The following is a 288,358-nucleotide window of genomic DNA, read 5'->3' on the forward strand; positions in this document are numbered from 1 at the left end:
CTTTTTATTCATATGATGGATATTTAGATGTTGAGACAACATCTGGTGTCTGCTCCTTTATAAGTCATCATCACTCCTGGCCTAAATGTTCATCCTATGATCAGGGATCAAAACATTAAGGAAGGGGAATCAACATAAATGAAAGTGTCAGAGCAATAATGTAAAAAAAGAAACCCCGGCTGGTGATCTCTTTGAATTCTTGAACTATGTCTGAATCACCTTTCTCAGGACTTTTAATGAGTAAAATTAAAAGTACTTTTTTTCACTGTTAATTAGGTTTTTTCCTACTGATCTTTGTATTTTAACTAATGGATATAGTATACAAAAAAAAAAAAAAAAAGTACTTCAATATTAGGATCTCCAAATCAGAAACAGCAATAAAATAGCTCTGGAAAGAGACAGCTCTCTGTTTTAAATGAACCAAATAGTAGAGAGAATGTCACGTCAAGATTGCTACTCCATTTCCTATCTTCTTCCTCACTTAATGTTGTTTCTGACATACGGCATTCAGGAAATGTTATTTTAGTTAAGAAAGTTAGAATTTAATGGGGCAGTGATGAAATTAGGAGACCTAAAAACTGGCAGACATTCATCCTGGAGCAGTTCTCTCCCAGGGCTCAGGATTCCCCGTTGTTATGGTGGCACATGCCTGCAGCACGTGTCTTCTCTTTACTGACTAAATTATAGATCTTGGCACCAGCCATAGGAATTGGAACCATTCCTGGCTTTGCAAATAATGTACCAACTGGAGCATAATGCATACCTTCATTAACAAAATTGGGGCATGGTATTCAATAAACACTCCCAACTACTGCTTCATTGTCTGTCAATTTAAATTTAACCAGAGCTATTTTTAGCTATGGAGTAAATTGTTTAATATTGGCAGGAAGCTTGGTGTGGTGGTCATGCCAAAAGTCTTAATTAAGCATCAAAGAACTCTGTTACTTATAAAAACTTTAAAGAATATAGTTTGGGCTTCAAGCAAGTAACACTATGAATTTCCTGGAGATAGTATAGTTTATGTCAAAATTAAAATCATCTCCTGAGTTAGAAAATAAATTTCTCTGTTTTCTCTTTAAAATTATCTTTGCTAAATTTCAAGATCATGATATATGAACAAATTCATTAATCCATAGAGTCAAGGGCTAATTTATTCTTTAAGGGAAATGTCCAATGGAGATGATCTCACCACAGAAAATATTTTCAGTCAATACTAAAGTTAAGTTTTTAATGGTTTACTGAGTAGCTTCCCTACAAGTTTTATTACTATTCCTCCTCCTATACTTTGTGTAACTCAAGAGGTTCTTTTTTTTTTTTTAAGATTTTTATTTATTTGACAGAGAGAGACACAGTGAGAGAGGACACACAAGAGTGGGAGAGGGAGAAGCAGGCTTCCTGCTGAGCAGGGAGCCTGATATAGGGCTCCATCCCAGGGTCCTGGGATCATGACCTGAGCTGAAGGCAGTCGCTTAATGACTGAGGCACCCCACTCAAGAGGTTCTTAACCTGGGGCTAATGGATATGTTTACAGGAACACAAATTCTCTGGTACTGAATACAAAATTTTGAATTAGGAGTCATTCATTTGCTCTAATCCTCAAAGTTATTATCTGTAACAATCAAAAATTAATAAACAGTGCTCTAAACCCTCATCTGGGATGTTTTAAGCATCCCTGTAGTTTTAATGAATCTAAACATGTACCAAATACAGAACCCTAACTGAATACCCATTCTATAGACCTTTACATGAAAATACTGAAATAATTCTCTTAAACTCACTAGAATTACCCCATCTTTAACCAAGTCACTAAGCCACATACCAAGAAAACCAGATCTGCAATCTTTTTCTCTTCACTCACATCGTGTGTATACACACCAAGTTCTGTATACAATAGTGCCTACACATGGGACAAATCTCCCCATTTTTCTTCATCGTCACCTTCACTTTTTTATTCCAGGTTCCCATAGTCTCCTGTCAAGGCCAGTGCAACAGCTTCTAAATCAGTTTTCCTAACTCTGGTGTTCTCTGCTACATTTAGTCTCCATACAGCTATCCGAATGATATTACCAACACATAAACCTGACTGACCATGTCATTCCTTGCTAATTATGCTTTCATGGATGTCTCATTTATAGGATAGGATCTCTTCGACAAACATATTGGATTCCTTCCCAGATAAGTCACTTCGAAATAGGAAAAGACATGAGTTACCAAACCTCAAAACCGTAAGCATGTAACCAAACTGAAGCAAAGACAAAACTATAATAACCTGCATTTTGCAACCTGCCTTCCATTCCAGTCCATTTTCTTTTTAAAGATATGGGTAGACACAGACACAGACATGCACGCCACTGCGCGTGCACACGTACACACATGGAGAGAATAAAGTTGGAGGAAAGATCATTATTTTTATTTCTTTTTGCTTTCTCATTTTAGGGATTTGCTAATTTTATTCAGGAATAGGGATGTCCATCAGTTACATTTTGCAAAGCCATCAATTATGGGAAACAAATTTTGAGTAATGCATTTTGGTTATTTTTTTTAATATATCCAGGCAATTTACTGCCCTATGAAATACATTTAAAATGTAGGCTTATCAGGAGAAACTATTTTTCTGACCTCTTTATTTCTTATCAGACACTTCCTGAACTTTTAAACAGGCTTTTCATTTTCTATGTACTCAGCAGTAATTCAAGAGTAAAGCACTCTACATTTAAAGCTTGCCTTTCACTCTCAGTTCTCATTTTTGGAGGGAACACGTGGTTTTAAATTAGAACGTGTGACAGCAGTTAGAAAACCTATTGATACTGACAAAAATAGTAATAAGAGAAAGTTGGTTTTTCCACCTATCATGTTTGAATACAATCCAGTTGGAAAGATTTTCTTTTCCTGAGGGCAACTAACCAGCAGGTTTTACACTGTTACATTTTGGAAACATAATTTGAAGTTAGACATTTACAGCATACTGTACAAAGTATCTAATTCCTCTAGGACCCAGGGAAAAGCCTCATTTGAAATTTGCATAAGCCATCAGTGGTAAAGGATCTCAGAGGCAGAAGCAATAGGAACAGGAGGTGAAGGCATTTTTTCATGCACTGTGAATTATGAACTTTGCATTTGTTTAGATATAATAATAAAATGGAATTAAGTTTGTATTACCATGTCTAGAAATGTCTTGAAATTACCATTTCCAAGAAATTCCTGTCACATACATACTGATTTGGTCTAGCTAATAATAATTTGGTTTATTTAGTAACCATCTCCGGTGCTCCAGCCAGCTGCCAAGTATAGAGTTATGCCCTAGTATTTCAGAGGCTAATAAGAAGATGTTCCAGAATCTCGAATAAGGGAGAATGGTATATATATTACTACAACAAAGTGTCTAGTATAGCAATTAATGTACATAATGTAATGTACATTTCATAAGAATTAATATGCATTAATTCTTATGAAGTAAACAGGGACAAATTTTAATATATGTTCATCATTTTGAGGAAAGTATTGAGGTCTCAGAGGTAGATAAGAGTTCACTGTGTTCCAGTATTTGAAAGGATGTTAGAAGGTGGAAAGGAAACTGTAAAGTATCCCCTGAACTGAGAAGTCATTTGGGACTGAAAAATGAAGCAGGCTACTCCATATGGTTCACCCAGAGTTTCATCCTCCCTGACAAGGAGGATGGGGAGGATGGGAGTCTGTAGCTGTGCAGCTATCCTTTGTAATGCCTAAACCAGAGTCTACAGATTTTACAGGGCAAAAGGATGCAGAGGAGGGCACCTTAGTGAGATCAGAGGGTCTGCATGCACTTCAAAGGGTTTGCACGCACCTAACTGACAGCTAACATTTAATAGAACTCTCCTGGCACAATCTGTGCATCAGAAAGAGGAAAAGACAGTGTTATTCCTAACAGGTCCATGGGAGGCCAAAGCAAGCCTCCCAGCATCCCAGCATACCAGCCTCAATGGTCATTTCTAAGGTGTGTATGTTAATCTCCAGGGGTACCAGAACAAGTAGCTCCCAGTGAGGTCCTTGAATAGACATAAACAAGAGGGAGGGCCAAAGATGGAGTTAGGACTGAAAGCACTCCCATCGGGAAATTGGGTAACAATGTATCCACCAGACACTACTGGAAAGAACATTCTAAGTAGAGAGAAGATTCTGTGAATAGATGGGGTTATGGACAATGTGATTTTTTAAAGAGAACTGTAAAGATGCTCTTATTTCTGGAAAAAATAATATGTAAAGCAGAGTGGTAGAAAGTGAAGCCCAATGTGAAGCTGTGGACAGATGAGGATGCAATTTCATGTTACAAAAATATACTTAGGGTTAATTCTGATTGTATGTGATGGGAGGAGTAATTTTATTCTATATGGATGTTAAAAAGGAACTATTTAACAAAAAGAAATCTACTAATATTTTAAACATGGAAATGACATGCTTATACTTGCATTTGAGAGAAATTATTTCATTACTGTATAGAGAATTGTCTCAAGAAAGGAGGAAACATAAGTAGGAAAAAAAAATACTAGAAGCCTATTCCAAAAGTTGAACAGAGGTAGTAGGATTAAGTAACAGGATAGAAGGAGGTAGAGTAGGATAGAAGGAAGTAGAGTAGTAGGATAGAAAGGAGGTAGAGATGAAATCTATTAGATCTGATAACTATTTCGCTATAGCACCACAAATACATTTGTTACCTCATTGGATTTATTACCATGAATTTTTGTGCTTCTTTTATTATTTTCTGTAATGTTAAGCTCAAATGTTTTGTGATATTTTTAAAGATTTATTTATTTATCTTAGCATGCACATGTCCGTGCACAAATAGGGGGAGAAGTGAAGAGAGAGGAAGCAAGAGAATCTCAAGCAGACCCCACGCTCAGTGTGAAGCCCAACATGGCACTCAATCTCATGACCCAGAGATCGTGACCTGTGTCAAAATCAAGAATTGGCTGCTTCACCGACTGAGCCACTCAGGTGTCCCAGGTTTTGTGATTTTTAGAACAGACCCTCTCTCATCCCATAAGTAAATAAAGGAACATACAAAGAGAAAAGGTATCAGGAAGCTGTGTTTCTAGGAGAATGGTTGAAATAGTGGAGCATGGTGTCCAGGCTGCACAATGAAAGGCAAACATAGAGAGAGGTCCAAAAGTTTAAGATAAACTAGAGGGGAAAGGACTAGAAGCTCCAGTGAAGTAAAAGAAATAATGAAAGAAAAATGTAAAGAAATGAGGAACTGGCAGGATGGTGGTCTATGGTCATATATTTTCATTGAGATTTTCAGCAGTGGAGAAATTCCAAGTGATGGCAAAACACAGAGTGATACCTGAAAACAAAAATCTCAGGATTAGAAAATCGATAACATGTAATATTACATTGATGGATGTATTATAGATCTTGAAAATTGAGAAAAATTACCAGAGTTGCATGGGGAAGAACATTTTGAGTCTGATGTCAAAATATATATTTTAAATTAAAGCAGATAAGAGAAAAAGAACTGTTTCTTTAAGAATTTGAGTTAAAGAATAATACAGCTGAGAGAAAAGATACATTTTGGAGACTCAGGAGGGCTTTTGCTTGAGCTTTGTGACCAAGATACTTTTTGTCCCTCTTACTGGTCTTTTGAATCATTTTGCATTTTAGTTTCCAGAGTTCTCTCACTGCTAAATGGTAATACCAATTCTTGCCATTTACTGTTCAGAAAAGTGGATAGGATCAATGAGATGATATTTTTCAAGTGCTTTGGGCTCTTTGGAAGGTAGGACTATATAAATATCATATACTGCACTCAAGTATATAGAAGAGAATTGCTCTAGACTTCAAACTCTTCAGGGAGTTGCCCATATAATGGAATCTGTCTCAGTGAAATGGAGATTAATGAAAAACAGTGTTATTGGAAAGTTTGTAGTGTGTCATGCCAAGGTTCTATCTGTACTGATGAAACATGGCTTTCATAGCCACACTCTTTTTTACAGGTAGAAGTGAATAGAAGTGCCTGCGGTAAGTTTGTCTTAAGGCATTAGGCAGCTAGGCTATCTATTTTTAATAGTACAAGCAAAACCACAATTTTATATATAGTTTAGAGCAAAATATGTGATTGGTAATCCATTTGAAGGGTTTACTTTCTTTTAAAATAAAAAATAATCATTGCTATCTATTCTGAATTCTCACAGGATGCTGAGTATTAAAGACATCAATGAACTAATTAAGCTAATATCAATTAAGCACAAATACCTGCTATTTACTAAGTCTACACTGCTAAGCAAGAAATAGATGATCTCTGCCACCTTTGAATTCTTCAACTACATAATACAAGTAGTCAAAGGAGAAGTGGTACATTTCCTTTTTTCTTTTCTTATACTCAGAGCACCTTAAAGGGTATGCAAATGTTGGAATGAGTACACCAAAATCTTAGAAGGAATGAGCCAGTTCCCTTAACCTTGAAGGCTCAAGGAACAACAGAGATGCAAGACTAGATACATAAAAAGATTTAAAATGTAATCGGAACAGATCCTAAAAGGGTTTAAGTCAAGCTTGCAGAAGTTCTCTATTAGAGCTAATGCAATAGCTTTTGCCTCAGATTTATCTGGAGCAAATTCTGATTGGCTACATTTCCAAATTTGTAGCTAACTGACACAAGTGAGAATTTGCATGAAATGCAAGAAAGTATCAAGGAAAGCACATTATGTAATTTACAAAGAGGCACAGAGTGACCTTCACATCCCATTCAGATCACAGAACCTCTTGGTAAATTCTCTTGTTTTCTAAATTAATGTAATTCTCTAGTACATCCCTCAGAGAGCAGCTACTTTTTTGTTTCCCAGAGCATCAGATGAAAAAGGGATTAGGAACTGCAGAATAAAGACAACTTTGTTGTGAGCTAAAAATGCCCTCAGAGGAACGTGCACAGTACCCCAGAGAGAGCAAGGAATAGAAGGTTTCTTCCTTTTGAAATAATGGCTAGCTCCATGGAGATGGAAAATAGACTGACAGATCCTTTTTCCTGCTGGGAGAAAAGAAATGTAAGTGTGTGATTGGTTCGGTGACATTCATTTAAAATTTATTCATAAAACTATTCAATCATTTATTCAACAAATATATGCTGAGAACTTACAAGCAAGGTGCTATTGTAAACTCTGAAGGTAAAGTTGTTAAAACAACAAAAAAGAGCCTATTCACTTGCGACTATCTGTCTAGAGGGTAAAAAAAAGACATGAAACAAGGAAACAAATGAATAAGGCAATATCAGCTGATAGTAAGTTCTATGAAAGGAATAAATTAAAATAGTGTACCATTTGGGACTATTTTATATGGAATGGTCAGGAAAGCCTCTCTAAGGAAATAGACTCAAAGACAAGAATGAGCCAAGGGCAATGTGGGGCAGAGCCTTCCACACAAAGGGACAGCAAGCTCAAAAATCCTGAAGCTGGTGATATCTGGTTAGATCCATTAAAAGCCAGTGAGCAAAGGAAAGTGCTGTCTGAAATGGATATGGGGAGTTGGGGTGGTGGGGAGGTAGGAAGGGGTCAAAGAGTGGGGAGATTTAGGATTTGAAAAGTTTACATCTTTTTAAAACATATTTCATAAGCTTATGGCAGACAATATAATGGCTCCACAAAGTCTATCTTAAGCCCCTGCATTGTGAATATGTAACCTTATGTGGCAACAGAGAATTAATATTGCTAACCAGCTGACCTTAAAATAGGGAGTTTATTCTGCATTACTCAGGTGGGTCCAATGTAATTACAAAGGTCCTTAAATGTTGAAGCCAAAGGTACAGGAGGAGTCAATGTCAGAATGATGGTGTTTGGCCAAGACCTGATATTCCATTGCTGAGGTGGGAGATGGGAAGGGAAGAAGGAAAGCCTAGGAATGCAGACAGTCTCTAGAAGAGAAGCCTCTAGAACCCTCTAGAAGCTGGGGGAAAAAAAAAATCAAGGGAAGAGATTCTCCCTTGGAGTTTCCAGAAAAAAAAAAAAGAGCAGTTTGGGTGGCAGCCCAATGAGATTCATGTGGACTTTGAGATCCAGAACTGGGAGAAAATACATTTGTGTTGCCCTAAGTCACTGCATGTGTGATATTTTGTTATGGAAGCAATAGGAAGCTAATATAAAGCCAACGCAAGATTCTGAATTGAATACTAGGTCAGTTTTATTTAAATGTTACCATATCACCCTGACTGCTCTTTGAAGAATTGTAAAGATGCAAACCTAGAAAGAATAATTAAGAGACTACTGCAGTAGACCAGATGAAGATACAATGTAGGTATAATGGAGTAGAGTCACTGGAGAAAACAAGAAGACATTTCAGACAGGTTTTTGAAATAAAGCTAACTTTTTGAGGAATAGGAGTTTGCAGAAGAAAAATAGAGAAGTCTATCCTCGCCTTTTGAAGGAAACATTTGAGGGAATGAGGGAACTATTTGCTGAGTCTAAAGCAGAGGGGAGGATTTAGGTGAAAAGAGTGTGCTCTTTTAACTGTACTAACTTTGAGATATGTATTGCAGATATACACATTTGGAATTGAAGGGAGAGATTAGATCAATAAAAATAAGTGTGCTAGTAATCTGTATAAAGATACCTTTGTGCATGATACTGGATTAATCATTCATGGGAGAGAATATTGGGACTCTCTGTTGGATTTCTGAGTAATAACGTATCTTCAGTTGAACCACAAGATGGGACTGGTCTAGAATTCTAAAGTCTGGGAAGCCTGGGTGACTCAGTTGGTTAAGCATCTGCCTTTGGCTCAGGTCATGATCCTTGGGCCCTAGGATTAGTTCCACATTGGGTTCCTTGCTCAGCAGGAATCCTGCTTCTCCCTCTGCCTGCTGTTCCCCCTACTTGTGCTCACTTTCTCTCTCTGTCAAATAAATGAAATCTTAAGAAAAACAAAATTGCAAAGCCTGTGAATATGATGGCTTTTTTACAACATCTTTTGAGTTCAGAGCTTCTAAATACTCACCAATGATCTCTATATCTTCTACTTGTATACACAAAGATAAACTGGGGGGTTGATTAGGTGTGCACCTAAGCCTCTGCTTTTCTTTCTTGATTGTAGTTCAGCAACTTTAAAGGTAGAATCATGATGGCAGTGTTGAAGAATGCATGGTCTAAGCCCTTGTTCTAGACAAGTGGACTTGATACTCAAGCTATAGGTCTGGGTGTCTAAATCAAATACAAATATAGAAAAAATTGGAAACGATGAATTCTATATAATAAGAGAGAGACTTAAGTGAAAGATTGAGAAATGTAAAAAAATGCATCAATTCAAAGAAGCTAAGCAAATTGAAACATGGGAATTTGGTAATAAAAAAGAAAGTTGAGAATAAAAATCTGATGTAAATATAATCAATAGGTCATGAAGTTATTCCCTGAAACATTGGAAATTCCCAGCTCTTTGGAATTAAGACTATCTTTGTGCATTGTCATATAGAATGGACTAAGAAATAAAATGGTAAGACAACGAAGAGAAGATGACTGAACTTAATGTTTTGCCATGGATTAATAACCTAGCCTGTAGTCTTATGGTGCTTTATTCTGTTATTGTCGTCTTGGGTTCTGTAACTGCCTCTGAGATTCTGAACATAGCTGTGTATGTGTGCATGAGAAAGAGATTAAGATTTAGTAAAAAGAATCGGCTAACACAATTATGGAACTTTGCAACTCTCAAGATCTACAAGATGAGTCAACAAGCTGGGACCCAGGATAGCTGTTGATTTAGTTCTAGGCTGAATCTGAAGACCTGAGCAACACGAGAGCTGATGGTATAGTTTTAGCCCAAAAGCCAGCAGTCTTGAGACTCGGGAAGAACAAATGCTTGAATTGGAACCCAGTGGCAAAAAAAAAAAAAAAAAAAAAAAAAAAAAAAAACAAAAAAAAAACCATGGTCCCATTTCAAAGGCAGCCAGGCAAGAAGTCTCTTACTCAGGGGAGGGTCACCCTTTCTGTTTTATTCAGGCTTTTTATTGATTGGATGAGGTGCAGGTGCACCCATTTTAGAGAGGACAATCTGCTTTACTCAGTCTACTGATGTAAACGTTAATCTTACCCAAAACACCCTCACAGATACACTCAGAAGGATGTTTGATCAGATATCTAGGTACCCTGTAGCTCTGTTACATTGACAAATAAAATTAACCATCATCCATGGGGAGGATGGAAAGCCAACAGAGACAATAGAAAATAAGGAATGGAAAAAAGTAGGGTAGGCGGGCTCCAAATAAATTCAGAGTCAGTGAGAGCCATTACCCAGAGTGCAACTTTTGCCTGTTTGCCATTTGTAGTGCAGGAACACTGTTTAAGAGGTAATCTGTGGGATCAAGAATTAATTCTAAATGTTGACAGATGTACTAAATAGTATTGTGACATTGGACACTTAGTGAACCACTCTGAACCATGTGTTCTTTATGTGCAAATGAAAAATATAATGGGAACACCTGGGTGGCTCAGTTGGTTAAGCAACTGCCTTTGGATCCTAGGGTCCTGGAATCAAGCCCTGCATTTGGCTATTGCTCAGCAGGGAGTCTGATTCTCCCTTTCCCCTTCTCCTGCCCCCTCATGGGTGCTCTCTCTCTCTCTGAAATAAATAAATACAATATTTAAAAATAAATAAAGAGAAATATAATGATATCTGCCTCTTAAAATTGTTAGAATAAATATGACTATTTATAATTAATAAATATATGTAAAACAGCACATTGTTATATAAGTCTGAAAGAAGGATTTTTTTCAGAAGTTAACATTTGTATCAACACCATTATTTGTATTAGCAGGTTGGATCTCTTAGAAAAGCCCAGGATGAAGGCAAAATTCACTTCATCAAATGCCTTCTCATCACTGGACTTATTTTCATTTTAAAGGATTTGTTCACACATTTCTTCTCTTTTTAGAAATCATACCTTTTTGTAGAAATCAATAGTCTACAACAAGCAGATATCACCAAAACACTACAGCTCACATATTCCCGCAAAGCTTTGCTGATCCCCCAGCATTTATTATGTATCTGATTGTGTGGGGTAAGTAATCCTCCTATTACATTTAAAATTAAAGTAACCACTTTGGTCCCATAATGTCACAGAAGGTTTTACAGCACAGGAAGGACATGAGCTGCTTTTGATGGAGACTGATATCACAGGATGGGAGAGAATTAGAAGTGATATTTTTCATGTCTTTTCTCATGGCCTACCAAGTAGCGATTTTCTCACATCATACAGTATCCATTTCCCTTTATCCTAAAACAAAATTTAGTAGAAATAGAAGATGAAGTTTAAAGAAAAAAATCAATTGCGAACAATATTATACATGTTCAATGATCTTATGCTTCTTGATCTTCAAAAAGTGTCATTTGCTACATTGTTACCTTGGTAGAGGCCATGAAGTAGCCTGTAGGCTGCTCCCCCAACCCCTCCCTACCTAGAGTCAGCATGGAAAAGATCTGTTAGTAGGAGAGGTCTAGGAAGCACTATGACTCAGTATTCAGTGGCTTCTGAAGAGACTTACTTTGACAAATTAATAATGAATTATCTAAGCGGGAGTAGAAAAAATGCAAAAGAATGCTCTGAGAAATGTAGTACAATGTTAGGGTTTAGGAGGTAGGCTCTGGAGCTGTATACAGCTTGGAGTTTTAATACTGGATACAGCATGCAACAGTTATGTAACAATTGACTTATTAATTTTATAAGCAGCAAATTTCCTCCTAGATGTATTTCACATATCCAACATTGCTTAAGACAATGAGACAATATATGTAAAGGGACTGACAATTATTGTTAATAATTTTATTATTTAGAACATCCTTACACATGCATTTTTACTACCTCAGGGTTTATTTGAAGACTCAGATAGAGGTGGAATAACACAGATATATATCTATAGAACTATTATAGATACAGATATATCTATAGAACTATTTTGGAGCATAGTAAAAAGAATTTGGATGATCAATGTATCAAAATGTGAGCAATAATGAAAAAAAATAAAAGTATGAATAGATTTAAATGTAAAAAGTTAAAAGGTGAAATTCAATACCTATGTAGTTGCAAAAGATTAGGTGAATAAAATACAAATAGTAATTTTAGCAGGATTCAAACTAAAGAACAAAAAGCAATACTTTCCAGCATTCTGTATTCATTATTGTGGATAGATAAATTTATATATTTATAAACAAATTTATAAACAAATTACCACATCCAGATAGCAAAACCATAGTCAACAGAAATCTCTGGAAATCCAAGTTCTTTGCTTCCAAGGCCTGTTTTCTGCAAATAGCACCATTTTCTCACTAGCCAAAGCAAAAACAGCCTAGTAGGAAGAAACCAGTCTTCACCCATTTCTCAGCATCTTGGCTTCCTACCTGTTGGAAACAGCCCTCCAGCCTGAGCTTTCTTCATGTCCTGAGTTAGCCTCCTCTGTAGCGGTAGAATATCAGGAGCTACAACTTCATCAGCATGGTGCCTTAAAGTTAAGCAATACTTCCCATTTGACTTAGAGGAAGCAAAGGGCTAACTGTGACAAAGTAAACATTAAATTCATGAAGATCAGAGGGTTAATTTTAATTGATTTTCCAAATGACCACCCTCAAAAGGAAAACCAGGAAAAAGATGCTCAATCTTGTCTTGCAATTCAAATATGCCATAACAGATATAATACAAAAGGAATGGGAATATGAAATAGAGAATAGCACAGATATTATGAATATCTATAGAGAAGATATGAAATGCAGAGTATGGAACTGAAATGCTTCTGTTTCTGGCATCCCCATGCCAAATAACCGTGAGAATCATAGGGTAATCAAGGAATTCCCCTGGTTGTTTAAAATGGTCTGGGAAGGAAAAAGGTGTGAACTATGACCTGTGTCTGACCCAGCCAGAAATCTAGGAGTTGGCAATCTTGGGACGACTTCTGCTTACAAATGTAGAGGTGAGGAAGCAAAGAAGAATGTAGGAATCCACATTTCTTTTGAGGTCAGGTGAAGTCAACAACACTTAGCAAAGAGAGTAGACAAACGTTTCCACCTATCCCAAGCAAGGTTGGGTTAAGGGAGTCATTATCAATCCTGTAGAATATAGATTTATAATAGGAATTAGACCAACTTGGGGAAGATGAAATTAAGGTCTAAAATTATGGCGGAGGAGTTGGGGTTGTAGGATGAAAGAAAGAGTAGTTAATTAATTTGTCAGTGTGAGAAGTCAAGTTCTTTCAGAGCCATAAGTGGGACCACAATGGAGCAGCTTCCGGGAGGTCTACTAAACCCCATTCTTTCAGTGCAGCACTAGCCTCTGTGGGTCCACAGTTAAGGGTGCTGTGATTGGGCTGACAGCAGAACCAGTAGCTGGGAAGAAAAACTGCATATAGACAAGAGGAGAATGAGAACACTTGGAAACCCACCTATTACTGTACAATCCCCCCCACCTCAGACCCCTGCATCTGGCAGCAGAAACACCTTCAGAAGAATAGTCACAGATTTACTTCTGTCTTCCAAACTTTGTATACCCGCCTCCTTTAGCCAACTCTAATTTGGTACCATAGATAGAAAGAGATTCCAACTGATGTATTGTCCACCATTCCACACTAGGCCTGACTGGTAGAGTGTGAATTTAGCAGTAGAGGTATGTGGGTAGCATTACTTTTTGAGGGAAGGACTGATAGCTACAATTCTGTGGGGTCCCTGAGACCATGGATATAGAAGGGAGGTAAATTCCTGGGAACCACCAAGAACTGCCAAGGCTGATAAGAGTCAATTATTTGGAAGTCAACTGCTTTCTAGCATTACTACATGATTGATAATCAGAAGAGATCAAGGTCAAGAACACCCTCAACACACACACACACACAGTACCCTGCTGGCTTGCCAATCCCTGGGGAAGCTTTGACTGTACAATAGAGTGGCCAAAGGAACGTCTCCGAGGCTGTGCCATAAATGCTAAATGGACATGACCTCTTTCCTCTGAGTACACTGTTAAGCATGAGCTTGTCAAGCTTCTTTTTCATTGTTGCAATAGAGTCCAGCCAAGGTTGGAGGAGGCTTAATGATGAAAAAGGAAATTGTACTAGGACTAAATTTGAAGGGAAAGAAATTGCTGGATTGAACTAGACTACCTTGAATTTGTAAGATCCATTTTTTTTTTTTCAACACAAAGCAGAAACAAGACATTCGGAAATAATGTTAGCTCTAAAGAAAGTGATTATTTTCAACAAATAACTCTATGACTTTAGACTGTTTAAATCACCATAGGAACTTCCTTCAGGCTCTGTTTTCAGTGCTGAATGGTCATGACCTCTTTCTCTTGAGTACACTGCTGAGTGTGAGCATCCCGACTCATCAACCCCCTGCTATAGGCTTCTAAACTACTCTCACAAGGACCAGTCTCTGAAACTAAGTCCAGCCCCAATTTTGTGCATTCCTGGTCCTTTTTAATCCTCAAAGACTGACATGAAGTCCCTTTAAATATCTGCTGAGTTTGGAGCCTTTCCATTGGCTTAAACTTCTTTCATACAAAATAGAAAGTGATTCATCTTAAATATGGATAAAATGCTATGCCATATTCAGAGAGATTAAGAAGCTTAGAAACAATTTTGTCACAAGAATTCTGCAAAGAAAATCATTGAATTGTGCAATTCTAATAACTTACGGAGAGACTCAAAAATTTCTACAAATGTTTAGGTCAAGGGTTATTCGATGAAGCATAATTTGAGTTCATATAAGAAGTGGACACCTAACATGCAAGAATAAAAACATTATAATACACAAGCCTGCTGCTTGCTTTTGTGGGTCCTAAAAAGACACTTGTGTAAGCTTTCAGGAGATTATTTAAGAGACCCAAATAGACTCAGTCACTGTATTTAACTTGGCATATCATAGTCCTCAACATTATAGTAATCTAAACACTGAAAGTATGCCAGATCTATAATGTCTTTTTATAAAAGTGTAAATGGGAAAAATACGAAAAATGTTTTAAGTCAACAGTGTACCAAATCACACCACATATTGTTTTTTTTCTGGATCTACTTGAAGATCAATAAATGTTGCCCTGTTGTTTTTTGTTTTTTTTTTCTAAACAACCAATTCTGTATGATTTTGCTAAGGCTTTTTCTTCAAAATAAAAACCAAACAAAATCAAAGGATACATAAGTTGTAGTAACATTTGGGGAAAATATATTGATATATTTCCTTCAAGTGATGCTACCCAACTTGCTGGATAAGATCTGCCCAGGAGAAATAGATATAAATTGTAAGTAGCTGGATTATTGATTTTAAAGAAAAGTTGTGGAAATGATTTAGATAAACATGAATTCAGTCGATCCTCATTCTAACCCTGAGATGTCTGATTGTGAATCATTCCTTAACAGACTCATTCATAGCTGTTGAGAAAAAAATAATTCGCTGTTTATATTCTCTAAATTAAAGGATGATTACAAAATTACTCCTTTCCAAGATTCCTCCAATTGAAAACTACCACTATGTTTGAAATCTTTTCATAGACTTATTTGGCTAAAATTCTACCCCCTCTTTCCAAAGAAAATGAATATAATAACACAGGCAATTACCCTTTGCTGAGCATTTATTATGTGCCAGAAATTCTTTTACATCCATCAAGAGCAATGCTTCATATAATCCTTGAAGAAAACTTTGAGGAAAGTATTAATATTACCTTCATCTTACAGATGAGAAAACTAAAATTTAAAGAAGTTAAGTAACTTACCAGAAGTGGCACAGCTGAATAATGGTAGAATTTTGTGCTCTAAATATTTAAGAATATTTATATGTATACATATATATATACATATATATATATTTAAGAAATATGCATACATATACATATGTATGTATACAAATATTTAATAAATATGCATACATATACATACATATGTATACATATACATACATGATTGTCTTTGGCAGGAGTACCCTTCCTGCTCTGATTGTCAACATTCTATTTAGTCCTGAATATGAAGCTTGGTATGATTGTCAGAGGTAAATCTGATTTCTATGTCAGCTGTTCTTACTCTATAATAGCTCATATTATATTAATTTGAAACATTCTTTTTTATTTCCATATCCTCAATTTGGCTACATTTTCTAAGTATAATGAATATGTCTTTTTTATATTTATTATTATTGTTGTTATTGCTATTCTTAGTGTGCTAAGCATCATATGTGATGCCACCTGCGTAATTAATGCTCTACTACACATGTTTTCTGGATGAAATTATATAAAATTAAATTAACATCAGCATCTTGTAAGCTTGTTTCTTTTTTTTTGTAACTGACAAAATGTAGGGGAGCATGAAAAACTTAAATGCCAAAGAGATTAATAAATATTTACTATTCAGTTACAGGAACAAAAAATTAAAGAGTGATGGAAATTCTTTTTTTTATTTTAAGATTTTATTTATTTATTTGACAGAGATCACAAGTGGGCAGAGAGGCAGGCAGAGAAAGATAGGAGGAAGCAGGCTCCCTGCTGAGCAGAGAGACCCATGCGGGGCTTGAGCCCACAACCCTGGGATCATGACCTGAGCTGAAGGTGGAGGCTTTAACCCACTGAGCCAGCCAGTTGCTCCAAGAATGAGGGAAATTCTGCTGGATAGATCAAAATGTCCTAATCAATCAGGTTAGGTGGTGATGACAAAGAGGACTGGTCAAAGCCCTCACTTTTAGTGGGTAGACTGCAGCCTCATTTTTAACTCTAGTTCAAGGTGAAATCTGAACAAGTTACATTAAAGGACCAACTATAATATATCCATAAGGATGAAAAGAACAGGGAAGAGGAAATAATAGAAGCAAAATTTTACAAGCTGTGAGATAGATCGAAAAAAAAAAAAACCCAAATAACACTCTAGAGCAGGGTTTGGTGAATATTTTCTACAGCACCATAGTAAATACATTTGGTTTCTGCACCACACAGCCTCCATAATGATTACTCAACAGTGCCATTGTTTTGTGAAAGCAGCCACTGAAAATACCAAAATGAATGGGTGCAGATCTGTTCTAATAAAACTTTGTCAAAAGAGGTGGTAGCAAGCAAGCTGTAGTCTGCAGTCTCTGAAAATCCACAGACTTAATGAAAATGCACCCAAGCTCATAGTGGAAGAAGTTTGGAAAAGTCTAATTTACACCTGAGAGGGGCAGGAGGGTTCAGAAATTGGCAATGACAGGCAATTCTAAATTTGGTATGCACCCCAGGGTGTACTCTACCATCCCATACAACCTCGCCACTGTCTTCTACCACCCTCAAAAAACCCCTGGAGAATACAACCCTGAGAGGATAGATCAGCAGGTACCTGGACTGGAGAATACCAGGATTAAGAGAAAGCAGTGGTGATTTTCTGAAAGAAGAACATGGTGAGAGCTATTCCCCCCTCCATTTCCACTATGAGGATTCAGCAGGCTTGCAGCCTAGTTTACCCTCCAGGAAATACATTGAAAGAACGTTATCTGATCAATAAAAACTAGCTCCAAAGAATATTGTGGATCCCGTAATGTATGATATAGTGATTTTAACTCACAGTCAAGCCCATCAATAAGTGGAAAACATAAAACAAAAAGTGATATCTAAAAAGAAACATTCAGAGAAGGAAAAAATAAGTCCTTTGAAATTTACATATGTTACCATAAATTCAAAATCAGTAAAGTGGTGTATGGATGGCTCAGTCAGATAAGCATCTGACTCCTGATTTTGACTCAGGTCATGGGATCTCAGGGTCATGAGATTGAGCCTTGCGTCATGCTCTGTGCTGAGCATGGAGCCTGCTTGATTCTCCCTCTCCCTTGGGGGTGCCTGTGTGGCTCAGTGGGTTAAAGCCACTGCCTTCGGCTCAGGTCATAATCCCAGGGTCCTGGGATCAAGCCCCATGTTATGCTCTCTGCTCAGTAGGGAGCCTGCTTCTCTTTCTCTCTCTCTCTCTCCCTGCCTCTCTGCCTACTTGTGATCTCTGTCAAATAAATTAAAAAAAAAAAAAAAAATTCTCTCTCTCCCTGCCCTTCCCCAATCCCACTTACACATTTTCTTTCTCTCTCTTTCCAAAAAATAAATAAATAATTAAAAATAAAATCAGTAAAATATTGGGAATGTAAGATGTAGAGTTCTCTCAGAAAGTAGATCAAAAACATTAAAAAGTATGTACAAAAATGATTTGAAAAAACTATTTGAAAGAATGGAATCTGCTCAGATGTTACAGAATCTGAATATAATAGGGAATTAAAGAATGAGAAAAGAAAAAAATGAAAGAGGACTAAATAATTCGATATATATTTTCATAATTCAAACTCATGCATTCATAGATTAAAATGGTCCAAAAAGTGCCAGGACTACAGCTATAAAAGATCCCTGCCAAGACATATTATCATGAAATTTTAGCATAGTGGGGGGAAAAAGAATATCCTGAGAGTGTTCAGAGACCAAGAAAAAGAAATAATAAAGAGGGGAAAAACAAGTCAAAATCAGATTACAAGTACAGGGTTAAGAACTAATAAGGCAAGATAAATACAAAGAAAACTACAACTGGCATATCATTGTAAAACTATTGGAAATCAAAATTAAGGAAAAGATAATGAAAAGAGACAGAAATAAAAATGTCCTACTACATATAGTCATGTTGGATTAAAGTACTGGCAATAAATTCCCATTTCCCCCTCAAGAGGAACATTCTGATCTACCCATGAGAAAACAGGTCTGTTCCAAGGTCAAGTTCCTTCATATAAATTTCAAATTTACATGAGGTTATTTACTTGAAGTCCTCATGCTTTCATCCATTTTTGTCATATTTTCCACTAAGTCCTTGAATATATATTTATAATATCTTGCTTTAAATTTTTTCAACTAATTATAAAGTATTGGGCATCATAATAGCAGGATTTATTAAGTTCTCTTCATTTTAAATGTAGGTAATATTTTAAGCATGTCTAGGAATTGCATATTGCACAACAGAGATGAATTATATCATCTTCCTTAAGGGGTTGAGTTTTTTTCTGTCAGACAGTCAAATTAGAGGTGATATCTGTTGGTGTGGCTAGGCTTACTTTTATTATCTGTTAGTTCAGGTCTGCTTTGGGTTCAAACTCAGTACTGGGATGTGCCCTTACTCTATCTCTAAGGCAAGGCTCCTCCAAGGTCTCAGCTAAGTACCTAACTAAAGTGTTCAGTTCAATCTTCCATTCTGTTACCACTTCAATGTCCCTGAATTTCACATTTCTGCAACAACAGGTGATCCCTGAGAGACCCTCAACATCTCTTGTCCAATAGTAAGGAACCCATGATGAATGTCTGTAGTCTTCTCTCTGTTATGCCCTGCTGTAAATTCTGGCTACGTCAGCAGCTCAGAATTCTTAGTTATGCTCTTGCAGTTTACTGAGACTAAAGCTGTGCTTGGGATCCACTTGCATGTTCCTTGTTGGAAAAGTGTTCCAAAGCAGAAATCTGTGCGTATGTTGGGGGTGATCATGGAGCTCACTCTTCGTGGTTCCCATTTGCCAAGGATCACAGTCTGCACTGCCTATCATTCAATCCCTCAACATTATTACCTAACATAGGTTTTCTCAAATTTAAGGAATTTATGACTGGGAGGGCAAGTCTGTTAACCAGTTACACCTCTATGGCTGGAAGGAGAAGATTCAGTTTTTAACTTGAAAGGTAAAGTCCTTTTTTTTTTACTTTTAATAATTACAATATAGAATAGTATTAGAAGATTGGTTCTGTGTATCCAGTGTAATTTCTTTCTTTCCAGACTCTACTTTTTTCCTCCACATACCTTTCAAAGGGAATATTTGTATGAGCCCTAGAAATCTGACCCAGGACAAACGGGCTTCTGGCACAATCTTAAGGAAATAAGATGTGTAGGCCTTAGCTTATCAGCTACCTGGTGACATTTGAAGTTCTTTGCTCTTTTTTTCTGTAAATCTGACCAATAACAATTCCTCGGCAGTACATGATGTAAGTGAATTCCTTTGTTTCCAACCTATGGAGTACTTCTTCAGTTTCTGTAATTCTGCACCTGTAAGACTTCCAAGTCATCTTATGAACTGCTTTCATGAAAGTTATTCAACTAATAATCATACTAATAATGGCAGTATCCATAAGCTGTTACCTCAAGCCACTTTTTGTCTTCTTAAAATTCTCGTGTCTTATCATTATCTTCCTTACTGCTATCAGCAAGCGTTCTTGCTCTTTCCTAATTATTTGATTTTCTGTGACAGGAAGGTGTCCAGGGCAGATGCTCCAGGGGCCCAGAGATCCGTCAACTGCAGAGCTTCATAAAATGGCGCCTGGCGATTTGCCAGAAGGTGTGTCTAGAGTGACTGATCGTAAACAGGAAGTACTACCTATTGGCTGTTGAACTATTGCTATGCTGTGGGTACTTGGTCACAAGCTTAAGATTGGTGGATGCATATCGCTGTCTATGCTGATTGGCTTAGCTCCCCTATATAAGCGATGACCATAGGAAATAAAGCGCTTTTTTTGAAACCCAACCGGAGGGGGGGTCGTTATTATCGCTGCTGGACGGCGATAAATGGTGGCCCCTACAGGGAACTGGAAGCTCAAGGTGGGCTTCGTGGGCTTGGACCCTGGCGCGCCCGACTCCACCTGGTACGGCGCGCTGCTCATTGACGGCTCCGAGGCTCCCAAGCGTGGCAGCATCCTGAGCAAGCCGCTGCGCGGGAGGCAGACATAGGGAAGCCCCTGAAGCGCAACGCCTTCTACCGCAAGCTGCAGAATTTCCTGTACAACGTGCTGGAGCAGCCGCGCGGCTGGGCGTTCATCTACCACGCCTACGTGTTCCTGCTGGTCTTCTCCTGCCTTGTGCTGTCGGTCTTCTCCACCATCAAGGAGTACGGGAAGAGCTCGGAGGGAGCACTCTACATCTTGGAAATCGTGACCATTGTGGTGTTCAGTGTGGAGTACTTTGTGCGGATCTGGGCGGCGGGCTGCTGCTGCCAGTACCGCGGGCTGGAGGGGGTGGCTCAAGTTCTCCAGGGAGCCCGCTTTCTCCGTTTCTAACAGTGCACTGAGGTAAGGGACGAATTTATTTAGAAGAAAATTCTGGCCAGAGAAGTTTTAGGAAAGTTCACTGATTATAGTGACAGTTGCAACGTAAGCTCACTGGTGTTAGTGACGATCTTGAGAAAGTTCACTGTTTTAGTGACGATAGCAGACTAGTCTTTTCTTTGCTTCTTGGCTATTTATTTCTGATATACTATGGGTTCAGAGGTCTCAAGAATACGTATGGAAGGGCCTCTGCGGGAGTTGCTAAAAGCAAATGGAACTCCTTTGAAAATGATATCCAAGGGAATCCCCTGCCAAAAAATGGAAAACAGGGCCCACAGTCCTGGGGCCCACAAATATATGGGGCCATACAGACAATCCCTCAGAGCTACTATCCCCTTTCCAGCTCCATAGAGCAACAAAAGGAAGCACAGGACTGGATCTCTGTGCCTCCACCAGAGCAATATTAACTCCCGATATGGGAGTTCAGCCAATCCCTACTACTGTCTGTGGACCACTACTGAGGGAACTGTAGGATTACTACTGGGTAGAAGTTCTAGCACACTGAAAGGATTACAAATTACACCCGGAGTCATTGATCCTGACTTTACAGGTGAGATTAAAATTCTTGCCTCATCCCCACGGGGTATTGTCTCTATTTCCCCTGGAGACCGCATAGCGCAATTGCTAATTCTGCCCAACTTCAATTCTTGAGTAACTCCTCCTCTAATTGGGCCATTATAATGACTAGTACTACTGCTAAATTTGACAATCATTATCCCTCCCACCCTTTATTACAATTCTGGAAACAACATTCCATAATTTTCCCAAGGATAACCAGCCAAAAACCTATTGATAACGCCCCTGTGGTGTTTTCTGATGGTTCCAATAATGGAACTGGCGCCTTGATGGCAAATGGGAAAATTAATACATTTTTGTTTCCCACTACCTCTGCTCAACATGTGAAATTATTAGCAGTCACTGAGGTCTTCAAGGCATTCTACTTTTGCCCCTTCAATTTATTTTCTGATAGTAAATATGTAGTATATGCACTATCTCTGTTAGAAACAGCAGGAACTATATCTACTAGCTCTTCTGTACATACCTACTTAAGAGCATTACAAGTTCTTATTTGGAACAGGAAGCATCCTTTTTTTATAGGGCATTTAAGAGCACATTCTAACTTACCTGGGCCCCTCTCGTTGGGAAATGCCCTGGTCGATTCTGCTACTAAAGATCCACATATATTTAACTCTATAGAAGCAGCAAAAACCTTTCATGAGAAATTCCATGTGAACGCTTCTACCTTAAAATTAAAATTCACACTTACTAAAGCTGTAGCTCGTGATATAGTTAAATCCTGTGAACGCTGTGTCTCCTTACTCCCTTAACCTTCTTTGGGAGTCAATCCAAAGGGGTTACTCCCTAATCACATATGGCAAATGGACGTAACACATATGCCCGAATTTGGACTCTTAAAATATGTTCATGTTTCCATTGACACTTTCTCTGGATTTATGATGGCCTCCTTGCATTCTGGAGAAAAACTAAAGATGTTATCGCACATTGTTTGCATTCGTTCTCTGTTCTAGGGATACCAAAACAATTAAAAACAGACAATGGCCCTGGTATACCTCTACTACATTTAAACAATTTTGTGCTACATTTGGAATCACTCATGTCACTGGTATCCCCTACAATCCCCAGGGTCAAAGCATAGTGGAACGTGCCCATCTAACTATTAAAAATACCTTATTTAAACAAAAAGGGGGAATAGGAGATACATTCCGATCCCCAAGAGACAAACTATCCACTATCCTCTACATTTTAAATTTCTTTCTTTTTTTTTTTTTTTAAAGATTTTATTCATTTATTTGACAGAGAGAGATTACAAGTAGGCAGAGAGGCAGGCAGAGAGAGAGAGGAGGAAGCAGGCTCCCTGCTGAGCAGAGAGCCTGATGTGGGACTCGATCCCAGGACCCTGAGATCATGACCTGAGCCGAAGGCAGCGGCTTAACCCACTGAGCCACCCAGGCGCCCCCGTTTTAAATTTCTTGAATGTGGATAAAAACCAGCGTACTGCCGCCGAAAGACATTGGTGCACACTAGGCAATTCTCAACCTAAGGTTCTTTGGAGGGACCTTCTGTCGAGTCAATGGAAAGGCCCAGACAAGTGTTAATCTGGAGCTGAGGCTCTGTTTGTGTCTTTCCAGAGAACGCTCCATCCCCTATTTGGGTCCCTGAATGGCTGGTCAAGCCAGTCTTACACTCGGTACCAAAAGAGGCAGAAGCCCAAAAGGACGACAGCCATGGTGACGATAATTCGGATGATGATGATCCATGCACTCCTGACCATGACATCGGGACAGACCCTTTGGGCCACTGTTAAAGCCTGGCCCTATCCACTCCCTTTAACGTCTTCCTTTGCTATTTACCCCACACTCTTAACTACTAATTTATTATGTAACTCCTCTTAAAAGCACAACTTTTCCCAAATGTTTGAAACGAGTGTTGAAGTGCAAACTTGTTTGCCTACTCCTGTTTGTATCCGCCCCCCCTTTATGTTTCTTGTCAGTAACAGTACAACCTGAACTGTACGTTGAACACTTGCTTCCTTACACAATGTTGGAATGCTACAGGCTTTTCATTTACTATGATAATGCGTATTCCAGTGTTTTTGCCTATTCCTGTCTCTGTCCCAGAGGGAGACCTTCCAGTTTTGCTGAGACATAAAAGAGACTTTGGTATCACCGCTGCCGTGGTGACAGCTGTTGCCGCCTCCGCTGCTGCCGCCGCTGCCGCTGCTACTGCACTTGCCATTGCTATTCCTACAGCCAAGGAGATTAATCAACTGTCTACGAATACTGCAGAAGCTCTACAAACCCAGAGTGAAATTAATGATCATCTTGCTGCGGGTATTCTTTTTGCTAATCAGTGGATTGACTTGCTACAAGAACAAATGGACATTGTAGTACAACTACTGACTGTAGGATGCCTTCGCTCAGATGCTGGACTCTGCATTACTCCAGTTGCATATGATAACCTCACTCGAGCAGCTAATTATTCCAGGGAACTATCCAAGATGCTTACAGGCAACTAGAGGGCCAGATTCGAGAATCTGACAATACAGCTTCATGCTAATATTGTTAACATTAATGCCAGTAAGGTAGAAGTAGCTTCAGTATCTCAATTTGTTGCCTTTATGAAAAAATGTTGTAGGATGGGGGAAGCAATGGTTTGGGTTCATATCCATGGGTGGATTGCTGATATTCGCTGTGGTGTGTTGCTTATGGTGCATTTGCCCCATGATGAGGATTCGTAAAAGAGACACCATTGCCATCAAACAAGCTCTGTTATCCATTGAGTCCGGACAGTTGCCCCAGGTATGGCTCAGTATGTTGGATCGGTAGTCAAAGACGGGTAAGATCGTAGGCGGAATATACCAACCTAAGACAGGACATGATCCTATAAGCATCATGATCCAATGACGGGTAAGGATATTCTTGGCCTTGCGACAACCTAAGACAGGCACGACCCCTGCTGAGTCTTTCCTTCTACCATAAAACAAAAAGGGGGAACTGTCGAGGGCGGATGCTCCAGGGGCCCGGAGATCCGTCAACCGCAGAGCTTTGTAAAATGGCGCCTGGTGATTTGCCAGAAGGTGTGTCTAGAGTGACTGATCGTAAACAGGAAGTACTACCTATTGGCTGTTGAACTATTGCTATGCTGTGGGTACTTGGTCACAAGCTTAAGATTGGTGGATGCATATTGCTGTCTATGCTAATTGGCTTAGCTCCCCTATATAAGCGATGACCATGGGAAATAAAGAGCTTTTTTTGAAACCCAACCAGATGGAGGGTCGTTATTATCACTGCTGGACGGCGATAGGAAGGATGGGTTGTTATTTGTTAGATTTGCCCAGTACATTCTGTAGTTGCTAGGTGATACCAGCCAGCACCAGCCTAAAATACTTAATAATCTTCAGATTAACTTTTCTTGTTACTTTCCCTTTAAGCAGCCCAAGGCACCTGGACCACAGTGATTTAGGCTGCATTATAAAACTCCTGGGATTAAAGAAATTTTCTGATTGGTTCACAGATTAATGTAAAGGATAGATTAATTTTTGTGGACTACTGGTTCAGCTGAAGCAGCTGCTCGTATTTTAAACCACTAACGTCATCATATTCTAGCATACAGAAGTATGGTTTTCCTAAGAATGAAGATATCCGAAAGAGGAACTAATAAGGCATATCTAAGCAGGGTGTTTGGTAATCATGAGATAAGACTCTAGAGGGATTAGAAGCATGAGGATGCATTTCTGTCAAATTATTAGTTCATGATAACCCGTTCCTCCTTGTCACACCTGGCTGCATAATTCCTATCCAATTAAAAGTGACATTTTCTGGTGATGTTAGCAATTTAGTTGCACACTTTCTTTTTTATTTGAGAACCTTCTTGGAAGACTGATCACTGAAGACTGGAGATGTCTTTGTTCCTCAGATGCTGTTATACATACTTAGTGAGGAAAAATTGTCAAAAATATGTTGCATTGGGCCTGGCTATTGAACGGTGAAAGTTATTCCCCTGTTGTTTGGTTCAAGGCCACGATGCAGTCTGCTTCATTTGTTCCGTTTCACCAATCACTGCTGACAACTATTCGTCTATTTTTAAGAAGTCCCTTTTCATTTAAATTAATTGAATTGCATGTTTCTTATAAATAAGGAATTGGTTAAAATGAGGGACCCTAATTCTAAATCATATTTTAAAAAATTATCCATTGTACTTGTGTGAGCTTTGATGAGGAACAGTTTCCAAAATCACCAACACCCCCTTCCTCAACTGGAAAAAATCATCTTCCTATATGGTCTCTCCACTTCTTCCAGAATAAAGATCTATCTCCTTGACAAGCACACAAGGTCATTCATGATGTGTCTCGAACCTTCCTATATTTGCTTAACTACCCTATACTTTATCATACTAAAATTGTACTTTTTTCCAAAAATGCTCAGTCCTGTCACTTATATATGTGTCCACATTTACTATTTCCCTAGCTGCAAATGACCAATGAAATCTTACTTACTCTTTAAGAATCAGTTCAAATATCTACTACTTTTAACCCTTTGACTGCTCTAAAGGAATAATTTTGCTTCTCTGTCATATGTTTACCAGGTTGACTTACCATTTATATTTTAGTTCATCATATTTTGATTCCTTGATTATCCATATCCAACTAGGTAAATTATGTGAAGGAAGGTATTAGATCTTCTACAATTCAGTAGGCCAGATATCTAGGATAATAAGTACCTGGTTCTCTGCAGGGGTTTTTATTGCTTGAATTTACAAATAAAAATGCAGGCACCTAGGAGCCTACCCAGAGGCACACACAAAGTTAATAGGAAGCCTGTGATTAAGATTCAAATAAATCAGGCTAATAGGTTGTCAACCACACCAATTAAAAGAGGTACAATATTTTAAAAAAATATTTAGAAGAGGATTAACTAGGACTCAAAGCACAGGCTTCTTGAATTAATCATTATAAATAAGGGGATAATTAAAAATAAAAATTGGAACCAGAACTCTATGTGTTTCATCCCCTAAGAACAAGAATCATTTCCATCTAATACAATAAATAAAATAGCATTCATTGCAATATTCAATGAGCTATAGAATCTAAAGTGAAATCAGGAACTTAATTCTGTGTTTTATCTACTCCAGGCCTATTAATGAAAATTAAATTTCAAGTTAATAGCAATAAGATGAAAGCACATGAGTTCCACAGAGTATTGTAAAAGGGTAATTTAGTATGTAAAAAGAACAGAAGCATTTTTAATGTATAATATTTTTAAATTATTGTATTACAGATAAATTCACAATTCCCACTATCATTTATATCTTAGATTCCTTTTATAAACAATTAAATTTTAAGACAAAACATCATTGACAGTAATTTTCCATGAAGAAATGGAAAATGCAGCAGTTTAGATGTTTTTGGCTATAACAATCAAATAATTAGCTAAAACAGACATGAGAATGGCTAAAATGCATTTTTGCAGGTGGTGATAACTCTGGGACAAATGTACCTGGATTGGTTCAGATATTCTTAGATATTTTCCACCAGGACATATGAGGGCTGTTCCAACTCCTGCTGTCTTATATAGATTCTACAATATCCAGGTAAAAACAAGGAGCATTTACTACTAGTTTTGTTTTTAGTTAGAGAGAAACATTATTTCCAGTAGTCTCCCAGTAGTCATTTCCTCCATTGTCATTGACCTGGGGTGGTTAATAAGCTATGCCATAAAATCACAGAAGGCTGAGAAAGTAGTTGGTATTTTCAGCTCTTCTATGAGGCAGCAAGCTTCATCACATCCTGTGTATATTCCTACAACTACACTTATTCTATCACGCATGTATCTTCCCCTAGACTGTAGGCTTATTGACGAAAATAATTTTAATTCATATCCTTAATGGTTTAATAAATTTATTTTTCAATAAGTGAAAGAGAGAAAGAAAAAGAAGGGAGAAAGGAAATGAGTAAATTTTAAATGTGGCAGAACTCCTCCCTTGGCTAGAGAAAAATACCAAGCTAACTGAGCAACACCAGAATGGTATATCAATCTTCTTTATTTATTGAAGCTCTTTTGGAATATTATTATGTATATATACACTCAGGCTTCTCTCCAAAAGCCAAGCTACAATTCCTTTCCCCTTGGCTCAATATACTTGCCCGGGATGCTACTTAGTTTTTTAGAGGTTGCATTAAAAGATCCAAAATCAGATAAATAATTTAGCCATTGCTACTTTTGATTGCAAGAAATTCTTGTTTCCTTCAAATCATGTCATCATTCTGAGGCTGTTTAATTTTTAACCACAATGAAGTTGAAAATATCACCTGACTGGGTGGGTAATTAGGTAAAAATAGCAGAAGTATGAATTGAATACAATTCTGCTGCTTTGATGTATAGCTTTGGAATCAAATGTGCACTACTTAGAGCACAGACTTTAAGTTCCTGTGGTCAGCTCCTTGGTTCATTCATTTTCAAATGCCAGCCTATGCTATATGCTAACAAAGGTCAAGACTTAACTGTAATATAATGCCCTTCACAGTGAATATTGCAAAATAATGGGCTTAGTCTCACTGAGGTCCAAGGCAGAGGGCTTTCTACAGCTCTACAAGGAACAGTAATAAAGCAGAAAACATAGCCTGGAGTAGCTTAGTGCTTTTCAAATGACCAGCACTGCTGAAATCTGTCTCTTAATAATAGAATGAACATTTCTGACAAAATTCATGGCTTAATAGGAACAGTAGCATAAATACTTTTAAAAAGGAAAACTCGCAAAAAAAAAAAGTACTGAAGGAAACAAAATTGTTTATCTTTCTTGTTGATAAGCATGAGTTGTATTTAGACATGCTTTATATATGCCACCCTGATCATAATTTAAACATAGTTTGTTCTTAGAGCATAGCAATTTTTAAGGGTCATTCTTAATTTACATTTCATTCACTTCTTACTTTATTATTGCAATAATTGCCTTATATATACTTGACCTCAATGGGTTCTTAGTGTTGCTAAATGAGGAAATACGTGAGTAAATTATTGAAAAACTCCTTTCCTTCTTTCTCCTACCTTGAGGTTGTCTTCACCAACATCAGTGCTGCACATGACTCTTTCATATGGGAAGGCCATCCACTGTGCTTTCAGATATAAATTCCTTGTTTTAAATTGTCAGTTACATTTGCAGAACACATCCCTTTTATAAGAATGTGCCATTATGATATTATAAAATATTACCTTGCCAGATATATGATCAGGCTCTTGAAAATATAACTCATTTACCACTTAACATTATGACCTCTATTTAGCCCAGTGCAGTCAACCAAAAGGTGGTAAAATATTTCAATAAATATTTATTAAACAAATAAAAAATATAACAAGTACTACTAGCACTATAGAGGAATTTAAGACAATCAGTAATCCTAGCTTTTAAGAGAATTAAAATCCAGTGATAGAACATGAAATAACAAAGCTAACTCACATTTATAATTTTGAAAATTACTTGTTGATGAGAGTTCAGAGAGAAGTGTTCTCTCTGATGTTGTTTAGTGATTTAGTGATTTAGACACATGACAAATCATCAAATATTTTAACTGGTATTACAACTGTAAAATGATACCTCAACATAGAAGATGAAATAAACTTTTTTTTTGTTTTTTCTGGGATGCTTTAAAGAAAATGTGACATATGATCTGGGTAAATGGAGGAAAACTTCATCAGCACACAAAGGAAGAGAAAAAGTCCAGAAGTTAGTATCAAGAACAAAAGTTCTGAGATATTGAAAGGGTGAATTAGAATAACAGAGAAGAGTGTGTCATGACTTAGCCATAAACTTTTATGAGAAGTTAGGATCGGGGAGTGGTGGAAAGACAAGGAATAGAGCTTACAAAGTTGATTGGTGCTATATTTTGAAGAAAATAATTAAAGAATTTAAATGTTGTCCATGAATAAAACATTATACAATACCTATACAATTTTTAAATACAATTTTTTCTAGGTATAGTGGATAAAACATAAACAATATTTGTGACAGAAATGATTAAGATGCAGTATTTTCTATCAAGGAGCTGATGGCTTAGAGAGGAAGACAAACTAGTGATGAGCTACTATAGCATGGAACATGAGAGATATGTCTAACGGAATATGAAGGTAATCAGAAAAACAGAAAATACTGTAGGTCTTTCAAATAAAGTAAGTATAATATCAGTTAATTGGTTATACCAGTGATTAAAGAGCTAAGAAGCTAAATGAATATTAAAAGCAGCAGAAAACCACAACCAAAATAGGTCTAAAGGCACAAAGGGGAAACCATGGTGGTTCCAGAGTCCAGAATTCAGGACCATCTGGTGAGGGTCACTACCACGATGGGAGGTGTTATTACAGGGTTTGAAACCACTACAGGTAGAATTATCCAGCTAGAACTAGGACTACAAAAGAAATCAATGCCAGAGATATCTCTTGATGATGAATGAGAAAGAGAGAAAGAGAGAGAGAGAGATGGATGTGGTTTTCTGGTATATCAATCAGAGCCAGGGAAAAATAGGGAACATGTGTGAAAATTTACATAAAAATTATCATTAAACATGTGAAATAGAGGATATGTAAATAATAACAGAGATTTAAAAACCTCCTGCAAAGATGTGTTTAAAATGCATTTTTCTGGACAAGTTGAAATTAAATAGATGAACAAGGGAAAATATTTTTAATAGGAGGGAACATGTATAAAACTATAGAACTTATAAAAACAATTGCTTTCAGAGAAATTTAAATATTTCAGTATGGTTGGTGATAAGAGCATTTATGAAAATCTAACTAAGGACAAGTCACTGGGGTAAGGCTCTAGCCATATTGGATCAATGGAGACTCATAAAAACATTTTATCTAAGAGAGTTGCCTAACCAGAATTAGGATTTAGAAAGATTAATCAAACATAATGGAGGATATATTTCAAGGTCAAGAGAATGAAGGTTAAGAGACTGGAAGATTTACCCAAAGGGAAAATTGTGTGTCTTGAAATTGAGCAAAGGCCATGAGAAAAGAGAATGGACATATGGAACATATATTTAATTGACTTTGGGGAAAATATCAGGTTGAAGGTGAAAAGCATAAGAAACTTAGTTTAATTTTTTTAATTTTGAGGTCCATGAAGGATGTCCAGGATTTGACAATGAGGTATTCAGTCAAGGAACAATTTGGGGAATTCTTAGCATTTGGAAGTAGTTAAACTAATGGAAGCAGGTGAGATGTCAATATAATCAATACAGTATATGGAGGAAAACAAAAAGATGACTGAGACTAAAAGTCATTGAATTATTAAGGTTAAAAGGAATGGTAAGTTAAAGAAGAACCATCCGAAGACAGAAAAGTCAGAGCTGAAATTGTGCTCTTCTGGGGCACTTTTGGCTTCAAATCAAGTACTTATATTCTCCAGTTTGGTGTTAATCCCACAGGTAGTCTGATCTTTTCCAAGATGATGTTCCAGACTCCCATGCCGCAGGGAGGATATCCACTTTGAGTACATTCAATCCCATCTTCCTGTTGGGATCCAGTTGCCTCCACTAGCTGCTGTATTTCAAGCTTTCAAACTACCACAAAATCCTTTGTTTCTTTATCATGGTAGTGGTGGTTGCTTTGGCCTTTGTTAATCTCTGGGTGTCACTTTATCTCCTGTTGGCTTTTGACTTTTCTTTAAACATTTTAATCCATTTTTAAAACCCTTCTTTTCCAAATACTAAGAGTAATTTCTGTTTTTCTGTTTTTATCATTAGACTGTGACTGATACAAAAGTGTATTGGGGTCATGCAAAACTAAGAAGGGGGTCTTTAAAAGAAGGATGTAGGGACACCCAGGTAGCTCAGCGAGTTAAGCTGCTGCCTTTGGCTCAGGTCATGATCCCATGACAAATCCCATTGACAAATATCAAGCACTTATTACACTACTAGATGCTAAAAGTAATTGAAACAGTGCCAGTATCTTCACATTCAATGTAATTCCAATCAAAATGACAATAGAATTTTTTGAGGAATTTAATAAACTAATTCTATATTTTATGTATGACTTAAAGTGTCTCAAAGTAGATAATATATTCATGAAGAAGAATGATGATGTGTTGGTAGATGACATTATTAGCATAGGGACAGGCAGATAAAGAATGTATAGAAAATAATGGAAAGGCCAAAGAGGCCAAATCTTATATAGGAATTTAATATATATAAAAGAGATAGCATTATACATAAGTGAAGAAAATATCAATAAATTTTGCTGAGACAATTACCCTCCATATTAGAAACAAATTAAATTGGTTCCCACCTCATTCTTACACTCCAAAAAAATAAATTCCAATTTATTTACACTTTAAATGTGAACTGCATGGGCCAACACTTTTAGAAACCATGAAAGAATATTTTTATGACATTTTATGTAGGCAGTACTTTCTAAAAGTAAACAAATTGTGCAAAGCACAAACCTCACATACCTATAAATACTACCATATCAAATTTTAGAACTTTATGTCAGTAATCTTTTGCTAAATTAAACCTACCCCAATACTTAGTGGCTTGAAAAAACAAACATGTATAATTAATCATGAGAATATGAGTCAACTAATAAGTTTAGCTGATTGGCTATGCTCAGTTGATCCAGGTTCAGTTTTTATGTATATTGGGGTCAACTGATAGATCAGTGGGTAGTCGACTGGCTGTTGTTGGGGCAATGGTACTGACAGAGCCTTATATCTCTCATTCAGCACATGAGCATGGGTGTGCCCACATGTTAGTAGCAGTGTTCTGAGAGAGAGAAAAGATAAGCCCTCTTGAGGCACGGACTCAGAACTAGCACAATGTTGCTTCCTCCAGATTATTTTGGCCAGAAAAAGCTAAATAAAGCCTATCCAGATTTAAGAGGTGGGAAAATAGGTTCTATCTGCTGGAAGTTCATAAAATGTTACTATAAAAAAAGTAAAAATATAAGCCAGGGAATATATTTATAATAAATTGGTAAATAATTTGTTCAAAAAGCAATGAGATGTATTACTGTGGATTTGGGCAGAAGAACAAATAAATTGAACAGTTAACTAGAAAAGAGAACCTAAATCTTAGCCTTATATACATGAACTTATAACGTATGAGGGAAGGTATTTCAGATCACTGTAGAAAGCGAAGAAATTTTCAGTAAAATGGAGCTGAAAATGCATGGTCATAAATCTGGAAAAAATTTAAAATGTGCACTACTTCCTATGAAACACAAAATCAATATAGAAGTATCTCCAGCCAGGATCACAGTGGTGGAATAGATTTTTTAAAATTGCCCAGCTGCAAATTTCATGCAGCAGGAACTATAGGCAGTAAAAGAAAAACAGACAAAAAGACACAAACCAGTAATAGTTATCAGTCTTAGATAATTCAAGTAGATGAAGGAGCATGAAATAATAGAAAACCTAAATAATATCACTAATAAGGTATATGTGATAAATGCATATATACATCCACATTCCCAGACAACCTCAAGCCCTGATATATTTATTATGTACTTTATACTGACAATGCGGAAAGCAGCTTCTTTTCAAAAGCCCTTGTTATGTTTACCAAAATTGATCAAACAGATATATTGGGTCAGAAGACAATTAATTTTTGAAAATAGAAATAATAACATTCTATATTCTCTAAACAAAATGCAATAAATTATTAAACAAGGACTTTCTAGTTGGAAGGTTAGATAGATCTCATTAAACAACTTTTGAATCTCAAGAAAAATATAAAAAACAACTGTGGATGTCCTAGATAAGGAAACTGTGACCAAACATAACTCTGGCTAGAGGAAAATTTCTGAGAAAGAACTCAGAAAAATATTCATGGAATTAAATGTTTAAATCAGTAAAAGAAAAAATAAATCAAAAACTAAAACAAACAGGGCACCTGGGTGGCTCAGTGGGTTAAGCCTCTGCCTTCGGCTCAGGTCATGATCTCAGGGTCCTGGGATTGAGTCCTGCATCGGGCTCTCTGTTCGGCAGGGAGCCTGCTTCCTCCTCTCTCTCTCTCTCTGCCTGCCTCTGCCTAGTTGTGATCTCTGTCTGTCAAATAAATGAATAAAATCTTTAAAAATAATAATAATTTTTTAAAAATAAATTAAAACAGGTACCTTGAGAATCATAAAGGATGAAAAAAACAAAGAAAATATTTAAAGAAAATGAAAGAATTGGGTAATAAGTTAGAAAAAGAAAATAAATTTATCAAAAAGATGATTCTTTGGAAAAAAAATGAATATAAGTTGACACATTATTAGGCAGTCTAATTTTTTTATTATGTTCAATTAGCCAACATATAGTACACCATTAGTTTTTGATATAGGGTTCAATGATTCATTATTTGCATAAAACCCCCAGTGCTCATCACAACATGTGCCTTCCTTAATACCCATCACCTAGTTACCCCATCCACCCCCACTTCTGTAACCCTCAGTTTGTTTCCTAGAGTCCAGAGTTTCTCATGGTTTGTCTCCCTCTCTGATTTTTTCCCATTCAATTTTCCCTCCCTTCCCCTGAGATCTTCTGCTTGTTCTTTATGTTCCACATATGAGTGAAACCATATGATAATTGTCTTTCTCTGTCTGACATATTTCACTCGGCATAATCCCTCCAGTTCAACCTATGTGGATGCAAATGATGGGTGTTCATTCTTTCTGATAGCTGAATAATATTCCACACACAGAAGTCCAGAAATGGGTTCTTGCATGAGTACGAATATAAGAAATGGGTGTAGGGAACTAAAGAGCAGAAGTTAGGATAGTTAAGAGAGAAATAAATACATTGACTTATTAATTCTGTGAATTTTTAAAAAATATGTTTTAGTGAACCTAGCCTTGTGGTTATGAACTGGATGGGTAGATTAAATTCTAAAGTGTACACACACAATTATTCTCTTTTAGAAGATAATATATAGAATTCTTAAAAGCCTGTGTGAGAAAACATTTATTTAAACAGATACAAGAGTGTAATCCATAAAGAAAAAGTTCAAGTACATTGAGATTAAGAACTATCAAAAGGTTTATCAAAAGGCATAAAAACAAAAGCTGGAAGATACTCCCAATAGTACTACATGTGACATAGAGCCAACAAGAAATAAACTGTGAAATTCTATAAAGAATTTCTATAAAACAATAAGGAAACAATTTTATTTATTTTATTATATTTTATTATTTATTTATTTATTTGAGAGAGAGAATAAGCACAAGCCAGGGGAGAGGCAGAGGGAGAAACAGACTTCCTGCTGAGCAGGGAGCCTGATGTCCAGGACCCTGGGATCGTGACCTGAGCCGAAGGCAAACACTTAACAGACTGAGACACCTAGGTACCCCAAGAAAACCATTTTTTAGAGGTCAAAGGACTTGAGTAGTCATTTCAAACAATAGAACACAATGCACCACAAAGACATGAAACAATGTGCAACCTCCCTAATAGCTGTGGACATGCTAAGTGAAAACCCATTATACAAATTATTGTTTATGTCACCATAAATTTATATTATACAAATATAACAGATTTATCATAATTAATGTGTGTGTATACAAAGATAAGTGATGATATTGCTAAGAGTAAACATTGATTAAATTGCTTTCTATAACACCTTCACATGACCCAGTGAAGCAGTAACAAGTTACAAATCAGCAATGTCTTTTTTGGCTCCAATGCCATAGGTGATGTGTGCAAAAACATTCGATGTTAAGTTTATAATTTAATCTTTAAATATTCAGTGAGAAGGTGAATGAATTTCACTAGCAGTAGGTACAGATGATACTGAAACACGTGTATATCTTATCTGGGGGAGAGGGAGAGTACTTGACAAATATGGAAAACATTATCCTTTTTTAGGAGGATACACACAGGTTTAATCTTGTTTGACAGCTAACGTGTTCATAGAGTGCAAGTATGTGCGGATGAGTGCCCAGGCCTGAGTAGGGGCAAGACTTTTCCTTCCTTCTCCCAGGGTGTGTTTTGGTGCAGCATCTAGAGGGCCTGTGTGTATGTGCATGGCCTTAGTTCATCCCAGCTTCAAGTTTCTCAAGACCATAGTGGCGATGCTTGGCATCCAACACCAGCCCTTCCATTCCACACCTAAACAACCAGCTGCTCCTGTATTCCAGCTGCAGTCACACCCTGACACTTAATCCAATTCTGAGTTCTCAGCAACCAGAAGGAACCAGAAGGTTCCGTTTCTGGGGCAGCCACTCATCTTCTCGAAAGTCTGAGTATCAGTTTTCAGGCCTGGTGCTCTTCTAATTTAAGTTCCTTCCGTGTTCACTCTCCCTCAGTGTAGAAATAGTATCTGCTTCTTCAGTCACTAGTTTGTTCCCCACAGAATCCTCCTTTACCCTTGTTGAACATTATTCATCTTCTACTACACTTTCTGGTTCAAATTACTGGTGTGATTTTTATCACCTGACTTTCTGTTATATTAAGTCCTTAATAATATAATGAGTAGTTTCAATGGAATAATATGTTACATACAGGAATTTTCTCGTCCTTCACCTGGGCCTATTATAGACCTTCAGTATGGGCAGTCATTCCCCTGGGTTTTAATGAATTGAAAACACGTGAACTTCTACCAGAAACTCATGGATAAATCAGTCCCAAACATAATGTCTTAAGTGTATAGATTTCTAGGTTGCAGAAGGGTAGACCCCTGGAAGTGGAGACTGGTGAAAATAAGTTATCTTGCTTTGTTTTTAATGTGTGAATGTCATACTGCTTCATAAATCATTATAATACTTTGAATGCTTTTCTTTGCTTAAAATTTTATCTTGGGGCACCTGGGTGGTCTATAGGTTAAAGCCTCTGCCTTCGGCTCAGGTCATGATCCCAGGGTCCTGGGATTGAGTCCCCGCATCGGGCTCTCTGCTTGGCAGGGAGCCTGCTTCCCTCTCTCTCTCTCTGCCTGCCTCTCTGCCTACTTGTGATCTCTGTCTGTCAAATAAAATTAAAAAAAAAAATTGTTTTAAAATTTTATCTTAAAATATCTATAAAAACTTGAGTAGAAAAGTACAAAAAGGAAAGAAGACAAAAGAAAAAGAAAGAAGACAAAGAATAAAAAATAAATTTAAAATTGTGTGGGTGTGGGTGTGTGGCAGAGAGAATTAGAAAGACCAGGTAATAATGAAAAAAAGGTCACAGAGGGAGTTTCACATCCTGGCTAATCTTCTCAGTGTGAAAAACACTTAAGTATAACTAGTTGCAAAGGATTTACAAGGATGCTTGATAAAAGTATCTTTAAGTACTTAGTTTCCATTTACAAATGGATGCTAATTGCAAGCACTCAATTGTGTTTTACAACCAAACTACCTTCCTTTGAATTACCATTGTCCCTAAATAGTTGAGAAAAGGAAGTTGAAATGTTATGGGTACTTCAATTCTCCCTGAAAGCTTTTACAAACAATTACATTAAAAGTTAAATAGGTTAACATTTTATAACACACATAAAATACTCCCAAAAAGGGAAAAAGGGGGGGGGGATTTTCTGATCTCTGCTGAACTATAAGCAGTTAAACTCTCAAAAATTAGAAAAAAACAAACAAGCAAACAAACAAAAAATAACCAGATCCAGTATGACCAGTTGTGACTAAAGTCCTCAAAATAAATGCTGATTCTCAAGTAGGTTTTATTATTTGTTGAAGATCTCTCTGTTGTCATATTTACAAACATAAATTTAATACACAGTTGTCATACAAGAACAAAAATAAATACTTTTTATCCTTAATAAAATGGATATTTGCTTAAAAAATTTTAAGGAAAGTTTTCATTAATAGATTTCACCATAGACCAGCAAGGTTTTGGTGGCATCCTAATTTCATTTCTGAAAAAGCAGTGTAAGGGCCTATTTAGCCAGAGCGATTCCATCTGGTTAAACAGTGATTTTGTTGTTTATGCAGTAAAACTTAAACTGACCTTGCCCCCCACCCACTTAAAAGCAAGTCCAGGAAACCAGTCCCAGGTAATGAAGCCCAAATACAAGGGTGGATCAGGCCAGGTGGAGACATCCAAAGAGTTGGGCCTGCATACTGTCTCCCCAGCTACCAAGGAGTGTGGGCCCCACCTTTTGGGCGCCTTTTGGGCACCAATTCTGACCAAGGTGATAGGCTAGTTCAAATATCTACTATAAGGTAAATTGTGATTCAATTGGCCACTTGTGTGTGACTTAGCATGACTGGGCAGCTTTCTCGGTGTGTTGCAATCTCATTGGCCACCTGTGTGTGGCCAGGCTCAACCACATGGCCTTTGCCCTTTAAAAGTTAGTCGGTAAGGCAGGGAGGGGTCGCCCTCTCTGTAAGAGGCGGCCCCCACCGGTCCGTTTGATTCTCGATTGTTGGTGCAAAATAAAGCTTTGCTTGACCTTCACTTTTTATCAGTCTCGCTCCTTTGATTACGGACCCATCAGCAGTACCCAATTACAAATAATAAAGCTTTAGAAATAAGCTTTACCTTCAAACTGTTCTAAGTTAGAACAACTGAATTTTAATAATAAAATCCATCCTAAGTAGCATGAAAACTGCTAGAAGTTCATACTCTTTTGAGATCCTCTTCTCTGTCCAAAAATTTTTTGAAAAATACATCTTCTGTCTTCTGTCAATAAATATTGCCCTAAAGTACCTTGTTCCAGAGTACCATACTGAGTAATATGATTAGTCTGAGTGAGGTGTTAGCTCCTCTTAGTTTACTAACAAAGTATTAATATAGGCCTTCATTCCTGATCAGGTTCAAATCATTAACAGAAAGATAAGTATCACTATTTCAGATATGGTCAAAGACAAGCTGAACAGAAAGAAAGTTTTGAAGACATTTTCTAATTGTATGATATCCTTTATGTGCATAATGATGCTTAAAATGCACAGAGTCAGTGATTCTCCCCAGGGATTTCTCCCAATTACCTTACTACTGTTTCTTTTTGTGATCATCTCAGTATACAAAGGGGCACATGGTCAATAGGAAAGTGGTTGAATATTTAGAAATACTGGGCAAGGATTCCAAAGACATAGGAAAGAATTATCTGGAAAAGGCAGATATAAGATTGTTGACCCCATAAGTAGTATCCTCAATGAGGAAACAGGCAATGATTAGTATGTATGTATTATTTACAGTGTTTAGAGTTAACCTCAGGTAGCCAGAATCTGCATAGAACTGAACAAAGGCTGTAAGATTGAAAAGTGGTGAAGAAAAAATAAATAAATAAATGCTGGTTATTAGGAATAAAAGGACCTCTATTCCCCCCCCACCCACCCACCCAGTAACTGATTCTAGGAAGAGGAGTTGCTGGGTGTGACAATTTGGAGAGAAGAATTAATTATGTCAAAAGTGAAAATCTAGTTATCACCTGGCAAGAGGTTGGGGTTGAAGATGTGGGGATAGTGTACTAATAGGTCCACTAATATGGACCACCAAGAGGAAAATCTCTCTGGTATATTTGAGAAAGAGGGCTACATGCTGTTTCTAAGGGTCAGATGGGGGCAACAGTTTGACAAAATTGGTTGAAGGAGTTTCTTCCCCATTGGCTGGGGAAGTAAAGGAAGGAGAGGATTGAGGAGAGTGAGGGGAAAAGTCATCTTGGGATGTTGGGTATTGAAGGGAAGATGGATGAGAGGGTAAGGAGGAAGAAGGGAGAAGACAAAGAGTAGGTAAGGAAGGAAGATGGCAGTGATTCAGGTAGGGGAATCTTGGAGGAGCTTGTTCTAGCTTCTTGGGGGGAAGCTGGTTACTTCAGGTTGTCAGACACTTATAAGTTTAGGAAAAGCAGTCAACTTCATGCTGTTGTTTGCTTCTGAAGACTCTCAAAAGAAACTTAAGGTTTCCTATTGTGGTAGATTTTCATTTGTTGCTAAATCTATACTTTTTGGGTGTGAGACACAGACCCAAAGTTACAATCTTGTAGCTGTGCAGAGGTATTGGTGGTTAGGGGGCAGAAAGATTCAGGACTAGTCTTTTTGTGATGTCTCTTCCAGAAGACCTAGGTCTCTAGTCAAGATGATGTAGGACTATGATGGAATGTATAAAGGAAATGCATAATTAACATGTTTGTGTTAAGTCTCAGTACATTTAATAAAATCTTGCAGTACTTAAAGATATCCAATTAGGTTTAATAATTAGAATCTCCTCAGGTTTAGGAGGGTAATATTTTACAAGGGATAGTCTATATAGATCAGAGGGCAGAGTCAAAAGATAATCAGAGCTAGAGTCAAGACTTCAGGTCAACACAGGTTATTTTCCTCAAAGCCTTTGGATAGTTTGACTTTAAGAGTGCTATTGGCCCAATCTGTTTTTCTACAGATTTGATTGTGATAAAGACACTTTTAAATCTATTCATGTGATAAAGAACTTTTTTGAGTATGAAAATACTTTTTTTTTTTTTTTTTAGAAATACTTTTTGAATAACCTGAATAACCTTACCAGGAAAATGAATGCCTCTATTATGAAAGAAAGATAAAAAGGATTCCTCAAGTGGTAAATTTTAGATGTAGTAGTGTCAATGGCCTATTTTCAAGGAAAAGTGTCAGCCATCCTGAAAATATGCACACTATGGTTCAGACCAATGAGATTTGGAGAGCTGAATGAAATTATTAACTCATGGAGAAAGGGATCTGATTATAGTCCTTGTCTGACTTGGGAGGTAATGTGCTATGAACATACAGCATACAGTTAAGATATTTCAAGAATATATCAAGATAACCAAGTAAAAATAATAGGAATAGGTCCTAAACATCAGTATATTAATGCAACTCTGTAGGCAAGTGATATGAATCTTCATTCAAAAATCACTGGCCTACACATACCAGATTCAAATTAAAGAAGCAAAGTTGAAGTCAAGTTAACATTTCAAAAAAAACATAGTAACAGAAGTTAGGATAATGCTATCCTGTTGTCCACTCTCACACAAAGCATCATTAGGACTCTGATAAACAGAAAGACATTATTGACAAGAGCAATGACAGTTCCCTAAAAACTTCATACCATTTCTGAAATATTTATATAAGCAGCATTTACCCACATGAATTCAACCTAGGGAAATCAAACCATTTTTTTTTCTGGTTGACAGTGCTTCCAATTCACTCACATCATTAACAATACAGATAAATTTAATTTTAGCATGTCTCATTTTATAAGTGAAATCATTTGTGATTTTCCAGGAGTCTTCTCCTTATTTAGGATTTGATTTTGGGATGCCAAAATAAGAAAAGTTTTCAGGAGGTTTGAATACTTGATTTAGAGACTCATGGATTGGGTGCCTGGGTGGTTCAGTTGGTTAAGTGTTTGCCTTTGGCTCAGGTCATGATCTCAGGGTCCTGGGATGGAGCCCCATGTCAAGTAAAATAAAAAATAAATCTTAAAAACAAAACAAAAAAAAACAAACACCAACAAAAAAACTAATGGGTTACCCAAAACACACACACAAACACACAATACTTATTTACTTATTTATCAAAGTGGCAGTCAAATATTTTAAAAACAAACCATGCTGTACCATGTTTGTAGACTTTTAACTCTTTCAGAAGTGAGAAAACATTTTCTCTTATCTGAAATTGTTTTGATAAAACAGAATCTTTGTCTTGTAGGCAGATAACTCAAAAGCAAAGAAGAATCTTTTACTACCTTTCATTAAAAGCAGGTCAAAAATATCCAAGACAATTTTGACATTTTAACAGAGAAATCTGAATTTAGTTTTGTATCAGTATAATGTTTGATACTAAAGCTAAACTCATCAAACCATAGCCAGCGTTGACAAGGACAAATAAAATTCCTTTCCCTCAAACTTCTTACAGCTTTATGTAAGCATTCAGGTTTTATCTTACACTTCTTTTCATTCTAGAATCACTAACTTCACTTTAGAACAATACTACTCTTTTTCCTTAATGCTTCTGATATACTTTGTATATGAAGTTGTTCCACTCTGTATTATTTCTACTTTACTGCCATTAACATATATTAATCACAACTTTTACCGCAGTAACTTTGATTTCACAGAGAAAATTATGAGGTGGAGGATGGGGAGCTGCCATACAGCAGCATTTTGTGACAGATTAGCATAATTTATGAATATGCATCTCAGAATATTTTATATCCATATACTCCCTTATCGTGCAACTTCTCAAGGTGGCAAAATGAGCACATTTACCAGTAGATTCAGATATAAAGAAAGACTTTCTCTGTAAAATATACAAATAAGAGGCAAAAAGTATATAAACTTAAAATTATGCTTACTCTTTAATATTTCAGTGTTCTCTCTTACAAATCTAATGAATATCCATTAATTTACTTTATTTAGCTTAAGTTTGAGATTTAAGTTACCTAAAGATCTTAGAAACAATCATGTTGACATGCTAAAAAATATAATTGCTGAAATAAAATTGTCAGAATAATGCTTTAATTTGGTTAAGCATAAATTTACATTTTTCAAATCTTAAACATCTAGTAGATGTAATGCTAGCTTGCTCAAAGAGTAAGGCTGCATACGTTTAGGAAGAGCATAGTCAAGCAGAATAAAACATATGATTATTTTTACTTGACATTGGTAAGTCAGAAGACAGCTGTTTTTATAAACTAATAATATTTTTAAATCCCTTCTTTTCCAAAGATTTCCTTGAATTATGTAAAAGTAAATTTTTAAAACATTTGAAATAGTTTCTGAGAGAATTTTTTTATATATATATAGAAAGTATTGGAAGCTGAATTGTCTCATCTTGAGGAATTTTAGTAGTATTCAACTTATAAAGCATTTATTTATCTCTAAACCAGTCAGAATACCACTTGTTTTTTAAAGAGATTGTATTATTATATAATCGAATTTGGTAACACTAAACAGAAGTAGGAAAATACTATACAACTTACATATACATAAATACACATGCGGACTCAGAGACACAGACACACATTGACTTAAAGTGTTGGCCATTTTCATGGTGGAAATACTCCTGCTAAGGCCAATTTCAAGCTACTCATGTGATGTTGCTAGTTGCAGGGTGAGGAAGAGATGTAGGAAGAGTCTCTCATGAGCTACTATAACCCAGCTCCAGAACTCCAATTCTGCCTTTATTAAAAAACTAAAAATAATTAGGGTGAATTTGGTAATTTTTCCTTTAATGTCTTTTTTTCCAGACTCGCGAGGAAAATATCCTAGCCTTGACTAATTACAGGTATGTATTAATATTTGGAAAGACTGGGCATAAGACAAAATACTGAACTTAAAAACAAGTTCAGTATGGCTTTAATGATGCACCATTCCTAATCATTCAAATTTCCAATTTTATAGACACAGAAAAGGAAGACAAATAAAAAATAATTATAGACATGTTAAGAGAACAGATCAGGGATTAGCACATGCAAGTAATTTATCAGAATAAGTTCATAAATTAATTGAACAAGAAAGATAATTAAGAGAGAAGGATTATTTAAATTGGAAAGAAGAAAACAATGAATATATATTTCATATATGACACAATCTTAGACTCCTTACACATTAGATGCTATTTTTAATCATGTTACTTATATTTGTATAACTATCTACAATTTACATAGCACTTCCACATATATTTTCTCTCTTAAGCAATCGTATCATTTTGTTTTTCTAGAATGGTATAAAAATATGTGGAGCTATCAAATTCATTTTACAGAGCAAACATGACCCTGATGATACTAAAATCAAATTTGAAAAACAGAAAACAAAACCATGGGCCATTCTCACTTCTGAATATAGATATGGAAGTATGAAAGAATTAGCATAGAATTCAGCATGTAAAGTGCAATATAAAATACTATTTAGTGTTTAACTCAGATATACAAGGATAGTTCAATATAAATAAATCTATTATTAATGTAATTCAGTAAAGAAATAGCAGAGTGCAGGGAAGTATATTGGCCTTGACATCAGATTACCTGGATTTGTATCCTTGCTCTGCCATGTTGTTAAAAATTCACTTTTCCTTCTTGAAGTTTTTCATCTTCTTTAGGAATGTGTACAGAGTTGCCCATCTGACATTGAGCTTGGTCATGCAGCTTATTTTGTTTATGGAATGTAGGTGCCGTGTCAGCTTTTTGAGACATGACAGGTTGGCACCATCACTCCTGAGGGGACCAGTCCTGTACCATGAGGACAGTGTGCATAAGCCAGTGTCTCTTTTGCCTGGGTCCTAAAATGAGAAACATGTGAAGTAGATCTGAACCAATTCTTAAACTTAGTGTCCAGCTGATTCAATATATCCCAGTGTAAATCCAGTGAATAGCAGCCGATCCACAAACTCCTGAGCATGAAGTCTATGTTGTTGTAAACCTCAGATACATCTATGTTGTTTGTTATACTGTATTGTACACAACTAACTAATACACTAGCTCTGTGACCTTGGGAAAACTATTTAACATTTATGCTTTAGTTTCCTCTTCTCTAAAAGGTGAAACATAGTATCTATATCACAGATTATAGTGAGGATTAAATGAGGTAGTACATGCATAGTACTTAGAACATCATAGTAGATAGCAAATATTTAATAAATGTCAACATTATTATTAGAAACTTAGGTATAATTTGACACTTAAAATTCACATTTCTCAAAGATTTTATTTATTTATTTGAGAAAAAGCTAGTGCACAGAAGGAGAGGAAGAAGCAGATACCCCACTGAGCCAGAAGCCCCATGCAGGGTTCCATCCTAGGACCCTGAGATCGAGACCTGAGCCAAAGGCAGACATTTAGTGAACTGAACCACCCAAGTTTCCAAAAATAAGATAACATTTGAAATTGCATTTAGAAAGACAACTTCAACATGTTGAAGAATACCCTTTTAAAGAAAATAGTCAGCTACATGTTTGTGAAATTATGCCTTATAGAAAATATAGTGTACATAGACCATTCAAGCATTACTTCCGTTACTTCCATTTAGTGTTTAATTCCCAGAAAAATTATTGTCTTTCTGAGTAATTTTATCCTTTAAAAGAAAATAAGAACCAAGATGCCCTTCAACGGATGAATGGATAAGGAAGATGTGGTCCATATACACTATGGAGTATTATGACTCCCTCAGAACGGATGAATACCCAACTTTTGTAGCAACATGGACAGGACTGGAAGAGATTATGCTGAGTGAAATAAGTCAAGCAGAGAGAGTCAATTATCATATGGTTTCACTTATTTGTGGAGCATAACAAATAGCATGGAGGACAAGGGGCGTTAGAGAGGAGTAGGGAATTTGGGTAAATTGGAAGGGGAGGTGAACCATGTGAGACTATGGACTCTGAAAAACAATCTGAGGGGTTTGAAGTGGTGGGGGGGTGGGAGGTTGGGGTACCAGGTGGTGGGTATTATAGAGGGCACGGCTTGCATGGAGCACTGGGTGTGGTGAAAAAATAATGAATAATGTTTTTCTGAAAATAAATAAATTGGGAAAAAAAAAGAAAATAAGAAATATATAACCTATATTTTTCTTCTTTTTTTTTCCCTCTTTGTTGGTAGGAATCTCAAAACCAAATATACTATTCACTTATAATCATCAAAAAATTCCAATGTATATTACATTTATTTTTCTCTTGCTAGTATTTTTTTAATTTTTAAGTGCCTTGTTTTATTAAATTTATAATATTTTTATTTGTGGCATATATGTAATTCTTAGGGGATATTTTAAACCTTGATTCTTTAAAAATAGCAAGCCATCCACTGTAGTTGAAAAAGGTATTACACGTAACTGGATTCTGGTCTTGGCTCCATAAATATATTAACATGCATTCTGGGACATATTGTTTAATTTTTCAGGGCTTCTTTCTCTACTTTTAAATGGTAATATATTTTTTTCTAAAACACACAAATTGTTGAAGGTATCAAATGTTACCATAAGCCTGGAAACACTTTGAAAAATATGAACTTTGATCAAAATGTACAGGATTATTAATTAACATAAATTGAGACCAAAGATCACGTTATTTAAATGTTGAGATTTCTATTTCCCCGCAGATATCTCTTTCTGATATAGTTCCAGAATTCTGCTTCCCAAAGAGACAGTGGTTTGTTTAATAATATAGTCAGCAACTAAACTTTAATTACATCTTAGCTTAAGGTGATATAAAATTTCCCTAGGTCTCCAAATAACTCAGAGTGAACTTTAGTAATACTCTATAATCAATAGTTCAGTTTTAGCAGAGTGAATAAATGTGAACCATTATAAGTCTTCAAATACCATTTCAGGGTTAAATGTATGCATTTATGTAGGTTTCAAGTCGAAGACAGATGTAAAGACAGATGTAAAGTTAAAAAAAATGATAATAATGGAGATGTTTCTAATTACATGTATAATTGATCAGTAAATATAGATTGATGCTTAAAAATGTAGAGTATATGTTGGGGTGCCTGGGTAGCTCAGTGGGTAAAGCCTCTGCCTTCAGCTCGGGTCATGGTCTCAGAATCCTGGGATAGAGGATCCTGGGATCAGGCTCTCAGCTCAGTGGGGAGCCTGTTCCCCCCCACCCCTCTGCCTACCTCTCTGCCTACGTGTGATCTCTTTCTGTGTCAAATAAATAAATAAAATATTTTTTAAAAATGTAGATTATATGTAGAATAAAAATGTACAATTCCAGAACTTATCACAGTGAAATGCTAAGTTGATCAACTAAGTTTAACTTCATAACATATCCCTATTTTATTCCTATAGAATAGGATTTACAAACTGAAATGTCCACAGGAGTCAGAGAAGTAAAATAAGTAAGTAAAATCAGCAGGGTGGAGAACATGGCAAACTGGAGATTATATGGCTTAAAAAAGTGAGTGGCAGGCCTCTCTAATTGTTGCTGAGAACAGGCATAAATAAAATATTTTAGATTAACTTTTCAAGAAAAAGAAAGATTGGGATTTTTACCTAAACCCTCTTGACTATGAAATGTAGACAGAAAATCTAAGTATTTTTAAATCATTAATCAACTCAAATCAGCTATACAGTCTAACAGTTTTCAACTTCTGTCCGATATCATAGCAGGATATTAGGTATTGCCTTCTGTTTTTTTCTTCTTCTCAATCTCTCCATTCTTTTATCAACATGACCTGGCTCTGTGTCATCCATCTCTACTAACAAAAGCCTCAAATATAACTATGTCATCCAAGAAACTAGCCCCATTAGAGGGTTTGCTCATTCTTGGTCATGTACCCTTGCTCATGATGTACACAAGAAAAATGGATGAGCCATCAGTTTTGCCTTGTGTTAGCAATACTTTTTGAATGGTTAGTGGAAAAAGTAGGACTACATGTATTTTTTTTTTAAATGGAAGCAATCAGAGATGTGAGGAAGGGATTTCATCCTCTACCCTATCAAATTCTTCAGCCTGAACATATTACCAAGAATAAGAAAGAGCTTTGGGTCATCTTCATTCATTTATTTAATCCAATTTGTTAAGAACTTACCACTAATAGCAATGTGTTAAGTATTGGGGTTAGAGAAATTATTAAAAGGCATGGACTTTACTATCTAGCAGAGGGAAAGATAATAGATCAATAGTTGTACAAATAGTCAATTTTCTGAGACACCTGGGTGGTTTCTCCCATTCAGCATCTGCCTTTGGCTCAGGTCATGATCTCAGGGTCCTGGGGTAGAGCTCCTCATCAGGCCACTTGCTCAGCAAAGAGCTTGCTTCTCCCTCTGCTTGCTGCTCCCCCTGCTTGTTCTTCTCCATCTCTGGCAAATAAATAAATAAAATCATTTAAAAATATATCAATTTACTTACAATTCCAAACGCCACACAGGTGAAATATAGTGTGTCATGAGAATATATAAGATATTCAGCTAGATCAGGGGACCATGAAAGCTAACCTTTAATCTTCAATCTGCAGAATACAATCTGCAGAATACAATCTGCAGAATAGTAAGGCAAAGAGAATAAATGTCAAGGTAGAGCTCATAACATGAATACATTTTTACATTTTGTCCCAATTGCTTCATCATATCCACCAACACACACACACACACACACACACACACACTCACACATTTTTTTGAAACTTTTGAGCATCTGTTGAATAAATCGTGCCTCTTTACCTACAGAGTAAGTGTACTTGAAGAGATAGTAGAAATGTATTTCACATTATCAGTTGGGAGTTAATTCTATTGGAAAATTCTCATTCAAAATGGACTAGAATTTTAGCTTCTTTCAGGTGGAAAGAGAAAACTACCTTCCAAATAGTTTCTGAACTCTTATAATTTTTTCACCTATTTTATCTTGGCAATATTTCTTAAGGAACCTGACTTGATCAGGTGTTTTCAAAGTATATTATTTCTGCTTCTCTCATATTTTATCACTATTCAGGATGTCATTACAGTGTGAACATCTGCCTGGAATCTTGCAACATGGTGTTGCTGAGTGAATTTTATTACCCAATCATAATATGAAGTTCAAGTGTTCAAAAACAGATAAAAAACAAACACGAATCACTCTTGTTAAGTACTCCATTTCCCTCATGGGAATACTTTAAAAATCATATATATTTTCACACGAACATATACAATACAAGAGTATCTTACTTAGCCAAGAGGATTCATCATTCTGAGTGCATCCTCATATTTTAGAAGAAGGTCTTAGAACATTAGCATATAAATTATGAGATCAGTTAAGATAGATTCTGCTCATAATGATGCTTTCAGTTAAATGTTAAGTCATAATGCTTTAAGTTAAAATATTGAGTATATTAATCTCTATGTTTTTCATTTAAGTCAAGTTTCATTCTAGTTCAATATGTTTCAAGTAAAAAATATTTAAGGTGCATATTAATTTTTTTCTGATTGATTTCTTTAGTGAGTATTTTCTGTTCGACTAGTCCAGATGGGGTAGAATAGGAGGGCTTCTACTCTATGGCACTAGGGAAAATTTTATTTTTATTATTGTTGACTAAAATTAAGACGGAATGGGTTGCCTGGGTGGTTCAGTCAGTTAAGCATCTGTCTTTGACTCAGGTCTTGGTCCCAGGGTCCTGGATCAAGGCCCACATTGGTAAGAATGTTGCTTGGTAAGAAGCCTGCTTGGTAAGAAGCCTGCTTCTCTCCCTCCCACTTCCTTGCTTGTGCTCCCTCTCTTGCTGTGTCTCTCTCGGTCAAATACATAAAATATTTTTTAAAAATTTAAAAATAAGAAAAATAAAATGAAGATGGAAGAAATGTTTTTGCATATCAGCTAATCTTGGTATCTACTTCCCAATGCTATGGTTAATCTAAAATAAGTTACAACATGTAATTCAACACTCTAGCATTATATTTCAATCCACAGCTTGTTTTTAGTTAAAAATCTCTGTCTGCTTTGAGTTGTAACTATTTGTAAAGTACCTCAACATATCTCTCAAATTTATAGTAGAAGTAGATGAGATATAGGATAAACACTTCTTATGGGGAATGTGCTGCTAGGGCCTGAATTTGAGCTGGCCATATAGAATTTCTCTGAGCTCTCTAACACAGTGATAAACTGATGGAAAACTTATGTAAGAGCAATGTTCTGGAAGAGCAGAAAGCAGAAATGTTGAATATATCCTTTGTGCCTGTATTAGAATACCAATATATTTAGTTTTTTCAAAATTAAATTTACTCAAAATTAAAGTAACATATTAATTATGATAATAAATCATGGATTTGAGTCACTCTAAAATGTGAAAGACAATTTTAAAATGTATTGTGATTTGGGGAAGAAAAATAAAAGGCTTAGAGGAAATGTCATATTAAGCACAGGTACATTTAAAAGCAAAAGTAATGAGTTTCTGTTATATAATTTTAATGATATTTGTATTACTCAATAATGGATTTAGCCTTTATAATTAAAAATAAAAAATAAAGTTCAGTGGGATTTAGTTCTGTTTTAGAACTAGTATAGCTTAATTTCTTCCTATGATATTATTTTTGTTTTCATAAAGCTAATATTTGATGTTCCCTAGGTTTGATTCTATTTTCTTGTCTGTTGACCTCTTTCTAATGTGAAAAAACTTTTTCAGAGTTATGACACATGTTGTAAGTAAAAAGTTCTTCACCAAAGAAAGTATAATGTTCATAAAAATTCCTCATTTTTTTTCTTTTGCCAAGATATGATTACCTAAAACATGTACTTGAAAATGATCTTTTCTGTCAGGCTTAAGACAGAGAGAATGTATCATAAAATAGCCTACAACAGAATTCTGTCCCTAAGAAGTATCCAGTTAGAGTTAGTTTAGCTGTTATTTTAAAAGTGTTATAAAATGTGTTTGAGGCATCTTTATATATTAGTTCCCTGCTCAGCATGACCAAGTGTTCTGTTATACAAAACATTATCCTTTCCTTCAATATGATTATACACACACACATATATATATATATGATTATATATGTATTTTCTTACGTTATTCTACCAGTGGTATCATGATGCCAGAAGAGTACATATCATTTCACAAATGGACACAATAAATACTGTCCTTTATACTTAGCCATATTGCAGGCAATGAATGAACAGTATTAGTTCAATCATACTATCATTCAATTACACCTACCTAAATACTCATTTCCAGGTTCAAAGATTCAAATAACAATACACTGCAATAAAGTCTGAGAGATTAAGAAAACCAAAGTCTGTTATAATATCTGGGTGTAATTCCCTTAGGGTATTTGATTTGGACAAGTTAGAGAAAAGAAATTTCAGAGGAAACAATAGATGCAAAAACTGAGAGCTAATTAACAATAGCAGACATTGATTCATGACAAGTACTATACAAGCCATACCTAAACATATTATGTTCCTTTCTTTTATATTTTGCTTAATGCATATAGGTTGATTTTACCAACGTTTCCTTAGGCTTGAACACATTTGCTTTAATGTTCATTTGTAGGAATAAGTACATTTTAGCAATATTAAAATTGTACTATTTATGTTCCCAATCTAGTTCTTTCAGTAAGTCACAGTTTATTTAAGTTTATTTTCCTTCAAATAACAAACTATTTTTTATTGGAAAATGTCCTAGTCCACTGTTAGAACTTTGAAAGTAATGAGTTACTTAAGTGAAAAAAACTTGACAGATTTTATTAACTCACTTTCAAAAGACTTGGAATAGATCAAATTAAAAGACCATCTTACATCAGGTAAATTTCAAACAGTTCAAATGACCTAAATAATATAGTTGACCCTTAAATAATGCAGGGGTTAAGAGAGCCAACCTCCACGTAGTCCAAAATCTGCATATAATTTTGATCTCCCCCAAACTCAACTACTGCTAGTACTGTTGACCATAAGCTTTACATAATAATACAAACAGTTGATTAATACATATTTTGTATGTTATATGTATTACATACTGTATTATTACAATAATATAAGCTGAAGAACAGAAAATGTTATTAAGAAAATCACATGGAAGAGAAAATACATTCATAGTACTGGACTGTATTTATCAAAAATAAATCCATATATAAGAGGACTTACACTATTCCAACCCATGTTATTCAAGGGTCAATTGTATTAAGCAATCTAATTACACAAAGTAAGTGGTGACACGCAATACCCACACACCTGGGTTTTATAATATAAAGTACCTTTTAAAAATAAAACATTTATGAAACTACATAAGTCATTTAATTTCTTGCTATTGGGAAGAGTTTTGTAATAAAAATTATTTCAAGCCATTTACACTAATCATTGGCATAGCATCATAAATATATTTACTAGAAATATGATATCTGATTTCCATATCAAAAAGTGTATACCAATGATTTTCATACCTGTATTAAAGTTAGAATCACCCATAGTTTCTGAAGACCCACCCAAGTTCTGTTCAGAGAATATCTTTGGGGATAGTACTCAACAAAGATATTTGTTAAATCTCCCCAGGTGATTCTAAAGTTTAAGAACCACTGGTCTACCAAAACAAACTACCATCAGGGAAAGAAATAAACTACTAAGATACAACAATGCTTGGTCTACTTTATAAAGTGATTCCTCCACATAAAAATTAGAGCATTTCCCTCAAAAGAGCCTGATAATTACCCTCTAAAGTACAATATGGAATCAAGTATTTTCCTAATCTTTGCCTTAATACCCCATTCTACAAGCACTCTTCATGATAAGAGTTGTTAGTTAAAAAGAGAGAAGGGGGGAAATAAATTGTCCAAATAGGTATTTCATTGATACATTATTTAGATGAGATTATAAATAAAATTGCCATTAGATTAGCACAATGAAGATAACCTTTCATTGAGTTGCATATAAGAGAGCCCAGTTAATATACTTTGAGAGGTGAACAAATCTTCCCTGTGCCTACTTATGTCACCTGTTGTCCTAAAATAATTGCCTTCAGAGTCAGTGGTAAATAGATAACAAAAGTTGAAATATTCAAATCTAAAATATTAAAGTATAAGAATAAAATAACAAATATAAAAGAAGAAAAGCCATAGGCAAACTCTGCATATCATAAAGTAAATAAAAGAGTGCTAAGTTAATAGTCAGAAAACATGAGCCCTACCTACCTTCTCTTTGCTTTGGAAAATTACAAATTACTTGAACTTACTTCATTGTTTGTTTTTGTTTTTCAATAGTGGTTTATTAAAACTAAAGAATCTTGAAGATTCTAAGGCACCACAGAAGATGAGTGGTAATTCTGATGAATGTTAGTGTTATTCACTGCTAGATCCTTACATCACAGAACCAAATATGTAAGAGCTTTATATGCATGAAGTTGTGGAGAAACTGGTACCCTCACACATTGTTGCTAAGATTATAAAATGATGTGTGTATCCACTTTGGAAGAAAATTGGCAGTTCCTCAAAATGTTAAATATTTAATTACCATATAATTTAAAAATTTCATTCCTAGGAATCTAGCCAAAATAAATGAAAACATAGGTCTACATATATACTTGTGTATCAAAGTTCACACAATATTATACATGAGGGCCAAAAAAATGGAACAATTCAAATGTCTATCAAGTGATGATGAGGTAAACAAAATGCCCATAAGTGGAGTCCATGCAATGGAAATTTGTTTGACAGTCAAAAGGAATGAACTACCTACTGTGACATGGGTGAACCTTAAAATACTATGCTAAGTGAAAGAAATCAGTCATAAATGTCCAGATTAGGCAAATCTATGGAGATAGAAAATATTGACTATCTAGGGCAGGTCACAGGGTAGGAAGGAATGAGATTACTTAGGGGGTCCTTATATCACTCTTTTGTGGGTGATGTAAATGTTCCAAAATTAGATGATGGTGATGATTGTAAAACTATGGATATATACTGAAAGCCACTGAATTGTATACTTTAGGTGGATAAATTGAATGCATGGTATAAGCTGTATACTTCAATAAGTCTGTTTTTTAAAAAGCTTAATATGTGTTATTAGACTGACTGACAGACTTGGTTTCCAAAAAAGGACATGATGGGCACCTGGGTGGTTCAGTCCATTAAGCATGAGACTCTTGATTTCTACTCAGGTTGTGATCTCAGGATCATGTGATCAAGGCCTGCATGGGCTCCTTACTCAATTTGGAGTCTGCAAAATAACAAATACAGTCTTTCTTAAATACAAAAATAAATCTTTAAAGAAAAAAAAAGGCACATGAAAACAAGAATGCCCCATTGGGAATAAAGCCAAAGAATCGAGGATCTGGGAATGGATTAAGGGTGATTTACTCTTGAAAATGCCTCCAAAAGTAATGTCTCCCAAAACCATCAAGAGAATGGTTATTGCAAAACTAATGGAGATAATCTTATATTATCTGCTTCTCAAGGCTTTAAAATATATCCCTATCAATAAAAATTAAAAGTCTGTGTCTATTATTTGGCCATATGCTTTAAATACAAGTCTTTCTCCCAGAATAAATATGTTGGAAGATAACTGCTTCTATCTACTTCCGAATTCTGTTCTAGTTCCATCTTTCACACCCATTACCACGGAGGTAAATGGGTTAAAATTTTAGGAAGTGTTTTATTCTAAAGAAAACAAGGCACCTACCAAGGCTTTTACATTTATATACATAGTTACAAAAGCCAGAACAATGGACTTTGGTTTGATTGAAAACCCCAGAGAAGTACCCATATTTCCTTTATGAATTAAATTCCTGAATCAAATGATCTTTTCCCCTGATGTTCACATTCCCTCATCTGCAAAATGTCCATCTTATAAGTAGGATTGTGATACGAAAAAAAAAATGACTTAATATAATTTGTATTTCAGAAAAAAAAAGGAGAAATATTTCACTTTGCCACAAGCATGTCAAGTACATTCTCAAAATACTTATATTAAATATGACAAACTATGCTAAGGAGATTTTTCTCTTTAGTTTAAGTTTTAAGAAGAAAATCAGTGTCATATGTAACAAAGGTCATGATGCTAGTTTCTTTTTGGAAGTTATCTTAGACTGTCTCACACTCTTTTTTCTAAACATATCTAGTCAATAAGTCCTACAGCTTTTACATTGACTTCTTCAATCTCTTCTATCCCCACTGCTGCTTTCTCACCAAATCTAGTTTTATCTCAGACATTCCCTTGGTTTTGTTTTCTTTTGTTGTGTTTTCCTCCTTATAACTTAGAATAAAATCTATAAAATGAAATATCTCACATATGAAAGTAAGCCCATAGCTATAATTAGTAAACTCCTCACTATAACTAGTAGGCACCCCACCCCTCTTTCCAATATCACAATTACAACAAAAGTTAGTTTCTCGATCACAACAGCCATGAGGCCTGCTCATGGTAGCTCTCTTCAGTGTATTCATTCAAAACCAGCTGGCTAGGTCTCTGTCATCTTCTATAGGTGGTTCTAAGAGAGGCCTCACATCAACACTGGATCCAGCTGGTGGAGGGAAGGGTATAAAAAGAATGGTTTGCAATGTCTTTGTGTTAAGCCTGGGAAATGGTCTATCACTTCCATTCACATTCCTCTGGCTAAAATTAAGTCATTTGAGTACATACAAATGGAAAGGAACATGGAGAATTAGTATTGCCTGGTACTCAGGAAGAAGAGGAAAATATAGATTTTGGTTACTGGGTAGAACTTTCTGTCATTTTCCAAATATCATTGCTCTAAGTGGAAGCTATTATAAACAGGGCTGAGATAAAATAGATGTAAGCAGTTAGAGATGGGTAAAGCCGGGGTGAGAGAGCTCAGATACAGGGTTTTTTTTGTAAAGTGACAGTCATCCATGATGGAAGAGGCTGAGCCCATTGGTAGGATTAGTACTCATAGAAATCAAGGAATATCTTAAAAAACAAAACAAAACAAAACAAAAACAGGGAATATCTATGTTGGTGGGAAAAGCACTTTTACACCAAATTCCAAGAAGCAAAAGAAGCATAGCTACTAAGACATGTTTTGTGGTTTTTCCTTTGTAGAAAGTCTTTCATGGTATTAATAGAAGTTGAATAAAAATTGTAAAGAAACTTGTAGAGCTATCCTAGCCTCTCCCCCTTTTCCCAAGATCCCACTTGCTAGTAGTCTATTAAAGAAAATTCAACAAAATACAGTATAAGTTATCTTTTTTAAGAATAAACACATCTACACAAATATCCTATGAGAAAAATAGCAGTGAAACTTTACTGAAAAGTAAAAATGCAAAGAAAATCCCTCACACTCAATGTGAAAAACGTCACAATCAATGTGACAAAAATTGTTAACACAACATTAGAAATTAGATAAAAGCATTAAGAAAAATACAGAGAAGCTGTTTAATCACATGTAAAAATAACAGTAAAATTTAAGAAAGTTAAACCTATTGACAAAATTTAGGTGAAAAAGACACAAGGTAATTTGTTGGTTTGCTTCTTGCTCATATCAGTAAGCTATTAGAATTTGTCTGAAAATGAAGGTTGAATGTATTATACAGAAGTATATGTATAAAGGTAATTGCTATATTAAAAATACAGACATTCCTCCATATATAAAAGAAGATGTAGAACAGAAATTTACAGAGACAATCTATAGAAACAAGGCCTTCACAGACAACATGATGTCAATAAAAACATATCTTTCAATAATCACTGTCAACATGAATAGCTTAAATACTCCCATAAAATGGCAGAGTGTTGCAGACTAGATAAAACGACTAGACCCATCCATATGCTGTCTACCAGAGACATATTTGGAACCTAGATACATCCAGACTGAAAGTGAAGGAAGGGATGGAGAAGCATATTTCATGCCAATGGGCTTCAAAAGAAAACTGGGTAGAGATTCTCATATCAGATGAATTAAATTTTAAGCTAAAGACTGTAATCAGTAAAGGGTCTATCCAACAAGAAGATCTAACAATTGTAAATATTTATGCCCCCAATATGGGTGCAGCCAATTACATAAGCCTATTGTTAACCAAAATAAAGATAAATATTGATATGAATACATTAATTGTAGGGGATCTTAACACGTCACTCTCAGTAATGACAGATCATCCAAGCAGAGAATTAATAAATAAATAAAGAAGAGCTTTCAATGACACATTGGACCAGATAGACCTCATAGATATATACAGAATATTCCACCATAAAACAACAGTATATTCATTCTCCTTGAGCGCACATTGCACTTTCTCCAGAATAGACCATATACTGGGTCACAAATCTGGCCTCGATTGATACCAAAAGATTGAGATCATTCTCTGTATATTCTCTGACTACAATGCTTTGAAACTGAAACTCAACCACAAGAAAAAGTTTGGAAGGAATTCAAACACTTGGAAGCTAAAGACCATCCTGCTCAAGAATGTTTGGATCAACCAAGAAATCAAAGAAGAACTTGAACAATTCATGGAAACCAGTGAAAATAAAGATACATCAGTCCAAAACCTATGGGATACAGTAGAAGCAGTCCTAAAGAGGAGATACATAGCCATCCAAGCCTCACTCAAAAAAACCTGAAAATTCCAGAATACACCAGCTCTCTTTATACCTTAAAGAACTGGAAACTCAGCAACAAGTTAAACCAACCCCACACACAAGAAGGGAAATAATCAAGATTAGAGCAGAGATCAATGAGTTAGAAACTAGAGATACAGTAGAACACATCAATGAAACTAGAAGCTCTTTTTTGGAAAGAATTAATAAGATCAATAAACCACTGGCCAAACTAATCCAAAAGAAGAGAGGACTCAAATTAATAAAATTATGAATGAAAGGGAAGATATCATGATTAACACCAAGGAAACAGGAAAAATCATCAGAAATTATTATCAACAGCTATATGCCAAAAAGTTAAGCAACCTAGGAAAAAAATGGATCTATTCCTGGAAACCTATAAAATTCTAAGGCAAAAACAGGAAGAAATTGATAACCTGAATACACCAATGTCTAGTAACAAGATTGACGTGATGATCAAAAACCTCACAAAAAACAAGGGCCCAGGACCTGACAGATTCCCTGGGGAATTCTATCAAACATTCAAAGAAGAAATAATATTTATTCTTCTGAAACTGTTTCAAAAAATAGAAACAGAAGGAAAACTTCCAGACTCTTATCATGAAGCCAGCATTGCCCTGAATCCTAAGCCAGGCAAAGACCCCATAGAAAGGAGAATTTCAGACCAATATCTTAGATGAATATGGATGCCAAGATTCTCAACAAGATCTTAACTAATGGGATCCAACAGTACATTAAAAAGATTATCCACCATAACAGGTGGGATTTATCCCTGGGATGTAAGGGTGGGTTCAACATTCACAAATCAACCAATGTGATAGAAGAAATCAATAAGAGAAGAGAGAAGAACCACGTGGTTCTCTCAATTGATGCAGAAAAAGCATTTGACAAAATACAGCACCCATTCCTGATTAAAACTCTTCAAAGTATTAGGATAGAGGGAACATTCCTCAACTTCATAAAATTTATCTATGAAAAACCCATAGCAAATATCATTCTCAATGGGAAAAAGCTGACAGCCTTCCCTTTGAGATCAGGAACATGACAATGCCCACTCTCACCACTGTTTTTCAACATAGTACTAGAAGTCCCAGTGACAGCAATCAGACAACAAAAAGAAATAAAAAGTATTCAAATTGGCAAAGAAGAAGTCAAACTCTCTCTCTTCACATATACATCACACTTTATATGGAAAACCCAAAATACTCCACCCCCACACTACTAAAACTCATACAACAATTCAGTAATGTGGCAGGATACAAGATCAATGCACAGAAATCAGTTGCTTCTTATACACTAAAAATGAAAATACAGAAAGGGAAATTGGAGAATTAGTTCCACTTTTATAGCACCATAGATACCTTGGAACCACTCAAGAACCATAAGATACCTTGGAATAAACTTAACCAAAGAGGTAAAGGATCTGTACTCGAGGAACTACAGAACACTCATGAAAGAAATTGAAAAAGACACAAAAAGATGGAAGACCATTCCATGCTCATGGATTGGAAGAATAAACATTGTTAAAATGTCTATACTGCCCAGAGAAATCTATACTTTTAATGCCATCCCAATCAAAATTCCACAGGCATATTTCAAAGAGCTGGAACAAACAATCCTAAAATTTGTATGGAACTAGAAGAGACCCCAAATTTCTAAGGAAATGTTGAAAAAGAAAAACAAAACTGGGGGCATCATGTTGCCTGATTTCAAGCTTTACTACAAATCTGTGATCATCAAGACAGCATGGTTCGGCACAAAAACAGACACATAGACCAGTGGAACAGAGATATGGACTGGCAACTCTATGGCCAAATAATCTTCAATAAAGCAGGAAAAAAATCTAGTGGAAAAAAACAAAGTCTCTTCAATAAATAGTGCTGGGAAAATTGAACAGCTGTGTATAGAAGAATGAAACTTGACCATTCTCTTACACCATTCACAAAGATAAACTCTAAATGGTTAAAAGACCTCAAAGTGAGGCAGGAATCTATCAAAATCCTAGAGGAGAACATAGGCTATAACCTCTGACATTGGCCACAGCAACTTCTTTCAAGACATGTCTCCAAAGGCAAAGGAAACAAAAGCGAAAATGAACTTTTGGGACTCCATCAAGATCAAAATCTTCTGCAAAGCAAAGGAAATAGTCAACAAAATAAAGAGGCAACCCACGGAATGGGAGAAGAGATTTGCAAATGACACTACAGACAAAAGGCTGATATCCAAGATCTATAAAAAAACTCCTCAAATACAACACTCAAAAGAACAGATAATCACATCAAAAAATGGGCAGAAAACATGAACAGACACTTCTCCAAAGAAGACATACAAAGGGCTAACAGACACATAAAAAAATGTCCATCCTTATCCATCAGGGAGATTCAAATCAAAACCACATTGAGATACTACTTTACACCAGTTAGAATGGCCAAAAGCAAGAAGACAGTAAAAAACATGTGTTGGAGAGGATGTGGAGAAAAGGGAACCTTCTTACACTATTGGTGGGAATGCAAGTTGATGTAGCCACTTTGGAAAACAATGTGGAGATTACTCAAGAAATTAAAAATAGAACTACTCTGTGACCCTGCAATTGCACTCCTGGGTATTTACCCCACAGATACAGATGTAGTGAAAAGAAGGGCCATGTGTACCCCAATGTTCATAGCAGCCATGACCACAATCTCCAAACTGTGGAAAGAGCCAAGATGCCCTTAACAGATGAACGGATAAAGAAGATATGGTCCATATATACAATGGAATATTATGCCTCCATCAGAAAGGAAGAATACCCAACTTTTGTATCAACATGGATGAGACTGGAAGAGATTATACTGAGTGAAATAAGTCAAGTAGAGAGAGTCAGTTGTCATATGGTTTCATTTACTTGTGGAGTATAAGGGATAACATGGAGGACATTAGGAGAAGGGAAGGAAAAGTAAATTGGGGGAAATCAGAAGGGGAGTTGAAGCATGAGAGACTGTGGACTCTGAGAAACAAACTGAGAGTTTTGGAGGGGAGGGGGTGAGGGTTTAGATGAGCCTGGTGGTGGGTATTATGGAGGACACGTATTGCATGAAGCACTGTGTGTGGTGCATAAACAATGAATCTTGGAACACTGGAAAAATAAAATTAAATAAAAAAAGATTCCTAAATAGAAGAGTTACAATAATTAAACATATGAAAGTATTTAGAATCATTTATAAGAGGCACATAAATTCCTAGTGCTTTCAAATTTTTTTTATGAACTCAGATGAGCCAAAATTTAAAATTAACCTCATGTTCAATGACTAAGGCTATTAGAAAATAGGTTCTCTTCTACATTGCTTCAGAGAGTGCAAAAATGGTATAAATGCTAGGAATGTAATTTATTTAATATCTATCAAGATTACAAAAAAATTCATTTTGGTCCAACAATTCCATTTCTTGGATCCTATTTTATTGGTCTTCTTGCATTCATACAAAATGTTATGTGCACAGTCCTCCTCACTGAAGTAGTGATTATAATAAAAAAAGTTAGAATCAGCCCAAATGCCCATCTGTAAGGGACTAATTAAATAAAGTGTTATCCACACAGTGAAATACAATACAGATGTGAAAAAAAATGGGAGAGATCTATTCCATAAATATGGAAATATTGTCAATTTAAGAAAAAGAAGAAAAGAAAAAAGTCCATTGGGCATGGATAAAAATTGGGCATATGCAGATGGAGAATAATAAGACTTATCTATGTGGGTTTTTTTTTCTAATGTTTAAATTTTAAGTTGTTGAATGTATTATCCATTCAGTTAATGACATTTTACACACATACACACACACACACACACATATAGCACCTACAAATGGTTAGTATATGGCATAAATACAAAAATGAATCAGAGACAGGTACAGGGCTGCTCTGGATTTCAGGATGCTTAAATTTTAGTCAGAAAATCTGGCATATAAAACTTGTCTTTTAAATCTTAATTTTTTTCCTACTGCTAATTAAAATAATTTTAAGGTCATATAATACATATGTCCCATAGTTCTCCTATTGGGCTATTAGTCTAATTTTTAAATAAACCATACATAATCGTACATGACAACATAAGATTAAATCATACTGCATAGACTGGAGACTTCAAAGCAGTATTTTGAGAGCTTGTTCCCAAAATAAAACTATAAATTATCCAAAGTATGCTTTATGAGGTTAAATAAAATTCTGTAGAAACTTGAAAAGGAGATGATTTCTAGTTATCAATTAGGAAATAAAATCTGTATAAGAAAAACACACTTGAGTACTTATTGAAGCCTCAATTCCTAGAGACAATTTCATCCACTGATTTGATTTTACTGAAGTCAGAACTATCACCGTGATTTCTAATGCATCATTACAGGACACAATTTTGCACAGAACTCCACCCTCAGTTTCTATTGAGCAGAAAATGCTATATGGGGGAGTAATCCATACTGGAAAATATTACACTGATATATTGTTCAGGGAAACTCTCATATCATTTGATTAGATGAAAAGATAATATTCATGATTTCCTTTACAAGGAAAAAGCAGAAGATGTTTGATGTTTTATATTTTAACTAGGAATAGATCTTTAAATGAATATAGAAAGAAACCTCTCATGTATGCAGAAAATCAGATTTGTCATAAAATGAATAACTCAATAGGAATGCCACTCAAGAAAATAGAAATTTTCCAGCACCTTGAATGGTTCCTGTGAAACAACTTACTCTCATGATCTACATCACTTTCTTCTATTATATATAACCACTTTTGCCTGCTAAAACATTATATTTGTTAATTCTCACTGTGTGTGCTTTCCTGCATTTTTATTATTTTCCTAATAATTACAAATATGCTTTAATCCACAAAATTTGGTTATTAGCTATAGCTAACTCATTTTCAATATTGTATAGTATTCCACTATAATAAATATCTCAAAGTTTTTACCACATTATATATAGTATATTTAAAAAGTAAATAAACATTAGTATTTTTACATATTTGTACTGTTATGAATAATGCTTAAAGGAAATGTTTAATATACTTAAGAATAGAAAGGTGAGTGCTAGGTTATATTTTATATTTATAATAATTGTTTTAATATTTATTTTTTCTTATATTAATGCAGCCTCTCCAGTTTTCTTTGTTTAATGTTTTCCTTGTAAAGTCTTTTTTTTTTTTAATTTTTATCACACTCGGTCATTCAATAATGATGGCAAATCAAAACAGATTATTCATCACCAAAACACCTACCCTTAAAGAAAACCAAAAGCAGAAGGAAAATGATCCTAGATATAACCAAAGAAATAGAGGAAGGAAAGAGGAGTAGAGAGAGAATAAATAGAAATTATTATCTGGTATAAAAAATAGTACTACTATTATTTACTAGGTTAAAGTGTATATAGAACTTAAAAATTTTTTATTATGAAAACAATCATGAAAGTTATAGAAAACATGAATGGGATTAAATATATCTAATTTTCTGTCATTATTGGAGGACAACAAAGAGAAATAACTTGCCTTAGACCTGAATATGATAATGACACCAAATCTCTGCTGTGGTTCTCCACAATATAACATTTTCTATGGCACCTGGGTGGATCAGATGGTGAAGTGTCTTCCTTCAGCTCAAGTCATGATCTCCAGTCCTGGGATTGAGCTCCATGTCCCGTTCCTGGCTTAGTAGAGAGTCTGCTTCTCTCTCTGTCTCTCTCCCTGCTTGTGCTCTCTCTCTCTCTCAAATGAATAAAATCTTTCTAAAAATTTAAATAAAATTTATGATGACATAAATGTTATATATTTGCACTGTTCAGTACTATTGCCTGGCCACAAAGAGTACTTGAAATGTGGCTTGTGTGCTAATTTTAAATTTTATTCTATTTTTAAAATTTAACTGTAACCAGACCTATGTAGCTAGTGGCTATCATAGTACATAACAAAGCTCTAGGGTAGTAATTTAAATAAGAGAAAAATTAATAACTAATTAGTTAATATAGAAAAAGTAGTCAAAAGTTAATATTTAATTAAATAGGAAACATAAGAAAGTAGCAAAATATTATTAGAAATGAATTTTTTGAGAGAAATTTTAGTTTCTGTCAGTTACCTTGGTATTGTTTTTAAATTAAAACACTGTTTTAAAGTTTTTGTGAAAATAGAAGAAGTTTGAATTTCATCGTAAAGTCATGGGACATCCATGGTTATGAATTCTCAGTGGAAATATATAACATTTTCTCCTTCTCGAATGCAACTTTGAGATAGGAAAGTCTCTTAATGTTGCATTTTTCTCAGCAGGATTCTACATCACCCCTTACATTGCAGCTGGAGCTTCTGAATTTTCTATGAAAAGTTCCACTTTGGTTATATCTAAGACATCGTCTCTTACCTACAATCCTTAATTCAGTGCATGCATTCTCTGACCTGAGATTTGGTAGACACCTGCAGTGGTAAAGTCATCTTTGGCACCAGCTAGCTCATAAAATGTCTAGTTTCACCTTTTCTTTGATTCTGAATTTCATGCCAGTTCAGGGATGCATTTTTATTACTTTCCTAATTACTCAGAATATTAGCTATTTTGGTTTGGATGGACTTTTAATTTCCTACCACCTCATGCTGTCTCAAAATACAGGATGATATGCGCTCTGTGACATTTTAACCAAAGTGACAACAGTTTATTCTTGGCTTTATCATTTATCACTAATTGTGCTATTTTGAAATTGTAAAATTCTACATTATTACTACTGAAAGAAAAAAATATTTATTCTGGAAATAATATAAAATTTAAGTCTTATATTTCCCATTTTCTATTAAGCATATTGTGAGAACAAGAGGGTAAGTCTAAAATGACAATCAAGTAACCTAGTTCTGAAGATTTATAAAATGTATAATGACTCCAGTATATGTTTCTCCCCCCCAAAAGGAAGACAGAAATAGAAGGTAAATTAAGAAAAACTTATGAATTACCAATTTCAGTGGACAAAGGACCAGGTTACTTGGTAGGAATACTGAGGGGTTTTGGTTGGTTTGGTTGTTTTGTTTTCCATTGTTTTGGCCTTCCCATGGATCTTTTGCTATGTGAGCTATTTCCTCAGTGACTCCATTTTTTCATGATAGAAATAAGATGTGTATACTAAGATAGTCTATCAATCATAAAAATCAATCAGTCAATCTATCAATCAGAAGCCAAGCTAATCTTTTACTCACTGTACCTAATCTCTCTTTCCCAATAGAGAAACAATATTTGTAACCTTTTTCTGTTTTCTTCTGGTAGGATGGGTAGGTTATTTTTAACCTGTTGCATTGAAGAATTTAAATCTTGTGTCTTGAAGCTGCCTTTTGTATGCTGCCTAACCACTTTTGCTAGGAGTAAGACATATTAAACAGATTAACCTCATGATATTTGAAAAATAGAAATAAAATTAATAAAAGATTCTTAAAAAAATGTACAATGCTTTTTGAAAGAGCAATTTACAACCAAAAGCAACAAGTTGTTAAGAACGTAAAATCAGTTATCATTTCCCATGAACCAAATTCATAATAGCAGTATATGTTTGATAGTATAAATCTTAATACTTAGACATTCAGATTTACAGAATATTCTAGTAAATTCATTATCAAGCATCTACAAGAATCTACTATTTTGTCTTTTTTCCTATGAATTTTATTAAATGTTAACCCTACACTTAATTTTAATCACAGAATCAATGAGTTTTGCAACGTAAAATAGTTGAAGGAAAATCCTGTGCATACACAGGATAGTGCATTAGAGAGATATTTTCTAACTACCAAGCTCTGTGGCATAGACATGTTTAGTTACCTTCCCAGGTCTCCATTTTCTTATGATGTAAAGACATAGAACCAATGACTGTTAATGCTGAGAATGCACCTTATACATAAGAAGTATTGGATCAAAGTCTCTATTATGGAAAGAATATAGAATATGCTGTCTAAAAGCACTGAATTTATATCCTGGCTCTTTGGTCTTGTCTAGATAGCTGTGGTTTTCTTAACAATAAATGGGAAGCTTGTACTTCCCTAACAGGTCTGTAGTGAGTAAGAAGCAGTATATGTAAGTTTCTAGCACTGCTCTTCACATAGATTATCAATAAATATTACCTCTTCTTCTTCCTCTACCCTTTTGCCATCCCATACCCCAAAACTCTGTCTTCGTTGACAAAGTAACTGAGACCCAGTGAAGCCCTTTGATTTCCCCAGATTTAGGAACTACTTGCAAGTGACTGGCTCTTAGCATTGTATGTTCTTCACTGTTGCCAAGACACAAGGTGTTATATACACCATATACTAATCATACATTACCCCGAATGTGCTGCTATTTTCCACTCATCTCCGCATTTTGAATGAACTTTTTCCGAATCTTCACTAGTTTGTATGGAGTCTTTGGAACCAAATCAGTTCCACTTTCTTTTTTGATTATAGAACAAAAAAGAGAAGGCTGACAAAAGATGGAAGGAATTTTTTCTTCCACATTTTTTCAAGGCAGCTTATCTCATTTTTATCTTACAACTTTAAAGATATCAAATACCACAAATCATGCTCTAAGTTAAAGTCATATTTAGCTTACTGTTTTAAATAATATTAAAATTAAAAAGTAATACTGTTTCTTTAAATGTCTGAGTCTTAACACTTTTGCAGAAGTTCTAAATGTCATTCTATTCCATGTTAGAGCCAGTTTATTTTTAATTCCCTTGAAGAGTATATCTTTGGGTATATCTAAGTCTATAATAAAAGCCAATAAGGAAATCAATATTAATACATAGGAATTTGATTTATAGACAACTGTTCAGAAACATATCTATTCAGCAAAATGAGATATGCCTCTCTGTTTGGATATGTAAGAACTTATCCAAATAGAAAAAAAGGAATATATATTTTTATATCTGGACATCTAATTATTTTTTGAAATATTCTGAGAGAGAGTGAATTCAGTTCTTAGTCAAAGTTTAGAGATAAGGGTTTGGATTAGTGCTTATATATGCTAGACAAAGTAAAGAACTGAGTTAGTTCATTAGAGACTCCAAATTGGAAACTATTTAGTAGAAGTTATATGATTAATAAAAATTATTTTTGGTTTTTACTATCTGGATATACATTACATTCCCCAACTCTAACACAGAGGTGTGCAATAATGATGTGTCCATGATATGAAGGGCCTATCAAACTTCACATTCTTTTCGGGAAAGGAAGTCTCAAGCCCCTTCCTAAAATTCTTTGCCTTCTTCCATGTGACCTTGACAGGCTAACAAAAGTCTTGCCACAGGAAGGGTTGCATGAGCCAGAGGCAAATAAGGATAAGATAGTAGTAAGAGAAGTCTTCTCTGTCTAGTTTGGCTTCAGTATCACCCAAAAGCTACCTTTTGTAATGGAGTATAAAATTCATGTGCAAGCACCATTTCACTATTTGATTCTATGAATTTGACTCACAGAATAGAATGGTGGTTGAAACAATTGCCAATGGTAATATATCATACACTTAAAAATGTGTTGAGAGGTAGATTTCATGTTAAGTATTATTTTTTTTCTACAATTTTTTTAAAATCATGTGAATAAAGAGATATGGAAAAGATCAGCTGGGAATAACAGATCCTTCGTTCTAAGTGTTGGGAGATTTGATCAAGATCACCAGAACAATACATGTCTCCTACAAAACATCAGATTGTCAGAAAAAAAAAAAAATCTGTGTAGATTTGTGAAAAACTGAGACACCATTTGTTGTTGATTTTCTGTTTTTCACTGCAGTTGAAATTCAGGTTTTAGTTTTCTATGTCTCCATCAACCCTTATTATGTATGCATTTTAAGATCCTTTTACTTAAAATAGTTTCAATTAGTTATTACAATTAAAAAGTTTTAAATACTTATTTAAGAGTATCACCACTTCAGGACTTAAGTATTCAGTAAGCATCATAAAAAATTGGACAAAGTGCAGATTACCATCTGGAATGCAGATGGTATTGTGTGTGTCTACACAGAGCCTTTGAATTCACAGGCCTACCAACATCTACATAAAATTTCTGGGTCTCCCAACTGAAATAAAATGTATATTCCACACTTCCAAAGTCCATTTTGGGCAGGTGTTCATTACATGTACAGGCAACTAAGACCAAAGAGTATAAAAATTGCTCTCAAGATGTATAATTTTATCGGGGCTATCAGTGAAGAACAGGTTTCAAAGATAAATATTTTTACTAAAGTCTCAGAGTGGCTATATTTTTGGCAAGAAAAATCCCCATGCTCTCTAGATGTTGTGTGTAATCTTATAATAAATTTCTAGAACATAAGACCCTTGAATTTGTTGTATTTTCCTGCCTAGAATACTTTGCAAATAGACCATAACATTATGATAGACTTATTTTCCTCACTTAGGTTCAGCCCCGAATATCATATTCTCTAATCAATCAAAGCAAATCTGCCTGACTCCCTTCATGTTCACTCACTTTACATTCCATATTACCATTGAATATACTTCCCAGCATTCAGCACTATTCAATGATTTGTTCGTGTGCTGTAATACGTGTTAATTGCCTTGATTCCTCACTAGTTCATAGTTTTGTTAGCAGAACTCTCCTTTCTTGCTCATTACCAAAATCACAGCACTGCAAACAGCCTTTTCCATGTAGAAAGACTTCAATACACATTTCAAGGATTGAATAGACCCAGATATTACTAAGTGCTTCCCACAGACACTATTACTAGAAGATACAAAGTAGAAATTTGCAAAAGGGAATAATAAACTCAATTAACAATTCAGCTTAATAAATTAAAGATGTTGAATAATCCTAGAGTTTAAACAAACTATGTTCTACTTTTTTTTTTTTTAAACCAGAAATCCCATCCTTACTTTTTAACAGGACTCTATTTGGGGAAGTACTTATCCCTAAGAATTAGTGATCATTGGGACATATTTTGTTCATTGTTAATGCAAGGTAACCTTGGTATGCCGATTTCTTGAAACCTAGAAGAGATTAATTAATACAGAGGGAAAACTGGTGAGCTCTTTCATTCTTCTAACATGTCATGTTGTAAAGTTTTTAATGGAATTTAATCCTCCTCCTGCTTTGTCTGAAACAATATATTCTGGGCTGCATATTAGGTTTCAAGCATGGAATTTAGTAAGATTATGGGTCCAGCAGAATTCAGTTAATGTGAAATACATCAACCCCAAATATCTATTAATTGTCATGTCACCAAATTCACTGAGCGCATTTAAGATAGCTCTATAAGATCTCAGTTCTCAGAACTGTATGTTAAGAACTATTCATTTATTTTTAATATATTTAAAAGGACAAAAGAAATGTATGAATAGTCTATCCATTTTGTAACAGTTTTACTGTTCTAGTCAAAAGAATGCAGTTTTCAGAGGAAAAACAAGCAAAGGCATTTTTGTCATAGTGTATAGAGTCACATGCTCAGAAGAAAACACTGAAAAATCAGCTTATGTGTACTGTAATAGCTATGTGTGGCAAAGAACTTTATATGCATCATTTTATTTATCTTAATAAGAAATAAAACATTTCTGTGTCATGGGCATTTATTATTCCCAGTTTATAAATTAAAAAAAAAAAACTGTGGATCAAAGAAGTTAAAAAAGCTCTAGATCTCACTTTGCTATATACCTTGCTGTGGTCAACTTATGAGCATTTTTTTTAAAAATATTCTAAAGCCTATAACCCCTAGACATCTGTGTTCCATGGCTAATCATCATTTTAAGGATAGTTTTCCACCAGTCAAAACAAGTCTGGCTTCTCATTATAGGAGCCAAAATCTATCTTCATCCACATGAATATAGTGTATGGACAGAAAAGAAATCTGCCTGTGAAAAGTCAAGAAGGAATTGACTGAAGGCACCAAAGTTTATGAATAAAGGCAAACCTTGAAAAGATATGAAGGAAGAAAAATAGAAAAAAAAAAAAAGAACCTCAAAGAATCAAAGCAATAGGGTCACTACTGAAGGATAGCAGAACATGGCACCCCAAAATATCCCATGTTGGTATATGGATTATTTTGAGCTTGTGACACTTAAAAACAGCAGGTGCAAGAAGGACATTCTGACCTCCCCTTTACTTCCTGAAAGCAGAAGGTAAAACTCCCATGTGAAAGATGTCCTCCCTATACCAGGAGGAAAGACACATCTCTAATACCAGAGATAGAGTTAAGGCCAAAAGAGTTCTATACAAACAGACTTAGTTAAAAATAACTCTTGTCTTTTAGCCTCTTAATATACTTTACTTTTCCATAATTGTCTCTCTTTTTCAAAATTATACAAAAGCATTTAAGTGTTGCTACTTTTCTGATCATTATTTCTTCATGAAGGCCACATGTCATGTAAAGCATGTATTAAATTTGTATGCTTTTCTCTGGTTAATATGTCATATGTCTGCTTATCTATTTATCTATTTATTTGAGAGGTGGAGAGAGAGAGAAAGAAATAGTGGGAAGAGGGTCAGAGGAAGAGGGAGAGAGAGAAACATAAGAAGACTCCACGCCGAGAACAAAGCCCAATGTGGGGCTCAATTTCACAACCCTCATGACCCTGAGGTCATGAGCCTAGCTGAAACCAAGAGTCAGATGCTTAACTGACTGAGCCAGAAGGCACCCCATGTCATGTGTCAATTTAACCCACAATCCCAGCCTAAAACTCTGAGAGGATAGAGAAAAAGTTTTGTCTTCCCTATATTACCTATTTCTGATTCAATCACTAAAGTCAAAACTTGATATTTCCCAAAACTCTCATTGAGATGACCATAATATGTTTGAATAGTAACCTCAAAAATTTTTGACATTAATACGACAACAAATGTATCACTTAAAGAAATGATTTCTGCTTAAGGCACCAAATGCTGGACCCAAGGACTGAATAAATTAACAGGGAGAGTACACTAACAGGAATAGAAGAAGGGTGGTCCTGTGCTTTCCATTCAGACCTCTAATTTTTCAACTACATATTCTGCATTTCACTCAGTTGATTAAGGAGTGGTCTTTAAAATCTCTCGGCATTGCTATTGGTTGAAATAAGTTCATAACCCACCCCCCTACCTCCAAAGAGGACTTTTGAGGTTAAACTTAAATGTTTGACATTTACTGCTGACTCTGTTTTTAAAAGCAAAACTTTGGGGCCACCAGATGACACAGTCAGTTAAGCATCTGACTCCTGGTTTTGGCTCAGGTCATGATCTCAAGGTCCTTCTCAGTACAGAGCCTGCTTGGCCACTCTCTCTTCCTCTCCCTTAGCCCCTCCTCCATCTTGCACACACTTTATTTAAATAAATAAACAAATAAATAAATAAAAACAAAGTTTTATGTTATTCAGAGAAACTTCTTTGTAGCATTAAAATACTAACATGAGTAAAATAAAATAGAAAAATTCTTCCTAAATATCATTCCTATTATTTCATCTTTTGCCTGCAAACTGTAGAAATGCAGTATTCTTCCTTAGTCTCAAGGATCAGGCACTGAGAAAAGCAGAAATGTTGTTTTAACCATCTTCTGTAGAATGCAGGAATGGGAATGATTGTTTTGCATATTAAGTGATTAATGAACCCTGGATTAGTTTTGACTGATTTACTATTGAGCTTTTGGCTGGGATAGTTTGTCAGCACTAAAGTTGCCTACAATGTTTTACATAGGAATTAAATCATCCCAGCAGTTTGCAGAAGGCTTGTATAACATTTTAGACACCATTGAAAATTAAGAATATCCAAATAATATATATGCTGATAGAGTCACAATCATTTGGCAAAAAATTGCAAATAGGGACTACATTAAACTAATAGGAATCCATTGGTTTAATGAAGAGACAACAATAAAAGATATTCATGACACACATCATGAACTATTTAGAAACGTGTCTCTGTACTGAAGAAAAGTTATGAATTCTTTATAGAAAAACATCACCAGCTGCAAATATGGCTGCTGTAGACAGCCAAAGGGTCTGCCATTCTCACACTCGGGTGCTTAACATGCAAGGTTATGTATGTAACCACAGTTCAGGTGTAGCCTTGAAGTCAAAGAGGGTATAAATTGTTGATGTCCTCCATCTAATACATATTTTTAACTGTTATTATATAATTATTTAGGCAGATTTTAAAATACACAATAAAGAAAAAAATTAAAGAAAAAAAAAATAAAAGTATCCCTTACTATTACTTTAGGAAGAAAATCTGTAAATGCTTTAATAGATTTGATTTTAAACTATTTTCTATGTCATATATATTCAGATGTGAACTCAGAACACACATACATATAAATATATACATAATTTTGCTTTCCATTTCTATAAACATTATTTCATAAGATATTCTTTTTTTTCTTCCAATTTATTTATTTTCAGAAAAACAGTATTCATTATTTTTTCACCACACCCAGTGCTCCATGCAAGCCGTGTCATAAGATATTCTTTAAAACCTGATTTTCATGGTTTCCCACAATTATCAATTTTAGTTACAACAAAATTCCACTATTGAGATTTTTAATTTTTATTATATATATAATATAAATTATATATATTATTTTAATATAATTGAAGTTTTAATTAAACTTAAAATTTAATTTAATTAATTTAAGATAATTGAATTACATTAAAAATAATTAAAATAAGGTTTAATTAAATATAAATATAAGTTTTAATATAAATAATAACATGTACATATTTGTATTTAAATTGAAAGTACTGATTTTTCTAATGGAATAGATACAAGTTCTAAATTAAATTGATTTTGTTCTTATTCTAGCTTTTCCATTTCTATGTTCACTTGCACAAGTTCTTATTTCTACATCTTAGTGCCCTTGAATGAAGCACATAGATAATGATAATGCATTAGATATGGAAGGATAAACTTTAATATGGTAGAAGTAAGCCTGGAAATTTCAGTACTTTATTTTATTTCATATAAAATCTGTTCGGTTCTTTGTTGGACAGCTCTCCTAGATGGTTCTCCTTTTAGTGATGCATTCAGGGATCCTTTCTCCTCCCTTCTTGTGAGTCTGTTCTCTTGGGGTCCTTTGCTTTTAGCTTCCAGGATGTAGGTGAGAGAGCACAAAAGATCCAATGTGTTACAGCCAGGTCAAAAAGTAACATACATCATGTTCTTGTTACTTTCCCTTGGCCAAAACTCAGCCACATTGTTTCCACCTAGCTGCATAGGAAGCTTAGAAAATGTAGATTTCCTGTATGCTCAGAAGGATATTGGAAGATACCTTACAGGGTCACTGGGAGACACCCATGAGATAATATATGGCATGCTGCCAAATAGGTGACATTTCCAAAATGAGAAGCACAGCTTAGCTTTTAGTGTCTAAAGCAGAGAATTGATTGTTAATGTGCATAATCTAAAGAAAGGAAGACTTAGAGTTGGGTCTGTGGTGATTAGTGAACCTAAGAGTTGGTACATAAAATGGCACTGCAGCATATGACAAAACTATTCTGTGGACTTTTTAAAAATTATTATTATTAACATATAATGTATTATTTGTTTCAGGGGTACAGGTCTGTGAATTGTCAGTTTTACACAATTCACAGCACTCACCATAGTACATGCCCTCCCCAGTGTCCATCCCCCAGATACCCCATCCTTCCTCCCCTCCTCCCCTCCAGCAACCCTCAGTTTGTGTCCTGAAATGACAAATCATTTCTATTGGAAGCCGGTGGCAGACTTGGAAGGCCTTAGATTTTAACTCATTACCGAATCTTTAAAAATATGTTTTCATGGTGGTAACGGTATCCACATTCTCCCATTTTTCATGTTATTTCCTCCATTTTTCTAAGGGAATTTTAATACCTAGAAACTATTTTATTATAGAGGATATTTCCAAATTTTAAAATTAAATATTGCTAGGATGAACCTTTTTTATTTCCAGGATACTCTTTTTTAATTAGGAAAAATTTCTTGGAACAAATTACCAAAGGAGACATTCCTGGGTTTGCATAGATAACTATTCATTCATTCATTTTTTTCTTTCTTAAATATTAAGGAATGCTGCTTTCTTAAATATTAAGGAATTGAGAAAATTAAATATTAAGCATAATAAAACTTTTTTGTCAGCAGAATAAAAAATACTTACTTAAATTTTTTTTTCATTAATTTTTGATATTGACTAAATGGGAATTGCTATGCCGGCCAGAGAGAATAGATAGATAGATAGATAGATAGATCACTCTTCCTGCATTTGAGGGAGCACAATGAGATAGCCAGAAAGAGAGTTTTAAAATTAATAAATGTGATTTTTTAAAAGATTTTATTTATTTATTTGACAGAGATCACAAGTAGTCAGAGAAACAGGCAGAGAGAGGGGAAGGATCAGGCTCCCTGCTGAGCAGAGAGCCCGATGTGGGGCTTGATTCCAGAAACCTGAGATAATGACCTGAGCCAAAGGCAGAGGCCCAACCCACTGAGCCACCCAGGGACCCCTAAATTTGATTTTTAATATTAACTCTCTTGCCCATCAGCTCTGTGATCTTGAATAACTCATTATTTCTGATATTGTGTTTCCTTATTTGTAATTTAGAAATAATTTCATTCTTCTGGAACAAAATTAATTAATGTACATAATGTGTTTAGCAGTAGTAAAATACTATTTGTAGAGTTTTCATTATATGTGTTATATGCCAAAAACTCACTGAATAGGAATTCAATCATAACTGAATTGAATAAAAATATGGATCCAGATGCAACACAAAAAGTTACACTAGGTAGTATATGGCCAGGTAGCATGAAAGTAAGAGAAAGTATTAGCAGAATGTGGAGAGCAGGCTGCTGACAAGAAGTATGTTGAGACAGCAATATATGGAAAATTTAGAAAAACAACCCTATATACATGAATTCAGGTAGGGAAATAAGGATAAAGTGGAGGATGTTGATTGTCAGATATATCAGAACAAGGAGGGGTGGCAATTAGGTATGTCTGATGGCATTCAGTGTCCTCTAATGGATATTTTCAGTCATAGAGCTACAGTCAATGAGCTTACTTCCTCCAAGGGTAAAACTTTTGAAACAAGGGAAAACTGATTTAACTCTGGTCAAATTACTTAATATTTTGTGTTCTCAACATCTTAGTGAGTTAAATAGGCAAGGTAAATTTGTTAAACTGTTTATCAATTACTTGATATTTGTTTTTAAAAGGTTTACTTTCCATCTGTTTACTCATCTCATTGGCTGATTATGACACTAAATTCACAGAGTCATTGTTAAGATAGGCTATAAAAGTACCCAATATATTATCTGGTGCAGACTAGACTCTTACTAAAACTTAAGTGCCTAGAAAATGGATCAGGTTTTGATGGACTAGTTCTATTTTACCCCTGTCTCTAGGTGAGTCAAGCAGTTCATACTGACCAGATCCTAATGCTCAGGGAACTCAGGAATGCCAAGTGAAGCCATTCAAACACCAATTTATTTATTTATTTATTAAAGAAAACACACACACACACACACACAAATTTAATCACATCTCCTATGTCCCTCACATATCTCTCTGACCATTTATCTCATCGGATTTTTCTGTGAACCAGAGAATAGCACTGGGAAAAAAGAAACAAAAAACTGAGGATTGTAAAATATTAGTCCAATTCCAGCTATTTTAAAAATTATATCAAAGGCTAGGTCTTCCTAACCTCTGATATTCTGGACTGTTCATATATTTTATACACATAACAGTTCTGTACTGATGGAAAAGTGAGTAATATTCTTTCATTATTCTAGGGCTGGGGTCATTAATGACCTAATCTCACTAAATCATCTGGGTACTTGACAAAACAAGGTGAGATAGCACTATCTGAATCTTGACAGTCACACAGAGAAAGGACAGAAGGCAAGCTGTCATTTACCTTATTAAGTCACTTTCAATATTGTACATCTACACCTAATAGCTTTGCTCTCCAACTGAATGTAGTTTCTTCTAAGTGGCACAAATGAGCAATACTTTCTGAATGTTTCTTCGGAACTATTTCCCTGTGTCCTCATCTTTGTCAGATTTTTTTTTTTTTCTGTTTAAAAACTAGGTTAGGGTTATCAGACTGCATTTGACAGTCTGTAGTCAGGTGAAGAATTCCAAATGAATTTTCAGACAGGAGGTCAGCCCATGAAGTGCCTTGCTGGGAAAGCTGGTGACATAAACCTGCAGGGTATGAATGAAAGCAATCTTGTACCACTGAGCCAGCAGATGCCACCTAATCAATTATGATGACTTTTGGTATGACCTTTGTGTAAAAAAGTTTAAATTGTGTCATCATCATCTTTTAGTCCATGGCATGCTAGAAGCACATGGGATATACAATTGAACTAAAGACCCTGGAGAAAATAGAGTCAAACAGAGTGTGGGTGGAGTGGGCAAGGGTATTCTGAGAATTGAATGTAATGTATGCAAACTTTGGTGCCAAAACTTTTTTTTTTAATATTTCCTTTATGTTTTCACTAAGACATAATTATAGTTCTAGTGTATCAGTAGTGACTCATGAGTGGAAAATTACAAGAAGAGAACTTGGGAAGGAAGTCAGCTGTTAATTAAAGCCACTAATTAGTGTGCATAATATGAAATATAGATTTAATTTAAAATTAGTAACAGTTTCTGCATCTGCATTTATTATCTGCTGCCAAAATAATGCTACGTAACAACCAACCACCACAAAACCTCAGTGGTGTACCTTCCATGTCAACTAGCCAGTTGGGAAGACCTGGTTATTTAAAAAGGGCTTCGCTGATGTTGGCTGGCTCCTTCATGCAACTATAGCCAGCCAGGGAGTTGGTGAAGGTGGACTAGTCTAGGATTCTCAGAGGGTTTGGCTTTTCTCTGATGTATGTGGTGTCTTTTCCTCTATCAGGCTACCTAGGGTTTATTCACAAGACCACAGAAGCGTTTTGAGAGAAGGACAATGAGAATGACAAGTCCACTTATGGCCTAGACACTGAAACATTGTCATTTCCACTGCATTTTGTTTTTTAAAGCAAACCACAAGATCAGTTGAAGGAGTATGAAAATATAGTTAAAGCTTCCAAATGGGAAGAGCTGCAAGGTTACACAGCAAAGGGTATGAATAGGGAATGGAAGATTCTAGCAATTATTATCAGAATTAAAAAATGACACCTCTTTATTGAAGAATATGTATTAAGAAAAACATACATCTAGTACATCTCATTATTTTCAAAAAGAATCTTCTGAACTATTCCAATATTCAAATCATCACATATGGTGCTATGTGAGGAATAACATGGACAGTTATGATGAAGAGATTCATAATTCAAGAGGGAATCATGATTTGTACATAAATATAACATAAAGAAGAAAAGAATGCATGCCATTTAAAGATAGAATTGCCCATTGAGGAAGTCAAAATGTTTTAGCGAAGGAAGTTATATTTGTGTAGAATGTTGGCTTATATTGAAAATAGAGGGAAAATATTCCAGATACTGCAAGATAAAATATGATTTATCATGGTGGGGAGAAAAAAAAAAAAGAAGAAGAAGGAAGGAAGGAAGGAAGGAAGGAAGGAAGGAAGGGGACTATCAAGCTTCTTTATAGCAAAGGAAACTAAAATACCCTCCTCCTCTCACCTTCCACTTTCAGAAAATAACCTTGGATAAGTAAAACTTATAAAGAAAAACAACAACAACAAAAAAAGCCCTACAGTTATAAATATTGCTAAGGGTATTAGCTGAAACCCCAAGATAGCTTTTTTTCCTATTAAATAGGGTCTTATAAAGCTAGACAGAAGTCTAGGATGGAAGAATTATGTTGGCATGACTTGAAAGCCTGCAGAAAATATCCCATGCTTCCTCTCAAATATCTGTGGTGATCAAATATATCAGTCATTTTACAGAATTTCCAATGGCATACAGGTGATTTAGGAAATCTCAGGACTCCTGTTCAGGTAGTAATGTTTTAAATTGTTTAAAGGAAGTATTTCCATTCACAGAGTACAGAGTTGCTCTGTAGTTAGACTGATTCTTACATACAAAGCCTTTGGTATGGACAGACATTATTCACGGGTGTTAGGTAGGTTCTATGTTACTCCCAAATAACTATTCAATTGCCCTCTTCAAATTCTGGATATATTTGAAATTGCCTGTTTATAAGTAGTCCTTATATGAATGGGTACTATCAAAAATACTAAATCATCTTAGTTACTGTCTAGTAAATCTTGATAATTGGATAATGCTAATCTTTCAGCTTTATTTTTCCAATTTATTTGTTTGTTTGTTTGTTTGTTTGTTTTGGTCTATTCTAGTTCTGATGCCTTTTCATGCAATTTTTAGAATCATCTTATCAGGAACACCTAGGTGACTCAGTCGGTTAAACAGCCTTTGGCTCAGGTCATGATCCCAGGATGCTGAGATGGAGCGCCAAGTCCTGCTCTCTGCTCAGCTTCTCCCTCTGCCGCCACTCTCTTTGCTTGTGTTCTTTCCCTTTCTTTGTCTGTCAAATGAATAAATAAAATCTTTAAAAAAAAAAAAAGGATAATCTTATCAATACCTACAAAAATATTTCTGGGATTTTTACTGGACTCACATTGAACTTATAACTCAAATAGGGGAGACTGACTCCTTAATTATGGTGTCTTTTAATCCAAGGACATGGTCTATTGTTCCATTTATTTAGGTCTTCATTGACTTAGCAGTGTTTTGTAATTTTCAATGTACAGATGAAAATCCTGAAAATAGTTCAGTGGACTTATAAATAAATATTTTCTTTTTTTTTTGTTTTATTTAAAATATATTTTTATTTCCATTTTTCATTATTATTATATAGAAATAAGATTTTTTAATTTTTTCTAGATTTATTAAAATACAGTTTACAAATAGAAATCATATATATTTGAGGTATGCAACATTTTGATATATGTATACATTGTGAAACTGTTACAATTAAGCTAATGAGCAGGCCCATCACTTCATCTACTTACCTCTGTGTATGTATGTGTGTGGTGAGAACACTTGAGACCTACTTTCTTAGCAAATTTCAAGTATACGTTATTAATTATAGTCACCATGCTGTACATTATTCATTTTATAACTATAAGCTTGTACCTTTTCACTAATATTTCATTTCCTCCACCTCCATGTCCCTAGCAACCACTGCTCTCTCATTAGGAGTTTGACTTTTTTAGATTTCACATCAAAATGACATCATGAAATATTTGTCTCCTTGGTTCTGGCTTATTTCACTTAGCTTATACCTTCCAGGTTCATCCATGTTGTCACAAATGGCAGAATTTCCTTTTATAAAGGCTAAATAACATTCCATTGTGCATGTATACTACATTTTCTTTAGCCATTCATCTATGGATGGACAGTCTTATTTCCATATCTTGACTATTATGAACAAGGCAGTGAACATTGAAGTACAGATATCTCTTCAAGATAGTGATTTCATGGGGCACCTGGGTGACTCAGGGGGTTAAAACCTCTGCCTTCAGCTCAGGTCATGATCCCAGGGTCCTGGGATTGAGCCCCACATCCGGCTCTCTGCTCTACAGGGAGCCTGCTTCCTCCTCTCTCTCTCTTTGCCTGCCTCTCTGCCTACTTGTGATCTCTGTCTGTCAAATAAATAAATGAAATCTTAAAAAAAAAAAAAAAAAAGATAGTGATTTCATTTCCTTTGAAAATGTACCCAGAACTTAGGAGTGCTATATCATGTGGTAGTTCTATTTATGATATTTGAAGAACCTCAGTAATGGTCTCTACATCCTGTATAATTTATACTCCTATCAATAGTATATAAGGATTCCCTTTCCTACACATCCTTGTCAATACTTATGGTCTTTTGATTTTTTATAATAGCCAACCCAAAAGGTATGTAGTAAAATTTTATTGTGCTTTGTAGTTTCCTATGATTACAGATGTTGAGCATCTTTTTATATACTTTTTTTTTAAAGATTTTATTCATTTATTTTACAGAGAGAGATTACAAGTAGGCAGAGAGGCAGGCAGAGAGAGAGAGGAGGAAGCAGGCTCCCTGCTGAGCAGAGAGCCTGATGCGGGCCCCGATCCCAGGACCCTGAGATCATGACCTGAGCCGAACGCAGTGGCCCAACCCACTGAGCCACCCAGGCGCCCTATATACTTTTTTATTTGTATGTCTTCTTTGGAAAAATGTCTATTAAGATTCTTTGCCCATTTTTAAAATTAGGTTATTTGACTTTTTTTTTTTGCTTTTAAATTGTAGGAGTTATATATTTAAAAATTAATCCCATATGACATATATGGTTTGAAAATATTTTCTTGTTTCTGTAGTTTGGCTTTTCATTTAGTTGTTTACTGTGAAGAAACATTTTAGTTTGATGCTTGTTTATTTTTGCTTTTGGTGTAAAATCCAAAAATTCACTGCCAACACCAGTGCCAAGAAGCTTTTCCCTTATGTTTTCTTCTAGGATTTTTAGGGTTTCAGGTCTTACATTTAAGCCTTTCACACATTCTGAGTTGATTTTGGGGTGTCCAGGTTCATTCCTTTGCATGTGGATATCCAGTTTTCTCAACACCATTTATTGAAGAGATAATCATTTTCCTATGTATATTCTAATTTTCTTTGTTGAAAATAGTTGACTGTAAATGTCTATGTGGTTTATTTCTGGGCTCTATATTCTGTTCTACTAGTCTGTGTGTCTGTGTTTTTTTTTTTTTCCCAGTACCATACTGTTTTGATTACTATAGCTTTGTAATATAGTTTGAAATCAAGAAGTATGATGCCTGCATCCTTGCTCTTCCTGCTTCACATTGTTTTAGCTATTCACGGTTTTTTGTTGTTGTTGTTTTTTCATATGAATTTTAGAACTTTTCTCTATTTCTGTGAAAAACGACAATGGAATTTTAGTAGGGATTTTTGTTGTTTTTAATCCTCTAAACTTGCTAAACTCACTTACTAGTTCCAAGGAACATTTTGATATTTCCAAATAGAAAATATATCATCTGTAAATACAGACAAATTTATGGCTTTTTTCAATATTTATTCCATTTACTTGTGTTTCCTGTTATATTACACTTATTGTGTTAGGCCTGAAATTAAAATCCAGTATAAGTACTGCTTTGATAAATTATCTATTAGTTCAAAGAGTTGCCATTTAAAAAAAGAAAAGTATTTACCAAAAGAATGGCTTAAAACAATAGAAATTGTCTTATAGTTCTAGAGGTTGGAAATCTAAAACCAATGTTTTGGCATGGTCATCCTCCAACTGTAATTTAAAAGGATGCAGTTTTCCTTTCCTCTTCTAGTTTCCGGTATTTGTTGGCAATCCTTGACACCCATTGGTTTACAAATGAATCACTCCAATATCTGTCTCTATTATCCTATATTTTAAAGGAATATTTTTAGAAGAATTAAAGAAGAAGAAAATCCTTTGTTTGTTGTGTAATGTCTCTTTTTAATCCCTGGTGGTAATTCTCATAATGAAATCTATGCTGCCTTACATTTTTAATCCAGGTTTACTTTGGTTCGATTTTCAGTGTATGTCAGCTACCTTTCTTCAACTATTCATTTATCTCCCAATGTAAAGCAGGTTTCTTATAGACAGCACATGATCATGTCTTGCAATTTAATCCAGCTTTACAATTTCAGTATTTTAACTGGTGTTTAAAATTTATTTACATAGTTATTAATATTGTTGGATGAAAGTCTAACAACTTCCTATATGTTTTCTATTTTTTGATATGTTTTGGTTACCTTTTTCTGCTTCCTCTTTGTCTAGTTGAGTATTTTTTAATGCTTCTATATCTTGTTTCTTCTATTGTTTTATTTATGGTTTTGTTTGTTTTTGCTTTCATAATTATACCCTAGCATTTGCAAAGTTTATATTTACATTCAGATAATACTATGGTATTCCATGCATAATATAAGAAACATAAATTACCCAGTTCCTCTGTTCTATCCATTGAGCTACTATTGTCATTCATTTTATTTTCTATATGCTATCAACACACAATACACCATTACTATTTTTGCTTTAGAAATCAGTTACCTTGGGGTGCCTGGGTGGCTCAGTGGGTTAAAGCCTCTGCCTTCAGCTCAGGTCATGATCCCAGTGTCCTGGGATTAAGCCCCAAATCGGGCTTTCTGCTCAGTGGGGAGCCTGCTTCCCCCTCTCTGCCTACCTCTCTGCCTACTTGTGATCTCTGTCTGTCAAATAAATAAAAAAAATCTTTTAAAAAAAAGAAATCAGTTACCTTTTAGAGCAATTAAATATAGAATAAAAAATATGGTAGGTATGATTCTAAAATGACCCCAATAATCCAGTCCCCTGGTGTATACACAGAAAAGATTTTGAAGTTGTAATTAGGTTCCCTAATTATTTGATTGTGAGTTAATCAAAAGGGAGATCATCTTAGGTGTACCTAATATAATCTGGCTAGAGCATTAAAAGCAAGTAAAGTTTCGGAAAAAGCTTCCTACCAACCTGGAAGAAGCAACAAGGTATGTCATGAAGTACCTAGGGGAAGAATTCACAATGAGGATCTGAGATTAGCCTCTAATAGCTGAGAGCAGAGGCCTCCTGACAACCAACAAGAGAACAGAGAATTAAGGGCCTTGTCTTCAGGGAACTGAATTGTGGCAATAACTGGAGGGTCAGGAGGAAGATTCCAAGACTCCAATGAGATCTCAGTCCTTGTAAGATCCTAAACAAAAAACTTAGTCATGCTACACTCAGTCTTCTGACCTGAGATAATAAATGGGCAACATCTGACACCAGTAAATCTGTGTTAATCTGTCACACCTCAGTAGAATACTCAGATAAAAACAATTTTACCTAGTTTCATTACCCTTTCTCTTCATTTCTTTCTATAGATTCAAGTTTCTGGATGGCATTATATTCCTTTTGCCAGAAGACTTTTCTTTAGTATTTAACATTTTTCCTTTTTTTTGAAGAGACTGGTATGTTGAAGTTTTGTTTGTTTGTGTTCTTGAGTTTTAATTTTGTGTGAGTGAGTCTATGTTCTATTTCTGATCCATCCTCAACTTCAGATTTTCCCTTTGAGCTAAATTTCATAGATTATCTTTCTAGTTATCTTACTAGTTCCTATGAATGGCTACTACGAATGGCTCTGTGCTTTACAGCCTGGCAAGGGATTAGATGTGAGGTATATGTGTTGGGAACAGGAAGATAGGGTTATGCTGATTCATCAAATCTGAGGTCAGTTCTAAGAGACAGGGTTTCAGAGGTGTGGTCTTGGTGCTTTCAACCCTCCCCACCTCATTTAGGTCTGAGCCCAGCATGTATTCATGACTCTGCCCCAGGAGTAGGGAATTGATGTTCTTTATTAATTTTTGCTGTTCCCTTTTCCTAGTACCTTGGGGGAGACGGTGATTATGGCCCTCCTCCCACAGATTGAGGGAATAGGGTCCTAGTGAAGTTTTAAATCCTTCCTGCAATGGCAAAAGAGAGAGACCTTTACCAAGGTCGGAGATGGGATCAGGGAGCTTTTCTCATGACCCTCTCTCAACTGGTCATGCTTGGCCAACCACCCCACACTTTTTAGGGTCCTCACAGTCCTTAGATTTAGGGCCAGTTGGTTACCCTGCAACTTCAGCACTTTGAGAGGTCAAGAAAAATTGGATACTTGTTTTTTGTTCAACTATTTTATTGTAAGTTTGTTAAGTAACCCTCTTCACAATCCATCCATCCCTTCCTTCCATTCTTCCTTCCTTCTTCCTTTCTGTAATTAAAATGGCCCATGGTATCAGAATATAAGAATCAGTTTAAAGAGAAATGTAAAGAGTTAAAGAGTAAGGTAGCAAATATTCTCAGTCTTACCCTAAATGAAATTATTCATATTTTATTCTATCAGGAGACTCTGATATGAGAAAATATTTAGTCATACTTTGATACCTTGACCATTTGGGGATATTGCTCAAAGTACTATCTGGTCATATAATCAGTAAGTTCACATTCAATGCCATTGTGAACAATGAGGTTTACCCAACTTTACAGAATGGAACTTATATTGGTCACGTTTTATCTTGATGACCATGGAGCTGTTGGGGGTGGGGGGAATTTCCTCAACCTGCATATTTCTTAATAGAGGTTTTGTGTGATCCAGTTGCTTCTGACATCAGATCCTTTATCTTCCATTCAATATTCACCTCATGTAGCATCTCTTCACAAAACACAGTCAAACCACACAGCTGGAGTTAATAAACTGAAGGAGGATGCCCATTACCAGTTACAGACATTTCTGTTGTTTGGGGCTTTCAGTATTTCATTATCTCTGCATCAGCACCAGTAGTCTTGCAGCTGAAAAGCCATTGAAATAACACAGCTTGAAATGATAAATGAAAGGAACATAACAACTGCAGCACAGAGCATTTGAGTCTCTGGATTTTTTTTTTTTTGCAAGGACATATTTGTTTATTTATTCACTTTCTTTGTTGGAAGTCATATTCCACATTTCAAACAGTCCATCTACATGTGACGGTGAAAATATACATCACCATTCTTTCTCATCAAAAAAGATGTGCGATATTCTCAGTGAATACCACTATCCCACAATTTCAATTTTCCAAACAAATATTTTAAGACAGAGTAAAAAAGAAAAAAAAAAGTGCTATAATAATATCAAGAGAGAGGAGGGAGAGAGCGTGAGCACAAGCATGTCTGTGTTTTGCTTGTTTTTGGACCAGCTTAGTATTTAAACATTGTACGAAGTTTGTCTTGTTCTATATTCCTTTGAGTTCACACTGAAATTCCTAAGCATTCCATCACACCAAATTCTATACCTAAATGAATACCTCTCATAAGTAATTGTGTATATGACATTCATTAATGCCCTCATTCCCCACCTTAATTAATACAATTCCAAGTCTATTATTATAATTACTCATCTGCCAAAACTTCCAAACCCATGCCTCTCTTTGACTTTATTGTAGTCACCTGATAAAAATTATATTGCCATGAAATCCACATATCTACCTCCAAGGTGACTGTTCCTGTGCAGCTAAATATAGCTGTATAATCCTCATGACTAGTTTCACTAAATTCACAAACATAAATTCAAGTGGACCTTCCATACTAGCTCATAATCTGATAGTGTTTTCCTGACCCACACCCTCTCCTCTCCTAGGTGACTGAGTCTTATCTTTTACTCTCCTCAAAATTCAAAATCTTTTCTCCCATCATCTTTCTTAATTCGCTTCCTACTTCTCTGCAAACATTAGCACAACTTCCAAAGTTAACTTCTGGATCTTCTCTCTACCTGTGTCTACATGAGTGAACAGCATTGTAGGGGAGGAAAAAGTTTCCCTCCACGTTCTTATGGTCCCTGGTTGTGTCTAAAACTTAAGCTGACAAAGACAGATTAATAGAGAAAAGCAAACACATTATTTAACATATGTTTCAAGTACATGTAAGTTTCCATGAGGAAATGAAGACTCAAAGAAATAGCTAAACGCATGTACTTTTTTGCTAGGTTTGATGAAGAGTGAACAGTTGTGGAGGAATATGATAAGTTAAGGAGTATGAAAGAATTATAATGTGGGGAAACTTAGCAAGTCCTATTGGTTAGGATTCTTCTTGGTCCCTTTGTCTTCAGAGTTAAATATGCCTCTTTCCTCTGGATATAAAGAGAGCATTAGTCACATGAGGGTTTTATGGTCTGTTACAGGGAGGAGGGTAGGGGGAGGTCAGAGTGACCTTCCTGCTTCTGCTTTTAAATTTTCAATATGTCAAGATGCTATATTTTGGGATAGCATGTCCTGAATCCTATCATTGTCTTCCCTCCTAACATAGATGAAGAATTTCTGAATTTATGCAAAGCTAGTCTCTCCTGTTATACACTATGTGCCACCCTTACTGTCAGAATGCTCTCTGTTTTTTTTTTTTAAATAATCAATGATTCCCTTTCTTCTGGGTCATTTCATTAATATACAAACATTAATACACAAAATTATTTTGGACCAATATACTTCCACTTCCAGTGAAAGCTTTTCAAAAAGAATGACCAATTCTTATTGATTCTATTTCCTTTCTTACCATTTTTGTAAATTTATTTCAGAAGGTATTTTGACCTATCATTGTACTGAAACTACTCTTATGGAGGACATTAAAGACCTCTCCATTGTAAAAGCAAATGATCAATATACTACCCTCATATTATCTGACCTATATGCAACATTTCACACAACTGACCACTTCTGCTCCTAGAAGGTCTTTCTTTGCTTCTATTCTTTGATAACATACTCAGTTTTCTCCTAAGTGGCACATACTCCCTTGCCTGTTTCTCCTCTTTTCTACAACCTCATAATGTAAGAGTACTCTGGGAATCTTTCCATTATCCTCCCTTGGTCTCCATCTCTACTCCATCCCCTTAAATATAATATCCATTTTCATAGTGATAAATATGTGCTATGGGCTCTGTAATTCATATTCCAGCCTATATTTGTCTTCTTAACCCTCAATTCATTATGAAACAGCTTCCTAGACATCTCTACTTAATATAATATCCTAAAAGACATTGGAAACTTAGCATGTTTGAGGCTGAACTTCTCATCTTCTCCCCAAACCTTATTCCTTCCACAGTTTTCCCCAGTTCAATGAAGAGTGCCTTTATGTTTCTAGTTACTCAGACCAAAAACCTTGAAGCTATCCTTGGCTCCTCTCTTTTTATATAATCGTCAACAATTCACCAGGAAATGCAGTTAGCCTTAGCCACAAAATATATTCAAAGTCCAAACTTCCCACCACTGCCACTCTAATTAACCTGGTTTAAATCATCTTTTTATTTATTCCTTTGACCAAAATGGTCTTCCTGCTTCTACCTTATAAGATTTGGTGGAGATCTTTTACCTTGAGTAATTTCATTTCAGAGTAAGAATGTCTCTGAATATACTGTTCTCTTTAAGATCAAATCTATATTTTGGTGCCCTGTGAGATTTGAATTAGTTATACATACATACATATTATACAATATCATAATCAAAGAGTTTTGCTTTCATCCAAAATTAGCACTAATTTATTAAATGCCCACTGTGAGTCAAGAATGATCCTACATAATGGAACACCAGTCACAAATACTACACAGTTTTTGATCTCAGGAAGTTCTAAGTCTAGTGTGTGTTACAAACTACTAACCAGGAAAATGCAATGGGCAGTAGAAAGCACTTTTATGCTCTAAGTAGAAAGTGCAGTAGAAACCCACGGCATCCCTGCTTAATTCAGTATTGGAGGCACGGGACATCTCATAATCTCTTTGATTCAGCCATTCTTTCTTTTCTTCAGTTTTCTAAATGAGAAACAATATGATAAATGATTTTTAGCCTTTAGCCTGAAAAGTCCATAATTTTACTTCTTTTCTAAAAAAGTGTATCAAACGAGATTCTACTATCCCTGTATTCAATGGCCATAAATAAAGACAATGTGCCCATTTCTCTAACCATGTAAGTGGAAACACTCTACTAAAAACTTAAAGAAGGAAGTTCTACCTATAAATAGGAAAGAAGGTAAGACAAACTGTCTTTATTCAAGTGGAATAATTTAGTAGTGCATGATTAAGGAGTTCTGGAATAGGATTCAAGAGTTGTCATTCACTCTTTCCCTTGGCAAGAATGATTTCTGTAACTCTGTCTCTGTTTCGCCCTCCTTCCAAAAGAGATGTCAGTTCAATTCACTAAAAGAAATGATGAGAAATAAGCAATGTGTCAAGTACTATGCTAGGACCCTGGGAAAGGCAAAGATGGTTACATGTAATCCCAGACTAAAGATTTTGTTTTACACAGGGAAATAGGAATACACACAAAGTCGGGTATAATAAAAAGTAGCATTCTGAGCACAAAGTACAAAGAACCTCAGGGACCTGAGAAAGAAATATTCCTAAGGAAGTCTAGAAAGGCTATTCCCTAACTATCGAAGTGTCCTTTGCAGCTAGACTCCCTCAGATATCCGAGTGGGAATTTAATCAGAACAGAACAACATGAAGGAATAACACATCAAGAATGCACCGGCCTTCCAATGACAGCACAGTAAAGAAGTGAAGGGTGTGCTCCTCAGCCTCCATACCCCAAAGGATGCTATGGTGAATCCTCACTTAACTCCCACCATGTGATTAGTATTTTCTTGATGATTAGCCTCCAAGCCCAACTCTGCCCCTCTCAGAGATTATATGAGCTTCCTGATACAGTTGATTTCATTGTTCTCTTATTTAAATGACCTAGAGTGTATTCTGTGTCCTATAGCTAATCTGTAAGTCACCAGAATAAAGTGATGGTATAGTCTGGTAATTAAGTGCATGGGCTTTGGAATGATAATTTGTGTTTGAACCATTTCTTTTCCATTCACTTGTTACATATATTTGGGTAACTTATCATTACCTCTCTAAGACTCAGTCCCAAATTTTACATATGGAATAATAGCAAATTCATAAGGTTGATACATGTAATAAACAAGTAAATGTACATGAAGGACTTAGTACCATGTGTATCACGGTAACTGCTCAATAAAAACAAAATAGTTCTTATTACAAGAGTTGTAATTCCAACTAAGTTAATTTGTTCTTGCCTCCAAAACACAAACTCTTTACCTGATATTCTTAATCTGCCTTTTGGAATTTGGAACATGTTTTCAAGAAGTTCTACTTACTGAGAATAGATCATTTATTTTATACTCCTGCAGTTAGGGATCATTGCCTTCAGAAATAAAAGCATGTAATAAATATTGTCATGTTTTATATTTTATTTTCCCTTCAATGCTAGGATTATCATCATTACAAAGTTCCTTACTAGTGAAAAGAATGTACTAATTTCACATAAACTCAAATTGACAAAAAAAAAGGAAGGAAAAAACACATAACCACTATGTCTATGTCCTTTCACCAATTGAGTATAACAGTACATGCAGAGAAGGTGAGATATATGTGATCCAGGCTGAGGCATTGAGATATGTTTCTTGTTATAGATAGTGATTATCACTGAAAATAGTGTAACAGAGACATTAAAAGATTCATGGTGCTTCAAAGCGATGCTTCTCAATCTGACATTCATTAAGGTTTGATTTATGAACTTTCAAAGCAAAACTACAGTAAACACTTCACCATCATTTAAAACAAAGCAAAACAACCACCAAGACTATCTCCATTTTGAATTCAGTGAATTTTATATTGATGGTGTACAACATGTTCTCAAAAGTAAAAATATACCAAGTATATTGGGATATTATTTAACTTCCTTTACATTTTTCCATTCATTTTTAACTTTTTTCTTTAAAGATTTTATTTACTTGAGAGAGAGAGAGAGAGAGAGGAGGAGGAGAGGTAGAGGGATAAGCACACTCTGTGCTGAGTACAGAGCCTGATATGGGGCCTGATCTCAGGATCCTGTAATCATGATCTGAGCTAAAGTCAAATCAGCATTGATCGTCAAATCAGCATTGTCAAATCGACTGATCTCCCAGGTGCCCTAAACTTTTTTTTAAAACTATTTAAAATACATCTGATCAGGACATAATTTGTTAATGTCTGGGAACTTCTCTCCATTGCCTTTTGTCTTTCCCTGCTCTGATCCCTTTCCCACATGCCTGTCGAATTAGAACTTTATTTACCCAGACAGAGTCAGGTCATAAAAGATAAAGGAAGGGAGAACATATTTAGCTGGAGAAAATAGATTTATTTATATAGTAAGGAGCTTGGGGTAAAGGAGATGGGAAATCCAAATAGAGGAAGAGATGTTGAAATGTTTCATGGATTAGTTATTGAGAGAATTTAGAACACCTGATAAAGAAAATACCCTGGAAAAATTTTATGCCCTGAGAGAATTAAGGAGGAAAGGAAAGGGGACTTGAAGAGTGTTACTATGTATCATTGATTAGAATTTTTAAAATTCTTCAAGCAACATATAGACATGGGTATTCTTTTTTTTTTCTTTCTTTCTTTATTTATTTTCAGAAAAACAGTATTCATTATTTTTTCACCACACCCAGTGCTCCATGCAAGCCGTGCCCTCTATAATACCCACCACCTGGTACCCCAACCTCCCACCCCCCTGCCACTTCAAACCCCTCAGACTGTTTTTCAGAGTCCATAGTCTCTCATGGTTCACCTCCCCTTTGGACATGGTTATTCTTTTATAAAAGATTTGGCTATAGAACTATGTTATTAATTCTTGGGACTCTCCTTACAAATTATTCCTATTCACACTGGGAGAACATTTTTTTAGAGTTTGACCTTTTTTTTTTTTTTTTTAAGTTTTGTTTTATTTATTTATTTATTTTACTTAAGTATATGAGTTAAGAAATAGTTAGCTAAGAGTGATAGCTTTTATACTGCTTTTGGAACCTATTTGAGCAAACTCATACCTCTAATTCTAAGCATACCTTAAAAACCCTGATAAAGCAATCCCAAAGGATTCCATGGAATGAATGTATTTATTAACATATTAATATAAATATAATTATATAAGTAAATGTTGTCTTAGTTATAAAACTTTAGGACTTTGGGCAAGATTCTCCCACTTCCTTGAAGAGTTATTCAATGCAAAATTGTCCCCATAACTCTCGAGTTAAAGATGAGGAGGAGGAGGTCAATGAGAGGACATGGCTTCTGGCTAACACATGAGGTGTGTCCAGGCAATTAAAGGCTCCTTGCCCTCTCTCTTGCCCTTGGAAAATACATTCTGTCCCCTGTTCCCACAGTCAGAGCCATTTGAAGAATACTGCTTTGGGGAAGCACTGCATTATTGAGACCATCTAGATGGTAATATGAGACAACCCCCTTAACACCTCTATATAGATTTTTAAGATTCTATCTGGAGGGGGCACCTGGGTGGCTCAGTGGGTTAAGCCTCTGCCTTCAGCTCAGGTCATGGTCTCAGGGTCCTGGGATCGAGCCCTGCATCGGGCTCTCCGCTCAGCGGGGAGCCTGCTTTCCCCTCTCTCTCTCTGCCTGTCTCTCTGCCTACTTGTAATCTCTGTCTATCAAATAAATAAATAAAATCTTTAAAAAAAAAAAAAAGATTCTATCTGGAGAATGCAGAGATCTACTTGTCCTGTGGCAAGTAGCCTCATCCCAGATGAGGCTTATATGTAAGTTCCCTTGCTTATTAAATCTGTCACCAGGCAATTTGGTGTAGTCTGCCTTTTTCTTTTCTCTCTCTCTTTGCCCTCCGTAGGGCAACTCTGAAGGTTGCAAACCAACACTTGGCTAAGCTGTGACACTATCACTTTTTTTTTTTAATTTAACTTTATTTTTTCAGTGTTCCAAGATTGACACTATCATTTTAAGAGACTAAAGGGAAAGCACTCAAGAATTCTCTCTATTGAACCCAAAAGCTATAGGATGAAAGACCAGAGAGACCAGAAATGTGAATGGATAAGGTTTGCCTTATCTTAGCAAACCTTATAAAATGATCTGCTTTTTCTAGATAATATTTATTAGGATATATGATGATTACCCTCTCCCTACTCCAGGGAGAGAAAGGTGACTTTAGAGAAAAAATTACCTTTTCTTGACCTATGTTTATACGGAAAGAAGGATCACTGACACAGAATCCTCAGATAGTCTGTAACTGAGAGATCTGATTGAGACCCAGGTCCTCAAATACAAAAATGAACAACCCACCAAAGAAGAATGTTCAAATTACAATATATTTTGCATATGTCTAACTTATTATCTGAATTTATCATTATGTAAAGAATATATATGTTCATATGCACATATATACATAAATTATATCATTAATTTGAATTAATTTCATTAAATTGCAGTTTATATACTTTATGTACTCCATTGATATTCATATTATTCATATTTATATCATTAGGGTTACTTAATTTCTCAAATATTATTCCATAGGTACACTAAGTTTATTTGCCTTGGCTAAAACTCTCATCTGACTATCATTCTTTTTTTTTTTTTAAGATTTTATTTATTTATTTGACAGAGAGAGATCACAAGTAGGCAGAGAAGCAGGCAGAGAGAGGAAGCAAACAGGCTCCCTGCTGAGCAGAGAGCCTGATGCAGGGCTCGATCCCAAGACCCTGAGATGAACTGAGCTGAAGGCAGAGGCTTTAACCCACTGTACCACCCAGGTGCCCCTGATTATCATTCTTAAAGATCTCTACTGTCGGGCACCTGGGTGGCTCAATTGGTTAAACAGCTGCCTTCGGCTCTGGTCATGATTCCAGAGTCCTGGAATCGAGCCCTGCATCGGGCTTCCTGCTCAGCAGAGAGCCCGCTTCTCTCTCTTCCTCTGCCTGCCGTTCTGCTTACTTGTGCTCTCTCTCTATCTCTGTGTCAAATAAATAAATAAAATCTTAAAAAAAAAAAGATCTCTACTGTCTTGCATCATATGTAGAAATGTTTCATCATTAAATCTAGACAAAACTCCAAGATAGAAAGCATAGCAGCCTAAGTGCTAATATCTAAAGGAAAGCAGTATTTTACATATGTTATTTTATTTTTACAACAATACTTTGATGAAGAAAAAATATTATTTGTTTTACAAATATAAGAACAAGATTAGGAGGGCTTGGTAATTGGTATGATGACACATACTCACTTAATGGACAAACCAAGATTAAATGGCAAATAAACTTGAGTCAAAGCCATGTAATACAAATGTGTGTAGGAAAACCTATTAAGCCATATTACTTACAGGTTCCTAGGTCTTATTTTCCCCTTCAGACTCCAAGTAGCTCAAGTGCACAAAACATTTATTTACATATTTCCTTTCCATAGAAATGAATTATTTTTAAAACACTTTACAGAGCCCAGTAACTACCTACGCTTACACAATTGTATTTCTCAAATGCTAGCTGCAAATAACTTGTTAATTAAAATGTGTGTGCATGTGTGTGTGTTTAGTTTAGTTATCCTGTAATCTATTTGCCTTATTTAATATCCATATTGTCTATTCATTTCGTATGTCTGTTTATATGGTCCCATGTAATTTTTCTTTCAAATTGTTTCATGTTGTGTGATTTGTTTTCTCACTTCAAGTTTAAGGTTCTTGAGAAATACAAGCTTGATCATAGAAATGAGCTTAGGACACAAACCACTTTAGTAACTTCCCACTTACTTTACCTACTATATGCAACCATGCAAAAGAAAAGCATATACCTTAAGAGTAAGAAGGAAACTTAATAATGAAGGAGACAAATCATATTGTTTTTACACATGCAAATGGTTAGAAATTTGACTGAAAATCACAGAGAAGACCACTTTGAGTGAATTTTTTGACCCATGTTACTAGAATGTTTCCATGCAGTGCATACTGCTAAATGTTAGAATAAGAAATAATCTGACCTATGTTCCTTTTTATTGAATCTCATTCCCACCCTTAAAACCACATATTGCAAAGAGTATCATTCTAGCATTCACTAAAATCAAATATCGATTTGTTGAAGGAAAAAAAAAAAATGAACTGCAATTCATTCTCAGACCGAACTGCAAGTGAGCCATTCACAATCAGGAAACCCTGGTGAAAGCTCAAGAAATCTGGAGAATATCTTCAAAGTTCTGATTAGGAAATGATGCTTAGAAACTTACAAGAGAGAAACCTATCACAACAGAAATATGCTCATAAGCAAAGCCACGGTCACCAGTTTTTTCCAAAAGAAGGTCATTTTTCCCATTTCCCCTCTTTCCTGGTGGGAGAGGGAGTCTTTATGTTTAAATGATGTGAACATTATATTGAACTTTACTTTGGTCACCTAAAGCAATGCTGCCATAACAGACTTATGTGACTAATTGCCTAGATGGTAAATGCTTTGAAAGATGGGCTCATGGCCTGGACATCTTTACAATCTCATGTAACAGTTTTCAGTGTTTTGTACTTAGAGTCATCTAATAAATTTATTATTTACTAAATTGAAAAGAAAGGGGGAAATCAAGGAAATGAAGATAGGCCAAAGGAAACACATTATTGAAGGAAATGGGATAAAACCTGATGCTGACCATAACTACTGTGTCCAGGAGAAGAAGAAATGATTGTTTAAGTTCACAGAAATTTAATAGTAATAAATACTAAATATATAAATAATAAATATATTAATATGATTAATTATTAATTATTATTAATTATATAAATAATAGTGCTAAATATCCCCTTTTACCTTACCTTATATTTCTTTAATTTGTCTTGTTTTCAAGATTTTTTCCCAAATTAGGGGGGAAAATGTTTTTGCTGCCTTTTTAAAAAGATTTATTTATTTATTTGAGAGATATATAGATAGGGAGAGAGAAGCAGAAAGAGAGAATGTCAAGCAGACTTCCTACTGAGAGCTGAGACTTCCTACTACAGAGCTTGATGCAGGGCTCAATCTCATGACTCTGAGATCATGTTCTGAACCAAAATCAAGAGTAGAACGCTTAAACAACTGACCCACCCAGGCACTCTGTTGCAGTTATTTTAATAATTATAATCAAGGACAGTATAAAATAAAATAGCAAAATTAAGTTTCTTATCAATCCCATATCCATTCAACTTTTCTAAACTGAACCAGAGCCCAATACATACATAATATCTCAGTAGTATTTTTCAGTCAAGTACAAATGTTAAAATTTCTTATGGAAGATATAGATTATTTATGGTCTTCAATAAGTTGAAGAGAATCAACTTTATAAAATAGCCATTTTTTTAACAACAGAGCTAGAAAAATCAATTCTGAATTCCCAAATTTTATACTTTACTCAAGAGTCATTGTAAAATGTAAACTATGACAAAAGAGTGAGTTCAAGTTTTTTTCTTCTAAACCTTTCTTAGTTACAAACCAATAATGGATTTTTAGTAGAATAAAGTCAAAACGTCTTGGTAGTATATTCCTAAAATGTTTATTAAATATAATTTCATTAACATATAATGTATTGTTTGTTTCAGGGGTCCAGGTCTGTTATTCATCAGTCTTACACAATTCACAGTGCTCACCATAGCACATACCCCTGCAAAGTCCATCACCCAGCCATTGATAATAAATAAATAAATGTCCAAAGGTTCCACATGAAAAAAATGTAATTTCAAATGAACCGTGAAGATGAATATTTATTGAGCAATCTCCTATAGCCTGTATCATTTACACACCTGATCTATTTTAATCCTTACAACAAAGTCAGGTAGAAAAAATTATTTTCCTGTTTACTGAGAATCAAAGAGAGTAAGTGGTTCATAGCACAATGGGATCCTTATGTACCAACAAGAGTGCCCCCCCCCCACAGAGCCCAGACTGGGGACAGGAAGCACAAAGACCACCAACATGCAATTGGAGTAATAATAAGGGAAGCTATTCCTAGATCTAGCCCTTGGGTCTTCGTCTAGTCCTGACGTCTTCTGCTTGAGAACCTAAACAGTCTAGAGGTCTCTATTCAGTGTGCATACTACAATCTGGAGGATGACACTTCCTATTCACAAAATACTGCCTCTGATTTGATGCTTCAATCAAAAAGCTTGTTGCTTTAGCAGGTCATCCTAATATTTATCAGACTGGCATTGTCAAGACGGTGCATTGTGCAATACAATCTGCAGATCCTAACAGACAGACCCACTTTCATACCTCCTTCACACGTGGCAAGCTATCCCATCAGTACCGGTGACCTGCAACATACATTTTCTCCAGTCCTCCAAGAGGAAAATCATATAGTACTGGGATGGCTAAGCCTCTGAATATCAACCAGAGAACCTTTCCAAGCCAGATATACTATAGCTAGTGGACTCCTGGGAAAAGGGCAGAGAATCTTTCTGTGGAGTGAAATGATATTAGACACCATTCTACTGGAAGATGATTGCTTTGATGAAACCATTTGACAAAAAATGCAAATAAAAACCCACAATAGCTTGGGTTCACAATGTACCAAATATCAGTTGCTGACATCTTAAAAAGGGCTGGACACTTTAAAATAATAAAGGAACTCCCAGTTTTTAAAGGAAAACCTATCCATACTCATGAATGAGATGATGTCTTGAGTTTCTTTCCAGCTCTTCTCATGGAGCTGCTTCATTTTTGCCTGGAAGAGTGTGATTCTTTTGTTCCTCTTGGTACAACACACTCTCATATTGCTCACAATTTTTTGCAATTTCAGGTATTAAAGCAAATTGATCAACTTGCTTAAAGCTCAGTTGATGACTTCAGTACCTTAAGAGAAAAAAAAAAATCAGAGTATGACTTCTTTTAATCTAAGGATATAGACCCCCCAAAAATTACACAAAGAATAAAAATTACAAAATAAATCCCACCTAGGATTCTACAGTCAAATTTGAATTCTCAGTAAATGCTATTACTATGCATATCACAGTATTCTTAATATTATGCTATTTTCTATGCTGATTTTGATGTTCAAAGGACTGAATTTCTTCTGTTAGAAAGTATACAAGTTGTTTTATTAGAAAAACTAGGGATGACTTAGGAATAGAATTTTTTTGTTATTCCCGCACTGAGTTATGAGCTGCCATGTCATATAAATAACAGACAGATGTTAACTAAACTTGAGACGAGTGGTAGAGTAAATCCTCTTAATGGTGCTTATGCACAGAACATAGCCTATATTCTAGAAATTCCACAATTCACCCTTATAAGATTTGTTAATGTTTTTATGAGTATTTAAAATACTATCTGCATATCTTTTCTGAATTTTCTAAATTTGCAACTAAAAAAAAAATCTCTTATTGTATATTCCAGTTCATTTTAAAGGCTTCAAGGTAGTTATCATTATAATTTTCAAAACTAAATATAACATTGCCATTTGTATGACCATTGGTAATTTCAGTGTTTGTAGTTTCATTTGAAACTATCATTTATATAAACTATCATTTCATACAAACTATCATTTATATAAACTATTTATATAAACTATTATACATTGAAACTATCATTTATATAAGCTATCATTTATATCTAAACAAAATGATTATGAATATATTTATTAAAACTTTAAAGTACATGAGTGTCACTGTGTGTACACATACAGTTGAAATACTCTCTCTCCCTTCTTAGGAATTATCAGGTCAAGGAAAATTCCTATTTGTTATTTTTATATATGTTTTTAAAAGAAAATTATGTGACAATGGTATTATGCACAAATATGAAAATTATTAAAGTTATATAGTTATAGATGTATAAAATTTTAAAATTTCAAAGCATTTTAGAGTATATGAGGAAAAACAGATATCATCCACATCATGATCTTACACTTGGCAAATTATCCTGAGGGTAAATGACTTGGAAAAGTTCACAACTAATGTTTTATGAAGTGAATTGTAGAGCTAGTTTTCTAACTTTAAAGTCATAACATATTCTTTGGCAAAATAAAGACTAAATATATGAATAATCCATCCTTGTTGTCCATGCCAGTAAGCCACGTTTTTAGTGTTCTCTTGTCTCTTTTTTTGGGCACCAGATTTATGGAAAATTTGTTGAAACTCATTAATTTTGGATTTAGAAGAGGCTTAAATCTTAGAGGAGTGGGAATCTTTTCACCCAAGTTTATGACTAGAGGAATTGAATGAGCTTGGCTGACAGCTGTGGATATTTGATAGACTGTATAAGAGGTATTAAGTTTTCCCTCAAGGAAGCAAAACTTAACAAATGACTAGAAATTACCAAGAAGGAAGCTGTGTCTCAGAATGAGGAGTTGTCTCATAATTAGAAAAATCTGACAGTAGCATGGTCTTATCCAAAAGGTATTCTATAATAAGAGATTTTCTAAGCTAAAGCTACATGGCCCTCCAGCAAAGGCCTTTTAAAAAGGGGGTGATGTGGCACCGGGTGGCTCAGTGAGTTAAGCCTCTGCCTTCAGCTCAGGTCATGATCTCAGTATCATGGGATCGAGTCCCACATCGGGCTTTCTGCTCAGCTGGAAGCCTGCTTCCTTCTCTCTTTTTCTGGTGCCTCTCTGCCTACTTGTAATCTCTCTGTCAAATGAATAAATAAAATCTTAAAAAAAAATAAAAAGGGGATGAGAGGGTTGCAGTAAGTGCAAAGTTGGATTTGGAGGCTACTATTGAGGTTCCCCAAGCAAACTGTTAGAATCACCGAGTGTTAGTTATGGAAGAAACCTTGGATAATACATTTGTGTCCCTCTTATTTAAAGATGAGAAACTAGAACCACAGAAGTTAATATATCTGCTTAATATTATGAAGCAGAATTAATTAGGAAAATAATTAGTAAATCATTGAATTGAAAGAAAAAATGCAGATTTCTCAAATTGGTTTAACCAGTAATTCAATATTTGTCAAGTTACTTTGATAGTCTTCAGGAAAACAAGCCTTTTTACCACAGTGCTGTTCACCAGTACTATGTGGTTTTTACTGCAAAACTGATGTGCCTAAGAAGTAATTGTCTTAATTTATATCATCCCCTTGGCAAAGATTTATTTTATATTTGCTATGGTTCATTTAGTTGGATCTGTAACATTCACCAAACCTAACAGTAAAGAGGAGAACTGCCAGTATGACTTAGAATCTAATAAACACAAGAAACATAACTGCAATCATGCAGAGGTCAACTCATCAATTCTTGAAGATTCCTTGGTAGAAAAGACTCATGGGATGAAGCTATGAAAAGGACATAAATATATGAATTCATCCATCCTATCATTAATTAATTAATTTATCAAATATTTATTGAACCCCTACTATGTGCTACAGCAGGCCTTTTTCTCTTCATATGTTTTTGCATTTATATTTATTTTAGCACAGTGAAGTTCATTTCTTGATTTTTAATAAGCATTTATTTTAAAGGCAAGATAAGAAACTCAAATACTGCATTCTAAAACTCATGCTATTGAATTTCAGAAGAAAACCTCAATAGAACAGTAAATTTTTGATAGACCTAATCCACACTCTAAATATTTGCACACCAGTCAGGTCAGCATTCACCACCAATATCTCAACATATTCTGGGCTTAGAGAATGTAGTAGAACTACTTCTTAGTTTTGAGGATTCAATAAATATATTTAAATCTATTTACTTGAAAGAGTAACGTGTATGATTTCAAATGAGGGCAAAATAATAAAACAATATTCACTAAGCCTGTGTTTGGATCATAGGAAAACATCAAATACAATATTTTATTCTATTTAATTCTTAACACAATAATAAGAAAGAGTATTGGTAGACCCATTCTACACGTAGAATCACTGATCCTCAGGAAGATTACATAATTAGTGTATCATGGAATCTCACCATGTCTTCTAAGTGCGAGTCCATTTTTTTTTCCTACTCAATAAAGCAATTCTTGGGAAAAAAAAAAAAACTAAACTATAATGCTGAGAAGGAAATCTATCAGAATGACTAAAACTTAACTTGGATAATCTCATTAAAAACTCACACACAAAAAATACTCAAAGTGTATTTTATGCCTAATATACATAAATGAAAACTGAAGGTTAAGGAAGAGCTAATCATTCAAATCCATATAGCTAAAATACAGACAATCCTAACTTCAAACCTCGGTCATCCTGACTTCTAAGCCAATGATCATAATGGTTATTGTGAACATCATGCTTTTCTGTTTTTGTTTTGGGCAAATATTGAATCTGACCTGTATTTGTTCAAAACCTTCTTCTGTAGCTACAAGACTCCACATTTCTATCCAGCATAGACCTTCTGGAATAATATTACATATTCCAAACTCCTTTGGAACTAGGTGTTATCTTGTAAATATGTTCTAAGATTGATTGATTGATTGATTGATTGATTTGAGAGAGAGCAAGCGCAAACACAAGGGGCAGCACAGAGGAGAGAATCCCAAGCAGACCATGCATTGAGCATGGAGCCTGACATGGGGCTTGATCTCACCATCTAGAGATCAAAACCTGAGCTGAAACTGAGAGCCAGATGCTTAACTGACTCTGCAACCCAGGAGCTCCTGTAAATAAACTTTTTATAGATAGATGTGAGTAGAATGTATGTGACCTTTTCTGGACAACCTTGAAAAAGAGTTTGTTTTAATCCTTTGTCTATTTCTCCTTTGTATCTTCCTCTATGTTAGTATCTAGAATATAGATGTGATAGTTACCAACCATCTTAATCCACACTAGTGAGAGCCACATCTTAGGGACAGTGAAGTAGACATAAGAAAATGGCCTGAATCCTGAAAAACTATATGGTACTGTCAAAGCAATGCTGGACTGCATACCCTTGGCATCTTTTAGACAAGAGTACAAAAATGTGTTTACTTTTTTTTTCTTTTGGCTATATGCAACTGAACTTAATTTAAATCATGCAATACTGTTACAAACTGATAAATACATAAATAATCCTGAGTTTGCCTTCATTTCAATTCAACAAATACTTGTGAGAGAACCACTGGATAAGCAGTGCTATAGTTAATACTATAGGAAATAAAGGAAAGCATTAATTCATTATAAAAAGGAATACTTCTTAGAATATGAAACTAAGTTAATTAAAAACTAATTAAATATAGAAGTAATAAAAAAATGACAATGATAATGAAGACCTCACCAGTGAAATGAATGGAAATCATAGAGAGCAGTTATTTTAAAAGTCTATATTTAAATAAAGTTGTAAGCATTGAAAAATAGTACTTAAAACATGATTAATAAATTATAACGTTGCTCTCAGGAAGGCCATCAACTTTGGCTAGGTCAGGAGATAGAGAACAGGCATTAACTCTTAGAGGTAGCACATGATTCAAAATATCAGAAGAATCTGTTTTATTTGTCTGGAATCAGTTGTTCACATCAGTTCTCCTCTTAGTGAGATGTAGGAGCAATACATGGCCAGAACTCTTTAGAATTTCATTTATCTACCTCTGGGAACTGTGAACATTAATGGGTGCTTCCATGGAAAAACAATAAAGTCAAAATCATTTAAAGTTTAGATGCTTCCACTGCGTTGTTGATTACTTGATATTGACATATATATGCTCTATGAGTTATACTTAAATAATTTATATGATACATATGTATACACAGATATGCAGCAAATATGTAGATACAGATTGAAATTTCTGTCAAATACATATAAATATGTATAAATAAAATATAATGTAAAAATATGTATAATGTGTACTAGAAGTGGAAAATAATGAATGATAAGTTTGGGAAATTTCTTATTTTTAATTTCTCAAAATTGTGTTGAGATAAAGCACTGAGGATATATTTCTACTTTCATGCCAATTTATTCAACTTATGCTTATGAAGTTTTGACAAGTTGCCTTGTGCAGAAATTGTTATATTCATGTGTTCCTTAACTTTTCAGCACGCACTTAGGTTGAATTTGGTGGGACTGGGTACTTACAAATACCATTTAGATGAAAGTGATGAAATCCAGTTTTATAAGTATCCAAAAATATCTCACAAGCCCTTGAATTCACTCTTCCATTGATGTGGCGACCATTGAGGCTGCATGGATCTGAGATAAAGAGCCAAAAATTTTACAACAGACTATGATATGAGCAAGAAATAAATCTTTGATATTTTAATCCATGAAGAGTTCAGGTTTCCTTTTTTTTTTTCCCTAAGACTTTGTTTGTTTATTTATTTAGAGAGCATATGTGGGCAGGGGGAGGGGCAGGGAGGGAGGGAGAGAGAGAATCTTAAGCAGATTCCATACTGAACAGACAGCCTGACTCAGGACTCAATCTCATGACCCTGAAGTTAACACCTGAGCTGAAATCAAGAATCGAGTTTGCTTAATCAACTGAGCCACTCAGGCATCCCAATGTTTCCTTTACTCTAGTCTCAGATGATAGTTTGCTGTTGAGTACTGGAATCAGTCCTTGAAGAAGTTGGGCTCTGCTTTAAAAAATAAAAAATGTGGGGTTCCTGACTGGCTCAGGGCATGGAGCATATGACTCCACCTACGGATTGTGAGTTCAAACCTCACATTGGATATAGAGCCTACTAAAGGAAAAAAAAAAAAAAGAAAAGAAAAGAAAAGAAAAAGAAAAAAGAAAGAAAAAGAAAAAGGAAAATTAAAACAGGTAACACTGACTTAGTGGTCAGGCACTGTAGTGAGGCAACTGACACAGGGATCTAGAAAATGGTTGTCTATGATAAGCTGTTAACAAATACTGAGAAAACCCATTACCTATTTTAAATGAAAAGACAGGCCATGCACTTTCTGATAGTAGATCTAGGGGATGGGCCCAAAATAACAAGATATCTTAATGTTTTGTTTGCATATGATAAGGTATTGACAAAAACACGTAAAATTAAGAAATATGTCTTGAGTGCAAGCAGAAATAGAAGAAAATAAAGAGATTATTACAGAAAATAGGGATTCAGGGCCTCCAAGGAAAAAGAACTCCCACATATCATTAGCATGGGTATAATTTAGGACAGCCACCTTAAGAACTGGTAATATTTTATAAAACTGAATATATGCATACTTATGAATCAGTGTGTGTACTGCTAAGTATATAAAAATAGATGTACATATATATATATATATATATATATATATAATTATATATACATTCACCAAAATACATGTACATAAATGTCCATAATAGCCTTCTTCATAATAGCCAAAAGCTAGAAACTAACCAAATGCCCAGCAGCAACAGAATGGATCAATACATTATTCAATATTCACAAAATGGAACATTACACAGGATAATATGTAATACATAACTACCATTTGGAAAAAAAAATATATATATAGCTGAATTTCACAAATATAATGTTAAACCGAAGAAGTCAGACACAAAAGCACATATACAGTTGGGTTCCATTTGAATAAAGTTCAAAATTCAGCCATACTAATCTATAGTATTATGTGCTAGCAAAATTATTATCCTTGGGGTGGGAGTGGAATAATGCCCAGTTAAGGGCATGAAGAGGGCTTTTGGGGAAACCAATAATATGTCATTGCTTGACATGAGTATCAGTTACACAGACATGGTCAAGTTGTGAAAATATACCATGTTATACATTTGTGTTCTATGTAGTTTTCTCCATGTTTATTATAATTCAATTAAAATTTTTAAAAAATAGAAAGCTAATTCAGAAGCGTTTAGATTTAGAAAATCTCATTTCTTCCAGAAATGATATTAAATCACATTTGAATAAAAAGTATCAATAAAATTTTTCATTTGGATAATGTCATCATTATGCAAATGAAAGACAAGTTTACAGACATGACCTTCATATTTAAGCTAGGTAGTGTTCTAAGGAAGCCACTGTTAAGTTCACAGAGAGATTGGTATCCATAAAGCAAAAAGAGGGAGAAGACCTAAGAGGTATGTCTCAAAAAAAATTGGTTATACTTACTGACACATTGAACTCAATGAAGACAAGTAGATCAGAAGCCTCTTAAGTTACCAAGCTTAATATATTACAAAAAGAAACCATTAACCTCATAAGAATGAGCACATCTAGAACCCAAGTCTTGGTTTCTAAATACCACTCTCCACAGAAAAGAAACAGACTTCTTTGGAAAAAATAATTCATTCCAAAGCTGGGGCAGGAAAAGGACTGTATTAGTATGAAATACTGTATACCATGAATTCTCCCACTCCTACTCCAGATTTGGCCAAAATGGGTAGTATTAAAGGAAGAACTCAGAGATGTCAGAGCCAGGCACTACTAAGATAAAAGGAAACAAAAGTGCCTCCCAGGAAATAGGAATAGGTCTGAATTTTGTGTGTTTCCCATACTTCCTTATCCCAAATGGAAGGGCTTATTATCCTTCTCCTACAGTATTAAGAGTGGGAAGAGAAATATATCATGTTCCTCTTTTAAATCACAAATTACTGGACAAAAGAAGAAATGCTCATAGGTTGATTATATTGATAGAAAGAACTATAAATCCCATAGAGTCATGAAATTGGATTTGACACAGTGACTTACATTAAAGGAGAAAACAAATGGTACATATAGGCCAAAAGAAAGGTCTTTAATAGAAACCACTAATTCAAATATTTGAGTGTTCCTTCATATTTTTCAGTATCCTATTGACTTTGAAACCATGAGAATTTATTTTGACCAATGCAAGCTGTGTTTAGATATGCCCCATAAAACACCATACAGTGCTCTAGCTCTTTCCTTCCCTGTTGTGGTTACACAGAAGGCACATGCTCCGGCTGCCCTAACTACAAGATTGAAGCAGCCAATGTATTTGAGTCATTGCTTGGAGGACAGCAGTAGAGAAGCTGTAACCAAATTACAATTTAATTTAAATGAAAAATTAACTTTGCAATGTTAAGCCACTAAGACTGAACTTTATTGAGTGAGCTAATGTTAATTATTGTACTAATATCCACCTTGAGGTAGAACCAAGATGAATCAGACAGATTCTGCACTCAAAGGTATTTTGTTGGGGACGCCTGGGTGGCTCAGTTGGTTAAGCAGCTGCCTTCTGCTCAGGTCATGATCCCAGCGTCCTGGGATCGAGTCCCGCATCGGGCTCCTTGCTCAGCAGGGAGCCTGCTTCTCCCTCTGTCTCTGCCTGCCATTCTGTCTGCCTGTGCTTGCTCTCTCTCCCTCTGTCTCTGACAAATAAATAAAATCTTTAAAAAAAAAAAAAAGGTATTTTGTCTACCAAAAAACACAAAAATGGATATTATGGTACTTTAAGGATAGCTAACAGTTTTTGTTTTAATACTATTATTATTAAGAGATAGGTCATCATTTCTATGCCCTTACAAAATTCCTGTTTCACAAAATCATAAGATATAAAACAGTTGACTTTTTAAAGACTTTTCTTAGTTATTTATTATTATTACTATTTTTTAGAGCAAGTAAAGTTCACAGCATAATTGAAGGGTAGGTACAGAGTTTACCCAAGTATCCCTGCCCTAATCCCTAGTATCAACATCTCCCACTACAGTGGTGCACTTATTAGAATTGATAAACCTAGACTGGCACATCATAATTAGTCAAGTCTATAATTCACTTCGGGGTTCATTCTTGGTGAAGTCATTTTTTAGGTTTGAAAAAATGTAAAATGAAATGTATCCATCATTTTGGTATCTTGCAGAGAATTTTTATTGCTTAAAAATTCTCTGCACTGGGTACAGAAAACTACCCTATCAACATTAGAATGGATAAATGCATTATGCAATATCCACACAATGGAATGTTATACAGGATAATACATAACACATAACTACCATTTGAAAAAAAAAATACATAACTGAATTTCACAAGCATAATGTTAAACCAAAGAAGTCAGGCACAAAACAATATATACAGTTGGGTTCCATTTGAATAAAGTTCAAAATTCAGCAATACTAATCTATAATATTATATTTTAGTAAAATTATTGCCCTTGGCGTTGGAGTAGGATAATGCCTAGAAGAGGCAGTGAGGAGGACATTAAGACGGCTTTGGGGGGAACTAATAATATGCTATATTTTAACATGAGTACCAGTTATGCAGGCATGGTTAATTTGTGAAAATATACCATTTTTTTTCCTCTATCAGGAAGGTGTTTTTTGTTATTATTGTTGATTTTTGTTTTTTGTTATTGTTGTTTGTTTGTTTGTTTGTTTTGCTTCTTAGCTTGAAAATGTGCCTTCTTTATATAGCTTTTTACATGTTAGGACAGAATGGTAACTTCCAAACTTCCATGGGAAACCAGCATCCTTGATTAATGTTTTGAAACATTAAACTCACCCCAAATGTGGCTTGGCCTTTTTGACTTGCTTCAATAATAGAATGTGGAATAAGCAACTTATAAGATCAGATTTTAAAAAGCTTCTATTTCTGCTTGAGTCCTTTGGAAGCTTCATCCTTGGAGTCCTGATCAGTTATGTAAGAACTCTAACTCTCCTGAGACCATCATGTTCTGAGGGATCGCAAGCAAGTTTTCTCATAGAAACACTATGTGGAGAAAGAAAAAGACATTAGTCCCCAGATTTTCCAGCCACTTTAGCTGAATCATCAGACATCATACACTATGCCCTGAACAAATTCCTGTTTCATGAAATCATGTGACAGAAAAGGTTGAAGTTTAAAGATACTTAGGTTTGGGGTAGTCTTTTAGATAGCAATATATAAGTGAAAAAGGTGTATTAAGATATAAATATAAATTCAGTTTAAATATGTGCATATGTGTGTTACGTATGTTTAGATAAGGTAGAAAGCAAAATAAACTATAGACAGAAAGTAAGAAAGGGCCACAGAAGTATAAATATAGTGCTAGAAGTATGCAAAGAAAGAAGAAATTGCTGTTAGGTGAGGAAATATTCCCAGATTAAGTACCATGGGAACAAGGTCTGACTCCATCTGATTCATTACTGTACCCATTGTGTCTGCTACATAATAGATGCCTATGAGTGTGGCTTAAATGAACAGGTAGAATAAATAAACTAATATTGTTGCATTTTGGAGGACTCTTGAAGGGAAGGGTGGTCATATGCAGGTCAATGAAGCAGAAAACAGTTGAAAATTCTTGGCTGATGAAATAGCATGATAATCATAAAACAAGGGGAAGAGGGCACCTGGGTGGCTCAGTGGGTTAAGCTGCTGCCTTCGGCTCAGGTCATGATCTCAGGGTCCTGAGATCGAGCTCCGCATCGGGCTCTCTTCTCAACAGGGAGCCTGCTTCCTCCTCTCTCTCTGCCTGCTTCTCTGCCTGCTTGTGATCTCTTTCTGTCAAATAAATAAATAAAATCTTTAAAAAAATAATAAAAAAAATAAAACAAGGGGAAGACTATATGGAGATGACAATGAAGAATAAAAGGTAATTTAATACATTTCAGTGCACAAGAATAGGAAGAGAAGACAGAGTCGACTGTTATTTGAAAGCAGACCCCAAAGAGTTTATATTTCATGTGGTAGGCATTGAAAACATATAGTTTCTTTCTATCTTTCTTTCTTTCTTTCTTCCTTTCCTCTTGCTTCCTTTCCTTTTTTAAAATAAAATATAGTATTATAAGAACTGCTTGTTAGGAAGATGAATATAGCAGAGGAATCTGGGACAGACTGGCAAGTCATTTGCAAACATCAGAAGTCAAGAACTAAGTTTCAAGCAGCACCATAAGAAAGTTTACTTATAAACAAGAATTCTTAGCAACTGGTATCAATTACTGAGGTTATACTCACAATCCTCTTCCTTTAATTAATGCAAAAATAGAAGAGATTTGATGACATCCTCATGCCCTTGCAAATATGTAATTCTAGAGTACTTTGATATCCTAGAACATACTTAACATGGCTACATTTTGACTCATGCAAATACTTAAAATGTAACTGAAGTGTGTGGGCATTCCCTCAGTATACCACATGTTAGTAAAACTGGCAAGATAGTATCTAAGTATCACTTTCTTCTTTCAGGGAAATGTGGGCCTTTCTGTAGCAGCAACAATAACTTGAGAGCTTTATTTATGAGTGTAAGTATGCTGTAGATTTCAGCAGGAGGAAGATGACTATCTCTACTGCCATCTCTGCTGTTCCCTATGCTATATTAAGCCACATGTGTAATGAGGAGTGGAACAATAATTATATCACTGGAGTGTCACTTTTCTCTCTCTGCAGCACTGTTTCTGTGGGCAGACTAGCAAGAAAAGTCTGTTCTGAGGCTTCAGGCAGCTTAATTTTTTTTTTCCATTCCAAGATCATTATTCACAACATCTAGGACTAGCAGTTAAAGCACTTCCCATTTTCCTATTTTTCTTAATAAATGAAATGTATTATCACATAATCGTGTGTAAAATTAGAGGGTATACAACTTAAACCAGCTTAATTCCCTAAGTTTTAGAGTGGCATAAGAGACAGGTAGCCTACTTTTCATTAACAAAGATACTCTCACAGCTGGTTTGATGACAGAAAAAGAGGTTGGCAATATTAAAGACGGAAATCTGATTTCATTTCAAGTATATCCATATGAGTGTGTATTTCTAAAAAGCTAGATTCTGAGAGGTATACACAAAATCTTTAATGACAGTTTCAGGATACCATTTTAAAATGAAAAAAGAATACGTAGAAAGGAAACACATTCCAGTAATTGTTTATCTTGAAATAAATATTACAAATATTGGACTGTTATTTCCACATAGTAGAATCCTTCAGAAAAATATGTAGAATTAATCACCTTCAATTTTAAATCTGTCACATACATGAACACACAGTAACAGAAAGAATGAAAGAGAGAAAGGGAACCATATTTCCATATTTTGAGGGAAAAAACAAAAACTGCCATGAAAGAACATATAAATGATGGATTATTAGAAGAAAGTAGTTAGATAGGGCCACAGTTTGTTTCTTTTTTTCTGAATCAATTACTTGGTTACTGTTTTCTTTGTAGTGCTGCTTTGGAAACTCTAAAGAGCCTGTACTTGACAGTCTGTAGCACACAAATGACTTGGAGTGCATAAACTCCTATGTGCATAGTCTATTTTTAAACCAGAGCTGTTTTCTATACAGATACATGACATCCATATGACCACAGTCACAAAAACCTGCACATATCTAATACATGAATGAATAAAAATAATAAACTGAATTCTTCTCCTTTTAATTTTTTTTAAAAATATAATTCCAGGAGCTTGACCTCTTATTTCACTTATCTCCTTTCCCAGTCCTATTCTGCCTTCTGCTTGTCATATTTGTCCATTTTAGTAGAAGAAAAGAATATTGCACAGTTGTCCTAGAGGCACTTTTTATTATTGTTGTTTTGAAAAATCCTTTTTCCTGCAATAACTGCAGTGCTTATTAATCTTTTCCTCCTCTGGGTCTCAATGGTTCTCTTTCTTTTCCCCTGCTTCCCAAAGGAAACTTCTAGGTGGTAAAAATTATTTCTTTTCTTCCAGGTGTCTGCGATCCATTGGGAATTAGCAAAAGTGCTGGGTTTTATGCTGATCTCCCTTGTGCAAATGGGGAAAATACATCAGTAGTACTGAGTTGGCTCTGAAGAGCCAATATATGTTGAAGCATCTTTCAAATTCTAGGTCAGTGGTGAACAGCAGAAAAAGTCTTCTTTATAAAGAAGTCTCATGTTCTGCCTAATTATTCTGAGTTTCAAGAAGGAGCTGCTGTCAAACCACTTGGTTGAAGTAGTTAAGTTTAATGAGTTTTATTCCTGTAGTTGTGTCTGGGTTTCTAAAGTTTTTCTAAGCCTGTACCAATTGTATAGGATTTTGTATTTTTGAATAATGTCCAATTAGTAAAAGCTGGGCACAGAGGCACTTGTGTGTTTCTCTACTCTGATTCAAAAGTCACCATTCCCATGGTCAGGTAAATGGAGTCACAGTGGACTTATTTTTTCTTGCTAAGTTTTGAGACAGTGACTTATGTTTTATTGATGCCTGTGACAACAGAAAATGTAGTGGGTAGTATGTGTGATGAGTGACTGCAGAATAGAGGGAAAAGAACACAGAATACATGGGAACAGAAATTGGTTTCAGCCCTTTTTTGGCACTTGCTACCCATGAATACCTGTTAAATTATTAATGGTTTTTCAAATTTAGTTTCCTTATCTATACAATGAGAAAACTAACAATATTTACATCCCTAGATTCTTGTGCAGAAGGATATTAACATGATACAAGACTCATTATAATACTGGCACATGGTAAACATTACATATCATTAGTTGTTGTTATTATCATTCTCATAATCATAATTATATGGCTAGGATTCCTGAGGACATTAGAACACTTAAAACAGCCATGATGGTCTTCTCACAGGTTGGCATTTACCAATAAAACTGAGACCATGCAAAGATAAATGACTAGAACAAGATCACACAGTTGTTGAAAAAGTTAGACCAAAATCAGGCTCCTGTGTTCTTCTCTGGTGATCTGTGTGGAGAATTTAAATAAAACAGTGATATCTCCTTCAGTGTAAATTTTAAGCCAATTGATCAAAAGTACTCATTATTAGTTTGATTTGTTGATCCATTTACCCTGACAAATGACTCTGTTACTAATCACTTTGTTATAGTTATTAATTACATCAATTATTAGAAATGTTAAAGATGGCCCAAAGTCACAGAGCAAAGTACTCAAGTGGCCAGTTTCGTCATGTTTGATTATGAATTTTGCATTCTAATTTTGCCTTGACACACACAAGTCAGCATAAAAAAAAATGGGGACTGACTTTTAAGTGTATACTTGGAAGATAACTAATTAAACTCAATAATTCACTGATTTTTAAATCCATTGGTTAAACAATCTCAGTACTGGTCTTCTCTTAATTCGTTGTGTGTGTATGCACATGGTCGCATGTAAAGTAATCTTACCTTCTATCTGCTTGACAAAGTTGCACCTAAATGCAATATTTATAATGTCTTCTAAGAATAACAGAAATAACTTCACCTGACATATCTAGGGAATACCATTGCTGGTAGATGACCAATTGCATGTAAACAGTATATTTTCTCTGTGACTTGGGCCTTGTAATTTCTCTTAAATACCTGTGAAACAAATATTTAGGAATGCTTGATTCTATTGTTCTTTAAATTTCTCTTTCCTATTAGCCAAATAGATGGAACAATAGATAGTCAAAAGACGATTTCAGGTTTTCTTTTTTGTGGTTGAATGTGTATTGAAAATAAGAAAATTTCTCATGTACTTTAAAATTTGCTTCCCATTGTGAATGTAAAAATCATAAATGTGGCATCTCCAGCTGTGTAACTTCACAGATTATATGCTTTTTGCTAGATCACACTGCCTCTCGCCTTCTTGCAGAGATTTGGGACAAAAATTAGACTCTGGGGGCATTGGGCAAGTGGAATATGGTTCTGAGACCTCAAGTTCCTAACTGTATGTAATTTACAAACAGTATGGTAATCAGGAAATGGAAATAAAGACAAAGTTCCCAGAAAAAGCCACTTTCATTCCTCCATTAATCAAAACTAAACTAACCGAACATCCTTTTTTTTACCTCTAAACATATTTTCTGACTATCCCCAGACAGGATACAATTTGTGGTATAATTCAAAATGTCACAGGAAAAAAAAATACTCTTAAGTGTCCAAACTGGACACAGAAAATATTTCAGCCATTCAACGTCATCACATCAATCTCATCCTTCTTTTGCAGCCTTCCACCTCCCACCCACACCAGCCCCCTGCAAAAAAAAAGGCGGGTTGGGGGGGCGCTGGTAATCACAATCTGGAAATGTGTTAGGGATTACTAATGATTTAAATACAGGCATTAGACATTCATGGAAGCTTCCATTTCCATACTGTGCTTGGCTTTTTCATTGTTAGAAGAGAGTTTATTCAAATACTTTCAAATAATTTCTTTTTAAATATACCCATAATTCCCAGGATGACTGGGTAGCTCAGTCGGTTGAGTATCCAACTCTCGGTTTTTGACTTAGGACATGATCTCAGGGTTGTGAGATGGAGCCCCTCATTTGTCTCAGGGCTCAGTTTAGAGTCAGCTTGAGATTTTCTCCTTCTGCCCCTCCCCCACTCATGTTCTCTCTCAAATAAATAATAAATCTTTAAAAAAATAAAAAATAAATAAAAATAACCATAGCTCTTATTAATCTATTAATTGTAGAGTTTTTGGCATGCTGGAGAGTACAATAAACTCTGGAGTTCGCTAATCCTATTTTGATTCTTGTCCCATCACTCTGTGGCTGAATGAACGTACTCACCCTCCCTGTGCTTGGTTTCCTCATCTGTACAGTAGTGAATAATGTCTCCTTCATGGACTTGTCCATTTCAAACACATAGTCAAATTATTTTTTTATTGTGTGTCAGGAAAACAATGGACAAAATGGTCCATCTTTGCCCATACAAAACTAGTCTAATAATTTGGCACAAGAATTAAATTAATGTATATCCAGTTGTCCCTGAGTAGGCTCTCATTTGTACTTAGTAATTTATTATAGTAAGTATCAATTTAAGTAGGAGACATTCTGCTAGGCTTCTCATTTGTTACCTTTGTAATCTTAAAATTGAACCTATAAGAGTTTTTAATGCCTGTTTTATAGATTGAAAAACTGAAGTTAAGAAAAATTGCTTCCCTAAAGTTATACAAAAAGAAATATTAGAGTCAGACTTCAAACCCAGGTCTGTTTAACATCATAAAATTGTATAATGAAATTCATCTGACCTAAAAAGAAGGTACTAGGCATGAGGGAAAATTCAGTAAACTCCATTTTTAGTCAAAGCAAAAGTATTTGCTTCTTTTGAATACCTGCAATCTACTTCAATTTCTTTTTCTTAGCTTCTGAATACTTAAGTGGATGGTTACTATATTATTTTACCTATAATATGTATAATAATGATTATAATAAACACTAGTTTGTGATATTATGGATCCCAACACATACTTCATTATAATACACAGTGAGTAATCATATATATATATATAAAATATACATGAAGAATCTGTATATTATTCGTGAAGTCTCCAGTATATTATGCTGATATATACAATTTAAATTCATTAAGATAAATGTGTGTTAAAACTCTTAAATATCTGCCCACAATGTAAGTATAACGATCTAATAAAATGATGATAAACATCACAACTGACTCCATGAAACATGGACACATTTGAAAGAGTCTGAGTTACAAGATGTAGACTTTTTTTTTTTTTAGTGTCCATGTTTTGGGAGGCTATACCCAGTCAATTATTCAGATAACCATTGTCCAATAAGAATATAAATTAAGTCACATATATACTTATTTTGAATCTGCTTCAATTATATAAATTACCATAAATATTGTTAATGATTATCATTACTTAGACAAAGTTAATTACAACTTTGACCATTTTAATTAAAAAATAAATTCATTTAGACAGGCACTTCCTCATCTTCTCACCATACAAATTATTTGTCTTTCTATATCTGGTCCCATATTTAGTCTTACTTTGGACTATTATATGAGAATTGCACCATTTCTTCTCACAGCCAATCCACCTCTTGTGCTCTGGATCTTACTCAAGTTAATTATCTGTAAGATCTAACCATTGCAAATATATCTACTTCATTATTGTCTCTTCATAGGACCTTCTAACTATATTACATACTTTATTATTTCCTATCTCGGAAAAAAACCCACAAAACCAACTTCAAGTTTGCCAGATTTAGCAAAGAAAAACAGAGCAATAGGTATGGGACATACTCTAATAAACAAACACTTCATTTTTTTTAAAGGATAAACATGTTCTGCACTTATTCTAAAAGACAAAAGACTGGCTGGGAGAAGGGGGGTGGGGTTATGGAAATTGGGGAGGGTATGTGCTTTGGTGAGTGCTGTGAAGTGTGTAAACCTGGCAATTCACAGACCTGTACCCCTGGGGATAAAAATATATTATATGTTTATAAAAAATTAAAAATTAAAAAAAAAGACAAAAGACTATTATTTGAAATTCAGATTAACTTGGTATCTTGTACTTTTTCTGGTAACCATCCCAACTTACATTCACAGTGAAACTTCTTGAAAAAAAATAGTTTTGTTTTTTTTTAATTCTCTCCATTCTTTCACCTTACATTTTTCTCTGCATACTTCTCCAAACAGACTTTGTTTTCAAATATTCCAAGGGAACAATTTTCTCAGTACCCCACCAGTCACGTGAATGTGGTCAAATCCAGTCATCATTTTTCTATTCAAATCTTGTTGATGTCTGTGCAGCATTTACTACATGATGCTACATTCTCCATGAGCCAGTTTCTTGTTTAATTCTGTGAAAACATATTCCAGTTTTTCATTTATTTTATCCATTTGATTGACTGTGGTTTTCCCATTTTTTAAAAGATTTATTTATTTACTTGAAAGAAAGAAAGCAAAGAGCAGAAGAGGGAAGGGCAAAGAAAGAGGGGAAGAGAACATCATTGGCAACAAGGAAATACAAGTCAAAACCACAATGAGATATCACTTCACACCTGTCAGAATGACTAAAATTAACAAGTCAGGAAACTACAATGTTGGCGAGGATGTGGGAAAAGAGGACCCTCTTACACTGTTGATGGGAATGGAAGCTGGTATGGCCACTCTGGAAAACAATATGGATATTCCTCAAAAAGTTGAAAATAGAGCTACCCTGTGACCCAGCACTTGCACTACTGGGTATTTACCCCAAAGATACAAATGTGGTAATCTGAAGTGACACGTGCACCCCAATGTTAACAGCAGCAATGTCCACAATAGCCAAACTATGGAAAGAGCCCAGATGCCCATCAACAGACGAATGGATAAAGAAGATGTGGTATAGATATATACAATGGAATAGTACTCAGTCATCAAAAATAAAATAAAATCTTGCCATTTGTAATGATGTGGATGAAATTAGAGGGTATTAGGCTAAGCAGAATAAGTCGATTAGAGAAAGACAATTATCATATGATCTCACTGATATGTGGAATTTGAGAAACAAAGAAGAGGAGAAAATGAAACAAGATGAAACCAGAGAGGGAGACAAACCATAAGAAACTCTTAGTCATAGGAAACAAACTGAAGGTTACTGGAGTGGAAGGGGGTGGGAGGAATGGGCTGACTAGGTGATGGACATTGGGGAGTGCATGTGTTGTAGTAAGCACTGTGTATTGTATAAGACTTATGAATCACAGGCCTGTACCCCTGAAACAAATAATACATTACATGTTAATAATAAAAAGGGTTACTGTTGTCACCTTTCTGTTCCAATTTTGTTAACATGTGTGCAGCATTTAATACATGATGCCAGTCTCCATGACACATTGTCTTGTCTAATTTTGTGACAACATATTCCAGTTTTTCATTTGGTTTATCTATTTCATTGTGGTTTTCCAATTTAAAAAAATATATATATTTAGGGGCACCTGGGTGGCTCAGTGGGTTAAAGCCTCTGCCTTTGGCTCAGGTCATGGTCCCAGGGTCCTGGGATCGAGCCCCACATCGGGCTCTCTGCTCAGCAGGGAACCTGCTTCCTCCTCTCCCTCTCCCTCTCTCTCTCTCTGCCTACCTGTGATCTCTATCTGTCAAACAAATAAATAAAAAAAACTTTTAAAAAATTATTTATTAGAGAAAGAGAGAGAGAGAGATGGCAAAGAGCAGGAGTGAGAGGGGCAGAGAGAGAGAGAAAGAGAGAATCTCAGATTCTCAGCTGAGTCCAACTCAGGACTAGATCCTGGGACCCTGAAATCATGACCTTAGCTGAAATAAAGAGTCCAAGGCTAACCAACCAGAGCCCCTCCTGAGCCACCCAGGAGGTGGTTTTCTAATTTCTATGTAGTTACCTTCCTATTTTTCAGCCTCTATTTTTAAAGAATATTCATAGGACCTTGTTCTTGGGCCTCTTTTAATGAATAAAGTCTCTTTAAATGACTATATTCACACTTAAAGGACTTAATATCACCTAGATGTCAGTGACCCCAAGGGCAGATCACATTTTACTGTGATTAATTTCTCATGGCTCTTTCTATTAGCACAATGGGTAAGAGCATAGATTCAAATTAAAAGCAATCAGTAATTCAAGTACTTTTGGTATTTTACAAGCTAAAAATCAGAAAATGTGGAGTTAGTGAAACATCTCTTTTTACTAACATTATTTAGTAAAACATCTCTTAAAGGTAAATTCAATGTGGAATTTTTTTTTACAAGGTGTAGATATTTGTGTCATCTAGAAAAGTACTTCATGGTTGACACTGTTAATTACTTTTCAAATTTTGAGTAAATACCAAAATATCAAATGGCATTATTCTCTGATTCATAGCATTTCTGAGTGAATTGAAATGTATACACTTGCATTTAAATTAAATAAATAACTAAAAGCAAGAACACAGTAAGAATTAATGTACGTAGAGAAGTAAAAATATGAGTAAAATTGAGAACCTACCTAAGTGCCAAGCACTGAGAGTACCATCTGACATGGGATTGAGGGTGCAGTTGGGCCAAATCCTTGTAGAGACTCAAATAGGGTTCTAGAGGAGGGGTCACATATTTTCTAATTGTAAGAAGTCTCAATAGAATACTAAGGTAGTGCCTTTACATCTAAAATATATATAAAATTTAAAATAAACTTCAAAACTTAAGAATGCAAAGCAATTAAAAAGGACAAAATTCACAATAGATATGAGGCAGAACTTACTGAATGTTTATTATGTTTTCACCAACATGCCATGTATTGTCTTTTCTTTCTAAGTTTTTTTTTTTTTTAAGATTTTATTTATTTATTTGACAGACAGATCACAAGTAGGCAGAGAGGCAGGCAGAGAGAGGAAGGGAAGCAGGCTCCCTGCTGAGCAGAGAGCCCGATCAGGGCTCGATCCCAGGACCCTGGGACCATGACCTGAGCCGAAAGCAGAGGCTTTAACCCACTGAGCCACCCAGGTGCCCCACTAAGTTTTTATTTTAATTCCAGTTAGTTAACACACAGTGTAGTATTAAATTTAGGTGTATAATATAGTTCCAACAGTTCCATCTGTTGGTATGGAATCCAACAGTTCCATACCAGCATGCCCTGCATTTTGCTTGGGTTGATTAGGTTGCTAAGCATGAACAATATTTGAGATATGAAATGTTGTTATGCTCCACAAATAAGTGAAACCATATGATAATTGACTCTCTCTGCTTGACTTATTTCACTCAGCATAATCTCTTCCAGTCCCGTCCATGTTGCTACAAAAGTTGGGAATTCATCCTTTCTGATAGAGGCATAATACTCCATAGTGTATATGGACCACATTTTCCTTTTCCATTCGTCCGTTGAAGGGCATCTTGGTTCTTTCCATAGTTTGGCAACCGTGGCCATTGCTGCTATAAACATTGTAGTACAGATGGAAATGTTGTTATGCCATTTTTTACAAACAAGTAAAATTAAATTCAGAAGAGCTAAGCAATTTTGCTAAAGCATATCCAGACACTAAATGGCAGAGGCAGGATTTCAAAATAGGTAACCTTACTCCTGGGACTACCCTCATACCTATGACACTTAAAAGAGCTTGCTTTCCAATAGCTAAAGGATAGGTATATTAGAGCAAACTGAAAATTACATGCAAAAAGCTTTTCAGTCTAGTATGGCTTTACGGAATATTCCCAAAGTATGTTCCCATGAGGTTTAATAAAGCACACAGACAGAAAGGTCTTGTGGTCAAATACATTTGTAAAGGACCCTATCACACCCCCCCCTCTTACACACTCAAACTGCATAATTGAAGTTTTGGGGAGTCCTTTTTAAAATTATTAAATTAGTAAAAGTGATTCCATTTCTCAAGCCACTAAAATTAATCAGGAGAGATTTTTTTCTTTTAAATTATGGATATGAAATTAGAAAGAGACTTAAAATAATAGAAATGGGGGGCGCTTGGGTGGCTCAGTAGGTTAAGCCTCTGCCTTCAGCTCAGGTCATGATCTCAGGGTCCTGGGATCGAGTCCCATATTGGACTCTCTGCTCAGCGGGGAGCCTGCTTCCTCCTCTCTCTCTGCCTGCCTTTCTGCCTACTTGTGATCTCTCTCTGTCAAATAAATAAACAAAATCTTTAAAAAAAAATAGAAATGGCATTCCAAAATAAATCAATAGAATAGAAACCATAACATAGTTTAAATGTTAGTAATAATACTAATAAAATTATCAAAATACAGTGATTATATTTACCTGGTAAGTGCTGATTTGAAAGAGTATTATGATTTTCAATGTGCATTTGCATGAAGAGCAACACTTTCACTGACAAGCCTACTAGAAATAAAGACTATCAGACCTAAAGAACCTGAATCTACTTTTTAACATGATACCCAGGTGATTCATATGCTCATTATTATTTTGGAAGCACTGACAAAAGTAGATCTTTCTTAAGTTTGGAATTAACAGAATCGCCTGGGAAGTTTATGGATAAAGCATGTTCCTGGGTCCTAACTTGAAAGGATTTTAATCCATTATGTCTGGGGCAAGACAAAGTTGTTACCATTTTCAACAATGGCCCAGGTGATTCCAAAGTAGTGAATGGCTAAGACACTCTGACAGTACACCGGGTTTAAGGTTTCATTAGTTTTGGGGGTATGAAGAGAGACAGGTTCAGATTGAACTTAATTCTTAAGTGTTAAGTCACTTCGACACCATTACCCTCAGGAAGGAGTCCTTCAGCTCCATTATTCCAAGTTGCCCATCAACTCTTTCATTCATAACTATCATGGTTTTTTAAGGCTATCTCTATGGCAGCTGCTTCCAAATCTCTGCCTGGATAGCTCCTGCAAGCTTTAGATTCTACATACAACTCCTATGAAACGACTCACATTAGAGCTCTGTGGGCCCTACAAGCTCATTATTTTTACTGTATTTTTTTGAGGTCACTGCTCTCAAAATGCAAATATGAAACTGGAGTTTTCACAGACTTTCCCTTTCTGAGCCACATACCCTTCCCAATGTAATCCCCCAATCCTGCTGATTTGACTTCTTACTTCTCAAATTAATTTCCTTCTTTTCATTTCTATTATCATTGTTCTAACTTAGACTCCAATCATTTTTCACTGGTTAACTTCAAAATCCATCTGATGCCTCTAATAATTCCAGTCTCCTCATCTTCAAATTCATCCTATCTGAAATAGCCAGAGAGCTTTCTAAATAGTCAATTTCTCTTTTTCTCACAGAAAATCCATTTAAGCTAAAGCTCAAGTTTCCAATAGGGCACACCCAACCTTTATAAACTGGCATTAACCATCTTTATTACCAATCAGGTATCCCCCTTATAGCACCAAGAATCATGTTTTTGGGGGGGTTGGTTTTGTTTTGCATACAGAAGGTCATTTGTCTTTTAGTCAGTGCCTCTCTGCTCATACATTTTTCAAGCTTAAACCCCTAACCTTATGTATTTGCCTATTTTTTTTCCTTAAAAAACAAATTTAAGTATCAACTTCTTCCCCCTGAAACAAATAATATATTATATGTTAATTAAAAATTAAAAACAAATAAATGTCAACTCCTTCACCAAACTTCCTTGACTTGGTTTGGAACCCTGGCCTTTGAACTTCCAAACCAAAGCAGTTACACTGTAGATTGGATCCAGTTATTGCCACTTGCTAGTGCGAAACACATCACAATTTAATTAATTATGCTAGCTTTGACAATTTATGTGGAATCTTCAACAATTTAACAGATTACATACTAGCTTTAGTTTCGTCTTGAACAATGTGGAGATACTTGAAACTTAACATAGATGTACTATGAGGCATCAATGTTGTAACGAAAATATAGTACAGTTAGGTCTTTTCCAGGCCTAAATAAATACAAACTGGTGCTATCATATTATAATTATCATTTTATTGAAGTTATCTGTTTGGGCTCTGCATCTTCAGATATATTTATGCTAAGAAAACTTTCCCCCACCCTCTCACTCTCTTCCTCTCTTTCTTTTCCCATATTTGGTTTAACCAAAATATATAGAAAGTGCTCGATATATGTGGGTTTAATCAAAGTGACTGAGAATGTCCTCAAGCTTCGAAAAAGCCAAAACCACCAGTGCTGGCAGTCTGGAGATTTCAGAAGTTTAGCTATGGATTTTTTTTTTTTTTTAATTTGTAAACTTCCCTTTACTTTTTTTATTTTCCTAAATTTAAATTCAAGTAGCTATGGATTTTAAGTAAACTTTAATCCTATCGAGGATTAAATATAACAGTTAAATAATGCTGATACTCCTAAGAGTATGGTGTATTCAAAATTCATTTTTCATGGCTATATAAGTAAAATCATCTGATGTTCTTCAGTTACAGCATGGTTTGATATTCATATTAGCCCTGAAAGGTAGAAATTTTTCTTCTCTGGACGGATGACAGCACCAAAGCTTGTATGGTTAAAGGACTTCTCCAAAGCAAAGCTAATAAATAATTAGCTAAAAAGCAAAGCTAATAAAGCTAATAAATAACAGAACTAGGAATTTAACCTGATCTCTGAGTCTCAGATTCTTATGTTCATGCCAGACTGCAATCACTGCCCAAACTCAATGTTAGTCAGTTATATCCGAGTTATTTCTCACAGAATTTTGGTATAATAGATATATAACTTGAGAAATTCTATGTTGAAGAAATATCCATATACTGCTAATTCCTTAGAGTCAAGTCAATTAAATGATTACATTTTATGTATTTGTAATTGTACATTCTTAACCTTAAATAAAAACACAAGAACATTGTGAAGTTGTGCCTTAAACACCCAAAAGAAAATCCATATTTGGTTTAACCCTTATATATAGAAAGTGCTCAAAATAAATATTCTAAATATTTATTTCCAGTGCTATAAATCGTCCAGCTCTAAGGACTACCTTCACAATTCACAATCCCCATTATCATTAGTTATATTCCTAATCTGAGCACAGCTTCAGCATTATATTCTTTTCTTGCCCCTCCCAGTCCCATGAACATTCTATATATGCAAAAATTAGACACAAAAACATAAAACCTTCAGCTTAATTTTTCTGGAAGGGGTAAAATTTATCCAAGCTCTCCAATTTTTCACTAGTTATGAAGTTAAAAAGCAAAAAATACAGGAAAGCCCTTAGATGTGAAGAGGATTTTCCATCATGATTCACCATATTCAACAACGACTCATGACATCCTGAACATGTACCGTTTTGTTTCCAGGCAAGTTGTTTTCATAATTCTCACTTTTCTGAGGATCACTTAAAGGTGGACCTTGTGCAAGGATTTGCACTATTAGTAGGCCCAGGAAAACACACCACAACCTCACTTTCAAGTTTAGACACAGAAAAACAGAAAAACTTGATCAGGAAAATCCCATCAGACAAAATTAAAGTCCCCTTGTCTTATAAATGCAAGCATATTTTAGAGAAGGCTTAGAATATAATTCCCAGGGGCCCCTGGGTGGCTCAGTGGGTTAAAGTCTCTGCCTTCAGCTCCCAGAGTCCTGGGATCAAGCCCCACATCGGGCTTGCTGCTTAGCTGGGAGCCTGCTTCCTCTTTTCTCTCTGCCTGCCTCTCTGCCTACTTGTGATCTCTGCCAAATAAATAAATAAAATCTTAAAAAATATATATGTAATCCCCAAAACACTGTACTATATACAAAAATAGGGACTAAGGTAGTTCCTCCTAATGAGAAGGTTACAGTCTGCATTTAAACAGGTGTGGTCAAAATTACCTTTCAGGGGCACCTGGGTTGTTCAGTTGGTTAAACCTCTGCCTTTGGCTCAGGTCATGCTCCCAGGGCTCTAGGATCAAGCCCCACATTGGGCTCTCTGTTCAGCAGGGAGCCTGCTTACCCACCCCACCCCCATGCTGTGAGACTCTCTGTCTACTGGTGATCTCTGTCAAATAAATAAATAAAATCTTAAAAAAAAATACCTTTCAGTGTTACCTGAATTGACTTAGTGATATAGAGTGGCCATTTGAAGTCCAAAGATCTTTAGAAAACTCTCAATTCTGTTTATTCATAAAGATATTCAGTGTATGATTATATGTGTCTGGCTTGGGCATTATATGAATTTAGGGTCATTGATATATTTCAGACTTTTGAGACTTTTCTCCTTACAGTTCAGTTTAGTTCTTCTCCTGAGGTGTTTGAATTCCTTAATATAAAGTAGCATTATCAGATTTAGATTTTTGAATTACCCATTTACATAAACAAATTTAAACCTTTAAATTTTGAATAATTTTAGAATTCTTTTTCTCCAACTAGTTTTGCTTACTTAGAAAGTGTAAGTGTAATTTCTAATAACAAGTATAAGATCTAGTCAATTTTATACAGTGAAGTATAGAAGGCAAATTTTTTATTTTCTCTTTTTTTATTATGTTGGTTAGTCACCATCATTACATCATTAGTTTTTGTTTCTTTTCTTTTCTTTTTTTTTTTAATTTATTTGACAGACAGAGATCACAAGCAGGCAAAGAGAGAGGAGGAAGCAGGCTCGTCACAGCCCGATATGGAGCTCAATCCTGGGACCCTGGGATCGTGACCTGAGCTGACGGCAGAGGCTTTAACCCACTGAGCCACCCAGGCGCCCCACATCATTAGTTTTTGATGTAGAGCTCCATGACTCATTGTTTGCAAATAACACCCAGTGCTCTATACTATATGTGCTCTCCTTAATACCCATCGCCGGGCTAACCCATCTCCTCAACCTCTCCCTTCTAAAACCCTCAGTCTGTTTCTCAGAATCCATAGTCTCTTTCCCCCTCCATTTTTCCCTTCCTTTTCCTAATGTCCTCCATGATATCCTTATGTCCCACAAATAACTGAAACCATATGATGATTGTCTTTTTCTCCATATTTCACATAGCATAATCTCCTCCAGTGCCATCCATGTTGATACAAAAACTGGATATTCATCTTTTCTGAGGGCTGCAAAATATTTCATTGTGTATATGGATCACATCTTCTTTATTGGTCTGTCTGTTAAAGGCTATCTTGGCTCTTTCCACAGTTTTGTGGACATTGCTGCTATGAACAATGGGGTACATATGGCCTTTCTTTTCAGTACATCTGTATCTTTGGGGTAAATACCCAGTAGTGTAACTGCTGGGTCATAGGATAGCTCTATTTTTAATTTTGAGGAACCTCCACACTGTTTTCCAGAGTGGCTGTACCAACTTGCATTCCCACCAATAGTGTAAGACGGTTCCCTTTTCTTCACATCCTCTCCAACATTTATTGTTTCCTGTCTTGTTAATCTTTGCCATTCTAACTGGTGTAAGGTGGTACCTCAATGTGGTTTTGATTTGAATTTCCCTGATGGTGAATGATGATGAACATTTTTTTGTGTGTCTCTTAGCCATTTGTATATCTTCTTTTGAGAAGTGTCTGTTCATGTTTTCTGCCCATTTTTTACTTGATTATTTGTTTTTTGGGTGTTGAGTTTGAGTTCTTTATAGAAATTGGGTATCAGCCCTTTGTCTGTAGTGTCATTTACAAATATCTTCTCCCTTTCCATGGGTTCCAGCTTTGTTTTGTTAACTATTTCCTATGCTGTGCAGAAACTTTTTATGTTGATGAAGTCTTAAGAGTTCATTTTTGCTTTTATTTCCTTTGCCTTTGCAGACGTGTCTTGAAAGAAGTTGCTATGGCCAGTGTCGAAGAGGTTACTGCCTATGTTATCCTCTAGGATTTTGATGGATTCCTGTCTCACATTGAGATCTTTCATCCATTTAGAGTTTATCTTTGTGTTGGTGTAACTGAATGGTTGAGTTTCATTCTTCTGTATATAGCTGTCCAATTTTCCCAATACCAATTATTGAAGAGGCTCTCTTTTTCCACTGGGTATTTTTTCCTGCTTTGTCGGAGATTATTTGAACTTAGAATTGAGAGTCCATATCTGGGCTATCTATTGTGTTCCATTGATCTATGTGTCTGTTTTTCTGCCAGTAGCATGTTGTCTTAGTGATCAAAACTTTGTATTATAACTTGAAATCAGGCTATGTGATGCCCCCAGCTTTATTTTTCTTTTTCAACATTTTCTTGGCAATTCAGGGTCTTTTCTAATCCCATACAAATTTTAGGATTATTTGTTCCAGCAATTTGAAAAATGCTAATGGTATTTTGATTGGGATGACATTGAAAGTATAGGTTGCTCTGGGCTGTATAGACATTTTAACAATGTTTATTCTTCTGATCCATAAGCATGGAAAGTTTTTCCATCTTTTTGTATCTTCTTCAATTTCTTTCAGGAGTGTTTTGTAGTTCCTAGAGTATAGACCATTTACCTCTTTGGTTAGGTTTATTCCAAGGTGTCTTATGGTTTTTAGTGCTCTTGTAAATGGAATCAATTCTTTAATTCCTCTTTCTACAGTTTCATTGTTAGTGTATAAGGAATCAGCTGATTTCTGTGCATTGATTTTGTATCCTGCCAAATTACTGAATTGCTATATGAGTTCTAGTAATTTGGGGGGGGGTATTTTGGGTTTTCCAAGTAAAGTATCATGTCATCTGTGAAGAGAGACAGTTTAACTCCTTCTTTGCCAATTTGAATACCTTCTGTTTCTTTTTGTTGTCTGATTGTTGTTGTTATCTAGCACTATGTTGAACAATAGTGACAAGAGTAGGCATCCTTGCTGTGTTCCTGATCTTAAAGAAAAGACTCTCAGCTTTCCCCCATTAAGAATGATATTTGTTGTGGGTTTTTTCATAGATGAATTTTATGAGATTGGGGAAAGTTCCCTCTATCCTTATACTCTGAAGTATTTCAATCAGGAATGGATGCTATATTTTTCTAATGCATTTTTTGTATCAATTGAGAAGACCATGTGGTTCTTCTCTCTTCTTTTATTAATGTGTTCTATTACATTGATTGATATGTGAATGTTGAACTACCCTTGCATCCCCAGGATAAATCCCACCTGGTCATGGTATATAATCTTTATATTGTACTGTTGGATCCTATTAGCTAGGATCTTGTTGAGAATTTTGGCATTCACATTCATCAGGGATATTGGTCTGAAATTCTCCTTTTTGATGGAATTTTTTCTGGTTTTGGGATCAAGGTAATGCTGGCCTCATAAAAAGAGCCTAGAAGTTTTCCTTCTGTTTCTACTTTTTTTTTTTTGTAGTTCTTGGGTTTATTTTCATTTTTTACTGTAATTTTTTTCTTTTTAATTTTTTTAATTTATTTTCAGCATAACAGTATTCACTATTTTTGTACCACACCCAGTGTTCCATGCAATCCGTGCCCTCTATAATACCCACCACAAAAAGCTTCAGGAGAATAGGTATTATTTTTTCTTTAAATGTTTGGTAGAATTCCCCAGGGAATCTGTCAGGTCCTGTACTCTTGATCTTTCAGAGGTTTTTGATCACTGCTTCAATCTCATTACTGGTTATTGGTCTATTCAGGTTGCTAATTTCTTTCCATTTCAGTCTTGAAAGTTTATAGGCTTCCAGGAATGCATCCATTTCTTCTAGGTTGTTTAATATATTGGCATATAGTTGCTGATAATAATTTCTGATTATTGTCTCTATTTCTTTGGTGTTAACATGATCTCTCCCCTTTCATTCATAATTTTATTAATTTGGGTCCTTTCTCTTTTCTTTTGGATGAGTCTGGCCAGTTGTTTATCGATCTTATTAATTCTTTCAAAGAAAGAGCTTCTAGTTTTCTTGTTGTTTTCTACTGTATTTCTGGTTTCTAATTCATTGATCTCTGATTTAATATTAGTTATTTCCCTTCTTGTATGTGGGTTAAGCTTAATTTTTTGTTAGTTCTCCAGTTCTTTAAGGCATAAAGACAGTTTGTGTGTTTGGAACTTTTCTATTTTTTTTCAGTGTGGCTTGGATGGCTGTGTTTTTCTCCCCTTAGGACCATCTTTGCTGAATCCCATAAGTATTGGACTGATTGCTTTCATATTCATTAGTTTCCATGAATTGTTTAAGTTCTTCTTTGACTTCCTGGTTGACCCAAACACTCTTGAGCAGCATGGTCTTTAGCTTCCAAGTGTTTGAATTTCTTCCAAACTTTATCTTGTGATTGAGTGACTGAGGTCTGAAAATATGAAGGGAATAATCTCAATCTTTTGGTATCAGTTGAGACCTTATTTGTGACCCAGTATGTGTCTATTTTGGAGAAAGTTCCATGTGCGCTCAAGAAGAATGAGTATTCTGTTGTTTTAGGGTGGAATGTTCTATATATACCTATGAGGTCCATCTGTTCAGTGTGTTATTCAAAGCTCTCATTTCTTTGTTAGTTTTCTGCTTAGATAATCTATTGCTGAGAGTGCAGTGTTAAGGTCTCCTATAATTAATGTATTATTATATCAATATGTATCTTTATTTTGGTTAACTATTGGCTTATGTAGTTGGCTGCTCCCATGTTGGGGGGATAGATATTTACAGTTGTTAGATCTTCTAACAACTAGATAGACCCTTTAAGAATGATATAGTGTCTTTCTGTATCTCTAACTACAGTCTTTAGCTTGAAATCTAATTTGTCTGTTATGAGAATTGCTACCCCACTTTCTTTCATGGTCTGTTGGCATGAAAGATAGTTCTCCTTCCCTTTACTTTCAGTCTGGATGTATCTTTAGGCTCAAAATGAGTCTCTTGTAGACAGCATATGGATGGGTCCTGTCTTTTTATCTGATCTGCAACCCTATGTCATTTTATGGGAGCATTTAGACTGTTCAGGTTGATAGTGATTATCGAAGGATACGATTTTTACTGTCATCATGTTGCCTGTGAGGTCCTTGTTTCTATAGATTGTCTCTGTAAATTTCTGTTCTTTATCACTCTTGGGGTCTTTTTACTTTTATAGAACCCCTTCTTATATTTCTGAAAGGGCTGGCTTAGTGGTTACATATTCCTTCCATTTTTGTTGGTCTTGGAAATTCTTTATTTCTTCATCCATTCTAAATGAAAGCCTTGCCAGGTAAAGTATTTTTGGCTGCATGTTCTTCTCATTTAGTACCCCGAATATGTCTTGCCAGCCCTTTCTGACTTGCCAGGATTTTTTGGGCAGGTCTGACGTTATTCTGATGTTCCTCCCTCTTTACATAAAGAATCTGTTCCCCATAACTGCCCTAAAGATGTTTTCCTTGGTTCTAAGAGTTTTATTATTACATGCTGGAGCACTGGCTTATTCTCCTTGATCTTGGAAGGGGTTCTCTCTGCCTCTAGGTCATGAATGCTTGTTTCATTCCCCAGATTAGTGAAGTTCTCTGCTAGGATTTGCTCAAATATATCTTCTAGTTCTCTCTCTCTCTGCATTCCCTTAGGGATTTCAATAATTCTGACATTGGAACGTTCCACGATGTCATTTACTTCTCTAATTGTTTTCATGGATTCTAAGTTCTTTGTTCTAGGCCTCCTCCTCCTCCTTCTTTTCTATCAGTGTGTCTTCTACATCACCAATTTGTTCTTCTACCTCATTTACTCCAGCTCTTAGAGTATCTAGATTAGATCGAATCTCATTGATAGCATTTTCAAGTTCTGCCAGATCAGCTCTCATTTCTGCCATCAGAGAATCTCTGTTGTCATTAATGGTTTTCTCTAACTTAGCTATTGTCTGCTTAACTGTTATTCTGAAGTCCATTTCTGACACCTTGTTTATATCCATATTCATTAGTTCTGTGACAGACTCGCTTCTCGGCCATTTGGCTAAGATCAAGTGTAGTTCTGTGACAGAGTTCACAGTCTCTGAATTTTTACAGTGTTGGGGGGTTCCTTCTCTTAATGATTCTGTTGAGGGGTGGCTGAGGGAATGTACAGAGTCCAAATTATTGACCACAACCCAAGCAAGATACCCCTGTTTTATCAGAACCTTAGTTCAGTTCCTTGTTCTTTCAGTCTGTCTTCTGCTGGGGGCTGAGGGAGGGGAGGAGGGCTGCCACACTCTTACGCAGGCAACCCTGTTTGAGCAGAGTTGCTTGTCCCCTGCTGGGGGGGATGGTGATGGGCTCAGTGAAAACCGGTTTTGGGGGGCTTCTGTTCCTGGTGGCTTTCCCTGGCAGCTTTCCATATCTCCTCCAAGAGTCAAAGCAGAACTGACCAAACCCAAACTTTTGTCTCAGAATAGAAAGATCCCAATCTGTTCTCCAAAGAGCCCTCCTGGCCACACTGACTCCATTTTTGTCTGTGCTGCTAAAAACCACAACGTCCTGGGTTGCATGCTCCACAGCAGCACTCCCAGCCCTCACTTCCAGGTCCCAGCACATCTCTATCCTTTGTGCTTCTAAAACTGTCAGTCCCTCCCAGTTCACATGCATACCCTTGCAACTGGAGTTTTCATTCTGGGGGGCTTCTTTAAAGTCCTTACCCTGCCGCTACTGGTCTGCAAGTCTGTGTGCAGTCCCCTGCATGGGAGGCTTTTGCACTCTGGCAGTGCAAGAGTCTGTAGGCTCCCTTCTCCTTCCATTTATCTTCCAATATCTGTCCATAGAATCATGGCTCCCCACTTAATTCCTTGAAACCAACCTCTAGAGATATTGTTTGTAGAGAGTCAGGTATGTATTTTTACATTGCAGGCTGGATTTCATGTGTGTTCAAAATGGTCTGATAGACACCCAGTTCAATTCAGAGGACCAGCTGAAATAGCGTTCCCTACTCCTCCACTATCCTTCCCTTTCTCTGAGAACAAACTTTTTGTTTTTTTTTTAATATTTTATTTATTTATTTATTTATTTGGGAGAGAGAAAGTGGCAGAGAGAGAGCAAGCATGAGCAGAGAAGTAGAGGGAGAGGGAGAAGCAGACTCCTGGTGGCAAGGGAGGCTGACACTTGAATGGATCCCAGGACCGTGGGATCATGACCTGAGCTGAAGGTCAATGCTCAACTGACTGAGCCACCCAGGCACACCTAGAAGACAAACTTTTAATTTCTGTGTGCTTAATAACAAGCTATTAATGGTAACAGTCCCTTCAGCTTACATCTTTGGTTTTTGTTGTTTTGTGAGTATATCTCCAATGTCCAAACTTTAGGTCTGTATGTTACTCTACGTTTTCTAAGATATACACTATTTATGAGATGTGTCATTATATTACTATCAAATTTATTAACATGAAACAGTCTCCATACCCCCATAGTGTGCTCTCATTTTCAATCATTCGGTTTTGTAATGTTTTAAATAAAATAAGACATTACAAATGCTTTATCATAACAAATAAAACATATCAATAATTTTATCCATGGGTTCAGGAAATTGAGTGGAAATGTTTTAATATTTAATAAGCATAAAAACAGTCTTCTGGCATAATGTCAAATATTAAAGAGTATTAAATATATGGATTTTGTGATATTACTGTCTTTCTATCATTTTAATAACTCTCATTATGCAAAGGAAAAAGTCACTATTTGTTTCTCATTTTAGGATAATTTTGAGGTGGAGACTTTAAGTTTGTTCTTGGAAATTTTTTATACAAAAATTTTGGAAGTCTTTATTGCCTATGAAAATAAGGAAGTTATCATTCAATTATTTCTATTTTATTTTTTGGAACACAACATTAGAAGATATGGTTAAAAAAAGAAAATTTAGCCATTTGTTCTGTTATCTGTTGCCTCTAGGCTGCTGCTATAGATAGTGAGACTTGTGTATTAATCAGGGTCCTTCAGAGAAATAGAAGCAAGAGGTATAAAGATTTATATAAAAGGATTTACTACAAAGTGTTGGCTCCATAAATATGAGGGCTGAAAAGTCACATGATCTGCTATCTACAAGCAGGAGATCAAGGAAGACCAGGGGTGTAGCTTGAAAGCCTAAGAGCCAGAGACTGGATGGCATAGATGCTAGGTAGAGTCTGAAGATATTAGAACCAGGAGTGCTGAACACAAAAGATCAATGTTCCAGCTCAACCAATCAGAGGGAGGGCAAATTCTCACTTCTTCTACCCTTTTATTTTTTTTTTTCCCTATTCAGGCCCTCAGTGGATTAAACGATGGCCACTCACACTGAAGAGAGCAATGTACTTTGCTTAGTCTACTGACTAAATGCTGACTCAAATTCAAATCTCTTCCTAAAACACTCTCATAGATACACCTAGAAATAATGCTTAACCAGAAATCTGGGCACTCTGCAATTCAATAAAGCTGAGACATAAAATTAACCATCACAATACATAAATTCATTTCTTAAAATATAGTATAAGCTTTCATACAGAACTTATAAACGAATGTGTTACTTTTGGAAGTGCTGATTTAAAAATACATTCATATAAAATCACCTTCTGTTTCATCATATTAATATATTTGTAGAAGATAGATCTGCTTTTAATTCCAAAGTTTCATTAAATACAGAGGAAAACTTTGACTCAGAATAGAACTATGCGTGTTTGTTTAGATAGGTTTCGATCTAAGAATCTAAAAAGTAACTCTCAAGCAACTTACAATAATGTATGGCAATTTTGCTTCACAACAATGCTCATGAATCACAGTCTAGACAGAACAAACACCTGATGTAGGAAAATAAAAGAGTTCAGTCTAATAATCAGTTTCTCATTGACCTCTTTTCTGAGACAGTCTACAGGGTGAATAGTCTCTTATCCAATATGTATCCCATTGCCACAGAGATCTATTCTGCTTTATAATTGGTCACACAGGCATATTTATAATGGACAATGGACAGAGGATATAAGAATGGTGGCCTAGAAACTAGAACTTCTTACTAGCAACTAATAGAGAAAAATGAAATGTTGCCCCTTTAATAATGAAAATGATTTTGGACAGGGGGCTTCAGATGAAACTAAAATTATGGACCTCATTAGACTACAAATAATGTTCAATTTTACCAGAGATTATGGTTTTTGCATGTATTGAAGATATTTTAAAAATCAAATTATGGGGACGCCTGGGTGGCTCAGTTGGTTAAGCAGCTGCCTTCGGCTCAGGTCATGATCCCAGCGTCCTGGGATCGAGTCCCACATCGGGCTCCTTGCTTGGCAGGGAGCCTGTTTCTCCCTCTGCCTCTGCCTGCCATTCTGTCTGCCTGTGCTTGCTCTCTCCCCCTCTCTCTCTGATAAATAAATAAAATCTTAAAAAAAATCAAATTATGATTGCTTGAATCTATTACTCGAAAGTTAGTGAAAGTTTTGTTGATTTTGCCAGAGTTCACTTTTAATTTATAGGTAAGATAAGTATAATAAAAAAGAAAAGAGAAAGTTATCATGTCTTTATTCATTTTAGGAAGATGGACCTTCTCTTTGGTGGTAGTATACTCCAAAATAAAGTTTTTATATATCTAATTTACTTTGTATGGCATTTAAGATCTTTGCAATATTTTTGTGAGTTAAGAAAATGCAAGCATCATTATCCTGAGTTTACAGAAAGAAAAGAAAGGAAATCAGAGGTCCTATTAATTATCTAAATTATTTAACATTTTTGGTTCTAAATGAAAAAAAAACACACTCTTCACCGAAAGATCTCTGTATAATACACTAAAGTAATAATATATGTATTATTGTTTTACTGTGACCTTATAAGTCTTTAAAAGTCTGCCCTCTAGAATATTATGGAAACTTCATGAGACTATAGCTTGTTTAATAAGTTGTTTTTGCTCAGAACCCTGAGCTGCAAGTGAATACACAAAGACAAAGGAAGAATATTGTTTGCTCACTCTGGTAGCATCTGGCAAGATCCAGGAGACCCACTGTTGGAAGCACCATCAATGACTCTAGTACAGATGCTGTGGTTATATTCTCTGCTGCCTTCTTAGACCCTGAACATTTTCTGGGCCTTGCTATCCAGACTTCCAATAATTTTATAAGCTCAAATAAAAAGCTCTAATAAATTATTTATCTACTTAAGTTAATGGGGACTGATTTCTGAAATAGGCAACCTGATCTTGACAGGTGCACCAGGAAAGCACAAAACTGACAAGTTCAGTAGATATAAGAACAGCACATGAAGATATAGTGTACTTGGGTTTCAGTTTTAGAATTTATGAAGTAATACAATTTCCTTTGGCATTTCTTCCACTGTAAATATGAAATTATTTGGGTAATGACCTCTAAGATACTTCACATATCTAACTTTCTATGATTTTATGATTTCTTTTGGTTTGGAAACTGTGAGTCAATACAGAATAAAGGAAATTGAAATGCATCAAGGCATATGGAAAACTTAACCCAGTCAAAAGTCAACACAGCCTCTTGCTATATTAAAATGTTTTTCACCCACTCACTTGACAATTAAAGGACAGGATAAACTCTCTCTTAAGAAGGTTTATACATGTACAGACTAGGATATATATATATATATATATATATATATATATACACACACACACACACACAGTTAGACATCTAAATAAAAATTTTTGTTCATATCACCAAAGAAAGGAACAAAATTGAAAATAGAAGCAGACCCACAAGTGAGTGAAGTATTGGGTTTAAAAAACTTAGTTCTTTAAAAAATAACAGTAATAATAATTATGTTCAAGAGAATAAATGACAAGGTGGAAATCTCCTTAACTATAACCCTTTAGAAATTAAATAAAAATTAAATGGGATATATAAAAGGAAAAAATCTATAATTGAGAACTGCTGAATAGATGGATTTAGTTTCAGATTTGACACAGCAGAAGAAAATGTTAGTAATCTGGCAACTAGGTCAGTAGAAAATACACAGGCTAAAGACAGGAGAGAGAAAGGGGTAGGAAGTATAGCAAACATTTGGGACAAAGTAAAAAGGCCTAAACCATATTTAAATTGAGTCCCAGAAAGCAGTGTTGAAAGAATAGAGAAGCAATAGATAAGAATTTTCCAAAAGTAAGAGATAAGGATTCAAGAAATACAGCAGACCTGAAAAAATGGGCAGGTTTTCTTTGTATAATAGTTGACAACCCAAGACTAAAATAAAATATTAAACAAACACACTTCTTTTAAAAGAGGATATTGGGACGCCTGGGTGGCTCAGCTCAGGTCGTGACACCAATCGGGTCTCGAATCGGGCTCCCTGCTCACTGGGGGGGGGCTGCTTCTCCTTCTCACTCTGCCTGCTGCGCCGCCTGTTTGTACTCTCTCTGTCTCCCTGGCAAATGAATAAATAAAATCTTCAAAAACATAAAATAGAGGATATTGCTACATGACGTTTATCTAAATTCAATGAAAACTTATGTTCACACAAAAACCTATACAGATGCTTACTGAAGCTTTGCTAATCATTACCAAATTTGGAAGAAACCAAGATCTCCTTCAGTGAGTGAATGAATAAAAAATTGTAGTATATCCAGGCACTGGAATATTATCCAACACTATACAGAATTGAGCAATCAAGCCATGCAAAAAGATGGAAAAATCTTAAATTTGGGTTACTAAGGGAAAGAAGCCAATTTGAAAAGCCTATATACTCCCTGAACCTCATTATATGACATTATGAAAAAGACAAAACAATGAAGAAAACAAAAAGATTAGAAGTTACCAAGAGTTAGGAGAGAGGAAGGAAAGAATGGGCAGGGCACAAAGGATTTTTAGGGCAGTGAAAATATTTGTATAATGGTGGATACATGTCATTTTATATCTATATATATATTTTTAAATCTGGCTTCTAAACTGAAGCAATAAATGTAGAAGACAATTTCATGACATTTTTAAAGTGCTAGAAAAAAATTACTAAGCTAGAAATCTTTCTAGAAAAAATGGGTTCTAGAATGATGACAGCATAAAGTGACTGTAGGTGAATAAAAACTTGATATAATTTGTTACCAGGAGATCTACCATGACAGAAATACTTAGGGATCTTTTTAGGCAAACGCAAAATGACTCTACATAGAAATGTGAAAATGTAGGAGAAAATATAAATATTATAATGTCTCTAAAAATAAAATAAAATATATGTGAAATTAAAAGTCATGACTACAAAAAAAAAAAGAAAAAAGAAGAAGGAGAGTTACAAATGGAATTAAATGTTTTAAGTTCCTAGAATGATCTAGGAAATGGTAAAAATAGTACTTTATATGAGAATAAAATGCCAAGGATACATGTTGTAATCTTTAGGCTTACCTCTAAAAACAACAATTAAAATTTAAGTCTAACAAGCCAATTGGGGGGAAAAATGAAATAACAACAAATAAAACCTCAGTTAATCTAAAACAAGACGAATAAAGTGAGAATGAGAAACATATTACACATGAGACAAATTGAAAACAAAAAAGGTGGTAGGTGAAAACAACATATTACTGATTACATTGAAAGTAAATTGACTATTATAATTAAAAGAAAGGATTCTCATACATGATAAATCAATCTATGTATCTATATACCTATCATCTGTCTCTCTATTCGTCTGTATACAAACACCTCCTTAAAGAGTCGCACTTGACAGGTGACAAAAACTGTTAAAAGGGGGCACCTGGGTAGCTCAGTGGGTTAAGCTGCTGCCTTCAGCTCAGGTCATGATCTCAGGGTGCTGGGATCAAGTCCCACATTGGGCTCTCTGCTCAGCGGGGAGCCTGCTTCCCTCTCTCTCTCTGCCTACTTGTGATCTTTCTCTGTCAAATAAATAAATAAAATCTTTTAAAAAATTGTTAAAAGTAAAATGATTAAAAGACAAAATAATGAATATCAAAGGAGTTGTAGTCAGATTCACTCAAATGATGATGTCACTACTATGTTGTCTTGGGGTCCTGAAAAATCTCCAAATGGACTAGTCCTAAATTTGGGGGAGTAGCAAACTTATCTCACATTCCTCATACATAGAAAGGAACCTCTTTCCATTTCCCACTCCTATAACCCCCACTCTTCTACATTTGTCTGGTTGGATAAAAGAAAGAAGCCATATTGCTCAGTCCCTCTCTTTTCCTCTTCCCTTTCCAAGGACTTAGTACACAGTTTTGCCAAAAATAGTGAGGGTGAAGAGTGGAAGAGCAGTGTTTAAGAAGTGCATTTGCCCACTGTTTCAAGTCTCAATCTTTAACTAGTTTTACCCCAGATAAAATTCATGCCTTGATTTCTATCTGCTCTTCATGATTTATTTCTCGCATGGTATGTGATTCAAAACTCTGGAGTGATTTGAGAGGAAGACAAATGATGAATCCCAAACCTCCAAATAAGTAGGTGTGAATGTTCTCAGGGAAGATGCATCTATTTTTAACTGCTATTTCAGTTCTCCAAAAGCACTCTAAATCAGGCATGCTCATTTACAAAGGAAATAAGTATACATTACTATTAAAAGCAACATTAATAAGAGAGGAAATAAATTGTAGAAGGGCAGCTCGAACAAGTGTATATAATTCTGGTAGAGTTTGTTCTTTGTATTCTCTTGACATTCTCTGGAGGATTAGGCTGGGTGATCTGTGGGGCAAGATTGCATGAATGAATGTTAAGACCAGTCCAAGGCACATTACAATAAATTAACTGCCAGGGATGATTATTTGATAATCCATACTATGAAAGATCAATATATATATGAATCTAGTTTCAGAACATGGGAAAGCTGGGGCTTTCTTGCTACACCTACCTACTCAAATGGTCTGAGATTGAACAAAACATAAACAATAATTTCTAGGAAGGTTCCTAAACTTTGACAAATAGACAACATTTATTTTTCTAATTTTAATAAATTGTATTTAATGGAAATCACTTATGGTTTTATTAGAAGTAGAATTTATGGCATCCGTTCCACTAGTTTTTTTCTTATTTTCTGCTATCATTGAGATTATCAATGTTTAGTCATTCTTTAGACTCTTTCTGCCCTACTTAATTGTAGTTGCTCTTGTTTTAAATCTTGTTATTCCTTATTATCAATCACTCAATTTAATAATGTACATAGAATCATCTTTGTACTTTACTTTTGATAAGTTAGATTTAATGATATACAATTGTTTGATATTCTTTTTTGCAGAGATGAGTCACTCTTCTGATTTAAACCCATTTTGAACTAGCTTTCATCTTTTAGCATTTAGATGATCTAAGTCTGCATGTAACTGCTGTATTTTTCTTTATTATTTACTCTTCCTCCCACGTTAATGTCATCTGTTGAAATTTCTGCTGCTTTTTAAAACTCCTGCTCTTTTTAAAATTTTCAAGTCAACCTTAAGCTCCTTTATAATTCTCACATCATAAGCATTGTTTTACATCCTACCTGAAAAATTTTAAGAATAAATTTAGAGCCTGCTTTGAAATTCTTAAAACTATAGAAGTGTATTTTAAACAACATGAACTGAAAAGGACATTAGAAAAAACTGTGTTTTGAACCACACATTCCCAACACCCTTAATTTATGGTTAAGAAAACTGAACCACAGAGAAGTGAAGCTATTTTTCTGCCTCAAGTCACACACACTTTAGTGTCAAAGTCATCATCAGAATTTGAGTTTTCTGGATACCAAGCTGGTACTAGTTCCATTATAACATGTTACTGCTTGTACTCGTCCATTGGTTGAACATTTCTAGGAATGTTGATGGTTTCTTACCAACTGACTGTAATCAAAATAAAATGTATAACTCCATTAATTAGAATACTCTAGAATACACTCTAAAACATTCTAGAATGGCATTATACATAAGCATGCATGTATGAGTGTATGCACAAGTATATGCACATGCTACATTTAGGATATATATACCATATAAGTATGTATTTATATACTAAATGTGTACAATATGTGTATCTATCTCTCTCTCTCTCTCACACACACACACACACACATATAGTATACTTATTTAGGAATTGACTAAAATGTCTTATTTTTACCATCATTATATACTCCTTTTCTTTATCAAACATAATTAAGTGAAAACAATTCAAATGTATTATTTTTATTAATAAGATTCTTGTAGATAATGGAGATATCAATAAATATGAGTTTATTGTTACACATGTCCTTCGGTAGAGGAATCAGGCTAAATTTTTACTGATTCCAGAAAGGTGAGCAGAAAGTTTTATATTACACCTTCCTCCCTGCACCAAGGATTTACTATTCTTCTAAATATTAAAGATAAGGACAATTCCAGTTAACAGAGGTTTTTGGTTTCTCCTATTAAATGAGAATGTTACCTGATTAACAACATGAAAACACATTTAAAACAAGCTAGAAACTGCAAAAGATTTCATAATACTACTAGCCAATTGATTTAAGGTAGCTTGAATTCTGTGGAGGCAAATTACATGATAAAATCATTTACCTTGATAATTTAAATTATGATCATTTTGTCTGTAATGTATGCATTTACTCTTTCTGAGCTGGTGAAGTAATGAGTACCTTATGTCAGCCAGATTTTCTAATAGCATTGATGGAATTTTTAAACAACTGTCACATTTATACCACAGCATTCTAGACCAAGATGCCAGTAAATTTTGTAAAACAATCAGGTGCTCATATTTCTTCTTTGAAAAACCTTTGAATAATAAAATATTTAATTTTGCCCCCAAAGAGATCTGGTCTTTGCCCTAAGATTCTGGAAGGTAATCTCTAAACTAAATTTCATTCCAGATAACAGTGTCTTTGTTCGGGGTGGGGTTGATCATGCTACAAATATCAATATCAATATGACTTAGGGTGGAGGTTTTGAGTTACACAGTCAGTTGACCTGGACACTGAGATAAGCAACTGGGCAATAAATTAATCAACCATCATACATCATGGAGCCTCAGTAATGACTCTTGACCTCAAGTCTCATTTGAGCCTCCCTGGTTGGCAACTCCCCATGCATACTCTCACACATAGATCCATGAAAGTAATAGATTCATGAGTCCATGGGGGAAGGAATGAAAGCTCTATGTTTAGTGTTTACTTGACTCTGCTCTGTACACTTCCCTTGACTGATTTTTATCTTTATCCCTTCCTATGATAAATCATAATGATACACAGAACAGCTTTCAGTAAGCTTTGTAAGTCTTTCTAGTGAATTATTAAAACTGACAGGGATGGTTGCCTGGGTGACCCAGTGGGTTAAGCCTCTGCCTTTAGCTCAGATCATGATCTCAGGGTCCTGGGATCGAGCCCAACATCGGGCTCTCTGCTCAGTGGGGAGCCTGCTTCCCCCCTCTTACTTGATACTCTTTGCAAATGAGACCACTTACAAAATTCCTCACACCACTCTCACTTTTTTTTAATATTTTGCTTATTTATTTGACAGACAGAGATCACAAGTAGGCAGAGAGGCAGGCAGAGAAAGAGAAAGGAGGAAGAAGGCTCCCTGCTGAGCAGAGAGCCTGATGTGGGGTTCCATCCCAGGACCCTGAGATCATGAGCTGAGCTGAAGGCAGAGGCTTTAACCCACTGAGCCACCCAGGCACCCACCACTCTCAGTGGTGTGAGAAATTTTGTAAGTGGTATCATTTGCAAAGAGTTTCAAGTAAGAGAAATTTTGTGTGGACTGTGGCCTCAAGATATACAATTGTCTAAGACTTTTGCACCTTTCAAATATTACCTATCTTACTCCTTTTTCTTTTTTTTTTCAATTTATTTATTTTCAGAAAAACATTATTCATTATTTTTTCACCACACCCAGTGCTCCATGCAAGCCATGCCCTCTATAATACCCACCACCTGGTACCCCAACCTCCCACCCCTCTGCCACTTCAAACCCCTCAGATTGTTTTTCAGAGTCCATAGTCTCTCATGGTTCACCTCCCCTTCCAATTTACCCAAATTCCCTACTCCTCTCTAACGCCCCTTGTCCTCCATGCTATTTGTTATGCTCCACAAATAAGTGAAACCATATGATAATTGACTCTCTCTGCTTGACTTATTTCACTCAGCATAATCTCTTCCAGTCCCGTCCATGTTGCTACAAAAGTTGGGTATTCATCCTTTCTGATGGAGGCATAATACTCCATAGTGTATATGGACCACATCTTCCTTATCCATTCATCCGCTGAAGGGCATCTTGGTTCTTTCCATAGTTTGGCGACTGTGGCCATTGCTGCTATAAACATTGGGGTACAGATGGCCCGCCCTTCTTTTCACGACATCTGTATCTTTGGGGTAAATACCCAGGAGTGCAATTGCAGGGTCATAGGGAAGCTCTATTTTTAATTTCTTGAGGAATCTCCACACTGTTCTCCAAAGAGGCTGCACCGACTTGCATTTCCACCAACAGTGTAAGAGGGTTCCCCTTTCTCCACATCGTCTCCAACACATGTTGTTTCCTGTTTTGTTAATTTTGACCATTCTAACTGGTGTAAGGTGATATCTCAATGTGGTTTTAATTTGAATCTCCCTAAGGGCTAATGATGATGAACATTTTTTCATGTATCTGATATCCATTTGTATGTCTTGATTGGAGAAGTGTCTGTTCATATCTTCTGCCCATATTTTGATGTATTTGCCTGTTTCGTGTGTGTTGAGTTTGAGGAGTTCATTATAGATCCTGGATACCAACCTTTTGTCTGTACTGTCATTTGCAAATATCTTCTCCCATTCCGTGGGTTGCCTCTTTGTTTTTTTGACGGTTTCCTTTGCTGTGCAGAAGCTTTTGATTTTGATGAAGTCCCAAAAGTTTATTTTCGCTTTTGTTTCCTTTGCCTTTGGAGACATATCTTGAAAGAAGTTGCTGTGGCTGATATCAAAGAGATTACTGCCTATGTTCTCCTCTAGGATTCTGATGGATTCCTGTCTCACATTGAGGTCTTTTATCCATTTTGAGTTTATCTTTGTGTACGGTGTAAGAGAATGGTCGAGTTTCATTCTTCTACATATAGCTGTCCAGTTTTTCCAGCACCATTTATTGAAGAGACTGTCTTTTTACCACTGTATATTTTTTCCTGTTTTGTCGAATATTAATTGACCATAGAGTAGAGGGTTCATATCTGTGCTCTCTACTCTGTTCCACTGGTCTATGTGTCTGTTTTTATGCCAGTACCATGCTGTCTTGGTGATCACAGCTTTGTAATAAAGCCTGAATTTTTCTAAGCCCCCATCCATAACTTGTGGTTTTATTCTTTGACATTACCTAGAGTGCTGGGTGTTCACCAATCAATTTTACTTAGAAGAAATGAAGAAGAAATCTTATTACTTCTTTGTGTAGTTTCGTTTGAAAATGCTATAAAAACAGGGACGCCTGGGTGGCTCAGTTGGTTAAGCAGCTGCCTTCGGCTCAGGTCATGATCCCAGTGTCCTGAGATTGAGTCCCACATTGGGCTCCTTGCTCGGCAGGGAGCCTGCTTCTCCCTCTATCTCTGCCTGCCATTCTGTCTGCCTGTGCTCGCTCTCTCTTTCTCTCTCTCTCTCTGACAAATAAATAAAATCTTAAAAAAAAAAAGAAAAGAAAATGCTATAAAAACAACTCATATTTTTTAGTGATCAGTTACATGGTTTACCATATTTGGTTATGTATGTTTTTCTTGTCTATCTGAGTCAGTAGAGCCCTAAATATTTAACTGAATATCATTATTAATGGTGGGTTTTCTATTTGATGACCTTAATTTTTAGATCCCTAATACCTCATATTTAACATTTCTTTTTTTTTTAATTTTTTATTTTTTATAAACATATATTTTTATCCCCAGGGGTACAGGTCTGTGAATTGCCAGGTTTACACACTTCACAGCACTCACCAAAGCACATACCCTCCCCAATGTCCATAACCCCACCCCCCTTCTCTCAACCCCCCTCCCCACAGCAACCCTCAGTTTGTTTTGTGAGATTAAGAGTCACTTATGATTTGTCTCCCTCCCAATCCCATCTTGTTTCATTTATTCTTCTCCTACCCACTTAAGCCCCCATGTTGCATCTCCACTTCCTCATATCAGGGAGATCATATGATAGCTGTCTTTCTCCGATTGACTTATTTCGCTAAGCATGATACCCTCTAATTCCATCCACGCCATCGCAAATGGCAAGATTTCATTTCTTTTGATGGCTGCATAGTATTCCATTGTGTATATATACCACATCTTCTTGATCCATTCATCTGTTGATGGACATCTAGGTTCTTTCCATAGTTTGGCTATTGTGGACATTGCTGCTATAAACATTCGGGTGCACGTGCCCCTTCGGATCACTACGTTTGTATCTTTAGGGTAAATACCCAGTAGCGCAATTGCTGGTCATAGGGCAGTTCTATTTTCAACATTTTGAGGAACCTCCATGCTGTTTTCCAGAGTGGTTGCACCAGCTTGCATTCCCACCAACAGTGTAGGAGGGTTCTCCTTTCTCCACATCCTTGCCAGCATCTGTCATTTCCTGACTTGTTGATTTTAGCCATTCTAACTGGTGTGAGGTGATATCTCATTGTGGTTTTGATTTGTATTTCCCTGATGCCGAGTGATATGGAGCACTTTTTCATGTGTCTGTTGGCCATCTGGATGTCTTCTTTGCAGAAACGTCTGTTCATTTCCTCTGCCCATTTCTTGATTGGATTATTTGTTCTTTGGGTGTTAAGTTTGCTAAGTTCTTTATAGATTTTGGACACTAGTCCTTTATCTGATATGTCGTTTGCAAATATCTTCTCCCATTCTGTCAGTTGTCTTTTGATTTTGTTAACTGTTTCCTTTGCAGTGCAAAAGCTTTTGATCTTGATGAAATCCCAATAGTTCATTTTTTCCCTTGCTTCCCTTGCCTTTGGCGATGTTCCTAGGAAGACGTTGCTGCAGCTGAGGTCGAAGAGGTTGCTGCCTGTGTTCTCCTCAAGGATTTTGATGGATTCCTTTCTCACATTGAGGTCCTTCATCCATTTTGAGTCTGTTTTTGTGTGTGGTGTAAGGAAATGATCCAATTTCATTTTTCTGCACGTGGCTGTCCAATTTTCCCAACACCATTTATTGAAGAGGCTGTCTTTTTTCCATTGGACATTCTTTCCTGCTTTGTCGAAGATTAGTTGACCATAGAGTTGAGGGTCTATTTCTGGGCTCTCTATTCTGTTCCATTGATCTATGTGTCTGTTTTTGTGCAAGTACCATGCTGTCTTGATGATGACAGCTTTGTAATAGAACTTGAAGTCCGGAATTGTGATGCCACCAACTTTGGCTTTCTTTTTCAATATTCCTTTGGCTATTCGAGGTCTTTTCTGGTTCCATATAAATTTTAGAATTATTTGTTCCATTTCTTTGAAAAAGATGGATGGTACTTTGATAGGAATTGCATTAAATGTGTAGATTGCTTTAGGTAGCATAGACATTTTCATAATATTTATTCTTCCAATCCAGGAGCGTGGAACATTTTTCCATTTCTTTGTGTCTTCCTCAGTTCCAAAAAATAGAAATGGAAGGAAAACTTCCAAACTTATTTTATGAGGCCAGCATCACCTTGATCCTAAAACCAAACAAGGATCCCATCAAAAAAGATTTAACATTTCTGCAACCAAAACCATCACATATGCCAACCAAGTCATCCTTCCATGGAAAAGACATATAAATAGTACTTTTAAGACACCAATTGCACAAGACCAGAACCTATGAACAATCCTTCCCAACTTCCTGACTCCAGTACACAAATTATAGCTAAATCCAGGCAAGTTCATTTTCTCAGTATCTTTTGGTTCAGCCCACAATCTCCATTTCTATCTGTACCACCAGGGCCAAAGCATTTATCATCTTTCACCTACATTCAGCTTTTTTTGTTTATTTCTTTAGATTCCACATATTAAGAGAGACCATATGGTATTTCAGCATTTGTCTTTCTCTATCTGACATTTCACTTGACATCCATATCCATCCATATTCTCACCATGGCAAGATTTTATTCATTTTTATGTCTCAATAATATTCTATTGTATGTATAGCCCACATTTTCTTTATCTATTCATCCATCAATGGACATTTAGGTTGTTTATATATCTTAGTTATTATAAATAATGTTGTAATGAACTATATATACTTTTTTTGAATTAGTGTGTTGTTTTCTTTGTATAAATAACCAGAAATGAAATTGTTGGAGTATATAGTAGTTCTGTTTTTAATTTTTGAGGAAACTCCATAGTGTTTTTCATAGTGGCTGCAAAAGTTCACATTTTCACCAACAGTTGTCAAGAGGTTCCCTTTTTTCCATATCCTTTCCAATGCTTGATATTTCTTGCTCTTTTGATAACAGCCATTTTAAGGTGTGTAGTGATATCTCATTGTGATTTTGATTTGCATTTCCCTTGTGATTAATGAGACAGCATTATTTTATGCATCTATTGGCCATCTGTATGTCTTCAGAAAAATATCCCAGATTTGCATATTTTTAATGAGATTTTTGTTGTTGTTCTTATTGAGTTGTACGAGTCCTTTATATATTTATAATATTGGGCCTTTATTAGATATATGGTTTCCAAATATTTTCTCCCATTCAATAGGTTGTCTTTTTATTTTGGTGATTTCCTTTGCTGTGCAAAAACTTTTTAATGTGATGTAATCCCATTTATTTTTCTTTCGTTGCTTTTGATTTTGGGGTCAGATTAAAAAAATCAAAAGATCTATGTCAAGGAGCTTACTGTCCAAGTTTTCTTCTATGAGCTGTATGGTTTCAGGTTTCTGGTCTTTAATATATTTTTAGTTCATTTTTATACATGGCATAAGATAGTGATCAAGCTTCATTCTTTTGCATGTGGCTGACCAGTTTTTCCAATACCGTTTATTGAAGAGACTATGCTTTCTCCATTGTATGTTCTCGAGTTCTTTGCTGTGAATTAGCTGACCATATATGCATGGATTTACTTCTGGCCTCTCAATTTTATGCCACTGATCAAAGAGTCTGTTTTTATACCAATACTATACTGTTTTAATTATTATAGCTTTGTAACATAGTTTGAAATCAGGAAACATGATGCTCCAAATTTGTTCTTTCTCAAGATTCCTTTGGTTGGTTTGTTGGTTATTTATTTGTTGTTTGTTCCATACAAATATTAAGATTATTTTTTTCTATTTCTTGGAAAAATGCTTTTGGATTTTTTTTTTTTTTTTTTTTTTTTTTTTAAGTAGGCTCCACACCCAGCATGAAACTCAATGCGGGGCTTGAACTCACAACCTTGAGCTCAAAACCTGCGCTGAAATCCAGAATCCAGAAACTTAACTGAGCCACCCACATGCTCCTGCATTGGAACTTTTATAGGGATTGCGCTGAATCTGTAGATTGCTTTGGGAGCACAGGCATTTTAATAATATCTACTCTTCTAATCCATGAGCACATGAGCATATTTTTCCATTTATTTGTATCTTCCTCAATTTCTTCCATCAATGTTTTGTACATTTCAATATAAAGGTTTTTAGTTTTAGTTCTTCCAGTGTCATCCAGACTCATCAATTATCACCTCTTGCTTAACACTTTGCAATAGCCTTATTTTAAACAACTCAATGATGAACATTTTTTAACATACAGAAAAGATGAACTAATTGCACAGCAAATAGCCAAATATCCATCTTCTAGTTTCTACCTTTAAGATTTTGCTATATTTGCCTTACAATGTCATATTTCAACATATTCTCAAAAATATTATGACACATATTATTAGTTACATTTTATAAAAGTTCAAAATATATGAGAGGTTAACCAACTTCTTCAAGTTCACTGAAATTAAAAAATAAATAAATAAGTTGTTTATTTGACCCAAAGAATTTTTGAGCAAATGCATATATATGCCTACCACATAAAGAAGGAATCCTCAAATTTTCTTGCCAAGATGCCAGGTGCCCAAGAATGTTGTTAAAACTTTGTATAATAGAAGTCTCAAGCCAATATGTATGGGCATCAATGAAGTAGGACAGACACATTATACCAGTAATACAGGTGCCATCTGATGTTCATAGCTCCACTTCTGCATTAAGTGGAACAGCAAAAACATATAGAATATCTCTTTGGTTCACAACCTGGGGAGTTGCCCAGGTGAAATTTGAAACTAGCCCTCATAGATGGAGGGTAGGGAGAAATGGAAGAAAGAGATGACAGATAAGCAATTAGCCATTTTAATAAACAAGGGAACTTATATATGAGTCCTATCTTGGGTGACCCACATGGTGAGTATATCTCCACATTCACATTCCAGAATCTTGAAAGTTTATACAGAGGCCTTAACAGGGTTTAGTTATGTGCAGAGTACAGATGCTCTCAACAACACATTATTCTCTCAGGGTTGTGTCTTTGAAATGGCTCCAGCTGTAGGAATGGTAGACAGGAGATACATTCCAAGGACAGGGACGAGGCTGAGGAAGTTTTGATTGCCTAGGTCCAGCTTGTGGATCAACTGATAATCACGTCCTGTTGATGATCTCCTCCACATGTTTGAATGCCAAGGGTTTTGTATTAGTTTTCTATTACTAGGTAACAAAGGATCATATATTAACAGCTTGAAACACACCCATTTATTAGCTCACAGATCTGCATAAGAATGTTGGGCAGTCTTGATTGGGTTCTTTGCTTTTGAGTCTCAGAAAGTGAAACTAAGTTATCTGGTGAGTAGGCTCTCATCTGGAGGACCTGGGAGAAGAATTTCCTTCCAATCTTATCCCAAGTTTTCCCAGAATCCAGTTCTTAAAGCTGTAGTTCTAAGGTCTCTGTTTCCTTGATGATTGTCATCTGGGGTCTATTTTCAGCTTTTAGAGATCATTAACATTCTTACATATGTGGCTGCCTCCTCCATCTTCAAATCAGCAATGATGATTGATGTCTGTCTCCTGCTTTGAATCTCTGTGAGTTTCCTTTTGACCATCAGCCAAAAAAACCTCTTCTAAACAGCTCACATGATTAGTTGTACCCTAATGTTTTCTCTCTCTCAGTCAACTATCTAATAACCTTAATTACAACTGCTATTTAAAGTGACATATTCACAATATTATGATCAGGGAAGGTCATATTGGGGGACTGCAGGTTACTAATGCAGAAACTTGTTTTGACAAATCCTTACAAATCCTTACTTTTGTTTATTGAGATTCTGTAAGACATTTCATTATAGTCGTGTGCCATTATGACCACAGATTTATTATATATGTATGCTTGCTTTTGTTACATTGTGATTTCTGTGCACAAAGAAAATTGTGGGTTCCAATTGTTTGGGCTATCTCAAGCAGATTTTTCCACAGCCAGAAGGTAATAATGAAATTTGAGAAATTAACCTGACCCTTAGTACCATGGCCAGTTCTCATAAGAATGTTAGGTTCCTTTCAGTACTCGACTTTTGTTAAAAATGATACAACTTAGTCTACAGTGGTAATATTTAGAAATGGAACAAATTTGGTTTCCTGTGTCCTAATACGCTTGCATGACTTTGAATAAGACTGGCAACTTATCTGAGTTTGAGTGCTCTGTTGTAGAAAATTAGTGTACTTGAGAATAATGCTCTCTATCCTCTTTATCCTTGCTTGTTGATGCATAAGCCAAAGGTAAGCTCTAAATGGGAAACCCTCTGATCAAATTGCAGAAACCCAAATTACAGCCACCATTATTAACATCCTCATTTTATAGATTCTGAAAAACTAAGTTTAGATGATTAAGCACTTGCCCAGTATTTTTCACCATGACAGTTATAGAATTTGGGCCTTAATAGGGCAGTTTGACATCAAACATTTTACACTTAATCATACCTCTATGTTGTTGTTTCAGAAAAGAATAAAATCAGTTGGATAAAATTAAAATAAAAGTGTTATTGTACCAAGTGCTTGTTTTTCTCATTTTGGAATTAGGACTCACTATACGTAAGAAAATAATTTTTTATAACTCACTTGTTAGAAAGAAGTGAAAATAAAATTGAAACCTGAGATAGTCATTATTATCAATTGTTATAATTAATTAATAAATCTTTCATTGTCTAGCTCTTTCATGAAAAATCTGTCATTCTTTTTAATTATAAAAATAAGCACAAAGACCACCCCAACACAAACAGAAGGAGTCCTTATTGTGGTGAGCACTTCCATTTCCTGGAATGCATCCTTTGTGTACTGTGTACATAAGATTGTGAATGCCTCTCAAATCCAAGAAATAGTCTAAATAAAACTGTGCCAGTTCAAACTTTGCAAAAAAAAAATCACATATTTATGATACTCTGAGTGACTCTAAAAGTAGTAAAATGACTTTTCAAATATTATTTTGTTATCCTCATAGAACTTTAGAGCTCAATGGATACATTGAAATTTTATAATCACATTCTAACAATGAAGAAACTAAGAGCTCAGGAAATTACCTAGGTAATCTTTTTTAGCAAGACTCCTTGGCAGATCTCAGATCAGACACTACAAAAAGCTACTACACTAATTTTTCTACCATCTCAAACTATTTCTCTTTAATTGAGAATATAATTTTGCCATTCAAATCAATCAGATAACAATGCTTCCCAAAGTCTAAAGTCTATGTAAATAAGAATTATATCAACCAGTTTGTTAAAAATGCAGAATCTTAGGCTTTATCTGTAATATACTGATCAGAAAGTTTTCAACTGTTACCATAATAAGCACTTTAGCAAACTTTTTTAAGGTAAAGTTTGAGAACTACTGGTTTTTGAAATATAGATCATTCACTTGTTTATTCATTTTAACGCAATAAAAAGCTACCTATTGAGTTCACTTGATTTCCTCAACGATTCCCAAATTTGCCAAATTTTATTCCCAAATTTACTTTCCCAATTCCAAATGAAAATCAGTTGTGCATTCATTGATTTTAAAGTTAACTATTTTGAAGATCTTAGTAAATATGCTGTATTTGAAAGCATATTGTATGCATTAATGAGGGTCTCCTATGCGTTATAATCAAAACTTTCAAGAAATATAAAAACTATTTTTAGATATGTTATTTCTTATTTTTAACCTTCATAATATTGAAGATTATAATTGCTTCTATTCTGAAGTTTCAATTCCTTTGGAGATAATTTGGTACAGAAGAAGTCTGACTCCTAGTTAACCCTTGTGTGACTTTTTTGGCTTGATCATAGGCAGTTACAAAAGGCTTTAACTGGGAGGCTGGGGTATGAGAGGGTGGTTATCTTTGTCATACTGCATTTGGTGCACAGCCAATGTACTACCATCTCTGAAGATAGTTGTAGTCAAAGAAATAGGCCCTTGTAGACTGCCACACTCTCTTCCACATTTGTGATTTTAGTCCAGGTAATTTCATCCTTAGGTCTCTTTTATGAAGTCATGAGGATAGATGTTCTGGAACCTTCCTGAGATCCCCGTAAGGTGGATAAGGGAGAAACCTTAAATTTAACCCCAATACAACTCAGTATCCAGTCTTTTCCACTCCTACCTCTTCCCTCTTCCAGTTCCCCATAGTCTATAAAACTGCTGTAGCCTTTTGTTCATAGCTCCCTCAAAAGCAAAACAATCCCCATGTGTATGGTGATCCATTTGCTCTCTAATCAGTGTATCATTCAATGGGAGAAAATGGATTTGACTTTTCTTTCCTTTTTTCTTTTTTTTATGACTCTAGCTCATACTACCAAAACGAGTGACTAAAACTTAATATGTTGTGGCATGTTGCTTCAATTGGCCATTCTGATACCTGGCACCTCACTGTCCCTCCCTTCTCAAGTGAGCTCCTGACAGTACAGTCATATTCCTATCTAGTCTGAGAGATTATCCTCTTTCACTTTGGCATAATCATAATGAATTATTTAGTTCTGATTCTGGAACATCAATTTTCTCCTGCCCTCAGTACTTATGGATCTCAAACATGGACCGGAATTAGGACCATTGTTTCTCTGGCTCTCAGGCCTTCAAACGATGCTATATATTTTCTTGAGCTTCTCCAGCCTATGATGGGCAGATGGTGGGACTTCTCAACCTTCATAATCAAGTGAGCCAATACTTTATAATAAATCTCTTCAGAAAGAGATCTATCTAGTAGATAGATGTAGGAATAGTACAGATATATATCTCCTATTGATTCTCTTTCTCTGTAGAACCTGAGCTAATATAGACTATTTAATGGTAATTCACTGTGGACCTCCTGCTAATAATATTTAACACACCTGAGCACGACGCACAGAACATTGACATTAAAGTTTGCTTACTAGCACTTCTCTGTTTCAACTCCAATATGTAAAAGAGCTTGAAAATTGTTATTTCTACCTGTTATGAGCTGAATCATGACTCCTCAAAATTCATATATTGAAAATTCTAAATCCCAGTACCTCAAAATGTGATTACATTTGGAGATAAAGTAAGTTAAAATGAAATCATTACAGTGGGCCCTATTCCAATATGACTGGTTGACATCCTCATCTGAAGAGAAAATAACAGATATGTGCAGAGGTAAGACTATGCGAAGACTCTGGGAAAGGGCAGAAGATGACCATCTAGAACCCAAGGAGGGAGATCTCAGAAGAAACCAACCCTTCTGACACCTTGATATCAGACTTGTAGTCTTCAGAACTAGGAAAAAATAAATTTCAGTTACTTAAGCCACTCAACTCTGCAATACTTTGTCATGGCAACACTAGCAAATCAGTTCACTATCTTTACAATAAGAGAAAGTGGGACAAACCAACACTTGAGGATCTTCTCAGACCTATCAACAAACTGGCATTGCAGGGAAAACTCCAACCTGAAATCTAGAAAGCTAGAGGACCCAGAGAGTAGTAGCTAAAACCTGCTTATGTGGAACAAAAACCATAAACAGTAGAAACACTGGAATGGCAATTGTGATAAATTGCTGGAGGCTTAATGTGACTTATATTAACAATAAGAAAATTTTGGGAGTCTTAGTCCTCTTGCCACACACACTTACTTCCCCATTCCCTTCACCCTCTACACACACACATGTTCCTGAGGTTGACCTCCAGGAATAATCCAGAATTTTAAGTGTGGGCAGTATATGGCAGCTTCTTTTCAGAGAACCCACTGTGGAAAGGGGCAAAAAGGAGTAACTTTATCATAGAGAAACCTGACAAAAACATCTTAGCAAGATATTTAACATCAGCAGCGATAGTGTGTACCTTTGACATGTGGTGAGAATGGCACTTTATGTCTGTGGCTTTCTCCCCAAAATCCATAACCTGAGTTTAATCATGTGAAAAATATCAGACAAATGCCAATTGAGGGACATTACAAAATATCTGACCAGTCATCCTTGAAACTGTCAAAGTCACAAAAACAAAGTAAAGTCTAAGAAAATGTCACAGCCAAGAGTCTAAGAAGGCACAATGCCTAAATGCAATATAGTATCCTAGATGGTATTCTGGAACAGAAAAAGAATTATCAGGGAAGAATAAGGAATCATCAGTAAATACAAATTTAATTAATTTGTAAAAAGTGCTTGCTTGATATTTGCTCATGGTTGTCCCTCCTCTCTCTTCATATATATATAATATAGTAATATATATTATTGTTTACATTTTATATTGTATTTAATATATTTGTATTATGTTACATATAATAGGTAGATGCATATGTGCATATTCACATACATCAACAATACATCTAAACAATACAGAAAGATATAAAGATATAAGTATAAAAAGTGAAAAGTAATAGTTTTCCTACCTTCCCTTCTTGCTCCTATTCCCACCACATTCAGGGTTTTCTGTTCAATACAAGGATTCATATCTACATATTTTTACAATTTTTAACAAATCAGATTCTCCTACATTTATGGCTATGAAACTAGCTTTAATTTGCTTAAAAATAGACAAACTTGTTTACTTGTCATTCTACTAGTTACTGGATGAAGAATATGTTTTCTTCATTTTTGTGAACTTAACTCTTACAACAGTGTTTGGCATGTAGTAGGCAGTCAGTAAATATTTTGTTGAATGAATAAATGGATAATTTGCATTTGTCGAAGAATAACTCACCCACTGATCATTGAATGAATGTCTTGAGAGACACTAACTTATTTTGGTGCTGAAGAGTAAATTAGGATTTTCAAAATAGAGAGCATTCATGTGAAGTTGTTAGGCTATTTTTTTAAATACATGTATTTTGATTTTTGAAGTTCAATATCTGGACACGTAAATGAGATAAATTAACTACAGACTAAATGAGAATATTGAGGGGTGCCTGGGTGGCTCAGTGGTTAAAGCCTCTGCCTTCGGCTCAGGTCATGATCCCAGGATCCTGGGATGGAGCCCCGCATCAGGCTCTCTGCTCCGCGGGGAAACTGCTTTCTCCTCTCCCTCTGCCTGCCTCTCTGCCTACTTGTGATCTCTCTCTCTGTCAAATAAATAAATACAATATTTTTTAAAAAATAATAAAAAATAAATGAGAATTTTGAGCCATTTGGTTCCTTTTTTTCTCTTTTGCACTATTTTCTGAGTTTTAAGCTACATGCAGAGAAGAAAAATAATGGATTTTTTTAAATAATTTTTAGGTATAATTCTCAGAGTTAAAAAAATCTCATAGAATTCCATGGACTATGAAAATTTAGCATTCTCATAACATTTCTGCAATTTCCCAGTGCACTTATATTCTCATAGTTTACTCTGGCTTCTGGATAGGAGTATGTTCTGCCTGCTACATAGAATATGCCCAGGTGTGAAATTCAGCACCTACTTCATATTCCACAAAACATTAATGCCTACATAACATACGAACATATGGCAGGATTTAAAGACCTGAAGTAGCATAGAGATATGGTTTACTTGATATCTGCAAATATTTTGAAATGTGAACTGCAATCATCGCAGTTCTTTAAAATGTCTGTTGGCTTTCACTCAGTACATTGAGTGGTAAGGAGAGTAATAATTCACTGTTCCTAATATCCTTGTTTCAGTTTCCCTCAATCTTGCCAGTCCCCTCTTCTACCCAGAAAACCTTCATTCTTTGGGTAAAACACACCTCTTTCTTGTTGTATACAGAACAGCCACAAACATATCTTTTTTAACTGGCCCCCAGCCAACATAGCCCTTGAGGCCTTATTTCTCAAGTTAATAACCTATCAAGGTACTTTTCCCCCCCAAATAAAGTAAATTCCCGAACTGAGAGAAACTGTGCCAGTTGTTAAAATAATTATGAAATAAGAGGCGCCTGGATGGCTCAGTAGGTTGTACCTCTGCTTTCGGCTCGGGTCGTGGTCCCAGGGTGCTGGGATCAAGCCCTGCATGGGGCTCTCTGCTCCGTGCAGAGCCTGCTTCCCCCTCTCTCTCTGCCTGCCTTTCTGCCTACTTGTGATCTCTCTCTCTCTCTGTCAAATAAATAAATAAAATATTTTTTTAAAAATGAAATAAAATAATTATGAAATAATAAAACTGTCACTGCATGTCTATACCAAAAATAAATAACAATGAAATAGTGGTATGTTTAAGAAGGAAAATAAGAGTAAAGTGGGTAGAACTAAGAAGTAGTAACATTGAGGGTGTCTGGGTGGCTCAGTTAGTTGGGTGTCTGCATTTGGCTCCAGTCATGATCCTGGGGTCCTGGAATTGAGCCCTGCATCAGGCTGCCTACTCAATGGGAAGCCTGCTTCTCCTTCTCCCACTCTCCTTGCTTGTTTTCCCTCTCTCCCTGTCTCTCTCTGTCTCTGTTGAATAATAAAATATTTGGGGAAAAAAAAAAAAGAAGAAGAAGAAGTAGTAACTTTGAACACAAGTGAGGAGCTATAGGGTCAAGAGGGGCAAGTCCAATGCATGCTGAGACTCTCACATAAGACTCTCACAAAAGACTCTCACACCTTTCACAGCATTCTTGATTTGGTCCAAAAAACATCTGCTTTTGGAAGGACAGCAACTGAAATTGTGCTTTTCTATAGCTGTCCTGTTAAATTGTCTTTATGTCTTTCTTCGTTTTTATTGAGATATAATTGACAAATAAATTATACTTTTCAGTTGTTCAACATAACGTTTTGATATTTGTATATATGGCAAAAACGATTACCACAGTAAATTTGGTTGATATTTTTTTTAGTTTAATAAATGGCATACATATATAAAGAACCCTCCAGAATGACAGTCCTAATTGACATCTATCAAAGTGATATTGCGTTGATAAGGGCTCTAGTGGCCTTTTTTACTCAAGGTCTGACTCTAAAATCCTAGCTGTAAGATCCTGCATTTGTCCTATCAAGTTCTCTTTACAAGTAGAATTTTAGTTTCCCTCTTTAATTGGCTTTCTGTTGACAGCTCTGCCTTTTCTGAACATAGCTTGGTAGGCATAAAACTGCATTTGATTAAGAGAAAGGAAGTGCTTTTCCACATCTAATGTAAAAGCAAAAGTTAAATTTCAAATTCTACCTAAATATTCAATGTCAAGAAATGTATTTTTTTAACATTTCTAGATGTTTAAAGGCCATCAAAAGTGTAGATATTTTGTCCTAATATTGCATTTAGTTTTATTTTATTGCATTTTCAATCTGTGAATATTTTTTATACTTCTGTTTTCCTGAAGAATGGTATCTCTAAATAATTTTAAATACTATAGACAAGCATTAATACATATTTATACATATGTATAAAAAAAAAGCATTCATATCTTAACCTTTTCAAAACCTGCCAGCTATTGGTGAATGTCTATTTTATTCAGTCATCCTCATCGTTTTCTTGTTTTATGCCCAAGGCTTAGCAAGATGGGGTTTCAAAATCAACCAAAAACATCAAGCTTTTTTTTTTTTTTTAAAGATTTTATTTATTTATTTATTTATTTGACAGAGAGAGATCACAAGTAGGCAGAGAGGCAGGCAGAGAGAGAGGAAGGGAAGCAGGCTCCCCATTGAGCAGAGAGCCTGATGTGGGGCTCTATCCCAGGACACTGGAATCATGACCCAAGCCAAAGGCAGAGGCTTTAACCCACTGAGCCACCCAGGCACCCCAAAACATCAACTTTAATGTTTTTGACTGATGTGAAATCTTTGCTTATTTTAAAGATTTTGTTTTGCAAACTTAGACTTTTCTCATAGTTTTCCCTCTTCATAATCACAAAGCTATATAAATCTTTGTGAATTAATGAATACTATTATTTATTCAAACCCCAATACAGAGTGGGGAATTTTTCAAAGCCTGTGGGGGGGGGGGAAGTTCTGCTTAATGCATGTAGATTTGTTTAACATTTTTTCTTCTTTTAATACATTTCAATTTGAAAAAATAATTCATGCAAATGAAGAGCTGACTGCAAAGAACTACTAGGGTATCTATAATTAAGTTTGAGAGGAGTTTGCTTTCCACAGCTTCTTGACTGTTATTCAAGTCAACAAATACTTTATAGAACATGAATGTCTTTCACTTCAATTCTTTATTTTAAGAAAGTTAAGGAGAAGTGAGAATATATTTAAAAATCTCATTCTTATTTTCAGGTGCCCATAGCATGGGGAATGGTCATGAAATGTGATTATGTCAAGTAACACCAAGTAAAATACACCACCACTGCTTTTTCACCATCAGTGCAGGTGTCAACATAATTTAAAAGAAAAAAAAAGGCAAATACTGTTTTCATATTTTTATGGAATAAAATTATCTTCAATCCACCAGGAATTGTCCCAGGGACCCCTGGTGTTCATGAACTATGCTTAAGAACTATTTATTCATCTTTCCCTCTAAACTTGCTCTTGTACAGCCTTTCCCATTTTGTTCATGGGAATTATATCCTTTCAGTTGCTCAGGAGGAAGAAAAACAAACACACACAAAAACCTTGAAATCATTTTTGCTTTTTCTCACATTCTACCAATCAGATAATCTGCTGCGTCTATGTTCATAAGACACTAGAATTTGACCATTTCTGCTACCCCAACACAAACACACGGAAACAGGCCATTATCATGACTCATTAGCTAGCTAATGCTAATGGTCTCAGTTGCCAACAGACTGTGCTCTGTAAAACTATCAGATGACTCCACTGAAACAGCCATATCACTTGATCCTTTTGTGCATGCCCTTAACACCTTCCTATCCCAGTCAGAGTAAATTCCAAAATTCTGATAGTAGCTTTTTTTTTTTTTTAATCAGTAGATCAGGCATGCTTCTGAACCAAAGTCACTTCTTTGTTTTCTCCACTGCCTTTACACTCTGATATTTGTGAGAGGTTTGTCCCCATACCTGTAACAGGATACTGCTAAATTCTTTCTTAGTTGATTCTTCAGTGATGAATAAAATTGTCCTTCATCATACACATACTTCCTACTTTCCTTTCAGTCTCTATTTTATTCACCATTGCACTTATAATCAATGAATATATTGTATACTTTCTTTATATTCTGCCTTATTCAAAGCTAAATGTGACATTCAGGAAGCTAAGGATTTAGTTGGTTTCATTCACTGCCATCTCCTCAATACCTAACAAAGTTTCTAGTAGTTAATAGATATTTTTAAATGAAAGAAAGAATGGGTGACTTGAATTTGTGAAGAAGATAAAATTCCCACATACCAAAAAATAAATAAATAAAATTAAAAATTAAAAAAATTTTTTTAAAAACCTCCCATATACCAAATGAATATCAGATTATTCCCCTTCTACTTATTTTTATACTAGGTTGTGCAGTTCTTTCTTGAGAATTGTTGACAATCGTACCATGATGAAACTGGAGTAAAAATTAGGGATAATTATGAAAAAAAAATCAGTAATGAGCGATGTTCATTTTTGAAAATATTTTTCTCCTAGTGTGGATTGATATACAGTTAAAGCTGTTCCTTTGGTGCTCAAACATTATCAGGGGTGATTTTAAAGATTTTTTTTTTTTTATGTATTTATTTGACAGAGAGAAATCACAAGTAGATGGAGAGGCAGGCAGAGAGAGAGAGGGAAGCAGGCTCCCCGCTGAGCAGAGAGCCCGATGCGGGACTCGATCCCAGGACCCTGAGACCATGACCTGAGCCAAAGGCAGCGGCTTAACCCACTGAGCCACCCAGGCGCCCCTCAGGGGTGATTTTAGCAGCAATAACATAATCAAAATACAGATACCTTTTATGGTTTCTAGATACGTAAACAAACAGTGACCATCACAAAAATGTTGAGGAAGGTAGTATATTTCATTATCTTGCTAAATTACTGCTCAGCAATTCTCTTAACCAAAATATAGACACACACAAAAACACACTCTTAATTATATTGGTCTATGTAAAATTAAAAAAAAATCCTTGCTTTTTACCTTTGTTAAGTTTTGGTTGTGTGAATAATATATTTACTTCTTCTATATACAAACTGTACACTCCCTTCAAAGATATGTCTAAGGACTGCAGATTAATTATTTATTTATTGTATAAGGACACAATAGTGTTACTAATAAATAAAGATTCAGGGAGAAGTATGTAGCTCCCACACAAGATGCACAACAAACACTTTACCTTGGTGATCATATTTGTAGAAGGAAATTATTTCCAAGAAAATGTTGTACTCTAAAAATACTGCTTGAAAACCTTTTCCCAGATTTCTATGAAGGAGGGAAGAGTTGCTGAAAAACCAACCCAGACTACTTCTCAACATGGCCCATTTTGCAATTATTATTCACAAGCTTTACAGGCCACACTGAAATGTTTAATATTCTGTCTCCTATTTCCCAATATAACCTCATTATTTCTTCTGTGTTGGTTTTCTTTAATTACCCCCCTTTCCCTTATCATTGGTTTGATGATTCTTGCACTTTATTAGGCTTTATTCATATCCTTTCTTTAGCCTGGAATGATATCTTAACATCTTTCTCCTAAAAAATATATATTTTGTCCCTACCATATGTCCATATTAAATGTTTTTGCCCTGTTTATGTTTGTTGCTCTTAGATCCAGCAATAAAAACATAAGTTCTAACCAGTGTTTAATAAATATTACTGTAAAAATAAACAACAGAAAACTATAATAGCTAAAATGCATAAACTAAAATATACTGAAATGTAAACATACATAGATCCATATCCATTTGTAGCAATTAAGATTTATAGAAATTACCCCAGAAGAGCTAGACAAGCTAAAAGTAATCAATATAAAATGACACAGATTATTCTCAATATAGAGAACAAAACAAAATTAGTATTGCCTAGATATTTGAGTAACAACTTAACATTCATTCCAAAAATCTAGATTTAAAAGTTTGACTTAGAAAAATTAAGTTTCGCAAACATAATATCCATATAAAATGTCACAGAGGTAAAGTTTAAAAATTTTATTTTATTTTTTAACTATTATTATTATTTTATTGTTAAGGAATCCATTTCTAGGACTGTCATGAAGCCCAGGCTGGGTTAACAGTATGAGTTCTGGAGGTAACTACACTAAACTCTGGGCTTTTTGTTATAAGCACTCTTGTCTTTCTCTACCTCACCTGAAAACTCAGATTCATGAGGCCTTAATCCCTGCTTCCCTACTCCAGGAGATACCAAAGCCCTCTATGTTGGAGGTATTTTCAGAAGAGAAGAAAATTTTGTCTTCCCAGAGTACAAACCTTCTACTTTGCTTTAAAAGACAGCTAGCAAACCCAAACTACAGACACGCTGGTTCCTGTACAGGCCTTGATGAAGTTTGAAAATTTTGTCTTATTTTTATTAAAGATTGTATTGTATTCTTTTGAGAGAGAGAGAGCACAACCAGGGGGAGAAGTAGAGGGAGAGGAAGAAGAAGGCTCCCCAATGAGCAAGAAGCCTGATATGAGACTCATTCCCAGGACCCTGAGATCATGACCTGAGCTGAAAGAAGATGCTTGACTAACTGAGCCATCCAGGTGTTCCTAAAATTTGAAAATTTTATTTTTTTAAAGATTTTATTTATTTAATTGACAGAGAGAGAGCACAAGCATGGGGAGCAGCAGAGGGAGATGGAAAAACAGACTCCCCACTGAGCAGGGAACCCAATGTATGGTTCGATCCCTAAACTGAAGGCAGACGCTTAACTGACTGAACCACCCAGATACCCCAAATTTGAAAATTTTAAATAGATCAAATACTTTGTGGAATTTATATAGGAAAATTGTCATACATATTATATCATTAAAACAAAACAAAAAAACAAACAAACGAGGGGTACTTGGGCTGCTCTGTCCATTAAGCAGTTGACTTGGTTTTGGCTCAGGTCATGAACTTGGGGTCCTCTGCTTGAGAATTCTCTCTCCCTCTGCCTATGCCCCTCCCCCACTCACACACACTCACTCTCTCTTTCTAAAATAAATAAAAGAACTTGAAAAAAAAACCCAAAAAATAAAACAGAAGAAGCTTTGAAAACATAACAATAGTTTCATTATGCATTGAAAATTCAAGAAGAAATTAATTTGGTTGAATATATTATGCTCTAGGAAACATAAGGGAATTATGTAAAATCATTTAAATATCTGTTTTCACTTTATAACTAAAGGTTCAAAGTGAAGGCATAAATGTTATAAATATCAAAATTCAAAATAATATAGCAGAACTATATATGAAACACTATAATCTCATACTAATTTTCTTGAAATCAAAGGTATGATTTCATTCTCCCAGAAGAGATGAAACATGAGCACTGGCTCACCTGTGGCTTCAGGAGAAAGACAGCACCACTATTCAAATAGATAAGAAAAATTAACTAAATTTTTAACAAATTACTAAAGGTTGTATGTAGGCTAGTGAAGTAGTATAGAAATTCTGAGTGCTATAGATTCAAGAGGGAACTGTATCCTCTCATAGGTTCTTCTTGATAGACTTCTACTGGTTGCTTACAAGAAAGAATAGTGTGGAGAAGAGACTGGACAAAGCTTTCTTGGGTGGTATAGGTCTAGAGGAGGGGAATGGTCACAAATACAGAAAAGAATAAAGTTTCACATAAGCCCTAAGGAACAAAAGCCTTCAGCTGTTGAGAAAAAGGTAGCAAACTCTGGCATTCAAGATCATAGCAAAGAAATATAAAAGAAGGAACCAATCAACCCTAGAGGAGGAGTGAAAATCATCAGGTCCCAGGTCATTAGTGATTTCCCTACGCTGGTGAAGGGGGATGAGTTGCAGAGAAATTACCAGCTGTCAGGTATAGGGACAAGGGTCCTGCCTAAGAATGAGGTTGAAGAAGGATAACAAGGAACGCTCTCTGACTACCAACCTCCAGGTTAGCAAGTACTGAATAACAAGTGAGAGGGGTTACTGTTGAAAAAGCACAAGAGGTCAGAGAGAGCCTCTGCAACATAGACACACAGGAAAGCCTAAGGCAAAGGACTGGATGAGGAAAACTGGGAGAAGAAAAACTCTAACCCTCTCTACCCTAAAAAGGACAAAAACAGAGGAATTTGAAGTTGCTGGGAACTGATAAAAATAACTCCAACAAAATATAGAACCAGTTCAGCTGTCTGAATGGACTCAGTCCTCATGGATCAGTAAATTTTTTGATCAGCAAAAGTTGTTTGATAACTTAAAAAGCAGTGGGTAGAGGAAATTTTATAGCAATAAGCATCTTAAATAGAAAATAAGGAAATTCTTCTATTAACCCTCTAAATTTCTCTCTTAATAAATTAGAAAAAGGAAGCTCTCTCATCTTCTGTGTTGGTTAAATATTAAACCCATACTAAATAGAAAGGTACAATAAAGATAATTGATGAAAACAGTGACATTAAGAATAGAAATACAGGGCACCTGGGGGACTCAGTGGGTTAAGCCTCTGCCTTCGGCTCAGGTCATGATCTCAGGGTCCTGGGATCAAGTCCCACATCGGGCTGTCTGCTCAACAGAAAGCCTGCTTCCTCCTCTCTCTCTCTGTCTGCCTTTCTGCCTACTTGTGATCTCTGTCTGTCAAATAAATAAATAAAATCTTTAAAAAAAAAGAATAGAAATATATTGCAGAAAAAAATCAGTGAAACTGAAAATTGACTATGAAATGATCAATGAAATTGGTATACCTCTAGCCAGATTGATCAGATAAATTAGAATACAATATAATAAAAAAGAAAAGCTGTAACTTGGAAGTATAAAAAATGAAATATAGAAGGCATCAACTCAGATCCTATAGACATCAACTATAAAAAGGTAGTACTGTGAGCAATCTTATGCCTATAAATTTGACAGCATAGCGGTAGTCAGTAAATTCCTTGAGCAGTACAAATTAACAAAACTCACAAAGCTTATTCAATTCATCACTTAGATGGATATCCTGAACATCTATATATTTATTTTAATTATTTCACTCTTTATTGGGGCCTATGAATGATACCCAATAAAAATGAGAACATAAGTTCAAACAAAAATACATACACAAATGTTTATAGTAGCTATATTCATAACTTCTAAAATGTCTATACTGTCTTTGGACCCTGAATAGGAAAGCTGTGGAAGAAGTAGACTAAAGACTCCTACACAGGGGTGCCTGGGTGGCTCAGTCGGTTAAGTGTCTGCCTTTGACTAGGTCATGGTCCCATGCTCCTGGCATCCAGCCCCACTTTGGGCTCCCTGCTGAGCAGAGAGCCTGCTTCTCCTTCTCTCTGCTTCTCTCACCTGCTCGTGCTCTTTCTGACTCTCTGTCAAATAAATAAATAAAAATCCTAAAAAAATAAAAAAGACTCCTACATATCAGTAAAATGAAATGAACTGCTGATCTATACCTTAGAATATATAAATCTCTAATGATGAAAGCTCCATCCTGACCACCCACACCATCCTGGAACACTGGTACTGTGCCTTCATGGTAGACAATGAGGCCATCTATGACATCTGCCAGCAACCTGGACATCAGACATCCTACCTACACCAACCTCAACTGGTTCATTGATCAGATCATATCCTCCATCACTGCTTCCCTACACTTCAATGGGGCCCTCAATGTGGACCTCACAGGGTTCCAGACCAACCTGGTGTCCTACCCCCACATCCTCCTCTCCCTGGTAACCTACTCAATGCATTGTCTCAGCTAAGAAGGCCTACCATGAGCAGCTGTTGGTGGCAGAGATCATCAATGCCTGCTTTGAACCTCCAACTAGATGGTCAACTGTGACCCTCACCATGGCAAATAAATGGCCTGCTGTACGCTCTATTGCTGAGAAGTGGTGCCCAATGCCACCATTGCCACTGTCAAGACCAAGTGCACCATCCAATCTGTGGACTTGTGTCCCTCAGGTTTTAAGGTTGACATTAATTATCAGCCCCCGACAGTGGTGCCCAGGGGACACCTGGCCAACATGCAACTGACAGTCTGCATGATAAGCAATACCACAGCCATTATGGAGGCCTGGCTGAATGAAACACATCAGAATGCATAGAGCAATAGAGTATTCCAGCAGGAAGTAGCCTTGGGAAGTCACTAAAAAACAACATGAAAACAATCAAATAACAACAACAACAACAACAAAAATATATATATGTATACAGGAAGTAGCCTTGGGAAGTCACTAAAAAACAACATGAAAACAATCAAATAACAACAACAACAACAACAAAAATATATATATGTATACATGATGATCCTGGAAGGAGAATCTGTCTGTCCTAACATTTTTACCCTCTGACCTTGTTAAGCCCTCTGAGTGCCAAATAAAACATTGAAGCCCTCTGAGTGCCAAATAAAACATCCATGGAACACTGGAATGGTCTTACTAAAATGAGGAAAGAATGTGTGTATATAAATTCTGATGTATAGTTATATATATCAGAATTTATATATATATATATATATAACTATACATCAGAATTTATATATAACTATACATCAGAATTTATCAGAATATATAATATATCATATATATGATATATCAGAATATATCATATATATGTATATGATATATACACTTTCTGTATAAAAAATCTCATCTTCAACCAAAAAGTTCACAAATGTTCTCAAAACCTTCTATGGAAACTGGCATAATGTCTCAGTGGCATACCTGATGATATGCCAATTTTCCTTAAAGTCAACCCTATTTGAGCCTACTTCCTGGATATTTGGACTTGTTGAAATTTTCCTTAAAATCTTCCTTAAAGTCAACTGTATTTGAGCCTATTTCCTGGATATTTGGACTTGTTAACCACTTATTTTCTGTTACACTATTGGCATGCTGAAAAAATGTTTTAACGAAAAGTGAAGTTCAAGTAAATGATGAGTTTAGTATTACAGCCTGCTCATAGGAGCATAAAGACATTAAGGATATTTACATATTGACTTTTATTCAGGTATTTTCCATCTTTCAGTCTTCTCAGGTTCCTATAAGAAACTGAGATGAAAAGGAAAAGGTGACATAAGTGTCACATCTGAGTGACAACATAAAATATAATATTTATATAAAGTGCTTTCTGAAACACGTGCATAATAAAATAATTAGTAGTTAAGTAGAGTTGATGTTAACATGTGGAATTGGATTTTACAAATTCTGAAGTCAGTCCTGGTCTCACACCTATAATGTGTAACAGATCACTGTAAGCTGAGCTCCCTGGAGGAGGGAGGTCCAAGCCCAGCAGGAACTGGAAAGAGGTTGCTGTTATTTTACACCCAGTATATGGGTCTGGATGAAACACATCAGAATGCATAGAACAATACAGTATTCCAGCAGGAAGTAGCCTTAGGAAGTCACTAAAGAAACAACATGAAAACAAAAACCAATTTCAGAGAAAGTCACCAAATCACTAGGATTTATGTGACTTCCAGAGAAATGTAACCAGTGGATCTTGGTAAGAAGAACTAATGTTTATTAAGCAACTTATTATTAAAGAGGAGCTTGACACAATTATTTCACTTAAGTTATGCCCATAGGAGCTCTGAAAGTTAAGGGGTAGTATTCTTATTTAATATAAGAAGACACTAAGGCTAGACAACCTTTAACCTGTCACCTGACTCTAGAGCCTATTAAGTGAATGAACCAGGCTTCAAACTGCCAGCTTATTGGTTCCACTTCATCAGGTTTTCATCTTCCATTATTACTGCCGCATATTCTTTCATTATCTATATTGAAATACTTATATGGTATTATGTCTATGACATCACAAAATTCATTGGTTCTCAGAGTATATAGGGGATCTTAAAACCCCAAAACATATTCTCATAGACCTCTTTCAGAGTAACTATTTTAATTTGTGTGATTTTTCTAAAGAAATGAATTTGTAATAGTAAATGTCTCCAAAGTCAACTCTATATAACACAAATTGAAGATACCAATTATCTTCTGTTCTGGAAATACTTCAGCAGCCTAAAGTCCTGCAACCCACAAATACAGATCAGTATATTTACCTTGGGGTCGTGACATCTGTAGAGTGACCATTGCCACTATCAAAATTCTATCAAAATCATTGTGAGCAAAGTACTAGGAACATAATAAGTACTCAAGAAATTCACAAATGGCCAAAATTTCATTTGTCTCAATCCTCCTTGAAATTGAATTGTTCTACTAAAGGATACCTTCAGCAAAGACCCTTAAGACATATTTCAGTGTGTTTCCTTTTGAAGGAGTCAATACTGGCAGGATTAGGCAGGGTGAGGTAGCAGAACTTTATGCAAGGTTATTATAAATCAACTTAAAGAAAAGACAAAGTAAAAACCTGTCCTTGTCATTTGTGTAATAATATTCATGCATGCAATGTAACAAAAAGAAAGTAGATATGAGCTATTTTACCAAGCTAATGAGAAATGAAAGCTGTAATAAGGAGCATTAGTGATGATGCCCATATATTTTTCTGAGGTTTTTTATACAGATTGAGTTGAGTCACATAATAGAGTCAATGTAAATAAAGGCTCTGCTGGTGCTTGTTGCCTGTGAGGTGGGGCATTTCTGGTGGAGAGAAAGCACTACATCCGGAAAACATGTCATTTAAGTAATTGAGGACACCTGGTGTGAAGAAACTGAGACCAATTTTACTGATTTTCCTATCTTTTATTTATTTTTCGTGTGTTTCTCCATTAAATGTGAAAAAGAAAATTAAATATGATTATACCTGCCTGTTACATCCTCCAGGAACATAAAACTGTTTATATTTTGAGGAACATTATAAAAATACTTAGCTTACTCACCACTAAAATGATTATGAGTAATTTATATTTAGTATTATATTACTTAAAAGTTTTCACTTTACTTAGAAAATGGATTTCTCCTTATGAATACTTTCTACCAAGAGAGTTTATCTATTGAACTGTGGAGTTATTGAATATAAACTTTTACCCAGCACACCATACATTCAATAATTAATATATATTACTGTAGAAAATATAAAATGGATTTGGAAAGCATTGTAATTTGTCTAAAATGTAGTCTTTCTTTGTTTATTGCAATTCTGCTACTAATTTCAAGTCTTCTAAGAATTCAAATTTTCCTACCTAACTATTTAAATAAAAACCTGGTCTTAATGATTATTCTAAGCACCCGAGCACATGAAAAATTAATATATATATAAACATATGCATATATATTACATATAAGAATATATGTAACATATAGAAATATATACAAGATATATAAATATAGGAATATATATAATATAATGTGTATGTGATAGATAGAATGGTATCTGTCCTCAGGAAGCCTACTGTTAGAAAGTGAGATAGGTGTTTAACAAGTAATTAAAGGACATGACATGTTACTCAGAACTTACAGGATGCCTGGGAACATATGACAGACTGTTCCAACCTAGTCTTGCATAGGAAGAAAGGTCTTGGAGTAAGATAATTTTTAAATTGAAGACATGGTGAAATGGAGGGAGAAGGAATAAGGAACATGCTCCAGGCTGAAGAATTTAGAGGCAGAGAGGTACGAGGTAAATAACATATTCCAAAAATTAAAACCAGTTTATTGTGACAAGAGAGGAGACACCAGCTGGAAGTTTGGTGAGAGTGAAGGCTGGGAGGTTGGGGAAGAAGCAGAGTCTGAGTCATTTATTATTTATTTAACCTTTATTTTATAAAGTAAGAGGAAACTCTGGGCTTAGTAAAGCAAAGAAGTATTATGATCAAAAAATAGTTTTGGGGGGTGCCTGACTGGCTCAGTCAGTAGAGCACGTGACTCTTAATCTCAGTTTCGTAAATTTGAGCCCCATATTGTATGTAGTCATTACCTAAATTCTTTGAAAAAATAGTTTTGGAAAATTATTCTAGCTACAGTGAGGAGATTGGGTGTTTAGAGCAGTGCTAAAGAGGACAGACGTATACACAGGAGAACCAGTTAAAAAACTGTTTCAATAGTAATAGCAACATTATGAAGAATCAAGAGAGAATTAGTGATACATTGGGGAAACAGGAAAGGTATGCTGAACTAAGGTAGATATAAAGGGTAACTAGCAAGTGTTATGCCTGTGTGTGTGCACATGTGGGTTTTAATCAGCTTAATGCAGGCAAGTAGTTAAATATTTAAATAATAATGATTTTTAGAGATAATAATTTATCAAGTATCTCTCCATACAAATCGATGTCATTTCAAAAAGCATCCATATGTGTTTCTTTTAGCTATCTTTTCTAGTTTTTTAAGTATATCCTTATCTGCATATAGTCTTCATATTATAGCTGGATATCAATTTTAGATATTTTCTGTGTACTTCCCACTGATAGATAAACTCATGTATATCAACACCATCAATACTCTCTACCACTCCTGCCAATATGTTTATATAAATGTATCTTACATAGCTTAGTAGTTACACCTTTATTTCTGTGTTCTATCAACTGCAGAGACCATCTCTGTCTGGATTTGTGTAGGTTGGCACTCCACCAAACTGCAGATCTTAGTGTTTGCTCATTTCTTTTCGGGTCACCCCCTTCCTTCAACTGCCTGGCTTCCGTTTTACCTCTACATTCATGCTATCTTAAGTTCAGCAGTGGCAGATAGGTGTACTTGCTCCTTTAGTATGTAGAGAAATTTTTTCTGTTTTTCTAGAATTAATATTATCTGCTTCATGAGCTCCACAGTTTGGATGATTCCTTTGGCATTATCTCTTAATCTCCATTTGGACCCCGTTACGGCACATCTGGTTCTTAATGCCTATGGAAGGGAGGAGAAAGCAGGACCTCTATCCTGCAGAGTCCAAAGATGGAGAGTCACTTTTTCCTCCATATGAAATGGATCGCCAGGTAGGTAAGCCTTTTCTCTTATTACTGTCTTCAAAATATGTGAGGCTATATAGCAGTTACCATGTGTTTCTGGCTTCTGCTAAAACACCAGTCTGACCCATGTGTAAACTATGTTTTGTTTTGTTTTGTTTTGTTTTGTTTCTTCCTATAGCTGATTCTAAGGGATTTCTCATCTGGAAACAAGTATTAGCTCGGAGAGGTATACCTATACTTTAGTAGGGAGGATCTTGTCTACTGACAGCACACAGCTTGTGTGTGCTTTTTGCTCTTACTTGTACTCAACTTGATACACCTCATGCATGATATGATGGATTGCTTTTGGGCCCACCCATTCTTTGTGGAACTCACAGAATCCAGGTCTTAATGGGAAAGATCAGAGGTGCGGTCATTTGGGTTTACATGACCAAGCATTCTGTCTCTAGCAAAGCCTGGTGGCATTCTAGGAGCTGTTTTTCAAAAGACATAATATTTTCAGTTGCAGGTGGCATGGTCCTGCTCCAGAACCTGAGCACTGCAATTCTCCCAGGAGGTTTCTGTAAGCATCATATGACATTCTCCCCCTCACTGATAGCTCTAAAACCATAGATTATTCCAGATCCAAATTCAGATTCCCTATGTAATCATATAATCCAGTCCCACTGATTAATTACCCTAAGAATTTCACCCTACATCCCATCATGCTCCCCCCAATCCCTCAGCATAGCATGGGTAGGTCTGTCACCTCCTTAAGGTTTAGTCCTCCCTTTTTCTCCCCGTTGGCCCCAATATGTGCCAGCTGTATTAACCAGCAATGTAAGAAGAAGGGGGATAAGAAGGCAGATCCTGGAGGGGAAATGTTTGTCGGGGGAAAGTCTTTTGAAGTATCTTCTAGGAAAGAAAGTAGTGCCAACTGGAAGAGAGAGGTTACTTTGTAGTCTCAGAAGTTTCAGGGACAGTAGATTATTCAAAAACATTTCTGATAATCCACTCAAATGGCCCTATTCTTTTTCATTTTCTAGTTAGGGCTCTCACCATAGCAGAACAGATGTCCTTGCTTGGGCATTTGCCATACTCTAGAATGCAGCCACCATATTAAGTTCTCATTCTGGTCTTCCTATTTCTCTACTCCCCACTGTAAGGGGAGAGAACTTCTTTTGTAAGCTTCCAGGAAAGCCCTATAGCTCACACTCAATTTTCAGTTGCTCTTTAATCCCTGGAGTCTTTTGTCACATTTAGCTAGGTGTCAATGGCATTTAGCCATTGACCTTCCAAACTCACTGTCTTTATTGTTGCTCTCTGCCTGTATTTTTCAAAAGTCTGACAAATTGCGTCAGCTAGGATATTCCCTCCTACCTGTAAACTATCTCAAGTCACTGACAGTGAGAGATTTAACAGTTGAACTATTGCCTTATGCCAAGGATGTCATCTGGATTCACCCAATACTAGTGACTGGGAGAAAAGTGATTCAGTCTTATAACCCCATTTTATCACTCCCTTTCTTGTACCATTGATGAAACTAGCTATTTCAGATTATATTCTCTAGAAGAAGAAACTGAGATGGAGTGTAGCATATAAGATGTTTATGAGGGATCAACACTTGTGGAAGCAAGTCAAAGAAAGCAATACTGGGCAGAGGAAAAAGTCCAATTATCCCACTGAACTACAAAAAAACATAGCTAATTCCTGGAGCAAACTCTGGAGCAAAGGATGGAGCTCTAGAGCAAACTCTGGAGAAACTCTGGAGCATGGAACTCTGGAGCAAAAATGGCCTATCAGTTTATTCAAAAAGTTAAAAAAAGAACTATCCTAATATCCAATAATCACACTCCTTGCTATTTTCCCCCAAAATACAAGAACACTAATTCAAAGGGATACATGCACCACTGTGTTTATAGCAGCATTATTTATAATAGCTAAATTATGAGAGTACCCCAGGTGTCCATCAATAGATGAATGGATGAAGATAAGATGTGTATACATATATAAGATGTATATACACACATACACATGCACATGCACGTGAAATATTATTCAGCCGTAAAAAGGATGAAGTCTTGCCAATTACAACAACATAGGTGGAGCTAGGGAGTTATAATGCTAAACAAAATAAGTCAGAGAAAGACAAATATGATTTGATTTCACTCATTTGTGGAATTTAAGAAACAAATAAGCAAAGAAAAAAAGAGAAGGAGAGATAAAACAAGAAACAGACTCTCAACTGTAGAGAACAAACTGATAGTTACCAGAAGGGAGGTGGGTTGGGGATGATTGAAATAAGAGATAAGGATAAAAGAGATCACTTATTCTGATGCTCACCTGCTGTTGTATGGAAATATTGAATCATATATTGTATACCTGAAACTAATATAACACTGTAGGTTAACCATATTGAAATTAACACTTAAAAAAATAAATAGCCCATCAGAGATATCCTGGGCCAAAATGCCTGAGTCTTTCAACCCCTACCAGCATCAGTCATTGAATATAGGCCACTTTGGGTAGGACACGCTCTTGAACAAAGTGGCTCTTTTCAGTTGAGGCAAAGAACTGGCATCCTTTCTTGAAAAGAGTTCAGACAGTGCCTATTGGTTTCTACCACATTCCTCCACCCTTGCTTCTCCTTAAGAAAACATCTTGATGAATAGGGGTTGAGAAGTGGGTAAATCAGAGGAAGTGATTGAAACAGGTCTTCAAATTAATCTGAGTGTCATATAGAGTTCCTTGAACTTCTTTGGCTCTGGGTAATTTGTGAAATTTAGATAGTGACATTGGCTTTTGATGATGAAACTCATGATCTGATATCTTTTGGCTTGACCCAGGACTGGCAACCTCCATCTGAGAGCTAACTCACTGTCACCTGGCTCTCTCCATTATAGAGAAGCTTCTGAATCTACTTCCTATTGTCTCTCTGCCCTTGTGCTTGCTAGTTTACTGTAAGTCACAGGATCCACTTGGTTCATTGTATCGACTACCAAGAAAGTCCCTGCAACTCTTGTTAGCTTTCAAATTTGCTGCTTTTGAAATTCTATTTTATTGAAACGTCCTCATTTAGAAGCTGGAGCAGGGGCACTTCCCTCCATGCACTATATGTTCCTGCTGTTACACTATTACTTCCAATTTTGTAGTTAGATTGGGTTATATGACTACTTTGGGCCATTGAAATATAAACAAAAAGGATTTGAGTCACTCCCAAAATGAGGCATAAACAAGCCCATATAGAATTCTTCAGCATCTTTCTTTTCCTTCCAGAATAATTAAAGAAGCTGTCTGTTTCCGGTGATGGAGCCTCCACCCATCATCTCTGGGTGGCTGTACATCTTAGAGACTGCAAGGTGAGAAATAAAACTCCAATGAGAAAGAAATCCTTGTTGTGCTGAACCACTAAGACATAGTGATTGCTTCTTACTAGAGCTTAGTTTGTCCTAATTAATATACAATGCCACAAGGAAAGTGTGATTGTCCAGGAAGAATTAAAACACCTTCTTTTGCCCAACCATGCAAATCTGGGCTGGTCTTGGGAGAGGTGAGGGGTTCTCTTGGGGGTTAGGCAGTTCACAATCCATCTCCATTTGGATAGGTAGTGGGGAGGGCTCCTGCCTTCAATATTGTAGCCTCCAGTATATCTACTACCCACATCACTAAATTCTGGTTCTGCCCTAGAAAGTAGAAAATCAATAACACAAGTTGGCATATATAAAGTGCTTTGAATAGTGCCTTGTGCACAGTAAGAGCAGCAAGTATTAACTCTTGCTATTCACTGGAATTAAACTCCATTAGAGGAGTGATTTTTGCCAATTTCATTTGGTGCCTATACCTCATCACCTGAAATACTAACTAAAACATATATCAATCAATTTGTGTCAAATAAATAATAAATGAATGAGTTAAATGAATGATAAATGAATGAATGTAAATATTTGATTTTCCCTCTTTCCTTTCTGGATCTCTATCCTTGTTTCTTCTAACATATCAACCCCGTATGACCAGAATGAGGTAAATACTTTCTTTTTTCTCTAACCACCCATGCTTTCTTGCCAATGCCAGCTTTGATGCTGCATATTATTACCCACTGTTATTGTCCCTGCTCTACAGAAGAAACATTCATTCTGGTCAGTTAAGCTTGCTGTCCTAATTGAAGAATCTCCCTACCTCTGAGTTTAAACCTCATGCAGAGATAGAAGGCAACAAGACCACAATGATGTGAAGCAAAACCCATGACATGAATGTTAGTGATAAAATGTTCCCCATAACATGCCTCCTTACTCTTATAGCATGAGGGTGATAACATACACCTCTGCTTGTGATTTATCCTGGAAAACCTGTAAATAGTATTTATATTATTAAGATTTTATTAAGATATTTACTATAGAAACAAGTGTTGTACTATGATTGCCCTTACCTACCTCTGTTTTTCTTTCTTCCATTGTTAAATTTCTTGTCTTTTCTGCCTTTATCATATATTTAAGGGCACTAACAAAACCATAGATTCTCCTTTGTTTCCCATACCTCAGTCTCAAAAAATTTGATGTTTCCCTACTTTCATCTCTTATCTAAACTGATGACTCTTTAGTTCAGGCTCACACCTGCTTTTTCCTTGGACTTCATCTTGCTTATCTCCTGAGGGTGCTCCATTGTTGTTTAGATCCTCTATCTTTCTGTTTCTTGATTTCCTCCCTGCTTTTTCTGGAGCACACATTGATGTAGTTCCCTGAGAATGTAGAGCAATAAACTATTAGAATGTATCACTGTTATGAAATTCTAAGTTAAAGACCCTTTTACCTCAGAACACTAGAGGTGTTATTTCCCTACTTTTAATTTGCTTTAAGAAATTTTATTGCCAACCTTATTTTTTTCTAAGTGAATTTATAATATGTTTCCTGTTCAAGTGCTTTCTGGTAATTTCTTTATATTGTTAATGAAATTTCAAAATGTTATATCTCAGTATGGTTCTTTTTGATCATTCTTTCATTTTGTTTTCTAAATACAGGATGGATGGGTCTTTCCTGCCTGAAGATAATGTCCTTCTTCAGTTCTGAGAAAAATCCCTTAGATTTTTTATTATTTCCTTCCGTCTCTTTTTTTTCTTTTTCTGGTTAATTAATATTAATAAATGATAGCTCTGGATTGATCTTCTATGTCTTTTAACTTTTCCTTTATTTGTTTTTCTTATTTTTGTGCTATAATTTCTAGAAGATTAGCTCAGATTTGTGCCATGATCATAATAACAGATTTGTTTAATTTCAGCAGTAATAACATTACTACCCAATGTGATCTAATTTTTTAAGGCATTCTTATTTTATAGATTTTTTTATTATTATTTATGTTTGAGGATGTTAATAGAGTTTAGTATAAAATTATCTTGATTAAATTTAACTCTCTTTTTCACCTGCTCCCTGGGGTCATTTTTTCTCCTTACTTTTCTTGACCATTACTATCAGGTTGCAGTCTTCTCTCAAATATCTAAAATAGAGAAGCATTGTAGTTTGATCATGATAACAAGTAAAACAAGAGTCAAGCTGGGTGGGGAGCTCTGTGTAAAGGGAAAAGACTATTTGGTTGGCAGGCCTAATTTTATGGCAAGTAGCTACAGAGGAAGCATTTTTTTTTAAATGTCCTTGATTCTTGAGTAATTAATTTGTAATTATTTACAGCACACCCTATATATAAAATAGTAGAATAAAAAAGAACATCTCTGTTAGAAACAGTCTGCTTTTTAAAAATACTTCAATATCTCTGAAGTCCCCAGTGTGACTTTGATAACGGCATTGTAACCCCATGCTGTTCTCTGAGGGTTATTGAGAGTCTTACAAAATGTGTATACATTCTTGAATAATGAATTGCTTTGTTTCATATGTTCATAAGCTTCTTGTAAGTAGAGATATATTGCGTGTTTTCTTATGTGGCTTAATTACTTTTCATAGAACATACTGTTTTATGTGGCTCATAACTTTATGTGATATAGGTAGCTACAGGTCATTCATTTTTATTGCTTCTGCCAGGCCCTCTAAAGACATAAGAGCCATTAAGTACCTTCCACAACATTTCTGCCTTAAGAGTCTCAGGATACATAGAGAGTGGAAAACCTTTTAGAAAACTGCCTTTTTTATATTTTTAAGGAGTACTCTTCTACTTCATGCAAAGACAGTTAGAGCAAGCAAAATTCCTCACTCCTCCTTGATGGTGCATTTTTTCTTCTCCAAATTCACTCAGGCATAATATATATCCTGTTGAGGTTCTTGGGAGCATGTAAGATATCTAGTACTGCTTCCTACAGGGATCAGGCCCTACAGTTTGTTTCTCAGGATAGAGGCCAGATTCTTATGTTTTAGCATTATGTTTTATGCTTATGTTTTATTATTATGTTATCCTTATGTTTTAGCATTATTTCTCTTGTCTGCTTGACACAAATTATTCTTAATTTTTTCAATAAAAAGCTTTTTGTAAATATGATTTGTCTAACATCTTTAGGTTTTTTGTTCTGAGAAGATATGTATATTTAGACAAACATGTTGCCAGGAAAAAAATCCCCACTATTTAATTTTTTTAAATTTATTTAATTACTTTTCAGTGTAACAGAATTCATTGCTTATGCCCACATCCAGTGCTCCATGCAATACATGCCCTCTGTAATACCCACCACCAGGCTCCCCCAACCTCCCACCCCCAGCCCCTTCACAACCCTCAAATTGTTTTTCAGAGTCCACAGTCTCTCATGGTTCATCTGCTCCTCCAATATCCCCCAACTCCCTCTCCTTTCCATCTCCCATGTCCTTGGTGTTATTTCTTATGCTCCACAAATAAGTGAAACCATATGATAATTGATACTCTCTGCTTGACTTATTTCACTCAGCATAATCTTTTCTAGTCCCGTCTATCTTGATACAAAAGTTGGGTATTCATCCTTTCTGATGGAGGCATAATACTCCATAGTGTATATGGACCAAATCTTCTTTATCCATTCGTCTGTTGAAGGGCATCTTGGTTCTTTCCACAGTTTGGCGACTATGGCCATTGCTGCTATGAACATTGGGGTACAGATGGCCCTTCTCTTCACTACATTTGTGTCTTTGGGGTAAATACCCAGTAGTGCAATAGCAGGGTCATAGGGAAGCTCTATTTTTAATTTCTTAAGGAATCTCCACACTGTTCTCCAAAGTGGCTGCACCAACTTGCATTCCCACCAACAGTGTAAGAGGGTTCCCCTTTCTCTATATCCTCTCCAACACTTGTTGTTTCCTGTCTTCCTAATTTTGTCCATTCTGACTGGTGTAAGGTGGTAATCAATGCGGTTTTGATTTGAATCTCCCTGATGTTAATGATGATGAACAATTTTTCATGTGTCTGATAGCCATTTGTATGTCTTCATTGGAGAAGTGTCTGCTCATGTCTTCAGCCCATTTTTTGACGCGATTATCTGTTTAGTGTGTGTTGAGTTTGAGAAATTCTTTTTTAGATCTTGCATATCAGTCTTTTGTCTGTACTGTCATTTGCAAATATCTTCTCCCATTCCATGGGTTGCCTCTTTCTTTTGTTGACTGTTTCCTTTGCTGTGCAGAAGCTTTTGATCTTGATGAAGTCCCAAAAGTTCATTTTCACTTTTGTTTCCTTTGCCTTTGGAAACATATCTTGAAAGAAGTTGCTGTGGCTGATATCAAAGAGGTTACTGCCTATGTTCTCCTCTAGGATTCTAATGGATTCCTGACTCACATTGAGGTCTTCTATCCATTTCGAGTTTATCTTTGTGTAAGTGTAAGAGAATGGTCGAGTCTCATTCTTCTACATGTAGCCGTCCAATTTTCCCAGTACCCTTTATTGAAGAAACTGTCTTTTTACCACTGTATATTTTTTCCTGTTTTGTCGAAGATTATTTGTCCATAGAGTTGAGGGTCCATACCTGGGCTCTCCATTCTGTTCCACTGGTCTATGTGTCTGTTTTTATGCCAGTACCATGCTGTCTTGGTGATCACAGCTTTGTAGTAAAGCTTGAAATCAGGCAACTTGATGCTGCCAGTTTTGTTTTTCTTTTTCAACATTTCCTTAACAACTCGGGGTCTTCTGATTCCATACAAATTTTAGGATTATTTGCTCCAGCTCTTTGAAAAATACTGGTGGAATTTTGATCAGAATGGTATTAAAAGTATAGCTTACTCTAGGCAGTATAGACATTTTAACAATGTTTATTCTTCTGATCCAAGAGCATGGATTTCTTCAATTTCTTCAATTTCTTTCATGAGTGTTCTATAGTTCCTTGAGTACAGATCCTTTACCTCTTTGGTTAGGTTTATTCCCAGGTATCTTACGGTTCTTGGTGCTATAGTAAATGGAATCGATTCTCTAATTTCCCTTTCTGTGTTTTCATTGTTAGTATATAAGAAAGGGAAATTAGAGAATCGATTCCATTTAATTATTTTTTTTAATTTTGCAAATCCTGGGTTGTTATATAATGGAAAGTGGTTTCATGGGAGGGATGTGGTTGTGACTATGTTTGGGTGTATACATTCCATGTGTATTTTTTCAATTAACTCCCATCTACTGTGCTCTCTTGGCCTTTCTGGGATGAATCTGTGAACATCAGCTCCCTAGAATAAAGCCTGCTCACTCTGCCTTTATGATGTGCCTGAAGTTTTTTTTCTAATTGGTTTAATCATTCTTCTACTCACTTCTTATTTCCAGAAATCTCTTAATTTTTTATAGTTCTCTTTTAAAGACTCACCTTTTCTTTTTATTGACGTACATCTGTTATTTCTAAAGACATCTCTTATCTATCATTTAAAGTATCTCAAGAAATACAAAATATAAAATATAGTGCTTTGGCTTCTTGTACTTAAAACACTCCCAGGTCCTTTACTCTTTTTAGACACTTTACTACCTGTAACTTAAACTATATGATTTAATTGTCATATCTTGTGTATAGTGGGAGAAAACCATCTGTTTTTTTCTCAGTTAGATGAAAATAGTGTTCAAGCCCGAACCTAACAGTCACATAGTGTGTAATAGGAACAACCAAGATCTTGAATATCAGTAGATAAAATAGCACTCAGGATAACAGGATTTAAGCAAAGAGTTGGGTAGTTCAGAGAACACAAATCCCAGTATGAACCTTGGAGCCATCATTAACAGTGGGGCAAAACTGAGGCAAACCACTTAATTTATCAGATTATCAGTGTCATTATCTCAACTATAATGAAATCCTATGTAGATTTCAATTGCAAATTCGATGTCATATATTTCAGAAGGATTCTATTATAAATATTAAATGAATCAACAATAAAACAACACACCTAAGAGATGGTCAAAAATGATTTCTCTTTCACATTTTCTGTCCTTCCTTGCCTTTCATTTCTCTTTCTTATAATAATAACTAGTATGAAGCAAAAATATCAGCTAATTAGATTCTTGGTAAAGCCCACTGAAAGAAACAAATTTTGTTTACCCTTCCAGCCCAGGCGTTTTCCCTTTTATCAAAACCTACCTCTTGAAGTGAACTCTGGTCCCTAACTCAGCAATTCATCTTGTAGGAGTGGAGTTGAGAAGCTGTCTCTGTTTAGTTACAGTGTAAATAATTGCATTTCTTCAAATGAGTCACACATTTGGTTCATGCATTGCTTAAACTGTAAAAAATTTATTCAGATGTTAAATATCATTCCTCATCAATTCAGATGACCTTTAGGTTTTGGAAAGCATATTTAACAATTATCTATCTATCAACTTGCTAGTTTCTACAGAATTTTCAACTTTTACATAGTGCATACATTTTAAAGGTATTATACAAAAACAATTTATTCCTCATGCATTGGAAGTGTCTTTTAAACACAGCTGGAAGCTCTATTCAGCCATCAGGCTCCCTCCTTCACCGTAATCTCTAGGATCCTTGCAAAAGCCTACATTTTGATTCTTCTTATATTTATAACAACAATCTGGATGTTATTTCTCACCCTTCCTAGGGAGTTACAAATAGAGAATCAAAGCTTCATCATCTTTGGGGCTGAGGCATTCACTGAGATAACAATAGGAAAACAAGTATAGTCTCCAGGAAATGATCATCATGGCTGCCATGCAGTTTATTTTGAGCTAAACTTTTTTTTTCCCTATTAAAAGGTTTATATTTGAAGAGGAAGTAGGTAAGTATATGGAGTCTTATTTCTTCAATTCAATTCAGAATATTATTATTAATGTCTCCCATATTTAAAACATAGTTAGGTATAAGTATTAGGTTATAAAAGGTAACTTTGGCATAGTCTTAACTCTCAAATATATATAGTAAAATGCTATGCATTGTGAAGGAATTTTAAATGTTATGGGTATAAAGTGAGTGTCTGCTCGTGGCAAGTTAGGATGGGCTTTAAGCTAAGAGATAGGTTTTAAATAATGGGTAGAGTTTTGACAAGCAGAAGTGCAGACAGGTAAACATTCCCAGCACAAGAAAAGCAATGTAGGATGTGTATATGTGTGGATGTGCATGGGTTTGGACTTTATAGTCGTCCTTTCTCTTTTGGTGGCAAAGGTATTGAGACCCATATGAGCTTGCTTAAAGAACAAACATCATCTTCAGCAGATATAGTTACAGCATGTAAGATTTCATTAGTAAACTAGAATTCAGTACGTAAATACCGTGAAGCTTCCTGTTCTGCATCATATTTTTGTTTCTCTGTGCATATCTATTCCACTATATGTTTCATTGAGACCAGGTTCCCTTGTTTTCCATGGTTTTCCAGAGCTCTGGGATTCATTTTCCTTTTGTTAAAAGTTGACCAAACTAAGGCTGGAATCTTGTAGCCTCAATTCCAAATTCCCTACGGAAAATATCTACTGATCAGTTTGCTTACGGGCCTGTCCATAGTAAAAGCAATTTTTCTAAATAATTAAAGTCACATTGAAGACAAACAACCTGAGTTCTATGGTTGCAACCAGGTAAACAGGGTAGAATAAAAATCACAGGCTCCTAATAAAAAGGAGAGATCAGGAGTAACCACCCCACAAGTGTCCACTTAAGTGGTGAATATTTGAACATCTGATATTTTAAATGCAATGAAGTATGAATGTAGAAGTATAAAAGATGCTAAAACTAGAAAAGTTAATCAAGATGATGTCATGAAGACTTTTTAGAGAACTTCGAGGAATCAGAATTTTATTCTTTATGCCAGGAGGAAACATTAAAATATTTTTAAAAGATTTCATTTATTTATTTGTCAGAGAGAGTGTGTGCACAAGCAGGGGGAGCAGCAGTCAGAGGGAGAAGTAAGTTCCCCACTGAGTAAGGAACCTGATACAGGACTCGATCCCAAGACCCCAAGATCATGACATGAGCTGAAGGCAGATGTTTAACTGACTGAGTCACCCAGGTGTCCCAGAAACATTAAATTATTTAAATAGAACTATTATATATTTAATTACATTATTACTAGTAGTATCTATAAGTAGATTCATATGGAAGCAAATAGAGACACAGGGACCATCAGGAAAGAGACTGCCATGATTCAGATGGGTTAGAGTTGGGGCACTAAAACCAGATAGCTGAATTCTAGTACAAAACCAAGTCAAATGGATTTGGTGTCTGATCTTTTATAGGACAAATAGAGAGGTCAGATAAAACTGTGAGCAACTAATTCTTCAAAAATAGCTGTCTCATATGTATACTGAACTAACATGGCTTGGAGTGATTTAAAAAAAACTGAAAATGTCTATCGTCTTTCAGTGTTATAGCCCAAATGCTCACCCTTTTGAGTGTGCACTGAATGAAGGCCAGGAGAAAAGTCTTGTGATTTTGCATCTCTATGGAATGAAACATATGACCTGAGTTCTACAGAGAAGTTATACTACATAATGGGTAGCCATAGACAGTCAACAGATATCAATGAAAAGGGGACTAATAGACAACTTGATCTGGAAAATATTAAGTGAAATGATTTTAGAGAAGTTTCTCATTCCCAAGACAACTCCAGACATTAATATATTAATGTTTTGAATGAATCTCTAAAAGCAGCAGTATGGTATACAGAGTCTCCCATATAAGCATTAAAACACTTTTTAGAGGAATACCTATATGAACTCGTATTGTTTGAAATGCAGGGTAAAATTCTTTGCTAAATATAGTGTTTTCTTAGGATCAAAAAGGTTATCTCCATAGTGAATATTATTTAGAAAATTTCACCTTAGAGTAAACTGATTCAACTTTAAATCAGAACATACTTTACACCGTATTAAAATGACATGGATGGGACTGGAAGAGATTATGCTGAGTGAAATAAGTCAAGCAGAGAGAGCCAATTATCATATGGTTTCACTTATTTGTGGAGCATCACAAATAGCATGGAGGACATGGGGAGTTAGAGAGGAGAAGGGAGTTGGGGTAAATTGGAAGGGGAGGTGAATCATGAGAGACTATGGACTCTGAAAAACAATCTGAGGGATTTGAAGTGGCGGGGGGATGGGAGGTTGGGGTACCAGGTGGTGGGTATTATAGAGGGCACGAATTGCATGGAGCACTGGGTGTGGTGAAAAAATAATGAATACTGTTATGCTGAAAATAAATTAATTAAAAAAATAAAATAAACAACTAATTTTTTAAAAAATGCGTAGGAGTGATTAAAACCATGAAAATGGTTCTCATCTTCTTTTCAGATTTTTTTTAAAAGAATATGTTTATTTATTTGACAGAGAGAGACAAGCAGGGGGAGCAGCAGGCAGAGGGAGAAGCAAGTTCCCTGCTGAGCTGAGAGCCCTATGTGGAGCTAGATCCCAGGACCAGGATCATGACCTGAGCTAAAGGCAGACGCCTACAGACTGAGCCACACAGGTGTCCTTTCCTTCAGATTTATGGCCCAAATGCTCTTCCTTCATGTGCTGCATGAAGACCAAGAGAATGGGTTGGTGACCTTTGCCTTCCTAAGGGAACTAAACAGGCATCATGAGTTTTCTAGAGGAGAAAATCTTACTATTTATTGGATTATTGAAGAACTGCTCAGGCTGTACCTTGACAGAGGTACCTACACTGCTACCTACACTGACACTACCTACACTACACTGCTACCTACACTACACTGACACTAAGGCCATGGAAATTAAAATCTGGACTAATATATGATGAGAGACATAGTGAACATTGAGCAAGAATGGTTCAGAGCTGCAGTATCCTAGCACCCTGTTATATTATATGATAGGATGGTTTTAGGAAAATGATGCTATAAAGCCAAACTGCATATTGTTGATCTCGGGATATCTAAATTCGATCAACTTTTTTTAGAGACAATTGTAATAATTTTAAAAAACTTTTCAAGGAGAAAATATTTATTAAATAAATATTCATCTCTTATTCTTTGTTGTCTAAATCAATAGCAAATTAAATTCCAGATAACTTTAGAAGTCCAGGCTACACATGAGACTATGTAATCACACAGTGATAAATAGAGACATTCTGCATTACTCCATACTCAGGTGTGTTCCCTGAATTAGTTATATCATAATTTTTTATAGGGACTCCACTAGAGACCTTCTAAATCAGAATCTCTAGAGATGTGGCCTGAGAATCTGCAATTTTAACAAACATTCAGGTGATCTTATGCACACGGCATTTTGAGAAATACTACACTAGGTTTTCCTAGTACTAAGAATGTATAACAGTCACTATCGTAAAAAAAAAAAAAACCCCACAAAACAACAACAACAACAAAAGAAACCTCCAGAAGTACAAGACAACCAAAGACATAATTATTCATTAGTTCAGTGACCACATATGGTGTGCTTTCATTATGATGACTTCAAAAATGTATAAAGCATTATCTCTGCTCTGAAAAATTGTACATGATTCTTCTGCTTTTGATATTAAACCAATAAATAAAAAGAAATTCCTTGGGATAGTATGAAAGTCACAAAAATATCATTTGGCATTTCTAGAGTTGCATTCCTGCTGATAAAAGTTTTTTGCTTTTTTTTTTTTTCTGGAAGTCTAGCTCTCAAAAGTGGTTTACAATTAGTTTATCCACTGTGAAGGTGGATATAAATGATAAGAGTTTCATATACAACGTATTTTTAATATGTATTTCCTCCCAAGCCTTCGGAAGAAATGTCTATCAAATCAAATAGTTGATGCACTTTGAACATTTAGCTCCAAAAGGAAGATGACATTTTTTCATTAGTTTAAGATTTATATGCTAAAGTATCTGTCACAATAATAATAAAATCTGACAGTGCAGATCATATGGGTTTTCACGTAGCAGAGGTAATGTGTTCTTTGGAAGATATAAATGACAATTTGTTCAAATCAGAGATTTAAAAAATTTAAACAAAGATGGGAGCTCCAAAATTTTATATTTTGCCATTTCAGAATCATTTGTTTAACAATATTTATGTCATGTCAACCATACTGATTAAAATTTTGTGTATAAGAACGAATATAAGTTGTTATTATGTAATCATATACTACTGCGGTTATTAACATTTTCAAAAAAGGTCAGGTGTCAGTCAGCTCACATACAACTACAAAGGGACATTTTTAGATATAAATTCGAACGTAATTATTCTGTGTTATAGCTGAGTTCTCTGTGCTTTTTTTTTCTTTTCATTTTTCTTTGGTAGCTGTGGCATGCTTAATTCAATCCACTCTGTGCAACAGTACTGAAAAATGTGCACATCCCTCCACATTTAAACAAAAGGAAAAGAATGTCTTCTCAGAAAAATGTGTAGAGAATTAATGCGGTGCAGTCACTGACTTTCTGCATTGCACCAAAACCCCCTGCTCATGCAATTGTGCCTCTCATTCTTGAGTGAAGGGCCACGGTTCATTCTTTATCGCCATCCCTGTGTCCTGAACTAGATCAAGGCACCGCTTAATAAATGCACGCCAAACACCACTGAGAGGTAATTAAAATAGTTTGCTACATATCATTAAACTGCATAAACGGGGTGCCTGGGTGGCTCAGTGGGTTAAGGCCTCTGCCTTTGGCTCAGGTCATGATCCCAGGGTCCTGGGATTGAGTACCGCATCCGGCTCTCTGCTCACCAGGGAGCCTGCTTCCCTTCCTCTCTCTCTCTGCCTGCCTCTCTGCCTACTTGTGATCTCTGTCTGTCAAATAAATAAATAAAAATCTTTTAAAAAAATAAATAAAAATTAAAATTAAAAAAACTGCATAAATGCTATACGGGAATTATACACATATTTAGTGAAATTATAACCAACAAATACTTCAATGTCTACATTCAAAACAGAAAATAAATGGTGGGAAAACCACATCCTATGTTTCCTTTAAATCTATGCTCCCAACTGTTTCAACAAACTGTATTTTTAGCTTAAAATAACTAGGAAAAAATGTGGCCTCTTAGGGCTCTATTTAATGCTAAGAGATAATAATTTATCCTGAAAGAATTAATACAGCTTCTAATGTGCCTTATATATTCTCAAGAAGTAGCTTATGTTGTGGGAGTTTAGCTTCTTAAGGCCTAATTTTTCTACACATGGAATGCTTATTTTAGTTTCTTTACCTAAAGAGTCCTTTAGAACAGTCATCATTTTTTATTCTCTAAGCTACATTTTGTTGTCAAATCATATTTTACATGAATACTGCAGAAATGCCAAGTTGCACCCTCAGGGAAAGAATCTCATCCCATCTCCAGCCCAAGAAGGATTAATCACAGATAAGTATAATGCGAAGCTATAGCATCTTATAACACCACTAAAACATCTTTACATAAACAGAGTGCCAAGGATTTTCAGAAATAAAAAGAGAAGCTTTCATATTGAAGCCTCCATTAGAAATAAAATCTCCCTCCATAGAAGGTGTCTAGGGAAATTTTGGGGGTTGTCAGACACTTTCCACAAAACCATACGACATATCTGGAAGGAGACTGACATACCCATCCTCAACTTTTTTGGATCCGTGTGTTCCCGATGTTTCAGTTCTCCTATTCCTTCTTTTTCTTTGTAAAAATTATGTTATTTCTATTAATATATAAACATTATGTGAGGTAAAATCAATTTTCCAAAGTCCTAAATAAAACCTTGCATAATGTCTATTTTTAAAAACCATTAAAAAATTAATAGTCATGACACCAAGCATCATCCAATCAGCAAACACCTCATAAAACCATCAGTCCATCATATAAATAACTGTATATTAAACAAAAAGAAGAAAAAAAACTCTGTGTGTGTGCTTGTATGTATGTACATTCAAGCTACATGCATGTGCAATCTACTGTTTTAGGAGACTGTTTAGAAGGAATTCACAATGCAGGGATTGGTGTTAAGGTAAGTAGAAAATAGGGACAGAATTGAGGAAAAGCCCTCTTTTTTCCTTCTATTTTGCTTGGTTAGGCAATTCATGTGAATAATGACATAAGTATGCAAAAAGATTTTGTTCAGTCTGGATGCACTGGTTAACGTTTGAGTGATGAACAACACAAAAATCTTGGTGACATACCAAAAAAGGTGGCTGCCTTGCTCCTTCTATATGTCCCTTGCTTATCAGCAGGGGGAGCTCTGCAGATTTTAAACCTCAATCAGAGCAGCCCACGTGTTTAATATTGCTGGTTGCAGTGCCAGAGAAAAGAGAGAAAGCTCTGTAGAGATTTTAGAAGTTAAAGCTCCACACCAGAATGGCATAAGATATTTCCATTCATAACTTATGACCTAGAAGTCATCCCTTTGTTATACCCACCCCCAAAGAAGATTAGAAAATACAATCCCACCTGTTGACCAGGAGAAAAGAATCAGGTTTGAGCATCTTGCGCTGATGACGCCCTCTCATGAGTACTTTGATCCCACGAACATGTCTTTGCACCAGTGCAGAAATAAAGACAATATAAATGAGGTGCCCCACTAACTAAGGTGGCAAGTCTGGGCAACATGGCTGGCATTTTCTTTGGAAGAGAATACCCAATTAACTCTGTCTTCTTGTCCAGTCCTGTGACCACTTCTCATTATCCCGAATCACTTTATTGTACAGCCTGACAAATTGCCTGGCTCATCCCTGAGATTATGAGCTCCCTGAGAAAATTTACCATTTCTCATTTCTTTCAGCACAGGGCCTGACATATTGTAGGTACTCAGTAAATTTAATAAGTAAATGAATGGCTCTCGGAATGCCTGGAACCTTTTAATCAGAGGGCTGAATGAGATTTATACCATACTCAATTTTTATTATTTCTTATAAACCAAACTAAACTTCAGGTTTTTATAATATCACTCCAATCAACTTGGTGATAGAATTAACCATTTCTATAGATAGTTAGTCATCATTTTGAATACCCGAGTTATGTTATTCTCATATTTGATGTCCACAGTTAAGGAGATATTTTTGCAAAGGGAGCATTTTAGAACCCAATATCTAGGAACAAGGACTGATTTAAACCTAGAATTCAGTGTCAAAGACAATCTACATCATGAAGCCTAGACATTTAGAGATTTCTGAACATCTTTTAAATTATATCTCAGAAACATATGCATGTATATTATTATACAATTGATTTCTAAAAAGTACAGCTTTTCTCTTCTGTTTCCTCCTTTTGCTTGATATGTGTACTTAATATTGGGTGGGTGAAGTATTGACCTCTGACTGCAGACTGAGGACTATGCCTTTCTTTCTCACACAGAAGAAGGGCTAAAAGTGATCACCTACTTAAAAATTCTGCCTTCATAGCCAGGGAGTCTTGTTTATCAGTAATTTTTTTTTAACTTAGGCCTCCAATATAAGGCCAATTTTAGATAAGTTAAGTTAGGTAAGGGCTCATTCATTTCAGAAATGAACAAAGGAAAGATGTTACTAAAGCTACTAGAGTTTATTCTACTCAAATACTGAATAATCTTGCCTTTAGAATTTCATAATGCTCTATCAATCCCTTAGATGGTGAATAAACCCAGAAATTATAAAATCACTTTATCTGAGTATTTATAAGAATCAGCCAACAATAAATTGTAGTGACTAGGGTAATTTATTCCTGTATGTTATAACTTAATGAAATATAATTGACTCAAACCATCCTCATCCTACCTCCTGTGAAAAACAACAGTAGGGAGAGGATGGGTATTGGGATAAGCTTTCATAAAGGCTAAGTCTAAATACAGGGCAGCCTTAGTGTAAGGTTTGATTTAACAACTCATGTAAGAAGACCAAAAATCCTTTTTTATCTCATAATGATTCTCCCGGGTGCATCCAATTTTCTAGCCATAGTGACAGTATCAATTATTGATGTTTAATAAACCACCACAAAAGTAAGTGCCTTAATAGACAATGATTTGTTATTTCTCATACTAATGATGGCAGGCCATGGTTCCTCTACTGCACTTACCAGTGTAGCTTTATTAAGCTGAGGTTTAACTGAGTTGGAATGTCCAAGATGGCCAGACTCATAAGCCTGAGAGTTGAAGTTGGCTGGCATCCTAAATATCATGGATCTCTTCCTTCTTGTGTATTATCCTCTAGCAGACTAAACTGGCTTCTTCACGTGATGGTCTTAGGGCAGAGTTCCAAAAGAGTGAAAATGGAAGCTGCATGGCTCAGTCTCACAGTTGTACATCATCACTGCTTTCATCTTCTATTGGTCAAAGCAAGTTACAAAAACAGCCTGGATCCCAAAGGTGGAGGAAGAACATTCATCTCCTGCTGAGAGCTTTGGAAAAGGTACCAGAATGGAACACAGATGAAGGAGGCTTTGATTCATTTTTCCATTATGGCCAAAGAGTTGCTTTATTTCCAGTAAAGCATATTTTTACACAATACCGTACCATTCAGTGAGTGGCAAAATATATTGTAGTGGTCCTTGCACAAAAAGGGAGGAAGATTAATTCCTTTACCTGAAGGCAAATATCTGACCCAACCTTTGAGCCAGGAGAATTGTACTTAAGCCAGATACAGCATAACACCTGCGGCTGGGAGTTGACCCAGCAACACTCAATCTACATGGTCCATGAATAGAGGTAGTGTTTTATCAAAAGATTAGGGCATTCCTTCCATACTGAAGAACACCAAATACTGTCTCAAAAGCAAACGAAGTTCATTGCATACTGCTAGAAAATGGGAGTGCGAACATTAAATCTCTCAACAAAAAAAACACTAGTGCCTTTTCTCTCACACCATTCCTCCTTTGTTATTGGTGTTTTTCACCTAAAATTAGGATAATATGAATTAAAAGCCATCATTCTCCATACTCTTTCTAGATGACTTTATAATTACCTCCCTAAGTCTCACTTCCTTCCAAGACTGTGAGTATGATCATGATAAGGATGCTGAGAAATAAAATGAGATTATCTATGGTAAACAACTAGCCAAGTATCTCGGCACTTATAAACATTCCCAAGTGATCTGTACTGCCGTGAGCTTCAACAATATCATTATCAGCATGTCAAAAAAGTTATTTATTAATAATTACCTATAAACGTATTTATTTTCTAAATTGTCCCTTTTGACTGAATATTTTTACCTTAAAATATTTTATTATACTTCTGTACATTAATCATTTCAATAAATAAATAAAATTAGGCTTTCAAAAAAGAAAAGCAAACTAGCAAAATCCTGTCTGTATTATGCTGAACCAGTTTTCATAGATGCATTCTAGAAACACAGATGATACTCCAGGGCTCCTAAAGAAATTTTATAACCACAGGTATAGCATAATCTAAGTCCATCAAAAGTCACTTACTGAAAGTCTGCACATTTGAAGTGTACTCACAGAATGGTTTTGCAAAGAACCAGGAAATAAGCACAGCTCAGGAAGTTTAAAGATGACCTAGATTGTGTACTAGAATCATTTCAAAATTGGCCAAAATGGCCCAAAGCAGCACTGAACAAGAACTTTTCTCTGAATTTAAACTTAAAATATATGCATGTTTTTGATTACACACTTCTGTAATATGACTTACATGGCCTTACACAGAATTTTAAATGAAAAAAAAAAAAGCAGAAAATGGAAAATGGATACAAGACAGGGTTGACAGATAAGCTTAACTCTGGCTGGGGATCTTGTTTATTCTCTCAATATCCTATTTCCAAATTTCAGTTGATCTTCATTTCTGGCTTGGGTCTCCTCTTGATTTTCTTATTGAGGATTGAGAACCCGTTTTAAAGGAACTTAAGAGCTGAAAGGCTTTCACTTGCAATCACATTTACTTGAGGCATACAGACATGTCTTGGTAGCTCTATCCTCAGGCCCTTATTTCTTCCCAGTAGCAAGCACCACTCAAAGTAGGAGCAGCTTGCATTAGCTCTAACATGCAAGCCCTCTCATTGCCTCGGAGACACTCAGGCAATTTATGATCATTTGTTGCAAAGAGCCTCTGCCATTTCTCTCAGCCAGAAGGAAAATAGCATTCCCTCCTCAATTGCTTCTCAAGGACTCAGCTAATGCAGCCCTGGTGCTCTTCTCTGGATAGAAATATCTACAAAGGCTTTGAGAGCTCAGATCAAGTATTTTCACTGTCAGCCACCAAAGGCGTTCTGCCCCCTGCCTGCCACAATTACAGGACTTTCTAGCTAGCAGAAATAGGCAATCTGAAATTTCTTCTAATGCTCCTGTCAATATTGAACTATGGATTGCCTGAAAAAGAGTCATTCTTTTCCCTTAGTGGCTCAAGTGCATTGTGAAGGGTCATTAAGAGTCTGTGTCAGTCTGGGACAGGAGGCCAGAGGCTCTCCTATACCCAATCACTAATGGCCCCCACTCCATGCTGCACAGAATTACTGACTCAGGGCTGGGTAGAGAGAGGGGATATTTGTTCCAATATGTGGACCTCTTGCAAAGAATGAGAAGCACCTGAAAAGAGCTAGGAAGAAAGATTGTGACAAAGTACATTTTAGACCATGAGTGGCTATTGCAGCAATGAAGTCTAGAAAGAAAAAGATTCTGCATTCATAACTGTTAGTGAGGAAGGCACTAATGGAATTGGCAGGCCCCACTGCTTCAAATGGGTCTTCTGCTTTTTTTTTTTTTTTTTTTTTTTTTTTAAAGAAAAAGAGAGAGGCTGGGGGAAGAGCAGAGAGAGTCTCTTAAGCAAGCTCCATGCCCATGCCCCCAAGCCTGCAAGAGCCCAAAGCAGGGCTCAATCTCACAACCCTGAGAAGTCAAGAGTTGGATGCTTAACTGACTGAGCTGCACAGGCATCTCTTTCTATTCCTTAATAGGAAGCAATGTGAGAGTTACCAGGCCCGGGCGTTCAACAGGAGATAGAGAAATACCTCAAGTACACGATGACTTTCCTGTAAGTTAGTAGAACCTCTTCAAAGCATTTCTTATTGAAAGTAAACTCGTCATTCTATATGTATAGAACCACAATGCCACCAGATTTGAGAATCAAGGACCCACACTGTAAAGATAGTGTAACTTACTCTTTCAGTGCACAGTTAATTTTTAGAGGATAATTAAGAGTTTGTAGAAGATTATGAGAGAAAGTCCGTGTCTCGGCTATTGCATCATTAACTATATAAGATTTCCATTTCATGCAACCATGCGACCAGCTAAGTGGTTGTTCACCTTAAATATTTGTTGTTTTAATAGTCTGTCTGTTCTATAACTGTCACTTACTCTATCATTATTAGCTAATCCACTCGAGAAAAAGTGTTCTCTTTGTAAAGTCTTACAAATATAAAAACTGCAAAAATTATATCTCCATATTTTTCCAAGTTGAAAATATAAGAGCAACCCTTAACCCTTTAAGTGGCACTAATATAAATGGTATTAAAATCTAGGGGCTAGAGAAAGAGTAGAGAACAATAAAAATCTTCATTTTCCATTGAAATGCAAAACCTTTCAAACCCATTTTAGAACAGAAAATGTCCTTTAATTATTGTTGGGTCTTACCTGTCTCTCAAAAAGCAAAAGGAAGCAAGAACTAGTTTCAAGGGCTATTCAAGGGTTATTCTGTAAGACATTCCCATTTCAGATCAAAAACTCACTGAATGCCTAGAAACAAGGAAGCGAGAAGACAGACTCTGCATTCCAGTAGCTTATCATCTGGTTGAGGATACCAAATGCCAACAATCATCTACAACAAGAGGAAAAAAATAAATGCAGTAAAAATCAAGATATAAGTGAACATGGCACAGGGTATAAATGAAGGAATAAGTGATTTTAAATTGGGATATTTGGAAATGCTTTACAGAAAACATGGAATCCTAAAGGTTAACTGAGATTTCAGTTGAAGAAAGAGAGCACAAATACAGCAGAATGAGAAAACAAAACAAAACACCTGAGAGAACATAGAACAGCTATGAACTTCAATGGCTCATTCAGGGAATAAAGTACAGAGTAGAATGATAAAAGCCTATGATATCTATAGGTTGTATTAAGACAGTGACTGAATCATGAGGACCTTTATTGAGGGAAATGTGCATCACAACCATCACAACCATACCTCCAGAACTTTTGTCATCTCTGGAAACTCAAACTCTATACCAATTAAACAAAAACTTCCCAACTCCCCTGTCCCCTAGCCCTTGAAACTGTCATTCTACTTTCTGTCTCTGTTAATCTGACTACTCTAGATATCACACATAAGTGAAATTATACAGTGTTTGTCTTTTTGTGACTGGCTTATTTCATTTACCATAATATCTTCAAGGTTCACCCATATTGTAGCATATGTCAGAATTCCATTCCTTTTTTTTTAAAGATTTTATTTATTTGACAGAGATCACAAGTAGGCAGAGAGGCAGGCAGAGAGAGAGAGGAAGTGAAGCAGGCTCCCTGCCAAGAAGAGAGCCCAATGTGGGGCTCAATCCCAGGACTGTGGGATCACGACCTAAGTCGAAGGCAGAGGCCTTAACCCACTGAGCCACCCAGGCGCCCCAGAATTCCATTACTTTTTAAAGGCCAGATAATATTCTATTGTATGTATATACCATGTTTTGCTTATCCATTCATCCCATGGACACCTAGTTGTTTCCAACTTTGGCTATGGTGAATAATGCTGCTCTAAAAATTAGTTTACAAATATCTGCTCAAGTCCTTGCTTTTGCTTTTTTGGGAGTACATACCCCAAAGTGAAATTGTTGGATCATAAGGCAATTGTTTTCTTTTTTTAATTTTTTGAGAAACACTATACCATTTTCCATAGTGGAAGCACCATTTTATATTCCCACCAGCAATGCACAAGTTCCCCATATCCTCACCAACGTGTGTTATTTTCTATTTCTTTATTTGTTGTATAATAGCCATCCTAGTGGATGTGAAGTGGTATTTACACAGGCTATTTTAGTTATTTTTCAGAACAGCATTACAAGGATGATATTATTACTCCTATTTTATAGATAGAGAAATAACCTGAAAGACCTGAAATAACTTCTCCGAGTGTCTTGGTTTAAAAAATGGTGCAACTAGAATAATATTTGAAGCTAGGTATGTAAAATGTAAAATGTGAACATATGTGTTTATTATGATAAGGGCATGGGATTTATTTTAAAAGAAATGAATTAGTATGGCTAGCATTTGTGGCAGATGGGACACAATCTTGTTAGCTCATTTGAGCCTTATCTCAACCACTTAGCTATAAGAGATGTCTCCAAGTGGATGCCTTAAACCCCCACATTGTGCACAACCCAATTCTAATCCACTTGTCTTAATTTATCTCATATGTATTAACACACCCCAGTATATGATTCACTTCCTCATTTAGAATTTCTTTATACTCTTTTACTTCTAGGTATTCTTTTCTGAAACAAGATATGAAGTCTCTTTTGCATTTGGTTGTCTCATACTACCATGGAAAGATTATACATAATTCACCAAAAGTCCCAGGTAAATCTACTTAGAAAGATTACCCAGAAACATGATTCTTGCTTTGTTTTCTCTGGAACGTAGAGTAACATCAAGGAAGAGTCTTTATAAGATAATTTTGGAAGCAATGGGAACATTAAATAGTCTAGAACAATAATTAAGAAGCTATTAGAATAATAATTGAAGGAAAAGTCAGTGAAGATCTATTCTAATGGATGAGTAGTAAGTATGGAAAGAGAGCTTATAGGAGTGGTCATATAGGGGATGAGGAGGTTTTGAAATGGATGGTGGCTTGTGGTTCATGGAATGACAGAACTATTAGGCCAGATAAGGGAACAGAAGTAGGGCAACCTTCTTGGGTTCCTTCCTTCTTTGGGAGCTTTGTGCTATCACTCAATATCACTCAATAACTATAGCTCAATAAACTTTGCTAAAAGAGAAGAAGAAGAAGAAGAAGAAGAAGAAGAAGAAGAAAAGTAAGTTTTAAAAAGTGAATATAATAAGTCAATTTTTTGATCTATAAAATGTAAACTGAGTAGGATTTCTCTTGGAAAAGATTATTTAGGTGAAAGAAGGTCAAGGATAGTGTATTAGTTAACGTTATGTACCTATTTGGTAGGTCCATAGGGTGCCCATATTTTTGGTAAAATATTTTTCTGTGTGAGTGTTTTTGGATGACAATAACATTTGAATCGGTAGAGTGAGTAAAATGGATTCCTTTCCCTAATGTGGGTAGCCCTCATCCCACCAGTGGAAGGCCTGAGTGGTAAGAAATATAACTCTTCCACAATAAAGGGAAATTCCTCCCACCTGATTACTTGATCCTGGACATCAGTCTTTTCCTGCCTTGGGAGTGAAACGTATACTTCGGACCTTCTTGGATCTCCAGTCTGCCAACTTTTTGGACTTTAATCACACCAGGGACTCCCTGGGTTTTCAGCCTGCCCACTGTAGATCTTGGAACTTCTCAGCCTCTATAGTCATGTGAGCCAGTTTCTTAAAATCAATCATTCCTTCTGGTTCTGCTTCTCTGGAGGAACTTGACTAATATAGATTTAGTTACAAAAATCTCTTGTCATTAGGGATTAAGAGGTAGGCAGAGAACAGAAATGGGAAGGTGGGAAGGAAGATATATTTGGGTAAATACAATGTCCTAAAAAGCAAGGAAGACAATAGTTTCAAGAAATAATATGATCCATAATATTAACAGCTCTTCAAAGGTCGAAGGAAATAAGGGAAAGAAGTCATGGGATTTAACCATTGATTACTTACTAGTGATGATGTAAGAGCAGTTTCAATGGAATAGTGAATGCAGAATTGGATGGCAAGGGACTCAACGAGTCTGAAATGACTAAACATAGCAAAGTAAGCCACCTACACTTCAGAGAAGTAGAAATAGAATATGAATTAGAAGAGAAATGTATGTGGTCCTAGAGAATGCAGAAAGGTAAAGAAAGCAAAATCACAGGGCACCTGAGTGGCCCAGATGGTTAGGAATCTGCCTTCAGCTCAGGTCAGGATCCGAGGGTCCTGGGATGGAGCCCTGCATAGGGCTCCCTGCTCAGCAGGGAGTCTGCTTCTCCCTCTCTCTCCATTGTCCACCCTGCTTGAGCTCTCTCATTCTCTCTGTCAAATAAGTAAATAAAATCTTAAAAAAAAAAAAGAAAAAGAAAGAAAGCAAAATCACATACTTAAGAGGAGTCTTGGGAGCTCATAAGGGTGAAACATGGAAAAGAATAGAACTTCTTTACTGGAGACTTCTCTAAGGATGGGGGTAAGTGGAAAATTCAGAATCACGCATAGCTGGCACAGTAAACATACAACTTTATTTAAACACAAATATTCCATGTGTCAAAATCAGATATAACACAGGGCCATGATAACAGCAAATTAAAAACAAAACAAAGGGGCACCTGGGTGGCTCAGTCTGTTAAACGCCTGCCTTTGGCTCAAGTCATGATCCCTGGCCCTGGGATGGTGCCCTGTGTCAGCGACTCTGCACAGTGCAGTCTGCTCCGCCCTCTCCCTCTGCTCTTTCTCTCTCTAGCTCTCACTCTCTCTCTCTCAGGTAAATAAATTAAATCTTAAAAAAATAATAAGAAGAAGACATTTGACACGTCAAACAGTTACTAGGTATTCTGTCCCAGGGATGTCACAGTGCTTTACACAGCATGCCGATAATTCTTCAGACTAACTTCACAAAGCAGACATAAAGTGTCCCTGTTTTAAAGATAAGAAAACTGGAGAATACAATACTAAACGATCTGCCTGAAATTGGTGAAGTGAAAACACAATACTTGTTTAAGTAGGACAAAAGATGATAATCTTTCCCATGGAACAATAATGTTCTAATAGTTAGAATTTTTGGAGGGAAAATACAGCAAAATGCAGTAATTGTACAGCAGAACTTAGTATTACTGTGTGTATAATAATTCACTACAGGCACTAAATAAGTATTTATTATAGATCAGTTATTCCACAGAAGGGTGAGAAAATGAGGATCGGTACATGAGAGATAATTAAGGAATAGATGCTAATTAAATCGATGAGTTGCTCTTCCAATTTACATCATGCAGGAAGTTAATATATTCACTCCTTCCCAATTTCCATAATAACCATTTTCCACTTTCTGTATATCACAGCTGTCCTGTACCCTCTTCCTTTCTGGCACTTCCTTTTCTCATATACACAAACTATTTCTTTTAAGACATAATATATTCTACTAAGTTTTATGGTTACTTAAGTTTATGTTTATTGTTAACATGATTGAAAGACATTTTAAGTATCTGAAAAGACCCAGCATGTGCCTGTGGAAACGTTACAGAGATTGCAATATCAATAAAAGAATGAATGAATGAGTCAGTGACTTAAATACATTTCTATAACAAGGAAAAATCAGGTATGCCTGCTTGAATTCAACCACTAGATTGTTGCAAGCTTCTCTAATGAAATGAACAACAGGAAAAGAAAAATGAATAATGGATTCATAAGCAATAAAGCTCCAGTGAAAGAAATAACAACAACAACAAAATTAGAAAGAATTTGATGAGAAATATAAACAAAGTGTTCAGTCATTTAAGAAAGGTAAGTTAAAACTGACAAAAGTCTCCTCATTGTTGGATTAGCAATTTAGGAGTAGAAAAATCAACATGGTGCTGGAAACACGGAGGGACACAGAAGAAAAGAAGCCAACAAAGAGCAATTAGACATTAACTGCATGTGAGCAAAGAAGGTTCTGGTATTTTTGTGAGTTTCAACTTAAGTATCAGCCATTGCCACTCTCCGGAATCAAAGCAATTTATCATCCACGAACAACTGCCAACGGAAGCATCACGAGGGACACACTGAGGTTGTGCTTGTACTGGGCTTAGGTTTTCATAGGAAAGTATTGAATTTATCCGCAGTGTGGAGAGTCACTTAAGCTTGGTGTCAAGGGAAAAAGCCCATCTTATTAGTAGTGATGTTATCTTAGTTATTGTAGTCTGTCATAGTCTGAAAGACTGGGAAAGGAGAGATGCATGTAGCTGCAGTTGCAGACAAATTAGAATTTGGTTTTCCAAAACCCTGTGTTACTGACCTTGTAGTTTCCACAGAGAGGGCCTAATTTAGACCAGATTTTTGAGGATCCAGAGATCACATCTTGAATCCTTAGAAGCTTAAGTAAATGTGTTTTAAAACTATATACATAAATATATATATATATAGTTTTATATATAAATATATAGTTGTATATACATACATATATACAGTTTTATATATAAATATATAGTTGTATATACATTTATATATGTAGTTTTATATATATATGTATACAGTCTTATAAACAGTATAAACAGAATATACAGTTTTATAAACAGTATAACTCTTTTTTTTTTCTTTTTAAATTCAGGTTGGAATGTAGTCACACTGTTAGCCTATATAGAATACACATAAATATATAATGAGCCGCTGTGCACATATAGGAAACCCTGCAAACATCCACGAGAGAAGGGGGATGTTTGGAGTGTGGAAATGTAAACTTGTGATGCTCTGAAGCTGAGGACACATTTCAGAATTTTTTCAAAGGGCATATCCAAATGTACCACTGGTTGTGATAGGGTAAAAGATCAGCATCCTTTATGAGAGTGTAATGGGCTGTTCACATGCTCCACTGGACCCTAATGTGACAAATGTAAGGGTTTGCATGCAGGCCTCAAAGAGGCTGGATGGAATTAAGTGACAGGGATTTTTATCACCGTTTAGACAGTGGGTTTCTGTTTTCTCCTCTTGGACACAGACTCTGTTGGAGGTTAACAGGAATCAGCTTTAGTATAGCTTCCTTTAGTTAGAGTACAGCTACAGCTAGAGTCTGAAATTCTTCTATGGTAGGGATATATACATTTCTCTAAAGTAATTTTTTGACTAATGATACGCCCCTACCCACATAACAATATGTACCTCCCATCCCTACCAACCCATGCACACATACCAACTTGCCAGGCTAAGGAGCAAAAACTCTTGAAAAGGAATTAACCTCTTTTCCCAAAGTCTCTCAATATCTAAGTTTGGAAATTAGTAAGAGAATCCATTGAGGCCTGAGTGAGCAATAAGCTTGGTTAACAATGAGTCCAGCTCCGGGTCTGAATGTTGCAATGAGATCCAATCTCAGGGCCCAGAAGGAGAATGGAGAGAATAAGCAGGAATAGATATGGATCTTACATAAGTCCAGTACCCGAATCCTATGTACTTTTGCACCTATATTTTATTTCTATCATTTTTAAACATTCAGAAAATTGAAACAATTTTACAATAAATATCCAGACCTAAAATGAGCAGCTATCACCTAAAACTAACATTTTATTGTATTTGATTTACCACATATCTATGTGTCTATCCATCCCTCTCCTTGTCCATTAAGTCAAATGTCAGTGTATTTTTTAGCAATTTGCAGATATTAGTTCATTTTCCCCCAAATGTTTATGCTAAAGATACCACTTATAGAGTTTGCTATTTGCTTTGGGTCCTTTTTTTTTTCTTTTTTTAGGTAAAATGTATATAGTTTTGGCAAATTTATATTCCTATGTAGCAAAAATCTCTATCAAAAAGAACATTAGTGTTATTTCAGAGTGTTGCCTCATAGCCCATCCTGAGCCATCTCCACACTAAGTTACATGGCAAGGTAGTAAGTGAGAATTAAAGTAGAAGCTGGTATTATGGTCATAAATCAGGTGAATTTAAAATAGAGAAATTATCATGGATCATTTAAGTGGGCACAATGTAGTGACAGGGATCCTTAAATGTTGGAGAGGGGAGAGCAGAAAAGTAAAAACAAAAGAAAATGGCATCATGAGAAGGCATTGACCAAACACTGATGGCTTTGAAGCTTAGGGGGGCCACAAGCCAAGGTGTGTGGGAAGCTCCAGAAGCTGGAGAAAGTAAGGAAATTAATTCTTCCTTAAAACATATAGAAAGGAACATGGCTGCTAACATAATTAATTTTAGCATGGCGAGGTCCATTTTGGACTCCTCACCTCCAAAAATGTTATATAATACACTTGCCTTGTTTTAGGCCATTAAATCTGTGTTAATTTGTTACATCAAAAATATGAAATGAATATAATTCCTTTGCTTAATCACATTTTTGAGGTTCATCCATGTAATTACATGTATCAGCCATATGTCCCCTTTTACTATTGAGTAGTATCCTATTTTATCTATGCTCCATCTGATGGAAACTGGACTATTTCCAGCTATAGACTATATTGGTCGTCATAATTCTGTGCAATTTTAAAAGAGCAGCCTCCTGATAGAGTTGTTGAGGATACATGTGAGGATTCATGATCTGTGACCTGGCTTTATAATGACCAGCATATGAACTGGCCAAGGAAGGCCCCCAGTGGGTGCTGCCTTAGGGAGCTAGAAATATACAACTCCAAACTGTGTCAGAACCTTTTGTCGAACTGATGGAATATTTCAACAGCAAGATGCAAGGAAGGCAGGAGCTATCCTCATGTGGAGAATGCTGTGGAGACCTTAGTATTCTGCAGTGTTTATATCCCCAGAGGAAGTCATCCCTGAAATGGGAGGCTGCCAGCTCCATTGCATAGTATCCCAAGAAATTCATTCAAATAATGATAATGATAACAAAAATAATGATAATGATAACAACAACGACAATAATAATAATACATGATTTTTTTGTTGTGCTATCACCTGGGTCCAGATTATTAAGCCTTAAGCCTTAGTTTACACATTTGTGAAATGAAGATAAAACTAGTTCAATTCACACGGAGAGTAAGTATGATAATATAAATAAAATAAATTGATAAAATATACATGATAAAATATAGGCTGCTAGTATCTATAATTTTCACAAGTCAAACATGTCAGGACAATCCTTAAATCTTTAGCTTCTAGAAAAGTATTTTATAGAAATATTAAAGTCAGGGAATATATTTATTAATTCAATAAATATTGACTGAGTATAGACTATGTTCTAGATGTTTTTGGGATTATAAGGATTTATTCTATATGGCTCTCCTCAAGGAATCTAGTGAGGAAGACAAAGAAGCAAACACATACCTATTCTTGGGCATAGTTAATATGAGAAAGCTGGGAATTGGGGGCCATAAGGGTATATAAGAGAACAACTACTTAATCAGAGGAGAACATTAGGCAAGATTCAAAAACAGATGTTCCTGAATGAGGGAGAAGTGAATTAAGGATAAGTAAGCTAAGTGGAAAGCAAATTGAGGAGAGGCTAGAGGAATCAGAAAAAGACTATGACAGTCCTGATAAATTAATGCATTATATACAGGTGTACCCTAGCTTGGAATCCCCAAATCAAGTTTAAGTATATGTAGGAATAAATGAACTGGTTTTCTAATTTTATGAGTCTTCCAGTCATACAAACCAAAATGGAATCATACTCTAATTTGTTTGCTTATCGGTATTTGACAAGGAGCAAAACAAGTAATTTTTTTTAAGACTCAGTAGCTTAATTGGTAAAAGGAGTATAAGACTATCCAACCTAGGGCAATGCTGGAAGAATAAAACAACAAAAAGTTTATAAAGCATTTAGCAGAATGATTAATACATTAAAAGTTCTCCAACAATGCAATCTTCCCCTGTTTTCTTCTTTTTACTTAGTCTAATATCACAAGTATTCTAAAAAAATGCATACTGACATCATTCTTTTATTCAATAGTGGAGTAGATAAAAGACATTATGTATCTATAAACTGGAATGTATCACTGGCTATTGTTAGATGGGAAGACATTAGTCTAATAATTTTCACAGACACAGTGCAAGTATATTACAATCCAAATAATTACATTAAAGAACTTAATTTTAGTGGCTAATTTAAGGAAAAGAGTCAGTAGGCTTCACACTTATCTCCATTAGGACAAATTAGGTTAAAGATTACAAAAGAATGAAGTGTTGCAAAACAAGATATTCTTTAGTCTTCTGTGGTGACTGGGTCAGGGGAAGTCAAGGGCTTCCACTCACATGAAGAGGGTACGGTGTCCTCAGGGAGAGGGGACACATCATAAAATATGTGTACATCTTTGGGAAAAAATAAATATATGTTGTGGGAAAACACGTAATGCTAATAAAATCAACATTCATGTAAGCATTGATAGGGATGGAGCTAGATTCTGTGGATGCATAAAACCATGTAATTCAGGATCTTCTTTAAGAAAACAAATAACCAAGTTAGAAATCCCTAAGTATTTGTATCAGTTTCCTCTTAGTACCATAACACATTACCACAAACTTAATTGTTTAACACAACACAAGTGTAACATCCCACAGTTCTAGAGGTCAGAACCCAAAATGGGTCTCACTAGAGTAAAAACCGAGATGTTGGCAGGGCTGTTTTCTTTTCTGGAGGCTCTAGGGAAGATTTTATCTTCTTGTCTTCTCCAGCTTCTAGAGGCAGACTTCATTTCTTGCCTTGAAGCCCATTTTGTTTTGTCTTATTTTGTTTTTTTTTGGTTTTTTGATTCCTTTCTGGTTATTTATTTTTTTTCCAATTTATTTATTTTCAGAAAAACAGTATTCATTATTTTTTCACCACACCCAATGCTCCATGCAAGCCGTGCTCTCTATAATACCCACCACCTGGTACACCAACCGCCCACCTCCCCGCCACTTCAAACCCCTCAGATTGTTTTTCAGAGTCCATACTCTCACATGGTTCACCTCCCCTTCCAATTTACCCCAAAGCACATACCCTCCCCAATGTCCATAACCCTATCCCCCTTCTCCCAACCCCCCTCCCCCCAGCAACCCACAGTTTGTTTTGTTTTTTGGGGGGGTTTTTTTTGTTTGTTTGTTTGTTTGTTTTGGTTTTTTTATTTGTTGTTTTTGGTCTTCAAAGTAATGGCCAGTTGAGTCTTTATCACCTCAGTCTGACAACTTAATTTCATCTGTATATATAAGTCTTTCTTATATGTGGCATATTCACAGATTCCAGGTATTATGGTGTGAGCATGTTCTGGAGTCTGTTATTCTGTCTACTAGAGTATGAGGTGAACGTTTAGAATGAAAAAACAAGTCTCACATCATACCTTTACTATTTTCAGGTTTAAATCCTTTTTCTGTGATTTTTGGGCAATTTACCAGAAACATACTTCTGCTTAGACCTGGATTTTTCTCCTCCCTGTAATATTCTATGACTCCCAAGAACGTCCCACACTTACAACATACACGAACCAGCCAACCCTAAAACTGAGCTCCTACAACCTTGTGGTTAATCTGCTTCTGAGAATTAATAAACATCGCTGCAGGTACAATGCTCAATCTGAAAATATATTCCCTCATAAACTGCATTGGTGTAGTACCTTGACACTGACAAATTAAATTATTTGTTTCTTTCATGAAATCAGTTTTATTGGATGAATATTGGCTTCCAGTATCAATAAGGCACTGAGGTGTTTCCCAATTTAAGACTAATTTTCTCCTGGTAAATCTTCACTCATATTTTATTAGTTGATAATTTTTCACTTACCAAATTTAGGTTATAGGAATATAACCTATATAGAAATATATAGAAATGCATTTCAAGATGCATTTCTTTAATCAGTTAAAGTATATATAATTGGCTACACACAGAAAATTAAAGTGGTATTTTCACTTTAGAATACAAATCCATCTATTATACTTAACATGAAAGAGAATGCCTCTCGTTTCCAACTCAAAATTGTAATTTAAAAAAAAAAATCCCTTTGTTCTACCTTTAAAACAAAGGACTCTCACTTAGTATGGTTGCCCATAACGATTTTTCTGGAATGCTAACCTTTGTCGCATAACTATTCTCTAGAACTTTAGCAGTGTGGAGACTTCTTCAGGGCATTACTTTCTGACTGGGAGAGGATCAATTTGTGGCTTCTGCTTTTCTCTTACAGATGAGGGAGATAGTTTGAAAAAAAAATTCATAAGTTATGCAGACCTTCACTTGGGAGCGACTGAAATAATATTATTTAATTTTATAAGAGAACAGTAACAGCTGCCATCCTGTGAATGTGATGTGGTTTAGAGTGGTGAGTTTTGGAGCCGACAGCCAAGAAAGAATTTTTGAGATGTCTTTGGTGCAAAAAGGTGTTTTTTTGTTTGTTTGTTTTTTCAAAAACGTGTTTTTATGAAAGCACGGGGCAGAAAGAGCTGCATTTTAAGTGTGAGGAGTGACTGATTATATAAATTTTCTATCTTATTGATGGGTAGAGTAATGCTAGGACTCCAGGAAATTGAGTCTATTGATAAGATTGCTTTTTTTGTAAATCATTAAGTCTGATAGAGACTCCTGTCCTGCATGACTGTGATCTCTCTCAGTTAACCATTTATTTTTCCCTTCCCTTTGTTCAAGGGCAGCCAGGAGTGCCCAGGAAGGTCACCAGCTTGGAGGGGAGGAGTAGTTGTGGGGTGTTAGCAGGGGCTTTGCCCCCAGCTTGCCTTTTTTGTTTCCTTATGAAGTGTTTGCCACATCCTTAGGCTAAACATTTGTGTTCCTTGTCTTGTTTGGTCCCCACAGCAACACTGGCAGAAAGGTATCATCATCTCTCTTTTTTTTTTCGTGAAGACTTTTAAGGGGAAATAATCATTCATGGTTCTCATATCAGAAAAGGTAACTTGCATTGGGATAGGGAAAGAGAAAGACCTCTGTTTACCAAGAAGCACCTTGAAACCAGCAGGTTGTTTGCCCTCAACCACTGTCAAGTGCTTGGTTGGCTCTGATGGAAGCTCACCACTCCTGTTTGAATGAGAAGAACTGGTGGTTAAACATGAGAAATTTGAAAATGTACTAACATTTAAAATGTTTATTGCTATTATTGTCATTCTTATGGGTTTCCTCTCAGCTAGTTACAGCTCTAAAGGAAAGATGACATTCAGAGATAGCAAAAAACTGTTCAAGTTCTTTCACATTAAAAATTGTATTCTAAACTACATGGAATCTAGAATTTTTTGTTTTTTGGGGGGGGGATCCTCAAGTCCATATAAATCAGTCTTTTGCTGACCTGTTTTACTTCCATCTGGTCCTAAAACTATGTGTAAAATATTCCCCAATCTCTTTTTCCTACCAAAAAAGAAAGTTCTACACAAGGAAAGAGGACCCTTCTTCTATCCAGATGTTGAAAGGAAGCAAAAGTTGCCATCCAAGATATGTCTCTTTGGCCTGCGGATTATTTTCAGCTGGTTATTTTTAAGAAACTGCAAACATAGGAGATGGTCTGAAAACCAAGTATAAATTACCCTTTTATAAGAGCTGCTTGCATTTATGAGGAATATCTCCATTTGTAACAGTTACAGGAGGAGGCTGACCCTAAACCTCTAGAAAATTACTATCAGTGGAGAAGACAGGGCTTGAATCTGCATAACAACCTTCCATTTAGTTACTCTCTCTTCCTGGTAACTTCGCTTAACTGACTCCCTATTCCAACACCTTTTGTTTTGAGCAGGAGATGGTATTTAATGTGATCCTTTGGTCAGCGAGTTAACCCAGTATCCCTGGGCCTTCCCACTAGGAGTATAGAAGATACCATGTTACTAAAGTTTTGTTTTTCTCCTGTTAATGTGTTTTACATCAATTTAATTATTAGACCACCCAAAAACCATGAAGAGGAGAAGGAAAAAGTTTTCTGCCCCTATAATGTCATATCACTGATGACTTTGTGAAAACACTGAAAATATTCCAAAATTCAAATCTCTAGAGTGGAAACAAGATATGGGAATGTATGTGTGTAAATCCCCTTGGGGAATTACCCAAAACCATTCTGCCACCTGGTGGCCTGACACTTGCTATCCAACAAAGTAAAGTGAAAATAGGAATGAGACTGGACTGGGTTTGTGAGAAAACTTGAAAGACTCCTACAGGCAGAATTTCAGTGTCCAACACCCGTGGAAAGCAGGTTTTCCTGCTGTATGTAAAGGATTCCAAATCTGGCTCTTTCTAGAGTGCAATAGAGAATACAACAGGAGACAAAACAGTGTTCACAGAAATTTGATGCATAGTTACTGAAAAGCACCCTAGACATCCTTCTTTTACAGATACAGGGTTTATGGTCCACATAAAGTGACTCATCTTATTCAGAAGCAGAACCCAGTTTCTCATTAGGAAACAGCACCAGAGTGTGTCCTATAGAGTTCTATCTTATAGGGTATGTGGCTTAGCTTGTGTGGTCATTTAGCATAAAGTAGTTTGTCTCTGTGCAGGTGCAGAATTGAAGTTATAGAATAAATACTGCCTGCTGCCGTAATGCATACCTGCTGTTAATTAAAAGGGGAACAATAGGTAAACTGCAAGAAATCACTTAGAATCTCTAAAAATAGAATCAATAGATCCACCTGAATATAATGAGCTCAAAATTGCTGGAAAAATAGAGTTGGGGGAAATCCAAATGCAATATATTTTAAGTAATTATACTTATAATTCCATATTTAATAACATGCAATGAAGCCTTTTGTTTCCATTGAGCATAAGTTTGTAAAATATTTGGCTCATAAAAGTATTAAGATGAGGAAATAAAAGGGAGTGAAAGCAAAACTCTTTGTTTTTGCAAGACATTCTTTTGTTTTCCTCTCTGGTTGTGAATCTGTCCCCTGAACTCATTGCTGCTGCATTTAATGTTTTTTCCTATGCTCCCAAATGTCTTACTTGGAACTTTCCTTCATATTTAATACAAACGGAGATGCTGCTTAATTCATTTTGCTTTCCAGGGAGTAAAGGAAATAAAAATTAAAAGTGGTTTCATCACCGGTAAAGAATGTTACAATGCAGAGATTTCAAAGGCAATATTTAAAAAAAAATGTATTTATGTCTTCTGTTCATCTAAAAAACCTCCCCTCTTCTGCTTCAAATGGAAGTATTCTAAAAACTGCATTTATAGTGACCCAGCATTGGTAATGTACGTTGTAAAATTTTAAAAAACAGCTAAAGAGCAGACAGAAAAAAAAAAGTGCTGAATACAGATTGGAAATGTATTAAGTCCTATTGAAAAGAGAGTCATTTTTTCTGTGACTCTAAGTTCTTCAAGGATTGGAGCCCTGTTTATCTTACTTACCCACGTGGTCTACTGTCTAGTAAAATGCCTACTATGTGTTGGATACTTATTAAATATTTGCTCAATTTATTTCTATTTAATTGCAGTTTCTAACTCCATGTGAACCAATTACCTTCCCTACCTAAAGCCTATGATGAGGAATCTCAGAGATAAGTGTGGATAGGTAGGGAAGGAGCAGAAGCAGGAGGTGTGGTGGGAACCAGACTGTATGGGTTGAATTCTGGGTCACATTGGACTAGCAATGAGTCAGTCGGTGAATTACTTAATTTCCATAGGCTAGAGTCTATCCTATATAAAATTAAAGACAATAGTAATATGTGCCTCACATGATTTTCAAAATTAAATTTTATTAACTCTGTGTAAAGGATTTAGCAGTGTCTTTTTCCAGAAGCAAACATTCATGCAACAAAGAATTACATCTTGGTTGCTCAAAACAACACAAATTTATTCTTATGGTTCTGGAAGTCAAAAATTGAAAACAAATCTTAAAGGGATGAAATCAAGTTGTCTGTAGGTTTTATTCCATCTGGAGTCTCCAGAGGAGAATCTAATCCTTACCTTGTGCCTGTAAAGGCTGCTGCTTCCAGGTCCTACCTGCATCTCTAATCTCTACCTCCATTATCACCTCATCCTCTCTTCCTTCTGCCACTCCTACTAGAGATCCTTGTGATGACATTGGGCACACCCAGATAATCCAGGATAACATCCCTATCTCAAGATCCTTAACTTAATCACAATTGCAAGCTCCCTTTTATCAGATAAGATAACAAGTTCTTAGGTACTGGGAATTCAAACATTGACATCTTTGGGGAACTTATTCAACTGTGGGTGCCAGGAGAAGGCAGCTCCAAGATGGGCCACTTTAGAATGAACATTGTTTTGAGTTAAAAGCCATCAAAACCCAGCAGATTCAGAAAAAGTTCTTTACTTCCCCCTCAACTGCCTGTCTGTACCAGGAAGAACTATAAACCAAGATTCCTCTTTGCCTAAGAAATTCACCTAATAGTACCTCCCCCCCAAAAAACATCTCCTTTTACTTTCCTGCTAATGAGCTTTCTCCCCTTCTTAGCCTCAGATCCCGATCCCTCCCCTTAACTCAGATAAGCTTCACATTTCCTCCCTGTCTTTGGAATTTCCATGTCTGTGTAAATCCTTGTATGTAAACTATCAAATTCGATTTTCTTCTGTTAATCCGTCTTGTGTCAATTTGATTCTTAAGGACAGAGGAAATTCTTTCCCCTCCAACACACCCTATCATCTATACCAACATAACAAATCTCTTACATTCAGAGACAGAATTTCATGAATCTGTGAATTCACCATAGTAGCTGTTCCATTCACCATCACCTGACTAGAAAGTTTTTATTTGTGGGTTTTATGTGTTTGTTTGTTAAACTGAATTTGGTCAAATCTTAGGAAATGTGGGGATTTTGCTGTGGTAGATCTGAAATGGGACAGAGGGGGTCCTCAGATTTTGCATTTATAAAAGCTCCATGAATTATTTTGAATTTATTCAACTTTTCTTCAATAAATATTAATGTTTTAGTAGCTTACAAATTTAAAATATCTAACCACATTTTATATTGGAAAACTAAATAAAAAATTAATAGACTTGACAAAGGAAATATTTCTTTCTTAACTTGCAAAAATTGCCACAAATAAAATATTAAAGAGACTCATTTGAGCATGAGATGAGGAAACAAAAACATAAAGGGAATCTGTTACCAATGGAAATAATATTTGTCCATGTTTGTGTTTAACGTTGTTTATTTACTTTGATTGTTTATCTTAAGTGACTGAATTTGGCACATTTGAAAATTCTTTTCTCCCCTCAACACCTATAATGGTTAATTTTCTGTGTCATCTTGATTGGCCCATTCTTCTCCCATCTCTGTCTCACCTGGCAGGCACACTTGATTCTGCCTACTGAGACAGTATAGATGAGAATGTTAATTTATTGGAACACATTTATGTCACCATCCCTCTAAGGAAAGGTGTCAGTGTGTTCTTAAGATGTAAACATTCTGGGTCATTCTAGTCTCACTTTCGTCCCTTAAAGCACTGTCCAAGTTATACATTCCATACACTGACAAGGAGCTGAATCTGTTGTTTACATAATGAAGAAAACAAGAGGGGCGCCTGGGTGGCTCAGTGGGTTAAGCCTCTACCTTTGGTTCAGGTCATGTTCTCAGGGTCCTGGGATGGAGTCCCACATCCGGCTCTCTGTTCAGCAGGGAGCCTGCTTCCTCTCTCTCTCTGCCTGCCTCTCTGCCTGCCTCTCTGTCTACTTGTAATCTCTCTCTGTCAAATAAATAAATAAAATATTTAAAAAAAGAAAACAAGAAAAATGGAAGAAGGATGGGCCGGGACAGAAATGACACCCAGACCAGCAACAAAACCTCTATTAAGTAAAGGCATGGTGTTTATAACATGCTAGATAAGGTTTGGAGTATTTCATGATGTCCGCTTTTTAAAATCTCACAGAATCCTATGGCATAGGCATCGTTATTACCTCATTTTACAGAAGAGGGAACTGGGGCACAGAGATCTCTATGTCACCCAAGCTCACAGAGCTTGGATTTGAGCCTTTCAACTCTGACTCCAAAGTTCTTACCTCTTTTATTCTACCACATTGTAGTACTTTTCAAACTTCTGTGTACATAAAAGTAGTAAGAAATGATCATTTAGGATCACAAAAACTTCATCTGTGTAATACTAATGTAATTTTATCTTTACCATCAAATATAACCCTACATGCTCTTACATTTTAAATTTGATAAATTTTATTCTTTTGCCTATAAATATCATCCTTCTCTGTTCTGTTACACATAAATTTATCAGCAATGTTATTACTTAAGTTTTAGTTTCCTTCATGGGGGAAATGATTGAAAGGTCCCCTTAATAATGTGACATACGAAACAAATACTAAGTAATAACAATCAAGAGAAGTATATTAAACCTAACATGAGTAGACACTGTGTTTCTGCTGTGCACCAGCAATCTTATTGCTTAGATTAAAATCTTATTGCTATCAGAGTTAACTTCTGAGTACTGAATGAATAAATGGAATTAAAGCAGGCAATAGTACCCTCATTAAAATAAGAGAACTAAAGGTCAGAATGTTTGAATACCCTATCATCACAACAGATGTAGTATATGGTAAGCCAGAATATAACCCTTTGCCAATTATGTTTTGCCAGTTATGTTAATGTTATCTCCACAATGCCACATCTGTCCAGCCAACAAACTTGGGAGGAGCTTTGCACCTATCACTCAATAAAGAACGAACTGACAAGTTCATGGACGTGAAAAAAGATAATCTGTTCTCTTTGGACAATGAAATACTAGATCATTTGTATAAACTAATTCACTGGCACTCTCCCAGACTTAAATGGTTGCGTCATTTCTTTATCTGTATAAAACCAAAGGATGCACCAGTTCTTGTGTGATAATGTCCTTCTTAAACCGATCTTGAGGAAGTTTTGTAATATCATCAAATTAACTTTACAAATTCAATTTTATGTGGTGTTTTTAAATCTGCTTTTTAAAAAAATTAATGCAGTTTACTTCTTATTGTATTACTTTCATCTATAATCTGATACTAATATTCACTCTACTTTCTATGTGAGGAAGACTATCTCTTTTTATTTCATAGTTAACATATATCATTTTCTCAAAAACAACTTTCCTAACCTATCATACTTTATTATCTGGAATTTTTGTTTACATTTTTGGTATCTATATCCATCAGTAGGCTTTTGACTCTGTAATGATACATATTATCTTAGTTTTGTTCACCAACACAGCCCTGCTGCCAAGCCCTAAAAGAGGAGAATATGAAGCCACACTGGCCCTGTTTTATATGTCCCTTGCTTGATTGTTGATTAGAATTAGAGTGTGTGTGTGTGTGTGTGTGTGTGTGAGTTTCCCACATTCTTTTAGGGTAAAGGCTATCTCTCTCATGTGTATTTTCTCTGTCTCTTCCTGCAGTGCCTTTAAGCAATCTTTGTCCATAACAGGGTGGCTTATCATTTTGTGTAGGTAAATTCAATTAACAAAAGGTAGAATTTTAAAGTGCTATAATAAACTCTCTCCTCCAATCAAGCTCTTTCAATAATATAGCTGCAATTTCAATATTCACCTAGCAATTTATGTGTCCACATTTTCAAATCTATGCAAAGTGCAGAAGGAAGGAAAGACCCTATTTGTTATTTATTGGGACCCTAAAATTTCAATGTACTGGTACATTGACCAGGAACCTTGAAAGAACCAGCAATGGGTTGGTATTATGTGAAACAAAATAGCATGCAGATATATTGATGCTTCAAGTATGGCTCTGGTCCTTGACCTTCTAGGGTTATAGGCTTATCACAGCATCTTATTCCAGCATGCGTCTATGTGTTTAAGCAGCTATTTTATAAGTAGCATAGCACTCATAAGGACACTCACACTGACCTTTGTAGCTGACCTTGACGGATACTGATACAGTTTTGACCTAAGCAGGCGTCAATGAGACAGGGATTAGATTAACGTGGTAAAGGGAGTCATTCAGTTCCAGTTAAGTCTCCCTCAATAATACAGGCTTCTCAGGAATTGAGGGGGTGAAATGATTTTTGTTTTTTGTAGTATTTCCCACCATCAGCTGAGGCTTCAGTCTACAAAGGCAGTTAATATCCATATGGGCTATACTATGAATAGGTGAAAATTTAAGCCTTTCGTTGTCAGTGTTTGACAATAATAGAGGCTATTAGTCTAGCTACTTCCAATTTCTTCCACTTGCCACATTTGAAAGGCCATCCAATTCCAAAAAGTAAACATGAGACATGCCAAATGGCTAATCTTTTGGATTCATGTGGCATATTCATAGTCTCTGAAAGCCATCTCCTACCACATAGTTTCAAAATAACTCTGATTTGGTCATTGAATGCATTGTGACTGTGGCATAACATCACTAAGATCCAGACGAGTTTGACTTACAAGAGGACGGTGGATTTTATTAATCTAAAAATAAGGAAGAATAAGGGAAAGAAGCAAATTATGTTAGAAATGGTTTTACTTGAACCTAAGTTTAAAAAATATTGAAGGATATTATTCCTAAGTTAGAACTTAAAATTTAGCAAAGCAATGTTGTGCCTGCATTCAGGCATAATCTTAGAAATAAGATCTATAGAAATTTTGAAAAAAAAAATATGCATATTTTAAATGATTATGTTTTAAATTTTTTAAATGATTATAGCTCTGAAAATGGTTTTACCTTTAGACAGAGCAGAAGAATAGTTTTCAAGGGATGAAGAAAGGAACCTACCTAAGACGTTGAGTTCTTACTATAACATCAGAACCAAATGAAAGGGAAAGAAGCTACATTTACACCAAATGCTTTTCCTCTGGTAATGGTAAAATTTCTTAGCAGTGAACTTGAGTGATTTCCCGGGAAGATGCTCATATGCCAGAAAGCATTGAGAAACATCATCTTATAACAGCAGATGGGAAGCCTGTAGCAACAGTAGTTAGGAAACCATTCATGAAGATTGGGACGGTCATACAAAGCAGTTAAAGATTATTTCAACATTTGAGAGGGGAAAAAGAAAGAGATCACAAAATACCTTAAGCCTTTTCAGATGTGTTTTAAGATCATTGTGGTAGTTGAAAATATAGATATTGCCCCCCTTCTCCCCCAAAAGTTGATTCAATATAATTTGGGGGTATTTATTCTTTGCTAGGCACTCCTCTTGCTTCTGGGGATGTGAAGGGAACAGAGATCAGAAATCCCTATATCCACTCAGCATATTTTAGAGGGAGATATAGGAAAAAAATAAAAAATAGATGAGTGCATAGCATGACTGTGATCAATGATAAGGAAAACGAGAGAGCATGGAAGAATAGGAAATGTCCACTGAGGAAAAACTTAGTGACCAAAGAAAGTCTTATTAATGAAAATAAGACTCAAAGGAAGGCAATAAGTATGTGAAAACAGACAAACAAACAAATAAAAAGGTGGAAAGGAACGAAAGGTACAATAACAGAGTAGCACCTAGGTCTGGCATTATATCTCTTCCTAGGGAGCCTGACAATATAAAATCTCAAGGGATCTATAAGAGAAGGAAAGTTTGGACCTCAAATAGGAAGGAAAGTTGAAAAGAGAGTGAATAAAACACAACAAGCTGTGTTTACCCTACATCTTATGGAAGAGAACAGAAATCAGTTTAGGGAGCAGATAACAATATTCAAAACTCAGCAGAATATAACACTACAGGCACAATTCATGGATAAAATAATTGATAAACTGGAGTTCACTAAAAGTAAGAATGTCTGCTTATTGAAAGGCAATGTTGAGAGAATGAGAAGAAAAACCACAGACAGGGAGACAACATTTGCATCTGACAAAAGATTGCTATCCAAAATGCACAAAGAACTCTAAAAAATCAACAATTAAAAAAATAAATAACTCAATTAAAAAAATTAGTTTGAGACCTTAACAGGCACCTCACCAAAGAAGAATACAATTGGCAAATAAGCAAATGAAAAGATGCTTCTCATCATATGTCATCAGGGAAATAAAACAACAATGAGGTATCACTACATACCATTAGAATGGACAAAATCCAGAATACTGGCAATACCAAAGGATGCTGGGAAGAATGTGGAGCAATGGGAACTAACAGGCCCCTTGTAAGACAGTTTGGTGATTTCTTCAAAAATAAGTATGATCTTGTCATGTAATCCAACAATCATGCTCCCAGGTATTTATTCAAAGGAGTTGAAAACATACCCACACAAATCCCGCATGTTTATGTCTATGGTAGTTGTATTCATATTTACCAAAATTTGGAAGTTACCAAGATGTCTGTCAGTAGGTGAATGGAGAAATAAAGTGTGGTACATCCAGACAATAAAGTGTTAAGCAGCACTGAAAAAAAAGAACTATCAAGCCATGAAAAGACATGGACAGACCTTAAATGCATCGTACTAAGTGAAAGAAGCCAATCTGAAAAGGTTACATTCTGTATGATTCCAACTATATGACATTCCAGAAGAGGCAAAACTATGGAGATAGTAAAGAACAGTGGATGTCAGGGATTAAGGTGCAGGGATAAATAGGTGGGGCACAAAGGATTCTTAGGACCACGAAACTATTTTGTATGATACTATAATAATGGACACATATCATTATAGACTTGTCCAAATCTATGAAATTAAAACGCTAAGAGTGAATGCTATTATAAACTATGGACTATAGGTGATAATGATATATCAGTGTAGGTTCATCAATTGTAACAAATGCCCCACTCTGATGGGGGATGGTGATACCGGCAGTCCATGCATGTGTTGGGTCAGGGTATATATGGGAAATCTTTGTACCTTATCCCCAGTTTTGTGGTGAACCTATAACTGCTTTAAAAAAATAAAGTCTTAATAACAATAATAATAAGCTTAAATTTTTCACTACTCATGGGTGTATTATTAAAGATAATCAATATTAAAAATACTCCAGGGGCGTGTGGGTGGCTCAGTGGGTTAAAACCTCTGCCTTTAGCTCAGGTCATGATCCCAGGGTTCTGGGATCGAACCCCGCATCGGCTCCCCTGCTTCCTCCTCTCTCTCTCTCTGCCTGCCTCTCTGCCTGCTTGTAATCTCTGTCTGTCAAATAAATAAAATCTTAAAAAAAAAATACTCTAAAGGACCTTCTTAAAAGGAGAAACAGGAAAATATCAAAGTATTTGAGGAGTAACCTAGTATGACAGAAAGAGATAAAGCAACAGAAAGGAAGTAATTTGCCATCAAATCTCTGTTCTCTGCGCCCCCCAAAATTATTCTGATTCTGAAAAAAAAATCCAAAACAAAGCATAGGATAGGCAACTCTTGGGGTGAACATACATGGGAAGGTCTTAGCATCCACTGGGCCTCCAGGGGCTATAACTTCTGAAGTTTCAGCAATGAGGGCAAAGACCTTCTGTTGCTGATTCTGCCGATGAAACAAATGTGGGGAGAGAGAGTATTTTGGGAATACATGGCTGGGGGTGGGGGGGCGTGTCTTAATAGATTTCACATAATGGAGAATGGGGAAAAAGAACCAGTTGAGAAATACCTTCTCTAAAGGTTGAGGCTTTCAGACTAGTACAGTGAAATCTGTGTGGCCTATTAATTTTTTGAACTTTTAAAAACTAGGGCACATGGGAAACTTTGAGTGAAGGTACTTGGAATACAGAAATCTTGACAGAACCTAGTCTTTCCTATAAATGGGTCCAAGCTATAGCAGCTATGGGAGCCTCTACTCCTCTAGACATTGGACCATTCTCTGATTGTGATAGAGAAAGGAACTGAAGAGGAAAACAACAATAGCAACAAAAACAAAGGATCTTTCACACTCTAATTTCTTTGGGGTTTAACTTAAAATGTTTTGTTCAATTTTAACTTAAAAACAGAATGAGGGCCTTCTGGGGCTTTGACTTTTTATTATGAATTTAATAATACAGGCAGTATTCAAAATTTTAATTTATAACATATAAAAATTATATTACTTGGAATAATTGTGTGCTGTCATTTGCATACATCATTATGCCTTCTGCCCAGTATAATGGATAACCCAACTGATGATGTTTTAGGTAAAATGTGGAATAGGAAGTAAATTTTTTAGAAGATTGCAATTTGGATTAGGAATTATTTTCATTTGCAGTCTTCATTTCTTAGCTTTTTGGGACCCAAGTTAACTGTGTGACAGAAGTTCATGAAGATGAATACAGCTGGTATTGTGAGATGTTCTCATGAGGTAGGAACAGCGTTGTTTTCAAAAACTGTTGATCCTAGAGGGCTACAGCTAGAACCACAGCTCTAGTTGACCAGAATATCTGTTTTGAAGCAAAGAAGAGCTAAAGGCACACAACTTGAGAAAGTTAGGACGGACTTTCTCTGTTATCATGGTAGGCTTTCTTCTGTTAATGTTACACATGCTATCGACCACATTCAGTCATTCAAAGGATGGTGAGAAAGAGAGAAGGAAACAGAGTCCATGGCCATGCTTGGATGAATAGAGTCTGTGGCCAGGAACCTGCGAATTGCTAACAGAGATCCAATACTCCTTCCCCAACCTCATGCTCTTAACTGAAAGCTGAGGTTTGACACACAACTGGCAGAAACCTATTTCAAAACCTCACAGTGAACCTCTGAGGATGGCATCACTACCCTCACTTTAAAGATTAGGAGACCATTACTCAGAATTAAACACTACCCCAGAAAATACACAGTAAATGATAACAATTCAAAATGGGATCTGTTTCACTTAAAAGCATCTGCTGTTCCCTCAAGAACTCGCTCTTGTTTTCTTCCCTGACCATATCTCCCGCAACTTAACCTCAAGAATCATTTTTTTTCTCTGTCATCCCATACTGATTAATGTTCAAAATATCATATATTCTCTCCGTTACTCATACCTTTTCACACACTGCCTCTCCTGCCTTTTAACTTAGATTACTCTTACTTCAGCTCTTCACCAACTCTGGTTTGATTTTATTCCGCAAGTCCTCTGCTTCCCTCCAGATGCCCTCCCTCCCCCATGAATGTTGACATCTCTTAGGATAGCTCTTAAGGCACTGACACATGGTAAGTTTCTGATTATAGGTCTACTCACTCTCTTAACTGTATCCGAATATATTTCCTGCACTAGCAGAGTTCTGGGCATATAGTAATTGTTTGGAGTTTGTAGAACAAAGCTTCTTCTCATCCTTCAGCCCTTTGACTTTCATGAAATACTCATACAACTCATCCCAACTGATCCAGCATTTAATAGCATTGAAGAGTTTAGAATCACCTGCAGACATGAGCGAACACTGAGACTCCTTCTACCTAATTTTAGATAATCAGACTAACCAGTGAGTCTCAACTTTGATGACTGAAGGACTATTCTTTTCATGCTTCACTCTTTCACTCATCATCAAAAAGAGGGAAGTGTGAGATCCATGATAAAACATCTCTCCCTTTCCGACACTTGCTCCAAAAAGAAATATTCCTCCTTTGAATCAATTGTAAATATGTACCCTTATATTTATCGGCCATCTCTTTTAAAAGAGGATTAGTCAAACATGATTTTCTCCTAAAGCACATGATTGTCTTTCTCCAATAGATTTGTTTATCTGTCAGTGCTCTTTATTTGGGAATTCACCAATTGGCCCATTATCTCCTGTGTTAAATCAGGGAGCATATGAGAATGCATGAAACATTTCAGAGAACTCATTTTCCATATTGCAGTGGAGAGAAGTGCCTGCTGTCCTCAAAGAGCTCATGAGCTTCTCTGAGCATCTGCTTTATTTCTAGAGTGACTTAATCACCGAGCAAGATCTGGTTTAGAGTTTGGAAATGTTTCAAGGTAGATCATCTCTTTGCACATTTGGGAAGCGTATTCCATGGCATGACACACAGTTTGTCAAATTGTATTCATTTGTGAGAAATCAGTCCTGAAGTTAGACCTCCTTCCCAAAGTTTCTCTTCTGTCATTTCTGAGATTTAAGAAAGGTTTCAAGACCAAGTGCTGTCACTTACATGTAATACTGCACCAGCCACTGGCGATAAATCACACTTGTAACAGCTTGAGGTGCATTTACTCACAGATGATACACATTTTACAATTCATGGCCAGCTTTACAACTCATCTGTTTTGAAGTAGGTCACAAAGAAGTGTTAGCATTTCAAAAACGTATCTGGTATGTATTTTTTTTCTACCAGAAAATTTTGCTATTTTTAGCACCGGAGGGGACTTTTGGGATGATCTCATGCAATCCCTTCATTTTATAGATTAAGAACCTGAGACCTGGGAAGGTTAATTGATTTTCCCTAAGTCCCAGAGCTAGTTAGTAGCAGAGCCAACACCAGAGCCCATCTTTTTCCAGTCTCAAAGGCTCTCTTTCCACTATATCCAGCTGCCTCTAGTCTCTGGCTATGCAAACCAGGCTTCTGAAGTGCATTATTAAAGGATTATCTGTTCCACCCTTAGTGGCTGGGTCAGCAATAAGATTATTAAATTTTTATCTTATGCAGAGCTCTCCAGCCTGGAAGATTCTCATCTGCTAGGCTTAAACTGCCAAAAATATGCACAGGAAAGTAATGACACACAGAATTAAACACTGAAAGCCATTAGCTGGGCAATCCCTGGTACAATCTACAGCCAAATCATGTCTTTTTTTTTTTTTTAAAACATTTCTTCTTTCCACTTATGCATCCATGAAAACGGGCACACAGATAGCCTGGTTTGAACTTTCACAGATAGCTCCTGAAGTGCCTATACTTTGACATCTGCCTAAATGCCAAATGAATCTGCCCTATGATAATGAATACAAAATGAATTAATAATGATATGTGAATCATGAATACAATTTACAGTTCCTCAGACAAAATAGTGGTTTTTTTTTTGTTTTTTTTTAGCAAGCACCTGCATAAACGACCTCCTGGAGATCAGTCACAACCTCTCAGGCTGTCTTCTGGCACACCACCGCCATCTACTGTCGCTGCCTAGAATGTCAGGCTTCCTCAAACCTTGTATCCTGAGCAAGCTCTGCTCTCCATGAGTCCCTGCTCCTTCTCACCACCAAACATGTATTTCTTTATATTTGTTTTAAAAGTCTTTGGCTTTTCGAGGGAGTGTCATCCTTATTTCATCTACCTTTTTAATTTTTTTTTCAATTTATTTATTTTCAGAAAAACAGTATTCATTATTTTTTCACCACACCCAGTGCTTCATGCAATCCGTGCCCTCTATAATACCCACCACCTGGTACCCCAACCTCCCCCCCCCCTCCGCCACTTCAAACTCCTCAGATTGTTTTTCAGAGTCCATAGTCTCTCATGATTCACCTCCCCTTCCAATTTACCCAAATTCCCTTCTCCTCTCTAACGCCCCTTGTCCTCCATGCTATTTGTTATGCTCCACAAATAAGTGAAACCATATGATAATTGACTCTCTCTGCTTGACTTATTTCACTCAGCATAATCTCTTCCAGTCCCCTCCATGTTGCTACAAAAGTTGGGTATTCATCCTTTCTGATGGAGGCATAATAGGGAGTGTCATCCTTATTTCATCTACCTTTTTTAAACAAATAACTTGAAGCTCCTCGGGGCAAAAGTACTTGAGAACTTGCTCTATCATGTGCACAGCCTAAGCACAGTATAATCCCATCCCCAACTCAATGCAGTTCTTTGTTTTAAAAAATAAATAACAATGTGGGTGCCTGGGTAACTCAGTGGGTTAAGCCGCTGCCTTCCGCTCGGGTCCTGATCTCAGGGTCCTGGGATCAAGTCTTGCGTCGGGCTCTCTGCTCAGCAGGAAGCCTGCTTCCCTCTCTCCCTCTGCCTGCCTCTCGGTCTACTTGTGATTTCTCTCTGTCAAATAAATAAATAAAATCTTAAAATAAATAAATAACAATGTATTTATTTCTGTATTGCTACTTTAAATTTACCTTCTTTATGGAATTCCACCAGCTTATCAAACACTCTGAGGCTGTCAGTATTTTCCCTCACAATAAACCCAGCATTTCTAAATTCCACAGACAGATATCATTAAAACTACAGTAGTCCCCCCTTATCTGCTTATATAGACCAAAACCCTCAGAGGATCCCTGAAAGTGCAAATGGTTCTGAACCCTGTATATGTTGTCTTTGCTGTTGTTTTCTATACATATATACCTATGGCAGAGTTTAATCTGTAGATTAAGCACAGTAAGATATTAACAATAACTCAAAATAAAATAGAACAATTATAACTATATACTATAATGAAAGTTATGTAAATGTGTTCTATCTCTCTCAAAATATCTTATTGGACTGTACTCACCCTTTTTCTTGTGATGAGGTAAAATGATAAAATGCCTATGTGATGGCTGAAGTAAGGTGAATGGCATGGCATTCTGATGTAGAGTTCGTCTACTACTGGCCTTCTGAAGATTCTTCAGAGGAGGATCACGTGGTTTTAATGGGGTTGTCCCTGGAAACAACTGCTGATAAAGGGAGCACCCACTGTGTAAGCAATACTGGCTTTATTACCTCCACCCTGTAGTGGACATTGTTGTTTTTCCCCCACTTCCTCCTTTCTGCCCCTACCATCTATTCTTTAACTAGATCTGAATTCTCCTGTTAGAACAAGGGGAGGCTAAGAAATGATTTATTTTTCCAAAAGATCTTTTTGGCTTCTCTGGAGACAAGAGCATAGGGAAAGTGTGTGAGGAAGGAGGAGAGTTAGGAGGGCTATTATGGGAATTCAGAGGAGAGATAACTGGGGTATCAACCCGTACAGTGGTGGTGAAGGCAGTGAGAAGTGACAGAATCTGGGATATGTTTTGAAGGTAAGGTTAATAACCATTGCTGATAAATTAGATTTGATGTAACAGAGAAAGAGAAGACTTGAATCTGAAATCTCGATTTTTGTCCTGAACACCTTATTTGAAGAGGAAACCAGAAGTTTTGTTTTCAACAATTTGAGATTCCTACTTGACATTCAAATAGAATTGTCGGGTGATAGGAGTCTTTACGGCACACTGATTTACTTCTGTGAAATTACTCTTTCCTATTCTGTGTAGTCCAGGCAGGACTGTAAATAAGGACTTGTTTTTTTAAAGATTTTATTTATTTATTTGACAGACAGAGATCACAAGTAGGCAGAGAGGCAGGCAGAGAGAGAGAGGAGGAAGCAGGCTCCCTGCTGAGCAGAGAGTCTGATGCGGGGCTCGATCCCAGGACCCTGGGATCATGTCCTGAGCCGAAGACGGAGGCTTAACCCACTGAGCCACCCAGGTGTCCCAGGACTTTTTTTTTTTTTTTTTTAAAGATTTATTTATTTATTTAGAAAGAAAAAGCAGAGGAGGAGGGGCTGAGGGAGAAGGAGAGAGAGAATCTTAAGCAGACTCCCCACTAAGCATGGAGCCCGGCATGGGGCTCAATCTCATGGCTGGGAGACAATGACCTGAGCTGAAACAAAGAGTCGGACACATAACCAACAGAGCCACCTAGGCGCCATCTTTGTGTATAGTGTTATAGTAGAATTGTAGACAAATTTGCTATGTTTGAAATAAGCAAACAAACAAACAAACAAACTAAATAAAAAGTGGACTATCGGTTTCCCTCATGGACAGTTCAGAAGAACTATGTAACTCTTTACCCAGTGACCTAGTTCATACGAAGGAAGTGATTTTGCAAACAAACCCCTCTGCCATCTTTGGATTCTTCCTTTTGCTTTGCATGCTCTGATTCTGATATGGAAAATTGAAATGAAAATGAAAATGAACATGATTGACTCTCTCCTCATCTGTGCCATGTGGGAACTTGACCCTAATCTCGAAGGCCTCCCTGCTCTAACCTTCTGACTCAGTGATGGCGCATAACTAAAATAGACCATGTATTTCTTTGTACTAGGGCAACCTATTAAAACTCAGTCCATTCATTTTCCAGATTACAGTTTTCACAATCATGTCATCTTTAAAAGTATTTGCTAAGATTTAGGAATAAAGAATGTTGTTGCCAAGTAACCAGACCCATAGAAAAAATGAGTTAGGCGGTACATAGCAGAGAATGAAAATACAAATTTCAAAATAAGTTCTTCAAAATCACCATCAAGAGTATGGTTCATGTGTCCAAATTCCAGTCTCCTTGGTAAGATACAACCGTATTTGAATTTTCAAATCAAGTGTTGAGATTACATAAAAGGAGAGGAGCAGATAAGTAATGTCATCTCACTCCTGTAGTCATATAGTAACTGAATATTTCCACAGCAGTATATTGAGAAAAACCCAACGCTGGTCTTTCATTAATTCATTTACCAAATCTATAAAGAAAGAATAAATTATAAGAGGTGTTGTGATATGCATTGATTGAATAAAATCATTTAACACTAGGAAAGTCGGTGTATACAGAAATAAACTTTTATAGGAAAAAGATGTAACAGGTAATTCATTATAAGTAGAAAACATTACTAATTTTATCATATTTCCCATTTACTTTTGGTAAAATCACACAGTTCTGGAAATTTCACCTTGCCTTTCGTAATCTTTTCTACTGTCCCTAGGTACTTAATGCATCCATTTCTTCCTTCTTGTTTCTAAACTCTTTTCTACCTGTCCATCAAATCTCGATTCTGCAGATCACAGCACAAATTTCATTTTTTTCTTCTTTTTTCCTAGACAAAAGGAGCCTCCTCATTTGATCCTTCTCCTGAAATAGAGAAAAGAGAATTTAATAGCTTTAACAAAATCATACAATACATTTTGCAGTGCTGACAAAATTTTATACTATACACAAAATACTCCATGTAGTTCTCCAGGGTTTTTGGCATTTCCAATCTCCATTGATGTGGTTAAAATTTATGCCTTTGCATGGAAATGGCCATGCAAAGAAGGAGCAGTGTGAACCAAAACTCCCTGGCATAGAAGCATTTCTTAGGTAACATGTTTTCAAATTTTTTTCAATCTAGAATCAGATACCAATTACAAATCCAAGTTAAAAATGCCTAAAATGTATTTAGGAATAAATAATATACATTTTTCAATTGATTTTATGTTCTATGTTACATCTCAAGTTTGCCACTACATATATTAAAAGAAAAAACATGTAATACAGATCCCACCAAATTTCTTCAGCACAAAAAGGCAAGTATAATATGGTGGAGTCTGTGGGAGTTACCACTATTTATCCCCTAAAGTAAACCCCCCTCACGTCATTGTAGTGGAATGTTTAGCTCAGCACATGGTCATTTAGAATAAAGATTACATTTTCAAGCATACCTTGTTGCAAGGTATGTCTATGTGATTAAGTTCAGGGCAATGGAGTATAAAGGAAGTGGTAGATGAACATTCCAGATTGTGCCTTTAAGAAGGGAAAGAGTGTGCTCATGCATTCACATTGCATTCTTGGCTGCTGTGAATAAGTGATGGAGAACCTCATGAACTCTGCAGATAAGTGCAATCCCTTTGAAATGGGGAGCAGAAAGACAGAAAGATCCTGGATCACTGATGTCTTCATAAAGCAGTGTCATCACACCCGCTTAACTTCTTTCTTAGCACGAAATCAACTTGCTTAGTGAATTTTATTATTTTGGATCTCTGCTTCAGATGGCAATTTCATATCCCAAGAATACGATGTCTATTTCTGCCAGCAAAGGTATACCTCCTCCAAATTCTGTTTACATAAATGCTGTTAGAAGTTTGCCTTTCAAAGTGTAACAGGTGAATCTTTAGCACTTGAATATGCTGAATAAAGAAATAGCCAGTAGAGCTATTCTAGGGTGTTACCTGATGACTCTTTTTATGATGTTAATGTATACCCTGGGCCACTCACTACAAAGAGGGAATATTACATAAACTAGGTAAAATTACACCTTGCCTGTCTCTCTGGAAAAAAAAAATTTCATTTAAATTGCTCACGAACAGAGCAATCATTTCATTATAGTTTCACACAAAGGGTTTTCATTACTCATCTATTGTATACAAGTCCTATAGTTGTCTATATATTTGAAGAGAAACAAATGCCCAGTTGAATCAAGGTAGATCCAGATTTCAAAATAACCTTAAAGTCAAGTGGTTGTAAAACGCTGGGCAAATTATCTAACCTCACTAGGCCCCAATTTTCTCATAGTAAAAGAGGATAATGTTGATTCCTAACTCCTAGGGTTATGAGGATTGAACAAGACAAGAACCATTACAAAATGTGTACATAGAGAAATCATTCATGGTATGTTCACTAGTTTAATTGTTGATACTGCTGCTGTTATGATTACTGTATAGGATACATATATACACACAGTGTACAAAGTAATGAAGCAGACCTTGTTATTTGAGGGATTTGTCAACTGAGAATGGAGATCAGATCATTTCTCATTAGTTATAATAAAAAAGTATAAATTTCACTCAAAATTCCCATAACAGTTGTAAGCAAGCATTTATTACTGGCTAGGAATATTAGATGTTTTATGAAGGGATAGCATTTTAATTGAATTTTAATTGAATACTGAATGATAAGAAAACTCTTCATAGGAGTTCCTGGTAGCTCAGGAGGTAAAGCCTCTGCCTTTGGTTCTGGGATCCAGCCCCTCACTGGGCTCCCTGCTGAGCAGAAAGTCCATTTGAAGATTTTCCTTCCCTGCCCCCACCCAGCGCAGGCATGCTCACTCTCTCTCAAGTAAATAAAATAAATCTTAAAACAAAAGAAAATGTAGTTTAAAAAAGAAAGAAAGGGGGTACCTGGTGGCTCAGGCAGTTAGGCATCTGCCTTTGGTTCAGGTTGTGATCCCAGGGTCCCGGGATGGAGACCCACATCAGACTCCTTGCTCAGGGAGGGACCCTGCTTCTCCCTCTGATGAAGTTCTAGAACCTAGGTCGGGTTCGGTGGGGTGAGGTTCGGAGCCGACGGCTAAAGAAAGAATTCTTAAGACGTCTCTGGTGCAAAAAGGTGGTTTATTAGAGCACGGGGACAGGACCCGTGGGCAGGCAGAGATGCGGCCGCCCCGAGTTGTTAGGGTAGGCGTGTTATATACCTTGCGGTTGGGGGGAGGTGGTGAAGGGATGGGAGATTTCGACAGAGCTCTCACGTGCTAAGGTGGGCCTACAAGGTGCCGGGGGGAGTCCTTGCCCTTATGGCTTGATCAATGTCGTTTTTAGGTCAGGCATTAACATTAAGATAGTTGGGAGATTCTTAGTGGGGCATTATGACCCTGCTGTCATTCACATTCCCTTCTACCTCAGTCTCCTCCAGTTTATGGTGGGGAAGGGCACATCAGGGCTTCAGGACATGGGAGTTATTTGCCTCTGGAAATTTGTGCTATTGATAAGGTAACCTCCCTGTTTAGATCTCTAGGATACCTGTAGAGCAAGGGAGATTCCTGTTCTGCAAGATCGCGATCCCTGCAAGTTAACTATTTATCGTTTTATGGCAGTCAGGGGTGCCTGAGGAATGCTACACATATGGAGGGGAGCGGGTGAAGAGGGGGTGCAAGGCGCCAGCTTCTACTCTGTCCTCAGCCAGCCTCCTGCTCCCTCATCACCTCTGCCTGCTGCTTCCCCTGCTTGTCCTCTCTCCCCACCTTGTAATACGCTCTCTCTCCCAAATAAACATTTTTTTAAACATTAAAAATAAATAAATAAATAAATAAATAGGAGGGGGCACCTGGATAGCTCAGTTGGTTAGTCATCAGACTCTTGATTTCAGCTCTGGTCTTAATCTCAGGGTCCTCAGTCATGATCTCAGGGTCATGAGATCAAGCTCTGCCACTCCCAACCACCAGCCCACTGCCCAATAAATAAAAAAATAAAATTTAAAAATAAAAAAGAAAGGGAGATTTAAAGAAGATAACATAAAGTGACAAAGAGTGAAAGTAAGTATTTTGTCACGCCCATCAGAATCAGATCCTCAGAAGTGAACTGAAGAGCCAAAGCTAAACGTTCTTCCCTTGTTCTTATAGCCAGATTAAAAAGAAAACCAGAAGCCATCAGCTTCCTGGACATCACATAAAAAGTGGCACACAGACATCAATGGAATAAAATTGAACTAATGCTTAGGTAGCCTAGATTTCTACATCTGATTTATATGGAATGTAATTTATAGCTACATAAATACAAATTGGTCTCCTTTCCAGTGAAGTAGATTGAGCATTTGGTGGTAAATTAAAAATAAACATTTTGTTAGCCACAATTTCTGTGGAATAACAGCAAATTTTGCTGTGCAACCACAGGTTGACCTCCAATTTTGAGATAAGGGGTCTGGATCTCCTGAAAAATAGTCCAAGGTAGTTGAAATTCTGAAAACAGAGAACATATGGCATAGTGTTATTTCCAGGACCATAGGATTTATTTCATTATCTGCATTTTATGCTTTTTAATGTTTCTCCCAAGAACTTATATGGTTAGGAAAATTATAAAAGAAAACTAAAGCAAGAAACACAGAGACTTAGGAATAAATTTGGTCAATGTGGAAGATAGAAAAAATAACTCAAAAATAATTTTATTTGTACTCTATCCTTTCAAATTACTTCTGTCCATACTGTGCATAATGACTATTGATATCGAGGCACCAGCAGTCAGACAGGTCCAAGAAAAGTTCTAAATAAGAATCTGTTATGATCAGAGTATTCATAAATTTCCTGTTTTATGTTCAATCTAATACTTGTGATTCCCCCACATGTTCCAAATGTTAAACAAATGTTTAAACAATATTGAGAAAAGGTGGGGATTCTAGAATAATATATAAGATTGAGCAAAAGAGGTATTTGACTTATCTAACTCCCAAGATCCATTAAGATGATAATAAATCAATGCCACTAATAATAGAAAGAATAAAACTATCAGAGCAGAGAGAACTAAAAGTATAAGAAGACCCATATCCAAGAGATTGTAAGAAATTGAAATGTATTGAAGACAGAGAGGGTAGGATACTGATGACTAATGCAGCCAGCTAATAAAAGTTAAAAATCAAAGGCTCCTAAGGCAAATAAGCCCAGGAGTTCTGCAGAACCCTATAGAGATGTAGTCCTCTGAAACTATTATGAGTTATGCAATGGGCCCAGAAACAATGGAATTAATTGAAGAATTATAGATAGAAGCATGACTTCCCCAATCCAACCTTCATATGCACAAAATCCCAAGAGGCAGGCTCCCAGGAAACATACATACATAAAACAAAAACAACAATTACCCCAAGAAAACCAGGCCAAGAAACCAGGCAGAAGTGCACTAGAAAAGTCAGTGGGTGTTGACAAAAAAGAACAAAACCTAATGACCAGCTCCCAACTATCCTAAAAGCCAGATAACTCTTCCCACTTAACACATATATAAAATTCTTATGTTTTTAGGATTTCATGTTTGTTGGTTGGTTGGTTGGTTTTTGTTTTTGAGTTTTGAAATGGCCTTTAACAACTCTGTTTTATGTGTGGAGGTGCAAAACATATTGACTAGTTCATTCAGCAACCATTCATTTGTCCAAAAAAAAAAATAAATAAAAGCATGAGAAAAAAAAAATAGAAGACAGAATTACTAAAAACAGTTTAATTTATCTAAAAAAACAAAGATCAGAGGCAGCTATAGAGAAATATGAAGACTTGTGTTTGCTAATAATGACTTTGATATCTCCTATTACCATTCTCCTATTACACTGAATGTGAGTTATTTCCCAAGGTGATCAACTGTGAACACGGGAATGAATAAGACATGGCCTTGACTTTCAAGAATTTACTGTCTAGGGAAAGTAGCAGACCCAGTAATGCTGCTATAGGGGTATCCCGTGTGCCGCAGGAAATGGAGAAAAGGATGGGAACCTCAAATGGCTCAGTGAATAGGATGATTAGGAAACCAAGCTTTCCAGAGTTTTTCCTTGAAGTGTCTAATATAGAGACTGAATTTTTTAAAATAAAACATAAACCTAAGAAAAACACTTCAAGCCTCTTGAGGCAGAACAAAAAGATTGTGGAATAAAGCCAGAACTTAGTAACATGATATAGTGGCTTCAAATTTTAATATTCACGTTGTATCAGAACAGCACTTTCAATAAGAGAAAAGAATGTGTCTCCGCCATATGCTTCTTACGTACTCCTCTAGTAACATTATCCTTCCCTTCATGTTTTCACTTATACTCTGTCATTTTCCTCATTGGCTCACATCAGAATACCTTGAACAAAGAAGACACCCAATACATGTTTATTGAATTACTGAATTAGTTAATAAATCAACTAAAAAAACTTAAAAACCAATGTATCAACAAATCTAACAGTTTCACTGAGTTCTTTACAAACAAAAGATGTGACATAGGATTCTGGTCATTGCTCTTCTATTCAGTCACTTTGTTATATTATCCACCTTCTTTAAAATATTGCCATTAAAAAAGAATATTGTCTTTAAACTATTTTAAGCCACAAATATTAAAAAAGATAAAACTAGGGTACTTAAGGGCCTTCAGATATGTAAGACAGAATTTGTTTTATCTTTACCATTATCATTTTAATAGGACATTCTTCAACCTTCTTTCAAATTCTCCAGATTTCAGTTTCTGTGAGTTTTTTATTTTATTTAATTTTATTTTTTCAGTGCTCTAAGATTCATTGTTTGTGCTCTATACCCAGTGCTCTGTGCGTATTCCTTGGGATTTTTAATGAGAATTTTGGAGCCATGGGTTTTTATCTGCAATGACTACTACTATTATTATACACAATATTGTGTAAAACCAGTTACAAATATATAAACTCTGACTTGTCACTAAAGAAGTTCTATCTTAGGGGCGCCTGGGTGGCTCAATGGGTTGGGCCGCTGCCTTCGGCTCGGGTCATGATCTCGGGGTCCCGGGATCGAGTCCCGCATCGGGCTCTCTGCTCAGCAGGGAGCCTGCTTCCTCCTCCTTCTCTCTGCCTGCCTCTCTGCCTACCTGTGATCTCTCTCTGTCAAATAAATAAATAAAATCTTTAAAAAAAAAAAAAAAAGAAGTTCTATCTTACAAAATTTACCATGAGTGCAGTGTTTACAGCATATAGAATAATTTTGCAGTACTGTATTTTTGGTATTTTTTCCAAGAGTTTTATTAATAAATAACTACCATTTATAGAGCAGTTACTATGTTACAGACACAAGCCTATGTACTTTTTTAATACAATTTGAATCATTTTTATAACAACCCTGCAAGTTAAGAATTTTTTATTCCCATTTTTCAGATACTATGCTGAAATTCCACTGAGTTTTCTAGCCAACGTCATAAGATTGAAAGGAACAGAACTGTCATTTGTAATGAAAGCCACTGTCTGATACTTGAAACTTATTTCTCCAAACTCATTATTTATTTGATGTGCCCTAGGCAATGTATATAAAATTGCCCCATATTATTAGCAGCATCTAATTATGATTATAATCTTAAAGACAACATGCTTTGCATTACACACAGAGAATCTATTTATTCAGCCAAATAGTTCATTAGTGTCATAGCTGACAGCTCACCTTTCTCCTCACAGCACCAAGATTGTCAATCAGACGCAATGCTTCCATTTACACCTGTATCCCATTATTTGAATAATATCCACACAAGTTCAACTCCTACCATTTCAATTTATAGGAGCCAGTACCATGTTACTGACATGTGTAGGTGGTTCGGATATTTCAAGAGAGAAATATAATTAGGAAAATAGGCTATATTTTATTTCTGAATCCTATAGGCATTCTATTTTATATTTTAAATTACATTTTACTAATACATACACGTCTTTTACGTGGAAAGAATATTCATTGACCCACCTAGAAGTAGGCTTAAAAAAATTGAAGGATTTGTTACAACATGAATTTTGATATGTCACACAACACATGCTGCATCTCTCTGGAATCCAGTGATTACATATGAGAAGTTTAGGCTGCACATTTTGCTTATATGTCAGGCGTAGTCCTATTTCTCAGTAACGTGATAATAAAGTCTCCTTTGTCTTTTCACTTGTATTAGCACTTCCTTAATATATTCATGCTAGCGGTGACCTTAAATGAGGGTTATGCCCACAATTACAATTATATATTTAGAAGAAATTAATTCTGTTTTTTTTAAATTATTCATTGCATCATTATTTTCTCTATTTCTTTTCAGCTTGAGTCCTGACATTTCACAGTATCTTTACCACCAGCAGACTTTCAGGATACCAGGCACAGTAGCAAAGACTCGCAAGGACAACCTTCTTCCCAGGGCTGCCATTGCATGGAGGTCACGAATGTGATCCTCTCATACAATATCTTCTCAACCATATCGCTAAGAAACTCTTCTTTCCCGTTTCCCTGTAAGAACCTCTGATACTTCATTGTAGGTATGGAGCCACAGGTCTAAGCAAAATCATATTTTCCATTCAGTAACTGAATCTCCTTCAAAGAAGTACTTAAAAGCTTTAGAACATATGCTCCCCAGAGAGATGGTAAAAGTAATTCCATTTACATCTCTGCCAGCACTCTAAAAACTCAGCCTATTGGACTGAGTGCTCAAACGTGGCCCCCATCCCCACACCCTCTGTCTCTCTATGTCTCTATCTCTGGCTCTTCTCTCTCTCTGTCTCTCCATCTCTCCTCCCTTAATTTTACTTCATCTAAATACTTCCGTTCACCCACCAGTCAGTCAGATTTAATCTTACATTTTCAAACAGCTGAGGAAAATAGGGTTAAATATGAACATCTCAGATTCAAAGCTATTTTCAGAATCTGCTTGGAACATTTGCTTTTGAAAATGATATCCATGTATAAGGAAAATTAGTAAGTAAACTTGTTTACCAGTCACATGATTTGAGTCATCCAAGTCTCACAAAATATCTGCTTCGATCCCAACTGATTCTTCTAAACACAACAAAGCTTCCAGGCTACTGACCTTGGTAATGCGGTAAAATTTAATCTTTAATGAAAACTTAGTCTTCCAAATTAATAAATACAGCTCCCTATGACTGTTTCTACTCAAAGATTGAGAAGATAGCCATTCACACAATATAATTCAAAGGACTCTAAAGAAATTAGTTATCCAAAAATATTTCTTCCCCCAGAACAATGACATTTTTCCAGGAATGTCTCTGCTTACTCTTGGACTAAACCATTGTGCTCTCAAAAGGTTCTCCTAAAATGAAAATTCATTTCATGAGTCAGGACTTATTAGGACTTTCCAATTCATTTATTTGAAAGTACTATTGAGAACTAGAGGAGCCAAATGACACGAGATGTAAATCGGGAATATTCTAACTGACAAAATTTGAAAGTTTCAGGACGCTGTTTAGAGAGGGCTTGTCCCATATATAATACGAAATGTATAATGCGGGACCAGATGCTTCCAGTATGTCCCTTGAGAAAGGATACCAAATGATGAAAGTTGTCTCATTCACAGTCTATTGGTCTCCAGAAGTTTAAACTCACAATAATTCACTGAGTAGTATCAGATTGTGTAGAGTTTGCCTGGCCAAGAATATTTGTTCTTTTAAGATACATGAAAATATCTAATTTCTAACTAAGGCTGAAAAACAGAAGCAGAATCTTATGGAAGAGTATTCTAGCCCTCAGTATGTGTGAATCAGAAATTTTTAAGTTTTCACCACTGTGGACAGTGGAAGAGACGTTAAATTCACTTTTTCTCAATTCATCCGTCTGTAAAATTACTATTCTGATTATTAAACATTTCTAAAGTCTTCACAATGTCCTGAGCACTGAATATAACATGTATAAAGACATTGTTTGTGCCCTCTAGGAGTATAATGAAGCTTACCACTGACTTCTAGGAATGTCTTAGGGATTGAAATACTATTTTAAAGTGCCAAGAGCTATTCAGAAGAAATGTACTGTATAATTACAAATATTATTATAGATGAATGGAGATGTTCCATTAAACACTAGAATTGGTTACCAAGGGAGTTTACGGAGTCTTCTTCCCTGGAGAGTTAAAAAAAAAAATCAACTACATATACATGTGCTTGGGATGGTTTAGGTGGCACTGTGCCTAGCACAAATTGGGAGAATTTTAAGTGAAATAAACAATGAACTCTCAAATTGTACTAGTGTTAGCATCATGTAAAGAATAAAGTTGAAAAGAGGTAAGCTAATAAACAATTAAACTAGAAAACAGAATAAAGCATAAGCTCCAACTGAGTTAGGAATTAGAAGATGAGCACTTAGCTTAAACAGAAGACTGTCGGGGCACCTGGGTGGCTCAGCCATTAAATGTCTGCCTTCAGCTCAGATCATGGTCGCAGGGTGAGCTCAGGTTATGAACCCAGGGTCCTGGGATAGAGCCTCCCATGGGGCTCCCTGCTCAGTAAGAAGCCTGCTTCTCTCTCTCCCTTTCTCTGTGCTTGTGTAACCTCTCTCACTGTGTCTTTCTCTGTCAAATAAATAAATAAAATCTTAAAAAAAAAAAAAAAAAAAACAAGAAGACTGTCCGTTTAACTAATTGCCAAGTATCCTCCATCTTTCTTTCTTTTCTTTTTTTTTCTTCTTCTTCTTTTTTTTTTTTTCCCCTTCTGAAACATCCCGAATATGTTTAAGGGCAAAATTTACCATTAAAAAAAAAGGCAAGGAAATATATTCTCATCACTGAGGCTTAATGGGGTATTTAATCAGATGACATTATGGGAATAGCAACCTGAAATATTTCAAAAATGAGGTATTCTGAATTAATATTTTTTTAAATAATCAATCCCTGGTAACAATTAATCAATTATTATAATATTTGAATTTAAGGTATTCTGGAAAAACTACTTCTAAAACTTACAGCATCTATCCCACCTTGAGCAAGCCCAGTGAAATATATATAACTTAGCATATGGTAATAGTTGATCCTTAGAAAATAAAGATTTAAAAAAGTTTTTTCAATTATTCAAAGACATCCAATATTATATTTTTCTACAGGTTTAGATACAGATTCACTCAGAGATAGGATTATCTAAAAAGAACCCAACGAAAATGCTCAACAATATTAACAGCAATATTAAGAAAGTCCTTGATGTGAGCTTATTTGGGGTCATTTGTTTCTTTCTTATAAAATCTTAATAAAAGATGAGCAACCGCCTGACCTTCAGAGAAGGATAACACGACAACCTGTTGGCAGAATTAATTATTGACTCAGAGGCTGTGAAATAGCCTTCAACTGAAATATTTTCACAATCTCTAGAAGCTCTTCTGCTTCCCTGGCATTATCACCATGGTGAATTGACAGGAGTGTTTAAAACATTATCTATTATTTCTGCATCAGGAGCCCAGTGGACTGGGTCAATCGCCTTGTCAGTTTCAACTCGCTCCTCTGTCTGACTTGTATAAAGACGCATACTGAGGTAGAAAGAGCGTTGGTCTAGGAAACAGAAAACCTGGATTCTAGAGCTTTGCTCTGTAGTCTTGAAAGTAGCTTTATTTCTCTTGGTTGTAATTTTGTCATGTATAAAGTAAAGAAGTTGCATTAAAGAATTACTTAGGTCCCATCTACTGCACAGACTTAAAATTCTATGATGCACTGCATTCCGTGCAATGTTAAAGGAAAGCAAAGTCCTTCCCAAGGAGTTCCTTTGTCCACGAGGCTACTGTATGACTTTGCAAAGTATTTCTGTTGAAGCCTTTATTATAATTTAAGATATCAAAATGTACAAGTCAGAGGTGAACCATATGGAATCCAGGCTATAGACACTTTTTGTTGGTTTGTTCTTTAAAAAAGAATAATCAAGTGTATAATTCTTAAAAAAAAAAAAAAGATAGGAAAAATTAACATAAAATCACGATTTGGTCTTCTGTTGAAAGTGCTAAGTACTTTGAGTACATGGATCTCATGGCATCAGTCTATTACCACTAGGTAATTCTTGCCGTGTTAATTGTGATATGTGCTCTATTATTTGCCATTCTTTCCACTACATCATTTTTGTTCTCTGCCTGGCCCTATAAACATTTATGTCTGTGAATGCATGTTTATGTATTTATCTCCAATACTAAACAATGGGCTTTTCCAAGGAAAATAACTTATCTTGATTCTTTGCCATAGGCAGTTAGCTGCTTATGCATTCTATGCTTTTCTAAAAAGAGAACCTTAATTTTATTTAGAGGATTGTCTACCCTAATAAAATAGTGTTGCAGGCTACCTTGTGTCTTGTGAAGTTCAAGCCAATGAGAAGGAAGACAAAGTCAACAGGTTAGTTCACACACACACACACACACACACACACTCAGCTGGCCCACGTATTATCCATTCATATTTTATATTTCTTTTATCTTCTTATTTAAAACTCTGACACAAAGCCTACTTGATAGTAGCGATCTTGAAACTCTGAGGACCAAATCCATACATTAAGATGGCAATAGGAAAAATGGCGGGAACATCGGTTTCTGATTGCATTCTTGCAGTTGACCCAGACCTTGACAGTCATCCTGTTGAATAGAAAAATAAACCCCTGTCTGAATGAAACACCATAAGCAAGCCTTCTGTTTATTAATGCCAGTTGCATCCCTAACAACTGTACCTTCATTGAATTCCAAGTACGTGGTAGTTGATTATTACAATGGGTGTATGCTTACTACTGTCAGGTACTATGCTAAATGTTTTACATGATTTAATTCTCCCAATTACCTCATAAGACAGGTAACATTATACCCAATATACGGACTAGCCATAGAGGGGATAAATATTTTTTCCCTAAGTCAAACCATTCTCTAAAATGAATGATAAATATTTTATCTAAATTTGAAAGAAATCCAGAGGAGTGTATCTGAAAGTATAAACATCTCACTCACCTTCATGAACCCATAAAAATAAGATACCATTTCCACTAACATTTAATGCATGTTCGTAAGTCCAGATATCAGCTGGGCCCTTAGAACCTTTTAGCTTTCTTATACTGTTTCTCAAGCAGTCTGTGCTCTCATTCTCAGAAAGGACAAATTCACATCTTTGACTCTTTTGTCAAATCATCAATATCACCCTCTGTCTCTGACTCTTCATAGAGAAAATGCAATATTGCTTCCATCTATTCTTACCTACTCTGGCTTCCTGACTTTTGAACTGATGAATTGTCCCTATTATTACCAGGTCAAACCCACCAATAGTGCTCAACATTTCTTCCCTGATTTGCAATCTGAAGCATGTTCTGTAGTCATATGCTTCCTCTCCTATGGTACTAATTTCCTTTTTTGTCAGAGAGTAGGCATACTCCATTCTTTTGTTATTAACAAGAAATTTCCTTGATTCCTTCCACTTCCTCCAGTCACTGATTCAAAGTTATTAACTATTGCTTATCTTCCAGTCACTGATCTGAAGTTACTCTTCTATTCGCTACTTCCTTCTTTACATTCTGTCTTCAATCCTCTTTAATTAGTCTTTCAGCCCATCCACTCCTTGAAAATATTCCAGTCAAGATCTAAAGCAAATTCTGACTTAACAAGTCCAATGGTCAATTACCAGGTCTCAGACTTCCTCAGCAGGTTTGACACCGTTGGTTCTTCCTCCTTTTCGAATCCCTAACTTCACTAGGCTTTGAGAAAAATTTTCTTCCTATTTTAGTACAGTAAAGTACTCTCTGCTGGCTTTGCCTTAGTCCCCTGACCTTTAAGTATTTCATTTAATTTTGCCCTTCATCCCTTCTCTACCTACATTATATCTCTAGATGAACAAATCCAGTCCAATGGTATTAAATGTAACTTTATAGCAATGATACCCAGTTTTTATCTCAAACTCAGACTTTTCTCCTGAGATGGACTGATATACATAGCTCTCTTTCTGACAATTCCACTAGGCATATCCAACTTAACTTGTCTAAAGTCACCCATTGATTCTCTGCTTCTTCCCAAATGCTCTTCATCTCAATATTGCAAGTGATATTCAAATAATTGTTGCAAACCAAGAACTTATAAGCCATCTTTGATTTCTTTCTCTTTTTTTTTTTTTAAGATTTTATTTATTTATTTGACAAACAGAGAACACAAGAGAGAACAAGCAGGGAGAGCAGCAGAGGGAGAGGGAGAAGCAGGCTCCCCGCCGAGCAGGGAGTCCAATGCCAGGCTCATCCCCGGTCTCTGGGATCATGACCTGAGCTGAAAGCGGACATTTGACTGAGCCACGAGGTGCCCTTGATTTCTTTCTTCATCCTTTCTTACTACCACTTCTTACTACCTCCACCAAAATTAGCCTTAACCAAATTAGCATCATTGATTAGTTGGGTATACACCACAAGCTTGCTTTTTTTTTTAGATTTTATTTATTTTTTTGAGAGAGAGAGAGAAAGAGTAGGGGGAGAAGCAGAGGGAGAGAGACAAGCCGACTCCATGCTGAGAGTGAAGCCTAATGTGGGGCTCAATCCCCTGACCCTGAGATCATGACCTTAGCCAAAATCAAGAGTCACTTGGCTAACCAAATAAGCCAGCCAAATGCCTTTATGCCAAAGCTTTTTATGTAGTTTGTCTACAAACTATATGTATGTAAATTCTATGTAGTTTAAGTAGTTTGTCTCCTTTCCATTCTTTCCTTTTGTCTCTATCCTTAATAATGATTATGCCACATTTGTGTTCATAGCTCTTCAGAGATTTTCTTTCTTATTTAGAACAATAATGAAGATTCTTGTTATAGTTTATAGGATCCTACTAGATCTGGCTTCTGCCTACATATTTTTTAAATTTTTATTATTTTTTAAAATTTATTTTCAGTGTTCCAGAATTTATTGTTTATGCACGACACCCAGTGGTCCATGCAATACATTCCCTCCATGATACCTACCACCAGGCTCACCCAACCTTCCACCCCCTCCTCCTCCAAAACCCTCAGTTTGTTTCTCAGAGTCCAGAGTCCACAGTCTCTCATGGTTTGTCTCCCCTTCTAATTTCCCTCAACTCACTTCTCCTCTCCATCTCCCCATGTCCTCCATATTATTCCTTATGCTCCACAAATAAGGAAAACCATATGATAATTGGCTCTCTCTGCTTGACTCTCTCTGCTTGACTCAGCATAATCTCCTCCAGTCCCATCCATGTTGACACAAAAGTTGGGCCTTCATCCTTTCTGTTGGAGGCATAATATTCCATAGTATATATGGACCATATCTTCTTCATCTATTCATCTGTTGAGGGCATCTTGGCTCTTTCCACAGTTTGGCGATTGTGGTCATTGCTGCTATGAACATTGGGGTACATATGGCCCTTCTTTTCACTACATCTATATCTTTGGGGTAAATACCCAGTAGTGCAATTGCAGGGTCATAAGGTAGCTCTATTTTTAATTTCTTGAGTAATCTCCACACTGTTCTCCAAATATGCTGCACCAACTTGCATTCCCACCAACAGTGTAAGAGGGTTCCCCTTTCTCCACATCCTCTCCAAGACATGTTGTGTACTGTCTTGTTAATTTTGGCCATTCTAACTGGTGTAAAGTGGTATCTCAGTGTGGTTTTGATTTGAATCTCCCTGATGGCTAGGGATGATGGACATTTTTTCATGTGTCTGTTAGCCATTTGTATATCTTCTTTGGAGAAGTGTCTACTCATGTCTTCTCATTTTTTGACATATCTAATACAGTTTATTTTGGGGTTTTGTTTTGTTTTGCTTATTTATTATTATTATTATTTATTTTATTTATTATTGTTGTAATAAATATATATTATTATAAATACATTATTAATTATTATTATTTATTATCATTTGCTTATTTTAAAATTTTAATCCCAGTATAAAATAGAGTTTATTTTTGGAGCAGCTGTAGGTCCACAGCAAAATGGAGCAGAAGATACAGAGATTTTCCCATATGCCCCATGCCCTCACATATATATATAAACTTCTCCATAATTAACATCCCTCATAAAAGTGGTGCAACCATTACAACTGATGAACCTACAATGGCATATCATAATCACTCAAAGTCTGTAGTTTACATTAAGGTTCCCTCCTGTTTTTTGTACATTCTATGGATTTGGACAAATGTATAATTCCATGTATCCATCAATACAGATTAGTTTCATTGCCTTAAAAATCCTTTGTACTCCACCTACTCTTTCTTCCTCCTCCTAACTACTGATATTTTTACTGTCTCCAAAGTTTTGTTTTCTCCAGAATATCATATAGTTAGAAACTTTGATTATGTTGTAGCCTTTTCAGATTAGCTTCTTTTACTTAGTAATATGAATTTAAGACTCCTCCATGCTGTCTCATGGCTTGATAGCTCATTTATATTTTTTACTTTTTTTTTTAAGATTATTTATTTGAGAGAGATGGAGACAAAGAGTATAGGGAGAGGGGTAGAGGTAGGAAGAGGGAGTCTCAAGCAGACTTCATGCTCAGTGCAGAGCCCAATGTGGGGCCTGATCTCATGACCCTAAGACCATGATCTGAGCAGAAATCAAGAATCAGATGCTTAACTAACTGAGCCACCCAGGCACCCCTCATTTATTTTTAATATTGAATAAAATACCATTGCCTGGATGTACCACTGATTATTTTTCCATTCATTTACTAAAGGGCATCTTGGTTGCTTCCAACTTTTGGTAATTATGAATAAAGCTGGTATAAACATACACATGCAGGATTTTATGTGGATTTAAGTTTTCAACTCTGGCCAAGGAGCATGGCTGGATCATAGGGCAAGAGTATGTTTACTTTTGTAAGAAATCTCCAAACTGTCTTCCAACATGGCTGTTCCATTTTGCAGTCTCACCAGCAGCGAATGAGAGTTCCTATTGTTCCACATCCTTGCTAGCATTTGGTATTGTCAGTGTTCTGGATTTTGGCCATTCAGATAGGTGTGTAGTGATATCTGGTTGTTTTAATTCACATTTGCCTAATGACATATAATGTTGAACATCTTTTCATATGCTTACTTCCAATCTGCATGTCATCTTTGGTAAGGCGTCCATTAGGTTTTTGATTCATGTTTTAATTGTGTTGTTTTTCTTATTGTTGATTTTTAAGAGGTTTTTTTTTTTGTATATTTTGGATCATAGTCCTCTATTAGATCTTTTGCAAATATTTTCTCTATTCTGTGGCTTCTTTTTTTTTTCTTTTTGACAGTGTTTTTCTCACAGGATTAATTTCTTTATCTTAATGAAATCCAGTTTTGCAGCTATTATTATTATTATTTATTTTTATAGATTATGTCTTTTTTGCATATGTATTTCAAATAATCTCCTACCTGATATCCCTTCTTCAGCTCAGCCCAGCCACTCTGGGCTTTTTGCCATGCATCAAATGTGACAACTTAATTTTCTCCTCAAAGGGTTTGCGTCTGTAGTTTTCTCTTCCTAAAATAATCTTACCCCAGGCTTTTGCATGCTTTACATGTTTCTCAAATATTTCTTAGATAGCCATTCAGTTATTTTATTCAGATCCTTCTTTAATCATTACCTCCTTGAACTTTTCCCTAATCAAACAATCTAAACATGTCTACATTATTTTCTGAAGATGATTTTTTTATATATACAGTGTTTCTTTCCTATGGATAGTTGCCCCCTGCCCCCGGATTGATCTCAGCAGCAAATTTAACCTGAATTCACTTAAGATCACAGGAATCAGGGGAAAGTGATATAAAGGTGGTTTCTCCAGCACATTTTAAGAAAAGGGACCAAAAGTTATTTTAGCTTTAGTTATTTATTAGGATAATAAATTAATATTAAATGAAATATATGTCTCATCTTTACTATGGCATCTGTTTAGGAGTTGTTCAAATCACTGCAGTAGGGCTCTGCAAATAAAATCATGTAACCTGTTAATGGATCTAATGAACTGTAACTTTATCAATGAAAAGTAAAAATCTCAATTTAATGTAGACATGTGCCTTTATACTCTGCACTTATTCTTTTTGGTGTTTATAATGATCTGAATGATGTTAAATGTTCATTCTTCTATCTGTGTATCTTCTGCAACATATTTGACCATAAGTTCCATAAGGGTAGGAAACTTTCTATCAGCACTCAAATGCCTACTCAGGTGCCTAGAATATATTAGGATTTCAATAAATATTTTTAATTGAATGTATAAACTAATGAACTGTGATACCTTCTTACATTTCTCATCAATATAAGCAATTATGGTATGCTATGATTTGGCCATATATATCAACATTAGATAGAATTCAGTAATTCTGAGTTAATTAAAAATGTGATTAGTTGTTTTTCTAAGCCTTATTGTCCTGGAGCTTATTTTTTAAATTATCTGTAAGCCTCCTTTAATGTTTTTATCTTATCCATAGTGTCTTCTTAGGATTCATATTTATATATATGCTTTCCACCATTGCTAGTTTAGAGATCTGTTTCTGTATGGATTGATGTTGACATTATAGGAATTCACACTATCTCAGCCTGTCATGTACTAAAATTATAGTATAACTTTCCTCAAGCAAATACAATCTATTGTTGGTATTCCTTTTAATGTGACACTACTGATAGCAGAGTAATACCTTCAGAGAGTGGAGAAGAGTCAAACTCAGCTTGCTTTTACACTAATTGCCCCCATAGGCTATAATACTTTTATTCATACACTGAGTAACCTTAAATGTTAATGTGGGATTTTTAAATGTCCTCCAGAGTCTATATCTGCTCTTTACTGTTGTTTCACTTTGTTCTTTCCAATTCAGTTTCTTCTTTGCAACCTCAGTTTGACGCTTCTGAATGTTTTGGATGTGTAGTGTCTAGTCTTTCATCTTCTCAGCATATATATTGTTCTTACCTTTTCCTTGAATTGTTTGACTTCTGGTTCTGTCTTTAATCTTATAGCAACCATAAGAAAAATGCCATTTTATTTCTTTTGATTAATAAGCCAACCATTCACATTGTCTTTTGCTCTTCGTTACTTTAAGAAGCTCCTTTCTTCAAGCCTGATCCTATTAAAAAAAAATAAAGACAATTATACAGCAATGCAGAAATTCCTATAGAAACATATCCAAAGCTTCTCATCTGAAAAATGAATAATAACATGGAACATAATGGAGAATGGAGTTACTATTTTATTTTTTATTCCCCAAAGTGCTTACATAACTTCTACTATTCTAAATGCATAGAGAAGAAAACTAAAGAATTACATATATTGAGCACTTAGGGCATTACATACATTAATTTTCTCTCAGAGAATCTCAGTTGAAAAAGATAGTACTGGTTTCTTTGTTTTTATTGGTACATCTTTTTAATGATAAGGTTAAAGGAAAATTCAGAAAGGCAATAAAACCACTCTTATCTCTGTCTGCACAAATCCTTTGTAATCATTTCAGTCCATGTGCTCAATATACAAAGGAAAGTCTTCCTCTATTTTTTTTGTAAAAATTAAAGGCTTATATACACAACTGGGTTGATAAATTCCTCCTACTAATTTATCTTTTGCAAAAATTATGGCCATTAGAGGCACCTGGATGACTCAGTCGGTTAAGCATCTGCCCATGCTCAGGTCATGATCCCAGGCTCCTGGGACTGAGCCCAGAGATGGGCTCCTTGCTCAGTGGGAAGCCTGTTTCTCCCTCTCCCTCTGTCTGCCATTTCTCCTGTTTGTGCTCTCTCTCTTGCGATCTCTCTCTCTCTCAGTCAAATAAAAAAATAATTTTAAAAAATATATAACCATTAATACATATTTCCTGAATAAATTAATAAAAATCAGACAAGGTTATAGTTTTTTTTTTCTTTAGTAAAGCAACAAAAATTTCAATAGAAGGATGAGCACCTCTATTTGCACTCTGTGGAGCTAAGTAGACAGGGTAAGGAGCACAAAAATGAACATCAATGTAGACTCAAGAATCCTGTGTTCATGTTTCTTTTTTTTTTTTTTTTTTAAGATTTTATTTATTTATTTGACAGAGAGAAATCACAAGTAGATGGAGAGGCAGGCAGAGAGAGAGAAGCAGGCTTCCTGCTGAGCAGAGAGCCCGATGTGGGCCTCGATCCCAGGACCCTGAGATCATGACCTGAGCCGAAGGCAGCGGCTCAACCCACTGAGCCACCCAGGCGCCCACTGTGTTCATGTTTCTATTACCATCTCATTTAGAAACAGAAAATATACACAGCTGTATTATAAGAAGAATCTGAACTCAGAAAAGCTTTACTCTCTTTTCTTTTCATTGTTTTATTTATTGAGAAACTACAGTTTTTACTATATAATAGTAAATAATTAGTATATAATTAATTACTATATAATAGTAAATATATAATAGTAGTAATTGCCACCATTTGTTGAAGAGACTGTCCTTTTTCCATTGGATATTCTTTCCTGCTTTGTTGAAGATTAGTTGATCATAGAGTTGAGGGTCTTTTCTGGATTCTCTATTCTGTTCCATTGATCTATGTGTCTGTTTTTGTGCCAGTATCATACTGTCTTGGAAATTATAATGACTAAGAATTAACAATATTTGTTCTTTTAATTCATGAGCATGGAATGTTTTTCCATTCTTCCATTTCTTTGTGTCTTTCTCGATTTCTTTTATAAGGGTTCTGTGTTTTTCTGTGTACAAATCCTTTGCCTCTTTGGTTAGGTTTATTCCTAGGTATCTTACAGCTTTGGATGCTATTATAAATGGGCCCTCTCCTTAATTTCTCTTCCTTCTGTCTCATTGTAACTGTATAGAAATGCATCTGATTTCTGTGCATTGATTTTATATACTCTCAGTTTGCTGAATTCCTGTGAGTTCAAGCAATTTGGGGGTGGAGTCTGGGTTTTCCACATAGAGAACCATGTTATCTATAAAGAGTAACAGTTTGTCTTCTGTTCTGATTCAGATGTCTTTTACTTCTTTTTGTTGTCTGATCGCTGAGGTTTGGACTTCTTGTACTATGCTAACAGCAGTGGTGATAGTGGACATCCCTGCCATGTTCCCAACCTAAGGCCAAAAACTCTCAGTTATTCCCCACTGAGAATGGTATTCGTTGTGGGCTTTTCATATATGGCTTTTATGATTTTGAGGTATGTTTCCTCTTTCCCTTCACAGTGAAGAGTTTTAATCAAGAAAAGATGCTGGATTTTGTCAAATGCTTTTTCTGCATCTACTGAAAGGATAATATGGTTCTTATCCCTGCTTCTATTTATGTAGTGTATCACATTAATTGATTTGCAGATATTGAACCAACTTTGCAGCCTACAAATAAATTCCATTTGGTTGGGGTGAAAAATTCTTTTAATGTACTGCTGCATCCTATGTGATAGTTTTTTGGTGAGAATTTTTGCATCCATGTTCACCAGGGATATTGGTCTGTAATTCTCCCTTTTGGTGGGTCTTTGTCTGGTTTTAGGATCAAGGTAATTCTGGCCTCATAGAAAAAGTTTGGAAGGTTTCCTTCCATTTCTATTTTTTTGAAACAGCTTCAGAAGAATAGTTATTAATTCTTCTTTAAATGTTGGGGCGCCTGGGTGGCTCAGTGGGTTAAGCCGCTGCCTTCGGCTCGGGTCGTGATCTCAGGGTCCTGGGATCGAGTCCCGCATCGGGCTCTCTGCTTGGCAGGGAGCCTGCTTCCTCCTCTCTCTCTCTGCCTGCCTCTCTGCCTACTTGTGATCTTTCTCTGTCAAGTAAGTAAATAAAAATCTTTAAAAAAAAAAAAAACGTTTGGTAGAATTCTTCTGAGAAGCTATCAGGCCCATCAGGCCAAAGGATCTTGTTTGTTGGGAGATTTTTGATTACTGCTTCAATTTCCTTACTGGTTATGGGGATGTTCTGGTTTTCTATTTCTTCCTGGTTCAGTTTTGGTAGTTTATAGGTCTCTAGGAATACATCCATTTCTTCCAAATTGCCAAATTTGTTGGCATACTGTTGCTCATAATATGTTCTTATAATTGTATTTCTTTGGTCTTGGTTGTAATCTCTCCTCTTTCATTCATGATTTTATTTATTTGGGTCTTTTTTTCTTTTTGATAAGTCTAGCCAGGATTTTATCAATCTTATTAATTTTTGCAAAAAGCAAGCTCCTAGTTTTGTTGATTTGTTCTACTATTCTTTTCTTTTTGTATTTCATTGATTTCTGCTCTAATGTTTATTATTTCTCTTCTCCTGCTGGGATTAGGCTTTATTTGCTATTCTTTCTCTAGCTCCTAATGGTGTAAGGTTAGGTTGTGTATTTGACACCTTTCTGGTTTCTCAAGAAAAACTTGTATTGCTATATCCTTCCATCTTAGGACTGCCTCTGATGCATCTAGAGGCAGTCCTAGACTGCATGCAATCTGGTGCATGCCAAAGATTTTGAACAGTGGTGTTTCCATTTTCATTTGTTGCCATGACTTTTTAAAATTCTTCTTTAATTTCCTTTAGTTTCCTGGTTGCCCATTCATTCTCCAGTGGGATATTCTTCAACCTCCATGTTCTTTCCAAATTTCCTCTTGCAATTGAGTTCAAGTTTCAAAGCATTGTGATCTGAAAATATGCAGATTTGTGACCCTGATTTGTGACCCAGTGTGTGATCTATTCTGGAGAATGTTCCATATGCACTTGAGAAGAATGTGTATTCTGCTGCTTTAGGATGAAATGTTCTGAATATATCTGTGAAGGCCATTTGGTCCACTGTGTCATTAAAAACCCTTATTTCCTTGTTGATCTTCTGTTTAGATGATTTGTCCATTGCAGCAAGGGGAGTATTAAAGTTCCCTACTATTACTATTTTATTATCAATGTGTTTCTATAACTTTGTTATTATTAATTGGCTTATATAATTGGCTGCTCCCATGTTAGGAGAATAAATATTTACTATGGTTAGATCTTCTTATTGGATAGGACCTCTAATTATAATATAGTGTTCTTCCTCATCTCTTATTACAGTCTTTGGTTTAAAATCCAATTTGTGATATAAGAATTGTCACTCCAGCTTTCTTTTAATGTCCATTAGCATGATAAGTGGTTTTCTACCCCCTCAGTTTAAATCTGGAAGTGTCTTTGGGTCTAAAATAAGTCTCTTGAAGAGAGCATATCAACTGATCTTGCTTTTTTATCCAGTCTGTTACCCTGTGTCTTTTGATGGGGCATTTAGCCCATTTACATTCAGAGTAACTATTGAAAGATATGAATTTAGATGTAAATTACACCTAAATACAGGTAAAACCATCATATTACATATAAAGTGACTGCTACTGTATATTGTCTCTGTTCCTTTATGGTCTATGTTACTTTCGGGCTCTCTTTTTGCTTAGAGGATCTCCTGTAATATTTCATATAGGGCTGGTTTGGTGACCACAAATTCTTTTAGTTTCTGTTTTTCCTGTAAGCTTTTTATCACTACTTCTATTTTAAATTTTTATCACTACTTCTATTTTATCCTAGAAGGATAAAATATTCATGGTTGCATATTCTTCTTATTTGGCATCCTGAATATATCATGCTAGTTCTTTCTGGCTTGCCAGGTCTCTGTGGATAGACCTGCTGCCAATCTAATGTTTCCACCCTTTTAGGTTACAGATTTCTTGTCCTGAACTGCTTTCAGGACTTCTTCCTTATCTCTGAGATTTGCAAGTTTCACTATTTCATGTTAGGGTATTGATCTATTTTTACTGATTTTGAGGGGGATACTCTGTGCCTCCTGGGATTTTGATGCCTCTTTCCTTTCCCAGGTTAGGGAAGTTCTCCACTATAATTTGCTATATCCCTTCTTTTCCTCTCTCTGCTTCTTCTGGAATCCCAATTATTCTAATATTGTTTCACTTTATCATATCACTTACCTCTCAAATTCTCCCCTTGTGATCCAGCAGTTGTTTATGTTTCTTTTTCTCATGTTTTTTATTCTTCATCATTTGGCCTCCGAATCACTGATTATTCCTTTAGGCTTATGTATCCTAACAGCGCCTTCAGTTTTAATTGCATCTTTTTATTGGCCTTTTGATTTTGAATTGGTTAGATTTTAGTTCTTTTATTTCTCCAGAAAAGGATTCTCTAGTATCTTCTACACTTGTTTCAAGTGCAGCTAGTATCTTTATAATCATTACTCTGAATTCTAGCTCTGACATCTTACTTATGTCCATGCTGATTTGGTCCCTGGCAGTCTTTTTTGAGGTGAATTTTTCAGTCTTGTCATTCTGTACAGAGAGGAATAGATGAACAAGAGAACAAAATACTAAAATGGCAATAACAACCCTAGAGAAAAGTGCACTAAACAAATCAGTAGAGACCCTGAAATGGTGGGGGAGAAAGAAGAAAAGAAAAAAAAGAGTATATAATGAGACAAGTGATTAGAATACAACAATACAGTGGATTCTGTATGTATTTTGGTCTGCTTTTTAGAAAACTAGATCCTAAAATTGTAAAGAAAGAAAAACTTATATACGTACCAAAATAAAATTAAATACAATAAAAAGATAGAATGTAACTGTAAAGATGAAAATTTACAAAGACTTAAATGAAACAAAAAAAAAAGGAAAAAAAGAGAATATGATCAGACAAGTGAATAGAAGAGAGACATATACTAGACTTTTAGTGTATTTTGGTCTGTTAGATGAAACTGCAACCCAAAATTTTAAGAAAGAAAAAAAATATATATATATATATAGAGAGAGAGAGAAAGAAAAAGAAAGAAGAAAATATATATATGTGCATATATATATAATGATTATTAAATATAATGAAAGTATAAAATGTAACCATGAAAATGAAAATTTAAAAAGATTTTATGAAAGAGTTGATAAAATAAGAAATTGGTTGAAAAAGGAATGAAAAAAATTAACAAAAAAATCAAAGTTGAAAGATTAAAGAATCATGAGGAAAAAGGCATGAATTCTATGTGCTGTATTCCCCTAGCACCATAGTTTTGCAGTTCTCATTGATGGGTAAACTTGGTAATGGGTGGATGTTCTTGCTGATCTTCTGGGAGAGGGGCCCGTTGCATTGATTTTCAAGTTCATTTGCACCAGGCATTATTGTACTGCCTTTGCCAGGGAGCCTGACTAAGTCATTTGCTTCAGTTTGCTCTAGGTGGCTTTTGTTTCCCTGAAGGCTTTCCACACAGCTTTAGAGGATAAGAATGAAAATGGTGGGCTTCCAATTAGCAGCCCCAGACCCAAAAGCCCAGGGCCCCACTCCTCAGTGAGCCATCAGAGAAAAGCAGTCAGTTACTCCTGTCTCCCTTGTCTCTGGCCACACTCCACACTCATCCTCCCTGAGACTGAGCATTTCTATCTCAGACATGTGATCCCATTTGGAGTCTCCAAACCCTGCAAACTCCTGTGGCATGCATTTCACTGGTCTTTCCTATTCTCAGAAGCTGCTCAAATATACAACTTTGAGATACAAATGTGGTGTTGAGACTTTCTGGATGGTACATATGACTAAACCCAGTGACAGCTTCTATTTAAACTTTTGCAAAGTTTGGAAGGCAGGTACAGAGATCTTACTGCCACAAAGACAAAACTTTTAAGTTCTTTCCTTATTAAAATTGCCACCTACCAATCTGAAGGAGTCTGCCTCTTTCTTTGGTCTCTCCTTGTCCCCTGTGTATGGGGACCATTTGCAAACCAACACTTGGTGAGCCAGGCAGGACACTGAAAAAGTGTGTCTTAGAAAGGGAAATCCCAAATCAGCCATTGAACTCTGTGCTTGTATGTTAGATGTTTGTGGACCACATGACAGCATGGGGGGTCATCCTGAAAAATGCCAGCTGGTCTAATGTGCTTGTTTGTGAAACTGTCCATAGTCCACTGTGGCAAAAAAGAGAGACAAATGGCTATCACAGTGAGCAATTCAGCTGGTCAATAATTTTCAACTAGAAACAGAAATCTAAGTTAATATGTTAAAAGAAGAGCTAAGATTGGGCATGGTTGGGTATCTTACTATTCTGCTAGCCCCTGGGCTGGCAGAATGGATGGGAGAGCAAGATAATTATTGAGAGAACTCAACATGCCATTTTGTGAAAACTGAAAGGCACAAAATACCTTAGATTAAGATCTTGGTGTTTTTGACAAAATCTAATTAGGATACCAAAAGGTGGACTCTCCTACAAAGTAATAAGAAGGAAAAAAAGGAGGAGAATGTTGTGATGATAAATGAGGAAAAGGACAAAATGCCTAAATCTTTTGACCCTTAATACAAAGGAAAAAATTAGATAACAGTTACTCCAAATAGGGGGAGATTTACCTTCCCTCCCCTGCTTTGAAGTTGTAATCTTACTATCTGTCTGAAATGTAAACATCTGGGAGATAACCAAAACATTGCCCAAAGAAACTGAAGCGGAAAAAAGAGGGGATGGAGGCCTTTTGAAAATACAAAACTGCTGTAGTTCCTCTTCTCCATATCCAGTCTCCCTAAGATAACAAATACCAGTAAAAAGCGTTAGCCACATAAGTGAGTACCTGACTCATGGCTAAGGTTTTGAAATGAAAGCTTTGGGATTTCTGCTTGTCTGTCTGTCTATTTATGCAAGCCTTTAGATGTATGTTGTGTGCACATGATGTTTTCTACTTTTGAAGTGTATTGCCAAAACTGATTTGTAAATGAGCAAAGGTTTTTTATAAAACAGCTAGAAATAGTAAGGGTGAAAGAAAATGCCTCTATCTGAAAAGTAGGTCTAAAAAAAAAAAAAGAATGTTTTTGTTTGTATCTTTTGAATAAGGAACACTGTGAAGGACATGTTTTTATTTGTTTTTGTGAGTTTTTATTTTTTGTTTTTTTGGTAAAGGAAAAAAGAAATTTTGCTCTAAAATAAAATGATTGTTCCAAGATTTAAAAAATAATACTACTACAAAACTAAATAGCTATATAAAGTTACAGGAAATTAATGGAAAATGAATATTGAGCAAGAAATTTTGAGTAGTAAAGACTGAAATGGGTTAAGTTAAAAAGGAAAAAAAAAAGGAGAATTTTAATATCAAAAGCACAGTAATGCAAAATTAGAATTTGGTTTTCTTTCTGTCAAAAAGACAAAGGGGTGCCTGGGTGGCTCAGTCCTTAAGCATCTGCCTTTGGGTCAGGTCATAATCCCAGGGTCCTGGGATCTAGCCCTGCATCAGGCTCCTTGCTCTGTGGGAAGCCTGCTTCTCTCTTTCTACCACTCCTCCTACTTCTGTTCCCTCTCTCCCTATTATATCTCGCTGTCAAATAAATAAATAAAATCTAAAAAAAAAAAAAAAGAGAGAGAGAGAAGGCAAAGTTTTCTTAGATTATTTGTCTGCTCTTAATATGTGAAGAGGCTGCTTTTAGGAAACCAACTTGAACAGTGCAACCCTGAGTAAGGTATAAGGGTTCACAGTAACACCTAGGCTGAATAGCAACAGGCCCTAGCTTACCAATGGGTTACCTACACCAGAGCATAGGTAACAAAGATGGAAAATCCCATAAATTCCCATACCTTCTCACTTCCTTCCTTAAACTAAAGTCCACCCATTCTAGCTTAATGGCAGAGAGTCTCTGCTTTGCTGCCCTCCCCACAGCTCCCTTATGAAGTAGTCCAGAAACTTCTATCTCCTCTGTTTTGCCTCAGGTGAATTCTTCCACTGCCCCACTGGCCTCCACCCCATTGGGTTGCCCCACATTTGGTAATCCCCCATCCAAACTGCAAACAACAGGTTTTCTTTACCTTAATGTAATTTGCTTAGAAAACAAAGATCCTGCATTATGTCTTTAACAGATCTTTGATTACTTAAAAAAAAAAAGAAAAAAAAGAAAAAAAGAAAAGAAAGAACCTGTGTTTCTCTATTCAAAGACCTAAGTTCTTAACAACCATGTTACTTTTTGTATTTGTTTATTTCATAAGAAGTATTATCAAATAAGAAATGATGTTAAACTTTTTAGGGTATATTTATATGAAATTCCTAAAAATCTCATCTGTCCTGGAACAGGGTTGTCACATAATTAACCAAATTCCCTTCTCAATTGCATTATAATGAACTCTCATCAGACCTTTAACCGTAGCCATTTTAAGTCTTTTGTCATTTACAGATAATTGTTGTTTTACTCTGGTACTTTGGCCAGAAGTGTTCCTACAAAAGTGTTTCATTTTCAAGAAAATATGTTAAAAACACTTTGGCAGGGGTGCCTGAGTGGTTCGGTGGGTTAAAGCCTCTGCCTTCATCTCAAGTCATGATCTCAGGGTCCTGGAATCGAGCCCTACATTGGGCTCTCTGCTTAGCAAGGAGCCTGCTTCCCTTCCTCTCTCTCTGCTTGCCTCTCTGCCTACTTGTGATCTCTGTCTGTCAAATAAATAAATAAATCTTAAAAAAAAAAAAAAAAAAACTTTGGCAAGTATAGGTTTCTGATAACTAAGATTAATTTGTCTTCACATGGGAGGTATAATAATAAGCCATTCAAGAGCTTCCACAAGTTCATCTTCATAGTCCCACAGTTTATCATAGAATGGTAGCCCAAGATCTGTCCCAGTTGTCCTTCTCACATCTGTAAAATGGGCCCATTCACTGATGATACAATGCTGACATTTGAAGACTCGGCTCTGCTGCAGGACACTCTAGGCTTTGTTGGAATATTTGTGAGGGAGAAGATGGGTGGTGAACCCACAGAAAATTTACGGCCCAGACACTGCCATAAAATCCTGGGAGCTGTTTGGTTGAGTAAGAAGCAATGTTTGTCTCAGAAATTATCTTTGATAAGATGCAAGTTTAACCAATCCCTAAAAATGTAAAGGAGATAATAAACCTTTGGAGGATCTCAGGTATTTAGAAAACATTTATTCCCTATCTGGCACAGTGCTTCTTCTAGCCCTTTGTGGGTCAGAACAAGAAACTATGTCTGAGAAGGAAAAAAAATCTAATGAAGCAGACTAAAGCTTGGGCATCTCCTGAACAGGGCTACCATTTAAGTTAAGGGTGTGTGACTCTGGAAGGCATAGGTCAGACACTATGGCAGAGATAACAAAAAGCAGGGTACCCCTAAGATTTTGGCCCCAGCTCTGGAAGGGGGGGTATAAACTCAATATATCCTCATAGAGCAACAGTTCCTAACAGTACACACAATGCCCTTTCAGGTGGAGACTCTCAGAAAGAAATGAACCACACCTGCCAATGGGCTGAACTCAGAAGGTTTGGCTGGTGATCACTCAGGAGCTCTGGCCATTAACTCTTTGCACTGACAGCTGGGTTGTCCTAAATAGAGTAACCCTACAGCTTGGACAATGGGAAGCTGAGATGATTTGTGAGTGGATCCTTGTGGGGTCACAACGTGTAGAGGGACATTTGGGTTTGCTTATAAAAGTTTGAGGCATTCCTCACCATCTTCCACATCCTGGTTATAAAGCACTGATGCTCCCTGGAAATGAAGAAGCCGATGTCCTCAGGTACCAGCTCTAATAACTGACCATTTAGTAAGTACAGCAGATTGGGTAGTGAGAGTGGCCAACATGAAACCAGAATGGGTTGGCAGATTGCCAAGGATGCTGGAAGGCCCTTAGAGTACAGGGACCTGGTGAATGCCATAACAGCATATCATATGCTTTAAACAAAACCCAAGACAATTGCCAAAGGAGTCTGGGGCCATCCACCAGAGTTCTCAACTGATGGAAAATTGATTATATTGGCCCCCTTTCTCTGAATGAGCTTCCTAAACTTGCCGGATTTTGTGTGGACACTGCAGCTGGCCTAATGCAAGTTTGCCCCTTTTGCCCGCACACAGGGCTGCCACTGTTAAGGGATGAGAAAAGCTGAGTACCATGTACAGATACCCACACTGAATAGAGAATTCTCATGGATCACATTCCAAAGGTCATGATGTGTAACACTTGGCAAAAGAATAGGACATTAAGTGGATGTTCCATTTCCTCTATAACCTGTAAACAGCAGAGTTGGTTGAAAAGAAATATAAAGTGTTAATCCAGAGGATTAAATTACTAATAGGTAAAATTACCTTAACCAAGTAGACTAATGTAGTGTCCCAGGCTTTAAGACATTTAAATGATCCACCATTAGGTCCTATTGCCCCAAATGCCAGGCTGGGGACCCCTGCTGAGACACCCAATACTGTAAAGGTATGAAAGTCCCAGGAAACAGCCATTGTCCTACTACCACCAGGGAGCAATGTGTCAAGCTGCTGAGAACACCAAGTCCCATCATGCCTGGGAAAGGACTTATCTCCCGTAATTTACACTGCCGGGATGGGTCAATTACTTCACCCTGGGGTAAAGAGAACTACTCAGTCTCCACTGGAATCTTGTTGTTATTCTAAAAGCTAGACCCCCTGAAACACATTATACCTGGCATGGAATAGACACCATTAAAAGAGGGAAAGAAGTGGAGGATTTGGTCTGGCATATCCCACACCCAGTCCATCTTTTCATGCCTGACAGTGCTGCCTCCTCTAGCCAACATATGTGGTAAAGACAACCAGGTCAAGTTCTGAAAGCTGCCAACCTCCCTGTCCTCAAGACAAGTGGGCACATTCTGTTTCCCACTAATATGATCTCTGGCTGCTGTCTTTATTCCCCCAGTTGGCCTGAGGACGTTATAACCCTTACTAAATTCACCCAGCAAGCTTTGAATGTTAGCCAATAGTCTGTCCTTACGGAACACTGAAATGTCTCTAATGAGAACAACTCTCCTCCAAAATAAAACGGACTTGGACATTACTATTGCCTTGAATCGAGGCATTATCCAAACAGAATGTTGTGTGTTCATACCTGATAAGTCTGTTAAGGTGGTATCTTTAAAACCACATAAAGATACAAATGCATGTCATGAGTGATCTCACCCCACACCTGGGGGACTTAGTAAATCAATGGTTCAGATCAGAAAGCTCTTGGTGGAAAAAGCTGTCACTAATTTTGGGAACTACTGTCTTAACCTATGATTTCTCTTGCATGTGTCTGTATGACTGTTGTGACATCTTTCTTCAGTGTAGCCTGTGATGCACCAAATGAGCCACCTTGATGCTAGTGAAATGCCTTGTTGAATGCTCAGGGCATATGATGAAAGGAAGACTCGTGTGGGCTTTTAAGAGCCAGTTATGAGAGGCGAAATATTGGAGGAGGTCAACAAGAAGATATGACTGCCAGTTGACCCTCGGACTGGAACCAGACAATTGGGAGGTCCCTACCCCTCCCCTAGCTTTGGAGTGCATGTTCTGCTGGTCTGCCCCATTTCTAGAAGCTATCCCCAAATACAGTCTTGAGATAGAAATGTAGCGTGAGAACATCTGGGTGGTATACATGACTAAGCCTTGTTAACACCCCTACTAAAACTTAATATTTGGCAGACAGGTGCAGGGATCTACTCATTTTCCCTTGCTTATTAATATTGCCACCTGCTAATTTGGAGTAGCCTGTTTCTTCAGTCTCTACTTATCCTCTGTATATAGGGCCAACTTGCAAACCAGCAATAGGCCTCTGTTAACAAGGAATCTAAAAAACAAAAAATTATCTGGCCCAAAATATCTATAGTGTTAAAGTTGCATTAACATGGTTCAGAGTCTATGTGTTGCGTAAGATGAAATTCTAATATTCTGTTATGACCGTCACTTGAAGGTGAAAACACAAACTCAGAGATGGTAAGTAGCTTGCTCAAAATCCTGATAGCTTTTGAGTGGGAGAGTAGGGTCAGATTTAGACCTGTCTGAATCATACCTAGAGCTCTTACCCCTACCCGGCAGAGCCGAGCTGCTCATATTCCCTGGGCTAAAGGTTACATTTTTTTTGTTTTCTTTTGTTTGTTTGTAATTTTCAGTTCTTCATAGACTTGTACTTTTGTGAAATCCAAAAGAAAAATGAAAAGGATTTACTTTCAAAATAAATAAAAATAGAAAGAATTCAAAATACAACACCCCCATTCTTACTAGTAGAAAAGGTAAATACAATTATTTTGAGGCTTACTTTTTACTCTCAATTTCTGTACTTCTATTGTTGCTCACCATTACAAATTTTAGGTACAGGACAAGCTTTAGACCACAATTTCATTAGCATTGCAATAAAACATAAAAAATTCTACTTCTTTTTAAATTAAGAACAAATTTTAAATATTAGATCAATTATAGTTCTTATTAAAGAAACCTCAGTTTTAGGGGAGCTTGGGTGGCTGGGTTGGTTAAGCACCTACCTTTGGCTCAGGTCATGATCCTGGGGTCCTGGGAAGGAGCCTGGCATTGAGCTTCCTGCTCAGGGTGGAGTCTGCTTCTCCTTCCCTCTCTTCTCTGTCCCTCCCCTCCTCTAGTACTCTTGCTCTGTCTCTCAAATAAATAAATAAAATCTTTTAAAAAAAGAAACCTCATTCTTATTTTAGAGCAGTGTCCTTTTATTCACTCAAAAAAAAAAAGTAGTTTTATCCAAGAAAAAAAAAGAAAAAGTAAGATTTATGTGGATATCAAAATAGATATTACTGTAAGATCCAAAATGTACAATGTTCAAAAGGATGACTCCTCTTCTGGAAGCTGAAATGTTATAAGAGAGAAAAAGGGGATTGGTAAAATACAATTTGCTTAAAAAATGGAACACTCCTGAACAGTTCTCCCAATGCAGAAACAATTATCTACAGCCATAAAAACAAAGCTAATTTTTAGTTACACTGCGTACAATTTTCTTTTTCATGTTGTTCTACTTAACAACATTAAACCTCAGTTAGCTGTAGTCTCACTGCTCCTTTCTCTTAGAGATTCACTATGTACCCATTAATTTTACTGTCATGGAGTGCACATAGCCATTAATCCTGGACAAGATTCAGTGAGAAGCTTCATACAACATTCACACTGTTCCCTCAGAATTGACTAAACCTCTTCAGAATCATCTGCTGGCACTGTCAAAACCATAAAATCAATATTACTTGGGCATATAAAGGTAATTTGGTTTCGTGATTATTTTAAAGGATAGAAGATTAGATTTTATGATGGATGATCATTATGGAATGAATTATGTCATTCCCTCCATCCAAACTCATATGTTCAAGTACTAATCCCTTGTACCCTAGATGTGACTCTATTTAGATATAGGGCCTTCAAAGAGGTACTAAGGTAAAATGAGGTCACAACAGTGAGATGTGATGCAGTATGACTGGTGCCCTTGAAGGAAGAGATTAGGACACAGATGTTTGGGCTATGACTTAGCATGAAAAGACATGCTAAGTCATAGCAAGAAGGCAATCATCTGCAGTCCAATGAGAGAGGCCGCAGGAGAAACCATACTTTCCCAACACCCTGATTTGGGACTTCTAGCTTCTAGAAATGTAGGAAAATAAGTGTTTGTATTTAAGCCACCCAACCTATGGTATTTTGTTATAGCAGCCATAGCAAACTAAAATAGTGATTTAAATTTTTGAGCAAATGATAAAGAAAAAAAATCACTCAAGTTACTTGTCCCTTTATATTAGGAAAACATTGACCATGGCTTAATCAAAGAAGGCTACTAAAGGGGTGTCTCAGTGGCTCAGTCAGGTTGAGTGCCTGACTCCTCATTTCAGCTCAGATCATGATCTCAGGGTCCTGGAATCGAGCCCGATGCTGGGCTTCACTCTCAGTGTGGAATCTGCTTGAGATTCTCTCTCACCCTCTGCCCCTCCCCCACATTCATTTTCACTCTCTCTCTAAAAATAAGCACATTTAAAAAAAAAAGTCTACTAAATACACACACACACAAATAGAAGCAAATACTAAATATTAATTAAAGTCAAAATATTCTTTAAACATTAGAACATTAAATATATTTTATTTTATTTTGTTCTTATTTTTATTTTTTAATCTTTTTAAATTTTTATTTATCTTTTAAAGATAGCACAACCAGGGAAATGGAAGAGGGAGAAGCAGGCTTCCCGCTGAGCAAGGAGCTGGATGTGGATCATGACCTGAGCCAAAAGCAGACACTTAACGATTGAGCCACCCAGGTGGCCCTGTTCTTTTTTTTTTTTTTTTAAGATTCTATTTATTTATTTGATAGAGAGAGAGAGAGAGAGAGAGTGAGAGAGGGAACATAAGCAGGAGCAGAGGGAGAAGGAGAAGCAGGCTTCCTGCTGAGCAGGGAGCCAGATGCAAGGCTAGATCCCAGGACCCTGGCATCATGATCTGAGCTGAAGGCAGACGCTTAACTGCTGAGCCACCCAGGAACCACTAATTATTAGATTTTAAAGTGCATTGTCAACATGAATCACCTCACCAATGCTTTAAATAATTCTAATTGGGAAATCACTAAATCCAAAGAAGCATTCAATAAAACTCAAATGAAACATGTAAATAATGTGAATAGGAATTATGGCAAGGAAAAATTTGCCTGAATAAAATCAGCAGTATGAACTACTGGAATTGTGTGGTTTTATGAAACATTCAAAGATAACTGACTAAACTATAACTGACTAAAACTGGATATGTTAAAATAATCCATCAACAATTTAATCCACTGATTTAAAAAATATGTATAGTCTTCATATTTGTTTTGCAGTGAGTGTTTTTGTTTTTTGTTTTTTAAATTTGTTTTCTGAATTTAACTCTCTGGAGTTAAATTTGATAAGCCACTCTCTATGAGCAAATTCCATTTTGGAAACAGATTTTAATATAAAATTATATTTCTACTGATGCAATACATAACTTAATGAAATATCAGAAGTAGTAGTATTCACAATTTGAAAAATGTTTGTTGAGTAAAAAGTAGTGGAAAACTAGTATAATCTGGATATAAAAGGGAAAAAAGGTAAAAAACAGAGGAAGAGAAACTTATCTATACTGATGACTCCATAGACAAGTGTTTTAATTAATTGGATTTTCTTAATTTAATATTCTTATGTTGCAAATGGAGGAAGAATACAAAATTTTAGTGTGAACTTAATTTTCTCAGCAAAAAGCACGTTTTTTGTTCTCTCAGAACAACAACAACAAAAAAAAAACACATGTAATCTAATATGGCACCTGTAAAGAAATGACTCTTCCTTTTTAGGACAAAGCTAGAAAGATTATAACATTAAAGCAATTCAAACATCACAACTTTTCATTTCACTGCCTACACTATCCTTCAGTTCCTCTTCTTCGAGACATTTTAATTGAGTCAACATCTAATTATTACCCTGGCATTTTCTTAAGAATAAGAATTTGTTAACTCATCTACACCAACAAGAAATATACCAGTTTTATAATGTCCTTACTTTGCTCTAAGTATATTTTAGGCACTGCTAGATAAATACCAAAAAATTCCAGAACTGCAGAGCTAAGACTGTCAGGCTCAGTATCATACCTGTATGATCCCTCAGTCTCATCCATACCAGGCAGATTTTATGCAACAGAGGTATTATTTTTACAAGACAAATTATTTGCAGGGTGCCTGAATGGCTCAGTCAGTAGAGTATGTGACTCTTGATCTCAGAGTTGTGAGTTCAAGCACCACGTTTGGGGTAGAGATTACTTTAGAAAAATTTTTTTTAAAAATGATTTGTTTCAATACAGCAACTTTTCTCCTATCAAATGGCTTTCAGTCCTCATCTTTAATGACACAATGTTCATAAAGGACATTTTTGTGAGCAATTAATAATAGCTAGAGTTCACATGCTCTGAAAACCCAAATGGAAGACACCTGTTTCAGTATGAATTTTGTAAAATGCATTTCTGCTTTCAATTTTTGTCCCTGACTTGCTCTTATTTTGTTTCTGGATTAATATTATGAGATTTGAGCATTCACTTTTTGGAACCATATCATAGTATATTAGCAGTAGCACTAGTTAAATTGTAAATACTTTTTCTAAGGCAATGAGGCACAATGCAAAATAATTAGAAGATTCATTTATAATAGCTTTGAGTTTCTGCTCTGCTAAAGACTAACTAAAACATTCATTTTAAGTTATTTAAAGATATTCCAGAGGGTTCCAACTAATGCTGTCAGTTGATTCCATAGAGTTACAGTGAGCCTAAGAGTATATATTTAAAAATCAAATCTCAACATGAGTTATTGACTAGGCAGAGATAAGCTTCCAGGGGTGACATCATAAATTTCGGAATGATTTCAGCTTTTTGCATTGTGGGCAAGCTTAAGTGGTGAAAACCTTGAATCTTATTTTCTATACTGATCCAGGATCCAGTGAGACTTTCATTCTCTGCCCCCCCTTTCTACTTTAATACTGCCCTTTTATTTTTTGTAATATATATATCATATGTACATATGTCATATATATGATATATGTGTGTGTGTGTATATATATATATATATATATATATATATATATATCAGTTCATTTAACACACATGCTCTCTCTCTCTCTCTCTCTCTCTCTCTATATATATATATATATATATATAGGATTTTCCTTTTGCTGGCCCAAACTAACTCATACCATCTATATTCTTGATTCTACTACACTTCCTCATCCCCCAGAAAGATATTCATTAATCAATCTGTCTCACTTATATCTAGAATTTCTGTGCCTTCATGTTTTTATATTAATTTTTCTAGCTTTTTCTAAAAGCTAGTTTCTAGCTTTTTGAGCACTGACTATGTGCTAAGCACAGTCAGGCACTAGAGATACAATGATTACAAGGACAGGATCTCTGTTTTTATGTTCTAGTGTGTGGGGGTCTACAGACAAATAAATAAGCAGATTCAAAGTGTGGTGTTTGGAACAGCAAGCATCAAGATCATATGGGAGGATGTTGGAAAGGCAGAATCTCTGGCCCTACCATAGACTTCCAAAAATCCATATCTGATTAGATCCCCAGTAATATGTAGGCACATAGAAGCTTGAGAAGCACTGCCATGGAGAAAATTAAGGGTCTTAACTAAACTTCATAAATATTCACAGGTCTTTGTTATTTAAGATAAATTTATTTTTTTCTGGAAGCCGTGCTCCCATCAAACCAGACCTCTCAATTCAAACCTTTTCCCCATTTCCCCAGTTTATGCTTCCATCAACAATACTCTTCATCCTTTCTTGAAATACACTTTTTTTTGCATATTTTATTTTTCCATGTTTGTCTCTAAATCCAGTCTGTATTGGTCAATGTCCCTCTTGAATAATACTAGTCCCTCTTGAATACTACTAGTAGCAATAATAATAATAATGTCCAGAAACTTTGGTTGAGCACATCCTGTGTGTCAAGCATTCTTTTAAAAGCTCCATATCTATCGGTTTATTTAATACACACAACACTGTTTTAGGAGGGTGCTATCATCATCCTTGTTTTATAGATGAGGAACTGAGGCACAGAGAGGTTTAATACTAACTACCTCATTACAAAGTCTTTCTCTATTCTCTTAGTGGGGTACAAGTCATTCTTCTACTCTGTGCCTGTCTTAAGGAACTTGTTACTCCATATTTCTCTCATTACACTTCTGCTACATATTAATCTGTTCTCATAAGACAAAACTCTCCTTCAAGACTTAAATATCTTACATCCATGAACAAATACTTCCACTGGATTGACAGCATTTTGAGTGTTCAAATATAATTGCAGGGTTGGCTAATTTAATATTTGATACTATTTTTTAAGCCTCAAGTAATGTGTGTTAAAAATAGAAGAAAAAGCATGAGACACAATTTACTTGGCAACATTGTGGCAGCAATGAATTAGATGTTGCTTTAGAAATTGATTTCTATTCCTTAGAATGAAATTTCATATCAATATCAACCTGTTGCTTTCACTTATTTTTTCTCACTCATTAATGCTTTTTTCCAAATCACTTTACTGTACCTTTTTACAAAATTCAATTAAAATAAATTATCCCACACTTTGTGTGGTTGAGTTGGCTGAAAGAATGTAACCCAATAATACAATAATGCCCTAAAGAATGTAACTCAATAAGGTGCTCAAAATCTAATAGAGTAAACACATTCCAAGAAATTACTGTGTGTATAATTAGTGAGAAGGTAGTGTCAGGTACAGTATACAGCATGGCATAGGAGAGAGAGTGATGACATCTAGTGATGACTTTCCAGAAGAAAGATGGAGCAAATCCTGAAAGTCTGTGAAGATGTTATTTTAAAGCAGAATATGAAAGCTGACGGTGGCTGTACATGCAAACAGGTGTACCAAAGGAAGAATAACAGAATATATCAAATTATGCATAGATAGAATTATGTAATAACCTGTGATCTCAGGAAATTCAGAGATTATACTATTGCTACAGGTATATTTGTTAGTGGACAAGGACATCAGGTAATGAACATGTCCGATAGAGAACAGATAATAAAGAACCCAAAACCTGGAGCACATACAGTTCAATTTTTTTTATGTGATCAGTTTTTGGCCAATATTTAGGTGTTTGATACAATTTTCCATTTACATAAATTTATTTATTTATGTAAACTCCAGTTGAAAATCTAGTGACACTCTATCAAAAGGAAGTTTCATATTAGAGACATGAAGTTAACCTTAGGATGTTTTCATCACCATTCCATGCTTTTCTAAAACAAGGACAAATTTTTATCTTATTTTTGAGTATGGGTCAGCAGATGAAATTCCTAAAAACCACCTCAAACTGTTCATGAGGACAATGTGTTATCATTAATGAACCCATGGCTCATTGAATATCTTGGTAACAAAGTAAACTTAAATAATCTTTTAATTTAAAAGTTTTAACTTTTCCAGGTTGTGTACAATAATCGAAATAATGAACATGAGATTCCATATATAGAAGTCATGAAAGTTGTACAGCAATGATTCTGTAGTTTCTGTGGCTATAAAAATATTTATAAAATAGTATTATATGAATGCTTCTATTGTTTGACCATGTTTCAGAATTATAAACTATTTCCTCCTTTATTTTTATTTTTCTCTGGTCAAATGTTATAAAAATATGTGAAATCACTGGGTGAAATATATTTCTATAAAGGTAGCATAATTAGCAATTTGATCAGTAACAGGTCAGTAAGCAACAGTAAATTACTCAAATTATTATCAATTTCAAGAAGATAAAAACACAATGCTCTTGAACAATTATTACTTATATTCTAACAAATATAAATTATATTTGAATTCACTTTATAAGGATAGGAGTATTTTCATGGAATAATATAACTATGTAAGTTTAGTTTATAGCAAAATAGTTTATAAAATACTTGATATAATGTTTTGTATACCATTGGTAGACAGCTTGGTGTATATATTTTTGTTGTTGTCATTAACATTTGAGTATTAACAGTTGGGTCAACTGTGCCTGTTAGAAAGCTACTATTCTTTTTCCTATATCCTGAGTTATCTCATATGTATCCATAGGAGTGAGAGGATAAAAGCAAATGACCCAAGTGTCATGAAAAAAGAGTCATTTATTAATTTGAAAAATGAATCTCATCCTAAGAAAAAAGACCTGGCCATCTTACCAATGAAAAACACAATAATAAAATATAAAGTATAACAATGTCACATGTCAAAGGAGCCTGAAAAATATAATATATATATATATATTTATATATTTTGAAAATATTTTACCACTTTAAACTTGGAGTAATAATTCATTGGACAAAAAATATCAAAAAAGACAATAGCTCTCTGATTAAACCATATTAAGAAGATTTAGTACATTTTAAAAAGTAGATTTTCTACTCTAGATATCTAGGGAAGACCTAGATTTTGGATGGTTCAGTTTTATGTACATATTTTATTTAGAATTTATATTAAAACACTTCACACTGATATAAAGTATAATTTTGACATTAAATGGAATCCACAATATTGTGAAAGTTTGGATGCAAGCTCATTAAATATGACATTATTTCCTTTGTCCAGAGTTTCTTGTTCTTATTCTGCTGATAATATATATATTTCATATTGATAATTGCCTCTAAATCCCAATGATTAAATTTCATCATCCACAGTTATGTTTAGGGAAAATGTTTAATTAAAGATCAGTCTTAAGCTCTATCCAGAGTATTAGTTAGATATATGTCAAGGCTCAGACTTCTTTTGATATTCAGTCAATACTAGTTTATTCAGGATTATTAAAATCTTTGATATAACCATTTGGTAGGCTTATTTGCTTTTTAGTAGACTTTATTGAAATTTAGTGAGAAAACAATCATATTCTCTTCATACTTTCTGGATTTGCTCCCAGATAATAAAAACACATTTTAGTTTTGTACACTTTATAATATTTCTACTTTACTCTTTAATAAAAAGAGAGGCATAAAACTTGAAACTTCTTTTCTTCCAGAAGACTCAGCCTGGAATCTTTCCTTTGGTATCTGCACATGTTCTAGCCTTCTCTCCTGGTTCAAAGGCAGGGAATTTTGCCTCTCCCCTTTCCTTAAGTAAAGCCAAATTGTAATATATAGGCTTATTTTTTGAGCTCATGGTACCTCAGTGTAAAACATGCACATGGGTAATGAAAACAAAAGCATCAAGCAGAAAGGCAGAAGTCTAGATTTAGTGTGGAACAGAAAGAAGGAGAACAAATAATTCAAGAAAATTCAACTAATGCTGGGTTTACCCTCCATTTCATCATCAAGGTCAGCACTTTTTCTGTAGAACACCCCATGGTAAATAGGCTTTGTGGGACTAGCTTTAGTAATTATGTGTATGACTCCACAATTTCTCAATCATTTAATAAATAAATACATATTGAGCATTAAACATGCTATAATCGTGAAGTATTCTTTCTTTTCTTCAAAGAGTTTGCAGTTAAGTAAAGGGAAGAAAAGACCAATTTTCACCAATCAACAATGAAATTGCAACATGACATAAGACACTCAGTTAAGTGTCCTCTGCATATGTAAGTCCATCGGGCAGTGTGGGGTGAGGGAGGAGAGAGAGACTGGACTAAGGAATAGAGTCCTGATGCCATGCCTCAGATCCCCATGTTACAAGGTCCCCAAGGCAAGCAGGATAATGGGGGTCCCAAAAGATAGCACATTCATGAAAAAAGCAATGCATCATAGCTACTACGAACATGGACCCTGGAGCAAAAACTGCCAGGGTTCAAATCACAGCACTGCTACTGTCAGGGGCAAATTGCTCGATTCTTTCTCCTTCAGTGTTCTCATTTGTAAAATAAGACTAATTATGGCCTGTGTAATGGGGTTCTGGTAAGGACAGAATGTGTTGGTATTTACAAACCTTGGATCAGTGCAGGTGCTTAATAGATCTAAATTTTCCCATTATTATTTCTATGATGATGATGATGATGATGATGATGATAATTATCATTGCCATTGTTATTACTCTATAAGGATACTAATCTGCTTTAAGCCCTTGGTATATTGGTAGAGTTCAGGAAACTTAATTCATTTTCTTCTGCATCTTTGTTTTTATTTTCAATTAATATTTTTACATGTATGTGGAAGGATCATTTACATGGTGATTTTTTAAAAAGATTTTATTTATTTATTTGACAGAGAAAGAGAGAGGTCATAAGTAGGCAGAGAGGCAGGCAAAAACAGAGGGAGAAGCAGGCTCCCTGCTGAGCAGAGAGCCCAAGCAGGGCTTGATTCCAGGACCCTGAGATCATGACCTGAAGGAAAGGCAGAGGCTTAACTCACTGAGCCACACAGAGACCCCTACAGGGTGATTTTTAATGTATAATGTATACATATTATTTTTCTTTGTTTTCTGTTAGAAAGAGACAGTGAGAGAGGGAAGAAGGAGTAGGGGGAGAGGGAAAGAGAGTGAGAGAATAGAGCAGGTTTGGGGAATATTAAGAGAGTCAGACATGCTGATCTTGTATTTCCCTCTAACCTCCCTGCTAAGAAAAATGATTTCCTAACTACTAACTAAAAAATTCTGCATGTAAATGCCTGACAATCCCTTCCAGGATAGTTCTTTACAAAAAGAACTGCTGCTTTTGCAATTCTGATAGTAACAAAAGTAACTATTACTTGATAAGATTTATTTTCAAGAAATAAAAATACCATTTTGCATTAATATACTTAATTTTACCACTTATGGAATTTACTTTATTTATTTTTTAAAATATTTTATTTATTCATTTGTGAGAGAGAGAGACAGAAAGTGCACAAACAAGAGGAGAGGCAGAGGGAGAAGCAGACTCCCCACTGAGCTGGGAGCCCAATGTGGGGCTTAATCCCAGGACCTGGAGATCATGTCACAAGTGGAAGGCAGATGCCTAACCTTCTGAGCCACCCAGGTGCCCCTACCACTTATGGAATTTATATACCTATAACTCTATACAATGCAGAAATAGTCCTCCCTTTATAATGAGTAGTAATGGTAATAATTTAATAATAACAGTTATTATTTGGTTAGTTTATTTTTTTATTTATTTTTATTTGGCTAGATTTTAAAGCTTATACATTCTGTATAGTCTGATAAATATATCTAAGAAAATAATATATACAATTTTTTTTCTTTCCTTAAAAAAATGCCCTCTCAATAAACAATATGTCTTATATTTTTTAAATATCAAAATTTTGATTCAGAGGTTCTTTCTATACAAGAATTTCTTTTTTTTTGTTTTTTTTTGATTTATTTATTTATTTATTTGACAGATCACAAGTAGGCAGAGAGGCAGGCAGAGAGAGAGAGGAGGAGGAAGCAGGCTTCCTGCTGAGCAGAGAGCCTGATGCGGGCTCTATCCCAAGACCCTGGGATCATGACCTGAGCTGAAGGCAGAGGCTTTAACCCACTGAGCCACCCAGGTGCCCCATGAGTTTCCTTTTTTGACCAAAAGCCATTTGACTTATTCAAGGAACAATGTCCAGTGCATCACAAAACCTCCTAGTTTGTTTGGAGAAAATAGACTAATAGAAAAGTGATGAATGATAATCAGAAGAAAGGCAGGCAGGGACAAGAGGCCCCTGTGCTAAGAAGAAACCACCCTTAAAAGGATTTTATACCGCCCTGGAAGGAGCCCTCCAGAGGGAGGGTTAATCAGATTTAAACAGCCCTCCAACAAGCCCATAAAAACCACTAGACTTATAAACTCCATGACAACACTCTAGGTTCCCCTCCCTCTTTGGGCTTTGCACTATCACTCAATAAACTTTGCTTCACTCTCACTCAATAAACCTTGCTTCGCTGCCCACTACTCTGCCTGGTCTACCTCTTCATTTTTTGAAGTGGCATGGCCAAGAACCTCAGACACCAAAGGAAAAAATCCTGTAACAAAAGCAAAGTTTTCTTTCTGTTTGTTTTTCTATTTGTGATGACTATCCCCCCCTTTTTGCATCACTCCATTTATATTCATTGTACATAAACTTGCAGCTCAGCATCTAGACTTTCAGCTCAGCAGCAAAGTAACAATGTTATCTATCATTAATATTGAGGGACTTCTGTTTAATCAGACAAGATTTAGTAAGAATGTAAGTGGTAAGAACTGTATTAACCATGAGAGAACTGAAAGACAGCTAAGTCATGGACCCTGCCCTCAAAAAACTGACAGTCTTAAAGGAGTCAGACATTTTTATACAATGTATACAAACCTAAGACTCAAACAGTGCTTTAAATAAGTTTTTAATAATGTGTTTTTTGAACCTGACAGATAGATTAATTCTAACTCATGATTTGAAGGGACAGCACTTACCAACTAACAGATAGTACATCATAGACAATTGATAGCAGAGATTGATAATATAATAATTGGTCACTGCTCTGTAGTAATGGTTTGGAAGTCCTTACCTCCTACCGCAGGACACTTTAGTTACTTTAGTACTCTTTAGTTACTGCATCATGCTGACAACTAGAAAAACTAAGGAAAGGAATTCAGAAGGCTGGAAGTAAGAGATTGTTTTAGTCAGCTCGGGATGCTACAACAAATTATCACAAACTGCTCAAACTGCAAACATTTAATCCTCATAGTTCTGGAGGATAAGTCTAAGATCAAGATACTGGTAGACTGGACACTTGTTGAGGCTTCTTTTCCTGATTTGCAGATACATCTCTCTTTGATGTATCTGCACGTGGTGGAAAGAGTGATTACAAGTTCTCTGGTCTCTTGTGAGGGAACAAATCCCATCAAAAGGACCCCTCCAAATACTATCACAATATGGGTCAGGACATTTTTTTTAAAGATTTTATTTATTTATTTTAGAGATACAGAGAAATTGAACATGAACAGGGGAGGAACTGAGGGAGAGGTACAAGCAGATATGGGATTTGATCCCACAACCCTGAGATCATGACTCGAGCTGAAATCAAGAGTCAGAAGCTTACCTGACTAAGCCACCCAGGCACCCCTGGCTTAGAGCTTTAACATTGAATTTGGGGTAACACAGCCATTCAGTTCAGAACAGGGATACTCGAGGAGCTCAGGATACCAACTAGTACAAAAATATTTTCATACTTTAAAAATGTTTCGATACCTTAAAAACCAAGAAGAGCCCATGTGAATGGAAATAGGCTAAATATAAGCCCTGCAACACTAAGATGGACCCCAAAGTATGAACAGATTTTAGCATTACGTGTTATATGAGGCTGAGAGGCTGGGTTTATTGAGTACTGAATATGTCATCTGCAATGAGGTGAATTATAGAATCATACTGTTGGATCCATACCATCACTGTAAAATTGATACATTATCATCCATCATGTTGCTCCCAAATTGCATCTTTTAACATCTTCAAATCCTGAATTCTTATTAGAGCTCTGGCTTCCCCATCTACTTGCCTTGGTGATCTACTCTGTGTTTATCTTTCTCATTAATTGTGGCATAGCACCCCAAGGGATAACTCTAAGCACTCCTTTATTTCAGCAAGCTCTATCTACAGAATAAAGAAGAGTGAGTCCCTTATTCTTAGTCCTTGAAGAACACCTCCCATTAAATAGAATCTGCCACATTAACCCAGTGAAAAATCTTCACTCAATCTTGATATGGAAATTTGGATGATAGCGACTCAGAATGAACACAGTTGAGAAGTAATTTTTCCCTTGTTTTTTAACCTTAAGTGTAGTGTAACCTTGCATTTTGTTCTTTTTTCTCTGTGTAAATAACTGGCATGAATCTAAACACAATCACATCTTTGTCTGTTTTCATTTGAAAAAAAAAATATGGCAGGAAGTATTTACTTTATAACACTAGCTCTGCAGAGCCTATTTCCTTTCCACGTTCAAATGTCATGAATATTTATGAACCCAGGGATGGAAGCAGTAAAATAAAATAAATTGGCTTGAGCCAAACACTATTCTGTGATCTTTTCCAGTTCATTCAACCGACTGCCACTTGACCAAGACCTCACTCAAATGAACTTACACATTAAACTACTCACTGAAAAATTGATTTCCCAAATGTTTTCCAATTACAAAATCACATGGAGTTTCACAGAAGCATTCTGCAAAACAATCAGCATTGGTAAGATTTAATTTTGATACAAAATTTTTAAAATCCAGTGTTGGTTATTGTCTGTTGGTCCTCAGGCCCTCAAACCCCTTTCTATAGTGTGGTCTTAAACAACTTTGCAGTTTTTCTCTAAAAATTTTGTATTCCTTTCTTCGTAAGAGAAATATGCTTCCTTGGCCATGTGACTTCTGAGGCCCCGCTGTAAGAAGAGCATAATTTATGACTGCATTTTCAGGTATAGCCATTTGACTTTCTTTAGTCAATGAAATGTGGACAAAAATGATGCAACTCCATTCCTAGTGGAAGTTTAACCAGCTATTTTGTATTTCTGCTAGTTCTCTTACATTTTCCCTCTACCATGAGAATAGTATGTCTCAAATAGGGCCTGTTCTTTTGTATCAAGTTCCAGAATGAGGAAATTTATAAAACCAAGGGTCATGAAATTCACACCTGATAGCATGCAATAACAGTGAGAAACACACCAGTATATATGCATATAAGTCATGGAGATTGGTGGGCTGTAAATGAAGCATAACTAGTAAAGTTGATACTGTAAATGGGATGCTTTCATAAGATAAGCCTAAACTCTGTGGCACCAGCTTATGCTATTAGGGGCAAGATAAGGCCAAAACTGTTACTGCATGTTTGAAAAGCAGTCATACCATGTTAGAAAAAAAAAAATTTAACTTCAGGTGGAAATTCCACCTGTGACAATTAAGTCAGTTATTGTGCTGAATGAATTTTTGTTAAAGAATTTGGAATAAGTCATGTTATGGATAAGACTTAGTTGTTATCAGGTATATTTGACAAGTTACTAGAAGAAACATTAACTTAGAAAAGAGTTGGCAGGTTGGTAAGAAGGGGAAAAGTAGAGGATTCAGAAATTCCAGCACTTGCAAAGTGAGAGAAGAAATAGGTAAAAGATAAATTTCAGTCACAAGGAAAAGACCAAATCCAGGATGTGGTTGTCGGTGACTTTGTTTAAGAAAAAAGAAAGAAGAAGAAGAAGAAGAAGAAGAACAAGAAGAACAAGAACAAGAACAAGAACAAGAAGAAGAAGAAGAAGAAGGAGAAGGAGAAGGAGAAGGAGAAGAAAAGAGAAGAGAAGGGAAGGGAAGGGAAGGGAAGAAAGGAGAGAGGAAAGAGGAGGAGAGGAGAGAAGGCAAAATGAGAGAAAAAACAAGTCTTAATTCATCCTTTAAATTCTTTTGGATGGCAAAATATCTCAGAGTGAAGAGGCTGAGGATTTGGTTTTCTTCAAGATTGATAAAAGCAAATATTCTATATCTTAGTTTAGAGAGAGAATCGTACCTTTAAAAAATTGGGCGTCAAGGTATTTGGACAATTAGCCAAATTGGAATCACATAAATACAAAGCCAATAAAATTGTTGAGTGAATTATACTTCCAAAAAAAAGTGACCAGCCTGAATTAAAATATTTAAAAACTGCTCAAGATGTAAAATAACCTGTGAGCTACCAAATCTCCAGGGCAGAATAAAAGCTGAAGAAAATCTCTCAGGTCTTAAATAATAACCTATAGTTTAGGAAGAAATAACCTTGGACTCAGAACCAAGGGAAGGCCATTCTCCTGCACTGAAACTAAGGCCTCATCAAGAAACACTCCCTAGTCAAAAGATTATGTGCCGTATAAGGATCAAGTTTTTATATTTCCTTTTTTGTTTATAAGATTTGTTTCTTTATTGAAAGAGAAAGAGAGAGAGAGAGAGAATGAGCACAAGGGGGTAGAGTACAGGGAATAGAGATTCTCAGCCAGACTCCCCACTGAGCATGGAGCCTGACCAGGGCTTGATCTCACAACCCTAAGACCTGAGCTGAAATCAGGAGTTGGACACTCAACCAACAACCACTCAGGTGCCCCAAGTTTTTATAATTTCTATAGATATAACTGCTATATGCCTCTGTTCTTGTTTCTGAGTAGGAATAGGATTAATCATTATTTCATTTTCTCTCTGTTTTTATCAATATATCTAAAGTGTGTGGGAGACAAATCTTAGTGTTTTTTTTTTTAATTTTGTTTCTTAATCAAGATATAGCTGATGTAGAGACTATTAAAAAACTTTGTGTCTTCTGCCCATTGCTGAGATGGAATGGGGCTTTTAGACTATCTTTCTGGAGGACATGTTTTACATGTACTTTTTCAAGAAAAGGGGAAAGAGAAGGCAAGTAAGTATTTGTGAACACAGAGCTGTCATTTCCAAATATGCTCTCCTCTATTTATCTATAAGAGGAGCTAACATTTTTTGCATATTATGTGCATTTCAGTGACTCCCTTTGGGCAGGATCAAATTTATAGCCACATTGTGAGACTTGACATGGTTGACCAGTGAGTTATGAGTTCAAATGACAAAGATCATTCCAAAGCAGATATTTTAAAGGCCATTATATGTTCCCACAAGCAATCTTACTGTTTTACCCTGTACCAAGAATGGTATCCAACAAATACAAGTTACTCCTGCAGCCTGAAAGAGAAAACACACCCTCCAAGCCTCAACCACACCAAAGCTGCTAACATCCTACAGACAGAAATATACAATGTTGTAAACCCCTGAAACCCTGGGATTATTTGTTAGTATAGGGTAACCTTAACAAACTGGTTAACAATGACCTATGCCTGCCAGACTGAAATCCTGAAAATGTTATATTACCTTACCCCTTCCAGCTGGGTTCTGATTAACTACTGCCTATTGGAGGTACTTGCATGAAATCAGAAAATAGCTAAAAGACTATGTGTATGTATGTATGTATGTGTATATATATATATATATATATATATATTTTTTTTTTTTTTTTTTTAATTTCTGGCAACTGCATCAGCTGTTTTGGCTCCTAGCTTCCTTTATCATCAGAAGAAATGTGGGGTCTTAGTTTACCAGGACACCACTTTCTCTGTCCACTTTCAGTCTGTGTCTCCTACAGTTTGTGATCCACCAAGAGCACTGCCTTTTTTCTCATTTACTCTTGCATGCTTAGTGGATAGAAACAGCTTCTTGCTCTTAGAATGCTTCAGGGAACACCACTTCCTTTTTGTTCCTCCAGCCCATCTAATTTCTAACACTTTTTAAACAAATTTCCTATATCAAATCTTTTTCCTATTTAATTTAAACACTAAGAATATTTTCCAGATTTGATCTGACTTATACAAACAGGATATCAAAGAAAAGAGGTTTAGAGTGTCTGCTACTCTCTTGCTAAAACAAACAAACAAAAAATATTAAATGAAAGTAAATATTGGGGAATGGAAGGAATTCAAAGAGATGGAGAAACAGAACAGGAAAGGACGCTACCACATGTCATGCATTGCATGATCCCATATATTCAATCAGCCATATGAAGCAGGTATCATTCTCTAAATTATAACTATGCAGGCACTGAGTTTCAGAGATACAAAGTTCATATCACCAAATTACTCATCATTGACAGGGATAGTATTAAAATTCATGTCTGTATGACTTTAAATTATATTTTCCTAAGCTTTCAAGACTCTTTTAATGATACAGAGATGATAAGAGGAGTTATTAATTTAAAAAGATACTGTAAAATAAGTGTTAAATTGTGCAACAAATATAATATCATAAAAGGAGATCTATAAGGAAGATATGCCCATATAGCAATGCAATCCAGAAAATGTCCTTAAGCAAATATTGTTTGTGGTGTACCATAAAAGGTAAGTAGAACAGGAGTAGGCAGTATGGAATGCATTAAAATGTACAGGAGTGGTTGGAAAAGAAACACAAAAGACAGACTAATGTGATTTGCTTTAGGAAAAGTGAAGTTGCTGGTTTGATGGAAGCTGTCATCAGATTTTTGAGTCAATAGGAGATACAATAAAGTAGAAACACATGACAAAGACAACTGAATGTCTGGTAGAGTTTAGCTCCAGTCATGGAAAATGGAGTCTTTGGAATTTCCAAAGCAGGTCACTGAACATTTATTTTAGTGACAATATGGAATGGATCAGAAGAAATTCAAATAGCATATTAGCTGCTATAATTTTGCATTAATCAAACACTAACTTGATAAAGCCCAAATCTGGAGTGCTGCCAGTGGACATGAATATTCATATAATCAAATGCTCAGAGCATCTAGAAGAGGATTTAATAGAGATAATCTGTAGAAGTCATAAACATATAAAGTTCTTCTGGGTAGATCTGTGATCTTGAAAAACTAAGATGGAAATTCCATAACTTCTCTGGTAATTCTTCTAGTACTTTGTCACCTAAGTAATTCTTTATACATATAGCTAAAATCTTGGGGCACCTGGGTGGCTCAGTTGATTGGGTGTCTGTCTTGGGCCAGGATCGTGATAGGTCCTAGGATCCAGCCCTGCATGGGGCTCTCTTCTCAGCGGGGAGTCTACTTCTCCCTCTCCCTCTCTCTGCCTCTCCACCTGCTTGTGCTCTATCAAATAAATAAATAAAATCTTTTAAAAAATTAAAACAAAACCTCTTCTTCTTTAATTTCCTATAGATTTCAGTGGCCACACATCAATGTGACAAATAATTTCCCCTAACCTATGAGCAGTTATCCTTCATAGCTGAAAGAATGACCCAAGCCCACATGTCCTGAGGTGCTTTACAAGTACTTTTAGACTACTAATATGGGATTCATACATAATATGCACTTACCTTATGTTGTAAGCATCTTGAAAATCCTGATTCATGTCTTCTTTCTCATTTGCATTATTAGCAAGCAGAATCTAATAACCCTTGAGCATAAATAAGCTGTGCTATGGGATGAATTGTGCCCCACACCCCCAACGTAGATAACCACTTTCAGTCACCAAATTCAGCTTGAGACACGGTTTCTAATGTACTCATTTTATGCACTTATAGTAAATTGAAAAGCAGATACATTAATTCAAGGAAGTTAAAAGTATATTTAGTGTATGTAGAGAAGCTGAAGATAAATGTTTAACTTTTATTTCACTTAATTTTTATCCTGAATTTTCCCATTAGATTTTTATCAAGTAATATGCATTGGTTACTGTATTTTTTGCACATTTTCTTATTGTACTAGGGCTGCAAAACAAAATATTACACACTGGATGGCTTACACAATCGAATTTATGTCCTCATAGTTCTGGAGATTGGAAGCCCAATGTCAAAATATTGTTAGGTCTGGTTTCTTCTGAGGCCTCTCTCCTTGGCTTGCAGATGGCATCTTCTTGACTGTGTCCTCACATGGTCTTATTAGGGTGTACTCATCCCTAATGTCTTATTGTGTATCCAGTCAGATTTGATTAGGGGCCCCTCTCATGGCCTCATTTTAACTTAATCACATCTTTAAAGATCCTGCCTCCAAATACAGTCATATTCTGAAGTCTTGGGGGTTGGAACTTCAACATATGAATTTGTGAGTTAGTCCAAAATTTCTGTAACTAATGGTGGTGAGCAAATTTTATTTTGCATTTTTTTTAATTTTTAATTTTTAATTTTTTATAAACATATAATATATTTTTATCCCCAGGGGTACAGGTCTGTAAATCGCCAGGTTTACACACTTCACAGCACTCACCGAAGCACATACCCTCCCCAATGCCCATAACCCCACCCCCCTTCTCCCAACCCCCCTCCCCCCAGCAACACGGAGGGAGACAAACCATAAGTGACTATTTTGGATTTTTAATGGGCTTCATAGCTGAAAGAATTCAAGGTATGCTTGTGTATCGTTAAAGAACACAGTATAGTGGTGAGAGGTAAAACTTTAACATCAGGCTGCTTGCGTTTGAACCCCAGCTTGGCCTGTGAATATGAGCAAGTTACTTAATTATTTTGTGCCTTTGTTTTCTCAATTGTAAAGGGACTAAATATCATGCCTCCCTCACAAAGACGTAGGAGTATTATATGCACTGTCTTTGAAAAGGCAAGTTGAAAAATGTGGTACAGAGAATATTCTATAGAAGTATTTGCTAGGGGTGCCTGGGTGATGCATTCAATTAGGCATCCGACTCTTGGTCTTGGTTCAGGCCATGATCTCAGGGTCATGGAATGGAGCCCTGAGACAGACTGTGCACTCAGTGAGGAATCTGCCTAAGACTCTCTTTTTCCCTCTCCTTCTCCCCCTCCCTCCCTGTTGTGTGTGCTCTCTCTCTCTCTAAAATAAATAAATAAATCTTTAAAAAAGAAGTATTTGGTAAATAAGTAAACAAGTAAATAAAGAAAGAAATATTGTACTATCTGTCAATTTCTACCACCCCAAAAGACATTCTTTTCAGCCTTCAGTAAGCTCTGTTCTAAGTAAACAATTCAATGCCACATTTGTTAATGTGAAACATGTGTCACTATGAAGTTACAAAGTCAAATTTTACATTTTACAAAATCACCGATAATTTGTTTTAAAATAAGAAATGATTGCAAATGATAGAAATAGGAACAAGTCACAAATATTCTTAATGCCTCCAATTCTTACATTGTATTCCCTGATTTACAGGCCAGTTATCACTGCCTTTGATTTCACTTAGATTTACCAAAAAGACATCTCACCATATCTAGTTTTTCCTTTTTCTATCTTTCCTGATTTTGACACACAAAAAAAATGACTAACTTGATCAGGGTGAAGTATCTACAATAGCGTGAGAATTCTGCTGTTTCTGTCAGAATTTTGCCTCCAGAGGCAAGTCTGTCTACACTTAATCTTTCCTAGTTCTTTGGTCTTCTGATCAAAGTTTCTTCTGGCTTTTTTAGTAAACGCATCAATGGTCATTCTCTTTTGATGAAAACCAGTTCATGGGCAAATCAAATGTATCCTTCTCTCATCTTACGCAACTCTACGAAGAGTCACATAGAAATGGAATCCAGTTCTAAGATATCAAAGAATCACCAAGTTAAAGGAGAAATTGAGCTCTAAGGGATTAACTTCTTATTGAAGGAAAAAAAAAAAGATACTGAAGTCCAAGGGAAAAATTTCCTTATTATCATTCCATTTATTACTTTTAGCCTATCTCAGCCCATCTCCTTAAAGGTCTACATGACAACTTGTTTTCAGTAAACGTAAAAGTTCAGTATGTGTAGATGTGTGCAAGCACCCCCTAATCGGGAATACCTGGGACACCATATAAATACAATTTCTTTAACGTGTTGGCTTCCATCTTGACCTAATTATAAATGAGGTTACTACATGAAAGTAACCCGTTACCCAAATTTGTATCCACTGTTCGGTATAAATTCAAGAACATTTCATTAAAACTAATCTTCTTAACACTGTAAAAGGAAGAACATTTGATGCTTATGAAATCAGAATTTTTTTGGCATCCATTGAAATTGCAGATATTTAGCTTAATCCTGCCAAATATAAAGTAGAACTTGAAATTTCAACCTGAAAAAAGTTGTGCAGTCCCCACATAACTCAAATATACAAAAATCTTACACACATTAAGCATTTTTTTTTGATAGGAAGCTTATAACCTTGAAAGGCACATTATTCCAGCTAATTAGCAATTCCAAGGGTGTATCTTCCATATTAAGCCAAACATGATTGCCCTCTCAGTGCAATTTATTGGTCCTGGATCTGTTCTCTAGAGTCATTCAGGAAATATTAAGTCACCCTTTCACATGGCAGACCTTTAAGCACTAAATATGCTACTTTGCCCTCCTAATTGCACTTTTCCAGAAGGAGTATCAGATGACAGTTAAAGCATATATACAGGCTTTCACTAATGAAAAAGAATCAGAGAGTGTCAGCTTGATGAGCTATCTGTGTCCAATTTGGATCCGTAGGGAAGATTTCAAACCTGGGCCACCTTAATTTAATTAAAATATCCAAAATATTAGCGAAATAAGCCCCCGTTTAAAGTCCTTCAATTCACTTTTAAAGGCAATTCGGTCCTTTAAAAATGTTTAGACTCCTGCATCTCTGCTATAGTGGCTGACTTTTTTTTTTTCTTCCTCTAGCTGTCCTCAATATAAATTGATGGGGATAGTACACATACAATATTGTAAAAGCTTATTCCTCTGTTCGGACTGCTGGCCAAGCAATTTTTCCCTATTGAACACTGGCTGCATGATGTTATTTCTTTTATGAATTTCCATTTTTATGAGTTTCCTTTGCAATTTGGCCTGGAAAATGGGAATCCTGGGAAGTCCTAAAGGGTCTAATAACCAGGAGCTCTGGAATTTATCAAGGATAGGAATGATGCTCACTCAAATGCAAGCGTTTGTATTATTGTCTTCGTCAAAAATAATAGCACATACTGACAAGTGTTGTTTCTGACCAGGCAGAGTAAGGAAATCTTATATATAGAGAATGTGAGACTTGTGAAATCAAAGCATCTCAGGCAGCCATATACTTAAATTTTAGAGGTAAATTTAAAATATTACTGGCCAAGAAACCACTATATTCCTCCTCAATCCCTCTAATAGATGTGCTACTACAGTACACTGAAGATTCACTATAACATCCATGGGAACAATTTATAAAGTCAACCACCTTTATGAATACCTGGGTTAGGTTTACAGTATACTGTTCAATACATTGGTAAAGGAGTGAAGTATTTCACAACTAGCTTTTCAAGAGAAGTGAGTTGAATAACTTAAAAATCATATTTATTTGGTTTAAATTTAATCTTTTTCAAAGCACAGATTAATAAATTTTAAATATGTACAATTCATCTTTAACCAAGAAGTATTTATTTTGGTTTTAATATGTGTATGAAAATATTTTATTTATTCTTTTCTAAATTATTTGTAAAATGTCTTCTAGTTTCAAGAACTTCTATGCCTTTATCAAGAGGACATTTAGCAGAGAAAATACATTTCTCGACCTGGAGCTCTACAAACCAACTGCTTGATTATCAAGAAAAAAATTTTATATCTTGCATTTTTTTAAGATTTTATTTATTTATTTGACAGACAGAGATCACAAGTAGGCAGAGAGGCAGGCAGAGAGAGAGGAGGAAGCAGGCTCCCTGCCCAGCAAAGAGCCCGATGTGGGGCTTGATCCCAGGACCCTGAGATCGTGACCTGAGCCAAAGGCAGAGGCCTTAACCTGCTAAGCCAGCCAGGTGCCCCATATATCTTGCATTTTTTAATTGAAGTTTTAGTGTTTGGGGCACCTGGTGGTTCAGATGATTAAGCATCTGCCTTTGGCTCAGGTCATGATCTCCAGGTCCTGGGATAGAGCCCCATGTTGGGCTCCCAGCTCAGTGGGGAGTCTGTTTCTCCTTCTTCCTTTCCCTCTCCCCCTGCTTGCAATCTTTCTGTCTCTCTCTCTCAAATAAATAATCTTTAAAAAAATAAAAAAATAATTTTTAGTGTTAATTGACTCTACCAAAAATATAAGACCTAAGTATGATGTTAATATTATATATCTTAAAGTAAATGTTGATTTTTATTTGAATTTACAAAAGCATACTTTCCAGAATAATTAATTTCAGAGATAGACTTCATACTCAGATTACATAGTAGCTCTGCACTATGCAAGTAGTCTAGATACAAAATTTGCAATGATTATTTACTTTTGAGCAGGACTGGAATATTTTTTAAAAAGATTGTATTTATTTATTTGAGAGAGAGAGAGCACAAGCTCTGGGTGAGGCGGAGGGAGAGGGAGGGGGACAAGCAGACTCCCCACTGAGCATGGATCCTGACGCAAGCCTGATCCCAGGACCCTGAGATCATGACCTGAGCTGAAGTCAGACACTTAACCAATTGAGCCACCCATGTGCCACAATAGTATAAAAGAAATTTGCTGGAAAATGCTTATTTGCTTATGGGACCTACATTTATGGACATTCTAGATGTTGAAGTCCTACAGAGTCAGTATCAATAGCCAATGTCTTTGTCGAGTTTCTCTTTAGACACCCTTTAACCACTCTCATTTGGTAACAATAATGCTTATGAATGAACAGAGTATGTCCCTGTCTTCTACAAAGAACCAGGTATATTCATCAGGACATTTCTAAAATATCAATTATTAACTCTCATGTGACCATCATTTCATTTTACTTACCTGAAAATCTTAAATACACCTGACTAGCAGAAAATGAATCACTACTGTGTATCTGAGCTGTAAGGGATTTAGGACAATTCCTTGTTTAGGAAAAAACTTCCTGACTTATAACTCTACAAGGCAAGGTTCAAAATGAGAATTATTTCCAAACATAGACAAGGTGTTTACAGATGTTAGACCACAGCAAATCACAAACATCCATTAGTTCCCTGGCCTTAATATTGCCCAAACATTATTTAGTGTGTGCACTATGCACACTTCTTCCGTATTTAAACTTCCAAACAACAGCATGGTCTCAGACAAACGTAACACAACTACTCTTCATACAAGTAAAAAGTGATCACCATTTCTTATAAAGAAGTGAATTCAGTCGCTGAATCTAAGATTCTGAGCCTAAGATTTCTGAGTCATATCCATTCCTTCTACAGAGCTGTCAAAACTGAGTCTTGATGTTTTTTAACTTACAGGCAAAATAAAGTTAACCTCTATGCAATACTACTCAGTATAGATACTATATAAAACAGAAGAGGAAATAAAGGGGGTAGATGAAACATTTAGATAAACGAATAGGGAGATGGATAGAGATAAAGACAGATTAGATAGATTGACCAGTATATAGATAATAACAGATAGGTAATAACATAGATACCACATTCCTTATTTCTGCAACTGATTAAAAGACCATAGTTGGTATCAAGACTACTTTTTTCAATATATACCTCATGTTCACTTTGCTCTCAGCTAGTAGCTCAGTAGGTCAATGTTATTTACCTGGAATGGTTATTCAAAATAAATTTCCTAAGGGATTCCTTGGTTATTTTACATTTATTGTAAAGTTCTTACTATCCATTAACTTTTTCAAAAGTCATGGGGCTCATCAAAGGCGTCTCAGAGGATCCTCTGGGTTTATTTCTAGTGTTTTTTCCCAGATTAGGTTAACAAAAAGTCTATATACCTTTGACAATCAAAATCAATTACCCAGTCAACAAAATAATCTTTGTTTCTCTCTTTATTCCAGGAGCAGGAAGTCTGAAATAACTAGCATAAGTTTTAGCTGTCAATTAAATGGAATTGTGTTGTGTCATTGGGTAGTAAAAACTAGCAAATCCCAGAGTTATTAAGGTTTGAATATGTTCAAAATCATAAATAGTGCACCTTTTAAATGTTTGACTTAGTACCAATCTTTACATTTTATCAAGTATGCAGTCTTGATTTTGGTTTGCTATCTTGATATGAAACACTCCAGAAATTTCCACATAGTTGCTTATACCATCTCATAAGTCAAAGAGCTAATGTGTTTATAGTCAACTGCTGATTATATTTTTTCTAACCATAAATTAGAGATTGAGATCTAACCACAGAATGTATTCATAGACCAATTGGACCATTTGGAGGGACACTTGGGCTGAACTCCATATACCAACTGACCCTCCAAAACCTATAAATTACAGTTTTGCACAGTTAAACCAGGAATTAGTGTTAGCTCAGAATCAGTGTCACTAACTGAATATTCCATGTACTTGGCTCTTCTCTTGGCACAATTACCCCAGTTATAGGTTTCTTTGGAGAAAGCCAGCTGGAAGGTTCATAGAATGTTTTTGCAGCATTGTTCAAGATACCTTCATCAAGGTTATTCAAACTGCCCTTTTCCATACTGCCTTTTAGAAATTCTTAAGAATCTCTGACTCTTAGATAATGAGACTAGTTAGGCCTCTTTGCATAAAAGAAAAATTCTTAGAGATTTACTTTTATGTTCCTTTGGTACTAAGTACAAATGCCATTAGTCACAGCCAAGGATCACTGTGGATCAGGTCATTGTGCTTGCCATCCTGGTTCTGAAACTTATTTGCATAACTACACCTACTTTGTAGTGCTGAACACTAATGGTGGCCAGGTGGGTATAATTACACAAGTACATTTCAGAGCCACAATGACGGAGCCCTCTGCCACCTGAAAGTTCATCATCCCCACTAAAATCATAAAGTCAATTTCAAGGCATCACCTACCAACTGTATCTTTGGCTTACAAAGGACACCAGTTCCAGCCTTTCCTCAATGATGCTAACCCTCACTGAAAAGTGTTAATTCCCACTGCCTGAAGAAGGGGACATTTTGTTTGCCCTCTGGGAAATGACAAGTAGGTTGTGCATGCAAAGTTTATTCTGAAGTATTCCTATTCCTACAACTCTTTAGGTACCTTCTACACTATATCAACGAGTCATTGTCATCACAACTTTATTTACTAAGTAAAACTCTAGGTAGCCAAAAGCGATTTTCTAAAGTTATTTTATGAAGTTCAGAGTCTCAAAAAGGGGTATAAATCCACTCGGAGGCTAAGCAGTCGGATATGCCCAAACAATAGGCTGCCAGATTTAGCAAATTAAAATAAAAGCACTAAAACTGAATTTCAGATAAAACAACAGATACTTCTTTTCTTGAAGGAAAAGTAACAATATTTGGGGCATACTTATATTAAGAAATTATTAGATGAAATTCAAATTTAACAGGGCATGCTGTACTTTAACTGGCAGCCCAACCAAGCACAAGGGGGGTTTTCTAATCACAACATATGTCACTGTTTCTAGGCACCTATAATCAAAATTTAAAGCCAAAACCTCCACTATTGTCTCCCTTGAAGAACCAGATGGATTTTATAATACATTCTTTAGAAGATTTATTCTCTTATATTACTCACTATTGAATCTGTTTTGTTAATTCATCTGGTGGTAAAACCCAAGTTATATGCATGAATCCCAGCTCTGCAGGAGCCTGGCAATGCAAGTTTTCTGTTTTCTGCCTTGGGAAGATAAGATTCACAAACTGGACAATTACAAAATAGAGAGGGTATTCAAAGGTAAAAGGTAGCTAAACAGATGAATGTCCACTACACTCTACACCTAGCAGTTGGAAATGTGAGTCTAGATAAATTAGTTCATTAGGTGCAATTAGAGTGAGATATTTGTAACACAAATATTTTAAAGCTAAATAATAAGATGCTTATGTTAAAATAATAATTAAAATATCTCTTTGCTAATTCTCCCACACTGGCAAATTATTCACCATTTGTGGATTGTCAGCTTTCTCCATTTTAGATTATTGAATGAAGAAATATTATACCAACTCGCTGAAAATCATTTCCTAATAAAGAACCAATTAAGTCTTTAAATGTGTTATTTTCTTCCAAATGTTCAGACTCTTTTTCTAACTCACTTTATTTTTAGATAAAGAGAATAAATTATATAATTATAGCAAACTCTTGGGCTCTTCTATTTTATCTTTGTAGAGCACATGAATAGTAGCATATACGGAGTCTTTCAAAGCAAGCCTAGAGGGTTTGGCATTTAGGGATTTAAGTCACAACTATTAGCTCACTGTGGTATTACATCGGATTGTTGTATATCATTCAGGCCATTTGTTTCTATAGTATCTTATACCCAAAGTGCTTTTGCTTAGAAATGAAAGTAGAATGTCTTCTAATTATTCCCAAATCAAATATTGGCTTCATGACTGTTTGAGAGATACAGTTTGGGTTTAAAATATAGCTAGATGTTATAAAAATTAGAAAGTATCTCAGGGTCCAGCTATATTTGAAGTAGATAAGGTTATGAAATATTAGGAAAAATATGGAAAGAGATATGGCCACTCAAAGTAGAAATGCATCCACAGGATAAATTCTCAGAAAATGGATGTATTACTGAGAACAAGTCTTTTCTTTATGTATGAGCCTCCTATTTATTACCTGAAACAGAAGTTAGAAAATAATATTGAGACTGCAAAGTACCACTCAGCATAACTTTGGTTATAATTATTAAAACATATATGATGGATAGATTGTTAAAAAAAAAAGTGCCCTCACTCTTCCCTTGTGCCAACATCTCCTGCAATATGAAGCCATCAAAAGCTGGAGTCCATTTCCCCACCTCATTGAATCCAGGCTGACCTTGGACTTGCTTTGGCAAAAATAACAAAGCTGAAATGACAGTGCTCTTAGACCAAATCCATTAAGAGATATTGCACATTTCTGTTCATTTTCTTGGGTCTATGCCACCATCATTGAGCAAGCCTGGGCTATCCTGCTAGAAAATGAGAGATCATGTAGAGAAGGGTCATCTTAACTGAAATAATTCTAGACCAAACAACCCTTAACTTACCAACCAGCTGACTTGTACAATTATGTGAGACTCTAAATTTAAGTACACTAGGTTGTTTAATATTTTGTTTCAGCTCACTGAATCTGTATATTTTATTTTTTGTCTTTCCCCCCCTCTTTTCCATTTTGCAGATACTGTTTCTATATCTTCAAATTCAATGATATTGTGCAGGGTCTATAATCTACTCTTGCTACTAGGATATTTTATTTTTCATCTCTAGTAGTTTGATCTGGATCTTTTTATATATTTTGCTTCTTCCCTTAGCATGCTCATGCTTTCCTCTATTTACTTGAACATATGGAATAGATTTATAATTGCTTTTGTATCATTTCTATTTGAAATTCTATTATTTGTGTCAAGTCTAGTTCTACTTCTATTGACTGATTTTTCTTCTTTTCGTGGGTCATGTTTTCCTATTTTCCATGCTTGTTAATTTTATTGAATGCAACTGAGAAGTTGATGTTTTTGGTGTTGGAAATGTGTATGTCTATTTCCTTAAATATTTTGAGGCTTCTTCATTCCATGATGCAGTTAGTTGGGGATAAAATGATCCATTATTTCCAAGCTTGCTTTTAGGCTTTCTTAGGCAGTTCCAAAGTAGCACTTAACGAAGAGTGATTTATGTGCAAATACTAAAGCAATTCCCTTCTGAAATCTCTACCACTGCCCCTTTTAGGAGGTCTCTCCCCTCTGGCTGGAACACAAATATGCCCTGTATGATTTTTTGTGCCTCATTCTATACCTATATACCCTTCCCTGGTTTCAGGGAATTTTCTCATAATACTGGCACTTAATAATACTCAGATAAAGACTTGAGAGGAACTCTCTTTGGTTCTTTGCTCTTCTTTGTGTGCAGCTCTCTTTCTGGCACTCTGCTCCATTAATTCTAGACAACTCCACAAATTCAGACATTCTCACCTTTACACAAAGGAGGTTCGTGTGTTCTGTGTGGGTATGCCCTTCCTATACTCTCACATTGGATACATGCAGAGCTCACTTCATTTGTTCTCCTTTTTGCAGGGATCACTGTCTTCTATGGCTTGCTGTTCTATACCCAGAAACTATTATTTCGTCTATTTTATAATTTGTTTTGTTTTGTTTTTAAGACATGGGGTTATGTCTGATTTTTTAACATCATCATGATAGAGTAGAAGTCCCTTTCATTCATTTTTCTTTCAATAGATTTGCTTACTTGACAAATGGTCATCAATTCTAATTTGTGATGTATTATCACAAATAAAAAGAAACTTATTTTAGGTTCCAATCAACCTAAATAGTAATCTCCTTGGTGACAATGAGATTTGTTCACTGTAGTATATATCAAGGTTATTGTAGTAGGCAACATAAACTAACATTTGCCAGTATAAAAATAAAAGGAGAAAATTTAATGGAAGAATATTATTGGCACTTGAAATCAATAAAAGGACTGGATAATTAGCAGAAAATCAGGAAGCCCTGAAGGCTTGGTTGCAAGTCTGTATCCAAGGTTGATCTACATGTTATCATTGTGGGTGTAGGATGGACAGAAGAGCAAAGATTTAGCTAGATTGGCTTCTGAAGTGGAAATGTTTAATGCCCTTCTATTCAAACTTTACATAGATCAGGTTACTTACATAATAGAATAAGTTGGGTGCTGGGCAGATAGCTTATATGTCTTGAATGAAAAATAATGAAAGAATATAAGCTCTATTTAATTAGTCTTCAGAAATTCTTCTTAAACGAAACAGTCATATTCCATTTTATAACTTCAATCCAACTAATCGAGACAAACAAAAAACAGAGTTTCTTCTTAAAAACAGAGTTTCTTCTTTTATATGAAAGCCCATTACAAAGTTAAAGGTCAAGAGTTTTTAGCATCCTTCTCCAAGTTAAGAAGATAGTTAGCAACATGCCATATTTAAGTTTGATGGGTATTTGCTATATTGCTCTTTTGTTCTTTATATTTTCCAATAGTATTTAATGGTGTTCTTATGAAAGCTTCATGGTATAGATATGTTTCCTTTAGCAAAAAAGATGGCTGGGGGAAATGAAATGACTCACCTAAGATCATATAGTTGATAAGCATAGTTGAGATTAAACCTCATTTTTTTTTTTACTTCAATTCCAGCATTTCTAAAACACTGCTTTCTACATGAATTCTCTTCAGGTTGAATATGATTTTTAAAATTATTATTTGAAGTAAAATACTGAATCATAATTGCACACTGAATTATTTCATAAATCACATGTAGTGATGAAAATTTCCAGAGTAAAATTGATTTTTTAAGTATAGGTCATACAGTTCTGAATAAATCTATACAGCCAAATAACCACTATGTCAATCAAGATACAGATTATTTCCATTATTACAACAAAATCCCTCCTGTCTCCAGTCAATCCTATTCTTCATTTTATGTCCTTGGCAATGAATAACATAATTTATTTCCTTATAGTTATGTTTTTTCCAGAATATCATATAAATGGAATCACACATTCAAACCTTGATGGCTTCAACAGTATATTCTTCCAAGTTTAAAAAAAAAAAATACACTAGACATTATATGAAAAGTATACTGAAATATATTAAAAGGTAATATATTGAAATAATGCATCATGACTAAATAGATTTATTAATAAATTGGAATTTTTGTCTTCAATCAAAATATCAATGTATTTTATTACCACATTAAGATAAAAAATAAATAGCAGATGATAATTTTGACAGATTCAGGAAAAAAATTAGACAATACATAGAATCCTATGTGTTTAAAAGTATCACTACTACAACTATAAAAACTATTGTAAAAATTATTTGGAAATTAGTAATGAGATAAAAGAAAATCTTCTATCTGAATAAAAGAGTATCTACAAAAGGTCTGTGGCAAAAATATATCCCTGATGTGGTAAAATATTTATATTTTTTTGTTTGTTTCATGTTTTTATTTAAATTCTGATAAGTTAACATGCAATGTAATATTAGTTTCAAGTGTAGAATTTAGTGATTCATCACTTATATACAACACTCAGTGCTCATTACAACATATACCCTCCTTAAACCCCATCACTTATTTAACCATCCTCTGCCCACCTCCCCTCTTGTAGCCATCAGTTTGTTCTATAATTAAGTGTTTTTTCTCTGGTTTGCTTCTCTCTTACCGCCACCCTACCATGTTCATTTGTTTATTTAGTTCCACATATGAATGAAATCATATGGTATTTGTCTTTCTCTGGCTTATTTCACTTGGCATAATACTCTCTAGCTCTATCCATGTCATTGCAAATGGTAAGATTTTATTCTTCATGATGGCTGAGTAATATTCTTGTGTGTGTGTGTGTGTGTGTGTGTGTGTGTGTGTGTGTATCACCTCTTCTTTACCCATTTATCAGTCAATGGACACTTGGGCCCTTTTCATAATTTGGCTATTATTAATAATGCTGCTATAAACATTGGGGTGCATGCAGCCCTCTAGATCATTATTTTTGTATCCCTTGGGTAAGTGCCTACTCATGTAATTGCTGGGTCATAGGGTAGTTCTATTCTTAATTTTTTGAGGAACCTCCATACTCTTCTCCAGAGTGGCTGCACCAGTTTGCATTCCTACCAACACTTCAAAAGAATTTCCCTTTCCCCACATCCTCGCCCACACCTATTGTTTCCTGTGTTGTTAATTTTAGCCATTCTAACAGGTTTGAGGTGTTATCTCATTGTAGTTTTGATTTGTATTTCCCTGAAGATGAGTGATGTAGAGCATCTTTTCATGTGTCTGTTAGCCATCTGGATGTCTTCCTTGGAAAAATATCTGCTCATGTCTTCTGACCCATTTTTTTTTTCCACTGGATTATTCATTTTTGGATGTTGAGTTTGTAAGTTCTTTATAGACTTTGGATAGTAACCCTTAACAGATATGTCACTTACAAGTATCTTCCCCCATTCCAAAGTTTGCCTTTTAGTTTTGTTGATTGTTCCCTTTGCTGTTCAGAAGTTTTTTATCTTGATGAAGTAAAAATGGTTCATTTTTGCTCGAGCATTTACTGTAAACACTATATTCGACATTTTACTGGTAAGTCTGGTAAGTGCAATAGACAGTAAAGAAAATAAGTTTAAAGATTTTTGAAGGTGAAATAAAACTCATTATTTTAGATGACATGGTTTTATCTGCAAAATAAAAAGATTAATATTAATCAATGAATTTCAAAATGTTACTATTATTAAAACAACATAAAAAACCTTATGTCTACATACCAGCAACAACTAGCAATTTATTTATTTTTTTTAAGTTGTAGCAAGAATTACTATCAATCTTCACTCATTAGTCCAGAGACCCTTGTGGTGATAGAGGAAGAATCCCAGGTCATGTAGTATCCTACCTATACTTGTAAGTTCACTGGCCAGTCAGCAGACTAAACTCCAAGTTCTAACAGTAGTAATTAAATTTTTTATAATGATAATTCTTCTAATTCTTCAACTAACAGCAGCAGAACACACATCTGTCTTAAGATCACATAGCACATTCACTGAGATAAACTATATTCTGGGCCATAAAACACATGTCAACAAATTTAAAAGAATAGAAATCATACTGTGTCTGCTTTCAGAACACAACAGATAGAATGAAAAATAAATAACACAAAGATAATTGAAGATCCCCAAATACAGGAAGATTAAACAACACCCTATTTTTTTTAAGATTTATTTATTTGAGAGAGAGAGAGAGTAAAGGCCCATGCAGGAGGGGAAGAGGGAGAAGGAAAGAGAATCCCAAGCAGACTTAGCACTAAGCATGGAGCCTGACATGGGGCTTGATCTCAGAACCCTGAGATCATGACCTGAGTGGAAATGAAGATTTGGACACCTAACTGACTATGCTATCCTGATGTCCCTAAGCAATATCTTTTTAAACAATACATTGATCAAAGAAAAAAGTCTCAAGACATATTTTTTTAAAAAATTGAACAAAATGTAAATAAAAAAATATCAAAATATGTGGGGTGTTTCAAAGGGAGTGCTTATAGGCCAATGTATAGCACTGAATGCATATATTAAAAAAGAAGGATGACCTAAAATCAACAGCTGCTTTTACTTTAGGAAACTGGTAAAAGAAAAGCAAGTTAAGTCCTAAGTAAACAAAAGCAAAGAAAGAATTAGAATTAGAGTAAAAACCTATGAAATTTAAAAAGTTCAATCAACACAGTAAATCAATAAAACCAAACTGTTTTTTTTATTGTTTTTTTATTTCTTTTCAGTGTTCCAGAATTCATTGATTTGCACTACACCCAGTGTTCCGTGCAATACGTGCCCTCCATAACACCCACCACCAGGCTCACCCAGCCTCCCACCCCTCGCCCCTCCAAAACCCTCAGATTGTTTTTCAGAGTCCATAGTCTGTCATGGTTCATCTGCCCCTCCAATTTCCCCCAACTCCCTTCTCCTCTCCATCTCCCCATGTCCTTCATATTATTTTTTATGCTCGACAAATAAGCAAAACCATATGATAATTGACTCTCTCTGCTTGACTTATTTCACTCATCATAATCTCTTCCAGTCCTGTCCATGTTGATACAAAAGTTGGGTATTTATCTTTTCTGATGGAGGCATAATACTCCATAGTGTATACGGAGCACATCTTCCTTATCCATTCATCCACTGAAGACCATCTTGGTTCTTTCCACAGCTTCGCAGCTGTGGTCATTGCTGCTATGAACATTGGGATAGAGATGGCCCTTGTCTTCACTACATCTCTATCTTTGGGTAAATACCCAGTAGTGCAATTGCAGGGTCATATAGGGAAGTTCTATTTTTAATTTCTTAAGGAATTTCCACACTGTTTTCCAAAGTGGCTGCACACACTTGCATTACCACCAACAGTGTAAGAGGGTTCCCCTTTTTATGATGATGAACATTTTTTCATGTGTCTATTAGCCATTTGTATGTCTTCATTGGAGAAGTGTCTGTTCATGTCTTCTGCCCATTTTTTGACACGATTATCTATTTTGTGTGTTTTGAGTTTGAGAAGTTCTTTATAGATCCTGGATATCAGCCTTTTGTCTGTACTGTCATTTGCAAATATCTTCTCCCATTCAGTGGGTTGCCCCTTGGTTTTGTTGACTATTTCCTTTGCTGTGCAAAGCTTTTGATCTTGATGAAGTCCCCAAAATTCATTTTCACTTTTGTTCCCTTTGCCTTTTGAGACATATCTTGAAAGAAGTTACTGTGGCTGATGTTGAAGAGGTTACTGCCTATGTTCTCCTCTAGGATTCTGAAGGATTCCTGTCTCCTGTTGAGATTTTTTATCCATTTCAAGTTTATCATTGTGTATGGTGTAAGAGAATGGTCAAGTTTCATTCTTCTACATATAGCTGCCCAGTTTTCCCAGCACCATTTATTGAAGAGACTGTCTTTTTTCCCACTGTATACTTTTTCCTGCTTTGTTGAAGATTAATTGACCGTAGAGTTGAGAGTCCATATCTGGGCTCTCTACTCTGTTCCACAGGTCTATGTGTCTGTTTTCATGCCAGTATCATGCTGTTTTGTGATTACAGCTTTGTAGTAAAGCTTGAAATCAGGCAACATGATGCCTCCATTTTTGTTTTTCTTTTTCAATATCTCCTTAGCAATTTGGATTCTTTTCTGATTCCATACAAATTTTAGGATTATTTGCTCCAGCTCTTTGAAAAATGCTGGTGGAATTTTGATTGGAATGGCATTGAAAGCATAGATTGCTCTAGGCAGTATATACATTTTAACAATGTTTATTCTTCTGATCCATGAGCATGGGGTGGTCTTCCATCTTTCTGTGTCTTCTTTAATTTCTTTCACGAGTGTTCTGTAGTCCCTCGAGTACAGATCCTTTACCTCTTTGGTTAGGTTTAGTCCCAGGTATCTTATGGTTCTTGGTTCTATAGTAAATGGAATCGATTCTCTAATTTCCCTTTCTGTATTTTCATTGTTAGTGTATAAGAAAGCCACTGATTTCTGTACATTGACTTTGTATCCTGCCAAGTTGCTGAATTGTTGTGTGAGTTCTAGTAGTTTGGTGGTGGAGTCTTTTGGGTTTTCCATATAAAGTATCATGTCATCTGCAAAGAGAGAGAGTTTGACTTCTTCATTGCCAATTTGAATACCTTTTATTTCTCTTTGTTGTCTGATTGCTGTTGCTAGGACTTCTAATACTATGTTGAATAAGAATGGTGAAATTGGGCATCCTTGTGTTCCTGATCTCAAAGGGAAGGCTGTCAGCTTTTTCCCATTGAGGATGATATTTGCTATGGGTTTTTCATAGATAGATTTTATGAAGTTGAGGAATGTTCCCTCAACCCCTATACTTTGAAGTGCTTTTATCAAGAATGGATGCTGGATTTTATTAAATGCTTTTTTTTTTTGCATCAATTGAGAGAACCATGTGGTTCCTCTCTCTTCCCTTATTGATTTGTTCTATCACATTTGCAAATGTTGAACCACCCTTGCAACCCAGGAATAAATGCCACCTCATCATGGTGGATAGTCTTTTTAATGTACTGTTGGATCCTATTAGCTAAGATCTTGTTGAGAATCATCGCATCCATATTCATCTGGGATATTGGTCTGAAATTCTCCTTTTTGGTGGGGTCTTTGCCAAGTTTTGGGATCAGGGTAATGCTGACTTCATAAAAAGAGTCTTGAAGCTTTCCTGCTGTTTCTATTTTTTGAAACAGCTTCAGAATAGGTAATATTTCGTCTTTGAATGTTTGATAGAATTCTCCAGGGAATCCATCAGGTCCTGGGCTCTTGTTTTTTGGGAGGTTTTTGATCACTGCTTCAATCTTGTTACTAGATATTGTTCTCTACAAGTTGTCAGTTTCTTCCTGATCCAGTTTTGGAAGTTTATAGGTTTCCAGTAATGCATCCATTCCATCTAGTTTGCTTAACTTAATGGCATATAACTGTTGATAATAATTTCTGATGATTATTTCTATTTACTTGGTGTTAATCATGATTTCTCCCTTTTCATTCATAATTTTATTAATTTGGGTTCTCTCTCTTTTCTTTTGGATTAGTTTGGCCAATGGTTTATAGATCTTATTGATTCTTTCAAAAAACAGCATCTTGTTTCATTGATACATTCTACTCTATCTCTAATTTCTATCTCATTGATCTCAGCTCTAATCTTGATTATTTCCCTTCCTGTGTGTGGATCTGGATGAGTTTGTTGTTGATTCTCCAGTTCTTTAAGGGGTAAAGATAGTTGGTGTATTCTGGATTTTTCCATTTTTTTGAGGGAGGCTTGGATGGCTATGTATTTCCCCCTTAGGACTGCCTTTGCTGTGTCCCATAGGTTTTGGACTGAAATGTCTTCATTCTCTTTGGTTTCCATGAATTGTTTAAGCTCTTCTTTGATTTCCTGGTTGATCCAAGCATTCTTAAGGAAGGTGGTCTTTAGCTTCCAGGTGTTTGAATTCCTTCTGAAATTTTCTTGTGGTTGAGCTCCAGTTTCAAAGCATTGTGATTTGAGAATATGCAGGTAATGATCTCAATCTCTTAGTATCAGTAAGGCCTGATTTGTGACCCAGTATGTGGTCTATTCTGGAGAAGGTTCCATGTGCACTCAAGAAGAATGGGTATTCTGTTGTTTTAGGGTGGAATGTTCTGTATATATCTATGAGTTCCTTCTCGTTCAATGTGTTATTCAATGCTCTTGTTTATTTATTGATTTTCTGCTTGAATGACCTGTCTGTTACTGAGAGTGGTATGTTAGGATCCCCTACTATTAAAGTATTCATATCGATATGACTCTTTATCTTGATTAACAGTTGTCTTATGTAGTTGGTTTCTCCCATATTGGGGGCATACATATTTGCAATTGTTAGATCTTCTTGTTGGATAGACCCTTTAAGAATGATGTAGTTTCCTTCTGTATCTCTGACTATAGTCTTTAGTTTAAAATCTAATTTATCTGAAATAAGAATTGCTACCCCAGCCTTCTTTGAGGCCCATTGGCATGAAAGATTCTTCTCCATCCCTTCACTTTCAGTCTGGATGTATCCTTAGGTTCAAAATGGGCCCCTTGTAGACAACATCTGGATGGGTCCTGTCATTTTATCCAATCTGCAACCCTGAGCTGTTTTATGGGCTCATTTAGGCCATTCATGTTGAGAATGATTATTGAGAGATACGTTTTTATTGACATCGTGTTACCTGTGAAGTCTTTGTTTCTATAGATTGTCTCCATAAATTTCTGTTCAATGATATTCTTAAGTTTTTTACTCTTTTATAGAACTCCCCTTAATATTTCTTATAGTGTTGGCTTGGTGGTCACATACTCTTTTAAACTTTGCCGGTCGTGGAATCTCTTTATCTCTCCATCCATTTTGAATGTCATTCTTGCTGGATAAACTATTCTTGGCTGCATGTTCTTCTCATTTAGTGCCCTGAATACATCTTGCCAGCCCTTTCTGGCTTGCCAGGTTTCTGTGGATAGGTCTGACATTATTCTAATGGGCTTTCCTCTGTAGGTAAGGAATCTCTTCCCCCTAGCTGCTTTCAAGAGCTCCTGTCTAAAATTATGATTCATCATTTTTACAATCAGATGTCTCGAGGTCTTTCTAGATTCTATGATCTTGGGGGTGGACCTTTATGCCTCTAGGACATGAACACTGGTTCCATTCACCAGATTGGAAATACTTTCATGGAAAATTTTTTCAACTATGTCTTCTAGTCTTCCTTCTTTCTCCTCCCCCTCAGGAATTCAAATAATTCTGACATCAGAACGTTTTATGGCATCATTTATTTCTCTACTTCTGTTTTCATGGCTTCTAAGCTGTTTGTTCCAGGCCTCCTCCTGATACTTTTTCTCTATTAGTTTGTCCTCTAGATCACTAATTCTATCTTCTGTCTCAGTTACCCTACTGTTAGAGAATTTTTAGATTAGATTGGAATTCATTAAGAGCATTGTTAACATCATCTCTGGTGGCTTTCTCTTCTGCCCTAATCAGTTCCATTTTGGCATTAAAGGCTTTCTCCAACCTAGCCATTGCCTGGATAATTGTGAGCCTGAATTCCTTTTCTGACATACTGTTTATATACATATCCAAAAGCTTTGATGGAGAGGGCCCTGAATTTTTCCTCTGTTGGGCATTTTTCCTCTTAGTCATTTTGGTGAGAGATGGCTGAAGGGATGTGTAGCTGAATGTATCAACCGTGGTGCAATCAAAGTGCACTCTGGAATGCTTCTGAGCAATTGGGAGTCCCCACCAAAAAGAAAGGAAAAAGAAAAAGAAAGAAAGAGAGAGAGAGAGACAGGAAAAAAGAAAGAAAGAAAGAAAGAAGAAAAAAGAAAGAAAGAAGAAAAGAGAAGACCCAGCCTGAATGGGCCCCAAAGGTAAGATTTTCAAAGTATACAAACAAAAAGACTGACAAAAGTAAATGACAAGGAAAAAAACAAACAAACAAACAAAAAAGCAAAAACAAAACCCAGCCAAAATGAATCCTAAGTATAAGATTCGTATACTACCAGAACAAAAACAAATACACAAAAACAGACAGAAGAAAAAGATTGTAAGGTGCTTATAAATTCTCAGTGTGGGTGAGAAAGGTTATTTTGATTCTTCCTGGATGTATCTTGATATCTTTGCTAAAGGACTCAACTTTCCTGAGGTAAAGGGAGATTAAAACTGGCTTATAAATAGCGGTAGCATTGACTGGGGAAAGGGGATTACCTTGAAGTTTTTCTCTATAGGAATATTTAAAAATATAAAATAATAAAAAAATATAAAACAGAAAAGCAAAAGAAAAACACAGGTGTATGTGTCAAACAGTTCAAGTTAAAAGGTTATTATGGAATTTGTTGTACTAAACATTTCATTGTGATGGTAAATAGATTAAAAATTATAAAAAATTGAAAAGAATGAGAATAGTGGGAACGAATTAAACATAAAAGTTGTATCTATAAAGTAGTGGTGGTTGTCCTGTTTTGTTTTGTTTTGTTTTGTTTTGTTGTTTTTGGATTGGCTTTCTGGGGGAGTCGCCTGCCGCATTCTCAGGCAGTTGAGTACTCCTGCCCCCTATCTAGGTGCTGGGCTCTGAGGAAACTGTTTTTTCAGGCTTTTGTTCTTTGGATGTGGCTTTGTTTTGTTTTGTTTTGTTTTCCTTCCCCATGGCAGCTTTTGGCTGTTCTTTGGAGGTTTAGAGGAAAACATACTGCACCCAGACCTCTGTCTCAGAGAGAAGCCTCACTCTGTTCCTCTCTGGGTGCACACAAGCACATAAAATCCCCCTCTGCTGCTGGCAGAGCACATCCCCAGTCACAGTCTCAGGCTTTTATCCAAAACCACAAGAAGTACTAGTCCAAAAAGCTGGCTTCCAGTGGCTGTCTATGCCATGGCTGTTTGGGCAGGTCCAGACCACCAGAGGGGTCCCAACCAGAGATAGCATACTGAGATTTTCATGCTGGCCCAGGTTGGGAATATTCAGAATCTCCCAGTCCTAGAGAGCACTGGCTAGCTCCTGCATGGACTCTCTCTCAGCAGAGGGTGTAGAGTGCAACTCAGACCCTGGTCACACAGTGCAAGTGCAGAGTGAAAAAGGTTGTGGCTCTAGAGAGCACCAACTGGCATCCACACCAGACTTTCTCACACATGCCACCACCCAGACTATCTCACATGTGCCAGCAGCTCAGGGACCAAGGCCTGGCTTCTTCACTGCACTCTCTCTGGCTCAGCACAAGTGGTAGCTGTCCTGGGTCCATGGGCTTAAGCCCCAGTCCTTAACCACCTGATTCCATCAGTTTCCCCTTAAAATCATTTGGTCTCTTTGAGTGCTTTCAACCAGACTCCAAGTTAATGCTGGTCCCCAATCGTAGGGCACTCTCGTATGAGGGTATTACTTTCTAATAAGTTGCTTCTGGTGGCTTCTGCCCCCTTTTGTTTATCTTTCAATATCAGTCCGATGTTCCCACTCTGCTTTACCTTTCCACTGGTGTCTTCTGCCCCTGAAGAGATCCAGAAGTGTATAATTCTCATCTCAGGCTGATTTCATGGGTGATCAGAGTTCTTTGGTAGATAATCAGCTCACTTTAGGGGACTGGTTGAAATAGCACCTCCTACTTTTCCACCATCTTGTCTCCTTTCCAAACACTGTTTTCTTTTCTTTTCTTTTTTTCTTTTTTTCTTTTTTTTTTTTTTGAAAAAAAGAAAATATATAAGCCTCTAGCTAGGCCAACTAAGAACAAAGAAAGAGGATACAAATTACTAATATCATAAATGAAAGAGGTGATGTAACTACAGATTCCAGGAATGTTGGAAGAATAATAAAGACATATTATGAATAATTCTACATCTGCAAATTTGATTGTCCAGACAAAATGAACCAATTTCTTGAAAGACATATTTACCTAAATGTACCCAAGAAGCAGTCAACATGAATAAGCCTATATCCATTAAAGAAATTGAATAAAAATTAAAAACCTTTCAAAACAGAAAGTACCAGACCCTGAGAGGTTCACTGGTGAATTCCACAACACATTTAAAGGAAAAAAATTATACAAATTCTCTACAATCTCTTTCAGAAATAGAACCAGAGGAAATACTTCTTCACTCATTGTACCATGCCAGCATAGCCCTAATACCAAAACCATAGACGTTATAAGAAAACTATAGACCAATACCTCTCATGAACAGAGATATAAAATCCCTCAACAAAATATGAACAAAATGAATCCAGCAATGTTAACGAAGAATTATACAGTATGACAAAGTGAGATTTATTATAGGTATACAAATCTGTTTCAACAGCCAAGAATCAATTAATGTATTCCATCACATCAAAAAGCTACCAAAAAAAAATCACATGATCATATTTATAGATCAAGTTTTATCAAGTTGAGGAAACTCCCTAGTTTATGTTTAAACTAAACTAGGGAGTTTCCTCAACTTGATAAACAGTATCTACAAGAAAGCCTACACCTAACATCATACTAAATGATGGGTTTGAAGCTTTTCCAAGTACAAGTACAAGGAAATGACATCCTCTTTCACCACTCCTTTTCAAAACTGTAGTGGAAATTCTAGCTATTGCAATAAGGCAAGATAAGGAAATAAGGATGTCAATATTGGGAATGAAAAAAAAAAACCCTCTTTGTTTACAGACAATATAATTGTCTATGTAAACAATCTGAAAGAATCACCAGAAAACTCAAGAACTAGTATATAATTATAATAAGTTAGCAGAATGCAAAGCTAATACACAAAAGTTGATGATTTTCCCATATACCAGCAATTTATAAGTTAAATTTGAAATTAAAAACATAATACCACATCCTCTCCAACACTTGTTGTTTACTGTCATGTTAATTCTTGCCATTCTAACTGGTGTAAGGTGGTATCTCAATGTGGTTTTGATTTGAATCTCCCTGATGGCTAAAGATTACAAACATTTTTTATGCATCTGTTAGCCATTTGTATGTCTTCTTTGGAGAAGTGTCTGTTCATGTCTTCTGCCCATTTTTTGACATGATTATCTGCTTCCTGAGTGTGGAGTTTGAGGAGTTCTTTAGAGATCTTGGATATCAGGCCTTTGTCTGAGTGTCATTGGTGAATATCTTCTCCCACTCCATGGGTTGCCTCTTTGTTTTGTTGACTGTTTCCTTTGCTGTGCAGATTTTTATCTTGACGAAGTCCCAAAAGTTCATTTTCACTTTTGTTTCCACTGTTGGTGGGAATGCAAGTTGGTGCAGCCACTTTGGAAAACAGTGTGGAAATTCCTTAAGAATTTAAAAATAGAACTATTCTATGATTCTGTAATTGCACTACTGGGCATTTACCCCAAAGGTACAGATGTAGTGAAAAGAAGGGCCATCTGTACCCCAATGTTCATAGTAGCAATGACTATAGTTGCCAAACTGTGGAAAGCGCCAAGATGCCCTTCAACAGATGAATGAATAAAGAAGATATAGTCCATATATACAGTGGAATATTGTGCCTCCATCAGAAAAGATGAATACCCAACTTTTATATCAACATGGATGGGACTGGAGGAGATTATGCTGAATGAAATAAGTCAAGCAGAGAGAGTCAATTATCATATGGTTTCACTTACTTGTGGAGCATAAGGAATAACATGGAGGACATGGAGAAGTGAATTGGGAGGAATGGGAGGGGGAGAGGAACCATGAATGACTGCAGACTCTGAGAAACAAACTGAGGGTTTTGGAGGGGAGGAGGGTGCGGGGTTGGGTGAGCCTGGTGGTGGGTATTAGGAAGGGCACGTATTGCATGGGGCACTGGGTGTGATGCATAAATGATGAATCTCAGAACACTGGAAAAAATAAAATAAAATTACAAAAAATAAAAATAAAAATTTGAAAGAAAAAATAAAATATGATGTATAAAAAAAACATGAAAATACAATACCATTTGAATTTGCACCAAAAAAATGAGATATTTAGGTATAAATCTAACAAAACCTGTAAAAAAACCTATATGAGGAAAATGACAATTTCTGATGAATAAAATCAAAGAAGAGCTACATAAATAGAGAGACACCCCATGTTCATGGGTAGGAAGACACAATATTGTCAAGATGTCTGTTCTTTCCCAACTGATTACTAAACTTAGTGAAGCTTCAATCAAACTCTTGGTAAGTTATTTTGTGGATATCAACAAATTGATTTTAAATTTTATAGAGAGAGGCAAAACACACAGAATAGTTGACATAATACTAAAGGAGGAAAAACAAAGATGAAGGATTTATACTTATTGGCCTGAAGACTTATTATGAAGCAAAAATAATCAAGAAAGTATGGTATTAGTAAAAGAGTAGTCACATATATCAATGAAATAGAGTAGAACCAAGAAATAGACCCACATAAGTATGGCCAGCTGATGTTTGACAAAGGAACAAAAGAAATAAAATGAATACAAAATATCTTTCCAAATAATGGTGCTGAAACAAATGGACATCCACATGAAAAAAAAGTAAATCTAGACACAAACCTTACACCCTTCACAAAAATTAACTCAAAATGGATCATAGACCTAAATGTAAAATGCAATTGTATAAAACTTCCAGTAGATAATACAGGAGAAAATCCAGATGCTTGGGTACAATGATGTCCTTTTAGATATAAAACCAAAGGCACAATCTATGAAGGAAAGATTGATAAACTGACTTCATTAAAATGTAAAACTTCCTTCAATTTGAGTGACAATGTCAAAAGAAAGATGAGCCATGGATTGTGGGAAGATATTTGCTGAAGATGCATCTGATAAAGGACAGTTATCCAAAAATCAATAGTAAAAAAGTCAGCAACTGGATTAAAAAAAAAAAAAAAAAAGGAGCCAAATACCTTAATAGACTCCTCACCAAAGAAGATATATAGATGGTAAAGAAGCATATGAAAAGATACTCCATATTACATGCTATCAGGAAAATGAAAGTTAAAACAATGAGATACC

General features: G+C 35.7%; 1 pseudogene; it reads left to right on the forward strand.

The window, feature by feature from the left end:
* The first annotated feature begins 24,285 nt into the window (after window positions 1–24,285).
* Window positions 24,286–158,392, forward strand: LOC122890218 (annotated as a pseudogene).
* The last annotated feature ends 129,966 nt before the right edge of the window (window positions 158,393–288,358 follow it).

This window comes from Neovison vison, chromosome 11 (genome assembly GCF_020171115.1).
Source record: "Neovison vison isolate M4711 chromosome 11, ASM_NN_V1, whole genome shotgun sequence".
NCBI lineage: Eukaryota > Metazoa > Chordata > Mammalia > Carnivora > Mustelidae > Neogale > Neogale vison.